The 288,358-nt window shown below is 41.1% G+C and overlaps 3 protein-coding genes across 7 annotated transcripts; 1 reads left to right on the plus strand and 2 right to left on the minus strand.

Annotated features, from left to right (window-relative positions):
• Nucleotides 1-44,219: 44,219 nt before the first annotated feature.
• On the minus strand, nucleotides 44,220-75,937 carry QRSL1 (glutaminyl-tRNA amidotransferase subunit QRSL1). The gene is made up of 11 exons (XM_082633939.1): nucleotides 75,818-75,937; nucleotides 66,237-66,396; nucleotides 65,576-65,674; nucleotides 64,216-64,312; nucleotides 61,956-62,132; nucleotides 54,814-54,989; nucleotides 54,615-54,727; nucleotides 53,534-53,726; nucleotides 52,859-52,976; nucleotides 48,928-49,133; nucleotides 44,220-46,285 (listed from the first exon to the last, which is right to left on the minus strand). The coding sequence occupies exons 1-11, from the start codon at nucleotides 75,839-75,841 to the stop codon at nucleotides 46,068-46,070; spliced, it is 1,581 nt and encodes a 526-aa protein (XP_082490065.1). The 5' UTR covers nucleotides 75,842-75,937; the 3' UTR covers nucleotides 44,220-46,067.
• Nucleotides 75,938-76,045: 108 nt separating this feature from the next.
• Nucleotides 76,046-125,270, plus strand: RTN4IP1 (reticulon 4 interacting protein 1). Of its 5 annotated transcripts, XM_082633946.1 has the most exons (10): nucleotides 76,046-76,729; nucleotides 80,806-80,957; nucleotides 81,979-82,047; nucleotides 82,954-83,078; nucleotides 97,135-97,183; nucleotides 107,630-107,766; nucleotides 110,995-111,178; nucleotides 115,768-115,860; nucleotides 124,158-124,302; nucleotides 125,124-125,270. In XM_082633946.1, exons 1-9 carry the CDS (start codon nucleotides 76,456-76,458, stop codon nucleotides 124,263-124,265), a joined length of 1,191 nt encoding a protein of 396 aa, XP_082490072.1. In that variant the 5' UTR covers nucleotides 76,046-76,455; the 3' UTR covers nucleotides 124,266-124,302; nucleotides 125,124-125,270. The 5 variants fall into 5 exon arrangements, with proteins under 5 accessions (XP_082490072.1, XP_082490071.1, XP_082490073.1 ...); XM_082633945.1 differs by having other exon boundaries at nucleotides 124,158-125,270; XM_082633949.1 differs by lacking the exon at nucleotides 76,046-76,729 and adding an exon at nucleotides 76,774-76,800 and having other exon boundaries at nucleotides 124,158-125,270.
• Nucleotides 125,271-125,671: 401 nt separating this feature from the next.
• Nucleotides 125,672-185,639, minus strand: CRYBG1 (crystallin beta-gamma domain containing 1). Its single transcript, XM_082633934.1, has 20 exons — nucleotides 184,087-185,639; nucleotides 176,797-179,077; nucleotides 173,445-173,492; nucleotides 173,240-173,358; nucleotides 171,439-171,607; nucleotides 168,139-168,278; nucleotides 154,634-154,760; nucleotides 151,791-151,826; nucleotides 150,615-150,763; nucleotides 149,782-149,908; nucleotides 149,545-149,690; nucleotides 141,700-141,826; nucleotides 141,468-141,500; nucleotides 140,422-140,534; nucleotides 138,742-138,871; nucleotides 135,317-135,456; nucleotides 133,590-133,713; nucleotides 133,000-133,158; nucleotides 131,180-131,342; nucleotides 125,672-127,576 (listed from the first exon to the last, which is right to left on the minus strand). The coding sequence occupies exons 1-20, from the start codon at nucleotides 184,761-184,763 to the stop codon at nucleotides 127,488-127,490; spliced, it is 5,097 nt and encodes a 1,698-aa protein (XP_082490060.1). The 5' UTR covers nucleotides 184,764-185,639; the 3' UTR covers nucleotides 125,672-127,487.
• Nucleotides 185,640-288,358: the final 102,719 nt, after the last annotated feature.

A 288,358-nucleotide genomic window follows, 5' to 3' on the forward strand; every position in this document is an offset into this window, starting at 1 on the left:
TCATTATTAACCACTATTTTTTTTACCTTCTTGTTTTCATGCATTGACTCAACCTAGTTTATGTCTAAATTTCTGGTGAAGTGCCACATTATTTCACACCAGCTTTCTGGTTCATTTTATTTTAGGTGCTAGGGAAGACACTGAAAAGTAGAGACCAAAGGAATCTTGGCAATCACTCAATTCAATCCCCTCACTCCAAAGGTGAAGAAACCAGTGTCAAAAAAACTGACACAGCTTATCCAAGGTTGCACAGCTGGTTTGTGGCAAAGATGGATTTAGAACCTAAATCTCATGACTACTGGGCCAGGGCTCCTTCCCTCAAATGATACCGCTCCCAATTTCCCTGTCCATTCCATATTTTAAAATTCTGACTCTTCTCCTTTGAGTGAATTTAGACCTTTAAAAAATTTTTGTGTCAAGATGGAATTTTCCTCATCCGTACCTCTTGCCTTTTCTCTTTTCATACCTTTTGGGATCTTTGGGAGAAATTAAAAGAAGATTTTAAAAAAATTTGCTACACCTAAAAAAAGTCAGGGGAGGGAGATAGCCAACTTAAGCAAGACTTTCTTGTCTTGTAAATGCTGCAGTTTGAAGAATCTGAAAGACACAAAGGTATTTATTTATTTATTTAAATTGAAGTACACTTGATTTACAATGTTGTGTTAATTTCTGCTATAGAGCAAAGTGATTCAGCAGTACATATATATACATCTTTTTTTAATGTTCTTTTCCATTATGGTTTATCATAAGTTATTGAATGTATTTCTCTGTGCTATATTCAACTATATTGAATATAGTTCTCTGTGCTAGGACCTTGTTGTTTATCCATTCTATATATAAAAGCTTACAGCTGCTCACCCCGATCTCCCACTCCATCCCTCCTCCAACCCCCTCTCCCTTGGCAACCACCAGTCTGTTCTCTATGTCCGTGATTCTGTCTCTGTTGAAAGAAACAAAGGTTTTTAAGATCAGCTAAGGCTCCCGGGTTGGAAACCAGGACACTTAGGTAGAATCTTGAGAACAGGCAGAGAATAATAACAGACCAAGGGGATGCTAGACGTGTGGTTATGGAAGAGAAGCTAGAAAGAGAGAAGGGAATTGGCTTCCCATCCATGGAGGACCCTGTGTGGATTGATAAGAGAGATTTGGCAGCATCCTTTAGACTCCATGTGATTGGGTGATTGGCTAATGGTCTTTTTGGTAGTAGGCTCTATGTGTACAGTTATGAATCCAATTTAAGAGTTACCTTGAAAGTTTAGGCATATTGGTAAGTTTGGGTTTTAATACTACTACTCTGCTATTTGGAACCCTGTACCACTGCAGCTAATCTGGGCTTTCCTAAGATCGCTCTTATTATCGCTATGTCAAGCTGTCCCATAGGGCACTTGCTTAAGGAGGGTGCACAAGACTATACAGGATGCGTAACTAGAGTGATGCTTGGGGCACTTCTTTTTTTTTTTTTTTTTTTTTTTTCTCAATCCACCCTTAACTGCTGACTTCTAGACCATTTCACCTTATATGAGCATAATGTAGTATAAAGGTTGTAGCCTTCGGCATTGGACAGATCCAAATTCTAATCTCTACTTATTAATTCCTAGTTGAGGACAAAGTTTCTTTAACTACCCAAATCTCAATTTTTGCATTTCTAAAATGACAGTATAGATATATACTCTGTAGGGTTGTTGTGAGAATTAAATAATATGGGTAACTGTATGGTCAGGCCACTCAAGATGGCTGTTCTCTTGCTCTTTACACATCCCCTGCTGGACCAGTCCCTGCTTCACCTATACCCTACTCACAGGACTATCCAATCCTCTTAATCATAGGGCTTAATCAGTAACTACCTATGCGCTTGCCCCCTGCCCCAGCTACTGGTTTTCCTGGTACATGATAAGCCAACCCGACAACAGTTTCCCGTATAAATGGTAGCCTCCTTCTCCCCTGAGTGGCGAAGGTTCCTGACTGCAGCCATACATGGTAGAGTATTGCTCCAGGACTTTGCTTCAGACTTATAAGATTCCCTATCCAATAAATGGTTGATGTCTCTATCTCTGGGCTCTTTCTTGGGTCTTGCAGCTGGGCAATTACATGACTTGCAGGCCTGCAGGGTGCAACCAAACAGTAACACACTGAGACAGTGCTTGGCACACAATTGTTGATAAATGGTGACTTTTATTTTTCTGGCACTACTGAGGAGAGGAGGGAGGGAGATGAATGTCCGGGGTGGGGGGGGGGAAGGGGCAGGAATGTCTTTATCTTTTGAAAGGGGGAAGGTTGGGAGATGGTAGGGATGCCTGGTAGGAATAATGAGTTGGCAAGGAGAAGGATGGATGGAGAGAGGAAAAGCAGGATAGGAAAAAAGAACGATAGGGTGGAGAAAACAGCCAAGAGCCCCAGAAGGAAGGGCAAAAAATGTCCATGAGCAGGTACAGAAGGTGTTTTCATAGCCCCTTTCTACTGAAAGTGTCCTTGGACTGGCAGCATTGACCTCACCCAGGAATTTGTTAGAAATGCAGAGTTTCAGGCCCCTCCCCAGACCTTCTGAGTCAGAATTCACATTTTGATAAGATCTCAGGTGATTCCTATGTCCACTAATCTGTTGATGTTGTTTTCCTCTGCTGGGGGTTAAACAGATTCAAATCAACAGGAAGGCCCCTGGGGCTTTGTGTGATCTCTGAACTTACCAGGAAATTGTCCCAATTAAACGGGTGGGGTCCAAGATCCAGGATGTGTCACTCCCCTTGGCACTCTGATCTGGACAGAGGTGCCCCAAGCCAGAGTCAGGCTGGAGGCTCTGAGGGATTCTTAGAATTACTTATCTGGATCCAAAGTAACAGGCGTGGAGGAACTAAGGCGCGGTTAACATTCTTTCTCTATGGAGGAAACAGGAAGAGAGTTAGGACTGTCCTTTAGACATGTCTGGTCGCCCAGGGAGGCACCCTGCCTGACGTGCATGCTGCCACATGTCCCTTCAGCTCCTGCTGCCCTTTCTTGCCCCTGAACAATGGAAGCATTTTTGTCTGTGCCCTGCATGGAGGGTCTTCATCACAGGTGCATGGGAAAGAACACTAGACTCATGCCCTCGGGCAACCACTTCCCTGTTCCCTGTTCCCTGACATATAATAAAACCTTAATATTGTGATGTGAGATGCCCAGGGTTTCCCAGTGCAGTGGGGACTGGAACTGTGGACTTCTGGAGACTGTTCTACTGGATTGCACCCCTAAGTCAGCAGCCAGGCTGGTGGTGAAAATGAGAGAAGTTGCTGGATATAAAAACAAAGAAAGTGTTGGGTCTGGGGTCAACAGGAGAGCACTTGACGCATCAAAACAGTGGTGGCCTCCACTCAGACCTGCCAGCTGTCAGGGCCAGAGTGGCCAGATGATCTTTTTTTTTTAAAAAACCTTGTTTTTTAAAGTAATTTACGGCTGTGTTGGGTCTTCATTGCTGTGCACAGGCTTTCTCTAGTTGCGGCGAGCAGGGGCTGCTCTTTGTTGTGGTGCGCGGGCTTCTCATTGCGGTGGCTTCTCTTGTTGCAGAGCACGGGCTCTAGGCGTGCAGGCCTCAGTAGTTGTGGCACGTGGGCTCAGTTGTTGTGGCACGTGGGCTCAGCAGCCGCAGCTCGCGGGCTCTAGGGTGCAGGCTCAGTAGCTGTGGTGCACATGCCCAGTTGCTCTGCAGCACATGGGATCCTCCCGGACCAGGGCTCGAACCTGTGTCCCCTTCATTGGCAGGTGGATTCCCAACCACTGCACCACCAGGGAAGTCCCCCAGATGATCTTTATTCCAAGAAAAGCTAGAAGTCCAGACTTTCATGTTAAATTTTCTGATTTTAAAGGCTGACAGTGAATTCATTTTTAAAACGCTGTTGCTCATACAAAACACATTTGAGGGCTGGATGCAGGCACAAGCTGCCAGTGTGTGACGTCCTTCCTAAGTCTCGTAAGAGAGGAGAATTGAAATTTTAACCAGACTAGAAATAGGCAAACGAGACAAAGTCTCTTGCATTGCTGTTTGCCCCAGTGTGGTAGGCCCTGGCGATGCCTACCTGATGAGGATGAAGATGCTGATTTACCTTTCCAGATGGACACAGTTTGAATGAAATATGGCTGTCACACCCTTTTCATTGCAACTAAACCAAAAATACAAAACATTCAATAAGTCACATATAATGGGATGAGGAGAGCCTATCATAATTAGTTGATTAATCATTGTCAGCCTCTTGTCGTGTGCTGATACATGAGTAACATATGTTCGGAGTATTGATTGCATCCAAGCTAGAATTCCTTTGAGGCTGTCACCTGAAGGACACTGTGACCACAGAGGTCCACCTCAAGTTACTACCTTTTGCAAAGTGATAATGGGGTGCACAGCCAGGTGTGATTTAAGCACATCTTCCTACAGGCAGTGTTTCACGGGAATCTTTATTGAAACAGAAACCTAATTCCATTTAGGTTAATAATGTGCCCACTCAATCTTCCTTTTCAGAACTAGCCTGATCTTTAAACTTTCTGAGGGGAGACTGGCAGTGATTCCTCATTTCTGGATAAACAACAAGGTGGGGACAGAGATTGCTTCTGCCATCTGTGGGATTCTCATCACTTGGGACTCATAAACCACCATGTCCTAAGACGTGAAGAGCTCACACAGAAAAATACCATGCCATCTAAAAGAGGCCAGCAGCCAGAGAGAAAAAGCAAAATACATTCCCAGCAAGATGAAGCTGTGAGAGACGTGTCTGAGTCGGGGAGGGACAGGGATATGAGCTTCCATGACAAAGTAGCAACTGCTGGTGGGTGGAAAGAGAGGGAGAAAAAAATAAAATTCCAAAAGTCTAAGGGAGGAAAATGGAAAGTACAATGATTCTAAACCTCTCATCTTATTGGAGCGAGGGGGAATCAGAAGAGAGCTGAAGCATCTCTGTGGGGAAATGATGCAAATTGGTGAGGAAAATAATATCTTGTTCTCAGAAAAATATATATATAAATTTTAAAAAATCTATATAAGAAGGAGTTAGGCTCCCAGGTCACCTCTCTTGCCTCACCCAGGATGAGTGGCCCTCCAATGCCTCCTGGCCAAAGACTCTCCAAGAGGCTGAACCAGAGGGATTCTGGACTAAAGGCCACCAGGCACACCGAGGCAAGGAAACCACACTGAACATGGGGACTAGGTGGAAGATGAGTTACAGAAAGGTGGGGTCCTGGGCCCTGGTCTTCTTCTGTGCTGCACCTCTCAGACACTAGTAGCCGTGCTTATCCCTCTCAGAAGGGAACTGGAGGTTTCCCCTTGGAGGACCTGACCAGCTCCGGGGAGAAGACCTAAAGATATTGATAGTTAGAAACCCTCAATGAAACAGTGCTGCAGGGAAGCCCACCAGTCAACAGATTCCACCCACACACTGAACTCCTAAACTGCCATCTAGTACAGCATTCTTTTTTTAAAAAAATTGAAGTATAATTGATTTACAACATTTCAGGTGTACAGCAAAGTGATTCAGTTATACACACACACACACACACATATATACATATTATATATTCTTTTCCATTATAGGTTACTGATATTCAAGATATTGAATACAGTCCTTGTGCTATACTGTAAGTACTTGCTGTTTATTTATTTTATATACAGTAGAGTATATCTGTTAATCCCCAATTTTTAATTTATCCCTCCTCCGCTTTCCCCTTTGGTAACCATAAGTTTGTTTTTTATGTCTGTAGTACATCACTCTTAACTATGAGCAAATAATCAAGGATCAGCAGATATGTGAGAAAAATCTAACATGAAAGGCAGAGACCAGAAAGAAAGATAAAAAAATTTGGAAAAAAGGAAAAAGCATAGGCAACAGAAGAAAACTTAAAAAGTCTTCAGTATCTCCTGGAGAGAAAAGATATTGTATTCAAGAAACAAAAGAAGCAATTAAAAAGTAACATTTAGAGAACAATTAATATATATATATATATATTTATTTATTGAAGTCAAGTTGATTTACAATGTTGTGCTAATTTCTGCTGTACTGCAAAGTGGTTCAGTTATACATATATATACATTCTTTTTTTAAATATTCTTTTCCATCATAGGATACGGAATATACCTCTCTGAGCTATACAGTAGGACCTTGTTGTTTATCCATTCCATATATAATAGTTTACATCTACTAACCCCAACCTCCCACTCCATCCTTCCCCCAAACCCCTCCTGCTTGGCAACAAGAAGTCTGTTCTAATATATATATATATATATATATATATATTTAATATATATATAAATATATATATATATGTATATATTTTAGAGATATATTTTTAATTGGAGATTAAAAATAGGATAGCAGAAAGGAAAAATTCAAGAGAAGAATTAGATGAAGTATTGTCAATTTTAGCAAACAGAAATACAGGACTCTCAGTTTAATCTGAATTTCAGAAAACAACAAATTTTTTTAGTATAAATATGTCCCAGGCAATACTTCATTTGTCTGAAATTAATATTTACCTAAGTATCCTATATTTTATCTAGTAACCCTAGTTGTAAGACAAATTTGATGAAATCTCCAAGAAAATATAACCAGAGAGAGAGAGAGGCATAATAAAATTCAAAGATCATTTGAGGAAGTCCAATATTTGAATGATAAGGAGTTCTAGAAAAATAGAACAGAGAAAACAGACAGAAAAAATTATCAAGGAAGTTTCCCAGAACTGATTAAGAGAGTCTACCAGAGCCAAGCACAAGGATAAAAAAATCTCTGACAAAACACATCATTATGGGACTTCCCTATTGGCACAGTGGTTAAGAATCCACCTGCCAATGCAGGGGACACAGTTTCGAGCCCTGGTCCGGGAGGATCCCACATGCCGCGGATCAACTAAGCCCATGCGCCACAACTACTGAGCCTGCACTCTAGAGCCCACAAGCTACAACTATGGAGCCCATGTGCCTAGAGCTCATGCTGCACAACAAAGAGAAGCCACCGCAATGAGAAGCCCATGCACTGCAATGAAGAGTAGCCCCCGCTTGCCGCAACTAGAGAAAGCCCGCTCTCAGCAACGAAGACCCAATGCAGCCAAAAATAAATAAATAAATAAATAAATAAAAATTTAAAAAATCATTATGAAGTTGCATAGCACTAAGGACAAAACAGTGAAAGATCAAGCCACATACAGAGGATTAGGAATGAGAATGGCAAAGATTTTCTACAGAAAACAAGGGAGCAATGCCTTCTGAATTCTCAGAGAAAATTTATTTCTGGTCTAGAATTCTATACCCCAGCTAAACAGACCATCAGATCTGAAGGCAGAATAAAAAATTTTTTCTGGAGTCTTTCAAAAAACTTAACTTATATGTACCCTTTCTCAGAAAGCTGTTGGAGGATGTGCTCCATCACAATGTGAGAGTTAACCAAGAAAGAAGATAAGGACTGCAGGAGAGAGAGTCAGGCAATCCCTAAAATGATAAAAGATGGAGATTTTAGGAAGATAACTGAATAGATATATATATATTCTTTTTCAGATTCTTTTCCATTATAGATTATTACAAGATATTGAATATAGTTCCCTGTGCTATGGAGTAGGTCCTTGTTGTGTATCTATTTTATATATAATAGTCTGTACCTGCTAATCCCAAACTCCTAATTTATCCCTCCCCCTCCCCTTTTTCCCTTTGGTAACCATAAATTTTTTCTATGTCTGTGAGTCTATTTTTGTTTTGTAAATAAGTTCATTTGTATCATTTTTTTTAGATTCCACATATAAGTGATATCATATTATATTTGTCTTTCTCTGTCTGACTTACTTCACTTATATGATAATCTCTAGGTCTGTCCATGTTGCTGCAAATGGCATTATGTCATTCTTTTTTATGGCTGAATACTATTCCATTGTAAATATATACACCACATCTTTGTTATATATTCATCTGTTGATGGACATTTTGGTCCTAAAAGTATTTTAAAATAAAATTTAGCAGACATTCCTAATAAGGTAAATTAGAAACAGAAGAAAAATGATAAAATTTATAAAAACGATAAAACATACTAAAGACTACAAAAAATAAGAACAAATATTATCCTAAATGGCAAAAGGAGAATGGTAGGAGATTTGGTCTTGAGAGGTAGCAACTCCTACATCATAAAGAACTTTTTTGTGCCTGTGAAATTAAGAATGTTAAGCTGTTTCTTTCCTAGAGTCCCCAAAATGTGAAGGACCACCTGTATTAGAAGCACTTGTTTTAGGGTCCCAGGAGTCTACATTTCAAACAAGAGACCCAGGTAAGTCTGTTTTGGATTACCTTTTTTTTTAATACTTCTTTTTTTTTTTGCTTTAAAAAAAAGTTTTATTGAGATATTTTACATAGCATAGAATTTACCCATTTAAATGTACAATACAATGAATTTTAGTATATTTACAAAGTTATACAATCATCTACCAGAATCTAATTTTAGAACAACTCCATTACTCTAAAAAGAAGTTTGTGCCCATCTAGTCACTCCCTATTCCCACCTCTAGCCCTAGGCAGCTACTAATTTTCTTTCTTTCTTTCTCTCTATATTTTCCTTTTAGGATATTTCACATAAGTAGAATCATACAATAGGTGTTATTTTGTGTCTGGCTTCTTTCACTGAGCACACTTTTGAGGTTTGGGATTAACTTTGAGAACTGCTACTTAGGACAACAGAAGTTACCAGAGGGTTCAAACTGAGGAGCAACAAAATCGGATTTTCAAAGACCTCCTCCTTCCTCTTCTCCCCCCAGCACACCCATCCCCACATGGAGGACCAGTAGGGTTGTTACTCTAACTACACCATTTCCTATGGAAAAGTTGGGTCATGTTGCCATTTAATGCCAGAAAAGTTACTGGAAGTGGCCTTGGTTCCTGGAACATCAGGTTTCATCTCATTCACAGTAAACAGCAAGATAACATCTTCCTGGGACAGAGAGAGAAATAAATGCTGAGTCGTGTCTGAAAATCTGAGCTGGTCTATCTTGGTTTTGAAAGTTTTTTTTTTTTTTCAAATTCCATAATAACAAAACTTAAAATAGCTCTCAGAGGTGGTCAGTGTCATTTTTGCAAGTGCTGGAGGAAGTAATCAGGGCAGAGGGAGTCCTCCAAGTGGGTTTCATAGCCCAGCGGCAGCTGTTTTCATGCAGAATTCGGTGACATAGGAAAAGCAGATGTGCCATCTCTAGAGATCTGGGGAGCAACCATCCTAGAAGCCACAGGGCATCTCAGGAAACTTAAATAGCAACAATGAAAACAAACCTTTCTGATCAGCCCGTTAGACCAAGGGGACTTAGTGAAGCCTTTTCCAGCCCTGGGAGACTTTTTGAACAGAAACTCTAGGCAGTGGTTCTGAAACTTAGCCTATGTCAGAATGACCTGGAGGGCTTGATAAACACTGCTCGCTGAGCACCATCCCAGAGTTTCTGATTCAGTAGATCTGGGTGCAGCTTGAGATTTTGCATTTGTAACAAGTTCCCACGTGTTACCGAAACTTCAGGAATGACTGCCCCGTAGTAGGCAAAAGCAATGTGCTCAGCAACATTTTTTTTGCTGGGCAATGGCTTTATGCCCCTACTGAAAGGGAAAACTAGGGATGCCAATGGGAGGCATGTTGGGGTCACACTCAGAGGTCTGCAAGGTTGTAATAAAACACTCCTCTCGAGGCCAAGGAACAGACTTGGACCTACTTGGACCTACGTACCTTTTTACAACAATCAAACCACAAATATCTGATCAGTGACTAGCATAACTATAGCTCCCATTTATTGAGTACTATCTGTATGCCAGGCACTCCATAGACATTTAAGCTTCACAGCAGCCCTGTGGCTCGCTGCACACTGACCCTACCAGGCATATCCCACCCCAGGGCCTTGGCACCAGTGGGTCCCTTCGTCTGAAATGTGCTTCCCTCACACAGCTCTCTCCTACTGTCCTTTCGGGTCTTTGTACAAACACCGTCTTGTCAGAGAGGGCTTCCCTGGTCACCCCTGCTAGAATCTCACCCCCCCCCAACCCCTGTCCCCAAACTCCCATTCCCCACCTTCACAGCCTTATTTTCTCTCCTGAGCACTTATCACTAGTGTTCTATATATTTGGCTTGTTTTGTTTATTTTCTGCTTCCCTCATTAGTACGTAGGCACCAGGGCAGGGATTGTGTCATTGTTGTTTCTCTAGGGCCTAGAACTGTCTGGTACATAGCTCACAGTCCATACTTACTGGTAAAATGAACAAATGAAACCTTCAGAGCGCTAAGCCTTACTTTGCAGGGACATGCAGAATTTGGTAACATGATGATTAGAGCCTGTCAACTAAAAAGCCTTCACATCTGGCATTATTTCATTGGTGCTGTTTAAATGAGAGGGAGGAAAATAAGTAGAAATTAGAACAAAGAGAGGATGGGAACTGGGGGTTCGGGGTGGGAGCAGGCTGGGCTGAGTAGAAGCCCGGGCAGTGGCACAACTCACCTTGGCCCTGAGGGGAGTTGCCCCTCAAGTCTCCTGCCGAGGGTGGCTCTCAGTGGGTGGGTATGTCCCCGGGGCTCCTACTGGGGGCAGAAAACAGCTGCTGCAGTCGGCAAGCATGGAACACCCTGGCCAGCCTAGTTGCTGGAAAGCAGGACTGGTTTCTGAAATGACAAAGAAGGGTTAGTTGAAAAGAGTAGCTTTCACATATCCCAGCCAGCTGACACTGGAGGGGACCGGAGCTAGGTTTTCACCCAGAAGTGGCAGCTGGCACAGCAGCATGATGGCAGGAAAGACGCAGGGTCAGAGAGAGGCCGGCCGTGAGCCAGCAACCGTACCCATGAGGCAAAAGGAAGAATCAAGACCTATGATTTAACTGTGCAAACAGACTCTGATTGGAAACACTCTCTGATGGCGTCCGTGCCACTTGGAAAATATGAGACATTTCCTTTCTTGGCACCTGTTTCTAAAGGACAGGCTGCAGTGTTGACTACTTTGTAACAATATATATATTCAGTTCCTTAATGAACTCCAGGCCAGTGTGCCTTTTCTCCTGCTGTGAACATGAAAAAAAAAAGAAAGTGGCTGAACAGTTGAGTTCCTGGTGCTGTGCACACCAGCAGGTGCTCAGGTCACGCTGCACAGCACAGCACCCCAGGGAAAAAAGAGGAAAAAAATATATAAAATAATGTGAAAACCAAGAAAAACAGACTTCACCCACAGTGATCAACTGACCAACAACTAGATTCAATTCGATTTAATTCCACAAACAGTCACGGTAGAAATCAACTCAGGGTGGAAAGTCCTTTTCTAAATAAAATCCAAAGTGTGAGAGTGCTGATCGGGTCCCCAGTGTTAAAGGTCCTTGAATTGTCGAGGAGGTAATTTGGCAAATCTTACTTCCTGACTCCATGAAGAGAACACAGACGACCTACTGTGGACTGCAGGGTAGAGACTTCATGGGTCCCAGCGCCATAAAGGGCAATGCTGCAATGTGGTAAGCTGAGGGAGGAGCTACGAGGCTAAGGGCTTGGTCTGGGGGAGCGGAACTGTTGATAGAGGTTGTTTACTAAAGGGCGCCTAGGTCACACATGCAGGGAACACATCAGGTGAAACAGGTAAATGGGTCTCTTTACTGTATTCTTCCATAGGCTAAGGTGCCCTGGGAATCTATGAGAAGACCACAGTATAGAGTGTTTCTCAGATATTTGACCCTAGAAAACTTTTTTCAAAAAACCTACATTAGGAAAAAAAACTGCTCTAAGCCTAGGTATCCCTCTGCACCTGGGCTTGGGAAGAAGGCTGTGGGCTAAGTGTGCAGTTTATGAGCAGATTCTACTAGATTGGTAGGGAAGGACTTGTTACCACTGCCTTAGTGAGTTCTTGAAAGGGCTATTAAACTTCCTCAAGCCTCTACACCTGACCGTGATAAACAGTGACCTGGAGAGGATGCCTCCCTGCAGATGGGAGAACTCAAGCTAGGCCTTTCCTGGATACGCTCTCACCAGGCAAAGCTTCAAACCATGCCATGGGAGTCGAATCTTTTTCTTTTTTTTAAAGTGCTGTTTGCAACTTACCAAATTGATTTTATCAATCTCTAAAGGGTTGCAATTTGAAAACTACCAAAGTCAATCTAAACTTAAGCATGTTAAGAGTCTTAGACCTCTTCCTCCAAAGAATTCCATGCTAATTACCTCCTGGGGTAGAATGGGCTGGAGAGGACTTAGGGCTGGGTTTTTCCTTCAGGAAAAGTAGTACCAAATACCTTGTTCGTGCAATACAAGATCTTGACTAGGCCCTGCTTTTGGAAGAGAACAGGGAAAACTGTGGTTAAAATTGTTATTAAAATGAGGCTTTCAAATTTTAAGTATGATTCTGTCATTTAAGCTATAAACAATTCACAGCTGTTCTGAGATTTGTTCTAATTGAGATCACAGCTGAGAACCCAGATAAAGGGATGATGCGGATTCGGACTACGGCGTCGGCAGTCTCCCGGGCAGTCTTACCTGCAGACGCTCTTTCCTCGCTTTACCTCATAATTCGTGTCTGAATGCCACTTCCTGGACCCCAAGCCAGGCTCAGTCTGAGGGAGAGAGGACCTAACCAACCTGACCTAACTCCGGACCCCAAAAGGCCTCCTGGTGCCTCGAGAAAGGTAAGAAAGATTAGTGATTTTAAAAGATTCCGTTCATACCTTTCTAGCATATCAGAAAGGCCTGGGCCCCCAGGGTGCGGTTCCCCAGGTCAGACAGCGCCTTCTCCCAACACTTTGGTGCACAAAAGGCGCGTCCAACTAAAGTTTTTTTAACTACCAATTGAATGTGATATTTTGCAAAGCACTGTGGTTTTTCAAGCTTTAACTTTGAGGGGTCTAGAAAATATTTGTGTTCTCATTTTTCCTTTTCCACTCTCTTCTGTTCTCGATTCGTTTGATTTCCTTCTGAGCATTTTGGCTGCAGCGTTCCCCATGATGGTCCCTTGCAGTAATATCTGGACTATAAAATACAATCTTCTTGTTTGGAAAATTAAAAAGAAAAACAGAAGTGTAGGTACTGGGGCCTGAGGAGCAGCGGGAGAGAAATGGGGTGGTGTCGGGGGCTAAGGAGAAGCAGTAGCCCAGTTAGAATGGCAAAATCCACTGTAATTTCAAGACTGAAAAAAAGTGGATTTTACCGTGCTAAATCAGTTTAACTGTTCAAATGATTATTGTTCCCCTGGTGTTTATAAAAACATGTGAAATGAATGGAGACAGATTCACACAGGCTTGAAGAGTTTTCGGAAACCATGAGTATACCCACAAGGTCTGCTGTAGTTTTGCCCGGTGTTGTGAATCTCATCAATTCTATTGTCTGCAGAAATGAGACAGTAAAGCCTGGTGGTTAAGGGGCGGGGGAGGTGTCTCTGCACTGACTCACTGTGTGACCTTGGGCAAGTCACTTGACCTTGCCAAGCCTCAGTTTCCTCCTTTCTAAGTGGGCATTACTCACAATTGTACCTACCATTTAGGGTTGTTGTCAGGATTTAATGAAGTAATGTATGGGAAGCACTTACTACAAAGGCTGTCATATGGTGAATGCTGAATAAATTTTGTTATGAAATGCTACAAGAATAGAGCTACTGCAAGTAAACCAAGATTTAGTTTTTGGCAGAGTTTCATTGAAAGCCATGTGAGAGAAGGCCGGCAAGGGGAAAAGTCCTTGTAGGCCTTTTGCTTCGTGTAAGCACAGCAGATTTCAACCAGGAGCCATTTACCCTTCAAGAGACATTTTCTGTCTGAGATACTTTTGGTTTGTCGTACTGGTGGGGGTGGGGAGAGCTACTGGCATCTGGTGGGTAGACTGGGGATGCTGCTCAACATCTTACCTTGCACAGGACAGCCCCCATGACAAAGAATTATCTGGTCCCAAATGCCAATCATGTGAGGTTAAAAAAAAAATTGACCTAGAACTGTCCCGTTAACATCTCAGGTCTAGGGGTTATACTTTCCTTTATGACTCCGCCCAAAAGAAAGTTGTAAATGAAAGACTCAGGAGACGAAAATTCTCAATTCCCTAAGGGCCAAACCCCACTGGCAAAGAAGAGATGTGGCAAAATTAGGAAATGCAGATTTTAGTATCACCAGAGATAGAACCCTGGTATTTATCCACAGCTGTTCCAGGCTTTCAATGTTGAGGTGAATTGGTGGAATCACAGAGGCCTATGGAGGTAGGTTAGACCAACGAAAGCATGGGCTCACTTTGAAGAATTTAGTGGGAAGAGAAATTTGTGATGTTAACTTGGGGCCTGAGATTAAAGCACAGATAGGCTCAATCTAAGGGGAGTATCTTGGTTGATAATTCCTCAGGCCTACTTAAAAATAAATATAAATCAGGGTAGATCCTTGCAGGAAGACTTGTTTTGATTCAAACAAATTTATGGCTGGCCCTTCATGTCTGGGGGTTCTGCATTTGAGAATTCAACCAGTTGGGGACTGAAAATATTCGGTAAAAATATGTTGAATAGAAGTGGTGAGAGTGGGCATCCCTGTTTTTTTTCCTGAATTTAAGCAGGAATGCATTCAGCTTTTCACTGGTGAGTATTATGTTTGATGTGGGTTGTCGTAAATGGCTTTTATTATGTTGAGATATGTTCCCTCTATACCCACTTTGGTGACAGTTTTTATTATGACTGGATGTTGAATTTTATCAAATGCTTTTTCTGTGTCTATTAAGATGGTTGTGTTTTTTGTCTTTTCTTTTGTTAACATGGTGTATCACGTTGATTGATTTGCGTATGTTGAACCATCCTTGTGACCCTGGAATGAATCTAACTTGATCATAGTGTATGATCCGTTTTATGTATTGTTGGATTCAGTTTGCTAATATTTTGTTGAGGATTTTGCATGTATATTCATCAGAGATATTGGCCTGTAATTTTCTTTTTTTGTAGTGTCTTTGGTTTTGGTACCAGGGTGATGGTGGCCTCATAGAATGAACTTGGGAGTGTTCCCTCCTCTTCAATCTTTTGGAATAGTTTGAGAAGGATTGGTACAAGGTCTTCTCTGTATGTTTAGTAGAATTCCCCAGTGAAGGCTTGTGGTCCTGGACTTTTATTTGCAGGGAGGTGGTTTTTTGTTTTGTTTTTTTTGCGGTACTCGGGCCTCTCACTGCTGTGGCCTCTCCCGTTGTGGAGCACAGGCTCTGGACATGCAGGCTCAGCGGCCATGGCTCACGGGCCCAGCTGCTCCACGGCATGTGGGATCTTCCCGGACCGGGGCACGAACCTACGTCCCCTGCATTGGCAGGCAGACTCTCAACCACTGCACCACCAGGGAAGCCCTATCTGTTTCTTCTTGACTCAATTTTGGCAGGCTGTATATTTCTAGAAACTTGTCCATTTCTTCTACATTGTTCAATTTGCCTCTCATACAACTCATAATCAAAAAAAGCAAACGGGACTTCCCTAGTGGTGCAGTGGTTAAGAATCTGCCTGCCAATGCAGAGGACATGGGTTTGATCCTTGGTCTGAAAGGATCCTACATGCCGGGGAGCAACTAAGTCCATGCACCACAACTGCAGAGCCTGTGCTCTAGAGCCCACGAGCAACAACTACTGAGCCCATGTGCCACAATTACTGAAGCCCGCGTGCCTAGAGCCTGTGCTCTACAACAAGAGAAGCCACTGCAATGAGAAGCACGTGCACCACAACGAGGTGTAGCCCCCACTTGCCACAATTAGAGAAACCTGTGCACAGCAAGACCCAGTGCAGCCAAAAAAATAAAAAAGCAAACAACCCAATGAAAAAGTGGGCAGAAGACTTAAATAGACATTTCTCCAAAGAAGACATACAGATGCCCAACGTGAAAAGATGCTTGACATTGCTCATTTTTGGAGAAATGCAAATCAGAACCACAATGAGGTATCACCTCATACTGGTCAGAATGGCTATAATCAAAAAGTCTACAAATAATAAATGTTGGAGAGGGTGTGGAGAAAAGGGAACCCTGGTACACTGTTGGTGGGAATGTAAATTGGTGCACTATGGAAAACAGTCTGGAGGTTCTTTAAAAAACTAAAAATAGAGCCACCATATGATCCTGGGCATATATCTGGAAAAGATAAATTCTAATTTGAAAAGGTACATGCACCCCAGTGTTCATAGCAGCACTATTTACAGTAGCCAAGACATGAGAAAACCCAAGTGCCCATCAAGAGATGATCAGTTTAAGAAGATGTGGTCCACGTATACAATGGAATATTACTCAGCCATAAAAAAGAATGAAATATTGCTGCAGCATGGGTGGACCTATAGATTATCACTCTAAGTGAACTAAGTCAGACAAAGACAAATACCCTATAATATCACTTATGTGGACTCTAAAAAATAATGCAAATGAATCTAATTATATACAAAATGGAAACAAACTCACAGACAGAAAACAAACTTATGGTCACTAAAGGGGAAAGGGAGGTGGGGGAGGGATAAATTAGGAGTAAGGGATTAACCAATATAAACTACTATACATAAAATAGATTAGCAACAAGGGTTTACTGTATAGCACTGGGAAATATATTTAATATCTTATAATAACCTATAATGGAAAATAATCTGGAAAAGAATTATATATATAACTGAACCACTTTGCTGTACACCTGATACTAAGACAATATTGTAAATCAGCTAAACTTCAATTGAAAAAATATTCGAGGAAAAAATTCCAGAACGTTCCAAAAAGTAAAACTTGAATTTGTTGTGCTCCAGCAACTATTAACATAACATTTACATTGTATTTACATAACATTTACATTGTATTTACATAACATTTACATTGTATTAGGTATTGTAAGTAACCTAAAGATAAATTAAAGTATATGAGAAGATGTACATAGGTTATATGCAAATACTACAACATTTTATATAAGGGACTTGAGCATCAACAGGATTTTGGTATCTGCAGGGGTCCATGGATACCAAGGAACAACTGCATTAAGTTGTTTGTGATTCTCTCAGATTTGCACAAATCAGATCCAAAGACTTTCTAGACTGCTGTTGACAATAGCCCCAAAGAGGGAGCTGCATTTTTATGTCTAGACAAGCTCCTACCCTCTTCAACTTGAGATCAAAACATAAGACCAAGCAGAGAAAAGGCTGAGAAATGATCTGATGCTGTGTGTTGTCACTGACTGTCAGGGTGTGAGCCTTATCCCTAGTCATCTCACGAGAGCAGGTTAATGCACAGTGGACTGTTCTGTCTTTGGGAGATGCAAACCTGTGTACATCAGAGTCCATCCTTGCTCTTGCCTAGCAGAGAGATGACCAAGCAGCAACATTCTAGGGTGCAGGTTGACAGGCCTAGCAGCCCTTCAGGCCATAGCCTCTTTGGCCTTTGCCTGAGTTGCATAAAGGCCAATCTCAGGACTAGCAGAAAGGAGGGTCAAGGATGGCATGCCTGACAGGGAAAGGCGGGTCAAACAAAACCTACCAAATTGGTACATGACCTTCCCATGTTAAACTTGGAATGTCAGTGCACCACTTCAACTACCGCTATAGCTTATTCCTTTTTCCGAAATCCTCCTGAAATGTTTCTTGCATTTAAACTTATGTTGGAGCTTAACCAAACTTCCCAATGGCAACTTAAGGTTGAGAACATTTCAAAAGGATGCAAAAATTGAATAAGCTTCTTGGTTTGGGAGGGGGTGATGGCAACATCAGGGGCACACTGACCTTGCTACTTTATGAGCAGAAGGCAGGTGTGAGCTTTCAAAATAATGTTCCAGAATATCCACAGGAAGTGAATAAAGATTACCCTGTTGTACCATTTGAATGCTATGCCACTGTGAACAGTGCCCAAAAGTTTGATTATATGGTCACCTTTGTTACAAGAATGGGACTTTGAGTGATTTTCATAACATTGATAGAAGTGGGTTCAATAAAATATTTCAAAGCTAGGATGTCCTCAGAGCACTGAAATTTTGGGTCATAGAAGGAAACATCTGTAAGCAGATGACTTTATGATGAGCATTATATTTTGAAGAGCTCCCTAACTGACCATGATATGATAACGACCTCTATGGAACACTAAGCTCTGGAAAGGCTCTAATGGAACCTGGAGGTCTGTTTGGTCAGGCAAAGGTTTCCTTGATGCTTACAAGGGTGAAAAAGGCACCATGGAATAATGCATGGTGGTAAAAAGAGCACTGGACCAAGAACCCAAAGATGGGCCAGCTTCTTACGTACTGTCCTTGCGATCTCACATAGTCTCCAGCCATAGAGTTCAGCCCCATCAGTAAAATGAAGATGGATGCTGGCATCTGCTGCATACTCTACTGGGCTGCAAACATTTGAGAAAGCTTCATGAACCGTTGACTAAACAACGGGTGTCTTATGTTCTTGTCAAAAGGTAATGAGAGAATCAAATTGTATCCTATTAAGGAAATAAGTTTATAACCAAATTATTTCCTAAGAACTTCATGTTTCCTGGCATGGTCTTTCATTTCTCTCCTAATATAAAATTTGTCAGGAAACCTATGTTTCACTGAGGAGAAAATTGCATAGCCAGTACATATATTTAAAAATGTCTTATTTTACGGTCATCTAGATGTGGTCTTCTGGAGAGGGTCTTAGCCAGAGAGCTTTTTATTACAGGAGACAGAAACACATCCAAGTCAGTTCAAAAAAGAGAGAGCTTGTTACAAAAACAAAAGCAGGCCAACAGCAGACCACCTCACATGCATTCCGGTCGAAGTAGAACTATTCCTCATGCAGCTGGGTTTGGGAAACCTCCAAAATCAAAGTGGTGCTTTTCTCTTTCTAGATGGCTTCATGGCTCGTTTTTCTCTTCTATAGATCACAAACCCACATACTACAAATGTGTGGCCCAGCCAATACCCTCAAGTCTATACGACCTGTTGTTTGAAGGGTACGAATAGACTCTGAGGGTTTGTTTAGACGTAAGGTAGTTCTATCACCTATGCTGATTCAAAGGTTCAAACCAGGCGGTAGCAGCACCACCTCCCACCCACCCCCAGGTGTCCCCGGAGCCTGTCATCTTTTGGGAATTTCAGTAATTTCCAACTCCAGGTCAAATGCACTGAACTCATCTTTTAAACTGGCATGCATGCAGGTGGAGCTCAGCATTGACGAGGGCTGGGGGTGGGGCCTCTAAGTTCATTTCCTTGGTCACTCTTTTTATCACTCACCGTTAGCATTTTTTTTTTTTTTTTTTTCTTTTTGCTGTACGCGGGCCTCTCACTGTTGTGGCCTCTCCCGTTGCGGAGCACAGGCTCCGGACGCGCAGGCTCAGTGGCCATGGCTCATGGGCCCAGCCGCTCCGTGGCATGTGGGATCTTCCCAGACCAGGGCACGAACCCGTGTCCCCTGCATCGGCAGGCAGACCCTCAACCACTGCGCCACCAGGGAAGCCCACACCGTTAGCATTTTTTCCTCTCAATTTTTCCCTCGATTTCTCTGTTTGCTGAAGCAGTAAAACCCGTAATTTTCTGTGGGCTGCTTATTTTCCATGTGGGTAGATCTGGAAATTTTCCCAAAGAACCAGCTTTTGGTTTGGTTGATCCTGGGTGTTGTTTGGGGATCTGCTTTCTGACCCCATGGCTGGGGTGGGGTGCGATTGACAGAGAGGGAGAGTCTCAGGTTGGTTGAGGGAGACTGTGACGGTTCTCAGTCTGGTCGCTTAGCTGCGGCTTGCAGTTCACACACCGGTGCTTCTCTCCTGCTCCAGAAGTGGCAAGGTCCGGCCTTCCTTCTAAACCCCCGCCTCTTGCCTAGAGGGCTGGTGGAGCCCCGCAAGGCGTTCCAACCATACAGAAGGTGTCAGCATTTGTGCTGGGGGGTGGGAGGTGCCCTGAGGTTACAGCTGGGAGAAGGTCAAGGCCTCTTCCATTCACCGAGGCCGCCTCTTCCTTAGCCCCGACCACCCTCCCCCATCTGCCATGTCTCTGCCTCTTCACGCTGATTCTGCCACTTAGCTCTCTGCAAGTGAGACCCTCTCCCCCACTTTCTTCATTCTGAGCTCCAAACGACGCTGTGGTGCCTTCAGAATGGGAGTTTTTTTTTTGTTTGTTTGTTTTTTTAATGCACACAACTTCATTTTAGAGGAGCACCAGTCTCAGGGTTCATTAATTAAGACATTACACTTGGGACTTCACTGGTGGTCCAGTGGGTAAGACTCCGAGCTCCCAATGTAGGGAGCCCAGGTTTGATCCCTGGTTGGGGAACTAGATCCCACATGCATGCCGCAACCAAAAGATCCTGCATGCCGCAGCGAAGATCCCATGTGCTGCAACTAAGACCCGGCACAGCCAAAATGAATCATAAATAACTATTAAAAAAGAAAAGAGGGCTTCCCTGGTGGCGCAGTGGTTGAGAATCTGCCTGCTAATGCAGGGGACACGGGTTCAAGCCCTGGTCTGGGAAGATCCCACATGCCGCGGAGCAACTAGGCCCGTGAGCCACAACTACTGAGCCTCCGCGTCTGGAGCCTGTGCTCCGCAACAAGAGAGGCCGCGATAGTCAGAGGCCCGCGCACCGTGATGAAGAGTGGCCCCCGCTTGCCACAACTGGAGAAAGCCCTCACACAGAAATGAAGACCCAACACAGCAAAAATAAATAAATAAATTACTAAACTCCTACCCTCCCCCCGCAAAAAAAAGAAAAGAAAAAAAGCATCATAAAAAAAAAAAGACATCACACTTAACTAGAACGTTAACTCCTTCTTGGCTGTGTATGCCCTCAGTGCCTGGCTCAGGATTGGAGCGCAAGCCGTAGTGGCTGAATGGCTCACGGCTAGCACCCTGCAGGGAATCGCATCCCTGCTTGAGATTTGGTACTTTGTTTCCTAAGTTTGTCCCTTCAGTCTCTTCTCCCATCACAGACTGTATCAGGAGAAAACAAGAGATGAGTTTCTTAGAAACAGCTTCTGTCAACAGGCAGTCTCCCTCCCGCCCCCTCCTCTGTCCAAAGTGGTGAGGCTGTAAAGAGCTTTCATCAGAAAACTGGCACTTGGAAAATAGAAAACCAATTAGGGAACTGCCAAATGTCGCAGGAAAGTGTTATCACAGAGCCAGGAGGGAGAACACACACATCAGACAAGAACCTGTAAGATGTAACCTTTCGGAAGACAGCGCTGATTTTAAATAGTCAGGTTCTAAGTTTAATCATTCACTAGCTACAGAACTCCTTTAGATATATCTTCTTGTGCTTTATAAGACTGCTGGAATTTATCAAGGGGAAAGTCTACATAGTTCCTCAGGAAAACATTTTATGTGATACTCTTTTACCTTGTATATTAACCTGCTCAGGCCGCCATAACAAAATATCATGACTGGGTGGCACAAACAACAGAAATGCATTTTCTTACAGTTCTGGAGGCCAGAAATCTGAGGTCAAGGTTTCTGCAGGGTTGGATCCTTCTGTGGTGTCTCTCTTTGGCTTGCAGATGGTTGCCCTCTTGCTGTGTCTTCACATGGTGGATCCTCTGTGCTTGTGCCCCAGTATCTCTTTTTATAAGGACATGACTGATGTTGGATTAGGGCCCACCCATATGACCTCATTTAACCTTAATTAAATGGTCCTATCTCCAAATACAGTCACATTCTAAGGTACTAGGGGTTAAGACTTCAACCTATACATTTTTTTAAAAAAATATTTATTTATTTATTTATTTATTTGGTTGCACCGGGTCTTAGTTGCGGCACGCATGTGGGATCTAGTTTCCCGGCCAGGGATCGAACTCATGCCCCCTGCATTGGGAGCGTGGAGTCTTAACCACTGTGCCACCAGGGAAATCCCCATTTTTTTTTTTAACATATGAATTTTGAGGGGGACACAATTCAGTCTGTAACACCTTGTTTGGAATTCCCTGGTGGTCCGGTGGTTAGGACTTGGCACTTTCACTGCTGGGGCCCAGGTTCAATCCCTGGTCGGGGAACTAAGATCCTATAAGCCGCATGGTACAGCCAAAACAAACAAAAAACACCTTGTCTGCTTGTGGAGGTGAAGGGTAGCAGAATGTGCCACCCCCAAATATAACACTTTGTCATAAGGATGATTATGAGATAAAGGCACTTGAAAAACAGCACATGCAAGAAAGGTGTGCTGACCTCACCTTTCTTCCTAAAAGCAGGAGATAAAACTCCCACATGAACGATGCCCTCCCCATACCAGGAGGAAAGAAACGTTCTTATCAGCAGAGATGGGAAGTTGAGGCTGAGAGAAATCTGTACAAACAGACCTTGTTAGGATAACCTTCATCTTCCTTTAGCCTCCACAGACATTTTAGTTGCTTTTCCACAGTGACTACTTTTTGTTCAGCCTAGTATATAATAAGCACTCAGGCCTAACTGCATTTTGGGTCTTCATTTTCCTGGGAAGGCTCCTATGTGCATGTAAAAATATTAAATAGAATTTGCGTGCTTTCCTCCTGTTAATCTGTCTTCTATCAACTTAATCCTCAGGCCCAGCCGGAGGCTGTAAGAGGGTAAAGAAAAAGTTTTGCCTCTCTACAGAGGCTTGCTGAATACTTTGTTTGTTTGTTTGTTTGTTTGTTTTTGGCTGCATTGGGTCTTCATTGCTGGGCACGGGCTTTCTCAGGGTCTACTCTTTGTTGCAGTGTGTGGGCTTCGCATGGCGGTGGCTTCTCTTGTTACCAAGTGTGGGCTCTAGGCACACGGGCTCAGTAGTTGTGACTCGCAGGCTCTAGAGCACAGGCTCAGTAGTTGTGGCGCACAGGCTTAGTTGCTCCGCGGCATGTGGGATCTTCCCAGACTAGGGCTCGAACCCGTGTCCCCTGTATTGGCAGGCGGATTCTTAACCACTGTGCCACCAGGGAAGTCCCAGCTGAATACTTTGTGTTGGATGAAAAACAACACCCTTCCCCCACCCCGCCCCACCCCCTTTCTGGCGATTCCTAGGATTACTGAAACAGAAATGGGTTGTAAACAGGGGAGGGGATGGTACAGGGGACATCCAAGAGGGGATGTGTGAATATGGACACCATTCCAGGGCCCCTGGCCTTATCTCTGCTTTGCCTTCATCTCCCTTGAGATCATGGATTCTTCCCTTGCTCTGTTGGTCAGAGCAAAAGAAATGAGACTTCAGAGTCATTTGATGGGAGTGGAGGAGGTGCAGGAAAACAGTTACTGGATTATTAATAATATTTTCAGAAGTTCTGGAGGTTTACCTCTGTGGAAACCCTGTGGGACGTTGCGTAACAGTATTTTCACTGAGTGTAGGGCAAGGAATTGGCTTATAGATACGGTTTCTCTGCAAGTCTCAGGAGGGGTAGCGTTTCTAGCCTTTTGTCTTGAAGTGCTTTGTGTGGCATTAGAAACTGAAGCCACGCACGAAGGAGAGTCTAGAGCAAGCTGTCACGCGATGCTGCCAATGTGCTGGGTCACACTTGCTGCCTTGACCCTGCTGCCTAGGAGTTCCCTCCCAGGCTGACCTCCAGCAGAAAGGTCGCCCTTACTGACATGCAGAAACCGCCTGACAGGCTTCATTCCTCAATGCCACGGAGTAGGATTCAATGAGCTATCTATGTCTCAGGTGGGAGGGCCTGGAAGGGTTGACTTTGGCATAGATCTGGGAGATTGATTTTCGGTATTACTGTGGTTATGAGAGCTCTATATTTTGCTTCCAGTTCATAGCTAAGCTTTCTCATTTCTCAAAAGGAAGAAATTCCCTGATAGTTTAAAAACCGATCGAATCTTAGACAACCAATATACTTTCTTTGAAATGCAGTTGTTTATTTTTTTCTTATAAGAATGGAAAAGGGCATCAGAGGAAAATATGTATGTTCTTGCCTTTATCTTTATGTCAAGAACTGCTAAAATAATTTAGCTTCAGAATCATTTTATCTATAAAAAAAACTGATGACTGAGTCTTACATTTTCTTTCTAGGCCACACAAATACCTTTCTCTTCAAATTATAGTAAATGGAATTACACAGTTGAAGCAATTATTTAGTAATGAATATAAAAATTTAATCAAGATTTACTTATTGAGGTATTTCTCTTGTGTTTTTGAGAACCATGGAGGTTTTTCATGGAAAAAGACACATCCAGAAACGTTGGAGGAGTATGTGTATGATTTTCAACCAAAGACTTAACTCTTATAAAAGGCAGTTTTGATTAATATACATATATTAATATATATGTATATTAATATATATACATATAGATACACATAAACTTGACTGAAAATAAGAAAAAACTTAAAGTTAGGAAAAATATTTTTAAAGAATAAATTTATAAACTCCTTAAAGCTTCTTTTTTTTTTTTTTTTTTTTTTTTTTGCGGTACGTGGGCCTCTCACTGTTGTGGCCTCTCCCGTTGTGGAGCACAGGCTCCGGACGCGCAGGCTCAGCAGCCATGGCTCGTGGGCCCAGCCGCTCCGCGGCATATGGGATCTTCCCGGACCGGGGCACGAACCCGTGTCCCCTGCATCAGCAGGCGGACTCTCAACCACTGTGCCACCAGGGAAGCCCAAAGCTTTATTTTAACCTATATTTCATGTTTGTTTCCACAAAACCTTCCAAGTTTACCTTGCAGAGGTATGCAAAATTCATTCTTGTTACCCCAGTGTTTCTTTTACTTAATTTGACTTTTTTCCTTCATAGGAATGAACTGATTTTCCAAAGCCCATTGGAAAAGTAACAATGATAAAATGATGTGTTTTTTAAAGCTGTTTTCTAGTCCACAGCAGTTTCTAATCATACTCTACAAGAACAATTTTGATTCCATATAAATAAATAAAGGAGTTTATTAATGTGTCAAGGACTTCATGCAAGTGTTACACCTTTAAATGAGAGTCCAGAATAAAAGACCAAAACATACCAGTGTGCCACAAAGTTCCCACTGACACATGGTGCTTTTAGGGGTCATCCCTGTGTAGAGTCTCCATTCTGTATTCCTAGACTTAGTTCCTCAAAAACTTCTTTGTTGCCGGCTTCCTGGGCTCCTGTCTTAAGATTCAGAGTAAATGCAGCAAGTCCTATGTAATCTAGTTTCAGTTTAAGCAAACTCCACTGACCAGAACAATTGATGGGAAATGTCGGTAATTCTTGGAAAAGCATGCTAAGTTTAAATGATGATGCATGGAGCGGCAAGGTGTATGCAATGTCCTTCATAAAAATTCTGGTCAGCCCCTGTGAAGATTAAGAAGTATTTTATACATTTCAAGTGATAATGTAGAGTTTTTGCTCTCTGTAGCTTTTATTTATTCATTTTTTATTTAAAAAAAAATGACAGCTTGGGACTTCCCTGGTGGCGCAGTGGCTAAGAATCTGCCTGCCAATGCAGGGGACATGGGTTCGAGCCCTGGTCCAGGAAGATCCCACATGCTACAGAGTAACTAAGCCTGTGAGCCACAACTACTGAGCCTGTGCTCTAGAGCCTGCGAGCCACAACTACTGAGCCTGTGCTCTAGAGCCTACAAGCCACAACTACTGAAGCCCGTGCACCTAGAGCCTGTGCTCCACAACAAAGAGAAGCCACCACAATGAGAAGCCCACACACCACAATGAAGAAGTAGCCCCTGCTCGCCGCAAATAGAGAAAGCCCACATGCAGCAACGAAGACCCAACACAGCCAAACATAAATAAATTTATTTTTTTTAAAAAAGACAGCTTACCTTCAGAACAACTGTATGGAATGTTCCATAAGACCCAAAGTCCATTTCTTACTGATTCCACATGCATCCCGTTTCACCCTTTGGTTCACACATTCTTCCTAACACTAACCATTCATCTAAGCCAGCATTTGAGACAGGAATTGAAATATTTTCAACAAATCCAAATTCAAATTCCACCATATGAGTTTAGGTCACATGTGCCAGTTAAACAATTATGTTTACTAGGACTAACTTTTAAATGTTAGTAAAGGATTTTTAAAAGGCATAAAGGTACAAAACCTTTGAGAGTGGAAGAAAAAATGAGGTGGTATCCAAAAACTAGAAGCTAGAAGAAATGTTTGCACCGAATGATTTAGGTAAGAATTTCTCAACAGGGTACTGTTGACATTTTGGGCCAGCTAATTGTTTATTGTAAAAAGCTGTTCTGGGCCTTGTAGGATGTTTGACAGCATCCCTAGCTTCAACCCAGTAGATGCTGGTAGCATCTCCTCCCCAACTGTGACAACCAAAAATATCTCCAGTATTGTCTAATGTCTCCTGAGTGCAAAGCTGTCCCTGGTTGATAACCATTGATTTAGGGAATCAGAAAAAAAACAAAAGTATCTCTAAGGGAGAGTCTAGAAGCAGGTTTGTTCTCGCCAGAGAATTCCCCAAAGGCTAGGAGCAAGAGGCACCAGGCAGAAAATCCTATCCTCTGGCTGCCAGCAATTCATTCTTTGGAGAGGCTGATTCTGAGAAGGTGAAGTAAAGGTTTCATACTGAATGTGGGTATTATGTAAGAATCTAATCAAGCCAGTGGGATTCTAGCCTCTTGCTCGACTCAGCTCTAAGAACATAGACATCCACAAATGCATTATCCAGGCACGTGACTGGAGGATTATTATGAGAAACTGACCAAGCCTGGCCAGGTCACCCTACAGTAGACTCTATCAGTCAATAACCTCTCCCTCCTCTCCTTCCCCATAGCTTCTAAACATAGGTTTTCAGTGCCCCATTCTCATGAAACAGACAGCCGAGGGAGGCCAGGTATTTTTTTTTTTTTTTTTTTTGAGGCCAGGTATTTTAAGAAAACCTCCAGTATGAAAGAGAAGAAACAAGAAGAAAGAAGGGACTTGGAGAAAACAGAAATATTATAGGGAGCAGTTGAAGATTTCAAAAACATTATAAGTGAAGCTTCTTTTCCCAGATCTTGGTTTCTAAATGCCATTCTCCGTGGGGCTGGGTGCACAGAAACATGTTCTTCTGCCAGAAAATAAAGAAATGCTCAAAGAATGATGAGATCATGAAAAACCAAACAGGAGCTATCTTGAATGGGTGTCCCCTTGCCAAAATGGGGACAATTTGAGCATGAAAATAAGAGTATTAAAATAGGAATCCATGAGTCCAGATTGAGATAGACAAATGAGGGAGAAAGGAAAGCCCTTCCTTTCATAGAATATTAGCTAATAATTGTAGAAGGAATATGGAAATAGATAAGCACCATTTGGCAACCCACTCAGTGGTAGCTGATACAGACAAGGTCATCAATCAAGGCTAAGGCTGGTGGGTGGAGGTTTGGTGAGGAACAGATATTGGCATACGCTCGGAATATCTTTGCACAAAGTACCAATCAAATACAAAGGAGGGGGCTTCCCTGGTGGCGCAGTGGTTGAGAGTCCGCCTGCCGATGCAGGGGACACGGGTTCGTGCCCCAGTCCGGGAAGATCCCACATGCCGCGGAGCAGCTAGGCCCGTGAGCCATGGCCGCTGAGCCTGCGCATCCGGAGCCTGTGCTCCGCAACAGGAGAGGCCACAACAGTGAGAGGCCCGCGTACTACAAAAAAAAAAAAAAAAAGTGGGGGGGGAAGTGGTGACTTCACAGTGGAGAAAACTGGCAGATAGTAAATGATGCGAAAACAAGATTAATGTCACCAGTAGTGGGATGGGTCCACATAGTTCACCTGATGTGAGGTACCAAGAAAGAGCACAGCATCATTTTTGTAGTATTCTTTCCAAGAGTCTATGGCTCAAGTCCGGTCATGGGGAAGCATTGGACACACCCAGGACGACATTCAACCTATAAAATGAAAGGCTTGTGCTCTTTTTTTTTAATATATAAATTTGTTTATATTTTCGGCTGCACTGGGTCTTCGTTGCTGCTAGCGCAGGCTTTCTCGTTGTGGCGAGCGGGGGCTACTCTTCGTTGCGGTGTGTGGGCTTCTCATCGTGGTGTCTTCTCATTGCGGAGCACAGGCTGTAGGCATGCAGTCTTCAGTAGTTGTGGCATGAGGGCTCAGTAGTTGTGACTCGTGGGCTCTAGAGCGCAGGCTCAGTAGTTGTGGTGCACAGGCTTAGTTGCTCGCAGCATGTGGGATCTTCCTGGTCCAGGGCTCGAACCCTTGTCCCCTGCATTGGCAGGCAGATTCTTAGCCACTGCGCCACCAGGGAAGCCCCTTAAGACTGTTGATGACTTGAGAGACAAGGAAAGACTGTGGAACTGTTTTAGACTGACACATAAATATGATTCCATATGAGAGTCTAGACCTTAAAAGAAAAAGAGGGGTTGTTTGGACAGTTGGTGGAATTTAAATGGGGTCTAGGAAATATACCACATCTGATACAGCCTCTGTAATCAGGGCTAGTTCTTATTTACATTTAAATAGTCCACTGTTACCCTTCAAATTCTGGTTTTGTTTTTTTGTTTTTTGCAGAGGACAGATTGGTCAATTTAAATGGAGATACTATGGGGTCCACACACCCCTGCATTCTTTAAGTTTTTAAGAGTGGCACTAATTTCTGCCAGATCCTCTGTGATGCAATATTGTTTTTTGTTTATTGTTTATTTTTTATTGTTTTTTATTTACAATCTTGGCTGTGTGTGTGTGTGTGTGTGTAAGTGTAAGAAGTTGGCAGTTTCAGCGCTCTCCACTTGGCCGTCTTCACTGTGGTAGCTCTTATCCCACAGGCCAAGGAGGCAGAATGGTGCTATGTCAGTTACTGGGAATGTCTATCCAGTATACAGTCAGAGTATACAGTCAGAGACCAGGAAAGTATTACAGATAGGTCTGCAGACCCAACAGATGCACAGTAAGCCACACCTGGGCTAGAGCTCCATTCATTTCCAGTCCACTCATATATTCCCACTAGGGCCAACTACATACTTTGCAGGGCCTAGCACAAGCTGAACATGCAGGGCCCCTAGTTCGAAAGCTATTAAGAATTTCAAAAGGGCAATATCGGAGCATTAAACCAAGAACTAAACCACACTTAGAACCTCACAGGTCACACACACATCCATGACACTGGCCCCCACTCTAACAGGGTTCCATACTGCTGTTTCAGGGCTCTGGGCATTAATGTCAACCTGGACCCTGTGTCCAACTGTCCTTATAGTGTTTGGGTCTTCCACTTCCCCCAGTGTAGGGTTACCCAAGTAAATGGCCATGGATCCCATTGGGGAAGGACTAGGAAATCATTACTATGAACACTTGTTGTGCCTTCCTGGGCACCTGGCCTCTTTTAATTGATGGGTTCTGGGCCCCAAAGCTGGCTCGGTTCTGTAAAATGGGCAAGGCATCCTGACTTTTCATTGGGATGACTGCCTTCATCCTCCATCCTTGATTTCTTTTGTTTGTACAGGTTAAGTAGTACCTTCTTTGGCTACTCATGTGTTTGCTTCTGGGAACACTACGCTTATTTACCATCTCCATAACTCTATGTAGGTCAGGCCACTTGGCTGCCACTTCGACCCTACCGCTCATTACAATAATTGCATCCACCTGGCTTCTGACGGCTAAGTACCACCACTGGCCTCTATAAGGACGGGGTTGGGGAAAAGGTGGGAGCTGTCCTATCCCTCTCAGTGCTGTCAGTGAGCTGAGTTCTGTAAAGACAGCACTTCATCCCTGGTCTGTGGAGGAGAGCTACCACTGAAGTCTTAGAGCCATTGGCAACCCTCTCGCCAGCACATCGCATACTGCCTTGGTAAATCGTGTATACTCTGGTGCCGCCCCCAAGCACAGTCATCTAGGCCTTATAGAGTACATCCACTCTAACACGCCCACTTCTCTGAGCCTTTTCCCCTCCTTCCACCATCTGACAGGGCAATGCTGGCATTTAAACCTCACTTAATGTGGATCATTGCCTTTTCCTTACTTCCTGGGGTCATCCTGACAGCATGCTTGCACCATCTCCTGGGGTTCCTGCCAGGGTGTTGAATCCAAAATAATGTTTGCCTGCTTTGATCCAACACCCTCTGAATCTTGTCCCATGGATTCTCTCCTGGCCCCACCAGGATCTGTTTGCTGAGTCCTGCACTCCTCAGCTGAGCTGTGTTGTGACTTAGATCTAGTGATTGGCCTGGTGGCCAGGCTGGGAGGTTGGGGCAGATCTGAGGGGGTCGTGCAGTTTCATAGGGGTGTGGCCTTCAAATTGTCTTCTAGAAGAGGGGAGGACTAGCCCATAATAGGGGTGGGGGATAGACCAGTTCTGCAGGTGCCTCAATCCAGAGGTCTCCATCCTATCCTCAGGCTCCTATTGTTTTTTTAACCAGGGCCCTGACCTTGGCAGAGCAAGCCTGCCTTGTCTGAGAGATTAACTTTTTTGGAGCGCTGCTACCCTTATGATTAAGTCCTGAGCCTGTTCCTCAGCTTTCTCTACATCTTCGCTGCAGGAGAAAAAAGATTTTTTACATGCTACCAAGGAGGCCTTCTGGCTTTCACATTTTCACACTTTATAAAGTCAATTAATCACTCTTAGTCTGTTATCTTTTTCCAAAGCATGAATTGAGTTTAGCGATAGCCACTTTCACTGTCCTTTTATCAATATTATCATTTTCCCCCTGTTGCTCAAATGCCTGATACAATGCATCAGCTAGTGCTTTTGCTACCACCAGTGAATGTTTAACAATTACACTGTTGCCCTGTGCTGTCTGCTTCCCCTTGCACCAACACTGGGTCTCTGCCAAACAGACGGCAGATCAGGCTTCAAAATCCCATCTTAGCAACTGCTTTCTCGGACCATTTCTGGTACCCACTGACACAGGTTGCGTTCCTTGAAAGGAGCCTCGAAGACAGAGATTGGCAGGCAGGAGGTTTATTAGGGAGAACTCTTGAGATCAATACCTGTGGGAAGGAAGAAAAGCAAGGAAGCAGGATTGGGCAGATGAAAAATTTGGCCTTGATAAAGGCCTTAGCTGAACCCATAGGGAGCTCTAAAGCTGGGCTGGCCCTTGAGAATTGTCCCAAGTTGCAGTAAGGGCCTTTTACCTCCATGCTGAGCAGTCATTGAATGACAGCCACTCACCATGTCTGGGGAGGGGTCTTGACATTGGTGAGCCGACTCTCAGAAGCTAATTCCAAGGCTGCCGGTGGAGAGGCGTCTGCCAGCAGTGCCTCCAGCAGCTGGGGGATATATTCTGTACCAAGGAGGGAGCTGGGTGGCTCATCACAGCATCCACTGCAGCTTGCTTGTAATAATGTAAATGCTAAATTTTTATCTAACCAAAAATTATGCGGTAATTGAGAGAAGAAACATGTGTGTTTTGTGTGTGTGTACGAGGTGGACGACTGTAAATTTAAAAACCTCCCTTTACGTGATAGGAAGCCAGTAGATTAGATCTCAAATTTTGTTTAAAAAATTAAAACCAAAAAATCTGTTATGACAGAGACTCCACAAATGGTGTCATTTATTCAGGTATTCCTCTTTTCCCCTTATTAAAAACACTGCTTTGTCTACCCACCAGGATAATGTTATTTCTAAAAAATTGTTCCAGTAATTTTTTAATGATAAAGGCATCTTGTATCTAGTTTTTAAATTTTCATTTTGCTGGGGCTTCCCTGGTGGCGCAGTGGTTGAGAGTCTGCCTGCCGATGCAGGGGACACGGGTTCGTGCCCCGGTCCGGGAAGATCCCACATGCCGTGGAGCGGCTGGGCACGTGAGCCATGGCCGCTGAGCCTGTGCATCCGGAGCCTGTGCTCCGTAAAGGGAGAGGCCCCAACAGTGAGAGGCCTGCGTACCGCAAAAAAAATAAAAATAAAAGATTTTCCTTTTGCCGGACAGAAAGCTAAACCACAATTCAGTGCTGGACACTTGGCAACCTTAGTGCAGGTGAAGACAAAAAGAATTAAACAAATCTGATATATTTAGAAGGGATTTGTTGCCTCTTTGTTAACAAGGAATGATAATGGGCCACTTATGTGACCTACTTATATTATCTGAACATAATACAAATATTCTTTCCCATTAACTAAAGAGTATTAAATTGAATGTATATACCATGATTATTTAATCATTAAAGGGCCTTCAGGTTGTTTCCAATCCTTTGCTACTATAAGCAAACCTGTAATAGGGATTTCTTTTATGTTTACATCTTTACTACATTTGGAATTTATTTTGGAATAAGAAGTGAAGTAGGGATACAGTTTTTTTTTCTAGAAGTCTAGTCCTAACATGATTTATTGAATAATTCCTCTTTACCACTGATTTGAAATGCTTCCTTTATCACATGCAAAATTTTTATAGGTGTTAGAGTAAGTTTCTAGAATTCCTATTCTGTTTTATTTATTATAGAGCAGTCTATTCAAACACTTTAATTATTATAGCCTTGTAATGTGTTTTAATATCTTATAGGACTGTTCCCCTTATTACTATTCTTTTTCAGAATTTTCCTGGCCTTTATTGCTTGTTTATTTTTTCATAGGGCCTACGGAAAATAATTGAAAATTGGCTCTTTCCCTCCAAATTTCAAGTGACTATTGAGGACTTGGGATATGACTAATGTTACTAATCAACCGAATTTAAAATTTTCTTTGTTATTAAAATTTAAATAGTTACGTGTGGCTAGTGGCTGCTGTATTGGACAAAGCAGTTCTAACAGATTCTTATTTGTATATAGAAAGGTTATTTCTGAACATTAATTTTGTGTTCAGCCACTTTATTCAATTCTTACATTATTTAGAATAATTTTTCCTTTGATTCTCTTGAATTTTCTAAGTATGCAATTAGTATAATCTAAAAGTGATCATTTTATCTCTTTCCTTCCAATTAATATAACTTCTGTTTATTTTATTATTTTAACATCTTTATTGGAGTATAATTGCTTTACAATGGTGTGTTAGTTTCTGCTATGTAACAAAGTGAATCAGTTATACTTATATATACATTCCCATATCTCCTCCCTCATGTGTCTCCCTCCCACCCTCCCTATCCCACCGCTCTAGGTGGTCACAAAGCACCGAGCTGATCTCCCTGTGCTATGTGGCTGCTTCCCACTAGCTAGCTATTTTACATCTGGTAGTGTATATATGTCCATGCCACTCTCTCACTTCGTCCCAGCTTACCCTTCCCCCTCTCCGTGTCCTCAAGTCCATTCTCTATGTATGCGTCTTTATTCCTGTCCTGCCCCTAGGTTCTTCATAACCTTTTTTTTTAGATTCCATATATCTGTGTTAGCATATGGTGTTTGTTTTTCTCTTTCTGACTTAACTTCACTGTGTGTGACAGACTCTAGGTCCATCCACCTCACTACAAATGACTCAATTTCGTTTCTTTTTATGGCTGAGTAACATTCCATTGTATATATGTGCCACATCTTCTTTATCCATTCATCTGTCGATGGACATTTAGGTCACTTCCATGTCCTGGCTATTGTAAATAGAGCTGCAATGAACATTGTGGTTCATGTCTCGTTTTGAATTTTGGTTTTCTCAGGGTGTGTGCCCAGTAGTGGGATTGCTAGGTCATATGGTAGTTTTATTTTTAGTTTTTTAAGGAACCTCCATACTGTTTTCCATAGTGGTTGTATCAATTTACATTCCCACCAGCAGTGCAGAAGGGTTCCCTTTTCACCACACCCTTTCCAGCATTTATTCTTTCTAGATTTTTTGATGATGGCCATTCTGACTGGTGTGAGGTGATACCTCATTGTAGTTTTGATTTGCATTTCTCTGGTAATTAGTGATGTTGAGCATCTTTTCATGTGCCTCTTGGCCATCTGTATGTCTTCCTTGGTGAAATGTCTATTTAGGTCTTCTGCCCATTTTTTAACTGGATTGTTTTTTTTTTTTGATATTGAGCTCCATGAGCTGTTTGTATATTTTGGAGATTAATCCTTTGTCTGTTGTTTCATTTGCAAATATTTTCTCCCATTCTGAGGGTTGTCTTTTTGTCTTATGGTTTCCTTTGCTTTGCAAAAGGTTTTAAGTTTGATTAGGTCCCATTTGTTTATTTTTGTTTTTATTTCTGTTACTCTAGAAGGTGGGTCAAAAAACATCTTGCTGTGGTTTATGTCAAAGAGTGTTTTTCCTATGTTTTCCTCTAAGAGTTTTACAGTGTCTGGTCTTACATTTAAGTCTTTAAGCCATTTGGAGTTTATTTTTGTGTATGGTGTTAGGGAGTGTTCTAATTTCATTCTTTTACATATAGCTGTCCAGTTTAACCAGCAGTACTTATTGAAGAGACTGTCTTTTCTCCATTGTATGTTCTTGCCTCTTTTGTTGTAAATTAGATGCCCATATGTGTGTGGGTTTATCTCTAGGCATTCTATCCTGTACCATTGATCTATATTTCTGTTTTTGTGCCGGTACCATACTGTCTTGATTACTGTAGCTTTGTGGTATGGTTTGAAGTCAGGGAGCCTGATTCCTCCAACTCCGTTTTTCTTTCTCAAGATTGCTTTGGCTATTTGGGGTCTTTTGTGTTTACATATGAATTGTAAAATTTTTTCTTCTAATTCTGTGAAGAATGCCATTGGTAGTTTGATAGGGATGGCACTGACTCTGTAGATTGCTTTGGGTAGTATAGTCATTTTCACAATGTTGATTCTTCCAATCCAAGAACATGGTATATCTCTCCATCTGTTTGTATCATCTTTAATTCCTTTCATCAGTGTCTTATAGTTTTCTGCATACAGGTCTTTTGTCTCCTTAGGTAGATTTATTCCTAGCTATTTTATTCTTTTTGTTACAATTTTAAATGGGAGTGTTTCCTTAATTTCACTTTCAGATGTTTCATCATTAGTGTATAGGAATGCCAGAGATTTCTGCACATTAATTTTGTATCCTGCAACCTTACCAAATTCATTGATTAGCTCTGGTAGTTTTCTGGTAGAGTCTTTAGGATTTTCTATGTATAGTATCATGTCATCTGCAAACAGTGAGTTTTACTTCTTCTTTTCACATTTGTATTCCTTTAAAACTATGTTGAGTGGCGAGAGTGGACATCCTTGTCTTGTTCCTGATCTTACTGGAAATGCTTTCAGTTTTCCACCATTGAGTATGATGTTTGCTGTGGGTTTGTCATATATGGCCTTTATTATGTTGAGGTAAGTTCCCTCTGTGCCCATTTTCTGGAGAGTTTTTATCATAAATAGGTGTTGAATTTTGTCAAAAGTTTTTTCTTCATCTATTGAGATGATCATATGGCTTTTATTCCTTAACTTGTTAATGTGGTGTATCACATTGATCGATTTGCATATATTGAAGAATTCTTGCATCCCTGGGATAAATCCCACTTGATCATGGTGTATGAGCCTTTTAATGTGCTGTTGGATTCTGTTTGCTAGTATTTTGTTCAGGATTTTTGCATCTATGTTCATCAGTGATATTGGTCTATAATTTTTTTTGTGATATCTTTTTCTGGTTTTGGTATCAGGGTGATGGTGGCTTTGTAGAATGAATTTGGGAGTGTTTCTCCATCTGCAATTTTTTGGAAAAGTTTGAGAAGGATGAGTGTTAGCTCTTCTCTAAGTGTTTGATAGAATTCGCCTGTGAAGCCATCTGGTCCTGGACTTTTGTTTGTTGGAAGATTTTTAATCATGGTTTCAATTTCATTACTTGTGATAGGTCTGTTTATATTTTCTAATTCTTCCTGGTTCAGTCTTGGAAAACTGTACCTTTACAAGAATTTGTCCATTTCTTTGTGGTTGTCCATTTTTTTGGCATATAGCTGTTTGTAGTAGTCTCTTATAATCTTTTGTATTTCTGCATTGTCAGTTGTGATTTCTCCTTTTTCATTTCTAATTTTATTGATTTGTGTCCTCTCCTTTTTTTTCTTGATGAATCTGGCTAATGGTTTATCAATTTTGTTTATCTTCTCAAAGAACCAGCTTTTAGTTTTATTGATCTTTGCTATTGGTTGCTTCATTTCTATTTCATTTATTTCTGCTCTGATCTTTATGATTTCTTTCCTTCTACTAACTTTGGGTTTTCTTTGTTCATATTTCTCTAGTTGTTTTAAGTGTAGGGTTAGATTGTTTGAGATTTTTCTTGTTTCTTGAGGTGAGATTGTATTGCTATAAAATTCCCTCTTAGAACTGCTTTTGCTGTATACCATAGGTTTTGGGTCGTCGTGTTTTCATTGTCATTTGTTTCTATGTATTTTTAAATTTCTTCTTTGATTTCTTCAGTCATCTCCTGGTTATTTAGTAGCACACTGTTTAGTCTTCATGTATTTGTGTTTTTTAGTTTTTTCCTGTAATTGATTTCCAGTCTCATAGCATTGTGGTCAGAAAAGATGCTTGATATGATTTCAATTTTCTTAAATTTTCCGAGGTTGATTTGTGATTCAAGATGTGATCTATCCTGGAGAATGTTCTATGTGCACTTGAGAAGAAAGTGTATTCTGCCACTTTTGGATGGAATGTTCTATAAATACCAGTTAGATCTATCTGGTCTCTTGTGTCATTTAAAGCTGTGTTTCCTTATTTATTTTCTGTTTGGATGATCTGTCCATTGGTGTAAGTGGGGTGTTAAAGTCCCCTACTATTATTGTGTTACTGTCGATTTCTCCTTTCATGGTTGTTAGCAGTTGCCTTATGTATTGAGGTGCTCCTATGTTGGGTGCATATACATTTATAAGTGTTACATCTCCTTCTTGGATTGATCCTTTGATCATTATGTAGTGTCCCTCCTATCTCTTGTAACAGTCTTTATTTTAGTCTATCCAGCTTTCTTTTGGTTTCCATTTGCATGGAATATCTTTTTCCATCCCTTCACTTTCAGTCTGTATGTGTCCCTAGGTCTGAAGTGGGTCTCTTGTAGACAGCATATATATCGGTCTTGTTTTTGTATCCATTCAGCCAGTCTGTGTCTTTTGGCTGGGGCATTTAATCCATTTACATTCAAGATTATTATTGATATGTATGTTCCTATTACCATTTTCTTAATTGTTTTGGGTTTGTTTTTGTGGGTCTTTTTCTTCTCTTGTGTTTCCTGCTTAGAGAAGTTTCTTTAGCATTTGTTTTAAAGTTGGTTTGTTGGTGCTGAATTCTCTTAGCTTTTGCTTGTCTGAAAAGCTTTTGACTTCTCCATCAAATCTGAATGAGATCCTTGCTGGGTAGAGTAGTCTTGGTTGTAGGCTTTTCTCTTTCATCACTTTAAGTATATTCTGCCACTCCCTTCTGGCCTGCAGCATGTCTGCTGAAAAATCAGCTGATCACTTTATGGGGATTCCTTATGTATGTTATTTTTTGTTTTTCCCTTGCTGCTTTTAATATTTTTTCTTTGAATTTAATTTTTGTTAGTTTGATTAATATGTGTCTTGGTGTGTTTTTCCTAGGGTTTATCCTGTATGGGACTCTGTGCTTCCTGGACTTGGGTGACTATTTCCTTTCCTATGTTAGGGAAGTTTTCGACTGTATAATCTCTTCAAATATTTTCTCAGTCCCTTTCTTTTTCTCTTCTTCTTCTGGGACCCCTGTAATTCGAATGTTGGTGCATTTAGTGTTGTCCCAGAGGTCTCTGAGATTGTCTTCAATTCTTTTTGTTTTCTCTTCTTTATTCTGCTCCTCAGCAGTTATTTCCACCATTTCATCTTCCAGCTCACTTATTCGTTCTTCTGCCTCAGTTTTTCTGCTATTGATTCCTTCTAGTGTATTTTTCATTTCAGTTATTGTGCTGTTCATCTCTGTTTGTTTGTTCTTTAGTTCTTCTAGATCTTTGTTAGACATTTCTTTTGTTTTCTCAATCTGTACCTCCATTGTATTTCCAAGATTCTGGATCATGATTACTATCATTATTCTGAATTCTTTTTCAGGTAGATTGCCTATTTCCTCTTCATTTATTTGGTCTTGTAGGTTTTTACCTTGCTCCTTCATCTGTGACATTTTTTTGCCATCTCATTTTTTTTTTTAATGGGTGGGATTGTGTTCCTTTCTTACTGGTTGTTTGGCCTGAGGCTTCCAACACTGGAGTTTGTAGGCTCTTGGGTAGAGCTGTGTCTTGATGCTGAGATAAGGAACTCTGTGAGACCTCACTCCAGTGAATATTCCCTGGGGTCTGAGGTTCTCTGTTGGTCCAGTGGTTCGGACTCGGAGCTCCAACCACAGGAGCTTCTGCTCAACCCTGGGTTCGTGAACCAAGATCCCGCAATCTGCCTGGGGCGGGAAAAAAAAAAAAACAATAATGAAGTAAAAAATAAAATTAGACTAGGAAACTAACAGATATGTTAGGAAGAATTTTAAATTAAAATATAGATGAATGAAGGTACATCAGTACCACAATAGCAAAAAAGAGGAGGAGGGAAAAGAAAAAAAAGAGGGGGAGGTCTTGGCTGTGGAGGGTGGGGCCTAAGCAAGGTTGGAGTTTGGGCAGTGGGTGGGGCCTATGCTCAGGACCCATAGGGCTGGAAAAGGCCCTGGGGGATGTGGGGGGTGGGGCTTAGGCTCAAGGAACAGAAGGGGCCCAGGCATGCCCCACACCCCTGGTCTCAGAGGGCGGAGGACCTCACCTGGGAGCCCAGCAGGCTTCCTGGGCTCGAGTGGGCGGGGAAAATGCCCTCCTCTCCTCTCCTCCTCCTCCAGTCTGGGAGGGCCTCTCCTGCCTGCCTCTCCTGGTCTCCCTGGCCTCCCTCCTATGCCCCCAAGGACCTACGTGGCCTGGAGGGGGCTCTGAGGGCAGGGGATCAGCCTGGGAGCTCAGCAGGCTCCCCGGCCCGAGTGGCCCTGGCGATTGCCCTCTGCTCCTCTCTCACTCTTCCCAGAGAGTCCCTCCCGCCTGCCTCTCCTGATCTCCCCAGGCTCAGAGGTGCCAATCCTGTCTGGCCTCCACTTCTCCTCCCCCCTCAGTCCCAGTTTGTCCTACCAGTTCACTTTGGGGTTCCTCCCATCTCCTTGGGTGTCAGAGTCCCCCACCAGCAGCTGTTATGCCCCCCTAGTTGTGGGGAGACGCTAACTCTGCATCTTCCCACCTGCTGTCTTGACTCCGCCTCATTACAGGTACATTTGATATGTGACACCAAAAGCAAAAATAGGTACATTAATTAGCCTTCGATAAAATAAAAAACTTTACTGCTTTTAAGGAAACTATCAAGAACATGAAAAGACAATTCACAGAATGGGAGAAAATATTTGCAAATCACATATCTGATAAGGGACTTGTGTCCAAAATATATCTTTTAAAAAACCTCTTAAACTCAATGATGACAAGACAACCCAATTTTAAAATAAGCAGAGGATTTAAATACACATTTCTTCCCCCCACCAAAATATGTGTGTGTGTGTGTGTGTGTGTGTATATAATTGTCCAGTCAGCACATGAAAAGATACTCAATATCATTAGTTATTAGAAAAATGCAAATCAAAACCAATATCACTTCACTCTCACCGGGATTGCTAAAATAAAAAAGACAGACAATAACAAGGGTTAGCAAGAATATGGAGAAATTGGAACCCTCATATATTGCTGGTGGGAATGTAAAACGGTGCAGCCACTTTGGAAAAGTTTGGCCGTTCCTCGAAAAGTTAAACACAGTTGAGGATACAGGGAGGGGGAAGGGTTAGCTGGGACAAAGTGAGAGAGTGGCATGGACATATATACACTACCAAAGGTAAAATAGTTAGCTAGTGGGAAGCAGCCGCATAGCACAGGGAGATCAGCTTAGTGCTTTGTGACCACCTAGAAGGGTGGGACAGGGAGGATGGGATGGAGACGCAAGACGGAGGAGATATGGGGATATATGTATGTGTATAGCTGATTCACTTTGTGATACAGCAGAAACTAACACACCATTGTAAAGCAATTATACTCCAATAAAGATGTTAGAAAAAGAGAAGTTAAACACAGTTACCATATAACTCAGCAATTCCACACCTAGGTATATATACAAGCAAAATAAAAACACATGTACATGAATGTGTACATTTGTATATGAACGTTCATAGCAGCATTATTCATTCCAAAATGGAAACAGTCCAAATGTCCATCAACTGATGAATAAATTAACATGCGATATATCTACAAATTGGAAAATTATTCAACCATAAAAACAATGAGATATTGATACATGCTTCAACATGGATGAATCTTGAAAACATATTAAATGAAAGAAGCTAGACACAAAAGGTCACACGCTGTATGATTCCATTTATATGTCATGTCCTGGAGAGGCAAATCCAGAGACAGGAAGTAAATTCGTGGTTGCCAGGGGCTGGGAGTAGAGTGGAACGGGGAGTGACTGCTAATGGCTGTGGGGTTTCTTTGTGGGATAATAGAAACGTTCTGGAATCTCGTGGTAGTGGTTCACAACTATGTGAAGTATGACACCATTTTTATTAATAAAAACAGATATGTATATACATATACAGACATCTAGATGGTGAGATAGTAAGTGATTTTTATTTTTTTGTGCATGTGCTTTTCTGTTGTCTCCCACCAGGGGACAAGCATTCTTTGTAACTAGAGAAAACAAACCTCTTAAAATCAAATCAAATTCAAAAGCTGAGATCTTGCATTTCCTGAATAACATTTTAGGTGACCCAGTGCAGATTACATTCATATGAAATTCTAGAATAAGCAAAACTAAATTGTGTTGGGGGAAAAAAACAGAAGAATGGTTGCCTCTGGAGGGGTGGGAGCAGGAATTAACTAGGAAGAGGCATAAGGAAATGTTCTGGGGTGACAGAAATTACAGTAATGGTCTATATGTTGACAGGGGTTTATGTTACACAGGAGCACGCATTTGTCAAAACTCAGGGAACGTACACTTAAGACTTGTGCATTTCATTGTATGTAAGTTTTACTTAAAACCCATAAACAAATATTGAACTCAAGTTAATGATAGGTATGCTGAAGTATTTAGGGTAAACTGTACTTTGAGATATGTATTTTTAAAATAAGGTGGATTAATGGATGAATAGGGATAATAGAGGATAGATATGTGATAAAATAAATACAGTAAAATGTCAATGGTAGAATATAGCTGGTGGGTATGTGAGTGTTCAGCGCTTTGTATTTGAAAATTTTCATAATTAAACATGGGGGGAGGAGGGATAGACTTCACTGTCTGTCCTGACTCCCCAAGCTCCATCTGTCTAACTTGCCTCTTTTCCCACTACCTGTTAGGTACTTCTCCTTGATTGTGGAATTCATCTTCAGTCCCTACAGATCATTCCTGCTTTCCTTGTTTTTATTAAGGTTAATATTATTTTTCTAGTTTAGAGCACTTCTCAGTATAAAAATCATGTTTCTTTCGCTCCTTTCTCCCATACCCTCGAATCCAATTGAGCTCTAAATTCTCCTGATTTTCACTTTATAATCTCTCTCTCTCTCTCTCATTAACACTACCTTAATTCTGCACCAATTACCTGCATTCTAGTGGCCATTTCCATGGAGGACTAAAGTGGGATAGCTAAGAAAATAATTCATATGTAAATTGTTCCATGTCTTTTTACATGCTTGTGATAGAATTGTTCAAATAGTATACTGTATTAGAATTTATCTGGTTATTATAAGCCTTAAAACTCTGAATTCCGGCCTTGCATCCTTTTAGTTTGTATGTCAGTGATTTGTATGTTAGTGATTTAGATGCATACACTCTTGTCACAGAAAACAGAAAGAATTCTATACTATGATTGGCCTCTGAAGACAACTGGTCCTGCTATATGAACTATGCTAAAGTTGTCAGTTTTCACCTTGACAGATACCTGATGCCAATACTATCATATTATTCTGCAGGTCCATTTTACAACTAATTTCTCTTGGAAGATTCACCAAGGAGTGAAATTGTTTAACCAACAGATGCTCTAGGGGTACTTCATTAACTTTTCCCCCTTTATGGCTAGACTAGCTGGCTGTAGGGAACATCAACCCTAAATTTTTCCCATGTTAAAATAATTGTAGCTAAGATGTAGTATTTTGGGGACCCAAGAATCTATGTATCTATGTGTTGGAATGGAACAAAGTTTTATGAAGAAGAACTTGGCTCTGTTGAAAGCATTTTCCCCACAGGATATGGGATTGCCACATTTTGGGAGGCTTCATTCTTACCATGTCAGTCCTGCTTTCACTTGGTTGGCAGAGCACAGGGGCCTTTTAAAAGACCTCCAGGCAGATGAATGGATAAAGATGTGGCGCATATATACAATGGAATATTACTCAGCCATAAAAAGAAACGAAATTGAGTTATTTGTAGTGAGGTGGATGGACCTAGAGTCTGTCACACAGAGTGAAGTCAGAAAGAGAAAAACAAATACCGTATGCTAATATATATATATAGAATCTAAAAAAAAAAAAAAAAGAAAAGGTTCTGAAGAACCTAGGGGTGGGATAGGAATAAAGACCCAGAGAATGGACTTGAGGACACGGAGAGGGGGAAGGGTAAGCTGGGACGAAGTGAGAGAGTGGCATGGACTTAAATATACACTACCAAATGTAAAATAGATAGCTAGTGGGAAGCAGCCGCATAGCACAGGGAGATCAGCTCGGTGCTTTGTGACCACCTAGAGGGGTGGGATAGGGAGGGTGGGAGGGAGACGCAAAAGGGAGGGTATATGGGGATATATGTATATGCAGAGCTGATTCACTTTATTATAAAGCAGAAACGAATACACCATTTAAAGCAATTATACTCCAATAAAGATGTTAAAAAAACAAAAAAAGACCTCCAGGTCTTTGAACGCTATGTTAGCCAATTCTTTATTATAGGCTCACGGAAATTGCTTTAAAAACGCGCAGTCCATCAGTTCTTCTGGATATTTTAAACTTTATCTGCAGAGGAAGCCAGATCATCAGAGAGCTATATAGCTGGTCTCTAGCATAAGTTTTCAGTAAATTGCAATTTGGCCATATTAGTTTAATGTGTATCTATAGCGTCCATGGGAAAATGAGAATTTCATGATTGTATGCATATATTTATAGCTCCAAACTTTTGAATACTTATTCTGTGTTGTTATGCTGGGTGCTTTAAGTGCATCATTTAAATTTAATCCTCCCAATCCTCCCTTGGAGTAAGTATTACCTCCGTTTTACAGGTCAGGATACTGAAGCTCAGACAGGTTACACAGCTCGTAAATGGCAGTAATAGGATTCAAACCCAGGTATATCTGATTTTTAAATCTGGTGGCCTTACCCACTAGGAAAGCAATTGGGAAATTTCCCACCATACAGCCTTAGCATTGTATAAATACCTTGACAAGCATTGTTAACTTTTAATCTATTCCTGGTTTTAACCTTTTCCCCTATTTTTATCAATTCAGTGATTTCCTCAACTGCTTACTTTCACACCATTGTAATAATATATTTTTATAAAGTGCCTAAAATCCTTTTGGATTTATATTGCACTGAGGTACAAAGAAAAAGAAATGAAAGCCCCTCTGAAATCCCGTAATTACTTTTATTTAATGTTGGCTGGGGTTTTCTCATGTTATTTGCTTTCATTAAATTTTCAGGTTTTTGTTCTAGTGTACACACTGCTTAAGTTATGAAAAGTGAGGAAAGCCTTCTACTTTAAACTGTCCTCTGGTGCTTCTAAACGCAATGAGTAAATTTTACCCTAGGCTCACACAGGCAACACATATTTAGCCTCAGCATAATCAGATATTTGAGAAAAGGGAGGGAGAGTAAAAGTAGTTAATAAATGAAAGTTCATAATAGAAACCATTGTGAAAATCCCATTAGTTTGCTCCCTTACTTAAACTGGAACAGGGTATGACACAGTTTATAGAATCCCCGAGGTGTACTTTTTGGTGCCCGGTAACCAGATCTCTTTTCACTCTTCTCCAGATCCTGTTCTAAAATCCTAAAGATATTTCTTGTCCACTGTAGAAGGTGCAGGTGATTTCCTCATAGGAATCACCATTCTTCGTCATTTTTAGAAGCTCCTCTTCTGTACCACGCTGTCTTTTCTAGATGGCCCACAGTCCTGTGTTCCCAACAACCTGGTGTCAAATAGCCATTCAAATAGAACATTCTGCCTCCCTGGTTTCAAGCGATTTTCTTGGTAACGCTAAGTGTTGGTCAACACGGATCTGGCTTGGATTTGGCTCTGTGTGGTGTCAGGGTGCGAAGTTTTGTGAACGCATCACATTTTTTCACTCTAGCAATGCTTTGTTTCGCTGTCTTATCAAGGCACTCATCTTACACTTGCAGCCACCTTCGCCTTTCTGACGTGCTCTGCTGTGGCAGCCCTGTTGCTAACAATTTCAGGGTTTAATTAACTGAGACACAGAAACCATTTTCCCCTTAAATTCCCAGACAGTGATTTGGCAAAATGAGATCTACTAGATTTAGGATAAAGATGGAAAAGAAAGAACAGATTAGGTATCATTTCACGCTAGTTGGGTGTTATTACGTGAGAACAGTAAATGTTTCACTTCATTATTTCCAGTTCAAATCGTTAGTGCAACTCAAGCAGAGATACAGGAATAAGAGAAATTACATAAATATTCTTTGAAAATTTTTTATTTTGAATTATACATACATAAACAAAAGACTGGGGCAAAGATTCATCTGCTTGCCATTTGCATCATACTGGCTCCCCCAACTAAGAGTTTTCTCGTGTTACAAAGTAAAGCAATTCTCTGTCATGAATTTCTTCCTTTTTCAGGGACTCACGTCAAAATATTTAAGAATCCTAGTGGGCCTATGGGCCTGGCACAGAGAACTTTTTTTTTTTTTTTTTTTTTGCTGTACGCGGGCCTCTCACTGCTGTGGCCTCTCCCGTTGCGGAGCACAGGCTCCGGACACACAGGCTCCGCGGCCATGGCTCGCGGGCCCAGCCGCTCCGCGGCATGTGGGATCTTCCGGGATCGGGGCACGAACCCGTGTCCCCTGCATCGGCAGGCGGACCCTCAACCACTGCGCCACCAGGGAAGCCCACAGAGAACTTTTATGTAAAGTTTATCAGATAGAGTATTTGGGAGTGGGAGGATCCCAGGGGGAGAGAAAATTATTAATGAAAAGTACCAGGCAGGTTAAACTCCCACCACTCAACATCCTAGTGGTTCCGGGAAGGTTCTGCCTATGTTTTTCCTTCATATTTAGAAAGGACTTTTTTCTTACTAAACAAAGTGAATCTGTTAAATAATAATTCAGCTCCCCACTTATACTTATCAACAATAAACAAGTGTCAAATTAGAACACATGATAAACAGATGACAGTGGTGTTCTGGCAAAGACAAATCCAACGATGAAACTTTATAGCGGGTAAACGTATGATTTTCATCAGATTTTTTTTTCAGATTCTGAATACATATTCCCGTTAATGTTTCTTTGTGCTCAAGGAGCCCAAAGAGAGAGCACTTGTAAAGAAAGTCAAGAGGGTAAGAAAACCATAAGGAATAGAGAATCTGGGGTAAGGGAGGAGGTCCATGGGCTTCTTCTCTTTGGCATCCTCACCAAATTATATACAAGTTTTTCATATGGGATCTTACTTGTGTATCTTGAAACTTTCTCACTAAAACCATGCTCCACTAGCTACCAAGTTTCGAGTCCAGTCTGGTCTGTTAGGTCACAACAAATGTCTCTATGGCATCACTGAGCTTGTTTGTGATCAAACTAGAATGAACTCAGCGTAACATGGAGTTAATCTGGTTACTTGGCATGGGGCTCTGGAATGGCAGAAGTAACATTTTAACTGTTAGCAGGAAAGGAAAAAAGTTCTCAGTCACTGCAGCTCTATTCTTAGAGAAGTGTCTGCACCTGGGGCTCTCCCCAGAGAGGCACACCCCCGTCTTGCAGGACTCTGGGCCCCAGCAGGTTGCACTTCCTCCTGTGCTCAGAGCTCCTCTTCTACCTGCTCTGCTCAGACTTAGAAGTGGATATTCCCATTTTATTGTTTTTGTGCATTTTTAACATCTGCTGAGGCGGCCTCCACTGTATGTTGAGTTGCCTGTCAGCTGGGCTGTCCAGGTTATCTCTGGAGGTACCACTTACTGTTTTTGTTAGTGCTTTGGCTACAAAGATGTACAAGTTTTGAGAGGTTTACTAGTACTTACATTGCTTACAGTACAGTACTGTAAGCAATGTTCTTTTTAATGAACATTTTTACAGAATGCATCATTTTTCAGGAACATGTATCTTGTATTATAATAGAAATCCTGTACTTTGTTTATACTTAGTGGATGCCTAATAAATGCTGACAGATTATTCATAAGTAATTAACTATATCACAAGAATTTTAAAAAGCGATTCCAAGGAATGACTGTGTTGACAGTGAACCAAATTACAAGATCACATGACTTTTCTAGAATATAAAATCTTTAAAAGTCATTGTAATTTGCATGATATCACTACTACTTTAGAGAAACAGAAGCTAACTTTTCATTTTCAAAGACTGATGAACAATCATCCATTAGCTCCTGAAGCTGAATAACAGGAAACTGTACTTGTTTTTCAAACCATTTGGCAATTGTAAGAAGCTGCTGGTCACAAAATGCACGTCCAATAAACTGTAGTCCGATTGGCAACCCTTGGCTTGAGAGGGCCATAGGGACACTCACTGCTGGCAACCCTGAGGAAAAGAAAGAGACCCATTAGATGTTGATTAATTCTCCACCCTAAGATGCAGAGACCTCTTCCACTTTCCAATGCCAGTAGGTACAAGACAAGGTTAATAAAAAAGAATCACAAAAATTATATGTATGCTTCTGTATCTTCCTTTGTTCACTTAATATATCTTAGAATTCACTGTCTATCTGTTCACAGAGACCGTCTTCATTCCTTTTTTATAGTTGCATAGTATTCCATCATGTGCTTCTACCATAATTTATTCAACCATTCTTCTGTGGTTGGAGATTTTGGTTGTTTTCGGTATTTAGCTATTTCATGCCAAGTCCCAGTGAATTACCTTGTGTATTTTTCTGGTATTCATGAACGTTTCTCAGCTGAAGAGGAACTGTTTCATCAAAAGATAAATGCATATGTAATTAGATAATTTGCCAACTTTCCCTCCAAAAAAGTTGTACCTTTTCAACTCCTATCAGCAAAATGAGTGTTTTCCTACAGCCTCACCTATAGAGTGTGTTGTTGAGTTTTTGAATTTTTGCCAATTTGTTAGATGAAAAATAGTAATTCAGGGTAGTTTTAATTTTCGTTTTGGGGAAGAGAAAGTAGGAGAGCCTGGGACATCTTGTTATGCCATAAAATAAGAAAGTTTTCAAAAATTAATGGGGGCTGGTCTAAAGGATACACAACTGTTGGTTAAATTTGAGCATCAAAAATAATGACAGTTAATTACTTATAATACACTGAATTTTTTTTAAAAAGGAAAGCTTTTTAAAAAATTTTTTCTTTTTTTAAATTTATGTATTTTTTGTCTGCGTTGGGTCTTCGTTGCTGCTTGCAGGCTTTCTCTAGTTGCGGCGAGCGGGGACTACTCTGTTGTGGTACACAGGCTTCTCATTGTGGTGGCTTCTCTTGTTGCAGAGCATGGGCTCTAGCCACGTGGACTTCAGTAGTTGTGGCACATGGGCTCAGTAGTTGTGGCACATGGGCTCAGTAGTTGTGGCACACGGGCTCAGCAGTTGTGGCTTGTGGGCTCTAGAGCGCAGGCTCAGTTGTTGTGATGCACGGGCTTAGTTGCTCCGTGGCATGTGGGATCTTCCCAGACCAGAGCTCGAACCCATGTCCCCTGCACTGGCAGGCGGATTCTTAACCACTGCGCCACCAGGGAAGTCCCAGGAAAGCTGTTCTTTAGAAAAGGCTGCTAGCTAACATAACATATGTAGAAGGAATGGTAGAATTAGAAAAGTCAGCATTTTGTAATTCTCTAAGTAATACTTAATTCAGGCAAGGATCATCAATAGATGCTAAAAGTGGGTTCAAGTTTATTGGGAAACACTGTCTCAAAGTATCACATCACCAATTGCTTACAACTGACAAAAGGAAAAATGTGCCTTTATAAGGAAAATATCTGGTAGTTACTTCCTTAACCAAGGGATTAACTTAGCTTCCAAAAGTGGGACAAACTGATATTTAGCTGTTTCTTGACATGAAGCATATGTAGTATTTGTACCAAAAATGTTTAACTCAACCCAATCATGAGGAAGCAATCTGACAAATTCAGATTACAGATGGGATATCCTACAGGTCAAGCGGACTAGACTCCTCAAAAGAGTCAATGTCACTTAAAACAAAAATTTTTAAAGGTGGGGGATTTCTTATCAGTAACTATGCAGGCCAGAAGAAAGTAGCAGGGCATTTTTTAAGTGCTAAAGAAAAGAACTGTCAAATCAGAATCATATATCCAGCAAAAATAACCTTTAAAAATGAAGGGAAAATCAAGACATTCTCAGAAGAAAGCTAAGAGAACTGGTTGCCAGCAGACCTACCCTAAAAGAATGGCTAACTGTTCTCCAAACAGAAAGGATATGGTAAAACAAAGGATCTGATACATCAGGGAGAAATGAACACAGTAAATAAAAGTATAGATAAATACAACAGACTTTTCCCTCTGCCCTTGAGTTTCCTACATTATGTTTGATGATTAAAACAAAAATTTTAACAGTCTGATGTGGTTCAGACTGTTATAGAACATAGAGAACTGGGGAACTGTCCTAGACTTTAAGAGATATCATAAACGAATATAATATATCGGGGAAAACACCCTATAAAAGGCATTTTTGGTACAACTGAGGGAAGTTAAATATGAACTGTATTTGGAATATTATCATATTTGTGTTAGTTTTCTTAGGTGTGATGATGGAATTGTGGTTATGTAGGAGAATGTCTTTATTCTTAGACGATTCATGCTAAAGTATTTAGGGGTGAAGTAACATGATGTTGAAACTTGCAAATTATTCAAATAAAAGCTAAGAGTGTGTGTGTGTGTGTGTGTGTGTATGAAAGAGAGAGAGAGAAAGGAGAAAGCAAGTGAGGCAAAATGTTAACAAGCATGAATCCAAGCAAAGGACATATGGGTATTCATTATACGACTTCTTCAACTTTTCTGTAGGTTTGAAAATTAATGTGTGTGTGTGTGTGGTAAGTGCAAGCCTGTAAATATACGCATGCACACACAAACACACATTCCTAAGCATTCCAGAAGGACAAGCTATTGCGTTTAGGGAACAATCTAGTTAGAACCTAAGTCGAAGACCAGGGTGTCTACCTAAACATTTGAAGAAAAGCAGAACGTTCTTGAGGGATCCTCACCTGCCATATTTACCGCCTGTGTAAAGAGATCATCCTGGGCACTTCGTGTTCTGTTGTCTTCTCTGATGAACTCTGTGTGTCGCACTGCCTCGCTCAAGGTGGTAGGAGTTAGCAAGACATCCACTCCAGAGTTAAAAACATTCACAAAGTCACGAGCAATGAGTCGTCTCACCTTCTGTGCTTTGACAAAATAATTCTCATAGTTTCTGTGGAAAAAAGTAGATGACACTTGAAGGGCTTTTTGTTAGTTCTTTGAATCAATTCTCATGCATAAGGTTTGTTAAAAAAACAGATGACACTTTAAGGGCTTTTTGTTATTTCTTTGAATCAATTCTCATGCATAAGGCTTGTTAAAGAATCACTGGATTCTTGGCCTGTTGGAGCAGGCACCAGTAAGATTCCTAACAACACATAAAAATGAATTTTGTTCAACCGCACTGTTACTCTAAAAGTTTGTATATCTGGAATTAATTAAAAATCACCAGTAGATGCAATTCTGCACATATAATCACAGAATATGAACACTTCCAGGGACATCATTAAACCAGAACATTCATTTTCAGGTGAGGAAAATCAAGTGCATAGCAACTAAATGACTTTCTAAAGGCTGCAAAGACTGACAGGGGTAGAGGAAGGACCAGAACTTAGGTCTCTGGAGGCTCATTCCAATCCTTTCTATTATTATAATGTCCTATTTCATCTATAGTTATAATTATTATAAGGACTGAAGTTTTGGAAAATTCTAACATGCCATCAGAATTAGACGCTAGAAAGCAGGCTCTGGAAACAGTAACTGGGGAAGGCATGCAGTGTTTCCAATTTTGTACTTTACAGACAGGTATAGCCCAGGAATGGAAATGTGAAATTCATGAAAAGATGCTTCAGGCCTGCCTGCTGAATGGGAGAAGATATTTGCAAATGCTATATCTGATAAGGGGTTAATATCCAAAACATGCAAAGAACTCATACAATTCAACATCAAAAAAATAAACAACCAATTAAAAAATGGGCAGAGGCCCAGAACAGACATTTTTCCAAAGAAGACATACAGATGTGCCAACAGGCACATGAAAAGATGCTCAACCTAATCATCAGAGAAATGCAATTCAAAACTACAATGAAATATCACCTCACACCTTTCAGAATGGCTATGATCAAAGACAACAAATAACAAATACTGGCAAGGATGTAGAAAAAAGGGAACCTTCGTGCACTGTTGGTGGGAACGTAAAGTGGCGTAGCCACTATGGAAAACGGTATGGAGGTTCCTCAAAAAATTAAAAACAGAACTACCACACAATGCAGTGATTCCACTGCTGGGTTTTTATCCAAAGAAAACAGAAACACTAATTTGAAAAGATATATGCACCCTTATGTTCACTGCAGCATTATTTACAATAATCAAGATTTGGAAACCACCTAAGTGTCCATCAGTAGATGAATGGATAAAGATGTAGTATCAATACATATAAAAAATGGAAAATTAGCCATAAAAAAAGAATGAAATCTTGCCATCTGTGACAACATGGATAGACCTAGAGGGTATTATGCTAAGTGAAATAAATCAGAGAAAGATACTGTATGATTTCACTTATCTGTGGAATCCAAAAAACAAATGAACAAACATAACTAACAGAAACAGAGTCATAGATAAACAAACAGCTGGTTGCCAGAGAAGAGGCGGGTGAGGGGCAAGGAGAGAAATAGGTGAAGGAGATTACGAGTTATAAACTTTCAGATATGAAATGTACAGTTTGGGGACTACAGTCAGTAATTATGTAATATCTTTGTATGGTGACAGATGACAACTAGATGTATCATGGTGATCATTTTGAAATGCAGAGAAATATCAAATCACTATGTTGTGCACCAGGAACTAACATAGTGTTGTAGGTCAATTGTACTTCAAAAACAAACTCACAGAAAAAGAGATCAGATTTGTTGTTACCAGAGGCAGGGTGTGGAGGGAGGGGGAACTGGATGAAGGTGGTCAAAAGGTACAAACCTCCAGTTATAAAATAAATAAGTACTAGGGATGTAATGCACAACGTGATAAATATAATTAACACTGTTGTATGTCATACACGAACGATAATAAGAGAGTAAATCCTAAGAGTTCTCATCATAAGAAAAAATTTTTTTCTTCCTATTTCTTTAATGGTGTGTCTATATGAGATGATAGATGTTCACTAAACGAATTGTGGTAATAAAAAATAATAATAAAGGATATGGTTACTCCCCACCCGCCCCCAAAAGAAAAAATGCTTACTTTACTGAAAAGATTAAGGAATTAGCCAGACATAGGCGTGACTATAAGTCAATGATGCAAAGAAAGGGAAAAAGAAAATACTCCTTAGATCCTCCTGAAGCTGTTAATGAAGGTGGCAAAAGTATTAACCATTCTAACACAGTTTCCTCACCTGAAAAATGGATATAACAACTCCAATCTTTCTGAGGACCAAATACAATGAGATAAAAATGTGAAATCTTTTTTATCCTGAAAGAATGCTATAGAAATATCAGATGTTATTATCATTTGACCACAGGATCTATAGGGAGATGAATGCAGGCATCACGTATAATTTACCCAACAGCTGATGGCTTAAATAATGTACTAACAATATCTTTTTATAAAAGAACAAATACTTCTATTAAACTTCTTCCTACTTTAAATATGGTTCAAAAGCCCAACTTCTGCTTCCATCAATGATGGGAATATTAGGGATGGATTTACTCTGCCATTTTAAACAACTGAAAACTAGACAAAGTGAAACAACCATTTTCAGACATTAGACATTAGAAGGGAAGCAAATAAACAAAGCCCTTTGATTTCCCCATTAATCAAATAATAATTTTAGTTTTTGTTTTTTCCAGCTTTATTGTAATAATTGACTATAAAATTTCTGTGTGTGTGTATATATATATACATACATACAATGGAATATTATTCATTATTACATATATATATATATATATACACACACACACCATATTTTCTTTGTCCGTTCATCTGTTGACGGACACTTAGGTTGTTTCCCATGTCTTGCTACTGTGAATAATGCTTTGAGGCAGTGATTTCTTTCCTTCAGATATATATCCAGAAGTGGGATTTCTGGATCACATGGTAATTCTATTTTTAATTTTGGGGGGAATCTCCATACTGTTTTTCATAGTAGCTGTTCAAATAGTATCTTTGGAAAAAGTAATCCTAACTATTGGCCCTGAGGAGATGCACAGATGAATAAAATGCTTGCTATGTATGTATGTATGTATGTATCTATCTATCTATCTATGGGACATAGAGCAAAACCCCAGGAAGCTATCTATCTATCTATCTATGGGACATAGAGCAAAACCCCAGGAAGCTATCTATCTATCTATCTATGGGACATAGAGCAAAACCCCAGGAAGCTATTCGGTACAACCACTCTTGCTTTTTCACACTTCTCACGTCCTCTTAGACAGACCTGGTAGTATGGAAGATGAATCCTAATCACAAGATGGTGAACAAACTTATACCAAAGTCATAGTAATTTAAAATTCTTTTTTGGAGCGAACAGATACATGATGCAAGGGAAAACTAAGTTGATTCACTAAGTTTTTTAAGAGACACCAGTGTAACTTCCTGCTTAAGGCTCTCAGAGCAGTAAGACAATGTGGCAATAACAAGGGACATTTAATGAGGCTAAAATCCTTCAGGGCTTCCTACTTGTACTAATCATTTAGCTAGAGCATCAATGATTTGGTTTGTTTTTGAATAACCAGGAGCCAAACAGTACCATAAATGGGCCTTTAATTATGATTTCTAATTTAAATCATAAGGATTTTGCTTCCTTAGCAAATATCTCAACTTATAAGACTTGATAGACATGTTACTACTTTACTATGGAGTTTTCAAGAATGGGGAAAATTCCTAAGCTGATTATCTTACTCTTTTAATAAGAAAAAGTTTCCTGAGAGGATTCTTCCTCTCACCACATCATTGAAGCCTTCTCGTCTGGTTGCAGCATACATGGCTTCAGTAGACACATCAATGTCACATCTGTGACCTGATAACAAAAAACAAAAACAAACAAATAAACAAAAACCCACAAAACATTAATTGAAAAGGAAGTAAAGTTTTGGCTGAAAAGCAGGTCTAGATTCACATTTGTGACCAATACTAAAATTTCATGAGATTGACCTTAATGGTTTCTCTTTTTTATCTGCCTTTGGACTGACTGACTTGTCAGGAATCAAGGAGAGAGAAAACGATAATGAAGAGGGAAACTTCAGTTGTTCACTCCCTCATTCATTCATTCATTTTATTCAGATGTTTACTGAGCTCCTACCCTGTGCCAGGTACCACACTGTATGGACTGATAATACAAAGCTAAAATACTCTACCTTCAAGATACGCACAGTCCAGAGGGTGAGCTGAAGATACAGAGATACTATGATGAATAGTGTGAATATAATGCTAAAATGACAAAGGGAAAAGGATTCACTGATTTACTTCTCTAAATCTTGACATTATCCCTGGCAATAATATATTTTGCTACTAGTAAACGAACCTTTCAAATGTTTGAGACAACTTCCTTAAAAATCCAAAACACAGGCAACTTACCATATTCTAGCCCATCAAATCTTGCCATATTCGACGCCACTTCCGATGTACACAATACGTGGTAGCAGACAATTGAGTAACTGGTGTGGGGCAGGGACACTTCAATTACTTTGGCCCCCTCAGACTCAAAGAGATTAGCAGCTTTGGACCAAAGAGATTGTACTTCAGTCGACAATTCTGGTGTAAGATATTCCTTATTGGAAAAAGTCAAAATACAGAAATTAGAATATTTGTATAGATGGTGTTATAAAAATTTGTACTCCAGAAACTTTGGCAATACATTGGAACATCTGATTAAATTGCTAGCAGGTAGCTAGAAAGACTGAACTAATTTAAGAGTGCTTATGGCATGACAAGCACAGTACCGGATACTGTGAGCTCGATATAATAATATTAAAGATTGGAGATCTGGTTGGAGAACTTATATTTATTAAATGTTCATTATATATCAGGCACTCTGCTAGATATTTTCCAAAGGTTCTCTCATTCAGTGCTTTTAACAGTCTTACGATGCAGGTATTATCATCCTTCTTTTTATTAACGAAAAATATTGAGACTAGAGAAGTTAACTAACTTTCCTAATGATACACAGCAGGTACGCAGAGGATCCAGGATTCTCAACTAGGTCTGTTTCTCTCTAAATCCTTAAAAGTAGGCACACCTGTTACCTTCATTGAAGATTTTAAAGATTTAAAGATTTTACAGTATTTCTCTACAGCAGTGGTCTCAACTGGGGGCAGTTTCCTCTCCTCTTCCTCTCAACCAGGGGATATCTGGTAAAATCTGCAGACAGTTTTGCTGGTGGGGCAGTGGTGGTGGTGGGGATGCTACCTCTAGGGTTAGAGGCCAGCGATGCTGCTCAACATCTTACAATGCACAGCACAGGCTCCCAGAACAAAAAATTATTGCTAAGCTCAATGTTAAAATTTTAAAAGGTTAGTAATTTAACATATCTATTTTCATGTGCTCAGGTCACATAGCTAATAAAAGTGGCACAGCAGGGCTTCAAACCCAACCAGTCTGTTGCCCAAGTCTGTGCTCTGTATTTGACTTGACAGTACTTTTGTAAAGAGAGACTTACCTTCGGAATTCCTATACATAGTTTGCTCACATCTGTCAAACTGGGAAGCGTAAATGGTTTAACAGGATCTTGAATTGTGGTAGAATCTTTGGGATCATGCCCAGCTAGTATACCTGTAAGCAGGAATATTTATGAGTGACAGACACAGTACTGAAGTGAAATAACCATGTTTTGAAACTATATGGAATCGTTTAAATACCCAACACAGTGGCTGCATCATCCACACATCTGGTTAAGATTCCTGGCACATCCATTGAATTCACCAGGGGAATGAGGCCATGACGAGAAACTAAGCCGTAGCTAGGTTTCAAACCAACAACCCCACAGCGGGCAGCTGGATTTCTGGTTGATCCTCCTGTATCTGATCCTAAAGCCCTGAAATTTAAATGAAATTCTCTTTAGCAGGATAATATATCTCTAATTATATTTGAAATCTATCTTTTTAAATGTATATTTTTAAAATGTATTTCCTCCTGATTTTACAAAAAATAAAACGTGCTCATCTCAGAGAATTCTTAAAATACAGAAAAGCGTAAAGATGTAACAAAATATTCCACCACCCTGAGGCAAACACTGTTAACATTTTGGCATAGTAACTTCAAGTCTTTTTTTTTTTTTTAACATCTTTATTGGAGTATAATTGCTTTACAATGGTGTGTTAGTTTCTGCTTTATAACAAAGTAAATCAGTTGTACATATACATATGTTCCCTATCTCTTCCCTCTTGCGTCTCCCTCCCACCCTCCCTATCCCACCCCTCTAGGTGGTCACAAACCACCGAGCTGATCTCCATGTGAGCTGATCTCCCTGTGCTATGCGGCTGCTTCCCACTAGCTATCTATTTTACATTTGGTAGTGTATATATGTCCATGCCACTCTCTCACTTCATCCCAGCTTACCCCTTCCCCTCCCCGTGTCCTCAAGTCCATTCTCTACATCTGCATCTTTATTCCTGTCCTGACCCTAGGTTCTTCAGAACCATTTTTTTTTTTTTTAGATTCCATATATATGTGTTAGCATACGGTATTTGTTTTTCTCTTTCTGACTTACTTCACTCTGTATGACAGACTCTAAGTCCATCTGCCTCACTACAAATAACTCAATTTCATTTCTTTTTATGGCTGAGTAATATTCCATTGTATATATGTGCCACATCTTCTTTATCCATTCATCTGTTGATGGACACTTAGGTTGTGTCCATGTCCTGGCTATTGTAAACAGAGCTGCAATGAACATTTTGGTATATGACTCTTTGAATTCTGGTTTTCTCAGGGTATATGCCCAGTAGTGGGATTGCTGGGTTGTATGGTAGTAGTTTCTAGTTTTTAAGGAACCTCCATACCATATGTGCGTGGGTTTATCTCTGGGCTCTCTATCCTGTTCCATTGATCTATATTTCTGTTTTTGTGCCAGTACCATACTGTCTTGATTACTGTAGCTTTGTAGTATAGTCTGAAGTCAGGGAGCCTGATTCCTCCAGCTCCATTTTTCGTTCTCCAGATTGCTTTGGCTATTCGGGGTCTTTTGTGTTTCCATACAAATTGTGAAATTTTTTGTTCTAGTTCTGTGAAAAATGCCAGTGGTAGTTTGATAGGGATTGCATTGAATCTGTAGATTGCTTTGGGTAGTAGAGTCATTTTCACAATGTTGATTCTTCCAATCCAAGAACATGGTATATGTCTCCATCTATTTGTATCATTTTTAATTTCTTTCATCACTGTCTTATAATTTTCTGCATACAGGTCTTTTGTCTCCCTAGGTAGGTTTATTCCTAGATATTTTATTCTTTTTGTTGCAATGGTAAATGGGAGTGTTTTCTTGATTTCACTTTCAGATTTTTCATCATTAGTGTACAGGAATGCCAGAGATTTCTGTGCATTAATTCTGTATCCTGCTACTTTACCAAATTCATTGATTAGCTCTAGTAGTTTTCTGGTAGCATCTTTAGGATTCTCTATGTATAGTATCATGTCATCTGCAAACAGTGACAGCTTTACTTCTTCTTTTCCAATTTGGATTCCTTTTATTTCCTTTTCTTCTCTGATTGCTGTGGCTAAAACTTCCAAAACTATGTTGAATAAGAGTGGTGAGAGTGGGCAACCTTGTCTTGTTCCTGATCTTAGTGGAAATGATTTCAGTTTTTCACCATTGAAGATGATGTTGGCTGTGGGTTTGTCATATATGGCCTTTATGATGTTGAGGAAAGTTCCCTCTATGCCTACTTTCTGCAGGGTTTTTATCATAAATGGGTGTTGAATTTTGTCGAAAGCTTTCTCTGCATCTATTGAGATGATCATATGGTTTTTCTCCTTCAATTTGTTAATATGGTGTATCACATTGATTGATTTGAGTATATTGAAGAATCCTTACATTCTTGGAGTAAACCCCACTTGATCATGGTGTATGATCCTTTTAATGTGCTGTTGGATTCTGTTTGCTAGTATTTTGTTGAGGAGTTTTGCATCTATGTTCATCAGTGATATTGGCCTGTAGTTTTCTTTCTTTGTGACATCTTTGTCTGGTTTTGGTATCAGGGTGATGGTGGCCTCGTAGAATGAGTTTGGGAGTATTCCTCCCTCTGCTATATTTTGGAAGAGTTTGAGAAGGATAGGTGTTAGCTCTTCTCTAAATGTTTGATAGAATTCGCCTGTGAAACCATCTGGTCCTGGGCTTTTGTTTGTTGGAAGATTTTTTATCACAGTTTCAATTTCAGTGCTTGTGATTGGTCTGTTCATATTTTGTATTTCTTCCTGGTTCAGTCTCGGCAGGTTGTGCATTTCTAAGAATATGTCCATTTCTTCCAGGTTGTGCATTTTATTGGCCTAGAGTTGCTTGTGGTAATCTCATGATCCTTTGTATTTCTGCAGTGTCAGTTGTTACTTCTCCTTTCTCATTTCTAATTCTATTGATTTGAGTCTTCTCCCTTTTTTTCTTGATGAGTGTGGCTAATGGCTTATCAATTTTGTTTATCTTCTCAAAGAACCAGCTTTTAGTTTTATTGATCTTTGCTATCATTTCCTTCATTTCTTTTTCATTTATTTCTGATCTGATCTTCCAAGTCTTTTTTTTTAATGAATTTTTCTTTCACGGTTCAGGTCATTCTGTAATCATAAGTTTCCATCTCTTTTTTGCTTATCATGAACCTTTTACTATGTCATTAAAATTACTGAAAATTTTAAATATATATAATACTCTATCATACCAATTGGAAATTCCCAACTGATTCCCATTTTTAAAGTCCATTCTCCTATCAATATACATACAGATCTTTCTTTTAAGTTCTTTATTTTTTTAATTGAAGTATAGTTGAGTTACAATGTTGTGTTAATTTCTGCTGTACAGCAAAGTGCCTCAATTATACACATATATACATTCTTTTTTATATTCTTTTCCATTATGGTTTATTCCAGTATATTGGATATAGTTCCCTGTGCTATACAGTAGGACCTTGTTGTTTATCCATTCTATATGTAATAGTTTGCATCTACTAACCCCAAACTCCCAATTGATCCCTTCCCCTCCCCTCCCCACCTCCCCCTTGGCAACCACAAGTCTGCTCTGTGAGTCTTTCTGTTTCGTAGTTAGGTTCATTTGTGCCATATTTTAGATTCCACATATAAGTGATATCATATGGCATTTGTCTTTCTCTTTCTGACTACTTCACTTAGTATGATAATCTCTAGTTGTATCCCTGTTGCTACAAATGGCATTACTTCATTCTTTTTTATGGCTGAGTAGTGTTCCATTGTATACATGAATCACATTTTCTTTATCCATTCATCTGTTGATGGACATTTAGGTTGTTTCCATGTCTTGGCTATTGTGTATAGTGTTGCAGTGAACACAGGGGTGCATGTAACTTTTTGAATTATAGTTTTGTCTAGATATATGCCCAAGAGTGGGATTGCCGGATCATTTGGTAATTCTATTTTTAGTTTTCTGAGAAACTTCCATACTGTTTTCCACAGTAGCTGCACCAACTTACATTCCTACCAACAGTGTAGGAGGGTTCCCTTTTCTCCACACCCTCTCCAGCATTTGTTATTTGTAGACTTTTTAATGATGGCTATTCTGACCAGTGTGAGGTGGTGTGGTACCTCATTGTAGTTTTGATTTGCGTTTCTCTAATAATTAGTGATGTTGAGTATCTTTTCATGTGCCTATTGGCCATCTGCATGTCTTCTTTAGAGAAATGTCTGTTTAGGTCTCCTGCCAGTTTTTTGATTGGGTTGTTTGTTTTTTTGATATAGAGCTGTATGAGCTGTTTGTATATTTTGGATATTAAGCCCCTGTTGGTTGCATTGTTTGCAAATATTTTCTCCTATTCCATAGGTTGTCTTTTTGTTTTATGGTTTCCTTTTCTGTGCAAAAGCTTGTAAGTTTGATTAGGTCCCATTTGTTTTTTGTTTTTTTTAATTTCTATTGCCTTGGGAGACTGACCTAAGAAAACATTGGTACAATTTATACACATACAAATCATACACCTCCTTTTAATGGCAATTTTATAATATGCATTTACAAACTAAACACACCTCTCCCAGAAATTCAGATACAGCCATTCTACTACCCTATTTAGAATCATTGCTAGAAATGTATTTTAAGTTATTTAAACATTTATGTTGTTGCCAACTAGAATAACTGCATAAGAGAGTACTTGTCGGGAATTCCCTGGTGGTCCAGTAGTTAGGACTTTGTGCTTTCACTGCTGAGGGCCTGGGTTTGATCCTTGGTTGGGGATCCCACAAGCCATGCAGTGGAGCAATCAATCAATTAATAAAGTACTTTGTAATAAACACCTTTAAACATAAATCTTTGTCCATATATCTGATTAAATTTTAGGCTAGCTTCCAAGAAGTAGAGTTAATGGGACAAAAGGTCTACCTGTCATTATAAGTTCTTAATATATTTTGTCAAATTACTTGTCAGAAAGGTTATGCCAATTTATATTCCCAATTGTAGTGAATCAGATTTTTTTGTGTTTCATTATCATCACTGAATACTAGCAGCTCTTAAAATTTGGTTAATTTAATAACCAAAAGCTTTGCTAATGTGCATTTTTGAATAATTTTTCACATCTATTTGTATTTGCATTACCCAACTCTGAAGTGTCTGTTCATGTATTTGCTTAGTTATCTATGTAGTCTATGTTTTTCTTATTAAAAAAAAAACTTGAGGACATTATGCTAAGTGAAATAAGTGAGTCACAGAAGCACAAATACTGCACAATTTCACTTATATGAGGTACCTAGAGTGGTCAAATTCACAGTGACAGAAAGTAAGAGTGGTGGCCAGGGGCTGGAGAGGTGGGGGGAGGGCAAATGGGAGGCTATTGTTTAAGTGGTATAGAGTTTAAGTTTTGCAAATGAAACGAGTTCTGGAGACTGGCTGTGTGATAATGTGGATGTACTTAACACTACAGAATTGTACACTTAAAAATAGTTAAGATGAGAAATTTTGTTATGTATATTTTACCACAATTAAAAATTTAAAAAGTTTAACTATTTCAGGAAAAAAGTTTTTTCTGATTAGAAAAGTGTAATGTCTACTGTAAAAATTAAAATATTTTATAACTATATGATCTATAAAGTGAAATTTCTCTTATAATCAGTGCCCCCATAATAATCCTGTTATCACTTTATATATATATTTATCCAGACACTTCCATGCAACTAACATATATACATATGTAATTATTATTTTTAACAGAAATAAGGCATACTATACATAGTGTTCTGCAACTTGTTATGTATAATTATTACTTTTAACAGAGATAAGGTCATACTATGCATACTCTTCTGCAACTTGTTTTCCACTTAACAGTGTATTTTGGATTTCTTACCATGTCACCACATAGTGCTCTAAATCATTCTTTTTAGTGATTGCATAGTATCAATACTCCTAGAATCTTCCTGTTTTAAAAACTATTATAAAAGAAACAAATCAATAGGGGGGAAAACAAATCAGAACACCTGATGGTTTGGGACCCATTCAACCTGGAGTTACTTTGGGTCTGTGCCTCTCTTGAGTACACCAGAGTGAAGCTTTGGACTGAACAAGGCTCCTACGTGTCACATGGCCCTTGTGCTCTACAGAAAATGCAAATTAGATTGTCTTTCTTACCAAGTCCACTTGAGCCACAAAATCAGACTGCTGCTTTCACAATTTCTAAAAGGACACATTTCCTTATTAGAATTCCCTGATGTCTGGGTAAAAGTAAAACCTACATTTCCATAGGAATTATGTGTCAAAATGCCATCTTCTCAAAGCACATTCAGAAAGATGAACACTAAGTGGGGTGAGGAGGATAGAAAATAGCCCCTAATCTTGCAACCCTTGCTTGTTAGAACTCTCATTAATATTAATGTGGTGCTATAAAATTCCACAGAGATAAAATGAAATGCTTTTACTTGTTAACAAGATTTCAGGGAAACTTAAAAACCTGTAGAATCTAAATCTCCATAGCTCTAAAAAATATAAATAATTTATTGATTGCAATGCCTCAGAAAGAGCTTAGTTTCAGTGGATAATTAAGGAGAGATAAAATACACATAGTACTGCTAAAGAAAACATTCTATTTGGTTAAATTGAGACTAATAAAATAAATATAATAATAGCAATATTTATTTACTCTTCTTTAGATGGTTAAGAAACGCTTTACAAATGGAACTTAAGACAAAGCATGATTGATGGATTCTTTCCAAATACAAACTATGACAGTTGAACAAATCACCTCCTTACAAATTTGAAAAAACTTTATGTATTTATATACATTTTTAGTTGTAGGTTTAGAAAAACACTATTTAATATATTCTATTGATACATATTAGGAACATTTTCTTCCTCCCTCCCTCCCTCCCTCCCTCCTTTCTTTCCTTCCTTTTTTTTTTTCTTAAGTCAGATTTAGCTGAAGGATAAACCATAGCTAACAATTTAGTTCAGCAGCACTCGACTAAAGCCAAGGTATGTTAGTCTCTAAATATCTGTACAATCAGTGAGCAGATACCCAAATAAATTATTTAAAAATGAAATTCATTGAAGTCTATTTAAGCTAACTGGTTTATTCTGTAAAATCATGTTTTTAAAGGGACCATATACTGTAGAGGAAGAGTTTAAATGCTGTCTTAAATTGAAGTTAATGTATAGAATACACCACATAAGTGTACCATAAAGTTGAGTGTATTTAAGATATAATTTTGATACACCATTGAGCACAAATAGCTCAGTAAAGGGAAATAAAAATACCAAGGTATGAATGACTCTATTGTTGAATTTTGTGTATGGTTTATGACTATTTGTATTAGGTTGGGTTTTTAAAGTACAGATAGAAGAAAAACATCTTACGCAAAGCACGTAAATGCTGACACAGCCGCCGCGCTCCCTCCTGAGCTTCCTCCAGTTATGAGCCAATTTGAATCCTCATTCTCACCATGAGACTTCTGCTTCCTCTTTTCTCTATATTGTTTTGAATAACTCCAGGGGTTTTTAACTGGTCCAAATATGCCATCTGTGCTTCCAGATCTGAGATGAAGAAGTGAAGCAAGATATCTTAATACAATTCATTTTATGTAAAATTTTTATCTCCTGATTGTATTATTTGCTTCTGACACTGTATAATCCACTATAACTTGAATTAGAAAAGGTAGGAAGCCTGCTTAGATGTACTTCTTTCATTAGACAGTTGAGGAGGTGAAGGATGGGAAGTAAGAGCATTTGTGGTGGAAAGTAGGAAAAAACTAGTCTCCTAAGAAAATTTCTATCCCAATTGACCATCTAATTCAGCTTAGGTTGATTTCCTTCGTAAATTAAGGTCTTCCAGTTGAAGAGTGTCACAAAACATCCAAACAGTTAACAAGTAGTCTTTTGAAGGAATTCCTCTGTTAATCAGAAGTTTTAAGCAGCAAATTCCCTGGTGGTCCAGTGGTTAGGACTCCGCACTTCCACTGCAAGGGGCAAGGGTTCCAGCCCTGGTTGGGGAACTAGGATCCCACATGCCACATGGGGAAGCCAAAAAAAATTTTTTTTAATAAAAATAAAATTAAAAAGTCAATTACATTTCTATATAAGAACAATGTTAAACAATTAGAAATTGAAAAGAGAACACCATTTTCTATAACATTAAAAAAACATGAAATACTTGGAGATCAAATGTGCGAGATTTATATACAGAAAATCATAAAAATATTGCTGAGAAAAATTAAACTCTAAATAAATGGAAAGATATACAGAATTCATACGTCAGAAGGCACATATTAAGATGTCAATTTTCTACAACTTGATCTATAAATTCAATACCACCACAATCAAAATCCTATTAAGCTTCTCTGTAGAAATTAGTAAGCCAATTCTAAACCTTATATGGAAACGCAAAGGATATAGCATACGTAAAATAATTTTGAAGAGGAACAACAAAGTTGAAGAACTCTTATTACCTAGTTTCAAGGCTTACTATAAAGCTACAGTAATCAAGACAGCGTGATACTGGATACACAGATCAAAATAGAATCCAGAAATAAACCTATACATGTGTTCAACTGATTTTTTTAAATTAATTTATTTTTGGCTGCATTGGGTCTTTGTTGCTGCACGCGAGCTTTCTCTAGTTGCAGCGAGCGGGGGCTACTCTTCGTTGTGGTGCACGGGCTTCTCATTCCGGTGGCTTCTCTTGTTGGGGAGCACAGGCTCTAGGCACACGGGCTTCAGTAGTTGTGGCTCACGGGCTCAGTAGTTGTGGCTTGCATGCTCTAGAGTGCAGGCTCAGTAGTTGTGGTGCACAGGCTTAGTTGCTCTGGGGCACGTGGGATCTTCCCGGACCAGGGCTCAAACCTGGGACCGCTGCATTGGCAGGCGGATTCTTAACCACTGCGCCACCAGGGAAGCCCCTGTTCAATTGATTTTTGACAAAAGAATCAAAGTAATTTAATTTGAATTCTTATGCAAATAGTCCCAGATCTATAGGACAGACATATGTAAAAAAAATGAACTCTGGCTTTCTTCATATCATGTACAAAAAAATTAACTCAACTGGATCACTAGTTTAAATGTAAGGACTGAAACTATAAAACTTCTAGGAGAAAACATAGGAAAAAAACCTTTATGACCTTGGGAAAGGTACCGATTTCTTTGAAAAAACAAAAACATGAGTCATTAAAGAAAATGATGAACTGGACTTCATCAAAATTAGAAACTTTCACTCTTTGAAAGGCATGTTTAGAGAATGCAAAGACAAGCCAGAGATTCAGAGAACATTTTCAAATCACCTGATAATGGACCTGAATCCAGAATATATGGAAAGAACTATTATAACTCAGTAAGAAGACAACCCAACTTTTAAAAAAGGGCAAAAGATTTGAATAGATACTTCACTGAAGATATATGGGTAGCAAAATAAACACATGGTGTTTAACATCGTTAGTCATCAGGGAAATGCAAATTAAAACTAAAATGAGATATGACCTATTAGCAGAATATAATCTCATGGAGGGTCTGAGAAACTGGCATTAGAGTCCTCAAGAAATCACCTCACTACTTTTAGGTACCTACACTTAATGAAATTAAAGACACAGATGAAAGAAATACAAGAGAAAATTTCAATTTTACTTACCCCATAGCAAACTCATCTAAGTTTGTTTTTCCCATTAGTAGAGCTCCCTGATCCAACAACTTCTGAACTACTGTAGCATTATAAGGTGGTATATAACCTGAAAAAAATTCAGTTATTTTCTTCTTTTTTAAAAAAATTGAGGTATAATTGATTTACAATGTTATATTACAGGTGTACAACATAGTAATTCAAAAATTTTATAGATTACACTCCATTTAAAGTTATTATAAAATGTTGAAATTTTATTATAAAATTCTCTGTGCTATGTAATATATTCTTGTAGCTTATTTATTTTATACATAGTAGTTTGTACCTCTTAATCCCCTCCCCTACCTTGCCCCTGTCCTCTTAAAAATTCAGTAATTTTTAATCATAGGAAAGAAAACAGTGAACATGTAAATCATATACAAGAAACAAAATTTTAAACTGCAATTAAGCAATTCATATTGACATATGTAAATTATTCCTAATTTAAGTAGTAGGTTGTACTTTCTTCTGAAAGTTAATTTTTTCTACTGCTAATTGCTATATGTTTTCCAAAGAAAGTCTATATATTCTCTGTCTTTACATCCTAAAACTATTAACTTTAACAGTTAGTACTACAAAGTATTAAATGAGATGTACCCAATTCATTTGAAACTAATCACAAATCATTATTTTGCTCATTCTACTAGACTTTCTCTTCTCAGATGTGCAATACCATGGTAATTTTTATCTATTTCCAGCAGGAATAGATCTTCATTGTCAATTAAAATTTCCTCTATCTAGTGTATATTCCCAGACAATTAACAAGTCTACCTATCAGAGGAACTTGGGGCATACACCTCATAGAATGTTAGTTTTAGTGCATAGTACCCTAAATATGCTTTTTCCATTTCTTTTTCCTCCTTGGATCCAAATATCTTGATAAATATGATTCCTTTTTGACCTACTAAACTTTAAAAAATAAAACTAAGCTTCACTATACTAAGTATAGTGATAGATGGAGCAGTCAGGAGATAAGAATAACCAGACAGTAGATGCTAATAAATCCTCATACCATCTGCAAAAGAGGGGGAATGACAGCCACTTTATACTTATTTCTGTTACCAACAAGTGGGTGTTAGAGGTCACTTAGCATGTTTGTGATAAGTTATCAAGTCTTCCTAAGTAGAATTCATCCATAAAGCAGGCCTACCCATGAAGAATAATTTTGCATTCTGAAAGAGCAAATAGTAAAAAGGTAATATTCTACCCTAAGTTATTTCCTTTGCAGATATAATCAGTCTGAGAATATCTTTGTGCTTTAGTATCTTATCTTTAATTTAAACTGAAAAATACCTATTTTTATAAAACAATGCTCCGGTCAGTTAAACTTTACCTTTCAGCATGTTTGATGCACATGTTGTCTCAATGCCGGCCGTGCTAAAGTTGTCTTTTACCGCAACAGGAATTCCATCTAAATCCCCGAGTGAATGACCTGCATTAAAAAGCCAAAAAAAAAGAAGAAGTACTGGGTTGGCCAAAAAGTTTGTTTGGGTTTTTTCATAGCATCTTATGGAAAAAGCCAAATGAACTTTTTGGCCAACCCAATATCTAGTTCAAAATACAGACATTAATACTAGTTATTAAAATAACTACTCGTTTTTGCTAAAAATACATCTTCAAAAATAAAATTTGTGTTAGAAATTATTACAGTTGGACATTATACCTGTTAGCCTCATTTTTATTATACCTCACGACCAGTTCATTTTTTTTTTAATGTATGTATGTATATATTTATTTATTTATTTATATTTAAAATTTTTTTGGCCATGCCGGCTGGCTTGCAGGATCTTAGCTCCCCCACCAGGGACTGAACCTGGGCCCCCAGCAGTGGAAGCTCGGAGTACTAACCACTGGATCGCCAGGGAATTCCCCAGTTCTTTAAATAAGGGAATTTTTTTATGTTTAAAGCTCCACTTGCCAAATGGAGACTGCTACATCCAATTAAACTCTTTCTCTTGGGATGTCACAATTAAGTATAATTCAAAGTAATTTACCTTTCTTATATCTTTTCTCTGATTCTTCAGCTTGCTTTAAGGCCACCTCTTCTGATACAGTAATGTAAGCATTTAGAAACTTGGTCTTCTTGATAAGGGAGAGACATCTTTGACAGAGCTCAGTTGGAGTAACTTGGCCTTGTTTCAGTGCCGCAGAAACCTAGAGTATACACAATTCGAAAACCCTTTGCCAAGTCTACAAAAGTTTCAAATGTTACACTGAGGTGTGCAGATAAAAATTTGAAGTGAGGCTTGGATTCAAAACCAAGAGAACCTATCAAGTCTACACTTACTTAGTGTGGTGAATAAGGGTAACACATCGGTCAGCTGAAAGATGGGTTGGAGGACACCACAGTCATAGCCTAGCTGAGGAACTCTACATCAGGCTTGAACAAACAAGATAACTGGTTTAGGTAAGCTGCCCTGTCTAGGAGAAGTAGAGGCCCAGTGTGGGTGAATCATGGGTTAGGGTAGATACTGTACAGAGAGAAGCTTAGCTGCAACACAGGCCATCCACAGTGCAAAAAAACAGAATGAACTAGACAAGGCATTACAGGACTTTATGGCCCCAAATAAGTGATCTTTATTAAACAGACCTTTTTATCTATTGGAGAATTCAAGCAAGAGCCACTACAAATTGAGAGAAATGCTTGTAAAATATGGGTTCAAAAGCCAACTAAAAACAAGCTTTTCTAAAACCCTGTCTTTGATGCATTAGGAAGGCTAGTAAAGAACGCGTTAAAATAAACTGCACTTCAAGTGACCAGAACCTGTATATTGACAGTAAGTAAAGCCTAAGGTGAAGTGATGACTTGTAATACTTCCTGTAGGAAGTAATAATAAATACTTACTAATTGAATAAAAGGAATGAATAACAAGAAGTCAAAGATGATACCAAGTCTTTAGAGACCATCTGAAAAGAGTTGGATAAGATGGTAGCTCAGACAAGGGGGATGGGGGGAAAAGTAACATTTTCTGAGTATTTACCAAGAGCCAGGCACTGTTGCTTTAGATTCATTATTACTTTATTTAGCCCTTAAAACAACCACTTAGGGCTTCCCTGGTGGCACAGTGGTTAAGAATCCATCTGCCAATGCAGGGGACACGGGTTCAAGCCCTGGTCCAGGAAGATCCCACATGCCACAGAGCAACTAAGCCCGTGCGCCACAACTACTGAGCCTGCACTCTAGCGCCAGCGAGCCACAACTACTGAGCACGTGAGCCACAACTACTGAAGCCCGTGCACCTAGAGCCCGTGCTCTGCAACAACAGAAGCCACCACAAGAAGCCCGCGCACTGCAACGAACAGTAGCCCCCGCTTGCTGCAACTAAAGAGTGTGCACAGCAACGAAGACTCAATGCAGCCAATAAATAAATAAATAAATTTATTTAAAAACCCAAAAAACCCCCAACCACTTAAGTTAGGTATTATTAACCTCACAGATAAAGAAACTGAAGCTAAGAGACGTTAAGTGATTTGTCCAAAGTCACAGAAATAGTAAAGGGTAACTTAACAGGTAGTAATAGTAAAAGTTAACAGGTAACTAACTGCTCCTTCACCATTTCTCTCTGCACCAGTGGAAGCTTAGCTGTCCGGTATGCTGACTGTATTTCCACGTGTCGTATATACATCAAGCAATAGGAATTTGCATTTAGGGGAAAATCTGCAAATGATCTGCTCTAGGCTGTTGAATAAATCATCAAAGTGGTGGTATTCTTAGGCCTGAGGGTTTTAAGCCAGAAAAGCAGCGCAAATAGGCTATTGAGAGGACGCCTAACGCTGATGCACAAGAGGAAAGGGCTGCCTTGGGGATGCTGGGGGAGGGGTTCAGGATGGGGAGGGGCAGCTGGGCTCAACTTAAAGGAGGTAACCTAGCAACAAGAAGAGAGATTTCTGTTGAATGGTTTGTATGAGATGTAAACTCTTCAGAAGAGAGAAACGAGAAAAAGAAACGACAGCAGTGTATGGTAATACTGTAAACATGGAGTGGGCTTATGTAAATAGGCTGAGTGCAAGCGTCAGAATTAGCAAAAACGGAAAGCTGGAGACACAGAGAGGTATACAGACAGGCCTACCCCTGAGCAAAATTATAAAAATGAGGAAAATTATGCTGCCATTTTCTCTTCTTCTTTGCCTCCCTTCAAGTCCCCTAATGCCCATTATCCCCAAGTTGCCTTCTGACTTGCCAAGTGATATAAGAGGTAAGGAACTGCAGCTATGGTTACAAGGGCAAGAAATGAGACTGTCTGGTAGCATTCTTTTTATTTATTTATTGAAGTATAGTTGATTTATAATGTTGTGTTGGTTTCAGGTGCACAGCACAGTGTTTCAGTGATACATACAAATATATCTCTTTTTTCCAGATTCTTTTCCCTTATAGGTTATGATGTAGTATTGAGTATAGTTCCCTGTGCTATAAAGTATATAGTTACCTATTTTATATAGAGTAGTGTGTATATGTTAATCTCAAGCTCCTAATTTATCCATCTCCCCCACGCCCTTCCCCTTTGGTAACCATAAATTTGTTTTCTTTGTCTGTGGGTCTATTTCTGTTTTGTATATAAGTTCATTTGTATAATTTTTTTTTAGTTTCTACATATAAGCAATATCATATATTTGTCTTTCTCTGTCTGACTTACTTCACTTAGTATGATAATATCTAGGTCCATCCATGTTGCTGCAAGTGACATTATTTCATTTTTTATGGCTGAGTAATATTCCACTGTACGTATGTACCACATCTTCTTTATCTATTCCTCTGTTGATGGACACTTAGGTTGCTTCCATGTCTTGGCTATTGTAAATAGTGCTGCAATGAACATTGGGGGTGTGTGTATTTTTTCAAATTATGTTTTTCTCCAGACATATGCCCAGGAGTGGGACTGCAGATTATATGGTAGCTCTATTTTTAGTTTTTTAAGGACGCGCCATACTGTTCTGGGAGTACTCATTTTATTATTTATTTATTTATTAAAAATTTATTTATTTATTTTCTTTTTTTTTTTTTTTTTGCTGTGTTGGGTCTTAGCTGCAGCACGCTGGGTCTTTGTTGAGGCGTGAAGGATCTTTCGTGGCAGCGCGGGCTCTTCGTTGTGGTGCGCGTGTTTCTCTCTAGTTGTGGTGCACGGGCTTCTCTCTAGTTGTGACACGCACGGGGTCCAGAGCACGTGGGCTCTGTAGTTTGTGGCATGCAGACTCTCTTGTTGGGGCACGCGAGCTCAGTAGTTGTGGCGCATGGGCTTAGTTGCCCCGTGGCATGTGGGATCTTAGTTCCCCGACCAGGGATGGAACCTGCATCCCCTGCATTGGAAGGCGGATTCTTTACCATGGACCTCCAGGGAAGTCCTTGGGAGTACTCATTTTAAATGGTAATCTTTGTTAGGATCATTTTTAGGAAATTTAGATTTGAGAAACTGAATAAGGGTATTGGAGAAGAGAAATGAAAACAAAGATGCTAATTAGCTAGAATGGATTAGATGTAAGGATTATGATATATAAATAGTACAGCTCTCCTGGAGCAAAACTAAAGGTATCATATCTGAATATAAGATGAAATCAACTAGAAAAGTTTTCTCTTCCCTCTTTTCTCAAAACCCCCAGCTCATCTGAAGCACAGGCCTTGAAGGAGATTATATTACTCTCCCTGGTGTGTTAATCTACAGTCTCCCTGATACTCCTTTTCATTCACTGAAGTTTTTAGCAACTGGTTTGCTGTAATCTTCTTTTCTATGGCTCCTGTTGCTCTTTTTGTTGACTTCAAACTTCAAGTCAGGTACACGGACACCTGGCCTCTCAGTTCCTGACCTCACTTCACACAAACTCTTCCTTCACCTCACCCCAGTTACCAGCTCACATGGTCATTAGCCCAGACTATATTATTACCAACATCTGTATATCTCCCAAACCTCAGTTCTAATTATCCCACATCTCTTGTCCCCTGAGTTCATTTACTCTACTACCCACATGGTCAGCAAGAAAATGGGGAACTGGGACTTCCCTGGTGGTGCAGTGGTTAGAATCCGCCTGCCAATGCAGGGGACATGGGTTTGATCCCTGATCCAGGAAGATCCCACATGCCATGGAGCAACTAAGCCTGTGAGCCACAACTACTGAGCCCGCACTCTAGAGCCTGTGAGCCACAACTACTGAGCCTGCGCTCTAGAACCTGCAAGCCACAACTACTGAGCCCACGCTCTAGAGCCTGCAAGCCACAACTACTGAGCCCATGTGCCACAACTACTGAGTCCATGTGCCACAACTACTGAAGCCCGTGTGCCTAGAGCCCGTGCTCTGCAACAAGAGAAGCCACTACAATGAGAAGCCCTCGTGCTGCAACAAAGAGTAGCCCCTGCTCACTGCAACTAGGGAAAAGCCCATGTACGGCAACGAAGACCCAACACAGCCAAAAATAAATAAATATTAAAAAAAAAAGAAAGAATACGGGGACCTCAGTCCTACAACCACAAAGAAATGGATTCTGCCAACTAGTGAGGTGGAAAGAGGATCCCAAGGCATGCAAAGAGACTGTGGCTCTGGCTGACGCCTTAATTTCAGCCTTGTGAGACTCTGAGTGGAGAACCCAGCTACGCCATTCCTGGATTCCTGACCCACAAAACTGTGAGATGATAAGATTTTGTGTGTGTTTTAAGAATGTGTTATTTTAAGCTGAAAAGTTTATGCTAATTTGTTACACAGCAGTAGAAAAGTAATATACCTTCTTAGAAAAATTAAGAAATCTCCCTCAGGAACCATTCTTAGAAAACAGGGGAAGAGAAAACTGTAAATACATATAATCTAGTAATTTTGTCACTGTTACAAAATTAGTGTTAATAATGGCACTTGGTTCTAGGCATTATCCTAGATGTTTTATATTTCATTTAATCTTCATATCCACCCTAAGAGGCTGATATTATTTCCATTTTACAGATAAATTACTGAAGTTCCTGCTTAAAATCACATAGCTAGAAAGTAGCAGAGCTGGAATTCAACCAAGGCCTGATCTTGTTTCCAAAGCCCATGCTCTGGGCCACTATACTCTACTACTTCTCTATGCAGGTTGTTACAGCATTTACTCCTCTGTAGCAAATAGAGAACATTTTGTTAACTTTACAGATAACATCAAAGCTTCACTTAGGAAAAGAACTGTCTTTCAAAAGAAAAACTGTCTTGATAAATGCTGAAGGTATAGAAGAGACCTTGAAGGCTGAGTGTCTGGTTGACTGGTACGCTCTTTAACACACTCATTTAACATTCATGCTTTTTGTCTCCATTGTTCCAAGAAATAGCACATCAAGATCACCAGTAACCTCCACATCCCTAAATGCAGCAGTCATGGCCCAGTCCAGCAGCACTCAGCATTCAACACAAGACATCACTCCTCCGTGAAGCACTTCTTTTTCACTTGTACTTCAGGACACCAAGCCCTCCTGGTTTTCCTCTTGCCTTACTGGCCACTCCTTCCAGTCTCTTTTGCTGGCTCTGCTTCCTACTACTGACCCCTAAAAGCTGGAAAGTTTTAGGCCTTGTTCTATATTTACATTCAGATCTCATCTGACCATATAACTTCAATTATGTCCTCTACTCTGGACTAGTTATATCCTCGTACCTAGCTTCTTTCTTTCTTTTTTTTCTTTTTTTTTTTTTTTTTGCGGTACGCGGGCCTCTCACTGTTGTGGCCTCTCCCGTTGCGGAGCACAGGCTCCCGACGCACAGGCTCAGCGGCCATGGCTCACGGGCTCAGCCACTCCGCGGCATGTGCGATCCTCCCGGACCAGAGCTCGAACCCGTGTCCCCTGCACCGGCAGGCGGACTCTCAACCACTGTGCCACCAGGGAAGGCCCCTAGCTTCTTTCTTGATCTCCACATTCCTATATCTACCTGCTTAACTGACATCTTCACTTGGATATCTTTAGAAGCATCTCAAAATTAACATGTCTTGATAACTTTCTCCTCACAACATGCTCCCTGTAGAGTCTTTCCCATCTTGATAAATGTTACCATTTCTCCAATTGCCTAGGCCCCAAACCTAAGCATCCTCCTTGATTCATCTCTTTTCCCTCAAATCCTATATCCAATCCATCAGAAAGCCATACCTTAAAAAACTAACACCCGGGTTTCCCTGGTGGTGCAGTGGTTAAGAATCCGCCTGCCAATGCAGATGACATGGGTTCGAGCCCTGGTCCAAAAAGATCCCACATGCCGTGGAGCAACTAAGCCCGTGAGACACAACTACTGAGCTCACGTGGCACAACTACTGAAGTCTGCGTGCCTAGAGCCTGTGCTCCGCAACAAGAGAAGCCACCGCAACGAGAAGCCCGTGCACCGCAACGAAGAGTAGCCCCTGTTCGCTGCAACTAGAGAAAACCTGCGCGCAGCAACAAAGACCCAGCACAGCCAAAAATAAATAACTAAATAAAAATTTAAAATCCCAAAACAACAACAAGAAACTAACACCCACTTTGCATTACCTCTCCTCCCATCACCCTATCCATGCTGCCATCAGCTCTTGACAAGGCAACGACCTTCTAACTGGTCTTCCTGCTTCCCTACTTGCTTTCCTATAGACCATAATCCTGAATAACCTGAAGGAGCTTTTTAATTTTTTTTTTTTTTTTTGCGGTACACGGGCCTCTCACTGCTGTGGTCTCTCCCATTGCGGAGCACAGGCTCCGGATGCGCACACTCAGCGGCCATGGCTCACGGGCCCAGCCACTCCGCGGCATGTGGGATCTTCCCGGACCGGGGCACGAACCCGTGTCCCCTGCATTGGCAGGCGGACTCCCAACCACTGCGCCACCAGGGAAGCCCCAGGAGCTTTTTAATTTTTAAGTCAGATCATGTCCAAAGACTCACAACTTCCCAGAGGATTTGCATTACATTTAGAATACAATCCACACTCCTTAGCATGGCCGGAAAGGTAATCGGCTCCTGCTTCTCTATAACCTCATCTCCCACTACTCTTCTCGCTCAGTTCTCTTGGGTCTGCTGGCCTTCCTGCTATTCCTTGACCACATCAAGTTTGCTCTTGCTTCAGAGACACTGCACTTCTATTCTTTCCTCTGCCTGGAACACCCTTCTCCCAGATCTTCCCAGGGCTCACCCTTCTCATCCTTCAGGTCTCTACTAAATATCACCCACTCAGTCAGCTAAACCTTCCCTGACCACTCTATCTGAAACATCCATCTCCCCAACTAATTCGCACGCTGTAGCCTGCTTAACCTTTCTTCATAGCACCTACACTACCTGAAATTCTATTATTTACTTAAACAAAAAAACTTATTTAATGCCTGCTTCCCCACAAAAATGTAGGCTTCATGAGGGCAGGAACTTCTGTCTTCAATGCTAATCCCTAGTGTCTGGAAGACAGAGGTGCTTAATAAATGTTAATTGAATGAATGAATAACTGAGTTGTTTAAAATTTGGGGTCTATTTTCTCATAGAACAGTAATTAAATGTTCTTAGGCTAGACCCCCAAGAAGCCTACTGGATATATAATTAACTTTCTTTAATATAACAATAACCATTTAATATAACTTTAGGGTTAATAATATTAGCCTGGCATCTGGTTCCTAGAAACACTGGGATCATGCCATAAGAAAGGAAGGTGAAAGTAAGACTCTTTCCCCTTACTGAGTGTACCTGGGTAAAATTTACAAGTAGCAGTTTTACCTCCTATTTGGCATTTTACCTCCTTTTAGTGCTTCCTCCTAGGGCTCCTCTACTGCCCTAAGCCTCCATTTAGGCCCCCCAAATTGTCTCAAAATGCCATAGTTTCCAGCCCCTCCCTCAATCCCCTCCCCCACAAAATTTTCCCTTTCCTTAACTGATTATCTCAGCCAGGGTGTGATGGAGAGAAATCTGATTGAACTATTACAATTCACAACAATGGATAAATAAATCATTCAACCTTCCCAGGCATCTTTACATATTTAAAATAGAATGTGTACTAAATTAATTAATCTCTAATTGGTAGAATTTGGGGCATTGGTACAATGATATGGAAAAAACAGACTGGACAGAAGATATATTATGGGCTGGGAAAATAAGCAAATAATGTTTTCCACACAATAGGCATTAATAAATATTTGTTAAAAGAGTAATTAAACGAAAGTAATCATGCCAAGGCAATTTCCTGACTACCCTTGCGTCAGCTTCCCTTTTCCCCCTTGAGGTAAAAGTTGTTTCTGACAGTGGTTCACTGGACATTAGGAAGGGGCGGCACAAAAAAGGTAGTGCTGGGGGAAAGGGCAGAAAAAAAAAATACCAGATTTTTTTAGGTTATATTTCATTTTAAAACAAGTTTGGAGTTAAAAATTTTTTAATTTTTAAAAACAAATTGGATTCTTCGCTGACAGTATAGGCAAGATACAATTTAGGATAGTAAAACAAAAATGTATTTAGGGGAATAACGATTTATTATTTAAAACCTGTGGATTTAAAGTTCTCATAATTTACAGCTTTCTAAAAGGCTGCCAGCTGAAAAAAGAAAAAAAAGACTTCCCAGGTGAAGATACAAATGGAAGATGGAAGACGGGGTAGGTCCTCAATTGCTACTTATCAGCAGAATCACCTGGAACCCAGATTAAACCATACACTCTGGGCCTTACCATACTAACCTTCCTGAGTGGGACACAGCTGTAGTTTTAAGGCGGGCCGAGGTGATTCTGATAGCAGTGGGCCTGCAGACAGCTCTGCAGGTTGCGAGATCAGAAAGCAAGGAGATCTGAACTAAAGCCCTAACAGCAGGGATAAAGTGAGAGAACAGATCCCAGACATAATTTCAAAAGAGAACTAACACGGTTTAGTGACTTACGGGATATGACCTATGAAGAAGAATCTAAGGGCAACTGGGATATCAGTTGCGCCGCTAAAAACAGAATATTAAGAATTCCGTAATTAGGTTTTTGTTTGTTTTTTATGATGGAGATTGAGACGCAAGAGGTGATTCTGTTATAAGGATGAAGTCAGCTTTGGTTAGATTGATCAAACTCTTGTGGGAGTTTTGGAAGAGATGTCCATTAGACATTCACAAATATAGCCTAGAGTTCAAAAACGATGTCCAATTAATGGAGACACGGGTAAGAGAATCATTGGTATCTTGGTGGTAGCTGAAGCTTGAAGAATGAATATATCCAGGGGGGAAAAAGCTAAGAATCACTAGTTTGGCTTTTGCAAGGGACAGATTTGCGGGCTTCTCAGTGAGGACTGCATCAGATGTGTGTAGCGGACAAGAGAGGCTGACATGGACCAGCCAAATCCCCCTTATCTGGCGGAGCCCACTTTGAGACCGGCCAGGGCCCCACGCAGACAGAGCGAACGAATAATCGAGAGAAGCCACTGTTCCCTTCCACCCCACAACGCGGCGGTGCAGAAGCCTCCCCCGCTGAGATCCTAGCTCCTGAATGGATATGAGGAGCACAGCCTAAGGAACCGGAGGTCCGAATCGCCCACCAAGTTCCAGGGAAGGAGGCGGCGAGGCTGACCAAGATGCGCGCCGGCCGGGGGACGCCACGTCCACGTGAACAAGGACTCCGCGAATCTTCCCGACCTCCCTGGGCCCTCAGCAGACAATTCCACTCACTTCTCGGAGGGTCCGGCCCAACATGGTCCTCGTGTCCCACCCGCCACCACAGGGGCCTGGTGACAAGGAGGAAAAAGAAAGGTCAGCTGCCGCTGCCGATATTACATGGGCGCAGCCATTTGCCAGCGAACCTGTCAGCACCGAGTACTCAGATTGGTCGAATTGCAGCCCGAGGAAAATGATCTTTGCACGTGATTGGCTGGCGCCGCTAAGGAAGTTCTGCGGGGAAGTCGAGCTGGTGGCAAGGAGACTCCGGGGGTCGCGGCGGGAGCCTGGAAGTGTGTGAATTTCTCTGACATCTGGATCGCGAGCGGAGTTGGCTTGTCCCGCAGCGGGCTCCCGGGACAGGGCAGGATTCTAGCGGTTTTGTTTTTGTTTTTAAGGGGAGGGGGTGTAAGGGAGGAGGAGAATGGACAGAATACTGACTGGAACGTTAATTGGAGCATTTCAGATGTGAAGAGTAGAGTAGTTACCTACTCTTCTTTCTTCAGTTGCTTCATCAGTCTGACTTCATTTTTGAATTCTCAACTTTGAAACCGGCCAGAGTGTTTGGCAGAATTTGATCGAATTCAGGTGTGAGGGTTTGATCCAGTGTAAGTGCCTTTTAATTAGGGCACGCAATTCAACCACTGTTTACGATGGGATTTCTGAAGACCTGTGTACTTAGAAGAAATGCATGCACTGCGGTTTGCTTCTGGAGAAGACAAGTTGTACAAAAGCCTTCAGTTAGAAAGATTAGTACTACCTCTCCAAGGAGCACTGTCATGCCCGCTTGGGTGATAGATAAATATGGGAGTAATGAAGTGCTTCGATTTACTCAGAACATGATGATACCAATGATACACTATCCAAATGAAGTCATTATCAAAGTTCACGCTGCGAGTATAAATCCTATAGATGTTAATATGAGAAGTAAGTTTCAAAAGACATTCCTCAATTACCTTTTTTTTTTCTTCAGTCTCATCAGGGATTAGTTTTAAAAGGTCAGTTGTTATTGACTACACTTTTTTGGTTAACACAAAGGAATTGTTTAGGGTTTTGACAGTACCTCAGTAGATATTATTTCCAAAATGTTTGAAATTGCAATGTCCACGGTATGCTTTAATCTTTCACAAAATATAAGTTTGAATTGCTTCCAATACTACCTAAAAATGTAAATTGGGACTTGAGAAGTGTATCCACAGCTAACTTTGTGGTACACTCTCCTGGGAACTTTGTGATATTCTGAGGTCCATCACAGGTTTTAGAGGTATGCTTATGTTTTCGTATCAGTTCAGAGTTTGCATTTCCATAGTAATTTTTATTTCCCTCCCACTAATCACAGCTTTGTTTAATGGTCCAGTGGACAAAGCAGCAGAACAGGATGCCAGGATATGGACACAGTACTTTCCTCATTTTTGCTGTTGCATTCTGCAAAGTTAAAATACACTTTTCTGTTATATTCCTTGTGTAATTATTATAGTGCTGAAAAGATTGATTACCATTTGTGAATTACTTTAACTTTGGAAAATAATGACAAAAAATGAGCAATTGAAATGTGGCTAGTCTGGGATGTACAGTTAGTGTAAAATATACACTAGATTTCAAAGGCTTAGTAAGAAAAAAATGAATGTAAAATATCTTATTAATAATTTTATGTTCATTACATATTAACCTGATAATATTTTGGATATATTAAGTAAAATGTTATTAACATTAATTTCACTTCTTTCTTTTTATAGTGGCTACTAGAAAATTTTAAGTTAGATATGTGGCTTGCATTATATCTCTATTGGACAGTGCTGATCTAGACATGTGAGGAATAACTGTTACGTATTTCTTTGTGGGGAGGGAGTTTGGGGAAAGACTTGGACTCAAAATGTAGCTGGAGAGCTCTATTAAGAAGGAATTGAAATGACTTTATGATGATTGCCTCATGAAATACACATTTGTATTCTTTTTGTTCGCTTTAAAGTAATAATTGCTGTTACTAGTTGGGCATATTGTTTCAGTTTATTCCATTTACATTGTGCATGAAGATAATTTAGTTTTTATCAGAATTATCTTTAAGTGGTAGATTTATACCCAGTGACCATTATGTTTTTTTCATTTCCTTGATTATAAGCTCTTTGAAGGTAGATCCCATGCCCTGTTAACTGTAGCCTGTTTCTGTGCTTCACATGTGTAGTTGTCATCCAGTTATTATTTTTAATATCATTTTATATTTTCATTCTAATTTAAGGTTACAAACTAAAATAAGTGGTTTTCGTCTTCATTTAGTTCTGTTAACTTTTCATTTCTTTGAATGCACGTGCACAATTTGTATTGTGTACATTTTAACTTCAGTAGAATGGCTGGATCTGGACTTTCTTGGCTGCTATTTAATGTAATATTATAACACATTTTACTTTCATATAGTATTCTTGAGACATCTTAGTTTTTTATGACTTGACTGGGTAATATTATTTGCAAGTTATCCTCTTTATTTCCTGCTCATGAATTCTTTTTGGAGAATGTGTGATTATCGTTGCGGAAGATACCTGAAATATGGGGAAATAAAATAATGAGTATAAGATCGTAAAGTGTAGGGAGCAGTTGTTTCCCTTGACAAGAAAACAAGGACGTGTCTATTTTGAAAGATGAAAGCCAGCTGTTTTTCTGGAGATGTCCACTATTGTTGGACATAAAATCATAAATCATATAAATGGCTAATGAATAATCCTAAAATAGAAAAAAAATACAGCCAACAGCATCATACCAACAAAGTTTGGTTTCTTTAGATGGAATTAAAGCTTTTGAAACGGAGGGCAGATTTAGGATTCCCAAACCACTCCAACTCTGAACCAAACTGGTCACCTCTAAGAATGGGACAGAGCTCCTAAGGGTTCCCATTCGTTGTGTCACCAAGCAGGTTCTCAGTTCCTAACTACCAGCTGTTTCTGGATGTGGGGCTAGTTTAGCTGGTACCAATGAGCCAGAGTTACTCAGGTGATATCGAGGTGACCAAGAAAACAAGCTTGCCCTGCAGGCTGTGTAGCTTAGAGAGGACTGAAGATTTTTTTTTTTTTTTTTTGCAGCTCTGAAACAGCAGCTAAAATTTGACATAGCTAAATGCCCGCTTCTGTTGATCACACCACATAGGAGTTTCAGTGAATAATTGTTTAATTGTGTTTGAGAGTGGAAAAGGAATGTAAGACAGGAAGGTAAAATGTGACTTTTGTGAGTAATTCACGTGAAGTTTTTCTCTCCCCTGATAGAATGCACTCGTAAGCAGCCAGCTGGCAAGTGTGGAATATTGGCATGGTGGCCATCAGCTTAGATTTTCTGGGACTTTCCCAACTTTCAAACACTTTCTTCCATGTGTCTTGATTTTTATTAAAAACAACTTCTGCAAGCTACCCTCCTGTCAGCCTCTCTCCCTGTATCCTCTACCTCCTGCTGCATGGATTAACTGTCATTGCTGTCATCTAAGCCTAGCTCTCCACCTGGGTTCTAGACCCCATGCCCTCTCACCCACAATGCAGGAGCATTGTTTCAGCAGTTCTCTCCTGCATCTTCAGTCTTTTCCTTTCCACTGGATCATTCCCGTTGGCATACAAGCTTGCTGTTAATTTCTCCATTCTTAAAGAGGAAGAAAAAAAAACAAACTTAAAAATCCTTCCTCTATCACACTAGTCCCCCTCCAGCCACTGCCCCATTTCTCTGCTCTCCTCTGTAAGCAAAACTATTTGAAAGAGTTGAATGTTCTCCTGGTCTCCAATTCCTCACTCCCATTCTCTCTGTCACCCCATTGCCACAGCAACCGCTCCTGTGAAGGTCACGAAAGACTGCTGTGTCGTTGGATCCAGTATTTTGTTTTGTTTGTTTGTTTGGGGGGTTTTGTTTTTTAAAAGCCTATTGGCAGCTTTTGACCTTATTTGAAAAACGATCTTCCCCACCAGCAGCATTTGACTTCTTTAAATGACCCTCTTCTCTTGGCTTTCTGAACACCTTTTCACTGGCCAAGCCTTCTCAGGATCCTTTGCTGGTTTCTCCTCATCCTTAGGATTTAATGAGAATGAGTGGGAGAAAAGGGGAGACTTACTGAGTGGTTTAGTGATTCTGGAGCAGAAATTGTGGTACATGACACTAGAAAGGTAAGCAGGGTGCTTATCTTGGAGAGCCTTACATAGCAGAAATGTTCTTCGAAGGATGTCGAGCAGAAGAGATGACAAGAGTACTTTTGTGTCTTAGAAAAGCCATTTTATATGTTGAAGCTGTGTAATAAACTACTTTGGATTATTATAGATATTATAGCCAATTTATTTGAACCAAAAAAATACTGATCAAAGGAATGTTTTCAGCTCTGTTTAGCTGATATTTATGTAAACGTTCTTAAAAATAAAATGATGTATAATAAACCAGTCAACCTGATTTAACATATCAGAACTGGTGCAGCCAAGTGGTTCTTTTCCATTTGGGCACCTTGCACTTAACCCAGAGATGTTCTAGAAACATTTTTTGTGAGGCAGGGACAATTACTCATAGACCAGTGTCAGTGTCAAATACTATATCCACGCCTTATTTGTTTATTAACCAGACAACTTTAACATTATCTTCTTCAGCAGACTTGGCTTCAGATGACTTTGTTGTTTAAAAAGTCCATGAATGAATAAATTAACAAAGAAACCATCTTCAAAGAACAAAGTAAAACCTATAAAAGGAAACACTGAAAGTTCTGAAGACAGTTTCAGAATTGGAATTTCAAAAACAGTGATTGTGAATCAACTATACTCCAGTATAAAATAAAAATTAAAAACAGTGATTATGACTTTCCAAATAATTTTCTTTGGAAGGAACAACATTCATTGTTTTTATGCTTTCTTGTGTGATGGTAAAAAAAATTTATAAGGTTGATTACTTTATAATCTGCATCTTGAAGATCTAGAATTGTACCTGGCCTGTAACCCTGCAGTAGTTTTGAAATCATCCCATTCTTTTGGAAGAAACAAATAAATTGTATTTTATAGGTGGCTATGGAGCTACAGCTTTAAATATGAAACGTGATCCTTTACATATGAAAATCAAAGGAGAAGAGTTTCCCCTGACTCTGGGCCGGGATGTGTCTGGTGTGGTGATGGAGTGTGGACTTGATGTGAGGTACTTCAAGCCTGGCGATGAGGTGAGTTATCACATTCCACTATTCCTTCTCAAAATGTGCAGATTTAATTCTGCTGCTTTTGGAAATATATTCCATATCATTGACCTTTTTTCTTCTTTTCAACAAATATAGTGAGCTTTGGCTGGAGCCCTCATTTTCTTGGTTCAGTTCTTCTTTCTGTTGTTTCTAGTTCTGTCACAATAGCTTGCTGTGCTTGAACTTTTCTCAATCTAGTGCTTAAGAACTGCAAGACTTTAAGATATATATGATTGGGACTCTTTAAGTCTTTAAATGACAATTTCTACCTTATGGGTTAGATGGTTTTAAAATAGCTAAAGGTTGATATATCACCTGTCCCTTGTCACTTTGAAATTTTTTTTTTTTTTTTTTTTTTTTGCGGTACGCCGGCCTCTCACTGTTGTGGCCTCTCCCATTGCGGAGCACAGGCTCTGGACGCGCAGGCCCAGCGGCCATGGCTCACGGGCCCAGCCGCTCCGCGGCATGTGGGATCTTCCCAGACCGGGGCACGAACCTGTGTCCCCTGCATCGGCAGGCGGACTCTCAACCACTGCACCACCAGGGAAGCCCGTCACTTTGAACTTTTATACCAAGAAATTAAAGTCAGCTTATAATAATAGCTAGCACTGTTCTAGTTGTTTTTCATAAAATAACTCACTTAATCCCTATGAAGTAAGTACAGTTAGGCCCAGTTTACAGGTGAGGAAATCAAGCTATAAAGAGGTCCCACAGCTAATAAGTGGTAGAGCCAGGATTCGGGCCCCAGAGACTGTGTTCTTACTGGTACTCTAAGTAGCCAGTAAATACAGCAGCATTTACTGGTATCTACCTCCAAAGTGGTTTGACTTGGTAAATCTAGAATCATACTAAACAATACATTGATATCATGTGAAAATAACTCTATTATTTGCTGGATTGCTGGCTTGTGGTTTTTTCCACAGGGTGGCGTACGTATTGGGGAACACTCTCATGTTTAGCTTTGGCTTAAAAAGATCTGTTTCTAACGAAGTTGTTTGTGTTTCAGGTCTGGGCTGCAGTTCCTCCCTGGAAGCAAGGCACTCTCTCGGAGTTTGTTGTAGTCAGTGGGAATGAGGTAACTCACCAGTTCTGTGCTGAAATGCCACTGGAAAGTAGAAACAAAGACTGACAAATATCTCTGAAATAATTGGAGGTTTTTTTTTTTTTTTTGAGAGCAGGTTCAAGTTTTATGGGTAGATTTGAAAGAACCGAGATAGAGAATAGGAATTTTTAAAAGATCTAAAAAAGTATTGGATGTCATTTAAATAACACTGCCTGCCAAAGCGTTTATCTTTGTCTTGTGGAACAGGGATTTGGAGCAAGATCTAGAAACCCTGCTGTGTTTCTTGGTTTTATCCAGTATAAATAGTTGAAACCAAATATACCAAGTGGAGCATACCGATTCATCATAAACAAGCATGGAAGTATCAAGCTGTTTCAGATAACTTTCAAAACAGGAGTCTAATCAAATCCAGTCAGGAGGCCTAATAATTCGAAAGAAGGGGGTTAATATTAAGGAAATTGCCTACAGAAGGGAGGGCAGGAAGGGAAAAAAGATTAGAAAAAAGATAAGATTAGAAAAAGTCTGGAAAGATTACCTTCCAGTAAATGGGGGTAAAGGAAACAGCTGATCACAGAAACAAATGAGAATGTATTTATGAGGGTTCAAGGTTTATTTGGGTTTATTTCTGGGTATAGTTAGGACTAATGGTATTGTTGAATGTGGTCTTTTTATGAAGCATCAAGCAGCGGTATCTGATAATGTAACCTATAAAACCTTACTGAACTTCTGCGAGGCAGGTTGAGTCATTTGGAGAAATTCCTTAGGGCTAATCTTGGAGTAGGGTTTGCAATAACCACTGAACCTGGCCGAATGTTATACCTCTGAACATAGTTGGATTCCTGTGAAGGTAGATATACTTAATTGTGTTCATAGGTTTGCAAGTCATTGCTTATTTTTGACTGTTCTCTTCAAATCTAGGTCTCTCACAAGCCCAAATCACTGACTCATGCTCAAGCTGCCTCTCTGCCATATGTGGCCCTCACAGCCTGGTCTGCCATAAACAAGATTGGTGGCCTGAATGATAAGAATTGCCCAGGAAAACGGTGAGTATCAGTGGTGGCATCTAAAGCTCCCTTCTTTCCTTTGGTGACGTCTTTGCAGTACATTTGTCAGAAGCATTAAAATTAGGCTCACTTACGTGAGCAGAGTTGTGCTAACAGTCAAAACAATTTCCAAAGAACTCTTGTGCCAGTTTGTACTTTTTTAATCTCATTCTGTTGATTCTTAGCTCAATCAATTGAGAATTTTAAAAATACGTAGATGGATGTTAGGAGTCTGAACCTTCTAAAATGATGCAAAATTTTTGTACGTCCATCTCTGGGAAGAAGATCCATAGCTTTCATCAGATTCCTAAAAAGGTTAAGACTGACTTCTTACAGATTTTAAAGAATGATGCAGTTGCTCTCACACTTGAAGGTTTCTATGAAAAACAGATATAAAGGGTGTGAATATTGTTGAGTTCTCTTAGGCTCTGCGCTCTCTCAGGCTCCTTTAGGCAGTTCTGGTGCTTCCAGGACTTGGAGGTGTGCTTGCTGAGTCTGCAAAAACACAGTGAGTGTTAGATGTTCTTGAGTCCATATTCAGATTCTGCTGCTTTCTAGCTGGGTGGCCCACTTGGACACTTCTCTTTTGTGAGTTTTGTTTTAGGGGTGAAATGACATAACACATATAAAATCAGTGGTACAGGTGGTGGCACACAGAAGGCACTCAGTACATGGTGGCTACTGTTCTTAGCAATGCAACTACTGGATTCTTTGTGTTTCCGAAAGTTGGCATCATAGGGAAAACGGGCGATTTTATTATTTGGTGAGAAAACTAGGTCCTCAGAACCATTCCGTGATTGGGAGAGAGCTGTAGGTCAAATTTTGTTTTCTGGTTGCTAAAGATTGTGCCGGAAAAATAACAAGTCTGTATCAATCTATACTCCTGTTGTTATGAAACATTACACTTTACCTTTAATGTGTTGGATTATAGACCTTGAATTTAGTGAACGCTTCATAGCTGTATTTCTGAAAGCAGTATAAAGGCTATTCATCTAATGGGGTGTTACCCTTCATCATAGAATTCAAGGTAAATATTCTAAAGGTCAACGCTGTTTATTTTTTAAGCTTTTGGGCCTTATCATTCTTGAAGTTGCCATTTTGGTCCCACACTTTGTTTACATTAAATCAGTTTGATCATGTAGATTTTTCTAATGGCTTGCCTTAGTTAATAACCTTGCAAAAACCGTGTTCAGGATTTTTAGATGTTTATTATTATTGTAGGCTCTGCAGTGACATTGATGCTTTGTTTTGTTTTTCCTTAAAAACATTCAGCTTTCTGTGCCCCCATGACCACTCCAGATAGAGAGCTCTCATTCCTTTTGCTGGGTCGGGCCCTCCAGGCATACATTTTTTAGTATTCTGTAGAAAATGAGTTAGAAACTGATCTATCTCTTGTCTTCCCAGTTTATCGTTGGCTTTGTAGGTACTATGTTATCTTCTGTTTAAGCAGTAATGGCTTGGAGCTGGGGAAGTAGAGACCTGGATTCTTCTCTCTACACTGCTACTATCTAATCAGCTGACCACATGCATGCTTTTTATGGTCTCTTTGCTGTTTCCACCAAGGTACTGAGTGTAGGACAATGTAGGTTGTTAGGTGAGCTTTGAGAAGTGGAAAGTTTTATACTTATAAAAGTGATCTATATGTTATATTGAGTTGGGTCAGTTCATTGATTTAGCCACATGTTAACCACACTGGAATGAAATCCACTGTAAACAGCCTCACTGGCTCACATCATGGACTTGTGTCACATTCCCACACGTGTGGTGACTCAGAGGATGCCTTTGGTCCGAGTGGCAGTGAGAGCTTGGCCCTTGGTGCTCTAGGAAATTTGTTTACCGAAATTATTACACATGGGTAGTAATAATGGCCTTCCTCTCCAACTCCTTATTTTTATTTTTATTTTTAGAAATTTTAATTAATTAATTAATTTTGGGGGGCTGCGTTGGGTCTTCGTTGCTGTGCGCAGGCTTTCTCTAGTTGCGGCAAGCGGGGGCTACTCTTCGTTGCGGTGCACAGGCTTCTCGTTGCGGTGGCTTCTCTTGTAGAGCACAGGCTGTAGGCGCGCGGGCTCAGTAGTTGTGGTGGGCTCCGTAGTTGTGGCTCGCGGGCTCTAGAGCGCAGGCTCAGTAGTTGTGGCGCACGGGCTTAGTTGCTCCGTGGCATGTGGGATCTTCCCGGACCAGGGCTCGAACCCGTGTCCCCTGCATTGGCAGGCGGATTCCTAACCACTGCACCACCAGGGAAGTCCCTCCAACTCCTTATTTGTGAGAATCACATGAGAGATGGGAGCACCTTAAAATACTGTAAAAATAATTTTACATGAAGAAATTACTATTATAGGGGGATTTTACTAACTTAAATGCAGAGGTTCTGGTGTCCAAAGTGACTTTTTTCAGTTTGACTATCCTTTGTGATTGGTGGAGCATATTTTGGCTTCTCTAAGCAATAATTATTCTTTTACTGTTAGCTCTCGGCATTAAGGGAGTCTTTAGTCTGCACAAAGCAGATCAGTGTTTGTCATCAAGGACCAACAGTGTTTTTCTAGCCAGTTAATTAAAAAAACCTAAAACTAACAATGACAAAAACACCCACCTTGAAAGATTTTACAGGACTTCTTTGTAACAAACAGCTTTTTGAAATTAAGAGCTTTCTAAGGCCTCAGTGGTGTTTTGCTTTTCCTTCTTTGTTCTATAATTATATTTCTGTAACAACTGAGCATCAGTTAACCAAGGGGATAATTTAATATTGACGTCATGTGTCTTTTTTGCCCACGCTCTGGTATCACTAGAAAAGTCAAATGAAATGATTTCCCTGTTATCAGTCCATCCATAGTTTCTTCATGATTTATTCCGTAGGAACACATAGATAACTTAGGGTTCTCAAGATGAATAGAACTTTTTAAAAAAGTGGTTACACCGGATATTTTTGGAAAAGGGTTCTATTTGATGGTTATATTTATGGGTAGTGTCATGCTCTGCCTGAAATTCATCTCTTGCTGGGAAGTTGTACTTCACTGTTTGACAGAGGTATTAGAAAGTGTTAGAAATTGAACCATTCCTCCCCCACAAAATAAATTTCACTTTTAAATTGTGTATACTTGAAACTCAATGAAGTGGGTTTAGGAATGCTTTTCCCTTTTTCTTTTTTGAGATTAGGCTTTAGGACAATAACACTTTGTCATATCATTGTAAATTAGGTGTCTGATTAATTCTGTTTATAGAATTAGACAGGCTCAAACATAAAACATTGTATCGCCCCACCCCCGCCCCCACCCCACCCCCACCCATATGCTTATACCGGTAATTACAACAGCTTCCTTCTTTCAGCTGCCTTGCCTGCCTGTCCTTCCCCCACCCGACCCACCTGTTCCCCCGCCCTCTGCACTCCCACCACCCCTGGGGACTTTGGGTTTTCATTTGCACTTTGACTAGGTTGTACGGGGAGAGGGGAAAGGGGAAGGAGAAAGAAACCCGTGTGGTCTACTTGCTTGGAGAAATCCTGGGGTTGGGAGGAAGGGTGCTGGCTCTGGCCTGGCCGGTGCGCTGCGGATGAATCGCCTCCACCCCAGGCCTGTTTTCCAGGGAGCTCCGGGAGGGCTCCGTTAAAGGAATTAGTAGCAAACTCTTTCCTGGCCCTTTGTGTTTTACAGATAGTTGCCCCTGTCACCTAGAAAACTATCTTGTGACGTTTAGGAGTCGTTCACTCTTCAGCACACTGTAACCTCACTTCCGGCCTTGCCGATCAGCTGCAGGTGTTCTCACCCGGGTCATAGCCGACCGAGTTGCCAACCCAACGATACTTTTCAGTTCTTACAATTTGACCTCTGAAGTCTCTGGCGCTGTTGCCCACTTTTGTTATGCTCTCACTTTTTCCATGGTTTCAGGGACACTAAACTCCTTTAGTTTTCTTCTTGCCTTTTGAACCAGTTCTTAGCATTTTTAAAGGCTCCCTTTCCTCCCCCAGCCCTTGCACTGTACCTGTTTTCCCGTTGTCTCCCTCCATCTTTCCTGTCTCCCAGGGTTATCCCATCTGCTCCCAGTTTCTTTGTATATTTTGGTAACTTGAGATCCTGTTTCTGACCCCATTCTCTCTACTCAGTTCCATCCAGTTAGGTGTCCCCTTTGCAGCCGAAACTCAACTTGTGCAAAACAAGACTTACCGATGACCACCCTGACGCTTTCTCTATATTCCTGCTGTCAGTTAACTGTCATTTCCCATAAGCCAAAGTATGGTATTGTTCCCAAACCCTGCTCCCTCCCCTTCTGTGCAAATCGTTATTGTCCATGTCATGTAAAATTTAGGATTGTTGTCAGATTTGGAAAAATGTCTTCCAAGTTTCTTTACGAGTTGCAAGATTCCAGGGCATCTCATGTTTCCTTGTGCAGTGAATAAGCCCAAAAATACTTTTGCATTTTAGTTGACAACCTTCATTAACTAGCTTGTTGTGGATATCTTCCCTATAGTGGTGTCAAATGACAAAAATAATACAATTTAATAACCAGTTTAATATCCTTTATTCAACGGAAAACCGTCCACAAGCGGCAGAGCTCTCTTCCCAAGGGATTTTGGGCAAGACTGTGTTTTATGCAGCGTTAGAAGTGGCAACACAGAAACAAGGCGTGATTGGCTAGGAGGTCTGATTTCCCTATAAGGCTAGCAGGTGCTGGTTTCTAGGGTGAGGTGAGCTAAAGCTGAGTTGGAGGATGGTGATTAGTGCTAGGTTTCCTTGGCAGTGAGGCAGGCTGGGACATGGGCTGGGCCACTGGGGCAGCCTCCATTTTGTGGGTCCTGAATCACAAATTAACTTTATCAGTGATGCGTTGTACGTTTTTACATGTCTTTTAATTGGAAGAATTTTCTACAGACCAGCTTCTGGTTCTGTACATTTCAGACTTCGCTTCTCTTTCACTGCTCATATAATCCAGTGCTAGGTACCATGATATTCAGTCTTATCGTAATAAAATGTTATGATACCTTGTGGTGTTGACTTAGTTGGGAAATAGGAATATTCCTGGAAGGCATTCTTAAACCAGAACAGCCTGTAGTAACTTAACTGTACTCAGAAATTACTATGAACCACAGCAGTATTTCCCACTAAGCCCAAAGCAGATGTATTTCCAAATCAAATCTAGTGTCACCTGACAAGAGAGGAAGTATCATGGAGAGGAAAGTAGTGGAAAGAGGTGGCAGTTTTACTGATTGTGGTTAGTAGGGAGGAAAGATAATTTTCCGTCTACCCTTCTGAGTTCTCTGCCTACCCTTCTGAGTTCTCTGCCGAGACCTCTGTAATAGAAGACAGGGAAACAAGAGAAAAACAAACAGAAGTTTCTTAACATGTGCACCTCACGTATACACGAGAGATACCCAGGAAAAATGAGTTAACTCAAAGAGTTAGCTTAGAATTCAGGCCAAAATGCCATCTTTAGTTCAAGACAAAAGACAGAGGAGTGTAGGGAAGGCCAGTTGTGGAAAATTTACCAGGAAAAGCAAGAATAAAGTTAGTTACGCAAATTTAAATTGGTGCCTTCTCCATTGATAAGGGTCTACAGTTATCTCCAGGGATTAACCTTTGCCCTTCTTGGTAAAGAGTAAAGCAGGCACCTTTGTAAACCTCTGTCCTGCTTTTAGGCAAATAGGGGGAGTACAGAGATTTCTTACATCCACTTCTCAGTTGCCTTCAGCTCTGAATAATTCTTATGCCTAAGTGGTATATTTTGGCGTGCCATATTCTTCTACCCTTCATTAGCATACCTTACTTTTGCAAGTGTTACAAAAGCATATGTCTGTTACCCTAAAACTCGGTTCGCCTCTTGGTGGGTGTCAAACCAAAAGACACAGCCACGCCAATGATAAGGAGAAGGAAGGATTATCACTTGCAGCAAGTAAGGAGAACGCTGGGGCTCCTTCCCAAAGCAGTCTCTCCTCCAAACAGCAAAACTGGGTAAATTTTAAGCTAAGAGAACATGAATATTCATGAAGGGGCTTGGCCTTTAGTTGATTGAAGTCACAAGGGTCAGAAAAGGGCAACATCATCACCCCTTAGGTTCCAGTTCCTCTGGTGGTTGAGTGCTTCAGGCTAATCTTTATCACTGACAGAACTGGGAGTCATTACAACTGACATAATGTCTTTGCTATTGTGACTTTCTTGCCTGATAAGAGTTACTTCTGCATTCTTTTGTTCCCTTAAGATCGTTAATTACTGAGACCTGTTCAAGGGCAAGCATTGTGTCCAGGCTTATATTACAAAATGGTTTAGGCCAAAAAATGGCTTCTCTTCTGTCAAGAAAGCCCGGCCTGGTTCTCTTTCTCTGGGGATCCCCTACCCTATCTGCTTACATGTCCATTCAGATACATTGCTGGGGCTCTTCTCCAGGCCTTGTGTAAGTGGGAAGGACTGAAGCTTAAGCTTCACTGGCTCTGTAGGGGAGGAAAAATGTCTTTCCTCTGCTCTTTTAAGTCTTGGCTGGGGCCCCCCATAACAAAAGGCAGATAAATTAACAAGAGAAAAGCATACACATTTATTTGTTTGTAAGTTTTATGCAACATGGGAGCCTTTATAAGGAAATGAAGACCCAAAGAAGTGGTTAAACCTGAGCATTTTTTTTTAATTGAAGTACAGTAGGCATGTAGTATTATGTTAGTTTCAAGTGTACGACACATGATCCGACAATCAAATGTATTACAAAACGGTCACCACAAGTCCAGTAACCATCTTTCACCATACAAAATTATTACAGTATTATCGACTGTATTCTTTATGCTGTATATTACATCCCCATGACTTACTTTAAAAAAAATTTTTTTTTATTAGTTTCTGCTTTATAACAAAGTGAATCAGTCATACATACACATCTGTTCCCACATCCCTTCCCTCATGCATCTCCCTCCCTCCCACCCTCCCCATCCCACCCCTCCAGGCGGTCACAAAGCACCAAGCTGATCTCCCTGTGCTCTGCGGCTGCTTCCCACTATCTATCTACCTTACGTTTGGTAGTGTATATATGTCCATGCCTCTCTCTCGCTTTGTCACAGCTTATCCTTCCCCCTCCCCATATGACTTACTTATTTTATCACTGTAAGTTTTTATCTCTTAATCCCCTTCACCTATTTTGCCCAAGTCTCCTTCCCTTCTGGCAACCACCTATTTGCTCTCTGTAAGTCTGTTTCCTTTTTTTTTTTTCTTTAAATTTTTTGGCTGCACGGCATGTGGGATCCTACTTCTCCAACCAGGGATCGAACCCGTGCCTCCTGCACTAGAAGCACAGAGTCTTAACCACTGGACCGCCAGGGAAGTCCCTGTTTCCATTTTTAAACCCGAACATTTTTATGCCAGCTTTGATGAAGAGTGGAGAGTCGTGAAAAAAAACGTGATAGGACAAACACATGCGCCAAGTGTAGCACACTGAGAAAACTTAGCAAGGCCTGTTAGTTCTGAGTCCTCACTGTGTCCCATCTTGGAGATAAGGTGCTCTTTTCCTCCAGGTATAGGGCGTACACCTCTCACACGAGGGTCTTATGACCAGCTTCATGGGAGAAGATCAGAGAGTCCTTCCCTCACATGCTGTTTCTCGAATTCCTTCAGCTTAAAATATTCAGTCTGCTAAGGTGCCGTATGTTCAGGTGGCACTTCCTGAATCCTGTTACTTCCATGGTAAACCTCCTCTGACCATGCTACTTCTCTCATCCATTCTCATGTTGCCATCATAAATGAGCCTTCCCTCTGTCTTCCTTCCTCTGCTTTGCACCAGATGGAAGGAACCAGTGTCTTGGAATGGTTCCCACTGCCTTTCCCATTTGGGGAGATGTGTTCCCAGTACCCCGGGTTGAAATTCTGAGTACATGTTCCCCAGAACCATCGTTATACTGTGTATAAGGTTCTTGGTCCATTATGGGTTAACTAAACCTTTTTAAAGGGCTACCCTGGGCATCTTGCCAAGATGTATAAATAGCTTTGTTTTCATGGGAAAATGTGTTTAAAGTTCTGAACAACTAATTTACACATGAACTCTTCTGTAAATTGGGGAATGTCTGCATGAATTACGGAGGAGTGGAAGAAGGGCACCCACAAATGCAGGCTGTCTTAGTCATGTTTGGTTGATTTATTTTGTAATTCTATTCCCCTTATTCAGATTAAGTTTCTCACTTAAGGGAATAAATTTAGCATATTATGATATGCTTTGCTATCTTTCACCCATTTTTCCTCCAGATTTAAAAGTAGTGTGTGAAACTAAAAGATGAGTTGATACATTTTCAGCATCATCCTTATCTTTTAAAGACCATTTATTTCTACTGATGGAAGATTTAGCGTATTTAAATCAGCTTTGTTTCGGAGCCATTAGGACTTAATGAAGGGCACTGTACTCTTGTGACTTTTTTTTTCCCCTTACAAATATGTGGTCCTGGGGGAATCGTGAAGGTCATATACTTCTACGTTAGAAAGGTGGAGAAACTAAATATAAGCTTAAATTAGATTGAAAATGCCAATTGTCATTCACTAACACCTAGAGTACACCTCTGTGATTATCATTTCATAGCTGATGAATCTGAGGCCTAGAGATTCAGTTAATGAGAGAGTTGGGACTAGATCCCAGGTCTCTAGATATCTGGCTCTGGCATTCAGAGATTTCTGGGGCTTAGCCAGAATGTAGAAATTTGAAAGGCAATTCCCTACTTTTGGATCGCCTGCTGTTTTGTAGTATGTTTCATATATATATATATTTTTTAAATTTATTTTTTATTGAAATATAGTTGAATTACAATGTGTTAATTACTGCTGTACAACAAAATGACTCAGTTATACATATATATATACATTCTTTTTCATACTCTTTTCCATTATGGTTTATCACAGGATATTGAATATAGTTCCCTGTAGAATATTGTTTTGAACTCAGCAGAAATTCCTAAGTTTGCCTTGAACGAATTTATTTTATAGCTGTTCTTTAAAAAACTTTGGGGTCTAGAATTGCTGAAGTAATTTATTACCTTTAGGAGGTTGCCATCTTCCCATTCTCTTTTGCATTCCTGTTTCATCTGTTCTTTTTATTTGTTTATTTTTGCTTTCTTCTTTTCACCATTTTGTTGTCATATAAGGTGATGAGATAAGAGATGGAAGGAAAGCCGTTTTCAGAAATCTGATTTATTCTGTTTTCTTTGTCTCTTGGCCTGATTTTGCTGGCCATCCTGTAGCCTTAGACTACAGCTTCTCCTTTTGTGGATTCCAGTAAAGAAAGTAAATAGAGGCTGTGTTTTCTTGCTGGAAAGTTTTTTTTTTTCCTCCAAAATTTCTTCTTAGGCTGTACTCCCCTGGCTAAGTCAGAATTTTTTTTTTTTAATTTTATTTTATTTTATTTATTTTATTTTTTATTTTTTTGCTTTATAACAAATTTAATCAGTTATACATATACATATGTTCCCATATCCCCCTCCCTTTTTTTTTTTTTTAAAGATTTATTTATTTATTTTATATTTATTTTTGGCTGCGTTGGGTCTTTGTTGCTGCACGCAGGCTTTCTCTAGTTGTGGCGAGAGGAGGTTACTCTTCGTTGCACTGCGCGTGCTTCTCATTACAGTGGCTTCTCTTGCGGAGCACGGGCTCTAGGCACGCGGGCTTCAGTAGTTATAGTTCATGGGCTCAGCAGTTGTGGCTCGTGGGCTCTAGAGCACAGGCTCAGCAGTTGTGGCGCACGGGCTTAGTTGCTCCACGGCATGTGGGACCTTCACAGACCAGGGCTCGAACCCATGTCCCCTGCATTGGCAGGTGGATTCTTTTTTTTTTTTTTTTTTTTTTTTGCTTTATAACAAATTTAATCAGTTATACATATACATATGTTCCCATATCCCCTCCCTTTTGCGTCTCCCTCCCACCCTCCCTATCCCATCCCTCCAGGCGGTCACAAAGCACCGAGCTGATCTCCCTGTGCTATGCGGCTGCTTCCCACTATCTATCTACCTTACGTTTGGTAGTGTATATATGTCCATGCCGCTCTTTCACTTTGTCACAGCTTACCCTTCCCCCTCTCCATATCCTCAAGTCCATTCTCTAGTAGGTCTGTGTCTTTATTCCTGTCTTACCCCTAGGTTCTTCATGACATTTTTTTTCTTAAATTCCATATATATGTGTCAGCATACAGTATTTGTCTTTCTCTTTCTGACTTACTTCACTCTGTATGACAGACTCTAGGCCCATCCACCTCATTACAAATAGCTCAATTTCATTTCTTTTTATGGCTGAGTAATATTCCATTGTATATATGTGCCACATCTTCTTTACCCATTCATCCGATGATGGACACTTAGGTTGTTTCCATCTCCGGGCTATTGTAAATAGGGCTGCTATGAACATTTTGGTACATGTCTCTTTTTGAATTATGGTTTTCTGTTTCATATATTTTTATGTGTAAGGCAATTAGGGTGTTGATGCCTTGTCTCGAAAGATTGTGATACTGAAAAATGTGATTGTAGAGGACTTAGGTGCCCAGATGCTAAATACAAAGTGACTCAGTCGTGGAAAGGAAACTAGTTGGTCCGCAGCACGTGGGATCTTCCCGGACCAGGGCTTGAACCCACGTCCCCTGCATTGGCAGGTGGATTCTTAACCACTGCACCACCAGGAAAGCCCTCTCTCATGTTTTTACATCAGCCACAGTGCAGTTCCCACTGACTGCCGAAGAAGATATGCATGTGGACTTAGGAAGTAAGAGAAGAATGTGACTAAAATTCTTGGCAATTTTGAATTATAGTGCTTTTTTGTAAAGAGAGTATTTCCTGGGCCCTTACTCTTTATAAACCGATAAGCAATACATGGAAGATACAGCAGTACACCTTTCTTCACTCTACAAATAGGCTACTACTTCGGTGAAGTTTGAATATATTTCACGACCATTATAGCAAGCTGGGTAGAAAGTATTCCCACTATGTAGCACTGAAGGGAAGGGCCACAGGGGGTAAGCAACAGCAGTATTTTCCCTTTGTATTGCAAGTGCTTTGAAGAGTACAAGAATAGTTCCTTCAGCCATAGCGCTTCAAACCATGGAGGACCAGCTGACTTATTGCTGGCTTGAAAAATATATTTGCCTGCTGTCCGTTTTGGGGACTTTCTTTGTTTAAAGAAAAGTACAGGCCGTGGTTGAACCTGAACAAAACATGGAGTTTGCGTGACCGGAGAATGAATGGTGTGCCCCCAGGGCTGCTTCACAAACTGACCTGCTGTCTGTAGTACTTCTTTTGGCTTGCTCCTTGCCTGTTTTGCTCGCGGGCGCCGTCCAGTGGCACCATCAGGAACTGAAGCTGCTAATGCAGAACCACTCCCTCTTCCACCAAGCGCTGCCAAGAAACACATTTTTGCTTTTTCATATGGAGGAGTGAGACTGCTTTGAATCAAGAGTTATGGGGAAGCTATGAACTGACAGTAATGAGCTGGAGATGTGTCTGGCCATTGGATCCTTAAGCAGCCATTGTATTTGGTATCCTCTTAATTCTCAGGGTGAGAATTAGAAATTCATTTCAAGCTTTTCTTTATTGGAAGAAATTTTAATGCAGTCTTTCAAATAGCCAGGTGATTCCCTCATTTGGGGTAGTAGCAATTGTTGTTAATTGTGGGATATAATGCTGATTTCGATTATTTTTATTTATTTAATTATTATTTTTTTTGCTGCGTTGGGTCTTTGTTGCTGCGCGCGGGCTTTCTCTAGTTGCGGCGAGCGGGGGCTACTCTTTGTTGTGATGTGCGGGCTTCTCATTGCGGTGGTTTCTCTTTGTTGCGGAGCACGGGCTCTAGGCACATGGGCTTCAGTAGTTGCAGCGCTCGGGCTCTGTAGTTGTGGCTTGCGGGCTCTAGAGCACAGGCTCAGTAGTTGTGGCTCATGGGCTTAGTTGCTCTGTGGCATGGGGGATCTTCCCGGACCAGGGATCGAACCCGTGTCCCCTGCATTGGTAGGGGGATTCTCAACCGCTGCGCCACCAGGGAAGTCGCTAGATGATTTTTAAAGTCAAGCAACATTGATCTGGCATCTGCTACACCCAGGGTAGTATGGCTGGTGCTGGGCGTAGTATGAGGTCTCTGTCCTCAGAGTCTTGCAGAATGGCCTGGGCAGCAAGCATGTGAATGAAAGTTAACAATGTGTCCAATGCCAAATGCGGGCATGGATATCAGGCTCAGGGCTATCTCTAGGGTATTGCACAGGCAAACTGGGATTTGAGCCTTTGAGGGAAGGGGAGACCTCAGCAGGCAGTGAAAGGCATTTGAGAGCCTGAGGCATGGGCCAGCGTGCATGGGACTTGGGGTTCCAAGTGAGGGGACTAGGGAGGCTCAGGTGGAGAGTTCTGTTCCAGAAATAGAGGAAGTCGGAGTTGCAAAAAAGATTAGATAGTGAAGAACTTAAATGAGAGTTTGACTAGTTACATTTCTATAAGAATTTGCCAAAATAAGAGGGTAAAAAATCCCATGGATGAACTAATTTTGGGATGTATCTGTGAAGCAGTCTTAGTGCTTCTCCCCTCCCCCACCGTGCCCCCATTTAGGAAGCATTAAAGCTATTAAATGTGTGAATTGAAGGATTTTAGAGGAGTTGATCTTTAAAGTTTCTTTTATTCTTCACAATTTATGATTCCATGAAATTAAAAGTAACTCTTCTAAAAGGAACATCATTTTCAAAAAGACTTGTCTTAATTACATTTGATGGTAATTTGGTGGTAATTTCAAAGGGAATAGCTGGCTTACAAATATTACTAATAACTTCTAAGATCTAAAGGGTGACAACCAGCCTTCTGTGATTTGGGTAAGAGAGAAAAAATAAATAAAATGAAACTAGGGTTAAGATTGTAGACAGAATGTATGTTCCAGGTGTACCTGATTGAGATAGGTGACAAAATTCCCTGCACTTTCCAGCAGCCAAGTCAAAGAGGGACCCACAACCTGCAGTTATACAATTTGCAATGACAGATAAATAGAAGCATAGCTACTCCCACCAACTTGGTCTTCAGAAAAATGTTTTTTTCCTGTAGGCACTCATAAAGAGAATTCTCAGGAAGAATTCTCTCAACAGTATCTCCTTAGCTAATGTAGTGTCAGATATCAAACGGACACTTTTTATAATGTCTCTCAGCCTAGACTGGTAACAGAACACCAAAGTGCAGTTCAGTACAAACAATTTTCTGAGGACCTGAATCTATGCAGTCTGGGGAAGGCAGTTCACTGGAGCTCTAGCTTAATTCAGAATAAAATGTGAGAATATGTAAAGCAGTGATTCTTGACTAGTGATTTTCTTTTGAATCATGCCTTCTTTGGGAAATTGATGATAAGTCTGGATCCTTCTTCTTCCTGATGCACATATGCATGATCTCACCAAATTTTGCATGTTATTTCAGTCAGTTCACAATTTCACAGGGTTCACACCCTCACAGCTCTCACCAGCGCTCATCCACAAACTCCAGGCTGCACATCCTTGGTCTAGAGTGGCAGAAAGACTACATACAGTAAGGAAACATGGTAAAAACCTGGAGCACAAGCATGTTTGTGCTGATAGAACAGATTCATCTGCTTAACAAGAAACCAAATTGAAGATAAGATTGGTTTCCATTTATGAAAGCTGGTGAGCGTGATGGGACGTGTCTGAACAAAAGACGTTTATTCCACTTTGGCAAGAATGTGGTCAGGAATGTGATTTTTCTTAGAGAGCAACTGAATATACTGTAACACACTAAAAAGGATCCCAAAGCTCCCTCTTATAGAGAAAGCTATGGTAATTTAAGCCTAGAAAAATTGTAAGACAGATGTTACCAAGAAGCATCTGAGCTACTTTAAAAAATACAGATCATTGGTATTTTTGGTATATTGTATTCTTGGCAAAGAGTTCATAGTCTGTCTAACTTTAAGCACTTATAGGTTCTTGGTGAACCTAACAATTCCTTGTGTAGTAGAACCTTGGGAAGCTGAATGACTTTGTTTGCTTTGGGGATTATCTTTGAGCCAGTTACATGTTGAAAACGTCTTGTTTGTTTATCCAGTTACGTTGGCTTAATATTTTCATTAGTTATAGTTTTTTTGCATTGCAGTGTTTTAATCTTGGGTGCTTCAGGCGGAGTTGGTACTTTTGCTATACAGGTAAGACAATTTCTTTATCTTGTGAATAGGAAGATTATTATTTTCATGAATTTATAAATTTATATATTGTGAACTATTTTTCCTTGAAAGGTGAGAGAAATTACATTCATTGTGATTTCAGCTTGCTCTTCTAAGAAGGAAACTTTCTAATGTAGAAGGAAGTATTAACCTTTCCAGTGGTTTAATATATGAGTGAGTTTGTGGCTGTCCTATATAACAAATATAGGAAAGCTTTTAAGGAGGAAGACCATGGGCAGTGAAAGTGGATGGAAGTTTGCAATTCTGTAGAAATTGATAAGCTGGTTCTAAACTATATAGAGAAATGCAATAGCCAAAATGCTGTATAAAAACGACAGTACTCCCCCAACGTGCTCTACAGATTCAGTGCAGTCTTATCAAAATGGCAGCTGCCTTTTTTTTTTGCATAAATGGGCAAGCTGAACCTAAAATGTATACGGAATTGCAAGGGACCCCAAATTGCCAAACAATCTTGAAAAAGAACAAAATTGGAGGACTCACACTTCTCTAATTTAAAACTTACTTATAAAACTACAGTAATCAAAGCAGTGGTACTGGCATAAAGATATATATATATAGATCAATGGAACAGAATAGAGCATCCAGAAATAAACCTATGGTCAGTTGATTTACTTTTTAAAGGTTTATTTTATTTTTGGCCACACCATGCGGCATGTAGGATCTTAGTTCCCCAACGAGGGATCCAACCCGTGCCCCCCTGCAGTGGAAGCACAGATTCTTAACCACTGGACCACCAGGGAAGTCCCAGTGGCCAATTGATTTTTGACCTGGGTGGCAAGACCATTAAACAGGGGAAAGAATAGTCTTTTCAGTGAATGGTACTGGAGCAACTAGATGCACATGCAAAAGGATGAAGTTGGACCTCTACCTCACGTCATATGTGAAAACTAATTCAAACTGGGTTAAAGACCTAAATGTAAGAGCTAAAACCATAAAACTCTTAGAAGGAAACATAGGAGTAAATCTTCGTGCATTGGATTTGGCAATAGATTCTTAGAGATGACACCAAAAGCACAAGCAAAAGAGGAAAAAAATTAGATGAATTGGACTTCATTAAATTCAAAACTTTTGTGCATCAAAAGATACTATCAAGAAAGTAAAAAGACAACACACAGAATGGGAGCAGATATTTACAAATCACTTATCTAATAAAGGTATGGTATCCAGAATATGTAAAGAACTCTCACAACTCAACAACAAAAAGACAATCCAGTTTAAAAATCAACAAAGGACTTGAATAGACATTTCTTCAAAGAAGATATAAAAATGGGCAGTAAGTCGATGGAAAGATGTTCAACATCATTAGTCATTAGGGAAATGCAAATCAAAGCTGCGATTGAATGATTGGCTTAAGGAGATGTGTGTGTGTGTGTGTGTGTGTGTGTGTGTGTGTGTGTGTGTGAGAGAGAGAGAGTATGTATACAGAAAGCAATATTACTCAGCCATAAAATATAAAATATTGCCATCTGTAGCAGCATGGATGGACCTAGAGAATATTATGCTTAGTGAAATAAGTCAGAGAAAGATAAATACTATATGATATCACTTATATGTGGAATCTAAAAAAAAGTAATACAAATGAATCTATATACAAAACAGAAACAGACTCACAGACATAGAAAACAAACATATGGTTACCAAAGGGGAGAGGGGGAAGGGACAAATTAGGAGTATGGGATCAATAGATACAAACTACTATCCATAAAATAGATAAGCAACAAGAATTTACTGTGTAGCACAGGGAATTATACCCAATATCTTCCAATAACTTATAATGGAATATAATATGAAAAAAACCCTGAATACCTGAAATTAACACAATATTGAAAATCAACTACACTTCAATTAAAAAAAAAAACACAATGAGATATCACTTCACACCTACTAGGATGGCTATTAAAAAAATGGAAAGGGGCTTCCCTGGTGGCGCAGTGGTTGAGAGTCTGCCTGCCGATGCAGGGGACACGGGTTCGTGCCCCGGTCTGGGAGGATCCCACATGCCGTGGAGCGGCTGGGCCCGTGAGCCATGGCCGCTGAGCCTGCGCGTCCAGAGCCTGCGCTCCGCAACGGGAGAGGCCACAACAGTGAGAGGCCCACATACCACAAAAAAAAAAAAAAAAAAAAGGAAAATAACAGTGTTGGCAAGGATGTAGAGAAATTGAAACCCTCATATATTGCTAGTGGGAATGTAAAATGGTGCAGCTACAGTGGGAAATAATTTGCAGTTTCTTAAAATTCTTAATTCTATGTTGAACATAGAATTGCCCTATGACCCAGCAATTCCATTTCTAGGTATATACCCGAGAGAAATGAAAACCTATGTTCAAACAAAAACTTATATACAAATGTTCATAGCAGCATCAATATTCATAATGGACAAAGAAATGGCAGCAACCCTAATGTCTATCAACTGATGAATAGAAAAACAAAATGTGGTATATATACACAATGGAATGTTATTTAGCCATCAAAAGGAGTGAAATTCTGATACATAATACAACATGGATAAACCTTCAAAACATTATGCTAAGTGAAAGAATTCAGACACAAAAGGTCGCATTTCTGTATGATTCCATTTATGTCATGTCCAGAAGAGGCAAATCCATAGAGACAGAAAGCAGATTAGTGGTTGCCAGGGGCTGGGGGGAAGAGGGAATGGGGAATGATTGCTTGATGGGTGTGGGTTTATGTTTGGGGTAAGGAAAATGTTCTGGAATTAGATAGTGATGATGGTTGCACAACATTGTACTAAAAGCCACTGAATTATACACTTTAAAATTGTTAAAATTATGAATTGTGTGTAAATTTTACCTCAAACAAAACAAAGCAAAGCGCCCCAGGCCTCTAGGAACGGGATGGCACCTAGTGGCTGCTCCCATTGTGGTCACATGTTTAACTGGCTGGCTGCTGGGAGAGCAGGCTTGATTAAGCCTCCCTCAGGGTGAGGAGAGAGGCCCTTTCCCCAGTAGGGGCCAGTGAGCGCACTCAGAGGCTCTGCCACATGGCTTTACAGGAGGGAGAATTTGGGTGCTATCCTTCTCCCCAGACCCCACCTCAGACCTTTTGAGGACCAGGATAGTGCTGGAGTTTCTCATCCACCTGCTCACTGAATTGGGAGAGAGGGGAAAGGACTCCCAGGAGATTCACACCTTGACTTCTTTCTAATTCACCATTAGATACTGCTATGGTCTGAATGTTTATGTCCCTCCAAAATTCATATGTTGAAGTCCTGATGCCCAAAGCGATGGTATTGGGGCCTTTGGGAAGTGATTAGGTCATGAGGGCAGAGCATTCGTGAATGAGATTAATGCCCTTATGAAAGAGGCCCAGCAGAGCTTCTTAGCCCTTCTACCATGTGGGGACACAGAGAAGGCACTGGCTATGAACCAGGAAGAGGGCTCTGAACACATCAAGGTGTTGACACCTTGATCTCGGACTTCCAGCCTCCAGAACTGTGAGAAATATATTTCTGTTGTTTATAAAGTACCCAGTCCGTGGTATGTTGTTATAGCAGCCCAAATGGACTAAGACAGATACCCAGGGCCTGATCCACAGATTGTCAGTAAATGTGGGTTAATGAATAAGTAAATGGAAGAAAGGAAAAGAGGGAGGAAGGGAGGGAGAAAAAGAGAAATATCATACCCTGCTGATTAGAGTGTAATTGGTACAACCAGTTTGGAAAATAATTTGGCACCATCTAGTAACTCTGAATATAAATTGCTCTATGACAACCTAACAATTTTACGAATGTACTCTGTAGATAGGCATATGGTCATCCCTCAGTATACCAACCTCAGAACCAACCTCAGATTGGTTCCAGGATCCCCTTGGATACCAAAATCCATGGGTGCTCAAGTCCCTTATATAAAATGGCATAGTATCTGTATATAACCTACACACATCCTCCCGTATAATTTAAATATTCTTTAGATTACTTGTAATACCTAAACACAATGTAAATGCTTTGTAAATAGTTGCAAGTATACTGTTAATTCAGGTTTTGCTTTTCGGAACTTTCAAATTTTTTTCCCAAATATTTTCAATCCCTGGTTGGTTGGTTGAATTCAACAATGTGGAATTCTTGGATACAGAAGGTCAACTGTACATGCATGTTCACCAAAAGATATGTACCAGAATTACATGTATTACCCCCAACTGGAAACAACTCAAATGGCCATCAACAGCAAAATAGGGAAGTAAATTGCAGAATATTCTTACACTGGAACATTACACAGCCATGGAAACAAACTATAGTTGTGTGCAATGAAGTAGATGAATCTTACAAGTAGGAAAGAAGTCAGAAACAAGAGTACACCTTATATGGTTCCATTTAATGACACTCAGGAACTGGTGAAACTATACAATACTGTTTAAGGCTGCTTATCTACATAGTAAATCTCTTTACAAAAAGGCGAGGGGAGGCTCATGTAAAAGTCCTGATAGCTGTTATTACTTCTAAGGGAGTGAGGGGGGTTTTGACTGGGAGGGGGAAGTGAGGAGATGTTCTAGTTCTTAATCTTGAGTGATGCTTAAAATAGTATTTGCTTTATAATAATTTGTTAAGCTGTACATTTATATTCCATGTACTTTTCTCTGTGTGTTATGTTTCACAATGAACATATTTTAATAAGATTAAACAGTTGAGTAATAGATAAATATCAAGGTAGAATAACATATCTACAGAAAATGAAAACACATTGGAAAACATCAAAATGAAACCTGCAATTTCAAAAACAAGCTAAAAAAATGATTAAAAATACGATAGAGGGCTTCCCTGGTGGCGCAGTGGTTAAGAAGTTTCGAGCCCTGGTCCAGGAAGATCCCATATGCCATGGAGCAACTAAGCCCATGCGCCACAACTACTGAGCCTGCGCTCTAGAGCCCGTGCGCCACAGCTACCGAAGCCTGCGCGCCTAGAGCCTGTGCTCCACAAGAGAAGCCACCGCAATGAGAGGCCTGTGCATGGCAATGAAGAGTAGCCCACGCTCGTTGCAACTAGAGAAAGCCTGCGCAGCAAGAAAGACCCAATGCAGCCAAAAATAAATAAGTTAAATAAATTAATTAAAAATAAACAAATTAATATATCTAAAAAATACAATAGGGAGCATGAAAGAATGAAATAAATCATAATTGGAAAACTCAGAAAAAAAGTAAAAAAAAAATTATTTAGCAATGGAGACTAAACTAGAAGGAACTCAATAACAAACACATAATGCTGGCCTGATAGAAACAGAATGTGTAAACAGGAAAAATTGTAAATTACGAAAGAAAGGAAGAGATAAAAACAGATTCAGAGAAAGTGTCAAATATTGAAGACAGGAACGAAGATTGCTATATGGATAATAGGAGTTTCTGATGAAGAAAACCGAAACAAGGGGATAGAACAAATACTAAAATCAGTAATTCAAGAAACTTCCCTGCTTTCCTGAAGTTAAATGATTTGAAACTACATATTAAATAACCAAAGCACTTATCTAAGAACATGGACCCAGAATGAGCAATATCCAGGGGAGCTCTAGTAAAATTACTGGCACTTAAAGAAAAAGGAGAAACAAACAAAAAAAAACCTTGGGACATTTTCATTTTCTTTTTTTTTTTTGGCTGTGTTGGGTCTTCATTGCTGCATGCGGGCTCTCTCTAGTTGCGGCGAGCTGGGGCTACTCTTCGTTGCGGTGCACGGGCTTCTCATTGTGGTGGCTTCTCTTGTTGCAGAGCACGGGCTCTAGGGTGCATGGGCTTCAGTAGTTGTGGTGTGTGGGCTCAGTAGTTGTGGCTCGCGGGCTTAGTTGCTCCACGGCATGTGGGATCTTCCCAGACCAGGGCTCGAACCCATGTCCCCTGCATTGGCAGGCAGATTCTTAACTGCTGTGCCACCAGGTTTTTTGCTTGTTGTTTGTTTTACAAGGGGGAGGAAAGTAGGTTTACTGAGTACATACTAGATGCTAGATACAATATCCTGGTGCATTTAATTATTTTAATGTCTAATCTTCTGACAAAACTATAAGGTGGGCATTACTATTCTTATTTCACAAATGAGGAAACCAAGGCTGACAGAGGATATAATGAAAGGGACTTGGAAAGAAAGATAATTAAAGTCAAACTTGGTCCTTATGGTCTAGAATTGAGTCAAGTGGTTAAGTAGAGGAAGTTTCTCCATAGTACTGCCTTCACATTTCCCTTTTGGGACCGATTCTTTTTTTTTTTTAACATCTTTATTGGAGTATAATTGCTTTACAGTGGTGTGTTAGTTTCTGCTTTATACACTAGGGTTTTTTCTTTTTAAGAAAAAAAAGCAGTGTTTTTTTTTTTAAAAAAAGAGCATGTGACATGTAAGTAAAATTCAATTATCAGCAGACTTTTTGACAACAGTGCTTTTTTTTTTTTTCTGCTGTACGTGGGCCTCTCACTCTTGTGGCCTCTCCCGTTGCAGAGCACAGGCTCCGGACGCACAGGCTCAGCGGCCATGGCTCACGCGCCCAGCTGCTCCGCGGCACGTGGGATCTTCCCAGACCGGGGCACGAACCCGTGTCCCCTGCATCGGCAGGCGGACTCTCAACCACTGCGCCACCAGGGAAGCCCTGACAACAGTGCTTTAATGCTAGTGAAGGGAGCAGGGATGGAGTAACATATTTAAGACACTTGAGAAGGAATATGCTAAGAATTTTATATATAGCAAAACCGGGCTCCATACACTAAAGGGCACATACGAACTGTTAATAACATGCAAGAACTTGGGGAATATGTTCTTCTGATCCCTTTCTGAGAAATCTACTAGAAAATGAGCTTCTGAAAACTAAAATGGCTAGAGAGACATCGAACCAAGGACTGGTGGTAACTGTTAAATATAAAGTTATCTGTAGAACTAAAACTAAATGAGGGCTTAGAAAAAGAGAGTGTAGTATGTAACAGCCATATGCTCTGACAAGGTAAACAGTACAGCTGTTTTTAAAAAGCGGAGGAACAGAGAGCATATATTAAAATTATTTTAATCCTTTCATTAATCATATTGGTAGTGATATTAGTACTATTTTTCAGAGACTGTTATGTTGTAATATACAATGGAACAGTTGGGTATTTATGGCATATTTTAATTGTCATCCCCTTTGTCTTTGACAACCAGGATTTTAGGAGTGGAGGAAAGGAGATACAGATGTAACAGAGAAGAGGTTAAGTAAAAGCTTGACAGTCTGGAATTTGAATTGGAAGTATCAATATGAACTCGAGATATTTTGTATATGTATGTATGTAAAGCTGTCTCTTGAAATATCATTGCTTACACACAGAAAAAAATGCAGCTCCTTGGAGAAAAGGCAGATTCCAGATCTAGGGCGCAAAGTGTACGAGAATGAGCCTAGAATATATTAATAGCAAGGAAGTTAGTAAAGGCTAGTTGAGCCATGTCAAAAAGACTCAGTAGGGCTTCCCTGGTGGCGCAGTGGTTGAGAGTCTGCCTGCCGATGCAGGGGACACGGGTTCGTGCCCCGGTCCGGGAGGATCCCACATGCAGCGGAGCGGCTGGGCCCGTGAGCCATGGCCGCTGAGCCTGCGCGTCCGGAGCCTGTGCTCTGCAACGGGAGAGGCCATAACAGTGAGAGGACCGCGTACCGCAAAAAAAAAAAAAAAAAGACTCAGTAGCCAACTTGAAGAAACTCCCAAAGATTGTTAAAGAAGACAATTTGAGCTTCGGTAATCATAATGATAATTACAGTGGATTGAAATCCTTCAACTATGTTTAAATCCATGAGTTCATGATGATATTTTTAAAAAAGTGGTCACTTTTGGAAGCTGATAGGAACCCAATTTATTATTTTATAAACTGAAAAAAGGAAAAAATTATTTGCCTTTTCTATACGAACTGTACACCTGAGTAAACTAATATATGAGGAGAGGTGCTTCTTTATAAAAGTATTCCAACTACTAAGTGAAAAAAGGAGAGAGAGAATATCACCATTTTGCAACCACCAGTAGACAGCCACTGAGATAATAAAAAGGGCAACAACCAGATATGCTATGCATCCTATAATTTTGCCAGACATTATTCATAGTCTTGCTAAATGGATTGAAACAGAAGATACAGAGGACAGAGTAACAGGTAGAACTGTCCCAGGTGTGCAATCAGAAATTCCAGAGTTTCCAGTGGGGAAAACTCTGCAGGTCACATGGCCTAGATTCTTTCACAGATAAATTTTAAGAAAGTGAAGGGGATAGGGACTTCCCTGGTGGTCCAGTGGCTAAGACTCCGCACTCCCAATGCAGGGGGCCCGGTTTGATCCCTGGTCAGGGAACTAGATGCCACATGTTGCAACGAGGATCCTGAGTGCTGCAATTAAGACCCAGCACAGTCAAATAAATTGATAGATAGGTAGGTAGGTAAGACTAAACTATGGTATCTAGGGAATGCATATATGGGTGATAAAACCTTTTTTTTTTTAATGCAAGGAGGCGATTACTATAAATATCAGGGTAACGATGACTTTTGGGAGAGAGGGTCTGGTGTGGGGACCGGGCACAGGGAAGAGCTTTTGGAGTGGCAGCCAGCTTGCTGTCTCTGTCTGAGTGGTGTCTGCCTTACAGACGTCTCTTATACTTGTGTTTTAGTTTACATAAAATAGTAAAACAACTAAAGCTGTTTAAAAACCTTTTAGTAGTGTGCAAAGATATTAGATAGTTCTAAGTGGGAGAGGAAAATCTAGAAATCTGGAAAAAAATTCATTGAACTGTTTCAAGATATGACAGATTCTTCCTGAGGATTTAATACTGTTTAGGGAAAACACAAATTAAATGTAGGTGCTTAGAACACAATTTCCTTTTTCCTTGACAGTTTCTTTTTTTATACAGATACTGGATAGTCATCTTGGATTGTATTCTTCACATATTTGAATTTAGTTTGGGACTTGCTGTCGAAAGCAACCTGTCATTATACTCAAGTGTCTGTGTTTGTGGCCCATAAACATAAACTATCATATATCATGTCAGTCCTAAATGTTTTAATTCCCCTCAGATTTCCAGGGCATATTCCTTGGTCAGTATTACTTTTTAAAAGTGAGAAATTAGATAAGATTGTGAGTAGTTTTTAAATCCTTTATTGTTTTTTGTTCTTAACAGATCTCCAGCATCTGTGTGTACCACAGAATGGGGATTCAGTAGTGAACAGAACAGACACAGATCTCGTATATTCTAGTGAACCTCTGCAACTTATATTAAGGAAGTTCAGGAAACTGATATTGAGGACAGGAGGGAGAAAACAGCTGATCTGTCATGACCTATAACTGCCCGTTTGAAAATTTCTCAGTGAACTTCAAGTAACTGTTCTCAAATTTTGCTGATGATGGCTCCCTTTTAATTCTATGAAATTGTCATTATGGAAAGGAACTGTAGTCATTTTGGAGCATGATGCTTTCTGGATACTTAATCCTGAATCCTTCTTTTTTTTTTTAAGTCTAGTTATTTTAAAATGTATTATTTTTAAAATATAAGGTATCTGCATTTTAAATCCTCCAAACCATTTATTTAGGTCTTTTACTCCAAAGGAGAGGACCTGATGCATGTTTTGAAAGTAAAATGGCCATGTTTTCTTCCTCTCTCTTTTTTTTTTTTTTTTTGCTGTGGTGGGTCTCAGTTGCAGAGCACGGGCTTCTCTCTAGTTGTGGCGTGTGGGCCTCTCTCTAGTTGTGGCTTGTGGGTTTTCTCTCTCTAGTTGTGGCGCATGCATTCCGCAGTTTGTAGTTCACGGGCTCTCTTGTTGAGGTGCGCGAACTCAGCAGTTGTGTGCGGGCCTAGTTGCCCCGCGGCACATGGATTGCTAGTTCTCTGACCAGGGATCAAACCCGTGTCCCCTGCATTGCAAGATGGATTCTTTACCACTGGACCACCAGGGAAGTCCCTTCTTCTCCTCTTTTTGAGAGCACCTTTCATTTATTACCCAGTACCTGATTACCCAGTTGTCTGACTCAAGATTATACTAACACTTACTGGAGATGCAAATGAAGAGATGTTGCATTTTTATGTTCTGGACGCATTTTAAATATTCATCTTCTGAGGACGTGATTTTTTTTTTCCCATTTACCTTTGTCATCATTGAAAATGCTGAGCTTAAGGCCATCAACTCCTGTCTTTTCTGATGCTGGTGAGGCACTGAGCCCTTCTATAATTGGATTGGTTATAACTTCATGACAGCAAGGCGACTAACTGACTTGTCCGGGGAAAATGAGATCTATTTCTTGGATTTTTCTTAGTGAACAGAAGTTTAATCATTTTACTAGTCTCTGGCAGATAGCTTCCTGCAGCTCTTGTTAAGATAGAGCACTTAGAATTGTCTAGAGATTAACCTGATACATGGTGCCAACTATTTTTTATTTAATTCAGTTTTTCTACTCCTCTCCCCCCCTTTTTTCCTTTTTTGGGCAGGTAATGAAAGCGTGGGATGCTCATGTGACAGCGGTTTGCTCTCAGGATGCCAGTGAACTTGTAAGGAAGCTCGGTGCAGATGATGTAATTGATTACAAATCTGGAAATATGGAAGAGCAGTTGAAACATTTAAAGCCGTATGTATTCAGACAGTGTTCATATTGGGAAGGTGGGAACAAAGGCAGCTGATAATGCAAGCCTGAGGTGGTTGGGTGGCCTTACAGTCATGTTGGAATCCTAGACAAGAATCTAAGAAAACACTCCATGTCTCCAGAGGTTATTTAGGTTGGTTTCTGTTTTAACTCCAGATGTTAATACAGCATGATCGTGTAATGTAATTTGTACTGAGAAAGAAATTTTGCTTACCTAGCCTTTTGCTAATTTTTAAGTCAACGTCCTTTTATTGCTCGCGTGTAACAGGTCTGAAGGCAAAATTGGAAGTGTATCCCCTCCAGGGGCATTTGACACCACAAGAAGAACATAGAGCAGTACGTGAAATACATGATTAGTGTTTTGGCTTCATAATGAGGGTTTCAGAGAAGCAAAGGCAGTATAGATATCAGTAATGGGAGTCCGTGGATGCTCTCGGTGCGTCTGAATGCCAGGCTGTGGTTTGACAGAGTGTACCAAGTGAGAGTGGATTCAGGAATTCTCTCAGGCCCTGTCCATCCTGACTGTGGCTCGGGCAGGGACGGGGGTGCTTAGGAATCTGGTCTTCACCCAGCCCAGGCAAAGCTGCAGTGGAGAGTGTGCCTGAGGAGTATTTGGAAAGCTGTTTGACTGCTTCTATTTCAGAGATTTTTCCTTTTTTAAATTAGTTTTCAGAAGCTAATTATTCTTGCCCACTTTAAGTAGAAGTATATTTTCATGGGTTAAAAAAAAAGGAGACAAAGGGAGCCCCTATCTGACACAGCCCAGCCTCTCAGCCAGCACCCCAACTCCCAACAGTAGATGTTTGGCTGTACAGCCAGGAGCAGCCGGCCACTCATCATCCTGGAGCTCTTTATGGAATGTCCCTTCCCGCTCGGCAGTGTTCTAAGCACAGGCTAAGACGCAGTGGCGAACCAGACACATTGCCCCCTTTCGTGGGCTTGTATTCTAGTGGTTAGTGCTCTCAAGAACACTGATGCAGTGAAAGGGGGAAAGAAAGGCTGTTTTAGAGGGAGGAGGCTGTTGGCGATGGTGTGGTTGAAGAATGCCTCTAAGTGAGGCATTTGGGCAGAGGCTTCGGGGAGCAAGCCAGGAGGATAGGACTTTTTTGTGTTGGGGGCAGGGGTCTTGTTCCCTGCTGTGTCCCCCGCCACCCCGGGATGGTGTAGTGACCTACAATCAATATTTCTTTAATGACTTGTCGAGGGAATCTAGGAGAGGAGCAGGTGGAGATAACACCAAATGTAAAGCCCCCGTGGCAGGAACACGCTCTACGGCACATTTGAGGACTAACACTGTCCCTTGAGGAGATCCCTGCCTGTGTGGCAGGACCGAGGCTTCCAGATACTGGTAGTTTCGGCCAATCACCTCTCTTCTGCTGCTTCTAGGAATAGCAGCAGAGACAGGCCGAGGCCCACCCTTTCCCCCCATCCACCTTGAGTGTTTTGCATGTCTGGAATCTTTTGCCAGAGAATAGAGACCCTGACGGGTGAAGGCGAGAGTGCACCCAGGCTAGCCTCCCACCCTGCACCTCACTCTCCTCCTCCGAGTCTCCGCCCAGTGGCCTTGCCCCTTCTGCTTGCTCTTGTCTAGTCAGGGGACCTCACCAGCTCGCAAATGCAGGCCGTTATTTTTTTAATGATCGCTTTAGTTAAAATTGATCTTTGTAACTTCTGCCTGGAGGTTGGCCTCTTAATCCACCTAGAATAAATTTGTTCCTCCTTCCAAATAGCAGCCTTTTAGATTTGAATCCTAGGATTTTCCAGCAGGAAAGGGCTTTGAAATCCTTCAGTCCTACTCTATGGCGTTACAGTCGAGAAAATAAGGGGCAGAGGATAGGAGTTTTTTTCATGCTCAAGGTCACGCCACTTGATCATTAGTGGGAGAGCTGGGTCTACAGCCTGGTCTCTCGACTTCTTTTTGCAGGCAGTGCCTGTTCTATAATACCAGGCTGCCCTTAAGTTTTATCTAAATTAAGTGTCATCGTGTTTGTTTATCCAAAATTTGGGAATGAAATAGGAACTTAAAAGTAGAAACTTAAGCAGAAACTTAAACTCATAAAAAAGAATTTTTCTGTTCTTTTCTAATGAGAATAGTCATCTAGTAAGGTCATTCTCCTGCACTCCATATCTTTTAATTTTTATTAGCCCTTCTTTAGTTCAGTCCCATGAAAGACTCAAGAGCCCCAACGTTGGCCAAAGCTGGTGTTAGAAGCTTTGATGTTTGACTTCATCCAGATGAATTTAGGAGGGAAAAAGGACTTACCAAAAAGGAATTCCTCTGTCAATTTGCTTAATATATAAGCATGCATTCTCTAAATAGATCTTTGTTTTCCAAAATATTTTAAAGCTTCATTGGGTTTTACCCCCTTTAAGTAGAAGGTAGCGATTATAGCCATTTTAGATTAGATTTAAGGCGCTATCTGTCAGTTCCTGTGCATTCCATTAGGACTGGATTTTTTTGGCATGTTAGAGCAGAACTGAAGACTGAGAGCAGGCTGTTGATTTCTCTTCTGCTTTGTGCTGATGCGCATGAAACCAAAAGAAGAAAATTCCATAAGGTGAAGAGGATGCTTCTACAAGCAGTTCTGATTGTGGAGGGAATACAAGCAAATGACGTGTGTGGGTCAAAACCTAATACACGTTTCTCTCAAGTATTCATGTGAACGAAAGGGTACTTTGACCTACATTGGATGGGTAGCTTTGTAGTTTTCTATAAAGCTTGAGTCAGGGTTTCTCAGCCTTGGCAACCTTAGTTTCTCAACTACTGACATTTTGGGCTGGATAATTTTTTGTTGTGAGGGGCTGTTCTGTGCGTTGTAGGATGCTTATCATCATCCCTGGCCTCTAGATGCCAGTACCCCCTTCCCACCGCTTCCCCCAATTGTCGCAACTAAAAACGTCTCTAGACATTGCCTTATATGTCTCCTGGGGGGCAAAATCACCCTTGGTTGAAAACCACTTGTTTAAGTCATCCTTAAAGTATTTGAAAATAATATGATTTAAAAAAATGACATTTGACTTCCAGTGGAGAAATCCCGGAGATCCAGTAAGTGGGTGTGTGCCCTTTTCTCCTTTGTCCGGGCATCCACCCCCTGCTGTCTACGAGCTGTCATGGAAACAAACCCTGTAGCTGACTGGCGCTGGGAGGGAAGGCGGCTTGGAGCCCTGGATAAAGGCTGACCAGGATGTTTTGATTTGATTCTTTCTCTCCAGGTTTGATTTTATCCTTGACAATGTTGGTGGATCCACTGAAACATGGGCTCTAAACTTGCTCAAGAAGTGGTCAGGAGCCACGTATGTGACCTTGGTGACTCCTTTCCTCCTGAACATGGACCGGTTGGGCATAGCGGACGGCATGTTGCAGACAGGCGTCACCGTGGGCTCTAAGACATTGAAGGTAGGGGGAGGGTCTTGGTTGGTGAGAGCAAGCAGGCGCCTGGGGCTTCTGGAATTTGGTTGCCTCCTGCCAGTTTCTTTTCTCATGGAGCCAGCACAGCACAGTGGCTGCAAGCAGGGCTCCGGAGTCACGTACTGACGGGGTACAAATGCTGGCCTCCACTTGGTAGCTGTGTAGCCCCGTGCAAGTTACTTAGCGCCACTAAGCCTCAACATGTTCACCTGAGAAATGAGGCTAATGGTGTATCTCCCTTGCTGTATGTTGTAAGGATTAAATGAGATAATCCACCCATGTGAAGAACTTGGCACAATGCCTGGTACCCGAGACGCTCTTATTAAATATTAGTCTTTATTTATTTATTTAAAATATTTATTTATTTATTTTTGGCTGCGTTGGGTCTTCGTTGCTGCTCATGGGCTTTCTCTAGTTGTGGTGAGCGGGGGCTACTCTTCGTTGCAGCGTGTGGGCTTCTCATTGCGGTGGCTTCTCTTGTTGTGGAGCACGGGCTCTAGGTGCATGGGCTTCAGTAGTTGTGGCACGCGGGCTCACTAGTTGTGGCTCGCGTGCTCTAGAGCACAGGCTCAGTAGTTGTGGCGCATGGGCTTAGTTGCTCGCGGCATGTGGGATCTTCCTGGACCAGGGCTCCAACCCATGTCCCCTGCATTGGCAGGCGGATTCTTAACCACTGCACCACCAGGGAAGTCCCGTTAAATGTTAGCCTTTATTATTAGCTATTATTACCGCTCCTGATTCCATCTGGTACACCTTCCGCTTTTTTCTTGTCTGCACCTGATGGCTCTCTGTTTCACTGTCTTAATATATACAGTCTCTTGTATATGAAGGCAGAAGCTTCATTAAGACAGCATAGAGCTGGCTGTTTCCATGGTAGTAACACTGGGATATGCCAGTGACTCCCAGACTGGGGCTTTCGGACCTTTAGAGGTCCATGGGAATTTTTTTTTTTTTTTTTTTAAAGCAGAGGATAGGATTCTTTTTTTAAAAAAAAAAAAAATAGATTTATTTATTTATTTTCGGCTGTGTTGGGTCTTCGTTTCTTTGCAAGGACTTTCTCTAGCCGTGGCAAGTGGGGGCCACTCTTCACTGCGGTGCGCGGGCCTCTCACCGTTGAAGCCTCTCTTGCTGTGGAGCACAGGCTCCAGACGCGCAGGCTCAGCAGTTGTGGCCCATGGGCCCAGTTGCTCTGGCGGCATGTGGGATCCTCCCAGACCAGGGCTTGAACCCATGTCCCCTGCATTGGCAGGCAGATCGTCAACCACTGCGCCACCAGGGAAGCCCCATGGGAATTTTTTTGAATTTCAAAGGCCTAAAGGAAGGGGCTTCCCTGGTGGCGCAGTGGTTAAGAATCCGCCTGCCAGTGCAGGGGACACAGGTTCGAGCCCTGGTCCAGGAAGATCCCACATGCCGTGAAGCAACTAAGCCTGTGTGCCACAACTACTGAGCCTGTGCACTAGAGCCCGTGCTCCGCAACAAGAGAAGCCACCGCAATGAGAAGCCTGTGCACTGCAACGAAGAGTAGCCCCCCGCTCACCACAACTAGAGAAAGCCCACGTGCAACAACAAAGACCCAACTCACCAATAAATAAATAAATAAATAAATAAATAAATAAACTGAAGGAAATTGTATTCTTCCGTCAGTGAGCCTACAAAGACTAATGGAACCATCATGCTTCTTCTGGAATTGTATCAACTTGACTTGACAGTACATGTCCCATGTGAATCAGAAACTCTAACTATTGATGTCATTCTGGGGGTTTCAAAGATTTGATTAGTCAGCCTGATTTTGTTAACAGGGCCGTAAGGAGCTGTGTCACCCAACTGAACACATCCCGTGCATGGTGAGCCTTGAAGACTAGTGCAGATCAGCCCGTACAGGACTGATTCAGAGTCTGCTCTCTACCCGACATGGCAGTGGTGACAGAGGCTTATAATTTCATGTTATGCACTGTTGATAATTACAGCTTATGGGTTTAAAATCTGAATTAGTGTTGAAATGGAATAAGTGACAAGAAAATATACATTCTGTTTTTTTTTAATTAGACAAAATACTTCAGGCTCAGGAAAAAGGCAGTAGAAGGTTCCTCAAGGGCGAAAAGGTTGTGAGTCATGTCGACCTAGCCAGCACTGCCATGTATTTGCAAGGTGACTGGCTTGATAATTATCTTTAGCTTCTTCTTGATTCTCGAAATTAATTTGGAACCTTTTGCGGGGTGAAGTTTAGGACTTTGGTCTCTTGAAGGCTGTGTACTAAGTCCTTAGAGGTGGTGAAGAAGAGCTGTGATGGAGGAGACTGCTGCTCAGTCCTTAGGAGCTGGGTCTGGGTGATAGTAGTGAACACACCGGGCGCTGTGGTCCGGGTTCTTTATTTTTTTTTATTTTTTTTTCTTTTTGCGGTATGCGGGCCTCTCACTGTTGTGGCCTCCCCCGTTGCGGAGCACAGGCTCCGGATGCGCAGGCCCAGCGGCCATGGCTCACGGGCCCAGCCGCTCCGCGGCATATGGGATCCTCCCAGACCGGGGCACGAACCCGTGTCCCCTGCATCGGCAGGCGGACTCTCAACCACTGCGCCACCAGGGAGGCCCTGGTCCGGGTTCTTTAGTTTCACTTGGTTCAGACGGCAGCCAGAAGCAGTGTCCACGGGGCACTTTGTGGTGGAGGAAGGAATCTTAGCTGTCCTTTGTCTCTTCCTTCTCTTTTCATGAAACTCGGGCTTCCCAACTGCTTTAGGATATAAGTTTAAGTTTTCCATAAAATTTCACAGTTTGAATTGCAGTGAGACCTCTTACACGTTAAGCTTCAGAGCTATCCTCTGAGAGTAAGACAGGCATAGCTCTCTTCGTTTCCCTTTCCCCCGTCTTGAAAGATGATAGTGGTAATCTCACGTGAAAACCTTTTAAGTAGTTTCTGATGTCTTTCTGAGAATGTGCACAGTTAAAGCCTCATTGTAATGCCTGCCTGCTTTGGTTTACTCTCTCCTGTGATGGCCTGGAAAACCTACACAGACCTCTTAGAGCAGAATATAAAAATTCTGCCATTGCAGACCAAATGTTTCACTTTACAGGGCAACCTGCTGTAACGGAATTATAGATATGGCAGTTAGGACCACCACCGTTCCTCTTTAGAACTCTAAACAATGATCAGAAGGTTTTAATTATAGTCTATAAAACCAGTCCTATGGAGAAGTACATGAACAGGTCTTCTGTGATTGTAATTAACTGGACCTGCTCTAAGCTTGGGACAGTCCCAGTGCCTCTGGTGTCTAGCCACCTAAGCCTTCAAATGTGTTTTTGTTTGTTTGTTTGTTTTTAAGTTAGTTGTCTAGACCAATGCTTCCTGACCTCTTTCATGCTCTGACACGCAGAGAAAATGACAGTATTTGAATAGCATATCGAGACCACGCTGGGCCAAGAGCAAACTACCTGGAGGCTTGCGTTAGCCCAGGCTCTGCCCTGCTACTCCGAGGGCTTGTCATACCTATTCTAGGGTGAGCTTGGCTCTATTTACATCTGTGTCCTGAGATAATGATCAATGGTGACCCCTTTAACTCTTACAGTTGTTCCGGGTTAGACAATAAGGGTCACTCAGCCAAACCAGTAAGCTGTTCCTGGTGCACTCATTGCGAAGCTCTGCCTAGACTACAGCTTGGGTTTGTCGTCTCTCCACAATCTTAAACTCTATTTGCATTGCCCCAGTCTTTCCTCAGTAAGCTTTATTTTCAGCACTAGGTAAATATTTATCAAATATTTTCGATGAGTCAGGCACCTTACATACATTCTCATTTAGTCTCTCCAGCCCCCCTGTCAGCTAGGTGGTGGTACCTCCATTCTACAGGCCGGGAAACAGGCTGAAAGTGGTAGCTTGACCTAAATAACACAACTGTCAAGGCCTGAGGTAGAGTAGCAGGGGAGTTCCACTGCACCTCCCGGCTTCATGCCATGATGGTAGCTGATCATCATGCTGAGATTGTGCGGTGAGCTCAGTGGAGAAAGTCTGAGCTCGCCCAGCAGTTGGGGCAGGTGCAGGGAGGGAGGCGGCGGGGAGGTACTGGCTGGTCCCCCTCCTGCCCCTGGGTCGCTCCCGTCTGATGAAGTTTAGTTGGGCAGGTGGTTGAGGTATCACTGAGAACCTCAGCTCACTTGCTGTTTTTTGGGGGGTTTTTTTGGGTTTTTTTTGTGTGTTACGTGGGCCTCTCACTGTTGTGGCCTCTCCCGTTGTGGAGCACAGGCTCCGGACGCGCAGGCTTAGCGGCCATGGCTCACGGGCCTAGCCGCTCCGCGGCATGTGGGATCTTCCCGGACCGGGGCACGAACCCGTGTCCCCTGGATCGGCAGGCGGACTCTCAACTACTGTGCCACCAGGGAAGCCCCATTCACTTATTTATGAAACATATATGGAGCATCCACTGTCTGTCAGTCACTGTGCTGAGGTGCTGGGTGTACAGCTCATTGTGGCAGCATGAAATGGGAAAGCAGTTTGTCTGTCTTAGTCATCCAGGCAATACTTTTCCCAAAATTTGCATTTAGTCACATTTCATCCTTTCCTATATTTGACACGTTTTGTTTTCTTTTTAGCATTTCTGGCAAGGAGTCCATTATCGCTGGGCTTTTTTCATGGCCAGTGGTCCATATCTAGATGACATTGCAGAACTGGTGGATGCGGGAAAGGTAAGTGTATTGCCAGGGCGTCCCTTGTCATCTTGGTGACCTGCCCAGCAAGCCTAGTCAATGGGAACTCTGCAGAGGTAGGCTCGGCCACTGTCCACGCTGCCTTACACGCCGAGTTTAAGTGCTGTGTTTTGGGTTCTGTCTCCTTGGGAATCACAGCCGTAGACTGCTGCATTGGAGACAGCGTGTACACCATCTAGTGCAGCCCCTTTGGTCTGTAGATGAGAGGCAGCCCCAGAGAGCGTATATGATTTTCCCAAAGACACTTGGTTAGATGGTAGCAGAGCTGGGATCTACAGCTGGGCTGCTGCTATTTTGATAATGGTCCTGAAGAGAAGGCACCGTGAAGGCATTTGTTGCACAAAGGTGGGGATACACTTGTGAGTTTACAATTGAATTGCTTCTTGAGCTTCTTTAGTCTGAGGGTGAGGCTGCTTTGGAGGCAAGCAGATTTCCAGATGAGCAAGGAGATCAAACACTGTGGAATCTAAACAGAACTGGACTAGAAGTTAGGTCCCTGGGTCTCCTGTTCCCAGGCCAGTGTAATAAAATCGGCAAATCAATGGTATGTCTGAGAGGGTCAGTGGGCAGGATGTGATTCAGGATTGATGGTGATTTTGGTAGAGACGGCTGGTGTTTCTGTCTATTCGAGTCTGTCCTGCGGCGGACTTGGTGGGGAGGGACTACTGCTTGGAGCCTGGTCAGCCCTTTTTGGGTGTCGAAAGGGCTCTTAGGGCTGATGGCAGTTGAAAGACTCCTTAGCTACCACCTGCCTATTTAACTTCTTACGTGGTTTTAATGGCTCAGACATGCCACCTCTGGAAGAATAACCCAGAAGGCAAACTCATATTCTGGTACTGATATTCGTGATTTTATTGAGAAATTATATGGAATTATAAATGAAGGGAGGGCTTCCCTGGTGGCGCAGTGGTTAAGAATCCGCCTGCCAATGCAGGGGACATGGGTTCGAGCCCTGGTCCGGGAAGATCCCACATGCCGTGGAGCAACTAAGTCCGTGCGCCACAACTACTGAGCCCGCGCTCTAGAGCCCGCGAGCCACAACTACTGAGCCCACGTGCCTAGAGCCTGTGCTCCGCAACAACAGAAATCACCACAATGAGAAGCCCGCGCACCACAACAAAGAGTAGCCCCTGCTCATTGCAACTAGAGAAAGCCTGCGGGCAACAACAAAAACCCAACTCAGCCAAAAGTAAAAAAAGTAGCTAAATTAAATAAATAATAAACAAATGATTGGCGAGGCTTATGTACCCTAGAGGGTTGCATGAAGTCATAGATAAAATGATTCTTATTTTATAGATGAGAAAACTGGCTCAAAGGGATAAAGGGACATGCTCAAATTTGTAGACGTGGGACCAGAACTCATACCTCTGCCCCCAGTCCTGTGCTTTTCCCTCCTCACCATTAAGCTGCATTCTTCGTGCTTGAAGCTGATCTAGGACTTTAGCTTAAATTGACTTGTCCTTATCATTTTGCACTGGGCAGGGAAAGGGTCTGGAGCAAGTCTAGCATCACACCACGTGATCCTTGCTAAGCCATATGGAAAGAGCCCCTTGAAATGGGTTTTCTTGTGTTGGCACCTGCCCCTTGCTGGCCCATCTCATCTTTCCATTTTGGTTTGGGAAAAAAATGTTTTTAGGAACTACTGGCTGCTTTTTGTGCATTTAGTTTTTTTTATTCTATTTCAGCCAAGGAACTTATGATAGAAAATGGCCCACTACTATTTCCCAAATATTTTGGTTCCAAGTTTGCTTGCCTCTTCTCAGACTTCTAAGTCTTGATGTGTACTGGGTAGACAGGAGCTCAGCCTTGTTGTGACTGCAAGCTGTCTGCCTTGTTGTGGCTGCAATGTGCCTCTCTGCAGGGATCTCCCCATATCCCACAGGGATGCTTATTTTATTTCTAGGAAGAAGGAAATGAGCCATCATCATATAATATGGCCCATAGTTCTGCATAGTGCTGAATGGGGATGGAGCCTCATCATTAGAGAGGTCCCTGTCCTCCAGAAGTCACCACACTTGTCCTGACATTGGCTCCAGACTGTCCACATGCTTATCATTGCTCTTTTGTGTTCAAAATATTGTGACGCTCTCTCTACCTAGAAATTACTATTTATGCAACAAAGAGAGGTGTTTGTGTACGTGTCCCTATTGAATTTGGTGGATAACTGGTGGAATGGCTGAAAGAGGACATGGTAGAAATAATGATGCCCTTCAAGTGACCTCCTCCAAGGGTGAGTGAGGAGATGTTCCTTTGGCCTTCGATTCTCTTCTCACCAGGGTGGGCTCAGGAGTCATTTCTGACAGTGAAGGGCTCTGGGACTCTGGCGGTTGATATGTGACACTGGATCCACGAAGAGGTCAGCTGTGCTGTGCATCCTGCTTCTTTGTGGGTGTGAGAGGTTGTTGCCTGTCTACACTGGAAAGTTGGAAAGGATAACAGAACAGATCTGCTTACCCACTGTGTGGTTAGTAAAGACTAAAGTTGGACGAGGACACTGAAATCCTTCCAACCTTTGGCTGAGTGCTTAATGAATCTAATTAGCAGGTATCCGATAGAGGGGCTGGAGTTGTTTTTTGACAGTGTGAGGCCATGAACCAGAAGAGGCTACTCTTAAAATACTTTAAGCTTTGGAATGAATAATACATTTGTAATATTCAAAATCCAAAAGGTAGGAAAAGTTATTTCATAGACTCTTCCTTTGACTCCTGTCCCTCAGTCATGGAGATTCTCCTTGTCAGGGCCCCAACATTACCAGTATTTTGGGCATTCCAAAGATGTTTTGTGATTCAGTAGGGTGAAACAAAAAAATGATTTATAATTAGCACAGTGAGGTTAATGGGCTGCTACTGAAGCTGTGCCTTATGTCTGAAGTTTATTGGCATTTTCTCCTAAGCACAATAAACATTTCCTGTTTTTATACTATTTAGCAAACTGTTTTTGGTGGGGTGCCTACCACAATGCATGGGGCACACATATACAATGGAATATTACTCAGCCATAAAAAGAAATGAAATTGAGTTATTTGTAGTGAGGTGGATGGACCTAGAGTCTGTCATACAGAGTGAAATAAGAAAAACAAATACCATATGCTAATGCATATATGTGGAATCTAAAAAAAAAAAAAAAAAGGTACTGATGAACCTAGTTGCAGGGCAGGAAGAGGTAGACATAGAGAATGAACTTGAGGACATGGGGTGGGAGGGTGAAGCTGGGGTGAAGTGAGAGTAGCAGTGACATATATACACTACAGAATGTAAAATAGTTGGCTGGTGGGAAGCAGCAGCATAGCCCAGGGAGATCAGCTCGGTGCTTCACGCTGACCTAGAGGGGTGGGTGGGAGGGTGGGAGGGTTGGGATAGGGAGGGTGGGAGGGAGGCTCAAGAGGGAGGGGATATGGGGACATGTGTATGCATATGGCTGATTCGCTTTGTTGTGCAACAGAAACTAACACAGTATTGTGAAGCAATTATACTCCAATAAAGTTCTATTAAAAAAAACACTTAAAAAAAAAAAGACATGAAAGAAACTTGAAATACTGGTTGTTGCACCTGAGGAGGGGAACTAGCTGGCTGAGGATCAAGTATGGGAGGGAGATGTTCCTTCATACCCTTTCATGTTTTTGAGTATGTGTACGCACATGTGTGTTCGTGTACTTATTAAGGCCATTGGAGTCCACAGGTCCATTCAAGATCCTAGGTGACCAGCCAAGCTTCTTGGTTGAGCGATGATGTGAGTATCTCGGTTTATTTATTTTAGCCAGCATTAGAATAGTTCCTGTGGAACTTATTTGAATTTAATTCAAAACAGTTACTGAGGGCTAGTGGGCACTTTGCTTCACCCAGTAGTGTGGAGAGATGCGTTGGTCACGCTCAATTACATCCTGAGCAGTGCTGTCCACTAGAACTTTCTGCAGTGATAGAAATGTTCTCTGTCTGCATTGTCTAGTGTGGTAGCCACTAGCCGTATGTGTCTGTTGAACACTTGAAATGTGGCTAGTGCAACTGAGGGACTAAATTTTTCATTTTATTTACTTTTGGTTAATTTAAGTAGCCCCATGTGGCTCGAGGTTAACCATTTTGGACAGTGCAGCTTTAGAGACAGTGTAATAAGTTCTGAGGCAAATGATTTCCCAGACCCGCCTTGGGATGGCCAGGCCCTAGTTTTGCAATGAACTGTATTCCACAACTTTGAACTCCTTATTTGCAGCTGGATTTTTTCTCCCATAGAAAGAAAGTAACGGCTAGGGACTGAATCCCTGGGACTACTATGAGAGTGTTATCTTGCCAGATGTGGTAGGTACCTCAGAGCCTTGATGCTACTGAAGTTTTCAGACGCCACTGAAATTGTTTCTACGGGGAAACATAGGCCGAGTTTCTCCCCTCACCTTCTGGCTAGAAGGAGTGCCTATTTTAGGGGGGCCTAGGGACAAGTCCTGGGATGCACATTTACTGCCTTGGAGAGTACCCTCTCCCTGCCCAATCTCACCTCCTATCTTCCAGCCTTGAGTTTTCCATCTGGGGCCAGGAAGTTCAGAAATAGCAAGTCGGAGCAAAGCCCACCTTTTCCTTCTTTGTATCTGCTTAGTTTAAGCCCCCTTCTTCCCCTTTATCCCGACCCAGGAAATACTCATCCTGTGGCAGAGCTCAGGGCCACGCCTATCCGAGAGGCCGTGCTGGCGCTGTGTCCTGCCGCCCTGCGCTGGGGCCCGTCCACAGGCGTGAGGACAGGGATCGCCAGGAGCCTTTAGGTCTCCCTGGGTCTCTGTCATCAGCCTCTGTCTCCTTGCACACCCCACCCTCTGAGATCAGTATCTGTGCCCCGTGGAGGCTGCGGCCGAGGGTCTGGGGAAGAGGTGACAGACTTGGGCTTCCCTCCCCCAAAACACCCCCATGCCATGCAGTGATGACATCGGGTGTCTGGGACCCTAAGTCTGCTCCTCTGCTACGAGCTCTGACCTTGCACTTAGCACGTAAACACCTGCGCTTAAGTTTCCTAATCTATCCAACAGGCTGGCTCAGAGGCTCCCCCGCTTCAAGCTCTGCTGTTCTGTGATTTGCGCAGGGAAGTGGGGATTGAGGGAGAGCCTCTCTGCAGGCCACTGTGCCTGCCTGGGTGCCATCCTCTCTCCACCAGCTCTCCAAAGCTCCTGTGCTGAGAGGGTTTCTGCCTGAGAGGCAGGGAGGCTTGCCCAGTGGCTGATGAGCAACAGTGTTCTGAGGCCACACCAGGGAGGTTGAGGTTCCCATGGTCCCTATTCTCATGGAAGGGATGTCAGGCAGCAGGTGCCAAACCCCGGGGCCTGGTTTTGTGCAGCCTTTGTTTAGGAAGGGAAAGGACAATCAGAGCGCCTGAATTTGGGCCTGAGACTGGGATGAATGCTGCAGCCGTGGACTCCCAGTCAGCTGTGTGCCCCGCGCGTCCGCGTCGCCCTCGAGTGTGGTATCAAGCCTGCCGCTTTATACCAGGGCTCCCTGAGCCGGCCAGACTACAGCAGTGTCATCACATAAATGTCCCCACCTCACCGTGAGTAACCTTTCTTTCCCCTCTCTGGATTTTTGCTCTGATCCCTTTGTCCATAGCAAACAAGCATTTTAGGTCTGATGTGAGGCTGTGTGTAGACACTGCCTCATTATCCTGTTAATCTGTTTGCTGTCATATATTCAGCCAACAGTGGCATTTGCCTGCCTGTTAATTGAAAGCCTCTTTTTCATTGTCACTTACGGGAAGAACTGAATGCCCGTTATGCTACAGTCAGCCCTGTGGGATTATCCGCCACAATAGGCCTGACCAGCCAGATTAAAGTGTGCCGTCGCTGTGGGCTGCCTGGGTCATCAGTTCAGGGTCTGTCTCTCCGGTCAGGTTCTAAAGTGGACGGAGCTAGGTGGGCGGGCCACTCTTCCTGGAGTGGAGCAGGTGGATTCCCGTTCCTTTGTGACCTCTCGTAACGCCGCTGCTGGTGTCCGGTGCTCAGTGACAACGAATGGGTGTTATTGCCTCCTTTCTTTTCTTGATGTCTCTCTCTGGTGCCTGCTTTGTGTGCCTGCTCTGCGTCAGTGCCTGGCACTTAGAAGGCAGACAGTCTTTGTGGAGTGGGTGAATGCGCATGGTACAAGTCAGGAACCCTAAGCATAAGGCAAAAGGCTGCAGTGATTGCCTCCCTGATGTGCAGAAAACTCACCTCCACCCCTAGAGATTCTTAGTTGTTCTAACAGGAGACCAAGGACTTGGCATTTTAAGCATGCATTCAGGTGATTCCTTTTCAAGTAATCAGCATCCAAAAAGCAGTGTCCCAGCAGCCTGAAGGAGAGGGACGGGTTCGGGAGGTTTTGGGTGGCACATGCAGGGAACAACTTGGATGCATTCCACTCTTTTACCAGACAAGGCAAGCAGATTTCCTCTAACAAGCCAGCTCAGATCTGTTCTGTTCACAGTGGCCACCATGCTGGGGGAGGCTGAGGTCACCCTCAGCTTGCTGGAGAGTGCCACGATTATTCATCAGCGATGTCCTCCACAGATGCAGATGGGAGTGGTGGCCTATGGACCATGCAGCTGCTATCTTGGTGGCCTGGACTGGATCCTCAGGTGGCGCAGTCTGTTAGCATGAGGCAGGCCAGCCAAGATGCAGGCTGTGATGAATCATTATAATCCTTGGCTACCTTTCCCTCCCCTTAAGATTTTAGGAGTAGATGTAGAAAGCAGCCGCTGATATACGAAAGGCTTATTAGTGCGTAGTGGAGAGAGCACAGACTCTGGCACCAGCTTGAATCCTGCTTTACCACTTAGCAGTTATGGGACGTTGGGCAACTTATTTAACTCTGTGCCTTAATTTATTCATCTGTAAAATGGGAATAATAATAGTACCTACCTCATAAGGTGGTTGTAGGGATTAAATGAGGTAAAATATACAGTGCACTTAGAAGAGTGCCTGGTACATAGTGAGGACAGTATGTGCTAGCTGTGACTTTTATGAGCTTATCGTGGTTTGTGGGTACAAAAGAATTTTCAACTCTTCAACTCTGGAGAAGGGAACTTTTGGAGTCCGAGACGCTCTCTGGTGGCAGGGCTGTGAAATTCACACAGGAGCAAGGTCTATCGGGTGCATCTGAACACAAGAGCACGTACTTCTTCCTCTTGTAAAAGGGAAAAGTTTACGAGACGCAGGCTTATGCCTTCTGACAACTTATACCTGCCTGTGGAGCAGTGGCAGGTAGTTCACTGAAAGAGCCAGTGGATAGTTACTGATTTTTGCTTGAAGTTTTGAAAAGGATGAGTTCAGTTGGATTCGTGCATAGGGAGAGGGCGCTGACTGGTCCTCGTTTCAAAGGCGGTTGCTGGCAGTACTAACGATACAGTAAAAAGGACCAGCAGCACTCGAGCCTTTGTGTGCTGGCTGAGCTGGCGTTCCTGTAAATTCCAACTGGCTGCTGTGTGGCTTAGCAAAGCCCCTAGGGCAGCTGCAGCCAGGGAAGGGCCACAGAGCCCACGCAAGACTCTCGCTGCCGTTATCTTACTGGTTTTCACCTAAGTGACACTTATTAAGCTCCTGCTGTGTGCCTAGCATCGTGCTGGGTGTTGGGGGGCGGATATAAAAGAGGTGACGAGCCCACAGGTGCGCTAAGCTTTGACTGAGTAGACGGGCCAGGCAGTCAACAAATTGAAACAATTCGTCCCTCTTCTGTGCACTGCCTGTGAGGGGCCACGGGGACACACGCAGCGAGAACCTTGGGACGCCTTCTTTGGCGTTTACCACGCAGGACAGCGTGGCTGAGATGGGCACTGGGCTGTAGCAGGCGGTCTGTGAGGAGGGCCACACAGGCCCTGCGGCGGTTCAAGGAGAGGACGCGCCGCAGGCTCGGGTTGGGGCCGGGCGCCCGGCAGACGTCGCAGAGGGGCACACGCCCCACGCTCAGACAGTGGCAGCTAGCCCATTTTGGTAACGCGGGGTCCACGGAGGGTGGAGCTGGAACGGTAGTGGCCTTGGGATGCTGGCTTCGGCGCCGTGGAAGGGCCCTGAGTAGGGGAGCGAGGCGCCCAGCGTGGAGCCGGAGGAGGGTTACTGGTCGGCCTGGGCTCCCTTACACCGGAGACGCGAAGAGGCAGAAGCCGGGGGGCAGCCGTCGTGCCGGCCCGCCTTGAGTTCCTGACCCGGGGGCACCCTGCAGACCGGACAGAGGCCCGTCCGGGCTGGGCACGCGACGCAACCAACTACTGACGTCAGCCGACTTGACCCACGTGGCTCTTCTCACCTGCTCGTCAACCTTTCTTGTGTTTTACAGATTCAGCCAGTTATTGAGAAAACCTTTCCGTTTTCTAAAGTTCCAGAAGCCTTCCTGAAGGTAGAAAGAGGACACGCACGAGGAAAGACCGTCGTCAGCGTCGTTTAAATAAACACTCAGTTTGGTGCCTGTGGGCTCTTATTTGGTGAGTGCCTGTAGGCCCCGACTCTTTTCCAACCGTCCCTTTCCAGCTTAGACTAGAAGTTCCATGAAGTAAATTTAGCACACACACGTTTCTGCCAGTCATTTCCTGTCTTCTGAGCTGAGCAGAGACTGGTTTTATAGCCACAGTCCCACCCTCTGTCATCACCTTGCTCTGCCCAGAGCGTCCTCGTGTCACCTGCCCCGACGCGGCCGCGCACTCCTGTCCGCCGAGCTCCTCCGTGCCAAGCGCAGGAGATACACACGTAAGCAGGGACACGATATGAACATCTCTGCACTTGGACTTGTCTATAAAGTTGCTGAAAATTGCCTGTTGCTTTTTCAAGCTGTTCTTTCACAGCAGATTTGCAAATTGTGGTGGCACCTTCCAGTCTAGTAGCTCGAACTCTGTTTTATCATCTTAGTGATTGTGAGAGATTAGAACTTGCAGCAGGTGGAGGGATGGCGGTGTGAATAGCTTACTTAACGCTAATTCCTCCTTAGGGTCATAGTGAGCACTTTTCCCACTGGCCAAGGTTTCCTTTGATTTTCATTCCGTCTGCTCCAGTGTGCGGTCATAACAGCCCTCAGAGTTCTGAATCTCTTAGGGTCATATGTAAAAATCTCGCCAGCGATTTGGTTGTTTACACTTTTAGAAAATGAAAGGTGATGTAAAGTTTGTAACTTTTTAAAACCCTTTTTTGCATAAGGCTAGTCCTCTTTCGGCAACTGAAACGTGCTTCTCTGGGGACTTTTCCATGGAAATTACCACCATTCCATTGGGGACCAGAGTTCTCCAGTTTGACCTGAAATGCTTGCGTTTAGGTATCTCGCCAATAAACCCGTTGCGGCTTTTCAGTCTCTAGTCTGTGCCCTCTGATCATTGACGGTAAGTGTCCAGTTCCCGCCACGATCCCCTCATTACTGCAGCTCAGCTGCTGTCGTTTGGCTTCTGATGTAGACCTGTGTGAGTAGCCTTCTTCTTGTTTCTTCCTGCTAGACACTCGTTTGTAGTGTTGCATGACGGTTTTTCTCTAGAATTGCTGTTCCCACCAGTACAAATTTACCTCAAGAGCAAGATGTTTTTCCAGGTGTGAATGAGCCCCTTTGGACTTCTCTCAATTCAACCTCAGCTCTTTCTCTGAGGCCTCCCAGTGGTAGTGAGGGGCGTCTCTCGAGGGACGGCCTCACTTACCCTCATGTGCCCCTTCACCACTGAGTCTGGAAAGAGGGTAGTCAAAAAGCTCCCCCTGCTGTTATTCTAGCGGCTCAGAAACCCACCTTGTCCAGATCAGACCTTTGTTTCTTATCTGCCTGCGGACCCTCTCTGAAGTGTTACGAGGGCTAGAATGGACTCTCTCAGATTTCATCAATACAGTTAACCAGAAACAAGTTTATTCAAGAGATAAATTCAACACAGACTAGACAGTCTTACCCCCACCTTACTGTAGTGAGACACACAAAGGCCTAAGGCCAGAGCTGTGCACCTAAGAACAAAGCGCATGGCAGCTGCTGGTGGACGTGTGCGAACATCTTAAAACTGAAGGTAAACCACTCTGATGGCCGCCACTGCCCACCACAGGCTCCAGCGGATCAACATTTTACAACTGGAAACATACTGAGTAGCTGAAAAGGAAACAAGATTTGTTCTTCTAAGCACCAGTATTCAGTGACGAGGACAACGACATGAGGACAAAGAGAGGAAGCGTGTATTCAAGGAATGTTTAGCAGTTTTGTTCAAACTAGAATCGCTGTTTGTTTGAACAGCACTGACCGACTGGGCCAGGGAATGTACAATCAGCAGCTAAATATTTTCAGTTTCCACTGAAATACTTGCTGCGTCTTAGGGTTCTCAGTTCTGAGATTTGGCCAACTAGGATTGCTTCAGTCTCCTTTCTTTCACTTTCTGGAGAGAATTGCTGGTCATCCTCTTGAGCCCTCCACACCTCTCGTTTCTACTCCCAGAAGTACATGACCTGAGGCTGTGCCCCAGCAGTCATAGCAGGTGCAGGGCCATGGAGCCTCACAGGGAAGGCAGCCCTGTGCAGGCCTCGTGCCAGTGCAGCTGGACAGGAGGGCAGGAAATTGGGCTAAAAGACCTGAGTTTAGCAAAGGCCTGCGTAATGCTGCTTCAGAACTACCTGTAGATGAGTGAGGATGGGCTCATAAATTAGGTCATGGTAATGCTGTTTCAGGAGCATCTGCAAGAAAAGCACTAAACAGCACTCACATGTGACATTCTAGAGTGGGTTAAAATAATCCAGATTCTGCTAATAAATGTTAGCAGACATGGACATGCTATCTTTGTAAATTTACTAATTTTTTTAAAATGTATTTTTGGCTGCGTTGGGTCTTTGCTGCTGTGCATAGGCTTTCTCTAGTTGCGGCGAGCAGGGGCTGCTCTTCGTTGCGTGGGCTTCTCATTGCGGTGGCTTCTCTTGTTGCAGAGCACGGGCTCTAGGCACGCGGGCTCAGTAGTTGTGGCTCACGGACCCAGCCACTCTGCATCATGTGGGATCTTCCTGGACCAGGGCTCGAACCCGTGTCCCCTGCATTGGCAGGCAGATTCTTAACCACTGTGCCCCCAGGGAATTCCCCTAATTTTTAATATTAACAGAAACATTTTGTTTATACTTAGTTGCTTAAGGTAGGTCTGACTAGATAAGGCTTTCCCCACTTTGCTATATGGTCTAATTAATAAGTCCAGAAATCAGAAGATCAAGGACCAAAATTACAGGCCTAATAAATTATTTCTTCTCAGATGCTGAACAATCTCCTACCTTACAAACTTGAGCTTCTGTCCTTCCCTTTAAAGTGTACAGGACTTGTAGGTCTGCAAGGTCGGTAAGTTTGTTCTTGTTCTCTATCTTTGGATATAATTTAAAATGTACATAGTCTCGCTGCTAATGAGGCAACCTGTTTAAGCAGCTACTGAAAAAAAATGAAAGGGATGAAACAAGAGGAGGATAAATGACTGGTTTAAAACGATTACAGTCTTGAGAAGATGAGTGGTTGTCCTGGTCACGGCGGTGTGATTCAAGAGAGAATTTAGAGCTGTTGAAGGAGCAGGTCCACTTTCTTCTTGGCGCTTCTGTCTGCAGCCCTTGTTTTTTCTTTTTTGTTTGTTTGTTTAAATAAGGTAGCTGAAAGACCTCCAGAAATATTCCTCCTGCATTCTTTAATTCAGGTCTATAGGACCATGGCTTCCCACACTTGGGTTAACTTCTCTTTGCTGACACTGTTGAGGATAAGGTGATTTTGATCATACTGTGTACCCCCTGAAAGACAGAAGAGGAAAATGATAGAAGGAAAACATGCCCACATGAAGGGGCTGTAGCAGACACAGTTTATCACAACACCAATGTAACAAGAGTAAGCAAAGTGTAAAACTGTGTGCCTCGAGGAGACAAAGCAGGGAGGAAAGCCCAGAAACGCACTGAGGGCTGAGAGGTTCCAGCCTCTGGGGGGTGATGTGTTAAAGCCCCATCATATGGCACCAGCGGGGGCGGGAGAATCTAGAAATGGGAAAAGGAGTAAAGAGATTGTGACAGATATTCAGTGGTGATATTCAGCAAAAACAGCAGGCAGGCCTGAGTAGAATGGTCAGCGGAACAAATTTTGCATGAACAACGAAAAATAGTTGTATTAGGTCAAAGGGGAGGTCTGAGTGACACCCAGAAGTATAGGCAGGGCAGCACTCCCACTTCTGGAACCCACAGGCTGTGGTGTATAAAAATTCATAGCATTTAACATGCTGAGTTCCATTAGACTGTAAAACTAGTATGGTCTCCCTTTCACCAGAATATTTTTTTCCAAGGGTGCCTACTAGATATTTCAGATTCTTTAGCCTCATGGCCTCTTCTTTCAATGGAGAAATATCATTAACAAAAGAAAGGGTCATGTGATTTTTTTTTTCCCAGTGTGGAGTAAACAGATACCTTATCCTTTTCAGCATAAGCCTCTGTATCAAGGTCATAGCACCAAGGACTCCATCAAGATTAAAATCTGTTCATCTCGCTGCAGGGTAAGTGCGACTGGTATTGAAATCACACCGCAGCCTCAGGCCAAGAGGAATTAAACGTTCTTATTCTCTTTTAAAGCATTTACAAAACATCCAAAAGGTCTGAAAACTTACACAATAGATTTTGATAGGGAAGAGATCATCTCTTATGCATGCCCCTCTTCTAAGAAATTGGTTTATCATCATGGTAACTAAGAACCTCTGCACAGCTAGGTATAGGATAGAATACAAAGGCAAGGTGCCCTGGGCATTTTATGCTTAAGTTTGGGAAAAAAAGTCACCACCACCACAAACCCCACCATCTCCACTGAGACACAACACACTCCACTCCACTGAGATTTCAGCAAATATTAAGATCACAATGTCTTTTTTCATTCTTCAAGATTATAGTATCTTAAACATACTTTCTGTGTATATTACATCATAATTCTAATTAGAGTCATGACAACTAGAAAGTTCTTGAGAAATCATCTGATGCATTCTTTGCCTTTGGGGAGGATTAAAATCCTCACAGACTTTTTTAAAGTGAGTGTGAATCAGCTTACACTGTTGTTATGATGTCTTTGGTCTGGAATAATACATGGATGTCTACCAAAACACCAGGAGATAGGTTAAAAGAAATAAATCTTACGGTAATATTAGTAGGTAACAAATGGTCAACAGTTGTAGCCAGTGAAAGTCACGGTCTCCTATTGAGAGATATATTTTTATCCCCCTTGCACAGTATGTGGGATGTGTGGCCCTACTCTCTCTTGTCCACAAGATGGCATCATTCTCCCACATTCTGAGACACTGAAACCAGTTTAACAAGTGATTATTGTAGCTACCATACTCGATATACTGAGAGTTCACAAACATACAGAACAGTATCCTTATTTCATAGACACTGGACTAATTTATATTGCATTTTAGGAAGTGATCTTGGAGCTTTAAAGCGAAGCCCTAAGGAGGAGGCTCCTGGAGTCCCACAGTCCTTTTCAGAGTCGAAGACTAGAAAGCCAGGAATCCTTACTCCTGGTCAACTGCCAGGGTAGCAAGCGGGGAAAAATCCCATACCCTTGGAGCTTCCAGAATGTAAGCGCTCTGAAGCCAAGGTACTGTCCTTTTTTTTTCTTTCACTTTGATACCCCCCGTGTGTGACACAGAGCCTGTGACATAGTGGGTATCCAATAAATACATGCTGAAAGAATAAAAGGAGTGCTCTAAGAGACGAGCTCATAAAGATTACAATGACCTTAACCCTGGACATAGGAAGCTGATCACATCTGTAAGAAACATGAGTCCGTATTTTCCCCAAAATCCATGTTTCCAATTCAGTCTAGTCACATTTCTTTGGCTTCTCTGGAGGTTTTGAAACTCTTATCTTGAATAGACTGAGGAGCTCCAGTTTAACAAGTTGTTCAAAATAAGAATAAAGATAGTGACTCTTAACAGTTTGAACCTCAGGTTGATCATCTATAAAATGGGTATCTTACTTGTGTACATATTGACAGATCTGTCGTGCCAGCCTACAATGCATTTGTCTCCTGCTTGTGCTTTATACAGTGTATGACTTTGGGCCCCATCCAGCCTGGAGTTAGATATTGCTGAGTGGTGCTCCCTAAATGTAGTGCCCTGCCTTTGCCTCATTAAACTTAGTTTGCTTCTGAGCACCTTTCTGTTCCTCAGATTCTTTGTGAATTCTAATCCCATTGTTAGGTGGCTTGGCCATTCTCCCCACCTGCAGATCAGAAGTGCCAGCCACTTTTCTCCAGGGGCAGTCACCAAAGCCCCTGATGGAAATGTTCAGGCTTATTCTCCATCTTTCCACAAAAGTTATTTTAAAACCAGGTTGCAGCTGTTTCTTTACCACTCTATCTTAATTTTTAATGACAGCTTTGGCCTAGAACCCTGACTCAGGTAAAATTGAGCCAACTTTCTAGCCATGATCTAAAGTGGTGTGTGGTATGGTATGGTTCCACTAAATTGACAAACATAACCACGCTGGTTTCCTGATAGGGGATAGAAAGTCTCCATTAATAATTTAAAGCAAAATTACCCCATATGACATGAATAAAACACACTATCATCATTTGCTTGTCTATAGCAACAAAGGTTCACTGAATTCCCATGTCTACTTGAGGTCAGTTTTTTTTGCTTTATGTTGTTTTAAAATTATCATCAGTAGTTCTTGTAGACAGGCAGCATGGGCATTACCTGGGAACTTGTTAGACATACAGATTCTTGGGCCCTACCCCAGACCTACTGAATCAGAACCTCTGAGGGTGGAACCCAGCGATCTGTGTTTTTTAACAAGCCCTCCAGGGGATTCTCATGCAGATAAAGTTTGGAAACCACTGGCCTAAATTTTCTTGTTCTTCCCCAAGCACCATCAATCGGTTTGCTCTGGATTAACTTCACTGAACAAATGTTAAGTTGAAATCTTTTTGGCTATGTTGTTTGTTTTAATTCCTTTTAAGTCTTAGATCTTTACAATGAAAGTTTACATGCCTGTACATGAGAATCATCAACTATACGGACTGAGGTCATAGCCTTTTAACTTGTGAATTTTTACTAACATTGTTATAATAAATGGTTTAAAGTTGGCCCATGTCCGGATTCCACCTCAGCACTTAATGGGTGTGAGATTGTGGCCAAACTGATTAACTCCTCTGAGCCTCAGTTTGGAGGCTGTAAAGTGGGGGGAAGAGGGATAACACAGGCCTCTTGGGGCTGCTGTGAAGATCACGTGAGATAACGTATGTACAGTGTATAGCATTGAGGCTGGCACATAGTAAGGGATCACTTACTATTAATAATAGTACATGCATCATTTTCAAAAGTAAAGAGCTTTTTAGTTAACTAAAGAAACGATCCTTACCTTTGATATCTAACACTAAATTTGGCTTCAGCTTGCTATAGATCCTGCCGTCAGACTTCATGCTCCAGAACTGACTGTCAATGTTCTGTTCCAGCGCCAGGCCCAGTTTAGAGCCAGAGGTGACTAGGCTCCCCACGATGGTCAGGCAGCAGTCTTCTGCTGTCTGCTCAGTGGAAAAGACAAGGTATCTTAGACACGGGTGGGTATACATTCAGCTACCATTGTAAGCAATTTCCTGTGTGAGCTGATTTTTAGTTATGTTAGTTCCTAGCTTCATTTATACCCCACATGAGGAATTTCAGCTTTTAGCCATGGTAACTGGGATCAAACAAATATTTATGCCCTTCATTTCAGATGACATAAGTGATAGAAATTCTCAATTCTTGTCCAGTGTTAAGAGATTTATACCCTTTGTGAGGCCCTCTGTCTTATAAGTAAGGGAAGCCTTAGAACACTAAAAATGCCCATCATATTTCCCCCCAGAAATCACCATGATCTGAGGCTGGGTCTGTAGCTAATCTCCCCGACTGAGTATCCACTCCACTCAGCCTGACCCTTCCGGAATATGACTGCATCTCTAATTTTGAAGGCTGCTGTAGCACTGAAGTTGCTAAAAGGGCATTTTATAATTTTAAAACTTGGAATTCCATTTACTAATTTGTCTTGTCTTCCCTTCATGAGAAATATCTAAAATTTTCTAAAAAGGCATGCTATCCAAGTGTAAAAAGAGAAAACACAAATGTAGTAGAGTGTGTTCTAATGCAAAGATCTTATGGGTCCTTCTATGAAGTGAATCTACCCTTAATATAATATAATATAAATAAGGTATGGTAGTCACGTTCATATGGCATTCACACATATTACTATAGAAATGCTTAGGAAAAGTGTACTGTTCTACAATATATTGAGATAAAAGGACTGTGATAATCTAGGACACTTTCCTTTTTCTCACTGACCTACCAAATTCAAAGCTGTTAAAATAATATCACTGTAATGTTCATTAGAAATAATTGCTGAAAGATGCCATTTTCTTGAATTAAGATAATTCAAAGGCAGAAGTTTGCTTTTTCTATGCCTCTATATTAGTTACTTCTGTTTCTCATGCTATTTCTTCTATGCATGTGTAAATAGTACTTCTGTTTACTGAAATGATGATTCTCCCTCAAGCACAACAGACCCAATTAACAAGTTATACTTCCTTTCAGCAGGCCGTAATGCCTTCTGCTGACTCACGGGGCACCAGGATTAAAAAAATCAGGAGCAAACAGTCAAGCCCATAAAATCAAGGAGTTAAAAAGAATATGTACAATAGAAGTGTGAGCATCTCTCATAAAATCTTACAGCACTCAGCTTTTAAATGTGCATTGTGGCGGGAGTGATAGGAGGGAGATGGGCAATTTTCCATTTTACAACGTGTGACAATTAGGAAATGGATTGTGTTGTACACAGGGTGGTATCTCTTCAACCTAGTCTGTGGGGTCCTCCAAAATGGAAACAAACCAAGAGTGATCTGTGTTGATAATGATGGGGCTTATAAGTTTATTTCTATAACAAGTAGGTTAAGGAAAAAGGGGAGGGTAACACAGACACTTGCTTTTTCTATTACTGTATAAAAATCAAGTATAGATATAAAGATTCTATCTTGGATCAGTGCTAGATTTACCTCCCATTTAGGTTCCTAGATAGGTTCTATCAGAACTAAGAAATAGTTTCATAAAAAACCTGCTAACTTATTTCTGAAAATGCTCCAGGAATCATGAAGTAGCATCTACTTCAAGAAAGATGCTATTATAGGCCCTTGTCTAATCCAAAAAGCTCACCCTGCATTTGATGCATCCTTCTTGATAAATCCAAATCTGGTCATCAGCACCGACATCCTCCATGACCTGTATTCTGAGAAGCTTCAGATCCTCTAAGTTTCCATTGGTTGACATGAATAACCCTGTTGCTTTGTTTCGAAGTCTGAAATAAATTCGTTTCTAGAAGACAAAACCCCAGCAATAGTCATATACAAGCTGTACTTTAGAAGCACTGAACAAGCATCAGTAGCAAGGGCAGAATCCCAAATGAGGCTGGAAAAGGGAAAACTGCTATATCTGAGAGTTTCAGAGGCTTTAGGATTTTCTCAATGAGGAGAGCTTGACAGAATTTCAAAGTACCTGGGGCTGGGAGCCTGCCTATGGACAACCCAGGGCTTGGGGCATACCAGGTTTTGATGTCAGGTGTAATAACATTTCTGAAAGCAGTCACAACCTTTTGGCACCAGAAACAGCCAAAATTCAGAAATTCTCGGGGGTGGGATGGGGGAGAGGCCAATTTCACACTTAAAATTAAAACTAATAAGTTAATTACATTTACAAAAAAGATTTCAGAGAAGAGTCTATTCAAAGCATGTAGAAGAAGAAAATACCTGAACAAAAGGTCGTAGAGAACCTATTTGGTGACAGCCACTGAATTCATACCAATTAGGTACTTCTGCTGGTGACAATAGGAACTGTCGACCCCTGTAATTGCCATATTCATAAGTAACCCATCTGGAAAACAAAAGGAGATAACCACAGTAAGTAGCAATATCCATTTCACAGTGGGCACTAATTATATTTTCAGAACACTTTGATTTTTAGATTGAGCTTTTTATTTATTTATTTTTAATTTATTTTTGGCTGCGTTGGGTCTTCATTGCTGTACTTGGGCTTTCTCTAGTTGCGGTGAGCGGGGACTACTCTTCATTGCGGTGCACGGGCTTCTCATTGTGGTGGCTTCTCTTGTTGCAGCATGCGGGCTCAGTAGTTGTGGCACACAGGCTTAGTTGCTCCGTGGCACATGGGATCTTCCTGGACCAGGGATCGAATCCGTTTCCCCTGCATTGGCAGGCGGATTCTTAACCACTGCGCCACCAGGGAGTACCTAGACCGAGCTTTTTATACTTTAAATGTATGTTGGAGGATAAAAAAAGGAAACTACCTTATTATCAAAAACAGCTACAGCACCCATGTCTTGACAAATAGCAAATTCATGGTACATGAGTATTTATACCCAAAAGTTCCACTCTTGAAGAGAAATAGGTAAGTTTTTTCTTCAATAAGGCAACGAACTAGAGACAGTCTTTTAGCAGGACAGCCCAGTACTTCCTGTGAACTTTACATAAAACATCTTCAGTTGTCATAATGGACCTTTATTTAAATGGTTAATACTTGTAAAGTTCTTACACCGGGTAAGTACTATATAAGGAATAGATAAAAATAAATAATAAAGTTTTGTTTAAAATGAGAGTAATCTTCCTCAATCCAGAAAACTACTAAAGAGACTCAGGTCTCTTCCACACAGAGATGCTGGTACCCACACCTGAAGTCTGGGTTCCAGCGCAGACCAGCATGCAAGCAACAGAGCAGTCTTTCTCTCTGGTTGATGTATTACATCAAGGAAGAAGGTTCTCTGTTTTTAACCCTGGAACTCTATAATGTTATCATCGTAGTCATTTTATCATAAAAGCAAAATATTAGTTTAAACCTGTTGGAAAAAAAAGTCATGCATAAAATTCTATCACCCTAATAATCCGAATGTTTTTTAAATAGCTATAGTCCTCTCCAACATTTGATGCCTTCAAACTATACCTATTGTTTTTGTGAGTGAAAGAAAAATACTTTTGTAAAAACACATTACATTTATAGTCCTTATTCATTTTTACATCTTAATTTCAAAATTATTCAAAGTTAAGAAAAATCTTCCCATGTTGACATTAAATCATTTTGCCTACAACATCTGCTAGTCACTCCTAGCTGAAGAAAAATCCTAACCCTTACTCCAAAATCAAAGGACTAGGTCTTTCAAAAGGATAAGCAAAACCAGTTCTCTTTCCTACTTGCTAAGGAAGTGCTCAATTTATTGCAAAGCGTTCACCTAGGAACTTTGAGAGTCCTTATCTTAAGTAAACTAAAAATCTGGATGAAGAGATGATGTCCCACACATGGCTTTTCCCGATAGGAAAAGTATACTGTGAGGGAACGTACATATTAACCCTTATAGAAAAAAAGGGGTTATACATCAATTTGGTTAAGGTAACATAGAAGAGAAATATGATCAAACTTACTTTTTAAAATCTATTTTACTGAATAAACAAGTAGGTAACTCACTTACATGCCACCAATCACCTGAACAGAGCGTATGTGCGTGTTGAACCCTAGGGATTGGAGATTAACTATTTCTGTACTAAATTCAATCTTTTTTCCTTTGAAGTCTTCTCTTTCAAAAAGAATAACTGTTGGTTCAGAAAATTCCTGTTTAGGAACAAAAATAATGTTCTGTTACTCATCCTTGACGGTAATTCGAACTTAACGTGAAAATCATCTTGTTACAAGGATAAAGCAGAAAGTCTGGCCGGATTTGGCCAGGTCATAAACTCCCTTTTCCAGAAAGTCTGGGTGGTTATATACTCCAAAGCTAAAGCGAGGAAGGATGGAGCGCAGAAAGTTTTTCCCTTACATAGAAAGGCAAGTAAATGTATTATAAAATGGGGAAAATATCCCAGGCATAAAGGAACAGGTATATATGCCTGGAATATCAATTCTAATGGAATTTATTTTCAACTTTTCTGTTTTCTATTGAGATAAGAAGGGGCTGGAAAGTCAAGGACATAAATGGGGAGGGTCGGGGGCTGTGGTGATCTTTGGGGGTCTAGTGGTAATCTGCCTAATAAAGGAACCTTCCCCTTGTATGCATTTTCAATTTTCAGATGTCTTTTTGTTGTTTTTAACTGTCAATAAGACAATGATTCTGTGTATTCCCAAACTTTCCTGTAGGAATAATTGTTAGGAGAGAAAAAATAGGATGGAAGCCCCAAGTTCAAGTCCACTGATTTTCAGAAAAATGAAAAGTTGGCAGCTTATGCTTGTTTTTCAAATTACAGACCCTTATGACCCTAGACTAAGCTCTAATGATAATAATCCTAAAATCATAAATGATACATGAAAAATTCCCTAACTTGCTTAAAGTTTTGTGGCAACGGTGTGACACCTTACTGCTTCATGTATGTGGATGTGCTCTGATGTGTAGAAAGATCTTGACCAGTAAACAGAGCAGATCAGTGTGTAGAGGTGTTCTATATGGTCTAGAAATTAGGATATATAAACCATACAAGAAGGAAATGACAGAAACTGTAGTAGTATTACTACTTTGCACTTTCACTGCACTTTTCTCTGAGATGGCATGCCAGAATGTTCCAAGCACTCTAATCTAGCGACAACAACCAAACGATTTTGAAGTACTAAGTCACAATTAAAATATACATTCTTAATATGCGTAAAATATTCATTTCATCATAATCAAAACTTAAAAGAACATCATCTGTAAATATCAAAAGTGATGTGAGCATATATGCTAAGTTCTGCTTGAAGGAAGGCATTTGAAAGCTTTAAATCTAAAGTGGGTTTGTTTTTTTAAAAATACTTGAAGGCTGCTTTTAGAATTCCAAGCAGGTTAAATATCAAATTTTTAGATATTATTTGTAAGTTAATGAATCTTACATCATTTTATGTTTCACTGCTACTATTTTCACATCGCAAGGAAGGTCAACATTTTCGTTATTTTGTTATATATTTCGTTATTCGAACGGGCAGGAGGGGATGAGAAAAAGCCAACTCACCTATGTTCCTTTTTAAAGCTAAAATCACCAACTACATATGTTTAAAGCTTTTTATGAGATATCAGCTACCAAAAACTAACAAATACTTCCCAAACTGTCAGATACACCCAGACTTTAACATCTGAACATTATCTTGCAGTATTGTTCTACTGAATATTGCTTTGTCTGCATTAAAATTAAAGATTTCTGGTCAAAAAGGAGCACTATAATCTGGATTGGCACATACATGAGAAACTGAGAAAAGTCATTTCATTGCAAATCTCTAAAACAACAGAGGAATAGATTTAAAAACTATAAGGAATTTCTGCAAATCAGTAACAACAACGACGGGAAACTAAAGAGCTGGGCAAAGGATATAAACAGGCAATTCACTGAACAGAAAACCCAAATGACTAGTAAGTATATGAGATCTCACCAACAGTGAAATGCAAACTAACACAACTTCTACCCCATTCTTTCAAACTGACAAAAGTTAGAATGTCAGAGCCTACCCCATTCTTTCAAACTGACAAAAGTCAGAATGTCAGAGAATACTCTATAATGGCCATGATGCTGAAAACTGGAATCCACATGCACTGCCAGCAACCGTGTAAAGTGGTGGAATTCGGCAGTACTTACTGAAGGTTGGATATTCATGCGTGTGAGATCCAGTAAATCCACTCTTTTTTTGTTTGTTTTTGGCTGCATTGGGTCTTCGTTGCTGCCCACAGGCTTTCTCTAGTTGCGGCGAGCGGGGGCCACTCTTCATTGTGGTGTGCGGGTTTCTCACCGCGGTGTCTTCTCTTGTTGCAGAGCACAGGCTCTAGGCGCGCGGGCTTCAGCAGTTGCAGCTCGTGGGCTGTAGAGCGCATGCTTAGTAGTTGTGGCGCATGGGCTTAGTTGCTCTGCAGCATGTGGGATCGTCCCAGACCAGGGCTCGAACCCATGTCCCCTGCACTGGCAGGCAGATTCTTAACCACTGTGCCACCAGGGAAGTCCCAATCCACTTTTTAATATATATCCCCAAAAGATCCCAGGGTAATCCATTATGCTGTATGTACATCTAGTTAATGATTACATATTGTACATATTACATCATGTGCACCCATTAGAATCAATAACTAGATGTACATACAGCATAATGGATGGCTCTCAAAAAATTTAATGTAAGGAGAGATTTTATAACATGATGAGAACTATAGCATAATACCATATATAAATTAAAAGGTTTTATACATATTTAAAAAAACATATATTTTATAGGAATATCCAAGCTGTACTCCAAACACATTAGAATGCGTACCTCTAAAGGTAGAGGTATAGAAATAGGGCTCAGGGGGACTTCCCTGGTGGTCCAGTGGTAAAGAATCTGCCTTACAATGCAGGGGACACGGGTTCAATCCCTGGTTGGGGAACTAAGATCCCACATGCTGCGGCGCGGGGCAGCTAAGCCAGCACCCTGCAACTACTGAGCTCGGGCACCTCAATGAGAGAGCCCGAGTGCCGCAAACTACAGAGCCCACGTGCCATGGAGCCTGCACGCCACAACAAAAGATCCCACATGCCTCAACAAAGATCCTGCAACTAAGACCCGATGCAGCCATTAATCAATTAATTAATTAATAATAAATAAATAAATCTTAAAAAAAGAAATAGGGCTCAAGTGTGAAATGGAAAAAAACAACACGGAAGGGCCTTGAACTAGCCCATGATTGTGCACTGTGCACCATGACTGACCCAACACTGCCCCCTGGAGTCTGAGAAAACAGCAAACAGTTTATATTTTAAAGATCTGGAAAGAGACCAGGGTAGAAAGTTGTCCACAAAACTATTTTTTCTGCCTCCAACTTTGTCCTGAGTAAGCCTACCTGCTGGTTCCCTTGCTCTATCAGCTGTGTGACCATACATCTCTGTAATGCTATATTCACCCTGAGATACTTACGACATCTATAAAACGAACAGACTTGAAAGTTGCTTCAGGCAGGCATCCCATTGCAGACAGCGAAGGATAGTGGCCTTCCTCCAACACGTACTGATTACCCGAGAAATTTTCTCCGTCATATGCAACCCAGCTATAGAGGAGAAACCACACACACATGTGTACAATGTACTTTGAGTCTTCCTAGTCAAGAGGTCTGATTTTCAGAGGTAGCTGCCATACGATAAACACAATGCTTATGGCTACCAGTGTTCTCTCTGCAAAAATGTCTGGATCTATTTACTGCATTTCATCTTGTGGCAAGTTAATATTCATCATAAGTCATCTGGGAAACACAACTTTTTTCTCCATGAGATGATGAATGCTTTCACCTCCCCACCTACCAGCATTCCTTGCACCTCTCATGGTGCCACCATTCTCCCAGCCAAGGTGGTTCTGTCAAGCCCGTGGGTCTTCGAGTCTTTTCTGAATAGTCCTTCAACCTTCACAGCTAGTCAGTCACCTGGGTCTACTGCTTCCTCCCCAGGTTTCTCCCTCACCCCTTTATCCTCATTTCCAACACCTCTGCCCTGGGCCAGGAAGGAGTCAAGATACCACAGTGACTTAGACAAGTCACTTAGTCTCTCTAGCACTCAGCATTATTGACAAAATGGTGACTTATCATGCTTCTCTAGAGGAGTTGGGGGTCTTTTTGTTTTTTGTTTAACCCAACACATACTTATTGAGGAATAATTGTGTGTCAGGTATTTTTCCATTGCTGGGGATATAACAAGACAAAGCCCCTGGTATCTTGAAGTTTATACCCTAGTGAGCTGAGACGGACAATAAATAACAAAAAAGTACATGTCTGGTAGGAATAAATGAAGCAGCATATGGGACAAAGAGAAACTAGGACAGAGGTGCAGGTATGTGCTAATAAACAGTGAAGCTTTATATAAATCTGTGCATTTGAATGCAAAGCCGGTGCTGTTTCCACTTTGCATTACCAAATGGCCTGATGGCTGTTTAGACCATGAAGAACTATACGATTAAAGGCATTACTGCTACTACTGCTAATTATTATTCAACTTAATTCGTCACCTTTTGCACAGATTGCTCCAAGGGGTTCCTGATCTGTTTCCCTGACTTTGAGCTCCTTGCCTTGCCCATCTTGTGTTTTCCTTTGGCATCCATCTAAATTCATATGCTCAGGAGAGTCATCACCTGAGCCCACCCTCCCTGTCCAAACTCACTTCCCCTCCCCCCAGTACAAAGACCTCCCAGCTAGAGAGGGTGGTGCGCCCCTCATCAGCATCTCCACTCCAACCATGCACTTGTCTGTCATGCAGAATGCCTACCCTACTCCTACCCACCTGTAAAAAAAAAAAAATCTATCTTGGGAGGTGCCTTAGAGATCATCTAAAGTCCCTTTACAGATGACAAGAGAGGCCTAGAGAGGCCTAGAGAGCAGAGAACCCATTGCACAACGAGGTGGTGATCTTCAACTTCTCCCACCCACACTGATGTCCATGTCCTCTGACGCCCAGCACTCAGTGCTCTGAAGTCCACTTCAGTACTCACATGGTCTTGTACTATGTGGTGGTCTCATAAGGTACCAAGTTCCTACAAGTGTATTTACTTGCTGATATGTGAATCCTGTTTTCCCCCGCTGGTTGGGCTCTGCCAGTCCACTGTTTTGCTTACCTGCCTCCTAAAACTCTGCAAGACTTGGCAGAAAATGACTCATCAATTTGACTTGTTGTTTCTTGAAAACACTGACTGCGACCTTGAAACTGTGGTTCCGAAAACAAGTGAATCTTTGAAAAAGTAAACGGAAATACATAAAATTCTTCTCCTAAACACATTAACTCATTCAGCCTCCGAAATGATAACCAAACATGACCTGCTAACTTTTGCTACCGTAAACTGGTATGAATTTTATAAATCCTTTAATTTTTTACTTCTACATTAATGATCAATTAGAAATACTTTGGCTGCACCATTCGTGATTGTTTAGTTTCATTCAGAGACATCAAAGGATAGTCCAACAACAGAGGCAGCTTTCTACAGAACACCCTCTTGTAACAAGCTGCCAGGCATTTTAAAGCTTTACTGTGGCCAAAAGTAATTGTTCACAGTTCTAACAGCTACAAGGAACTATATTTTGGAAACATGTAGTGCAGTTTTCCTCCCTCTCAATGGAAGCTACCTGCTGACTTATTAGACTCTTCTGTATGCCAATAAAGGAGGCTACAGTGGTGTTTGTGCCTCTGTAATTATGGCTCTCTGAACACTTCCATTAAAAAGTCTTTAACAAATTTAACACTTCAGTTGATACAGAGTCAGCATTCAAAAGGCTTAAGTGAGACACCATATAAAAGACACTATATAAAAAGCCTAAGGCAGACACAGCAAATACGAAAATTCATTTTACTGTTTTCCACAATAACTATACGCTGTTGTTTGAAATACTAATCCTAGTGTATTAATGTAAAACTCTGATCCACTGTAATGATATAAAAATTGAACTTTACATAAGAACATTTTATAAGAATTATTTAGATATGGGCCAGTGCTATCAATTAAGCCTTACTGTAAACTTAAATTAATTTTAAAATATAGTTATGCTTTCAAGCACAAAAACGGGTAAAACTAACAATATGTTCCCAGATGTATGATGTTTTACACATAAATTCAGCTTTTTAACGGAAGGTTTCTAATTATGAAAGATAGAATGTTTGTTAAGTTACCTGATTTTGTCTCCCTGGGCTGGTGAAAGAATCCTAAGAATTTTTAAAGGGAAGAGAAAAGGAAATGAGTAGGGCAGACATCTTGAAAATTTTTTCTGTGGATCATTAACAATTACCATTAAAAATAATCTCAGGATAGTTTTTATAGTTAAGTATTACATGAACCAGAAGCACACATTAAGGGAACCCAAAATTCAGTTCAATATTCTCAGAGAAAAATGTAACTCCTTACCAAACATATGGGTTGAACAGAAGAGATCTTAGAATTTTTGCCTCCCCAGTCCTCAAAGCTGGTATAAAAGCCTTTATCCAGTATATACTGTTCTCCTGTGAAGTCAGGATTTTCATAGGCTACCCATCTAAAGAAACAAAAAACAGACTTGTTATAGTTCATAGTTTACATTTACAATAAAACTATCACACCCATTTGGATAAATATACATTGTACAGCAACTTTCATTTGTTTTACTAATAAGTAATCTGAATAATTTTTCTGGTTCTCCACTAATCTTTTAGGAGCAGGTAGATCTGTCTGTAGGACAAATCAAAGTGGCAAGTGAAAGATTATCTTTACATGAACCTTTTGGTGTTCTCACTTATCAAATCTTATTCCCTGAGAAAACTCCAATAAGCCCATTTCTCTATATTTCTTTCTATTCTAAGGAAACAATTTGGACTTTCAAGAAGTAGCTGTAAAAGTTCTTTTAATAAGCAAGTAAGAATTCTTTTTGTTATCAACATTAAAGTATTTTTCCAGAAAGATACTACAGGAAGCTATGTCTCTATTACACAACAAACCACACTGGAAAAAAAAAGCTGACATAAAAAAAATGCTTAAAAAAAAAAGATCGTAAAACAGCTAAATAATGAAAATTTTGTTTCAGTCAGGATTTCCAACATGACACAACTATGTAATAAGCAAAATTGGACAAACTCTTGAGAATACTAAGAATGAATCTCTTTTGGAATGTTTTCATATTTGTTATCTTTTAAATGATCCACACTCAGAGAGGAAAATCAACAAAACCAGCTTACTGATGCTATTTCTCATACAAAGATAAAGTCTTTGAAGGGAAAAGAGTTTTTCAATTCTGTTATATTCAGGAGATACTCAAGTGTTTCCTCCTCAGTTAGTTCACTGCCCTATATTGATCCTCTCACAGCTTAAAGGAATTAATACCTTTATGCCCATATATATGCTCAGAACTTTCCAAAATGCATTCACATCTATTATCACATTTAATCTTTTAGGGATGTAACACAGAATAACACACCTGACTCCGTCTTAGATCTAGTCCTTTCGCTCTAACCTTTGTGCTGTGTTGCCTGTGCTTAGTCATGCGGGCTCTGCACCTTTGTAAAGGAATGCTGCCTAGTGCCTGAAATATACGTGATGGTCCATTCTCAAGGCTCTGACCTTTAAAGCTTTAGTGTAAAACTTTTCCATTCACATAGAGATAAATCAAGTTGCAGAACAGAAAATAACAACTGTCTTGTGGAGGTTTCTAGGAACGCTGTGACCACACCTTCGTGGACAGCTGCAAGAACAAAGGATTCCAGCACCAAGAAGTTGGCAACAACCTACCACAGTCCCTCGCCTTTTAGTATAAAAGAAGCCTGAATTCTAAGTTGGGGAGGATGGTTCTTTGGGCCACGAGCCCACCATCTTCTCCGTCTGCTGGCTTTCTAAATAAAGTCACTATTCCTTGCCCTAACACTTGTCTCTCGATTTACTAGCCTGTTGCGCGATGAGCAGTACGAGCTTGGACTCGGTAACAGGGAGGCACTGGTTTTCACATTTTACTGAAAGGAAAACCTAAAGACACAGAAAAAGTAATTCATTTATTCATTCAACAAACTAACTGGCCATTTACCATGTGCTGGGAACTAGACTGGCACTAGGAATGCAAGATGAAAAAAAGACAAAATCCTTGCCCTCGAAAGTTCAGAGATGGGTAAGAAGCATCACATGGTATTATTTGTTGGTGTTTGTTCTGAATGGGAAGTGACCTGTCAGTTAGTGGCCAGGGATGAACGAACCCTTGATCAAGTCTCCTGAGGCTCACCAGGTCTCTTCACCTCGTGACCCGAACTGCCACCTACCCTTGTAGTTTTTTCATTTACCATTCCATTAAGCCATACCTGAAACAGCCTACATGCTTCACAATTAGAACAGATTACAATTTTACTATCTGAAGGCCTTGACTTAAAACTTAAGTGCAGTTATTACTTAGAAATGAGCAGCCATCAAGAAGAACACTGTAAAAATCTCAAGTGATAATTAATTAGCTGTGACAGCTAACGTCTGTGGATTCATTTCTGGCCAGCTGAATGGAGAAACTGCTATAAGCACCAATCACAGTCTATTTCAGGAAATGCCGCTTTCCCACTCCAGAACCTCATAAGCAACTTTAAAATCCTATTCTTCAACATTGTGAAGTGAGGAATTAGGAGGCCTGGTTCTAGGTGTGGTCATATTAACTTTCAGATAACTTTAAAGAGGTCATTTAACCTTTGTGAAAGTCCGTATTTTCATTTTTAAGTAAGGGCATTGACCAAGATCCCAGTGTTGACAGGGCGGGAGGTTGTACAGCTCACAGGTGTGTGGCCTCTGTTCACACAGCCTTTGGCTTATCACGAGTCATGAAGAGAAATGACAACAAAGCGGGAGCCCAGAACAGTGCTATGTGGGGAGGAATTTCTGCTGAGCAAGTAAATCTACTTTACAAAAGCCAAGACCTAAAAAAAAAAAATTAAAGAGGATAAGACATATCACAAAAAAGTATTCCTGGCAAGGCTCTGGGTCTATAGCAAGTTAGAGGGAAACAGGGGGTAAAGTCCTTTTTGCTTGATTGTTTGACTTTAAGGTTTGGAGGGAAAACAGCCAGTGAGGAGGGAAAGACTGAATACACAGGAGAGAAGGTGACAACTGAGCAAACCTTGGATGACACTTTAGCCAGTGCTTTTTAAAAAAAAAAAAAACAACTGTGAGTACTGTACTTCCCTATAAAACTAAAATAAATTACCTGTAAGAAAACACCCAACACCCAAGTATGCCTATCTAACCCACTAAAGTTGAAAAAGGAAAACCATTTATTAAAATGTCACTTGAATTGACAACAGTGGTGTTTTCCTACCAAGATGCAGTCCCAAATCCAAAATTCATTTCTGAGATTCTCTGGTATATCTATGATCTAGAGTCTACTTATAACTTATACCTGAAACTCTTAAGAAAAAAACTCCTTCCTGTCCTTGTTTAAGCATATTCTGTACATGTGAATCAACACGTCTCTGTCTATAAGATTGCCAAGTATAAGTACAAACAGGTCTTAGCCTGCTGGGGTCACAGCTCAGAATTTAACGGCAGCAGGGCAAACCTGCCCTTCTGTGGAGGGAAAAGGAAAAAACTCAAAACCAACACTTTCTAAAAAAAATCTGGACTCTAGAAATATTTCATTTTGCTCTGAGTTTTAAAAAAATTAGCCCAGTTTCCACTATTTGAACAAGAGGACAGCACAGAACTAGAAAATGATTAGGAGGGATGTGTAAAGGCATCTCTCTTGATGTTTCAACAAGAAACAAAATGCGGCTCCTAAAACCTCATTTGCTGCATTTGTGAGGATGCTTCCTGAAAGTTGTTCTCGGTTTCAGAGCTAATAATGAGTTTACCACCCAGGGAATTTATTACGCACGTGACAGTGGCACATCTCAACCTTCCTATCCTGCGGGGCTGAACTCCAATGCTACCTCCTCCAAAGTCTTCCCTGTGTCCAAACTGGAAATTAATCTCTCTCTGCCGTGGAGCCCCAAAGCACTTAACCTTTGCATATTTTGTAGCAATAATTAGGTTTCATATAAATACTGTAACTTCTTTGAGGATATAATACAATGCTTTACACATAATAGACCTCAATAAATACTTATCAAACGATCGACTGAATGAAATATGAGGAAGAAGCTGGCCCTGGTAAGTACAGAAGCGCTTCTACAACCACAGAATTTAAAGGGAAGTTGTGTGTGTGTGTGTGTGTGTGTGTGTGTGCGCACATGCATGCCTCCTTTCAACTTCCTCCCAACAAAACTCAACTGCTACAACCAAAAAAAAAAAAAAGTCTAAACCAGGAAATGTAACTAGAAATAACTAAAAATAGAAACATATAAAAGCAACATTTTATAAAGGAAAGGGATTTTAAGTAAATAAGGGCTGGTTAAAAAAGAGAGACTGGCTCCAGGCGTCATAATTCTACAGGTGCTAACAGCATAATCTACGTAAATGCCCTAAGGGAATTCCACCCAGCATCCTTTTGCTTCCTCTGCTAGGGTACATGACTGGGCTCTGACTAATGAAACCAACACACCTGGCGAGTATGAAAATGTGCAGCTGTTTCCCCACATTGCGTTGGTCATTGTATTTTCCCTCTAAATAGTTCATTTTAAAGGCAATCAAAAATACTATAGAGCCACAGCAATATTTCAGATAATTTCTGAATGCCGTATCATACCTTTTGTCTATGGCAGATTCTAATATGTTAGGGTTCCAGAACAGGACCCAGGAGAAGGCATTTCCTGCTAAGAATGGAAGCCCCAGAAGTCACAGAAGTCATTCTGTCAAGATGGGGCAACCAACACAAGAATTTAGTGAACATGACTAACACTAAAAGCATATTACATTGTAGACACATCTCAAATATCCAGGGCTGTTGTGGGAAGCCCCTTGAAATCCAGTAGAGTTGAGGTTAGAATGACTCATAGTCTATGTTACTCATAGCATAAGAGCCAACACCAAACATTTTTAACAGAATCAGTGTCAAATGATTTCATATGACCATTTAAGAATACTCTCACTTATAACAAATTATAACTGACATCAGCCTGGACCATAAAAGTAATTGCATAACTCACTTAAACAGACATCTGCTTTTGCCAATCCAGTATCTGTACCCACTCTTTCTGATGTGCCTGGGGAACTCCTCAGCCCTATTATACACTAGTACGCCCCATGGGACTGACCCTATATCTCAGCTGCAGGGCTGGGCATGTAACACAACAGGCACAGCCATCTCCTTGGCTACAGTAATTGGTTCAGACAGGTGCACATGACTTAAGCATACAGAATCAAAGTCAAACCTGGAACTTCTGTGGCAAAGAGAAGCTTTCCACTAGAAGCAGTGAGATCTGAGAACAAAAGCAAGATGCTCCTGCCACAGGTCCCAGATAGAAAGCGGAATAGGGAAGAACAAATCTGACTCCATACTGGATCCTTTTCTTTACTTTAACCTTATTGCTTTTGCTACAAGTTAATCCCTAAAGGGGTGTTGCCATAGCTTAAAGTAAACAAAATAGCCCACCTCTGGGAACCCTGCCTCCCATGCCCAAGTGTTAAGCTAAAATACTTTTGTTTGAGTTCACAGGAAACATCCCCACCAGGTCCACCTGGCTGCAGGAAAGAAAAATTAGCACATCCCCTGGGGAGGCTGGTCAGAACCAAGAAGTATTTGCAACAACATAGCACCTTTTTTACTTTACCTCCTCACCTCCCCCTGTTTGTTCTATAAAAAGAAACTAGCATCCAAACCCCAGCAAGATGGCTCTTTTGGACACTAGTCTGCCATCTTCTCAGTCTCCTGGCTTTTCAAATAAAGTTGCTATTCCTTGTCCCAAAACCTCATCTCTCGATTTATTGGCCTTTGTGCGGCGAGCAGTAGGAGCTTCACCTTGGCAACAAAAGTACCTGCCTGAAGTACAGCCAGCATAGCAAAAGTGCAGTCAAGAGACAGAGAGAGACCAAGTCCTAATGACAGTGTCTGAATCCCTGCGTTAGCCGTGACGCAAGCAAAATCTCTCCCAGGACTTTTCAGTTATGCACGTCAATATATTGCATTTTTATCATTTATGCCAGTTTAGACTGACCTGCAGTCACTTGCATCCCAAAGAGTCTTGACTAATCATCTTTCAATAAAAACTTACTTTAGCATTAGTAAAACATTCAACTGCTAATTCCAGGTACACTGAAACAATTATTTTTATATTAAAGTAACATAGAGCCCAGAAATGGACCCACCTACATGGTCAATTAATCTACGACAGAGGAGGCAAGAATATACAAAGGGGAAGACAGATTCTTCAATAAATCATTTTGCGAAAACTCAACAGCTACATGCAAAAGAATCAAATTGGACTACTTTCTCACACCACATAAAAAAATAAACCCAAAATGCATTAAAGACTTACACAGAAGACCTGAAACCATAAAACTCCTAGAAGAAAACACAGGCAGTAGGCTCTCTGACAGCAGTCTTAGCAATATTTTTTTGGATGTGTCTCCTCAGGCAAGGGAAATAAGAACAAAAATAAACAAAAGGGACCACATCAAACTACAAAGCTATTGCACAACAAAGAAAACTATCAACCAAAAGAAAAGGCTGCCTACTGAATGGGAAAAGATATTTGCAAACAATGTATCTGGCAAGGGGTTAATATCCCACATATACAAAGGACTCATACAACCCAACATCAAAAAAGCAAGCAACCCAATTACAAAATGGGCAGAGGACCTAAAGAGACATTTTTCCAAAAAAGACCTACGTATGGCCAAGAGGCAGATGAAAAGATGCTCAGTATAACTAATCATCAGGAAAATGCAAATCAAAACCACAATGAGATATTGCCTCACACCTGTCAGAATGGCTATTATCAAAAAGGCAACAAACAACAATTGTTGGTGAGGATGTAGAGAAAAGGTAATCCTTGTGAACTGGGTGGGAATGTAAATTGGTGCAGACACTGTGGAAAACAGTATGGAGGTTCCTTAAAACGTTAAAAATAGAACTACTATACAATCCAGCAATTTCACTTCTGGGTATTTTTCCAAAAAAAAAAACCCACCAAAAAACAAAAATACTAATTCAAAAGGATATGTGCCCCTCTATGTTCACTGCAGCATTATTCACAATAGCCAAGATATGGAAGCAACCTATTTATCTACATGGATAGACAGATATGGTGTGTGTCTCTCTCTCTATATATATATAAAAATTATATTAGTCATGAAAAAGAATGAAATTTTGCCATTTGTGACAACATGGGTGGACCTAGACAGTATTATGCTAAGTGAAATAAGTCAAACACCATATGATTTCATTTATATGTGGAATCTAAAAAACAAAACAAATGAACAAACGTAACAAGACAGGAAACAATCACAGATGCAGAGAACAGGTGGTTGCCAGAGTGGAGGGGTGTGGGAGGCTTAGTAAAATAGGTGAGGGAAATTAAGAGGCACAAACTTCCAGTTACAAAATAAATGAGTCACGGGAGTGAAATGTACAGCATGAGGAATATTATCAATAATTATGTTATATCTTTGTATGGTGACAGAAGGTAACTAGACTTACCATGGTGATCATTTTGACATGCCTAGAAATATTGAATCACTATGCTGTACACCACAAACTAACATGCTGTTGAAAGTCCCATTATACTTAAAAAACAAACAAACTCATAGAAAAAGAGATCAAATTTGTGGTTACCAGAGGTGGGGAGTCGGGGGGGAGGGGGAGTTAGATGAAGATGGTCAAAAAGTACAAACTTCCAGTTATAAGATAAATACTGGGGATATAATCTAGAATATGATTAATATAATTAACTTTGCTGTACATTATACATGAAAGTGAGGAAATATAATGGAGCAGGTGTAGGACCATAGGAAAATCAAATGGGACTTTGTCCCAACCTCAGGTTTCTAATGTTAGATCACTATTATTATTTGTTTCCCATCATAAGAAATTCATGAGTTCTTTCCATGAAGAATGGCAAGGGAAGTGGATCTGCAGATTTCTATCATGAAACTCAAAAGCCTGCTCCAATGTTATATTACACATAAAAAAATACTATATGAGAAAGATTTTTAAAAGCAGCTATTAAAATATAGGGGCAGTAAGTATTAAATGGCTGACTTAATGTTTAGTATTTGAGATATGTACTTATTGAGTGCTACTCTGGGTCAGAGACTCCATTACTTTAACACAAACCAAAGTGAAACCCATATTTAAAAGCCCAATTGGGTTATTGCACTTACACTCCACTCAGTACATTAACAGACTGTGTCTTCACTCCGTATCCAGTCTCCTTTAAATTAGCAACAATTCCTAATACATCAATACTGGAACCTTTGGATCCAAAGTTTTTTTCATTGTACATTATCATGTGAGCATTTGAAAAATCCTATTGAGAAAAAAAAATTCAAAATTCAAAGGCGAGCCGTTTATTATCCCAAAACGCCCAAGCATTAGCCATTAGCTTTTCTTTAACTTACACCTAATATAGGTCGTAAAGACTGAAGTTCTCCACTGTAGCCTCCCCAGTCATTCCAGTCCTTATATTCTCCTTCTTCAAGCAAATACTGATGACCAGTAAAGCCAGGCTTCTCATAAGCAACCCAACTACAACAAAAAGAACATGAAGGAGTAGAAATTTTCAGTAGTGTCAAAGTATCAGTTTCAATGACAAATATAAATAGCTATAAAGCTAGACATGGACTCATGCATTATGACTATTGGAATGCTTCCCTAGCATTTAAGAGAGTAACGGAATGGCCCCAAGAAATCAACCTAAGAAGCATACACCAACGTTCCGAAAAGGAGTATGGTGGGGTCAGTGTGCATGCGTACATGTGTGTCTGAACATGTATGTTTAAGAACTGACTCAAAAGAACTTCAGCCAATAAAACTGAATGAACTTTCTTCCAATAGTAATTAAAATATTGTATATTTTGGGCTATTTACAAGCCATTTTCAGTGTACAATTCTAAAGGAAATATGTTAAGATCTATAAAGTGCAAAATATGATCCTAAAAAATAGAAAGCAAACTAACAGTTCAATAGTTTGGAGCATAATATTAATAAACAAGATTGTAGATTTGATCAATCTGGATGGGCCAATTTATCAGCCTTGCTCAGCTGACTGACCCCAAACCAGCCCATCAAACTGCTGTGTCAGATCCAGGTCACAGCTAGCTGAAGAAAACATGTTTGAAATTCACTCTACCATACAATCTGGAATGCTAACTTTGGGAGAGAGAGAACATGTTTTTTTACTTTATTAAAGGGAATAAAAAGAAATCCTTACAGGTCACTCCTGTCTACTTACATGCCTCTCAGAACTTTCATAGATCCCACTGATGTAAGGGGCAAATGTTCATCTCCAGTTGTTTCACCTCCTTCCATGATACAATTACACACCTCTTTTTCTAGTTCCATACATTTTCCTTCAAAGAAAGGCTTTTCATAAATAACTACCTATAATATAAATGAGATATGCTAGTAATTTGTTGAAAGTTAAATATCTCAATAGCCAAACATTAAATTAGTCACTTAGTATCACTAAGTAGTGGAACACAAATTAAAATTTTCTAAACCTATTTTTTAAATTAACTAAATAACAGTATCTTGTAATTTTTAAATAAATTTATTCATTTATTTTTGGCTGCATTAGGTCTTCGTTGGCTGTGCGCAGGCTTTCTTTAGTTGCAGCAAGTGGGGGCTACTCTTTGTTGTGGTGCGCAGGCTTCTCACTGCAGTGGCTTCTCTTGTTGTGGAGCATGGGCTCTAGGTGCATGGGCTTCAGTAGTTGTGGCATGCGGGCTCAGTAGTTGTGGCACACGGGCTTAGTTGCTCCGTGGCACGTGGGATCTTCCCGGACCAGGGCTCGAACCTGTGTCCCCTGCCTTGGCAGGCGGATTCTTAACCACTGCGCCACCAGGGAAGCCCCATGAAATGTAATTTTAAAAATCAGAATTTTTTTTCTGCTGTGGTGTAGCCTGAAGTCAAGGTTCAAAAGACAGTTTATGCATAATTGGTTTTTGTTCAATGTCTAGAACTGATATTTAGAATTTTGCTCAGGCTAAACTAAAGGAACCAAAGAATTCTAAGTTGCTTTAAAAATGAAACAAACTATAGATCAAACTATGTGTCACAGATGTGTGAAGTAGAACTAACAGAAAGAGCATTTGGGAGTAGGGAGAACTTGTCTTGAAAAGTGAGGTTTTTCCTTGCTAACTGGCAAGTAGCAACAGGTCCTGCAGTTAGTAAATACAACCACAAACTACAAACTTAATACAACAGCGAACGCTTTGAGCCACGGCTAGGCAACTGTTAGTGACAACTGGTGCCGTCAGCATCATCTTCCAGCCTGAAGGATGCCGTGTAAGTTGCACAGCTTCCTTGGGCTGCAGTTATGTTTTATGGAAGCTGATATGTAAAATCACACAAGTATTACCTTCGTGGAGATGAAACGGGAATAAAATTTTTTAAATATATAGATTACCTTTGGATCTATAGGGAATTCAACTTTACGGCCACCCTGAAAAGAAAAATAACATAATAAGAAAAGTGGTTTGTCACTGTTACATTACCATTTCCTATTACCCACAGCAGTCTGCGGTAAGCCTTGGAACTGCAGAGCAACCACATTGCTGTTTGTTTAATCAATGTTGAGACAGTTCTAAAATTACCAAAAATGCAGGGAAGATATGAGGAAGACTGTCTAAAGCAGAGTCTCACAGAGGCGGTCTATAAGCTGAATCTGTACAGTAGCTGTGCTTTTTAACCAAATGAGTGTTAGGGGTTTTTTTTGTTTGTTTTAACTCAGTAAACTTCTAAAAAAAATGCATATTTCTCACTTACCTTAAAAAGCAGTCCTAAAATCTGATATCTCTGGACCCAAATTCTCACAGGCAGCAACCTTCACTTTCTGCGCTTATTAATTGGGCTCACCCTCCAGCCAGGATACAGGCTGGGGTTTGCCTGTCTCCGCCTGTCTCCACCTCTTCCGCAGTTCAACTCCCTGCCAGCCTACTCACGCCTATTTGCTGCCTGGCCCCGGAGGCATTTGATTTTGCAACTGCTGGCTTACAAAACTGTTGAAGTTCCCTCAAGTTCACAATATGATCTGAAGGACTTTTGAAATAACCAGGCAAACTGTTAGATAAATTTAAAACATCCCGAAGGATGGGTCTATGGGGGTTGCTATATTTTTGTAATAAAAATGTTTTTTTAATCCAAAAATCTCACTAAAAATAAACCATAGAAGAGGTATCTCATACAAATATTAAATAGGGTAAAAGTTAAAATCAGCAATGGGAAAGTAAGAAGGATATTTTTCACCTCTGTTTAAAAGCCTTAAAAAAAAGTACAGCCAAAGATGCTCAAATACAGCAAATGAACTGTAATTATAAAGGAATGTGGCTGATTTTATCAACAAACCAGGGCTCATACAGCCAAGTAAGTACGCTTTTCAAAAGTAATCCTTCTTGAATGCTGTGAACTTCACAGTTCTGCTGCTTATCATTAAAAACTGCCTTCAACCCACTACTGGGCATGTACCCTGAGAAAACCATAACTCAGAAAGATACATGTAGTATGGGGTGGTGGTGGTGGTGGGATGAACTGGGAGATTGGGATTGACATATATACACTAATTTGTATAAAATAGATAACTAATAAGAACCTGCTGTACAAAAAAAATAAAATTTACTTATGTAAAAAAAAAAAAAGATACATGTACCACAAATGTTCACTGCAGCACTATTTACAATAGCCAGGACATTTAAACAACCTAAATGTCCGTTGACAAACAAATGGATAAAAAAGATGTGGCACATATGTACAATGGAATATTACTCAGCCATAAAAAGGAACGAAACTGAGTTATTTGTAGTGAGGTGGATGGACCTACAGAGTGAAGTAAGTCAGAAAGAGAAAAACAAATACCGTATGCTAACGCATATATATGGAATCTAGAAAAATGGTACTGATGAACCTAGTGGTAGGGCAGGAATAAAGATGCAGACATTGAGAATGGACTTGAGGACACAGTGGGGAAGGGTAAGCTGGGACCAACTTAGAGAGTAGCACTGCCATACATATACACTACCAAATGTAAAATGGATGGCTGGTGGGAAGCTGCTGCATAGCACGGGGAGATCAGCTCGGTGCTTTGTGACCACCTAGAGGGGAGGGATGGGGAGGGTGGGAGGGAGATGCAAGGGGGAGGGGATATGGGGATATGTGTGTGCATACAGCTGATTCATTTTGTTGTATGGCAGAAACTAACAACATTGTGAAGCAATTATACTCCAATAAAGATGTATTAAAAAAACCTGCCTTCAAAACCTGAGGCGATTCTTTCATACATTCATAAAACTAACAAAACTTTGTTCTTTGAAAATGGATTTAACTTTAGAAAAAAGCCCAACATTATTTGCATGAAGACCAGCAGACATCTAGGTAATTAAACTACAAGCTTTGGCAGGAGGGGTAAAATTAAGATAAAAAAATTATCTTCCTGCCTTTCTAATTTGTCTCAAAGTGCCTCAGAAGACAATCACAAAGTGGAATTTCAAGAACACGTTTGTAACAGGAGCCTCACTCATGTGGTAGGTTTTTAGTGAGCACCTACTACAATGCAGCTCAACATGGGTTGAGCTGCAGCCTGGATCCTCCCAAGGCTTAGAGTCTTGCAGATGAAACAGACAAAGAACAAGGCAAAATACAGGGGAAGGAAGCACAGGCCCTTTCTAAGGCAAAAGCTTTGGAGAAAAACACTCATTCCGACATCCAGCTCCAGGGGCCCCCAAAGCAGCCACCCGCCTGGCCTCCTGTCACTACAACTGGCTGGTCTGCAGCAAGCCCCATCCTGGCCCAGCTCCGCTCTGGATCATGCAGCGTACTCTGACATCTCCATCTAAATTAATCCTGCGTGGTTTACAAGACCCTCTTGAATTATCGTGAAGCTCTCCTAATTATCCCCCTTCTCTTTTCTAACACCTACAAGTTGGACTTTATCTGTCCGTCCTCCTGTTCTTCCCCAAAGGTTTAATTCTTCACTTTCTCATTTCTGCTCTGGGCTGAGCTTTGCACACACATCAGTGGCTCTGCAAGGCCGAGAACACCTTGAAGGCCAAGGCCATAGGCGTATCCACATTTTTTCATCTGTAGCATCTAGCAAGTTAACCTTTCTATTATTTCTATCTAGCAATAGGTCCCATCTTCTACATATTTGTTTTTAAAAAGTCTGCTTTATTGCTTTAAAGTCACATCACATGAACTATCAAAGTTAAGCAGAGAATGACTGATTCTAAGAACACATTGTTGGATTTCCACCTTTACCATTTTCAGAGGCCGCATGGATCCAATGTACGCCTCCTCTGTATCCCAGAAGGATAAGTCAGGGTATTCACCAGGTTCCAGGATAAAAGGGACACCCTGAAATCCAGGCTCTTCGTAAATCAGCCATCTAAATAAGTACCAAGGAAGGAAGAAATAGAGACAATTCATCATTTCTGTCAGTGGGACACAGCACCCCACTAATGAGAGAGGAACAGAACAGGACAGGATGTGGATCTGGATGATGTACAGTTACACTTAGGTAATACAGCAACATTAAACTCAAGGAGGAATAAGCCATTATATGCACCTCTTCTTGAGCTTTTACTAGTCTCCTTGGCTTGGCTGTCTTTGTCCACTTATTTTACTTCCTACTATGAACTGCCTCACAGTGTAAATGTCTCTATTACTTCCAAGTAATAAAAGTAGTTATCTTTTGCACTATATGTGTTTAGAGAGGCTCTACCCAGGAGATCTCAAATGTTTTAAAAGGTTACATCCCCTTTGTAACCAAAGAATAGGATGTTCCACCTAATCATTTTTCACAGTCAAAAATTAATAACGTCTAGCAAAAGAGCTTACAAGGAATGCCACTCAGAATTCTACGTAATCCTCACAACAATGCTATTGGGAAAAAATACTACTGTCCCCATTTTATAGATGAGGTTAAGTGAATTGCCCAGGGTCACACAGCTACAAGTACCAAATGCAGGGCTGATCCTAGCTAACTCCAAAGCCAAGCTCCCAATCATTCTTTGACAGCAATGCTTCTCTTTCCAGAGAGTGCACTGAACGTAATTTCACAATGACTCAGGATCATCGCTGTGAGTATGACTCAATGCACAGTGATGTCTGTGGGGCTTTTGAAAGTCTAAGGCTGCTTGTTCCCAGGCCCAAAGCTTGTTGAGTTCTTGGACTGTGATTTTTATGGCTTTTCAATACCACACCCTTCTATCAGACTTGTCAGCTGTCACTTCTGCTGTGGTCAGGAAATCAGAAGACTCACCCTCCTCTTCGTAAACAAATAAGGAATTCTTGGTGATCACTTACACTCGACAATTCTTTATTAGTCTTGCTAAAGCATCCTAGTTGGGGTAACGTGACCAAGTTTCCCAGAATACCGAACCAGGAAGAGGATGGCTGTAAAGGCAATCTTTTACCAGCAAAATGGTTCTGATTCTCCCCTCTTTGTTTCTCTTGTTCACAATGTTGGCCCAAGGGCATATTTTTGGTGATGGTTTTTGTTAAAGGTTCCCCTGGATAAATCAGTTAACTTCGTTTGACTAATTATACAGAGTTTTATAATCAAAATCCCACTGAAGAATTGTCAACACACACACACGAATGCTGAGAGGCTGTGTGTGGTGTATGGGTGCGGCATCAAAGCTAATGCACAGGGTTAGAAGTCAGGATAATTGTTACAAGGACAACCAGGAGAAGGCAGGAACAAGGGGGAGCTTCTAAGACACTGGTTGTGCACTATTTCTTGATCTGAATGATGGTTACACTTTGAAAATTCACTCAGTTTTACACATGTATGATTTGTTGTGTACCTTTTAATACAAACGTTATATATACTTCAATAACAAGTTAAGGGAAAAAAGAGACATCTTTTAAATATCACTTGCAATATCCCTAAACCACAAGAAAGCAGAGGCTAAGAGTGGGGTCCTCTAAACCTCCTTTTGTTTACAGCATGACAGTTAAGGATGCATTACACCTTTTTTGGAGCTCAAAGCTCTCACAGGCACACTGCACACTGCACACTGATGCCCTAGCTAAATAATGGCAGCTTGTCATACATTGTGGTATTTGGCTAACTAGCGAAGGGCCTTGAAGTCTGACTCTTCACAACAGGATGAATTTTTCATAAACACAATGGACAGCTCATAAACCAGTGATTCTGAGATTCTGACATGATGCTTACTGAAGTACCCTTTCATTAAGTCTTTCCTTCTACAGTTTGAGTTCCGAGGGTATGTATTCATCTGACACTAAATATCTCACTTTCCTTGAAGCACATGGTTTAGTCACAATAACATTCATAGAAGGAAGGTAATTTGGAGTAAAGGGTAATTTATCAAAAAACTGAACATATAAACTGGCACACTTGAAAAGACTGCTGTTCTGAGGGTCCCTCCTCAGTGAGCGAGTGCTAAGGGCCTCCTGGGTAACTCAGACAGACATTTATGAATGTTCGGTGGACTTTGGAATTTGAAAACTCATATACAAAGTGTGATCCTTTTCCCCTAAATTCTATTCCAACAAGATACATTATTCACGAGGCGCTCCAGAGAGGAGGAAACTACCTTCAGGCAGTGTCATTTCAGTTTCTAAAGGTATTCTTTTATTTTCCCATGTACTGAGGTAATGAACTTTTGCCTATATTATGAATAAACAGTATGACTACAAAGAACTTTTAAAAAAAATAACAGAAGTATACATACAAATGAATATTGTTGAACTAATAACAATGGCCATCCATTCATTAAAAACATTTGCATAGTTACTCTTTCAGAAATACCCTTTGAGTCAGACAAGAAAAATTGGTCTTACTTGTTCACTGTTCTTAAACAAACAAAGAAACAGTATTTCCGGCTGGATTCTCAGTCTTATTCTCCAGACAAGGCTGCACATGAATGTTGGCTACGTACAGAAACCAGCGGGGTACTCAAAAGATTAAGTCTGAACGTGCCAACTTTGAGGTTATTCAGAGGTGGGTGAGCTCTGAATCTCAAGCAGGGAAATGTGCCTTTACAATGGGGAGATGTGGGAAGCACCAATTTAACCAAGCAATCAAACTTGGGATCATTAATGAGAAGCAGGCTGGCATGTACCACAAGTTGTGATACAGCATGAATATACACCACTACCTATAGGAAGTAGCAACCTTGTCAAAACTCTTCAATCTGCATCTGATCATACCTGCAGACCCAACCACCTCTATACAGAAAATTCAGGTGACAGAAGAACGAGTTAAATGATATCATGAGGAAACACTCAGAAAATCCAGAATGTAGCACATTCTCTAAGCAGCTGATCTAAATTCTTCAAAAAGTCAGTGGCTGGGACTTCCCTGGTGGCTCAGTGGTTAGGAATCCTCCTGCCAGTGCAGGGGACACGGGTTTGATCCCTGGTCCTGGAAGATCCCACATGCAGCAGAGCAACTAGGCCCGTGCGCCACAACTACTGAGCCTGCACTCTAGAGCCCACAAGTCATAACTACTGAGCCAACAAGCCACAATTACTGAAGCCCACACGCCACAACTACTGAGCCTGCACGCCTAGAGCCCATGCTCCGCAACAAGAGAAACCACCGCAACGAGAAGCTCGCGCACCGCAAGGAAGAGTAGCCCCCACTCACGGCAACCAGAGAAAGCCTGCACGCAGCAACAAAGACCCAACGCATGAGATTGGTTCAAGATGGCCGAGTAGAAGGACGTGCTCGCACTCCCTCTTGCAAAAACACCAGAATCACAACTAACTGCTGAACAATCATCGACAGGAAGACACTGGAACTCACCAAAAAAGATATTCCACATCCAAAGACAAAGGAGAAGCCACAATGAGACGGTAGGAGGGGCACAATCACAATAAAATCAAATCCCATAACTGCTGGGTGGGTGACTCACAAACTGGCTGGGGAACACTTATACCACAGAAGTCCACCCACTGGAGTGAAGGTTCTGAGCCCCATGTCAGGCTTCCAAATCAGGGGGTCCGTAAAAGGGAGGAGGAATTCCTAGAAAATCAGACTTCGGAGGCTAGCAGGATTTGATTGCAGGACTTCGGCAGGACTGGGGGAAACAGAGACTCCACTCTTGGAGGGCACACACAAAGTAGTATGTGCATCGGGACCCAGGGGAAGGAGCAGTGACCCCATAGGAGACTAAACCAGACCTACCTGGTAGTGTTGGAGGGTCTCCTGCAGAGGCGGGGGGCACCTGTGGCTCACCAAGGGACAAAGACACCAGCAGCAGAAGTTCTGGGAAGTACTCCTTGGCATGAGCCCTTCCAGTGTCCACCATTAGCCCCATCAAAGAGCCCGGGTAGGCTCCAGTGTTGGGTCACCTCAGGGCAAACAACCAACAGGGAGGGAACCAAGCCCCACCCACCAGCAAATAAGCAGATTAAAGTTTTACTGAGCTCTGACCACCAGAGCAACAGCCAGCTCTACCCACCACCAGTCCCTCCCATCAGGAAGCTTGCACAAGCCTCTTAGATAGCCTCATCCACCAGAGGGCAGACAGCAGAAGCAAGAACTACAATCCTGCAGCCTGTGGAACAAAAACCACATTCACAGAAAGAGAGACAAGATGAAAAGGCAGAGGGCTATATACCAGATGAAGGAACTAGATAAAACCCCAGGAAAACAACTAAATGAAGTGGAGATAGGCAACCTTCCAGAAAAAGAATTCAGAATAATGATAGTGAAGATGATGCAGGACCTCGGAAAAAGAAGGGAGGCAAAGATCGAGAAGATGCAAAAAATGTTTAACAAAGATCTAGAAGAATGAACAAACAGAGATGAATAATACAATAACTGAAATGAAAAATACACTAGAAGGAATCAATAGCAGAATAACTGAGGCAGAAGAACGGATAAGTGACCTGGAACACAGAATGGTGGAATTCTGATGCTGAACAGAATAAAGATAAAAGAATGAAAAGAAATGAAGACAGACTAAGAGACCTCTGGGACAACATTAAACGCAACAACATTCACATTATAGGGGTCCCAGAAGGAGAAGAGAGAGAGAAAGGACCAGAGAAAACATTTGCAGAGATTATAGTCGAAAACTTCCCTAACATGGGAAAGAAAATAGCCACCCAAGTCCAGGAAGCACAGCAAGTCCCATATAGGATAAACCCAAGGAGAAACACACCAAGACACATAGTAATCAAATTGGCAAAAATTAAAGACCAAGAAAAATTATTGAAAGTAGCAAGGGAAAAACAACAAATAACATACAAGGGAACTCCCATAAGGTTAACAGCTGATTTCTCAGCAGAAACTCTACAAGACAGAAGGGAGTGGCATTATATACTTAAAGTGATAAAAGGGAATAAACTACAACCAAGATTACTCTACTCAGCAAGGATCTCATTCAGATTCGATGGAGAAATCAAAAGCTTCACAGACAAGCAAAAGCTAACAGAATTCAGCACCACCAAACCAGCTCTACAAATGCTAAAGGAACTTTTCTAAGTGGGAAACACAAGAGAAGAAAAGGACCTACAAAAACAAACCCAAAACAGTTCAGAAAATGGTCATAGGAACATACATATTGATAATTACCTTAAACGTGAATGGAATAAATGTTCCAACCAAAAGACACAGGCTTGCTGAATGGATACAAAAACAAGACCCATACATATGCTGTCTACAAGAGACCCACTTCAGACCTAGGGACACATACAGACTGAAAGTGAGGCGAAAGAAAAAGATATTCCATGCAAATGGAATTCAAAAGAAAGCTGGAGTAGCAATTCTCATATCAGACAAAGTAGACTTTAAAATAAAGAATGTTACAAGAGACAAGGAAGGACACTAAATAATGATCAAGGGATCAATCCAAGAAGAAGATATAACAATTATAAATATATATGCACCCAACATAGGAGCACCTCAATACATAAGGCAACTGCTAACAGCTGTAAAAGAGGAAACTGACAGTAACACAATAATACTGGGGGACTTTAATACCTCACTTACACCAATGGACAGATCATCCAAAATGAAAATAAATAAGGAAACAGAAGCTTTAAATGACACAATAAACCAGATAGATTTAATTGATATTTATAGGACATTCCATCCAAAAACGGCAGATTACACTTACTTCTCCAGTGTGCAAGGAACATTCTTCAGGATAGATCACATCTTGGGTCACAAATCAAGCCTCAGTAAATTTAAGAAAATTGAAATCCTATCAAGCATCTTTTCTGACCACAATGCTATGAGATTAGAAATCAATTACAGGGAAAAAAATGTAAAGAACACAGACACATGGAGGCTAAACAATACGTTACTAAATAACCAAGAGATCACTGAAGAAATTAAAGAGGAAATAAAAAATACCTAGAGAAAAATGACAATGAAAACATGACAATCCAAAACCTATGGGATGCAGCAAAAGCAGTTCTAAGAGGGAAGTTTATAGCTATACAAGCCTACCTCCAGAAACAAGAAAAATCTCAAGTAAACAATCTAACCTTACACCTAAAGGAACTAGAGAAAGAAGAACAAACAAAACCCAAAGTTAGCAGAAGGAAAGAAATCATAAAGATCAGAGCAGAAATAAATGAAATAGAAACAAAGAAAACAATAGCAAGGATCAATAAAAATAAAAGCTGGTTCTTTGAGAAGAGAAACAAAATTGATAAACCATTAGCCAGACTCATCAAGAAAAAGAGGGAGAGGACTCAAATCAATAAAACTAGAAATGAAAAAGGGGAAGTTACAACAGACACTGCAGAAATACAAAGCATCCTAAGAGACTACTACAAGCAACTCTATGCCAATAAAATGGATGACCTGGAAGAAATGGACAAATTCTTAGAGAGGTATACCCTTCCAAGACTGAACCACGAAGAAATAGAAAATATGAACAAACCAATCACAAGTAATGAAATTGAAACTGTGATTAAAAATCTTCCAACAAACAAAAGTCCAGGACCAGATGGCTTCACAGGTGAATTCTATCAAACATTTAGAGAAGAGCTAACACCCATCCTTCTCAAACTCTTCCAAAAAATTGCAGAGGAAGGAACACTCCCAAACTCATTCTATGAGGCCACCATCACCCTGATACCAAAACCGGACAGAGATACTACAAAAAAAAGAAAATTACAGACCAATATCACTGATGAATATACATGCAAAAATCCTCAACAAAATACTAGCAAACAGAATCCAACAACACATTAAAAGGATCATACACCATGATCAAGTGGGATTTATCCCAGGGATGCAGGGATTCTTCAATATACACAAATCAATCAATGTGATACACCAGATTAACAAATTGAAGAATAAAAACCATATGATCATCTCAATAGATGCAGAAGAAGCTTTTGACAAAATTCAACGCCCATTTATGATAAAAACTCTTCAGAAAGTGGTCAGAGAGGGAACCTACCTCAACATAATAAAGGCCATATATGACAAACCCACAGCAAACATCATTCTCAATGGTGAAAAACTGAAAGCATTTCCTCTAAGATCAGGAACAAGACAAGGATGTCCACTCTCACCACTATTATTCAACATAGTTTTGGAAGTCCTAGCCACAGCAATCAGAGAAGAAAAAGAAATAAAAGGAATACAAATTGGAAAAGAAATAGTAAAACGTCACTGTTTGCAGATGACATGATACTATACATAGAGAATCCTAAAGATGCCACCAGAAAACTACTAGAGCTAATCAATGAATTTGGTAAAGTTGCAGGATACAAAATTAATGCACAGAAACCTCTTGCATTCCTATACACTAATGATGGAAAATCTGAACAAGAAATTAAGCAAACACTCCCATTTACCATTGCAACAAAAAGAATAAAATAGCTAGGAATAAACCTACCTAGGGAGACAAAAGACCTGTATGCAGAAAACTATAAGACACTGATGAAAGAAATTAAAGATGATACCAACAGATTGAGAGATATACTATGTTCTTGGATTGGAAGAATCAATACTGTGAAGATGACTATACTACCCAAAGCAATCTACAGATTTGATGCAATCTGTATCAAAATACCAATGGCAGTTTTTACAGAACGAGAACAAAAAATCTTACAATTTGTATGGAGACAAAAAAGACCCCTAATAGCCAAAGCAGTCTTCAGGGAAAAAAAAGGAGCTGGAGGAATCAGACTCCCTGACTTCAAACTATACTACAAGGCTACAGTAATCAAGACAATATGGTACTGGCACAGAAACAGAAATATAGATCAATGGAACAAGATAGAAAGCCCAGAGATAAACCCATGCACCTATGGTCAACTAATCTATGACAAAGGAGGCAAGGATATACATGGAGAAAGGACAGTCTCTTCAATAAGTGGTGCTGGGAAAACTGGACAGCTACATGTAAAAGAATAAAATTAGAACACTCCCTAACACCATACACAAAAATAAATTCAAAATGGATTAGAGACCTAAATGTAAGACTGGACACTATAAAACTCTTAGAGGGGGCTTCCCTGGTGGCGCAGTGGTTGAGAGTCCGCCTGCCGATGCAGGGGACACGGGTTCGTGCCCCGGTCTGGGAGGATCCCACATGCCGCGGAGTGGCTGTGCCCGTGAGCCATGGCCGCTGAGCCTGCGCGTCCGGAGCCTGTGCTCCGCAACGGGAGAGGCCAAAACGGTGAGAGGCCCGCGTCACAAAAACTCTTAGAGGAAAACATAGGAAGAACACTCTTTGACATAAATCACAGCAAGATCTTTTTTGATCCACTTCCTAGAGTAATGGAAATAAAAACAAAAATAAACAAATGGGACCTAATGAAACTTCAAAGCTTTTGTACAGCAATGGAAACCATAAACAAGACCAAAAGACAACCCTCACAATGGGAGAAAATATTTGCAAACGAATCAACGGACAAAGGATTAATATCCAAAATATATAAACAGCTCATGCAGTTCAATATTAAAAAAACAAACAACCCAATCCAAAAATGGGCAGAAGACTAAATAGACATCTCTCCAAAGAGGACATACAGATGGCCAAGAAGCACATGAAAAGCTGCTTAACATCACTAATCATTAGAGAAATACAAATCAAAACTACAATGAAGTATCACTTCACACCAGTTAGAATGGGCATCATCAGAAGATCTACAAACAACAAATGCTGGAGAGGGTGTGGAGAAAAGGGAACCCTCTTGCACTGTTGGTGGGAATGTAAATTGATACAGCCACTGTGCAGAACAGTATGGAGGTTCCTTGAAAAACTAAAAATAGAATTACCATATGACCCAGCAACCCCACTACTGGGCATATACCCAGAGAAAACCATAATTCAAAAAGACACATGCACCTCAATGTTCACTGCAGCACTATTTACAATAGCCAGGACATGGCAGCAACCTAAATGCCCATCAACAGACGAATGGATAAAGAAGATGTGGTACATATATACAAAGGAGTATTACTCAGCCATAAGAAGGAACGAAATTGGGTCACTTGTAGGTATGTGGATGGATGAGACTGTCACACAGAGTAAAGTAAGTCAGAAAGAGAAAAACAAATATCGTATATTAACACATACAGGTGGAACCTAGAAAAATGGTACAGATGAACCAGTTTGCAGGGCAGAAATAGAGACACAGATGTAGAGAACAAACGTATGGACACCAAGGCAGGGAAGTGGTGGTGGGTGGTGGTGGGATGAATTGGGAGATTGGGATTGACACATATACACTGATGTGTGTAGAATGGATGACTAATAAGAACCTGCTGTATAAATAAATAAATAAATTAATTAATTTTAAAAAATCATCACAGTGGGGACTGCTAGTTTCCACTTAAGATGGAGAAAGCTGCGAAGAGTGTTATCCTAACGAGAAGAAAAAGCTGGATCAAGTAGAAGATTACAAAATTTCTTGAACCCATCAGAGAGCTGAAATCAAAGAAAAGGTCATGCCTACAAGTAGGGATATGTATGAGCACAGGCCCACCTGGGTCAAGCAGAGAGGAAGATGGGGCTCCTATCCAAGTGGGCCTTCTTTCAATAGATGACAAGTCAACTGAAGGTACAACATTGAGCCACACTTAAAATCTTAACCTAAAAGCTACTTCCAGAGGATTAATATTTGGAGTTTGACTGAATTCATTAGTCATAATTTTTACATGTGGTTATGTAACATATAAAACTTTTAAACAATTCTAAAGAAAAGATCAATTCTTTATAGCTTGCTTTCAAGGTAAGACATTTCTAGAGGCTAAGACTCCTGTGAATAGAGCCCTATTTAAAAAAAAAAAAAAGACCCGATGCAGCCAAAAAATAAATTTAAAACAAACAAACAAAAAGAGTAAGTACAGATATACTCATCAATATGGGTAATCTTAGAAACAACGTAAAGAAAAAGGAACAAGCCACACGGAAGTTTGATAACTTTTTTATAAAGTTCAAAAGCAAGCACAACTAAAACAGTGCAGGGACAGATACTATAGGATGAAACTATAAAATAAGGGAATGAGAAAACCACAAAATTTCAGAGAGGGGTCACACACGTAGAGGAGTCAGGGGGATGGGAGCAGGCAGGCTATGCCAGGACCTGCGGCAGCACTGGTAACGGTGAGGTCCTCAGTTGGGTTATGGGCACGTGGGGGGCATGACTACTAGGCTTCGTCATATACATATATTCTTATATATCAAATACTTCATAACAGCACTGATCAAAGAATATGTGGCTATTAAAAAAAATGTCCCTTGACTTCAGAACACCTGCATTCCAGTACCTGTTCTGCTGACAACTAATCTAACAACTAATCCAACTTGAGAAAGTGACCAAAATCTGTCTTCCTTGGTTAAATGATGGTGTTGGAACAGATGCTCATAATGCTCCCTTTGAAGTTCTAAAATTCCTTAGCTTTGTTTATTAGAAATATACTCAAAAAAAAAAAAGCACCCTCACCTCTACAAGGATGGGTACTAGGATTAGCCAGCTGCTTTAAACAAAGGTTTAAAAACAAATCACAAGCAACAGAATCGGAAAGGAAAAGTGAGTTAGAAATGTCTCACTTTCCCAAATAAGGAACTGACAATACTCTTTAATTTGTGTATGTGTAGCAAAACCTAATCCAGAATGAAAAGGCCCTGACATAAATCTCCTAATGGAATCTAAACAAGTGCCGCGCCCCCTGCACCACCCCAGCAAAGTCTTCTCTTACACCAGTTCAGGAGACTCTGCTGCACCAACAGAAGAACGTGAGCTCGGGTACCTGTTACCAGCTGATTCCCCAACCCACTGAGATTCTCCTTGGAGATCTGCAGAAGTACTACTGACCTGGTCCCAAGAGGACCAAGTTCAATGACCCCAAACTTTGAGCTGACATCCAAGGCAGCTTTCTATTATCCTAATGGAAATGAAGAACCAGAAAAAAAAAAAAAAAAAGTCTACTGCCATGCAAGCCCATCAAAACATGTAAAACATTACTGGTTTGTAACTACCACCTATAAAACTAGGTTAAACTTACGGTCAAGGTAAGAAACTTTATTTAAGTGTAGCTCATTATGCTTCCACATAGCCCAAGCCCGAGTCATGAAACCTGCCAGACATGGAGATTAAAATATTATGGCAGACGCCTATTTCATTCTTCTAAGGAAAGTGATATTTCTCAACATTAAATGCTTTGAGAAAAAAGATGTAGAGATCTCTTTGATGTGAAAAAAATAAAAGGCAGCAAGAGATGAAGACACATTTTTTGTTTAGATTCCTCCTTTTCTTACCAATCACTAAACACAAAAGTGCCCGAAGCTCACATGCCCTTTCTGCTCTTTATACTCACTCTCTCTGAGATCTTGTCTAGCATCGGGTTTAGATACATTCTCTCTCCGTGCTGATAACTCCTGATTTTATCTCCAGCCTCACCCCAACCCCAAATTCCTGTGTCATGCATCCAGTCACCTTCCTGACCTCTTACGTGAATGTGCAGTCGGCATCTCCAACTTAACCTCACAAACTGAACTCCTGGATTTCATTCTGCCTCCTAGTTTTCTCCATTCCGGTAAATGCTGGGGTCCCTAACCCTGGACATTTCTCAGCCCCTCACACCCCATATAAAATCTGTCAGCACATGTTGGTTCTGTCTTCAAAATGTATCCAGAATCTGACCATTTTTCACCACTACTATCATGCCAAGTCACCAAAACCTCTTGCCTGTGTAACTGCAGTGATCTCCTAACTGGTTTCTTTGCTTCCATTCTTACCTCTTTACAATCTACTTTTACACAGCAGCTAGAGTGATCCTCCTAAAACACAAGTTAGATCAAAATCCTCCAGTGAGTTCTCACGTCACTTGGAGCCATCTAAAATCCCTCCCAAGTCCTTCAAGGTCTGACATGACACGAGGCCTCTCTCCCATCACTGGTCCCCCTAGCTCACTCTACTGCAGCCAGAACTCCCACCTGTTGCCCAAACATCCCCTGGAGGGCTTTGCAAATGCTGGGCTTCCTGCCTAGCACACTCCCCTGCTCCGCCTGCCTCAGATGTCCCTCAGCTGACTCCCTCATTTCCTCAGGTCTCTGCTTACAGGTCACCAGGGAGCTTCACGACCACTCTCTAAAAGTAGCACTTCCACTGTCCCTCTCCATAATTTATGTTTCTTGTAGTATTTACCTTCGGACTCATTACATATGTATTATCTTATGCATATTCCATTAATAAAATCTCTTGAGCAGTCTCTGAATATATAAATATTTATAAATTACATATATAACCACTGGAATATATTATGAATTCATTAGAAAACACACACGAAGATAAAATTTGAAGAGAAGATTTTAAATAATATATAAAGAAGCTTTAGTGTTTTTTCCTGCATCTCAGTGGATGTCTGTCACATGCCCTGGGCTGTGCGCTCCACTGCAGAAGCCACAAGCTTCAGTTCTGCAGCCTGCACTTTCTAGCCTAATTTCTCCTCTGAGATATTCCCATTTCCTTCAAAATACCATTGCAATTTCCTGTGATTTTTGAAACCAACATTCTAGGGGCTTTGGAAAGCATTGTGTGAAAATGTTAAAGGAAGTAGCATGCATGTTGGCCTCCATCCCACCTGAAACATCAGGGGCACACATGCTTTAATTACCTCCTTTGAATTACCCTGAAGGTATAATCTGCAACTCAGCTTTGAATGAATCAGGTTCCTTTGCAAAAAGGAAATTCCCACATTAAAAATGCGGTTTTCAGATTTCCCTGGTGGTGCAGTGGTTAAGAATCCGCCTGCCAATGCAGGGGACACGGGTTTGATCCCTGGTCCAGGAAGATCCCACATGCCACGGAGCAACTGAGCCTGTGCATCACAACCACTGAGCCTGCGCTCTAGAGCCCATGAGACACAACTACTGAGCCCGAGTGCCACAACTACTGAAGCCCGCGCGCCTAGAGCCCGTGCTCCGTAACAAGAGAAGCCACCACAGTGAGAAGCCTGCACACCACAACAAAGAGTAGCCCCTACTCGCAGCAACTAGAGAAAACCCATGTGCAGCAACGAAGACCCAATGCAGCCAAAAATAAATAAATTTTTTTAAAAATGCAGTTTTCTCCCTGCACTTCCTCCAAGAAATCATCATTGTTTGTAAGAGAGCTGAATCATAAGAACATAGGTAACAGAGTAACCAAAAATATCAGATTTTTATGTGCCTTATCAAAAAAATAATAAAACCTTGTAGTCAATAATAATTACTTAACAGGACAACAAATCAGAGACAGAGTATCTTAAGTCCTCTTTTTACACTCAAAAAAGGGCTTCATCAAAATTATATTGGAAATAAAATACTCACGTGCCCCAATGTACTTTAATGGAACAAGTCTTCTGCATCATACCAAACCCCTGCATTTCTTCAGTATCATCAAAGTAGGAATTTAGAAGTCCTAACCCTTCTGGTTCAGTAAATAAGTCAATCTGACTAACTCTGTAATCCTAAAAAAAAAAAAAAAAAAGAAAATGAATACACGTATACATGTATAATAGTACACCATGTATTAAACTCTACAGTAAGCTCATTATTCTTCTTTTCAAATAATTATAAGAAGCTTTAAATATACACACAGATCGCACAGATCACCTGCCACTTTATCCCTTTCCTGTTTTCACCCATGACCTAATAATATATGATCCTTCGGGGCAGACACATTGGTTTAGTCATATATCTCAGTGTTACATTCAAGCAAAGAGCACCAGAAATGTATTTCAGAGTTTTGGAGCATAGTTATTTCTCTCATCCTCACAGAAAAAAAAAAAAAAAAAAAAAAACTGCTTCGCTTTCCTTGGTAACGTGAGTTTTAGTTCCTTTGCTCTCCTGTGACCGTCCATGTCCAGGGATACTGGTTTATAGAGTGGTTGCACTTGGAATCTTCCTCAGCTCTTTTGTGCCCATAAGCCCCCTGCAGTAACTCTCCTTGACTATGATGTCGGCTTGGTCTAAGTCATAAAGGCAAAGGCACACGTTTATGGTGACTTAAATCTCTACACTTTAGTCACTATTCCATGCACTGCATGTCCATCAAACACTCTACAAAAGGCCTCTCTTGGCTGAGTGCCTGAGCCCTGATCGAATGTTTTTTGAACCTCTTCTGTGTTACACAGCAAGGTGAACTGAGGTACAGAAAAAATGGTTAACACTTGGGTCAGTTTAGGGGCAGCTCTTTCAAACATTAACAAAAGGAACAAATCTAGTGAACTGAAAAGGTGACTCCCTTGAATAAACGTTGTGATGTATGTTTATGTGTCAAGAAACCATAAACACAATCTGTAAAAAGTTACAGTTCATCACACATTAGGAGCCATAAAAGTATTCCTTCTCTTTAACATGATACCATTCAGAAAAACTTACCCCAAGGAAATAAATCAGAAAATGTATACATTATTAAATGCACAAAAATGTTCATGCAGTATTATTTAAGGTAAGTTTTTCCCTAAGTCCCACAGTAAGAAGAAAGGTAAAATAAATGATAGCGCATCGTATCAATGGAATATGATGCTCAGTTAAACCCCAAACCATGTAATAACATGAAAAGCATTAATTCACCTTAGGTCTGCTATTATCAGGGGAAACAGAAGGCCTCTTTACCAATGTGCTTCATTTTCCTTAGCCCACCTTCCTGGATCCCTAAATCCCCACCCCACCAGATCCTAATATCTCCCCAAGTTGCAAATCATTGAGAGATGTTACAAACGGGAGTGTAACCTTCAGGAAAGTGGTATGGAGAGAGAAAAAAAGGATTGAGAATCACAGTTTTAAAGGAAAACAACACTGTACCTGTATTATGATTGCAACTATAGAAAAAGCAGATTATAATATGGCCAAGAAAGAGTAGAGAATTCAGAAAAATGAAGGGAGGACACTTCATGAGAGATGGGATTTTGGATGATAGTTTAAAATATTGTTTTATTACCAATACTATTTGAGTAATAAATAAAAAATGCAGGTAAATTATCCCACTATGACATTTTAAAATGGTGTTTCTCGTGTCTTACATAAGGTTCATCACATTATGTACTTAAAACTAGTAAGAGACAAATCGTTTAGAATACCAATATTACCATCTAAGTCACTCAGAAATGTTGACCCAGGAAACAGGTGACTTTTTCCTCCGCCAAAAGCTGTTAGTCATTCTTATTCATTCTCATTTTGGAACATGGCTTTTTTCCCTATTGTACCCCAACACCCATGTCTAGTACACAAATGGAGTTTTTTCACTTGGAAGATACCTTTTACATTTTTAAAGGTAAAGAATCATCAGATCCCAAGAACCATGAAGAACTGATACAAGTTCCTCAACAACGAATAAGGGACCAAGAAATTTTTACCCAATCCATAAAGTGGCCTTAAATACCTATTTTTCTAAAAACCCACATGAAATGCCAGAGTTGATCAACTGAATTATCTTTGGATTATTTATTTTTCCAAAACAGAACTCCTGTAAGCCACTCAAGGTAATAAGAACTCGCACAGCAACCAAAAAACTAAGTAAAAGAAAAATCTGGCCCGTGCTCCTCAACAAGAGAAGCCACCTCAATGAGAGGCCTGCACACCACAACGAAGAGTAGCCCCCCGCTCGCCTCAACTAAAAAAAGAAAGCCCGGGGCTTCCCTGGTGGCGCAGTGGTTGAGAGTCCGCCTGCTGATGCGGGGGACACGGGTTCGTGCCCCGATCCCGGAGGATCCCACATGCTGCGGGGCGGCTGGGCCCGCGAGCCGTGGCCGCGGAGCCTGTGTGTCCAGAGCCTGTGCTCCGCGGCGGGAGGGGCCGCAGCAGTGAGAAGCCCGCGTACAGAAAAAAAAAAAAAAAAAAAAAAAAAAAAAAGAAAGCCCGCACACAGCAACGAAGACTGAACGCAGCCAAAAATAAATAAATAATAAATACATTTTTTTAAAAAAAAGAAAAGAAAAGAAAAATCTGTTCAGGACTTCCCTGGTGGCACAGTGGTTAAGAATCCACCTGCCAATGCAGGGAACCCGGGAAGATCCCACATGCCGCGGAACAACTAAGCCCGTGCACCACAACTATTGAGCCTGTGCTCTAGAGCCCACAAGCCACAACTACTGTACCCACGTGCCACAACTACTGAAGCCTGCGCACCTAGAGCCCGTGCTCCGCAACATGAGAAGCCACCGCGATGAGAAGCCCGTGCACCGCAATGAAGAGTAGCTCCCGCTCTCTGCAACTAGAGAAAGCCTGCACGCAGCAATGAAGACCCAACGTAGCCAAAAATAAATAAATAAATTCATTTTTTAAAAAAGAAAAATCTGTTCATACGGAACTCATCAAAACTAAGTTATTAAGTAAATAATAAATTGCAGATGGGAATGGGGGGCCGGAATGAGAAATTTACCTTCAGGATTTATTGTGAAAAAGATGACTAACCAATTAGAATGTTTCTTAGTTCTAATTCATTTAACATGTACAAATGTTTAAAATGCAGAAAATACATCCATAAAACACCACATATTTGTCCCACTTTTATCATAAAATGAAACTCTCTCTCAAAAGAACTATACCCAGCATTCAATAGGTATCTGCTGAAAGAATGGATGAAATCCAGTTTGCCTTTATTAAAACCTTACTGATTTTACCTACCTGGACCACAAGTCTGATTGAACCAATCACCACAGGCTTAGCCGACTCCGCCTCGTCATCGTTTCTTTCCAAACTATCTTCTATACCCCAGGGACCAGACAGTTCCAATTCTCCCTCTTCTAAGGGGATGGAGTGTCCTTCAAAATTTGGTTTCTCATACAAAATCCAGCTAAGAATAAAACATAGCAAAACTATTAGCCAGTCTTGGTGAGAGAGATTTTGAATATGCAAATATTCTGGCCAATAGCCATATATATATATACCATATATTAGTGGCCAATTCTCTAGCAATTAAAACAGCATAAACTCTCCCTAAAACTAAAACTTCAGTGGGCATAATTAAGTTCTGATAACTGAAGAATTTTATCAGGATTTTAGAGAACTTTTGACTAGCAGTATGAACATTATAGAGCTACTAAAGTTTCACAGAATTGCCAGTTGGTGGAGACTTAGTAATATGTCAGATAAATGGACATATTTTTTTCTTTTTATGTATGTAAAAAACACTTCTCTTGAGGGATTTTACCTTATATATTAAAACCATATCAATGGATATATTGATACAAAGGACTACTACATGCATGTTAATGGAAAGCATTTTTTCCAGTTTTATTGAGATCTAATTGACATATAACATTGTATTAGTTTAAGCTGTACAACATGATGATCTGATCTATGTATATATTACGAAATGATCACCATAATAAGTTTAGTTAACATCCACCACCTCACAGTTACAATTTTTTTTCTAGTGATGAGAACTTTTAAGATCTACTCTCTTAGCAACTTTCAGATATACTATGTAATACTTTAACTTTAGTGACCCAGAAAGCATTTTTAAAGTATTCTTCCCAACAACATCCAAACACTAAAGAAAAACCTCATGACAATATATGACAGTGCTGGTCTTAAGAGACAAGTCAACAGAAGTTGAAGAATCACTATTCATTAAAAACAAAATTATAACGTTCAGTTTTCAAATTTAAGAACAAAAGCTAATTGTATTTTTCTAATGAATATGTTGAATATACAGAAAAATATATTAAAATATCTAAAACCTAAGAGGAAAGATGCTGCATTTTAATCAAATGTAGACGTAAAGAAAAGCTTAATAATTTTGTAAACCATAAATGTCCTACACTCTTTATTTTAAACAAGTTTATAAATAGGTACTAAAGATAAGTATTTATGCCAGGTAAGTGATTTTTTTTAAAACCGCTTTACTTTATTCAATTTCCTGTGTATTTCCTCGAAGCAATTAAGCTGGTAATATAATTCTTTCACGGTTTCTTTACTTAATAAAAACTATCTGCTGTCAAAAAGTTAGAAAATAAAATTTAGATTAGTCCTTCACTGAACTGTCATTAAAAAAGTTAGCAAAGATGTTTTTTCTTATAGAATTTAAAAAATTCTATCAACATGACTATGACCTATCAACATGAGTAGTGCAATTCTTATCAACCTCATTGAAAATTCAAAAACCAAAAGTATATTATGGACTCTGGTGCTCATTAGTCCAAACCAACATTATGTGGGAAAAAGAAACTTATACTGCTGCACTTTTCTGATTTTTCTAACAACATGCATCATTCAGAAATAACATTATAAACCATATTTCAGAAATAACATTATAAACCAGATTTCTTAGACATGTATTTCTTTTAGTATTCACTATGACTAGTATTGTCTGCCCTTTACATTGCTAAGGGCATAATTTAAAATAAGTACTAATGACCAGAAGGGTAATTAAAAATGTGAAACACACACCCTCCAAGTCAGAAACACAAAGTGTCACTCTTACCATCCTCTCACAACTTTCATGAGTATCACGGGAGAGAGGCTCCAAGAGCTGCAATCCTCAATGTCACTGAACACTTCAATGCACTCCTCTGAGACGTCGGGTTCACCGTATATCACCACCTAAAGAAAGTGAGAGTGGTAGCACGTTTTACTGCACTTTAACAGATCAAAATGAAGTCTAGACTAGGAATAGAAAATAATCTTACCTTTCCAGGTCGGGGATTGATTTTATTCTGGACACTTCCTTTAAGTGCCTGTAATGAGATGAACAAAAACACAACAAATAATTAAACTTTAGGTAAAGTCCTCTTTTCTCCTCTCATGATCCTTTAAGATCGTATTTGCCTCATATTTGTCAATTTGGAAACATGTCTACCTTGATCTATGCCAAAGTTGTCTTAAAACTCTCTTTGACGGGACTTCGCTGATGGCTCAGTGGTTAAGAATCTGCCTGCCAGTGCAGAGGACACAGGTTCGAGCCCTGGTCCAGGAAGATCCCACATGCCGCAGAGCAACTAAGCCCGTGTGCCACAACTACTGAGCCTGCGCTCTAGAGCCCACGAGCCACAACTACTGAGCCCGAGTGCCACAACTACTGAAGCCTGCGCACCTAGAACCCGTACTCTGCAACAAGAGAAGCCACTGCAATGAGAAGCCCGGGAACCCCAACGAAGAACAGCCTGCGCAAAGCAACAAAGACCCAAAGCAGCCAAAAATAAAAATAAATAAATAAATAAAAAATTAAAAAAAAAAACAAAACTAACTCTCTTTGACTCTATTAAAATAAGGGCTTTTCCCCCCCTCTAACCATAATTGACATTTCAATTTCTGCTCATTTAAATGCCTAGGATACTTCCACCTATCTGGAAAGTTCAGGGCACAAGAGTCAGACCCATGTTTTACATCAGTTCACAGAACAAGAACTCAGCTAAGATCTTGATTACAATTCAAACAATCTCAGTAAAATTTCAAATAAACAGAGAAATTCTAATGGATTAATCACATATCTAGAATGAGCTGAATCCATTTTATGTGTTCATATACATATCTTATCTGAATCTATAATTACTGTTTTTTCATCACATAACTAGTCTAAATAAAGTGTTTATGGTATATTTCACAATGTACATTGCACATGGTTACTTTAATCCCATATAAAAATATATTTTTATGTGGCTCCAAAACTAATCATTTTCAAGACCATCTGACCAGTAAAACCAGAAATGCCTAAGATAATAAAAATAGTAATTACACATGTAAAAATATTATAAAACATGGACTACTTTCACTGCTGAACAGGATGCCTATTCTAAGGACTGCCTTTGATCTGACCACTCTTGCATCACACCAGGGTGGAATATGCCTGAAAGACCATAGGAAGGGCCTCAGTAGAGCATTATTACAGATTAAAATGCCATATGCTTATTTATATATGCACATTTCAAGAAGACAAGCTAAAGAAAAAGTCTGATATTTAAATAAAATTCAGGTAAGACATTAAAGGGAGAATAGTTATATAGTCAACAAAGCCCAAGGCGTAAAGAAAAACAACAACAAAAAATTTTTTTAATCATAAAAAGGGCTAGAGAAAGTATAAAGTACTTTGTTTCTCCTTTTTACTTCATTTGATTGGGTTTTTCAAGGGACTCCATAGGGAAACTGTATATTCTGTTGTCAGACTCGTTGTCAAATAAGAGAGGTAATCTAAGAATGATTAAAAAGAGAGAATAATGCTGTAATGAATGAGAAGTGGACCAGTGTCAATTTTGTGCTTCAGAGAAATACTCAAAAATCTTAGGATTTCTAAGTGCTATAGGCTGATTCAGTTTTATCTGTTTACAGCAGTGGTTCTCAAAGTGAAATCCAGGGGTCCCTGGAGGGTCCCCAATAATCCCACAGGGAGTCCATTAGGTCAAAACCATTTTCATAATAAGAAGAGGTTATTTGTTTTTTTCACTTTCTTTCTCTCACAGGTGTAGTGTGGAATTTTCCAGAGGGTCCATGACATGTGATGACATCATTGCTCTGATGGCTACAGGAATGTACATTTGTATGTTCTAATTTTTCTCAGTATTAATTTCTAATATAATAGATGCCAATAGGCATAACCCATATCAACAAAAACTCTTTGGGGTCCTCAATAATTTTTACTTTATATCTACATCTCTCTCTCTCTCTCTCTCTGTGTGTGTGTGTGTGTGTGTGTGTGTATGTGTGTGTGTGTGTGTGCGTGTGTATGGCATCCTAAGAGTAAAAAATTTGAAAACCTTTGAGCAGAGGGATCTGAGCCTCTGCTGGAAATCCAACTATACATTTTGAAAGCGCTTCCAGAATTGTATTCCATGATAGGCTTGTAGCAAAAGCTAATACAACAAATTCAAACATGGGGCAGTGCCCTGTACAAATGAGGAAGGGGGCAAGATATTTTCTGCCTGGATAAACTGTGTTGGATGTTGATCTACACTTGCCAGGTAGTCCGGTAACAGGACTACCCACAGGGTGGCAACAGGAATACAGAGGCCCAGTCCTGTTTCTGGGCTTAGCAGAGCTGAGCTCTAAACCTTATCTGCCTCCCTCTTTCAACTTGAGTATCAAGCTTGGTAATGGAAAGCCACAAATTCACATTAAAAACTGAGTAAAGAAAACAACTTCTAGCAGTCAGATAAAAGAAGATGGAGAGGGGCTTCCCTGGTGGCGCAGTGGTTGAGAGTCTGCCTGCTGACGCAGGGGACGCGGGTTCGTGCCCCAGTCCGGGAAGATCCCACATGCCACGGAGTGGCTGGGCCCCTGAGCCATGGCCGCTGGGCCTGCGCGTCTGGAGCACAGCTCCACAACGGGAGAGGCCACAACAGTAAGAGGCCCGTGTACCGCCAAAAAAAAAAAAAAAAAGAAGATGCAGAAATCTTAACTGTTTCTCAAAATGGTATTTTGCCATCCTTTCTACTCTGTTACAGGAAAGTGCCAATGTAGACCAAATTCTTTACTCCCCAACAGCTTTGCAGGAAAATAATATTTCCCTAATGAAAACTAGTTCCAGATAAAGAGAAAACACTTTATCAACCATGTGGGATAAACATTTATTGCTACTAAGGGGAAGAAAGAGTGAATCTCAAAGTACAAGAGAAACGGTTAGGAACAAGATTCCTCGGTGGAGGCTTTTCCAGATAAAGGAAGCTGCTTCATAAATGTTCAAAATTCTAGGTATAGTACTGAGCATTTTTACACGGAACTAGGGAAGAAAAAACACCTTGTCCATCTCTGAGCTCTCAAGGTACCTTATCTACACCTTTCACAATACAACACATAAATTCACAAGTGCCCTAAAATATTTGTAGCTTATTTTCCTTGCTGGGCTACAAATGCCTTGAGAACAGAATCCGAATCTCTTGGACTCTAAAATCCCTTGTACATAGTAGGTTTTCAAATATGTGATGAATGAATAAAAAACTATCAGACACAAACATAACCATTTTTAAACAAATAACATGAATTGTTCATCATCCCCTTCTCCTCTGACTTAAAAAAACCCCACATAAATAATACTATGTTGCTACTTACTGTTGTATCTGATAATGACATTCCAGAAAAAGAAATGCTTGGGTCAAACCGGGTGGATTTGAAAAGACAGGGGAAGTCTGTGTCACTGCTTCCACAGCTCAGCAAGTTCGATTTAAGAACACTTTCAATATGTTTAGCCTCTTCCATATCACCACTGTTCTTCAGTTTTGAAAATTCAGAAAATGTAGTTTTTGGCATGGGTAGGTTGCTTCGTGAATCCAGATCTTTTCCGGTTTCCTCTTTTTGCAGGTACTTTTCCACGGAGCTCGGACTTTCCAATTCCGAATGAGACGTATCTGACGAGTTGAAATTGAAGACCTTTATGTTGCTGGGCGGCAGACTTGGCTGTTCTTTCTCTGAACCACAGGGTGGGGCACCCTCAGCCAGGGGCTGTAACACGGAAGGCCGAGAAAGAGAACTGTTGTGAGCGGTGTCGAAAGATGTGGTCATGGTATTGACTGATGTTACAGAGGGAGAAAAGATTTTGTCTTGTGGTAAAGAAGATAACATGCTTGAGAAAAGTGCACTTTTTTCTAGCCTCGATCTCTTGACTCCACCGTTTGTGACGTCCCTGCTCTCCTTGTCATTTACTTCTGGAGCCGCCAGAGGCTCGCCTTTCCCATTAGTGTGAGTTTGCAAGGACTTGAAAAGGACACTCTGTTCTGTGGATGAACGTTTTGGTCTCAGTTTGGATTTGGTGTCAAGATTCTGCATCAAATGTAAAGCCGGTGACATTTCTGGCTGGCCTTCCTTTTTCTTACCCAAACCAAAGGTAAACACGTTGGGATCAAACACCTTTTCTAAATTGTCCTCATGAATAGGAGGCATGACGAAGTGAGGGGCAGGGGAGTTTGGCATCCTGGGCTTCTTTTTCTTCTGGGGCACACAAACTGCGCTGTCCATCTTTTTTATAATCTCAGTGAATTTTTCCATATCAGAAGAAGAATCTAATACACTATCATCACTACCAGCAGAAATGTTCAAAAGGCTGGCAGAACTGTCCTGGCCATTTTGATTGGGTCTTTGAGGGGTTTCTAAATGATTTCTGTTGCCAGGGTAGTTGGTGGTGCTGGATTCAGTCTTCAGGGGTTTTCCGCTGCCCTGAATAGGCAGAGTTTTTTCTGATTCGGGCGGCATGACTTGTGCGCCAGATTTTGCTACATGTTCCTCTGTGCGATGAATGTGTTTGGGTGATGTGCTCTTATTGCCCTGTACTTCCTCTTTCTGGGGAGTACGACTTGCAACGGAAACCACTTCAAGTTCATTATTGTGACAGCTTGGCAACTGTGCTTCTCTAACTTCAGAGCTATCTGAGATGATCCGAGAGCGGACATCCTTGGTGTTCTCCACAGGGAGCACGAAGGACCTGACCTGGACAAGGACCTTGGATGGACACTCATTTCCCATAGCTGCCAGGCTGTGCTCTGGGGACAAAGGAGGGCTTCTTTCTCCCCCTCCTCCTCCTGCAAGTCTGGAGGAGGACAACTTCTCATTATTCTGATGAGACACAGGCAGAGTACATCCATTACGGTTTTCTGACACTCCTAGATCAGTGCACGGAAAACTGCTTACAGGAGCTTCAGCACACATGTCTTTGGGATCATCCACAGGAATGGGGGCAGCCAGTGAAAGAGAAGGCCCATGAGATGACCCAGCTGGGTGCTGTGAGTCAGAAAATCCATCCTGTGGCTTTGGTATGGCTGTTGGAGGTGAATCTTTGGCCTCAAGAATGGCAGGACTGTCTTGTGCTGTATCAGTCATATTTTCACGTTCAAGTCTTTTGCTGTCAGCAGCCTTTGAGTCGTCCTCCCCTAAGAGCTCGTGGTCCTTAACAGGAGTCAGAGCAGTAACCACTGGTTCAGAAGGGCAGCCAGCATCTGTTTGCCCATCTACCTTATCACCTAGGTTAAGCTGAGAACCAGGAGCCTCCGCCTCAGGAACAGTAACTTTGGCTTCTGCAGAGGTTTTCTTCCCCAGCACACCATTCTGGTGATTATTTGGCATCACCTTCTTTTCAGGCTGCTCCATTTCCTTGGCTTTTTTGGCTAAATTCAGCTGTGCCCTCTCGACAAATGTTTTATTAGAGGCAGGAGTGTTCCTCACACCTCGAATGTCAGTGTGTCTTGGGCTATTGTTTGCCCGCTTGTTTTCAAATAAGGAGATTTTGGTGGCAGTGTTTCCTTTGTGAACTGGCTGGCTAAATGGATTATGCCCATTTCCCAAACTGCCAAGATTCTTAGGGGTTTTAAGATTTAGTTCCACATGTTTGGGCTTGGCAGGGCTGCAAGAATAAAGCAGCATGATAAAGTTATTAACCTGGGTTTTTAAGTGAACATACCAATTTATTACAAAACTGTGAAAAGCCAATATCTTTCTAATAGGTAACATTTTTAATGAAACTATTTTTAAACAATTCTAAACATACTATCAATTACCTTTAATGGATGTTTCGCTTCCATATGAGGGATGAAAAATTATATAGCTAAGAAAGGCAAGAGGTGAGAGGGTAACAAGTTTTCTAATAAGTTTATCATGTACCTAGTAGATGAGTACAGTGCTTAGCACTAGAGTTGGGACTGAAGAACATTAGAACCAATTTAAATACTTCATGCACTCCCATACTTTAAATATGTGAATGATTTCCCCAAAAATCAATTGTGTATTTTTTTATAACTTTTTTTACATTATCTCAAAAGCGAGATTATAAAAAATATTTATCTATTATTTACCTCTTTGGATAGTTTATTCCCTTCATCCTTCCCCCATAAAATTTTTCTCTGACTATACAAGTGTGTTCACTATAGAACATTTAGAAAATATAAAGACAGAAAACCACTCATAATCCTACCACTCAAACACTATCCCTGTCAACATTCTAGTACACTTCCTATCTTTTCTGTATGCATAGGGAAATATTTTCAATAGAATTGAGATTGGTCTGTTCATAGAGTTTGGTATCTTGCCTTAAAAAAAAGAGATTTAACCTTATATTTAACATTTTTAACATTTTTCAAGTTAGTAAAAAATTTGAAAAGTCTTCATAATGTCTGCATAAAAATCCATCATATAGATGTACCACAATTTACTTATCAATTATTCAGTTGTTGGTTTTGCCACCATTCTGGGGGCAAAGAGAGTCTCCCTTCTTTCTCACCTTTCTTGGGTGTAATTGCCTGCTAATGGAAATTTTAAGTCTTTGTGTACACAGTTTTCTTTCTGAGGAAAAAAATGTCCTCTGGCTCTGGTCCCAGCTCTTATACCAATTATCTGTGTGAACTTGGTCAAGCTACCTTAACTCTCTAAACTCTACCTTCTCTACCTGTAAAAAGAAACAAAAAACTAGTTAGTTTAGAACATGTGTGTGTACTGGTTCACACACATACATGTTATCATTGAAGATATCCTGTGGTTCTCTTCAAGGGCTGCAACAGGGGACAGTAGAAACTGGGGGATGGAACTGTTGGTCAACCACCCTCCTTTCAACCAGAATCACTCCTACTTATGTTTTATGTATCACTTTTATATAAGCTTTCCAAGAAGAACAGACTCCAAAGCTAAAAACAAAAATGTCTAAATCATTAGTCTAGTGGTTTATAAAGTGTAAGAGATAACACCCACTAACATTCACTGATCGTCAAGCACTTTCTATGGCTTGCCTCATGTACAATTTTACACATTCTCTTTTAAGATGAGGAAGTTGGGGTCTAGAGAAGGTAAGTACTTTGCCTGAAGTCACACAGCTAGTAAGTGACAGAAGCCAGGTGTTCTGGTTTCAGATGCCATGCTCCCAACAACTCTACTATTCTGCTTCCCCAGATAGGATCAGACTAGATTTGCCTCAATGACCGCCTCTGGTTCTTTCCAGCTTTATGATCCAAGGCGTCAATAAATTATCAAGAGAGCTATAAGATAATCATACTTTAGAGGCCACCTTGATAATGAGAACACAAAGTAGGGAAGCATTAACATCTCACACTCTCTCCTGCATGGACTCACTGGCCTTCAAGAAGGCTGGGCCTGAGGAGCCTTCTGAAGGAACAGGCAGTAGGACCTTGGACGAAGACACTTTATTCTTCTGGAGAAAATGATTAGACTGAGAAGACTTGAGATGTCCTTCCCAAATACAGCATTAAGAATTAGATGTTCATTTTTAAATTTTTTATTTAAATACTGTATTTGATATATTCTCATGAATTTCTCCTCAGCATTGCTTTCCCCAATATCTCCTTAAGATATCTAAGCTCCCTCACAGTGGGCCCTTATCTGAAATTTAAAAGCAAACTTAACTTACAAGCACTTCCTTAAAGATTAAATTCTAAAACCAGTGAGATGATTAGAAATAAGAGAACTTACAAATGCTATCAGTTAATGAGGGATGTTCACATAGCAGGGAGTATACATTTAAAAAATTCTCACTAATCAGCTCAAGGAACAGTCAAACATCAAAGTAGATCTTATGATGTAAATGGAAAATGTTCCAGGTTAGCCAATAAGCTACCTTAAGGACAGGACACATATCTGCATGTTAAAGATTTACACCAAGATCAAAATACCTTTTACAACCAAACTTTCTGTGCTATTAACTTCTGCTACAGAGAGTCACTACAATTAACCTGGTTCAAACTGATTAAAAGGAAGACTCCTATAATTCACATTGTAATGCCTTCATTAAGATGTGAGAAGGGAAAATATCCTGGAGCCTAAGGAGTCATGGCTATAATATGAGAAGAAAATTCTCCGTATTCTAAACATACCATTTTAAGAATCTCAACATTCAATACTCGGTAGAACTGAAGATATAATTTCTCTAACAGCATCAAAAAACATGCCGCTTCACAGTGATTATTTTTCGGGGAATATAAAATGGTTTTAACTATAAAATTTTAGATTCAAGTTGTTTTTAGAAATAATCCGCATAACATCTCCAGTTGAAAACAATCAGGAAAAACTAAAGGGTCTGAAAAAAATCCATCAAACATAAATGGGTCAAAGGATGAGAAAGAATTATTAATTCTCCATTCCAATAGTTTGCCAATTCACCAAGTGCAAGGCCATGCGCAAAACAGAATTAAACTGAGCCTCTGGCAAAGGAAAATTTTAGATAGGAAATAATCACTCCTTAGAAAAAGACATTTGGTTTAGTTCTGTCACAGGAAACAGCACATGAAGAAGAGTTTCACTGCAAGATTGCTTGGTTTGTTTACCCTATCCCTTAACGGTGTAGATTGCTTGGTTTGTTTACCCTATCCCTTAATGGTGTAACATTTCTGGTTTTTCCACTGGTGTATCCTGACTGGAAGACAGGGGAAGCACCCTTAATCAGGTACACAGCATAGTTTCTCTAAGGCTCACACTTAGGAGGTCTGAATGTTCAGTCACACCGGCCTTCTACAAATAATGGGCATCATTCACTCAGGTTATTTCTCCGATGCTGCTGTTGAAGAATAAATTGCTGACTCTATCAAAGTTCTCCAGGTTGGCAGCTGGTGAGGTAGCTCAAGTTATTCATTAAGCAGGATTTCCTCCCCAGTGTTTACCAAGCGGACTGCCTACTCTTAAGCTTACTTATCCAAGAATTCAAATAGAATGAATCCATTCAGTTTAAGAATGATAACGCTGTGGACTTCCCTGGTGGAGCAGTGGTTGAGAATCCACCTGCCAATGCAGGGGACAGGGGTTCGAGACCTGGTCCGGGAGGATCCCATATGCCGTGGAGCAACTGGGCCCGTGCGCCACAACTGCTGAGCCCACGTGCACAGCTACTGAAGCCCGCATGCCTGGAGCCCGTGCTCTGCAACAGGTGAGACCACTGCAGTGGGAGGCACCCGCTTGCCACAACTGGAGAGAGCCCACGCACGCAACAAAGACCCAATGCAGCCAGAAATAAAATAAATTTATATATATATAAAAAGAATGAGGGGCTTCCCTAGTGGCGCAGTGGTTGGGAGTCCGCCTGCCGATACAGGGGACGCGGGTTCGTGCCCCGGTCCGGGAAGGTCCCACATGCCGCAGAGTGGCTGGGCCCGTGAGCCATGGCCGCTGAGGCTGCGTGTCCGGAGCCTGTGCTCCGCAACGGGAGAGGCCACAACACTGAGAGGCTCGCGTACCGCCAAAAAAAAAAGGAAAAAAAAAAAAGAATAATAACACTGAAAATCTCAGCTCTTTTAAGAAATGTGTGAATGTAGGAAAAAGATACTCACTTTTCACATGTGCTGAGAGACGGAGAAGGATGAGTGTGGGAAGGGGGAGGGTCTTAAGAGTTTTCTAGGGTGCCCTCCCTGTCCTGTCTACCTATACAGATCACACTCACCATCAAGGCACAATCCCATTTCCTCCAAAACACCAACAGTGATTTCTTCCTCCTGTGCACATCCCCAGCCTTGGGGATGGTAACATCCATTTGGCAGTTTAATCAGATTATCACCTCTTATAGTTATTTGATTTGTCAGCATCTTGGGTGCCAGAATGTGCCATAAACTTTTCAAAGGCAACATATACTGAATCACAGTTGTGGCTTTTTCCCCATAGTTCCTAGCACACTACCATGCACAGAAGGTACTCAATAAATATTTGAGAAATCAATAAACTTAACAGCAAGTGGTCACAGTCTGCTGTTGAGCTTGATCCTTCTAACGTGTTCTTTCATTTATCAAATAGTCTTCCAGTAAAAACACTGATCTTTCTTCATTTCAATAATTGAAAATTACTTTTCGATCTGGTGGCAAAAATATCACAAAACTACCTAACATTATAAAGGGGAACCAAGATACTCGTATTAGAGATTTTTTTGTAAAGCTTTAGGCCAATAATGCACCAAGTTCCATAAAAGGTTCTGTGAATTCTCTTAAACTCAGACACGTCAAAGCTACTGGGTATACTGTACATACTAGTGTTTGCTCCCTGTTTTCAAATTCATTTGTGTTTTAAGAATGACCCACCCAGGAATGCTGGTGCATATTCTGAATAAAAAATAGAATTAGTTCGTCAAGCCATACAGTCTTCTATTATTTATGTAAACACTGAACCTCCAGAGATATCTCACTTTCACATTCACTGAACTTAAAAGGCTTATATTAACAGGAATTAACATCCAACTAAGGTCCCGAATGGGTCATCTTCTTAAACCTTAACTGTGCTAAGTAGCCCTTCACTATCTTAATTTCACCACCGAGGAGAAAACCCAATGCACACAGTTCTTCCACAAATGCAAAGAACCTGCGCCCCTCAGAGCGGCTGCCCAGCCCGTGTGCGGCCACCGCGGCTCGCCGGCCCAACCCCGCAGTTACTTACATGGTCACTGTAGTGGTCACTGTACACCTGCCCACACCGAAATGGTTCCTGGGCTTCAAGCCGTCGGCGTCAGAACCTCCGACCGATCTGCCCAGCTCTTTGCTTCGACTTCCCTCTCCCCGGCCGTCGAAGAGGTTGGGGAGTGGCCCCCTCTTGGGCTCGGGCTTGATCTCGGGCAGCAGCGAGCTGCTCTTGACCATAAGCTTGCGGTGGATGATCCGGGCTGCCTCCTCCCTGCTCTCCTTGGCGGCCGGGCCGGGGTTGAACGCCCTCCTGGGAAGGGAGTCGTTGGCCGGAGCCCGCGGGCCGCCGGCGGGTGAGGTGGGCACGGCCTCCGGAACGCGGCTTCGACCCCTCCTCTTGGTGGGGGACGAGGCGGGCGGCGGCTGTTTGCTCTGCTCCGACTCCCCTAGCGGCTGCCCTTTGGGGTCGGGGCTGGGCTTGGACTCTAGGCCGGAAACAGAGGCAACGCCCCCGTCGGGGGCCGCCCGCGGAGATTTCACTTTCTTTTCAGCAGAGCCGTTCTCGGCGGCCGCGTTTGGCGCCACCTCGTTGTCTAAGACCGCGTCATTCCGGGGCGCGCAGTCAGGCAGCGGCGGGTCAGCACCGGGGGAGTCGGTGGATTTCTGCGACCTCCTCCGCCTCCCCGACCTTCGGGCGCTCGACCTCTTCTCCATATCTTCGCAATCACCGCAATCTTCAGCCCCGGGACTGATCACGACCGCCTCTTCCACCCGCGCCACCTCAGTCTTACTCAAGTAGATGTCCAGAGTCAACACTTTGGCGGGGTGCACGCGCTCGCGGGGCCGACAGTCTCGCCCCGGGGGGTCGGCTTTGCTGTTTGCCGGCGCCGAACCCGCCTGGTTCTCTGCGCCCTCAGCGGGACGGTGGCCCGCAGGAGCCGATGCGTCCTCGGGGGGCTGGCTCGGCGCGTCTTGGTGCTCCGGAGAGCCTCCTTGGGCACACACGCGGGCGGCACAGTCGGCCGGCTGCTCCCCGGCGGGCGAGCCCGGCACGCCCCTCGCTTCCCGAGCTGGCTCCTGCTCGCGGCCAGCGCCGGGCGAAGCGTTCTCCTGCCCGGAGGAATTCTCTAGTGAGGAATGCAGCTGCTTGGCAGCGGTGGTGGCATCTGGGAAAGTCTCTCCCTCTGCCTCCAGAGGTTCTAATTGGGGTGAATCACTTTCATGGCCCTGCTGCACAGCCGCCTCCGCTGCACGGCTGCCCGAGCCAGGTGACCGCTCGGCGTCCGGGGGGGCCGCCTGGACGCAGCCTTCGGGTCGCTGGCCCTCCGGCTCCTGGCACTTTTCCCGGGGGGAGCCCTCCTCGCACGTGTCTGTCTGCTTTCGTTGGCTGCCCTGAAGTTGACTCTTCTCAGTCTCTGTTTCGGGGAGTTTGGAAGAGATTACTTCTTTGGGAGAGATTGATTTGGCATTTGAGCTGGTGGGACTCTCTAACCCGTTTCTGGTGTTCCTTCTCCTTCCTGCCGTGAACAGAGTGCCGAGTTTTCCCAAAACTGGTTTCCTTTTGTTCTCTTCTGGTGGTTGTGCGCTGGACTGAAAAATAAAAGGGGATGGGAAAGAGAGAACCTGAGAATCCGTTTTTTTCCTTTAATAGTTAAGTATATTTTGGAACTACAAGCCAAAATGATAATAGGCCAGAGTTTCTAACTGAAAACGAGATTTGTGTTTGGGAATTCATTCCAACAAAATAAACTCTTATTTTATCTTTTGAATTTTTCTCAAACACCATCTATGCTTGGCACTACTGAAGAGTAACATTAACTATAGAAAGAAAATTATGAAAGAAAATTCGGAAGGTCCAAATAATCACTCAAGCAAAATAAACAACTCCCAGGTCTTTCTACGTTTTGCTTTTTACCTCCTTCCTCCGTAAAGATGCAACTGCAAAACAGCCATGCGTGACTACAGGACAGCAGTAAACATACTAAAGGCAGAATTTTTCCTGAAATGCCGCCTTTTCTTTTTGTAGGCGGAAAGGAGTACGAGGAAAACCAGTCTTCTCCAGAACTGAAGGAAACCACTGGGGTTCAACGTAACTGCAAACGAAAAACCTTGAGAAAAAGAGAATTCGAGCCCCTGGGCGTGCCCTTGGCCAAGCCCGAGGTTCTCGGCGCGCCAGGCAGCGCTCGTCCAATGGGAGAAGCACGTGGGCTTCAAACGCCCGCTGGTCCTCACGGAACACAGCTGACCCCTGCCGAGCTCACCCGAGAGGGTCTTCTCTGCGGGGAGTTCCGGGGAATGTCAATAGGGCGAGCACGTGCGGGAGGGAGGGCGAAGGGGCTGGGCGACCGCCCTTCGCAGGTCCCCACCCCCCGACCCCACCCCGATCTGGCCGGGGCTGACGGAAGGGCGCGGGGCTCTCCCATGCCGACCTCGGCCGGGGGTCGGTCTCTCACCACCCCGCTGGGCTCCGGGTGCGCACCGGGGGTGGGGGACCCCAGGGGCCGACCCACCCATGGGAGGGGCCCTGGCCGCCGGCGACGAGCAGCCCGGGTGCCGGTAAGGGGAAAAGCCTGCGTCTGTTACAAAGCCTGGGGCAAAACGGCCGGCACCTGGCGCCCGCGCGGGAAGCCAGGAGGGCGCTCAAAACAAATCAATTAAAGCAAATCGGCCAATGGGCGCCGCGGCGCGCCGGGAGCCAGTACGCGAGGTGCCCGGGTGGGCAGGAAGAGGAGGAGGCTCGCCTGCGGGAGGGAGGGAGCGCGAGCAGCGAGTCCAGCCAAGCTCCTAGCGGAGGGAAGCCTATTCCCAGTAACAAGCCCACGGCAACCCAGACCACACGTGTGGCTACAATAACTTAAGAATTACCTCTTCCACCTAAAACCCAAGAGCTAGCTTGGTCCCCACCTTTCTCGGAAGGTGAAAACTCAGGGCAGTTTTTACAATATTGACTGCTTACAGAGGGGTTCCTGAATCACACTTTAAAGCGGCTCCATTTCATTTGAATTATATGCAGCCAGTGGACGTGGGAGATGGTGGGAAATAGGAAAGACTGTAAGATAAAGCATGGAAGTAGCAGGGTCCACAAGTATTTACTGAGACAGTCCTGGCACTGTAACATCATGTCATTCTGCAACAGCCACGTGAGGTGCTTGTCACTCCACAGCAGAAATAAGGAAAGCAAAGCTCAGAGCACAGAGACTTCAGGTGTGTTAGGGGTGGGGGCAATAAAGTCAGGATCCAAACCTAGGTCCTCAGCTTCCAGCCCGAGCACCCCCAACTCCCCACAGAGGACATGGCAGTGCAGTGGGCACCCCCAGGGCTGACTGCCCAGAGGATTAGACCGCAGGCCACACTTCCCCCAGAATCGGCTCCTGAGGAAATGCTCCTGAATCAGATTTACTGACAAACTCCAGAGGTGATTCTTTGAGCTTGAGAAGCCCCTGGTGGGAGCTTTGGAACTAGACAGCTGCTGCATGAGGAGAGGGACAATCGAACGTTGCAGCCACTGGGAGCTTTTGTGACTGAGTTGATACGCTTCTAAAATCTAATCAGATTTTGAGAATTATTCAGTGGTTATATAAATAACATAAGAAGAATTCACTGTGTAATTTAAGAAAAAATACATTAAAATATTCCAGTCTCCTAAGGAATATATTTGGACTCTTTCACTATGAGTCAAAGGTATTACATGGTTTTTAAATGTAATAATTCCTTATGCACTAGACTTACTAAGTGATTTACATAGATTCTCATCAGAGACAGCCCTGAAGATAGGTAGTGTTTTTATGCTCATTCGCCAAGGTGCCTTATCCCTGCTCAAGGTCCCACAGCCAGTAGTCTTTCTAACTCTGGAAATGGAGCTCTTTGTCTCTGCTGCCTCGACAGGCCTTCAAACATACCCTAAAGTAGCCAGGAATAGGTTTGAGTCTCATTGGCTCAATTCTAGACCATGTCCAAAGAAAACTAGTGTACATGTTATCCCATCCTGCCAATGATATTGCAATCCATTTTTCCCATGTGGTTGAAAGGCGTCTGATCAGCTGTCTTCTCTGCTGAGTACAGGGTTTTGTTTTGTTTTGTTTTTCATTTTTGGCTATAGCTGCTTTTTACAGAACCGGTTGTTCTTTGTAACTTGACCTCATCAACTACTTGACTCCTCCCCCCAGAGGGGCAGCCAGTTTGTCACCTGCCAAGCTGCTCTGTCTGTTGAACTTGCTAGAATTCCAGACTTTTGTTTAGATGCGAATGCTCACAGCAGCTTCATTCATAATAATCAAAAACTGGAAACAAATGTCCCATCAGCTGGTGAATGGATCCAATAGTGGTACACCCATACAACAGAATGCTACTCAGCAATAAAAAGGACCGAACTTCTCAAACATGTAATGACATGGATGAATCTCACAAGCATTATGCTAACTGGAAGAAGCCAGACTCAAAAGGTATTGCATGGTTCCATTTATATGACATTCTAGGCAATGCAAATCCAATCTATAATAGTAGAAAGTAAATCAAAGGTTGCCTGAGGGCAGGGTGGGCAAGGAGGTGTGACTGGAAACAGGCACAAAGGAACTTTGGGGGATAAAGGCAGTGTTCCACATCTTGACTGTGGTGATGGTTACACATGTGTACATATCTTTCAAAACTCATCAAACTGTACACTTAAAATGGGGACAATTTTTATATGTAAATTATCTTAATAAAGTTGATTTTAAAATAAAGCTTTTTCCCTGGGAAGTAAAGAGCAGAAACACAATCCATCTAGCTCAGGTGCCCATTTCATAGTTCTTAGTCAGTGGGGGCCTCAAGTTGTTTCAAAGGCTACTTTCTCATTTACAGGGGAATGCAGTCTTCCCCCGAGGGGTCAGGGCCCTGCATCTCCAGCATCAGATCTCTGTGTAGGATCTCTGAGAGTTCAGAGTGCACCTTTCCTCCTGAGTAAAGTTCATAGTCACATCTTTGAGGAACACCCCTTCTTAAAACAGGACACGTTTCTTTTCAGCCAGGGGTTATTTCATTACAGTGTTCATGGAGGAAGGATGAATATAGTAGATGGAAAACAAAAATGAGATGGCCTGGGAGTTGTCTAGAGAGTAGGCACCTCCTTAAGTAGGAGCCTTTGCACCTAGAGTCCTAAACCTAGAATGGGAGGCCAAATACCCAGCACCTTCCCCCTCGACCTTGATGATCATCTGTTAGGAAGGGGAGTGTTCTGCACAGAGGCCATGGGGGCCCATCAGTCTTCTTCCTGCTCCCCCAGGCTACTCCTCAGGCTCTCCTCCTGGTGTGGTCAGGGTCCTGAGAGTTCTCAGGCTGGGTGTTCTCGGACTATAGCACAGCCATGCAAACCCGGGACCTCCTTTGTAGTTAGCTTTTTACCCTGTCCTTTCTGCCCACCTCGCTGTGCAGAAACCTGCACCTGGAATCCTCCTGTCACCCATGCCCTACTGAGATAAGCATAATCCACAATAGGACAATGTTAGAAATGGTCCATGGGTTGTGTGCTGGGATTCGTTTTAGTGTTCTTGTTGGCATACATTACATGTGGCTCATTAGGGGCCGTGTGCGAGTATCTATAACAAGACCACAGTCCACAGTCCAGCATTATTTGAAAATGTAACTAACAAACTGTTTAAAAATAAATCTTTCATATATTTCCCATCTTTTCCTTGCACAGTGGAATATAAGCCCCTTAAGAGCAAGAAAATTGACCTATCTGTATTCCCAACACCTAGCACAGGGACTTACAGTAGAGGTGGACATAAATTATTTGATGCTACTAAAAAATTAGTAACATCCCCACTCCCTTCCAAAGGGAGTCATCAGCACTCTTGCAGACAACTATAAACATGGTTAGTTCTAAACAAAACAAAAACAGAATGGAAATCTTTTCTGCACAAGACTTAGTGTGGTTGCAAGCATCATACTCAATGGTGAAAAACTGAAAGCATTTCCACTAAGATCAGGAACAAGACAAGGATGTCCACTATCGCCACTCTTATTCAACATAGTTTTGGAGTCCTAGCCGCAGCAATCAGAGAAGAAAAAGAAACAAAAGGAACACAAATTGAAAAAGAAGAAGTAAAACGGTCATTGTTTGCTGATGAAATGATACTATACATAGAAAATCCTAAAGATGCCACCAGAAAACTACTAGAACTAATCAATGAATTTGGTAAGGTTGCAGGATACAAAATTAATGCACAGAAATCTGGTGTTCCTATATACCAACAACAAAAAATCAGAAAGAGAAATTAAGGAAACACTCCCATTTACCATTGCAACAAAAAGAATAAAATACCTAGGAATAAACCTGCTTACGGAGGCGAAAGACATGTACTCAGAAAACTATAAAACACTGATGAAAGAAATCAAAGATGACATAAACAGATGGAGAAATATACCATGTTCTTGGATTGGAAGAATCAGTATTGTGAAAATGACTATACTACCCAAAGCAATCTACAGATTCAATGCAATCCCTATCAAACTACCAATGGCATTCTTCACAGAATTAGAACAAAAAATTTTACAATTCGTATGGAAACACAAAAGACCCCAAATAGCCAAAGCAATCTTGAGAAAGAAAAACAGAGCTGGAGGAATCAGGCTCCCCGACTTCAAACTATACCACAAAGCTACAGTAATCAAGACAGTATGGTACTGGCACAAAAACAGAAATATAGATCAACAGTACAGGATAGAAAGCCCAGAGATAAACCCACACACATATGGGCACCTAATTTATGACAAAGGAGGCAAGAACATACAATGGAGAAAAGATAGCCTCTTCAATATGTGGTGCTGGGAAAACTGGACAGCTACATGTAAAAGAATGAAATTGGAACTCTCCCTAACACCATACACAAAAATAAACTCCCAAAAAAATAAATAATAAATAAATAAATAAATAAACTCCAAGTGGATTAAAAACTTAAATGTAAGACCAGACACTATTATACTCTTAGAGGAAAACATAGGAAAAACACACTTTGACATAAACCACATCAAGATCTTTCTTGACCCACCTCCTAGAGTAACAAAACAAAAATAAACAAATGGGACTTAAACTTAAAAGCTTTTGCACAGCAAAGGAAACCATAAACAAGACAAAAAGACAACCCTCAGAATGGGAGAAAATATTTGCAAATGAAACAACAGACAAAGGATTAATCTCCAAAATATACAAACAGCTCAGGGAGCTCAATATCAAGAAAACAAACAATCCAGTTAAAATATGGGCAGAAGACCTAAATAGACATTTCACCAAGGAAGACATACAGATGGCCAAGAGGCGCATGAAAAGATGCCCAACATCACTAATTATTAGAGAAATGCAAATCAAAACTACAATGAGGTATCACCTCATGCTGGTCAGAATAGCCACTATCAAAAATCTGGAAACAATAAATGCTGGAAAGGGTGTGGTGAAAAGGGAACCCTCCTGCACTGCTGGTAGGAATGTAAATTGATAAAACCACTATGGAAATCAGTATGGAGGTTCCTTAAGAAACTAAAAATAGAACTACCATATGACCCAGCAATCCCACTACTGGGCATATACCCTGAGAAAACCATAATTCAAAAAGAGTCATGTACCACAATGTTCATTGCAGCTCTATTTACAATAACCAGGACATGGAAACAACCTAAATGTCCATCGACAGATGAATGGATAAAGAAGATGTGGCACATATATACAATGGAATATTACTCAGCCATAAAAAGAAACGAAATTGAGTTATTTGTAGTGAGGTGGGTGGACCTAGAGTCTGTCATACAGTGTGAAGTAAGTCAGAAAGAGAGCAACAAATATCGTATGCTAACACACATATATATGGAATCTAAAAAAAAAAATTGGTACTGATGAACCTAGTTGCAGGGCAGGAATAAAGAGGTAGACATAGAGAATGGACTTGATGACATGGGGTGGGAGGGTGAAGCTGGGGCGAAGTGAGAGTAGCATGCACATATATACACTACTGAATGTAAAATAGTTGGCTGGTGGGAAACAGCAACATAGCACAGGGAGATGGGCTCGGTGCCTTGCCATGACCTAGAGGGGTGGGAGGGAGGCTCAAGAGGGAGCAGATAAGGGGACATGTGTATGCATATGGCTGATTCACTTTGTTGTGCAACAGAAACTAACACAGTATTGTGAAGCAATTATACTCCAATAAAGATCTATTAAAAAAAAACAGACTTAGTGTGGTCAAGAATCTGCAGCTCTGTTCTGCCCACGTGAGGACTCTGCACGGCGACGCAGCTGCTGGCACACAAACGTGGATGTCTTCAGGTTCACTGCTGCCTCCCAGCCTGAGTCTGACTTGAGAAAGCAGATCAAGATCTTTTACGTGGTGGCTTCCCTGGTGGTGCAGCGGTTGAGAGTCCGCCTGCCGATGCAGGGGACACGGGTTCGTGCCCCGGTCCTGGAAAATACCACATGCCACGGAGCAGGTAGGCCCGTGAGCCATGGCCACTGAGCCTGCGCGTCTGGAGCCTGCGCCCCGCAGTGGGAGGGGCCACAGCAGTGAGAGGCCCGCGTACCGCAAAAAATAATAATAAATAAATAAATTAATTAAAAAACATCTTTTACATATATTCGCATGTGCCTCCTGCTAAAATGTGGTCAGTGATGTACAAAAGTAACTCTTTTTTGTTGTTGTTGTTGTTGTGGTACGCGGGCCTCTCACTGCTCTCCCGTTGCAGAGCACAGGCTCCGGACGCGCAGGCTCAGCGGCCATGGCTCACGGGTCCAGCCGCTCTGCGGCATGTGGGATCTTCCCGGACCGGGGCACGAACCCGTGTCCCCTGCATCGGCAGGCGGACTCTCAACCACTGCGCCACCAGGGAAGCCCGTAACTCTTTTTTTTTAAACACTTGTGATTCCCTGTGAGCTCACTATGGACTGAGATTTTGAAGAGGCATTTAAAATGATCTGCTGTCCTCTTCATCACTCTATCTTTTTGGTATTGCTTGGGCTAATATATATGGCCCACTCTAGATAATACAACACACATGCACACAAAATGCAAAAGAAGAAATGTTCACATAAATACACCTTGACCTATTAAACACTGAAACTTTTCATTTTAACTTTTTAAATATTTTTTTTCATCTGTTATCAAGTTTCCTCCCTCAGAGTATACTAAATGTAATTTAGCTATGGCTTAATGATTCTGGAGACAGAACTATTTACATTTGTGCTATAATAATGATTTCTTCCATGGCTGTTACAATGAGTATAGACTAAGGTTTGCACTAAATGACCCACAGACTATAATACTGTTTAATCATAAGCAGGCCTCTTACAAAGAGGCACAGGAAATGACTGCATTCAACCAGTTTTGATCTATGTACAATTTCATATGGTGCAACCAATAGTACGTTGCATCAGACCTTCAGAGCCCCTCTCCACTCTCACTGCTCCCCCGTCACTCAGGGTGGGATGCTTGCCCCTGTGCTGTTTTCAATATCTGTCAGCATCCCACCGCCCACCCCATCTCTGCTGCTCACCATTGTTTTCTCTTTTTTTTTTAATCTCTGTCCTTTCCATTTCATGTGACACATACTTCTCTACTTACAACCTCAATGTTTGTTTTTTTTCTAATGTTGTCACTTCAAACCAAATGGCAATCATATCCTGTTGATAGAATTATAGGTATACTATTATGTAAAAGAATAGGAACAGACTTTTTTTTTAACTGTCATGTTTAACAGCATCCTGAAAAAGAGGCGTTATTGAATATGAAAGCCATAATTCAGGAAATAGTTGTATGTTCATTATTCCAAAAGTATTCCCCACCCTTTCAGAGGGTTTGAAGCAGTAAAGAGTTTCTTTTAAAAAGTAGACTCCCAGTTCCAGCTAAGGACTGTCTTTAGGTCATTTACTGTTTGACAGAAGCAGAGTGAAAGCTGGTTGTTTAAAGCCACTAACACTTGATCAATTAGAAAGGAAGGTAAGGGGCTTCCCTGGTGGCACAGTGGTTGGGGGTCCGCCTGCCGATGCAGGGGACACGGGTTCGTGCCGCGGAGTGGCTGGGCCTGTGCGTCCGGAGCCTGTGCTCCGCAACGGGAGGGGCCACAACAGTGAGAGGCCCGCATACCACAAAAAAAAAAAAAAAGAAAGGAAGGTAAGATCATAGAATGTTTGAATTGTAGGGTCGTTTACTCATTCACTCCGCTAATAATTACTGAGAGTCTGCTTTGTGTCAGATTTTCTTCTTACCTTAAAGAAGCAAACTGTGGCCCAAAGCATCAGATAATTTTCCTAAGACACAAGTCGGGCTTTCTAAAAGTTAGCTCAGTAAATTTTCCCATTTGAATTTATAGTATATCATTAGGAAAATAAGACTTCGTTTACTAGAATATGACTTTCATACCACTTTTATGTACGTACTGACCATATAGAGTATGTTACACCTGTGTGGCATGCTTCCTCCTGAGCCTTGCAACATAATAATGGCCGATATTGAGCTCTCACTTACGATGGAGCGCTGGCTGTAGAATCAGGTAACTCTGTAAACAGTGGGCACTTCTGTTTGCTCACCCTTTGTCAACCTTCTCTGTGCCCCAGGCCCTTGACCATGAGGAATATAGAAACAGACTCCCTTACCCTTTGGCTCTGATAGGTTCAACCAGTAAAAGACACTGACAGGAAACCAAAGGGAGGGACTAGAGTGAGGTCAAGGCAATTCCTTCCCACCCCTCTCTCTCCTTGTTAGGCTCTGGGCTGGGTGTGGTCCAGCAGGACCATGGCATCGGTCAGGCAGCCACCCCTGCAGCTACACTTCTGTCGCCAGGTCCCAGTAATTGCTTCTTCTCTCACTCCTCCAGGCCTGGGATGGAAAGGGTCTCAGTGGTGATGGCCTGGCAGTGCTTCACTATCCTTTATTTGGGGTGGAACCAGGTTTTTTTTGCTTTTTTGTTTTTTTATTTTTGGCTGCCTTGGGTCTTCGTTGCTGCGTGTGGGCTTTCTCGAGTTGTAGCGAGCGGGGTCTACTCTTCATTGCGGTGCGTGGGCTTCCAATTGTGGTGGCTTCTCTTGTTGTGGAGCATGGGCTCTAGACGTGCAGGTTTCAGTAGTTGTGGCACGGAGGCTCAGTAGTTGTGGCTTGCGGGCTCTAGAGCACAGGCTCCGTAGTTGTGGCACACAGGCTTAGTTGCCCCACAGGCATGTGGGATCTTCTCGGACCAGGGCTCGAACCCATGTCCCCTGCATTGGCAGGCGGATTCTTAACCACTGCACTACCTGGGAAGCCCCTGGAACCAGGTTTTGTGGGGCATGAAGCATATATAATTTTGAGAGCTTTCTTTAAGAAGACGACGACATAATATTAGATTACAGATTTAGGGACAGAGCCTTGGAAGAGGCCTTGTGAAGGAAGAAATCGTGAAGCTTAAGCTTCTTTTGCCTCTTGTGGTTTCCTTAAAACTTTGCCCATGCTTTGTACATAGCCCCTCTTACTTAACTCAGTCATCCAAGTTGACTGTGCCCTTTCCCATGCTGGGATCCTGACTAATATTTACTATGTGCTCTATCATGAGTAACAGATAACTCACAATGTTTCTCTCTGTGTAAACTGAACAGTTTCCCCCAACATTTTTTTTTTCTCTATCACACTGAATTAATTTGCTTTACAGTAGAGATGTAAATATAATCCTAATTTGGTGAATATTTTTTTCCCAACTATAATGTGTAAATTACAGGAGATATGGGAATTTGACATGGATAGCAAATATTTCTTACTACCTCCTGGATTGTGGGCATATTTCGATAAGTATATAATCAAATCACTAGCTAGCTAACTCCTAGTTGGAGTAAAGAAGCTTAGCCAAACTGGAAAATGAAAATGTGCTCACTGTCAAATTAGTTCCTTTTTTATTGACTCAGAACCAAAAAAGCATGTCCTTTATATATTTTAAAAAAGAATGACAGGGCTTCCCTGGTGGCACAGTGGCTGAGAATCTGCCTGCCAATGCAGGGAACACGGGTTCGAGCCCTGGTCTGGGAAGATCCCACATGCCGCGGAGCAGCTGGGCCCGTGAGCCACAACTACTGAGCCTGCGCGTCTGGAGCCTGTGCTCCGCAACAAGAGAGGCCGAGGTGAGAGGCCCGCGCACCGCGATGAAGAGTGGCCCCCGCTCACCGCAACTAGGGAAAGCCCTCGCACAGAAACGAAGACCCAACACAGCCAAAAATAAATAAATAAATAAATAAATAAATTTATTTAAAAAAAAAAAGAATGACTTGTACAATAACTCAGGCCAAAGATCAAGAATAAGTACTTTAAAACACTAGAAAACCATCAGTGCATTGCCGAATCCAAGCGCTCAAGTCACAAGGATTAACTTCCAGTTAGGTCATCCATATGTAGATGATGTGATGAGAGGGATAGGGATATTGGGGAGATGAGGGTGAAGCAGCCCAAGAGAGACTGACACAGCATGCCTGTCTCCACCAGGGACGGCTGGCAACCAAGTCCACTAAGGGGACCAGGATGAGAGAAGGAACTCGGAGGTAGAAGCTCTGTAAAGAATGAAGAAGCCTCTCCAACACAGCACTGTCAACTCCAGGCTCCCTCTGAGACTTCTAGTGACCTTGAGACCTCATAACTTGAGGTTAGTGTAACCATATTTAAAAGTATGGCAGAAAAGAGTGGTTTTTTTCCTAGAAAATAAATTTATTTATCTTTCCAATTAATATATACTTCCCAGAAATATCTCCGTTTTCTGCAATTTCTAGTGAGAATTATTGACTTCCTGGCAATTCATTTCAAACTAAGAAGGAAAATGCATGCTTTCATGGAGAGAACTCAGGAATACTACTAAATAGGGATCAAATAATTTGTCTTCTCAAAAATCCCTCTTCTGGGCTTCCCTGGTGGCGCAGTGGTTGAGAATCTGCCTGCCAATGCAGGGGACACGGGTTTGAGCCTTGGTCTGGGAAGATCCTACATGCCGCGGAGCAACTAGGCCCGTGAGCCACAATTACTCAGCCTGCGTGTCTGGAGCCTGTGCTCCACAACAAGAGAAGCCGCGATAGTGAGAGGCCCACGCACCGTGATGAAGAGTGGCCCCCACTTGCTGCAACTAGAGAAAGCCCTCACACAGAAACGAAGACCCAACACAGCCATAAATAAATTTAAAAAAAATTCCTCTTCTGTCATCGAGGGTATTGAGAAATTCACGTGAAATGATACATGTGAACATGCTTTGAAAAGCACAAAGTGCCTAAGATGGTGATGGCTGGCATAATTCATAGTCTGATATTCTGCTGATGTTTCATAACCCAAGTTGAAGCTGACTAAATAACAGGATTAATTTATGATTCTTGGTGAGATGGAGATGAACATAGAATATGATAGACATGCAGAACTTGGCATATCATTGCTCATGAGCACTCATCTTCAATGTGTCATGACTAGAATAAAGAAAAACTGAAGTCTACCCTTCCTTGTAAACATTATCTTTTCCAGATCATAATGTATAGAAGATATGCAACTAGGTAGAATGAACACCTCTGGATCATCCTATGTGAAAAAAGCACCTCACTTTCTATAACCTTATGCTCCTTTATTTTTCTTCATAGCACTTATTATTACCTGAACTGAAAGTACTTAATATTTATTTGTATACTTTGTTGTCTGTCGTTCCTCATAGAATGTAAGCTTCATGAGAATAACAATGTAGTTTTGTTCACCACTATGTCCCTATTCCTTCCTCAATGTGTGGTACCAATAGGCACTGAATAAATATTTATCAAAAGAACACATCAACCATATTTTCCAGAAATCTCTCAGTCTCCCACAGACAAGAGCCAGACAACACTGTGTAATGGTACAGCCAGTAGTTTGGGGGCAATGAATTATGACTGAGGCCCTCAGTGAACATTCTCAGACAGGAACAAAGGCCTGTCTCTAGCCTTGGCCCCCTTCTCAAATGATTCCCTTAAAATCCAGTTTCTGAAATGCTCATCCTCTGGATTGTTTGAGGATCAAATGAGATGTCTGTGAAACACCTAGCACAGTCTCTGGGGAAGAGATAGGGAATGGGAAAGGAAACCTTAAAATATATATATATACATATTCATATTTGAAAGTCAGACTATATAAACAAGTACAATGAAGAAAATATAAATTATCCTTTATCTTTTCTATCTCCAAATACCACTATTACTATTTTTTCTTTCTGGCTTTTTATCAGGGCATTGTATAATAGCATTTTGTACCTGCTTGCTTGCTTGCTTATTTATTTATTTATTTACTTACTTACTTACTTACTTACTTATTTATTTTTTGCGGTATGCAGGCCTCTCACTGTTGTGGCCTCTCCCGTTGCGGAGCACAGGCTCCGGACATGCAGGCTCAGCGGCCATGGCTCACGGGCCCAGCCGCTCCGCGGCATGTGGGATCTTCCCGGACCGGGGCACGAACCCGCGTCCCCTGCATTGGCAGGCAGACTCTCAACCACTGCGCCACCAGGGAAGCCCTGTACCTGCTTTTTGGTATATTATTCTTTCACTGAATTCATGCCAATAAATATATTTCTATAACAATATTTTAATGGTTGCATTAAATTCTACCATGTCAGTGTACCACAATGCCTACAGTTTATGTTATTTTCAATGCATTGCAGACTGCAGAAACTATATTTGTACCTTATCTCTACACACATCCTTAATTATTACCACAGGATATGTTCCTAATTAGTAGTGAAGGGAATGAAAAGGAAAACCACAATGAGATATCTTTACAAATCCATCATATTGGAAAATAATTAAAAAGAGCAATGATTTCAAATATAAGAGAGGCTGTGGAGCAATAGGAACGCTCACACACTGGTGATGGGAGTGTAAATTGGAACCACTGCTTTGGAAAACACTTTGGCATTACTGAATAGAACAGAAGATATGCATACCCTATGAGCATAGCAGTATATTCCCCAGAGTAGCAGTCCTCAAAATTTTGGTTTCAGAATTCCTTGACACCCTTAAAAAGTTAAGGCCCCCAAGAGCCTTTGTTTGTATGGGTTATATCGATCTACATTTCTCAGCTTAGAAATGAAAACTGAGCTGTTTTTAAAGTTCAACAATACTCAGGACACATTCTATTAGTCATCAGAGCAAGACATCATCGCATATGGCGTTGCCTCTGGATCTTCACTGTACCCTTCCTTGTGATAGGATGAAAGTGAAAGGCAAATAACATCTTAGCATTTTTATGAAAATAGTTTTGACATTACGGACTCCCTTGGAAGATCTGGGGAACCCCCAAGTGTCCCCAGACCTCACTTTGAGAACTGCTGCCCTCGAGAGGTTCATGCACATTGTTCAAGGACATGAGCACAAGGATGTTCCCAGCAGCGTTGCTTGTACAAGCCCCTAACAAGAAACCAACCCAGATCCCATCCACAGCAAGATGAGTAAGTTCATTGTGGTTCATTCATAAAACAGAATACTCTACAGCAACAGAAATGAATGAACTTCGGTAGCAAAATCTGTGGATGAATTTTATAAACATAAAGTTGATTGAAAGAATCCGGACCTGAATGAGAACTTAGGATATAATTCCATTTATATGAAATTCAAGAACAGGTAAGTTAATTTGCACTGTCTTGGGATACATTCATAGGTGGTAAAATTATAAAGAAAAGAAGAGATATAATGATTATAACAGTTAAGAGAGTAGTTACCTCTTGTGGTACAGATCCTCTCTTTATTTAAAAATTTGATATTTTGTTCACATGGATTTTTTGCATTAACTTTTTTTTTTTTTGCGTAACGCGGGCCTCTCACTGTTGTGGCCTCTCCCGCTGCGGAGCACAGGCTCCAGACGTGCAGGCTCAGCAGCCATGGCTCATGGGCCCAGCCGCTCCGAAGCACGTGGGATCCTCCCGGACCAGGGCACGAACTCGCGTCCCCCACATCGGCAGGCGGACCCTCAACCACTGCGCCATCAGGGAAGCCCCTTAACTTTTGTTTTTAAAAATATTGCAATTGGGCTTCCCTGGTGGCACAGTGGTTGGGAGTCCGCCTACCGATGCAGGGGACACGGGTTCGTGCCCCGATCCCGGAAGATCCCACATGCCGCGGAGCGGCTGGGCCCGCGAGCCATGGCCGCGGAGCCTGTGTGTCCGGAGCCTGTGCTCCGCAACGGGAGAGGCCACAGCAGTGAGAGGCCCGCGTACAGCAAAAAAAAAAATATATTGCAATAAAAGACTGAATTGAAATATTATTTACCTTGATTACGGAGTTTTTTTGGCACCCCCTTAAACTTTGCTCCTGAGGCAAGAGCCCCACTCCCCTCACCCTACTACTAGCCCTGATGGTGAAGGAGAGGAGGGGGTGACCTAGAGGTAAGTCAGAAAGAGAAAGACAAATACCGTATGCTAACACATATATATGGAATTTAAGAAAAAAAAATGTCATGAAGAACCTAGGGGTAAAACAGGAATAAAGACACAGACCTACTAGAGAATGGACTTGAGGATATGGAGAGGGGGAAGGGTAAGCTGTGACAAAGCGAGAGAGTGGCATGGACATATATACACTACCAAACGTAAGGCAGATAGCTAGTGGGAAGCAGCCGCATAGCACAGGGAGATCAATCAGCTCGGTGCTTTGTGACCACCTGGAGGGGTGGGATAGGGAGGGTGGGAGGGAGGGAGACACAAGAGGGAAGAGATATGGGAACATATGTATATGTATAACTGATTCACTTTGTTATAAAGCAAAAACTAACACACCATTGTAAAGCAATTATACTCCAATAAAGATTAAAAAAAAAAAAAGTGATTTGCCCAAGGTCATGCATAGCTGGTGGCACCAGAAGATGCGTTGTGATGTTTGTGCTATTTCTCTCCTTCTCTTTCCTGCTCTGTTCCTTTGGGTTACATTGGTTACACACACACACACACACACACACACACACACACACACACACACACACACACACACACACACACACACACACACACACACACACACACACACACACACACACACACTTAAATATGAACAGAGATGAGGGAGGTCACCCCAGACACAGAAAAAGCCGAGAAGTAAAGTGTGCTGCTAAGGAAGGTGGGGAGGAGGGGCCCTGTGAGGACAGGAAATGGCTGGGAGGGGCAGCTCCAGGGGAGTCCGGAGAACAGCACTGAACCAACAAACTGGAGTGGGTGGGGGGAATTCACACTTTAGCTGGCTGGGGCCTATACAATTATGGGTTTTCATCCAGCTTCAATGAATATTTTTTCCACTTTCTGGGTCTCTGACCCTTCCTCTCGCTCCCTTTTTTACCCTCCCAAGGAATTCAGCCTTATTCTTCACGGGCTCCACTAGACTCTGTCATGGGGGATTGGGACTGTGTGTGTGCGCGTGCGTGTGTGTGTGCGTGCTGGGAGTGGGAAGACTGTGAGAAGGTTGCTGCTCGTTCAATTTTAAAAAGAGAAGCATTTCATCACCTCTCACCACTCTGTTCCTGGCGGGCGGCAGGAGCCTTGGATGCCACTCTCTGCCTCAGCTTGCTGGTCTGGAGTGTGTTTTGCAAACACTGCTCCTGTACAGGCTTGAGGCGGACAAGCCTGTGCACCCAGGTTGAGCACTGCCCTAGTCCTGATTATGCCTGGAGACACAGGCAGCAGCTTCCTGCCCGTCTCAACATTTGAATTCAAATGAGAATGTTGGCTCACTAGCCACCATTCTCTTAGCACCCACCGTGCCTTCTTAGCACTCCACGTACCTTTATCTCATATCACAGAGAAACTCAAGTGAAAAGCAACCTTCAAAATTACCAGCCTGGCCACTATACCTCCCCGCACTGTCCTCCCCACCCCACCCCAAGCTTACTTACCAAGGTGCATAGGCTACAGTTACATTAATCTGCTTAGTGCATTTTTTAGGTATTTACAATTAGGCCTTAATAAGATGGTTGACCAAAACATCAGAAATTTTACTTATTAAATTTAAAATGTTTTCTGAAGGTTTATAGTCATAATGCTCTTAAACCTAGATGTTTATTATTTTTTTTTAATTTGGAAAGTTCACTTTAAAAAAGGCATTTCTTGTAAAACACAAGGTATTAATTCTGTTAAGATTTCTAGGGGATGATTAGGAGTTCATATCCTAAGTGTAAAGACTATTTGTCCATGTAGTTATTAAGCCACTGTGTCTAAAATATCAAAGGATAGGGGAAAGTGATAAGAATTAAGAGAAAATGATGGCAACAATGCCCAACACTTATTTGGTGCTTTATATTTATGCCTCTTTGAGCAAAGTAGTGAAGCAAAGTTTAATAGACTCTTACATAAACTCCTTTTTCTGAAAAGTTTACAAGTTTGCTTTTTTCTCATAACTTCCTTTAAGCCATGGCACTTCTAAAACAATAGGGTTGTAAGAAGCCAGAGTCGCTCCTATAAGTTTCTGTGTCCTAATAAAATCTCACTTGGAGAAAGTACGGGCAACACATAATAACGTGTTACGGGGACAGGCCTGCGTGAGCAGCAACCGCCGACACCCAGTGGAGAACGTATTTGAAAGATAACCTACATTTTAAAAGAAAGTGTAATAGAGATCTACCTTTCCCTACCATGATGAAAAATAAAAATCAATCCTTAGCACTCGACACAACGTTTCCCAACTAGTTTCTTCCAAGGGGCTAGATGTCAGTTTGCCTTTGATATTTGGAAAAGGGGTGGGGAAAATATTTTTTTCAACTCAGGGGAGAAAAAGGATTAACTAAGTTCTTTGCAGCACACTCAACAACGGGTCTATAAAATTGCCGTCGTTAGAATGGCTGATGGAACTAACTCAAATATAGTCAGCAAGGGCAGCTTGTCAATGATTACCTGCAATAATTTAAAGAACCTCGAGAAGGGCAGACACAGTAGATCACATACTAGTGTTTTCATTTCTATTTCAAAGTCTCCAAGGCTACTTAGCCCCACTCTACTCCTCAGCCTCCTACTATATTCCTTCTACTCACAATTGCTCACGATTTTTAAGCCCAGAGAATTTACCAGCTCTGGACAATAAACACACTGTGAAGTTAACTGATGTCATTAATAATAATACTACATAAATTCAAAACAAAGTCTCGGTCAGTGGGCTTCCCTGTTGGCGCAATGGTTAAGAATCCGCCTGCCTAATGCAGGGGACACGGGTTCGAGCCCTGGTGCAGGAAGATCCCACTGCCAGCGGAGCAAGTAAGCCCGTGCGCCACAGCTACTGAGCCTGCGCTCTAGAGCCCGTGAATCACAGCTACTGAGCCGAACTGCCACAACTACTGAAGCCCGCACACCTAGAGCCTGTGCTCCGCAACAAGAGAAGCCACCGCAATGAGAAGCCCGCGCACCGCAACGAAGAGTAGCTCCCGCTCACCACAACTAGAGAAAGCCCGCGCGCAGCAACAAAGACCCAACACAGCCCCAAATTAAAATTAATTAATTAATTAATTTAAAATAAAAAGTCTCGTTCAGTGAAGAGATAACAAAACTTCACTTAGCTTCTTACCATGATGTGGCTTCTTTTTTCCTTTCTATAGACACACCAAGAGAATATGAGAAGTACAGTGTAGCTATGCAGGCATTACCAAGATCAGTCTTCCTACTTCTCAGAATAGCCTTGTCTGTCCTCCTCCTTCCAGATGACTGTGTTTAACTCTCACCAGCTCACCTTCCTGGCAGTGCTGCTCTCTCCCAGAGCCCGAGCTGAATGACAGATACTGACTGTTTATGTGAAGAGTACATTTAACAAAGGCGTGTTTGATTCAAAAGTTGAAAGGGTTAAAGAGGTACGCCCTTTTTTGGGTGTGACACGGACCCAAAATTGCTGAAAAGACAACAGAGGAAGTAGTAGGCAGTTTGGGGAAAGTTGCCCTGAATACATTAAATTGGAAAACCTGATAGGAAGTAAGTGGAGCGAGAAGGACCTCTTAGCTTTGATTTTCTTTCTCTGGTGAAGGAGGTCAGCTTTCTTTAATGCCGAGTTTTTGTTATGTCTCGTTTTAATTCCAGCTTCTATTTACTTAGGCTTTCTTAAAAAGAGATACATTGTATCCCATAAGCCACATACCATGTAACATTACCAAAAATGAAAGCATGCAGCATAACAGAAAATGTAAAAATTATGTCCACCTCATTAAAACCCAAATAATTGATACCTATTTTCATCAATAAGTAGAATTCAATAATTAGTGATTACCATGACATTTGTTCCAAAAGTTTCTAGTTCATATGGCTGATCAGAAGTTTTCAGTATTTGGTAACAAGTTTATTCTTCAGAGAAATAGTCACACTACTATTAGACCAATATTCTTAAGTCTTCGTTATTAGGTGACATCAATCATAAAAAAGTGCTCTCCTAATTTTTTCATCATGAGCATCAGTACTAGAAACATTTATTGAGCATCTACTGGCTCATTTCAATGTGGAAGTTTGTATTGATGATGGTGAGTAAGTATGTGAGGTACTATTATTCTTTTGTATATTTTAATTTTTCTTTTAAATTATGGTAAAAAGCACACAACAAAATTTACATCTTAACTATTTTCAAGTGTACAGGTTAGTAGTGCTCACTATATTCACACTGCTGTGCACAGATCTCTAGAACTTTTTCATCTTGAACAACTGAAGCTTTATACCTATTGAACAACAACTCCCCATTCTGCCAACGCTGCAGCCCCTGGAAACCACTATTCTCCTTTCTGTCTCTATGATCTTAGGTACCGCATAAAGTGGAAACGTACAGTACTTGTCTTTTTGTGACTACCTTATTTCATTTGGCATAATGTCCTCACAATTTGTCTATGTTGTAGCATAAGACAGGATTTCCTCCTCTTTTAAGGTTGAATAGTATTCCACTGTATGTATGGATCACATTTTCTTTATCCATTCATCTGTTAATGGACATTTGGGTTACTTCCACCTCTTGGCTTTTGTGAATAATGCTGCAATGAACATGGGTGTGCACGTATCTCTTCAAGATCCTGCATTCAATTCTTTAGGATATATACCCAGAAGTGGATCATATGGTAATTTATTTTTAATTTTTTTAGTAACCATCATACTGTTTTCCCTAGCAGCTGTACCATTTTACTTTCCCACCAACAGGGCACAACTGTTCCAATTTCTCCACATCATCACCAACACTTGTTATTTTTTGGGTTTTTGGTAGTGGTCTTCCTAATGATGAAGTGGTGATTATTTGTTTTTTGTTTTGTTTTGTTTTTGAGTGAGAGTGCTATTTTAAAGAAAAGCTATAAGAAGTAGATGGCTATACTTATTTAAAATATATATTATAAATTTCTCTAGGCTTGGCAAACTCAGCTGTAATTTCCTCTGTAATCATCTATGTAAAAAGATAAATTTTGAATAGATTGAGAGATAAACTCTCCAAAAACTAAAAAAAAAAAAAATTATCTTAAATAACTACTTAAAAATATTAAAAGGTTTATTTATAAAAAGACTCTATGGTCATTTGCCAACCGTAACTGTATTTATAGAGTGTCACACTCATGATTACATGAGGGCTCTTATAGTTCACTTATTCATTCAACAAGCAGTTATTGGTTGCCAACTCTGTCAGTTTCTGCAGATTCAGGAATTAAAAGATACAGTCTCTGCCATCAAGGAACTCACAGTTTGGGGTAAAAGGGAAGGAAAGAGGACAGATGTGTGCAAAGACAGAGCAAAGCAATGTTATTGTTTAGAGGTGTGTATAGGATGCAGTGGGCATCTGATGATAGCTACCATTAATGGATGGCCTGTGTAGAAAAAGTAGTGCTTTATAGAAGGGGTGGCATTTGAATTGATACTTAAAATGCATGTATCCTAGTTATGGTACTGTGGTTGGTAACAGATAAAACCCTTATAATCTAATATTAATTCTGCAGTTTAATATAAATCATTTATATTAAAAATATTTACCTGGTGATATGGAGATATATATATATATATATATATATATATATATATATATATATATAATATGAAAATAAGAATTCTTCTACTGACTCAACCTGGACAGAAAAGCCATGAAACAATTACTATCTTCTATAAGTACCTACCATATACTCACTCAGTGAGAGGTAGAGAACATAAGGCTTATTTTGACTTCTAGAAGCTTATAGAGTTGTCTATAAAACAACCACCAGTGTGCAGACAGGCATATAATTAAGTGCTAAAATGTGTAGAAGAGACATTTGTAATGGTTCAAGAGCTCAAAGAGGAAGAGAGGAGTGACAATGTGCCGGAAGATTGCAGGAAGGACCTAGGACTGCCTGGAAGGATAGACTTAATGAGGCAAGGATGGAGGAACAGCATTCCAGGTGAAGGGAACAGCCAGAATAAAGCAATGAAGTGACAACAGGCATAGGGGTTCGCTTGAGTGACGGTGCATAATGAAGGTCAGTGGGATAAGTAAGTAGGAGGCTGAATAAGTAAGAATAATTTAGTCTGGTAAGGGCCTTGAAAGGCCAGTCAAGAAGCCTAGGTGTGATGTCATGAGAAATACGAGCTCTTTGCAGGTTTCTGAGCAGGGAAGTGACATGATTCAAAGCAGTGTTGGAGGAAGACAAGCATGGCAGGCTGCGGTGGGCCCAACTGGATGGGGACTTGGAGTCAGCAGTTGAGACATGAAGGGCTGAGGAGCCTGAAGTGACCACCGACTGTGGAAACAGAGGGAAGAAAAGAAAGGACTGCAGGAAAGCAGACACTGAGAGAGAGAGAGAGATGACTCCAAAGAACTCCGTGATGCCTCGGAGAACCCTGGGAGCTCCATCGGAGCTCAGGAGTCTGGCGTGAGTCATGGTGAACTCAGGGCACAGTAAACATTTCCACCTGGAAATGTCCACAAACCATCTGGAACAGAACTGGAACCCATTTCCATTTTCAAAGCTACATATCTACACTGTACCTGAAGCCTCAAGCAGTCACATACCAGATCACAATTTGGTAGGAAAGATATAAGTGACAGTTTGTAACTGGCATCACTGGCTCTATGAAGGGCCAGACGTGCTCTTACTCCCTGTAAAAGAGATGAAAGACACCTGTGTCTGTCCTCAGCTGCCATCGGCACTTTACAGATCTCGGTCAGGACTCAGTCTCTCCAAATGTGCCTCATCCACACATGGCCCCTGCTGAGCCACCTTTGTAGTGAGAAGTGCATTAATAAACGTAAGTAATAACCACTCTGACATGACATCATTTTGTTTAAATAAAGTGTTTGAAAAAAGGTCATGCTTTGTGATTATCATAATGAATGAAGTAAAAACAGCAAGCATGTAGTTTTGTTTTGAGACCAGTGAAAATCCTCTTGTGAGAGGAGACTTCATTAAATTAACATCACACAGAGATGAGAGGAAGAGCTGCCAGTTTCATTTACCTTCCAGCCTCACTGGAGGTGCTATACTGTTTCATTACTGTACATTTTTTTTAAGTGCAACTTGAAAAATAGTCAGACGCTCAGAGCCAGCAACAGGACTCCTCACAGGGGGTGGGGAAAGGCCTGAGAATCTGGCAGGACTCCCTCCTGCCCCCTCAGCTAAGTTCCCAGTTCCCCAGGGGTCATTCCAGCTTCAGGGCCTTTCCTCACCCACTCATTCTCCCTCTACCTGTGGGAATCTGTATTCTGGAGCAGGAAGGCAGGAGTAGGAAAATACAAAAAATTCCTGCCCCGACTCTATGGCTGGGTCTCTGAAGAGCACAGAGCAGGGGCTAAATGCAAAAGAGAGCAAAATTGCCAGCGCCTGACTTTCCTCCCGCATTCATTGGCCCTGCCTTCTGGATCACATTGGAAAATATTCACATCAACATATTTCAGCTACTAGTCACAGAATAGGCATATGAATAAATGCAGAGCATGTGTTCACAGGGCCCAACGAATCTTTCCAAAAATTCAATACGTAAACTTTACAATTTTGCAAAAGAAATTCATCTTTAGGGGTTTCCCTGGTGGTGCAGTGGTTAAGAATCCGCCTGCCAATGCAGGGGACACGGGTTCCAGCCCTGGTCCGGGAAGATCCCACAGGCTGTGGAGCAACTAAGCCCGTGCACCACAACTACTGAGCCTGCGCTGTAGAGGTCGTGAGCCACAACTACTGAGCCTGCGTGCCACAACTACTGAAGCCCGTGCACCTAGAGCCTGTGCTGCACAATGAGAGAAGCCACCACAATGAGAAGCCGACGCACCGCAACGAAGAGTAGCCCCCGTTCGCCACAACTAGAGAAAGCCTGGGCACAGCAACAAAGACCCAACACAGCCAAAAATAATAAATAAATAATAAAATAAATAAATTTATTTTAAAAAAAAGAAATTCATCTTTAAATTGCCACCCTCTGTTTTTTTTTAATCTACTCAATCTATTGCTTTAGGTTCTAGTTCCTCTTTCATAATTCTCCTGGTGAGATGTCCCCCTCATTAACTGAATTGTAGAGTTTTCTTTCTGTGCTTATTCCGTTAGGAACCATTACACCAGTCACAAATCTGACTTAAAGATGGTTATGCCATCGCTGTTGATTCCCCAAAGCTCACAGTCTTCTAGGGGAAAGTGTCTCCATTCACACCAGCACGAACTAGGGATTCTCCCAGCTGTATTAAGAAACCGGCAGCATTACACCACCCTATCTCTGTGGATATATTTGTTTTTTGTTTTTTGTTTTTAACATCTTTAATGGAGTATAATTGCTTTACAATGGTGTGTTAGTTTCTGCTTTATAACAAAGTGAATCAGTTATACATATACATATATCCCCATATCTCTCCCCTCTTGCGTTTCCCTCCCTCCCACCCTCCCTATCCCACCCCTCCAGGCCGTCACAAAGCACCAAGCTGATTTCCCCGTGCTATGCGGCTGCTTCCCACTAGCTATCTATTTTACGTTTGGTAGTGTATATATGTCCATGCCACTCTCTCACTTTGTCCCAGCTTACCCTTCCCCCTCCCCACACCCTCAAGTCCATTCTCTAGTAGGTCTGTGTCTTTATTCCCGTCTTGCCCCTAGGTTCTTCATGACCTTTTTTTTTCTCTTAGATTCCATATATATGTGTTAGCATACGGTATTTGTTTTTTTCTTTCTGACTTACTTCACCCTGTATGGCAGACTCTAGGTCCATCCACCTCACTACAAATAACTCAATTTTGTTTCTTTTTTGTGGATATATTTGAATAAAAAGCTGGGTGGGATTCTGAGAGGGAAACAACACTGTAATGTGAGCTCATTAGTCTAAGGACTCCCCTGTGGTTGAATTTTCATGCCCTGCTAGAGGCGTTAGTCTCTCCATTCCAGACAAAATCTTCCCATAGTTCTTTACCTGTTCCTCAATCTATGCACTTTTTAGACATTTAGTCTGTTTCCTCACTATTAATTAACAAACTCAACTCTGTCACTTACACAGGATAATTTTGTGTTCTTGTGTACAGACTGAATAAAATGAACTGAAATCAACTCTAAACAACATAAACTACAACCAAACTAAAATGATTCAAAATAATTATTGTTTTCCTTTTCAATCTCTCAAAATAGTAATTAATTTGAAATTTTTCCTATTATTTTGAAGTAATTTGGGATCTGTGACACAATCAAATAAAAAACACTCTATTAAGACTGTTGCTCACACCGCGATGAAGAGTGGCCCCCACTTGCACAACTACAGAAAGCCCTCGCACAGAAACGAAGACCCAACACAGCCAAAAGATAAGTTAATTAATTAATTAATTAATTTTAAAAAATGTATAGGTGTAATTACATGTTGTCATAGAGCTGCTTCAAGATAATATGGAATGGGGTGAAACAGGTGCGGGTATAGATAAAACATGACAGCCATCCGTTGGTAAATATTAAAGCTGGATGAGTTCATGGGTATACAGGGAACACTTACAGTATTTTGTATACTTCTGTATATGTTTAAAATTTGTGATAATTGTTTAAAAACAAGACGACACTGTAGAAAAGTTTGGCAGTTTCTCACAGGTTAAACGTAGAGCTACCATATGACCCAACAACTCTGCTACTACCTACCCTGCACAGCTAAAAGAACTGAAAGCAGGGATTGGAACAAATATTTGAACACCAATGATCATAGCAGCATGATTCACGATAGCTACAAGGTGGAAACAACCCAAGTGTCAATCAACCGATGAATAACAAAATACGGTATATACACACAGTGGGATTTATTAAGCCAAAAAAGGAATGGCATTTTGTTACATGCTATAACATGGATGAACCTTGAAAACACTAGGTTTAGTGAAATAAGCCAGACATAGAAGGATAAATATTGTAGATTCCACTTACACGAGGTACCTAGAATAGGCAAATTCATAGAGACAGAAAATAGAATAGAGGTTACTAAGGGCTGGTGGGAGGGAAAATGGGGTTGTTACTGTTGGATGGTTACAGAGTTTTTGTTGAGGATGATGAAAAAGGTTTGGTTATAGACAGTGGTGATAGTTACACAACACTGTGATTGTATTTAATGCCACTGAACTGCATATTTATAAATGGTTAAAATAAATATGATTTATGTATATTTTACCACAATAAAAAAAAGAGGAGTAACTGAGTTGAAATTAAAAAAAAAAAAAAAAAAAGACTGTTGCTCAAAAAGTATTTGTGGTAGGAAGAATTCTAAGATGGTTCCCCAAATTCCCACCCTTGGTACACGTACCCTGTGTAATCCCCTCCCTTGGAGTGTGGGCAGGTCCTATCAACATGATGGATGTCACTTCTGTGATTAGGTACATTATGAGGCAAAGGTGAAGGGATTTTGCAGATGTAATTAAGTTCCCTAATGAGATGACTTTGAGTTACTCAAAAGGGAGATTATACTACGTAGACCTGACCCAGTCAGGTGAGCCCTTTAAAAGAGAGCCCAGAGGTCAGAAAATGAAGCATCAAAGACTCTCCCCTGGGGCTTCCCTGGTGGCGCAGTGGTTGAGAGTCCACCTGCCGATGCAGGAGACACGGGTTCGTGCCCCGGTCCGGGAAGATCCCACATGCCGCGGAGCGGCTGGGCCCGTGAGCCATGGCTGCTGAGCCCGCGCGTCCGGAGCCTGTGCTCCGCAACGGGAGAGGCCACAACAGTGAGAGGCCCACGTACCACAAAAAAAAAAAAAAAAAAGGAATTTGGGGGATTGAAGACTGGCCTCTAAAAATAGAATAAAGGTTGAGACTTAGAAAAAAGGTCAGTGAGTCATTCCCAATGTGGAGAATGGCTGAGGAAATTTTATCAACAGTATTGATCAATACATGATTTTCAATTGCTGGCCATACTGTGCCACACCCTCAGTAAGAGTTTTCTGTATGCGACTGTGAAGGTAGTGGTGCTTCTGAGGAATCAAGAAGGGGACTGAGGTCCACGTACAGGCTGACGTGTGGCCAAAGGAAACATGGGAGGAGAGGTGAGAGAGGGAGTGGACACTCTGAGAAAGGTCAGAGCCAGAGGTGGGGGAGGGCAGGGAGGCCTCTGGCTTTGCCTACCTAGCATGTGGAAGGGGGCTGCCCTCTTTTTATTTGAGCATTGAAGGACAGGTGTCCTCCTATGGCTGGAAGTCTTGGGGGACACCAAATAGCAGATATTTGTATTATATTTTTATAAATTTCAACCATAAGGGTTAACTATGTCCCAAACATGTTGCTAAGTGCTTTATATACATAATCTCATTGATTCTGAAGAGGTACTTGTTACTGTCCCCATTTTCAAATGAGGAAGCAAGTTCAGAGAAGGTAAGTAACTTGCCCAAGGGCAGAGAACGAATCAACAGTGTCCAGATTCAAACCCAGTGCTGCTGGGCTCCGAATCCCATGTTCTTACCCTCCGCTCTCTACACCAGCTTTCACCACACTGCTCTACCGGGAACCACTCTGTTTCTCTGGTTCCCCCTTGTCTTCCCTCACAGCCCTCTTGCTTGTCTCCCTCTTATCAATTTCCTTTCTAATCCCCCCTCCACCTCAAATGTAATTTCTGCTGTCTCTTGGGAGCATCCAGCCATCTTCTGGGGGCGTCTCTCTTGGTATGTTCCCGCACCATAGATACCATGTCACGTTCACTGGATAGATAGACACTCAGCCTCCTGGGATGGGTTAGGGAATGTGGCTGAGGCCACACAGGAAGAGGCAAGGCTAGTTGCTGATAAAGATAATTCGTATATTGGGACCCATAAAATGGAGACTGCCCCGGTAGCCTAGGCCACGTCACAAATCCAAGTCATCCTGCTCTTATAGGAAACACCTATCAAGGAAACCCAACACATACCAATCACAATTCTCCAACTCAGCTTTAGCTCACCTCACCCTAGAAACTAGCACCTGCTAGCCTTATATGGAAATCACCACCGCCTAGCCAATCACATCCTGTTTCCTTGTTGCCACTTCCAACGCTGCATAAATCTCGCTCTTGCCCAAAATCCCTCAGGAAGAGAGCTCCACCGCTTGTGAGGCTCTGCACTTCCCCAATCCAGTCCTTTCCCTTGAATAAAGGACATCAAACTTGTTACTAAATTGTATTATTTTTGTCATTTGACAGTACTATCTAGGGACCCTTTTTCCCTGGTCACGCTGAATGGTGATCCTTTTAAAACCACAAGTCAGATCATGTCACTCGCCTGCTTCAAATCCTCCAATGGCTTCCATGATGTTCAGAAAGAAATTCAAAGCTCTGACAATGGCCATCAAGTCCCTGTGTGATCCAACCCCTGCCTACCTCATTCGCCCCCCTCCAGCCCCTGTGCTCTTGTTACCATTCCTTTTTTTTTTTTTTTTTTTTGCGGTACGCAGGCCTCTCTCACTGTTGTGGCCTCTCCCATTGCGGAGCACAGGCTCCGGACGTGCAGGCCCAGCGACCATGGCTCACGGGCCCAGCCGCTCCGCGGCATGTGGGATCCTCCCGGACCGGGGCACGAACCCGTGTCCCCTGCATAGGCAGGCAGACTCTCAACCACTGCGCCACCAGGGAAGCCCCGTTGTTACCACTCCTTAACAGAGCCAAGGGCCTTTGTGTGTGCTGTTCTTTCTTCTGGAATGAACTTCTCCCAGAGAGCTGCATGGGCATTCTTCACTTAACTCAAGTCCCTTCAGGGAGGCCTTCTGTGACTGCTGATGCTATCCAAAATGGCACTCCCTGCCATCATTTCTGCTCCCTCTGCCTGTGCTGTTTCCCCCAGCACCTACCACTAGCTAATGATACAATGTATCTCTTTGTCTTCTGTCAGAATGCAGGTTCCTGGAGAGCAGGGACTTCCCCTATTTCACTCACCCCAAACCCCCAGTTGCCTAAAAGAGTTGGCTCATAAGAGGCATCTCACATATGCAATAGGTACTTGAAAGACATCTGCTAAATGAATAAAGGCACTCACAGATAGTGAAAGGCTTGATTCAGGTCTGGTCTGCACGTACATGCCTGACTGGGAGAGAAGGTGTATCAGCCAGGTGTAAGTAAGTACAGGAAGAGTGGGAGAATTTGATGAGAGTCTGACAACAGGGCAAAGGTGTGGGCAGGGCGTGAAGAAGCTTATGTCCTGCTCTGAGGCTGCTAACCGGTCTGAAGGGCAAGGAGGGAGCAGATACCAGGACAGGCAGAGCAGAGGGCTGTGCTGAGTAGGACACTGAGAGGAGCCTGCAGCCACCCCGAAGGGAGGGGATCAGGGTGGGTAGATGCCCCATCTCCCCTCCCTCCCTCTGATCTCCTGGTGTGACTCCCTTTGACTGAGCTCATCAGGAAGCCAGAGGCCAAAGCCAGACCTGGAGGAGGGTGGAGAGGAACCCAGAGGGCCCAATGGAGGGCCTCCAGCTGAGAAGGCAAAGGAATCTCTGGGGCAAGAGTAAGCCTCGCCTTTCCCTCTTGCTGTTTCTGAAGCAGATGCAGCTGAGATTAGGGAAAGGGCGAGCTGGAGGCCTCATCATCATAAAGACTAGCATGGAGTACTGCAGACATATGAGTCATGATCTAATTCTACTGGCTGATAAGAAGAATCACCAGCTGGTAAGGGTTTGTAATTATTCTCTTCCTAAATTTACTTTGTCAGAGTGACAGAATTCTTCTAAGCTGAACTTTCATCTCCATTGTAGCAGCCAAGTTTCCTTGAATACTCAGATCCTCTTGATAAATGCTAGGCTGCATTGAGCAATCCTAGCTTGGTCACAGGGTCAGCCAGGCCCTCCTGTGGCCCACCCCATCTTTGCCGGCCATACTGGACCTAATAAGAATCACTGGACCTCAGACCTTATGAGCTTTATACTTCCCTTAAGTCCTGGCAATCATTTCTGCAATTATGTCTTCCCTGACATCATGCCACTGAGAAAATAAACTATAATTCTAGCAAAAAACTGGATGCTGACCCCTATCTCACCCCATATATAAAAAATAACTCAAAACTGATCAAAGACCTAAATGTAAGCTAAAACTATAAAACTCTTAAGAGAAAACATAGGTATAAATCTTTGTGACTTTAAATTTGGCAATGGTTTCTTATAATATGTAAAGCACCAAAAATATATACAGATAAAATGGACTTCATCAAAAATAAAAACTTTTGTGCTTCTAAGAATACTAGCAAGAAAGTGAAAAGATAGCCCACAGAATGGGAGGAAATATCTGCAAATCACATATCTTGTAAATCAAACATCAAACCACATGTGGGGGTTTAGTATCAGAACTCTGACAATTCAACAACAAAAATACAAATAACCCAATTTTTTCTTTTTTTTTTTTTTTGCGGTACGCGGGCCTCTCCCGTTGTGGAGCACAGGCTCCGGACGTGCAGGCTCAGCGGCCATGGCTCACGGGCCCAGCCGCTCCGGGGCATGTGGGATCTTCCCGGACCGGGGCACGAACCTGCGTCCCCTGCATCGGCAGGCGGACTCGCAACCACTGCACCACCAGGGAAGCCCAAATAACCCAATTTTAAAAGGACTTGAATAGACATTTCTCCAGAGAAGATATACAAATGGACAGTAAGCACATGAAAAGATGCTCAACATCATTAGTCATTAGGCAAACACAAATCAAAAGCATAATAAGGGGCTTCCCTGGTGGCGCAGTGGTTGAGAGTCCGCCTGCCGATGCAGGGGACACAGGTCCATGCCCCGGTCCGGGAAGATCCCACATGCTGCGGAGCGGCTGGGCCCGTGAGCCATGGCCGCTGAGCCTGCGCGTCCAGAGCCTGTGCTCCGCAACGGGAGAGACCACAACAGTGAGAGGCCTGCGTACCGCAAAAAATAAATAAATAAATAAATAAATAAATAAAAAGCATAATAAGATACCACTTCACACCCACTAGGCTAGATACAATCAAAACAATGACAAATTCTGGTGAGGATATGGATAAATTAGAACTCTTATATATCGTAAAGTTGCAGCCAATTTGGAAAACAGTTTGGTAGTACCAGTTTTGGTACATAAAAGTACCATATGACCCAGCAACTTCACTGTTAGGTATATACTAACAGAATTGAAAATATATGTTCACAAAAAAAACTTGAACATGAATGTTCACAGTAATATTATTCATAATAGCGAAAAAGTGGAAACAACCCAAAAGTTCATTGACTGATGAATGAATAAACAAAATCTGGCATATCCATGCAAGAGAATATTACGTTGCAATACATACTACATACTGGAAGAATCTTGAGACCATGATGCTAAGTGAAAAAAGCCAGACATAAAAGACCACATATTGTATAATTCCACTTTTATCATATATCCAGAGTGGGCAAATCCACAGAGACAGAAAATGGATTAACGGTTGCCAAGGATGGGGCGGGGCGGGGGGGTGGGTGGGGGAGGAGAGGGAGTGGGGAGGGACTATGGATGGGCTTCTTTTTGGAGTGCTGAAGATGTTCTGGGATTAGGTAGTAGTGATGGCTGTACAACCTTGGAAATAAAAACCACTGAACCACTGTATACTTTAAAAGGACAAATTTTATGGTACATGGATCATTTCTCAATTTTAAAAAATGGATGATAAACAATAATGAAGTGAGACTATTTCCAGTGTCCTTATTGCCCCAGTGCAAGGAAACTAATGAAAGTAAAATAAAATCTCAAGTTGCAAGAAAAAAGTTATGGGGCCCTGGAACAATGCTAAGGCCCAATCTATGAAAGTGCTATGGAAGGCCTTCTCACTGTGTTCTAGTGGCAGCTGCAGAGAGGGAAATGGAAAGAAGGGAGGATGGTAATTAAGGTCCGGGAGTGCCTCCTATGAGCCGGGGACTTCGGCAAAGCCTGAGGTCCCTAACAAGGGGCGGGAGCACAGCAGTCAGCCCAGGGCTCACATTCATGAAGGGCCTCAGATACAAACTTGTATTTGTAAATGACATAAAAGACTCAAGTACATGGAGACAGTAACAGGAATTTTTGTCCCTTATAAAATGACATCTCATGAAATATAAACTAACATTTTTTTTCTTTTTTTTTTTTTTTTTTGCGGTTCGCGGGCCTCTCCGGTTGCGGAGCACAGGCTCTAGATGCGCAGGCTCAGTGGCCATGGATCACGGACCCAGCCGCTCTGCGGCATGTGGGATCTTACCGGACCGGGGCACGAACCCGTGTCCCCCGCATCAGTAGGCGGACTCTCAACCACTGCGCCACCAGGGAAGCCCTAAACTAACATTTTTTAGCATATCCTTATCTTGCAAATACATAATTATATTTGTGTATGCTAAGAATATTAATTTTTAAAAAGTAAAAATTTAGAACAAATCAGTATTTTCATAACCCTCTTTTTGACATTTTGACATTTGACTTTTGGTTGTTGTTGTTGTTCTAATGTATTAGTAGTTTCTAAAATGGGAGTGAGCTCGGCCTCTCTTAATTTCTGAGGAGCCCTGATCATATTTAAGCCCCACAGCCACCCCAAGAGGTAAAGAGTATGGTCCCATTTCATAAGTGAGAAAACCGAGGTTCAGTAAGACTAGATTAATTGACCTGTCTTGCAAAGTCATGTGACTGGGGTTTGAATCCAGGTCTGTTTGATACCAGAACCCATGGTGCCACTTTCACATGTTAAAGACGATGAAGAGTGAAAATGTAGGTTTTTCTCCACTTCAATGCACCAGAGCACCCCCTCTGCCAAGGTCTCCGGGACCACATGGTGCCCTTGAGTACAGTCTTGCTCACAGCCAGGCTGCTGGAGGAACTACTCACATCCTGCTAGAACCCTTCCCCAAAGCTCTGCTGCTCCTGAAAATGTTTCAGGACTACTTGGAAGAAGGACACACAACTGAGAAACTTAACTCAAGGCCTGCATTTGACCAGAAAGAGAGAAATATCTTTGCAGGACCTTCCCTACTTCCTTAAAGAGAGGATCACACATTAAATAGAGCAGAAATGCCATCTCCAGTTGCTTGCTAAGCGAGAGTAGGGCTTACTATCGCCATGCTGGACAGATCCTAAAGGATTCGGAGCACCTGACGTAAAGAGACTCTTCTTCAGCTAGCATGGTGGGAGGAGAATAGAGGAGGAGTGGGAAGGGCCCAGTCCCACCGGATGCATGCCACGTGAATGCAAAAGGCCAAATGCATTATCCTCATTTTCCAGAGGAAGAAACTCGAGGTAAGAGTAACTTTTCCAAAGTCACATGGCAAGTAGAGCTGGATGGAATTCATCCCAGGCGTGCCTGGCTCCAGAGAGGATGCCCCTCCCTCTACAATAGCATGTGAGGCGGCATAATGCAGTGGTCAGGAGCACACATGTAGCTTTGTCACACAGGTTCAAATCCCAGCTCTGACACTTACTACTGAGTGACCTTGGGCAAGTCAAGAGACCTCTATTCCTCAGGGTTCTCATCTGGAGAAATAGGAGAAATAATTGTATCTACCTCATAGAGTTGTTATAAGGATTAAATGGAGCTTCTGGGTTGTGAACGTGTGGAGGTGCTGGGAGAGGGGTGTGCTTGGAGAGGGCATGGAAGCTCTGTGGTCCCTTCTCCATACCTTGCCCTATGCATCTCTTCCATCTGGCTGTTCCTGAGTTGCATCCTTTTATAATAAACTGGTAATCTAATTGATCTTAAATTGGAAAAAAAAATTAAAAATAAATGAATTGTCATTGGAATCAGTGTATGAGAAAATAAAGGACTCCACTTTTGATGACTGAAAGAACATTCAAGGACCCAGGACTCAGGAAGATCCTGACCTCTTTCAAGGACAAAATCCAAAAATCCTTACGACTAAGAAACTTGACTGTGCTGATTTTTTTTTTTTTAATAAGTAAGTTATCATCAACTGGGATTCCCACTACATACTCTTATCCAGTGGAAAGAGAATTCCAGACCTGCAGAGGCCTCAATGAGAGTAGTTTGACGGCAGAGAACCTTGACAAAAAGTTAAGTACAGGTCTTTATACTTTCCGACACTTCCATTTGCAAATGAAAATAACAACATTGGCCACATGTATTTTATACCTCTCAATTAATATGTGAATACTGCTATAAAAACAAAAACAAGAACACTGAACAATGCCAGGATTAGAACAGTGCCTGGCATACAATAAATGCTGTGCTATGGAAGAATCTGCTGTTATTGTTTTATACAATTTCTTCATGTCAACACAGTACGATGAGCAGGGGTTGTAAAAATACCTATCCTCTATATACATAGGTAACAGGATGCTGAAATGGAATGCTTTGTGCTCAGTTTCAGGTATACCTCAAATCTGAGAACAAACCCGTAGTGCCAGGTACCTGCATATTCCAAAGTGGCGTGCATCGACCGCCTATACCAGGACTTGCAGAGGTGATGTCTCAGAGCCAGTATAAGAAATTTTGAAGTCAAAGAAGCTGTGAAAGAGATTGCATTTGGAGAAGGCTGCTGCAGGGTGGAATTTTTCTTCCCTCTCTCACTTCCCCCATGGAAGAGAGAACACAGGTGCTTCCCCTCCCTCAAACCTAGTGAGAGAAATTCAGGGGGACAAATGGAGAGCTTCATGTGTCTCTCTTGGAGGTTGGGAGACACAGAAGACAAGTGTCTGCCTCACATTTGAGAGATCTAAAGTTAAGGGGCTGAGATTATTGGAGAGAAAGAAGGAGGCACTGGTATTTGGGCTGATGATGAGGGAAGTTTTCCATGGAACAGATGTGGACCCTGCAGTAGGGAGCCAGCCTGGAGCAGTCTTGACGGAGACTCTGCCAGGGTCAGTGTGGGGTGGACTCAATGCCTGAGGGCTAAGGGACAAGTTCTGGCCATCCTGGGAATTACAATGAGCTATATGTCCAACAAGAGCCCTAGAGAAAACCACAAAAGCCCCTGGAGAGAAAGAAGCAGCTATAAATATCCACTTAAGCCAGACAACACCTTCAAGATAAGACAGTGCCCCTTTTCCACCCAAATCCCCACTCCGTCTGGGCCTAACCCACAGAGAATGAGTGTGAGCTGGGACTGAAGAGCAAAGGGGTAAAATCGGGGAGCGAGGGGAACAGAGCAGAAGCCGGCTACCCCCTCCCTCCCTGCAGGGGGCCCCACCCAAAACCCACCTCAGCTGGGCAAAGGGAGAATGACCACTTGGATGACATTTAGAATTTTAACTACTACATTGGGCCAGACATTTAAATCACCGAAATTAAAGATTTTTACTTTCTAAGAGGGAGTGATAAATCCAGGGGATGGAAAGGAAATAGTCCATAGAACTTTTTTGAAAAGACAGTGATGACAAGGGATAATCTTGATTGTTTCTGCTTTCACATACTGAGTCCCACCCAATCAAAGTAATGTCACTCAGATGAGTAGCCCTCCTCACAATTCAGAAAGCAGGGCTGAGTTGCGGGTCCAGGTGGAAGGGGTGACCTGGACATGAGAAATGCACAAATGATAAAATACGTACCTTTTAGATTATAAGGGTGTGTGTGTGGAATATGAGATTCAAATAGAACAAGGTGAAATCTGTATAACATGTTGTAGCTACTGCTATAAGGAGAGTGAACGTGCAATCACAGAATACATGTAAAACACCAGGAAGGATACAGATGTTGCACTGGTGGAAATGATTTTCGATTAAAGTATATGCTCTTGGTGTCAAAGCCCATGAGAAAGCCCATGAGAAACTGGGTTCATTCATTCATTCCTTCACACATTCATTGAGCATCAACTATTACCCCAGCAAGGTTTCTCTTGTCCTGTGTTTATGTCTAATCAGAGGTACACACTGATTAGAAAAGGCCTGGGAAAGGCATAGTCTCCTCAGCCTCAAAGGGTTCAAAAGTAAAGCTGGGGTCGGTATTCAAAGAATGCCTGCAAAATACACTTGACATGGGCATCCTTTCCATTGATTTGTGCTCTGTCAAATGTCAACGGGTCCTTAGCAGATGGGAGAGAGGCACAACCCAATCCTTCAGGCGTTGTCCCACGTGGCCATACTTTCAGCACAAGATTTTACAATTCAGCCTGTGCATCAGTTTCTAGATTGTAGCTGTCATCAGCCTCAGCCCAAACCACAGTTTAACTGGCTTTGTCTGGTTACAAGCATAATTGGAATTAAAGGTTGAGATGGAGAGATAAGATAGAGCTAATCTTCTTAACATAAAAGAAAACACACTCATTTTCTTTTTCATTTTCCTGCACCCTCATTACAAAGCAGCTCTTCCAAGGCTTGCAGATCTAGCCTCGGAGGGCAGCGTATGAAGGGCTCCCCTGGCATCTTCTAAACCTAGGGGGCAGTCGTGGAAACCATCGCCGTCCCTCCACACTTTGTCTCACACTGTGGACGGCCACATCCCAGCTCAGGAGGCACAATTCTGGCACTTGAGCTGCTGTCAGGCTCCCCGCCAGGGAGCACGGTGTGCCCTCCTCCTTTGTGGAGGGACAGGAACTCCTACTGAGCCTCCCCTGCCCTAAGGAAAGGAACTGGTGCCTTGGCACACCTCTCCCAAACGGCCCAGTGCCCTGCTCTGGCTCCACCAAACGGAGAATGAAAAGACCTTTTCATGGCTTGAGATCCTTCAGACAGGAAGAAAGCCTTCACACCCTCTTCTGATGAGCCCCATAAACATGGTTCCCTCTCAGCTAAGGAACAGAGAGAGACTTCAGGAAAACCTCAGCAGAAAGTTGCTCTCTAATAGGGCAAGGGTCTGAAGGAAGGGTGGGGCTACAAGAAGACCCATCGTCCCCTTCCCTCTCTCTTTATTTCTTTTCTGGCTATTTGGTCAGAGCTCGGATCACCAGGGATGACTGAAAGTGAGATGTTTTGCTAGGAGTTTTCTAAAACCCAAATAAATGAAGCTTAATTTGAGGTAATCTGAGGTAATCCATTAGCTATGAGTTGAAAACCAACCTCAGTTTGTTATCTAAGATGAAGTAGCCTGGATGGGGCTGGTCTTAGAAACCCTGACTCACTGCTTCAGCTGAACTTGAAATTTTTTTCTTTTTCGGTATGCGGGCCTCTCACTGTTGTGGCCTCTCCCGCTGCGGAGCACAGCCTCCGGACGTGCAGGCTCAGCGGCCGTGGCTCACGGGCCCAGCCGCTCCGCGGCATGTGGGATCTTCCCAGATCGGGGCACGAACACGTGTCCCCTGCATCGGCAGGCGGACTCTCAACCACTGCGCCACCAGGGAAGCCCCTGAACTTGAAATTTTAGTTCCTCGACCTATAGCAGATTTTTCCCCCAGAAAACACCTTTTAAAGAATATTCACTATCTACTGGAAGCACAATGCTAACATAAGATCCACTTCCTTCATTCTGCCTCTAAACCTCCTCTTCCTGAATGTTCACTGCAGAACATTCCTTCTTGAAAGCATACAGAAAAAAATACATTCATCTTTAGCAAACCGCAAATAGGATGAAACAATGGTGAGAACAGTCATTTTTTGTGGCTTTGGAGTTACAATCCGACCAATACAAAAAATCATTGCAAGAGTGGCTGAACTGATCTTGAAGGAGATAGGCTGGTCCACATAATTACGCCTCCAGCTCTCCATGCCAGGGTGCCTTCCTAGATAAACAGCTTTATTCTTGCCTTGTCTAATAATAATAAAATCTTACCAAATCCTTGTGGTGGGTGGTGTTCCAGTGCTTTACTCATAATAAACTCACTTAATCCCCACAGCAACCCAATGAGGCAGATGAGTTAACAGAAGCACAGAAAGGTTTAGTAACTATCCCAAGGTCATACAGCTAACAAGTGGCAGAACTTAGATTTGAACCTGAGTTGATGTGACTCCAGAATGTATGCTTTTAACCAACTTACCACACTGTCTACAGGGAACTGGCCACACTTCCTGTCCCTCGTGGGCAGTCCCTAAAAATTTCACAGAAGGAATATCATCCATTAAGTTACATCTACACGCCAAACCATTTTTTTTTTTTTTTTTTTTTTTTTTCTGTACGCGGGCCTCTCACCGTTGTGGCCTCTCCCGCCGCGGAGCACAGGCTCCGGACGCACAGGCTCAGCGGCCATGGCTCACGGGCCCAGCCGCTCCGCGGCACATGGGATCCTCCCAGACCGGGGCATGAACCCGTATCCCCTGCATCGGCAGGCGGACTCCCAACCACTGCGCCACCAGGGAGGCCCCAAACCATTTTTAACGGTGATTCATGAGGAAGGGGAAATACCATTTCACATACTGAATGACCTAATAACCTTGATATACATCCAGCATTAAAAAAACAAAAACAAAACAAACAAAAACTCTACCTCAAGTTTCCCTCAAATTAACTGTAGATAAATCCATACTTGCATTATTCTCAGCCGCCAGGAAACCTAACCAGAGAGTCTGACTCAAAGTATATTAGAAATCCATTTTATGAAATGCTCTTTTGGTGTTAGATCTAACTCCATAATTATAGAATGTTAGAGGTGAAAAGGGCCTTGGAGTTTTTAGAATTTAATCTCCTTAAGGGAGGCTGTCCCAGAAGGATAAAGGAGTTGCCCCAGGTCTTAAGAGCCATTCGGTGGAAGGACCATCACCAGAACAACCTCACAGACCCCTAGGTTCCAATGTCTTTTTCCTCTTTACCACATTGCTTGCCTCACCCAATGTGACATTTTTATATAAAGGAGTGACATGTTCTCATTACCTGGGGCTAAAGACACTTTCCTATGCTCTGTACAGACAAGGTTAACATAATTATATTCCACCAGCTGAATTTTGTAAACATACTTGAACTGCTTCAAATATGAGTTAGGTGGTGCTTACCTTTCTTCATTTAGAGAAGCAGGCAGGTAAATACGAAAACTAGGACATGGAATATGAGTGTGCTAAGTGGAAAATGTATATTACTTTTATTTTCTATTATTCCATTTTATTTCATCACCAGTCATTTGTTCCTGGTGGAAATTGTTGCTGATATTTCTGAAAACCATCAGGAAATGTTTTAAATTCTGTGAAAGAGAAAATGTCTCTTTTTCAAAATGTCTGATCCCTGGCCTGTTCTCTGGTCCAGGAGCTCAGGACCTCCTGCCAGATGATCTGCCTGCCTCTCATCTCTCTCTGCCAGTGCATCGTTCCTTCCAAGTGACAGATTTCTTACTGTCATCTGTATCTCAAAAACCTTCAGCAACTATCCACTGTCTACAGGGTAAAGCCCAAACTTTCAGAACCCTAAACAGACAGTACTATATATCTTTCAAGTCCATTCGCCTTTGTGTATGATACAAACCGTCTTCTCCTGCCAAACCAGTACGTCTCCAGTTCCCCCAAACACACGTAGTGCTTACCTGTCTCACGGCACCTTAGCCCATGTGGCTTTTCCCTCCCAGGATATCACCTCATCTGTCTGTGCCAATCCCATTCTTCTTTTTTTTTTTTAACATCTTTGTTGGAGTATAATTGCTTTACAACGGTGTGTTAGTTTCTGCTTTATAACAAAGTAAATCAGCTCTACATATACATATATCCCCATATCTCCTCCCTCTTGCGTCTCCCTCCCACCCTCCCTATCCCACCCCTCTAGGTGGTCACAAAGCACCCAGCTGATCTCCCTGTGCTACGTGGCTGCTTCCCCCAGCTATCTGTTTTACATTTGGTAGTCTATATATGTCTATGCCACTCTCTCACTTCATCCCATCTTCCCCTCCCTGCTCCCCGTGTCCTCTAATCCATTCTCTAAGTCTGCGTCTTTATTCCTGTCCTGCCCCTAGGTTCTTCAGAACCTTTTTTTTTTTTTTAGATTCCGTACATATGTGTTAGCATACGGTATTTTTCTTTTTCTGACTTACTTCACTCTGTATGACAGAGTCTAGGTCCATCCACCTCACTACCAATAATTCAATTTCGTTTCTTTTTATGGCTGAGTAATATTCCATTGTATATATGTGCCACATCTTCTTTATCCATTCATCTGTCGATGGGCACTAGGTTGCTTCCATGTCCTGGCTATTGTAAATAGATGTGCCAATCCCATTCTGATTCACACTGCAAGGCCCAGCCTGGAGGCCTCCCTGACAACCCAAACTTCCTGAATTCCTTTTCTGAAAGCATTTATTACTAGTAACACTGATTTCATATTTGCAGTCTTTAAACTTTAATTTTTCCATGTGCATTTCTCTTGCCTTCCCATCCAGTTTATCCTTTAGAGCAGGATACCTTTTTTAAGACTAAAAATATTTCCTCTGCATTAAACACATAAAGAACTAAGTATCAATAGCTGGTTATTTAATTGCTTTTCCATTTTCTTCCTCCTCCCCCAATATTCTCCTTGAAGAGCTGGCACTGAAAACATTTGGGATGATTTTATACACTTATTCTAAAAACTGAAAAGCTTATAGGATATATCTTTAAGTAAGAGCCTTTGACCTATAATTCATGATTAAATTCAAAGATCACCTGTTAGAGTACTTATTAATAGGTTAAGAGAATTAAGAAAATAGGAACAGATGAGCTTAATCTGTTTTTGTTTTGTTTTTAAAATCTATCCAAATTGGCCCCAACATTCGTGGCTAAAGAGGAATAAGAATATAAATTGAGGCTCACTATATGTTTAACTATTTCAAAGTTATAAACAAAGCTAACAAACTATTAAAGTGTGTTCTAATTTCCTGCCTTTAAAAATACACCTTCAGAGCTTCCCTGGTGGCGCAGTGGTTGAGGGTCCGCCTGCCGATGCAGGGGACACGGGTTCGTGCCCCGGTCCGGGAAGATCCCACATGCTGCGGAGCGGCTGGGCCCGTGAGCCATGGCCACTGAGCCTGCCTGTCCGGAGCCTGTGCTCCGCAACGGGAGAGGCCACAACAGTGAGAGGCCCGAGTACCGCAAAAAAAAAAAAAAAATACACCTTCAAAATGACCTCAAGCCCAGCTTTGCCTCCTTCTCTTCCCTCCCCTGTCTCCATTCTGCACTACAAGTGGCCTCCCACGTTCACAAGTGGATATGACAGCTTGCTCCTCCATCCTCTGGACACACTCCCTGCCACCTCTCAGGCCTGGGGCTACACACCGTGGAAGCAGGGCCTGCCCTCAGGGAGGAAGGCAAAGAAGAGTTCTTTTTAACGTGGGGCCATTCTTGCCCAGGTCTAGGGGAGATATTGAATCTGTTCTTCTTTACTTCTTCACATAAATTCATTCAGAATTTATAGCTGCATTCAAAATACCAAATAAAAGTAAAACCTTTATGACTTTAAAAAATCAGTTAAATTAAGTTTCATCTTCTCAAATGTAAAAGCACTTTAAAAAGAGAAATATATAGTACAATTATAAATATTTGCAAGTTACTACACACTATAACTATTGCTAGGAACATATCAGTGTGTGAACATCAAGATGGTTAATATTAAAAACACAATGGCAAAGGTGTCAAGGTCACAACTGACAATATCTGAACATGTAACTTAAAAAATGACCACAGATATATAACTTAATGAACAGCAAGACACAGCTTCTTTTGCATTGTTATTTTTTTCAGTCCTTCTCCAGATTAGCTTCTGAGTCATGGAGTAGTTTGGCAAATGTAATCATAGTCGCCATCTTTTCTAAGCAAGCAGTGCTCTTCTTATAAAGATATAATCATAAGTCAACTCTCCATGAATTAGATTCCTTACTGAATATGTAAATACATGTTTGTCTCAGTTTATGTAAGACAAGTCTATCTTTCATGGTTAGTTAAGACCAAAACATGTTCTGAAATTACATGTCCAGAAAATTATCTTATGTACCACAGAAGAAAAAGAAAAAAATCAAGAAAGAGTACTCAATCTTATTCTGATAATTTTTAGTTAGTATTCATAGTAAATAAAGAATCCAAAAAAGAGATGGCAAAACAGAGATTGTTTAGGTCAGCAGTTATTATTACTGGAGAATAGAATATTATTAACATTCTCTTCACTGTATGTATCTCTCTCTCTCTCTCTCTCTTCTTTTTCCTATTTTCCCCTCTTCTTTCTTTATTCACTTCTGCTGCATCCATTACCTGGTTCTCTCTTCTCTTTTGTTTGTGCCTTAAATCTTCCAGTGATAGTCACCCTTGCTAGAAATGTAATCCTCTTCCTGCTATTTCCCTCTTCTGGAACTGACTTTCTTAGTATTATGAATATACACTTTTAAAGATTAAAACTTTACCAGTGTCATATAAGCCTAATAAACAGATGTTTTTCATCTTTTATATTCCCTTAATATAATTTTTGCAGAGATGAAGTCACAGCACAGACAATTATGACACTAGCTGAATAGTTAGTTGTCATGTCTCCTTAGACTCCTCTTGGCCATGAGTGACTCCCATTGGTTTTGATGACCTTGACAGTTTTTTTTTGTTGTTGTTGTTTTGTTTTGCGGTACGAGGGCCTCTCACTGTTGTGGCCTCTCCCGTTGCGGAGCACAGGCTCCAGACGCACAGGCTCAGTGGCCATGGCTCACGGGCCTAGCCGCTCCACAGCATGTGGGATCTTCCCAAACCGGGGCACGAACCCGTGTTCCCTGCATTGGCAGGCGGACTCTCAACCACTGCGCCACCAGGAAAGCCCCTCTCAGTAGTTGTGGCGCACGGGCTTAGTTGCTCTGCGGCACGTGTGATCTTCCCGAACCAGGGCTCGAACCCATGTTCCCTGCATTGGCAGGCGGATTCTTAACCGCTGCGCCACCAGAGAAGTCCCACCTTGACAGTTTTGAGGAGTACGGGTCTGACCTTTTGTAGAATGAGCCTCTACTGGAATTTGGTGTTTCTCTCATGATTAGACTGGGGTTTTGGGTTCTGGTGAAGACGAGTATAGAAGTCAATGTGATTTTCACAATATTATATCAAGGGTACATACTATCAACATGATTTGTGGCTACTGATGTTGACTTTGGTAATGTTTGGCAAGTTTCTCCACTGTGAAGTTACTCTTTGATCCCCCTTCTATAGCATACTCTTTGGAAGGAAGTCACCATGTGGAGCTAACACTTACGGAGTGGGACTATTATGTTCCCCCTTCCTTAAAGGTGCAATATTTACATAAATTATTTGAAATTCTGCATTGGAGCTTTGTCTCTTCTCCTCTATTTATTTATTTATTTACTCACTTATTTCTATCAGTATGGACTCAACAATACTTATTTTATACTTTGCGTTATAATACAGTGCTGCTCTCTTTATTTTATTGCTCAAATTGTTCCAGTTTTGACTATTGGGAACTATTTCAGTTAGCTTCTAGGACCTTTTGACATATCTCTATTATTGCATATTCGTGTGTGTGTGTGTGTGTGTGTGTGTGTGTGTCTGTGTGTTTGGCACATTTTTACTTTCTGGCACTATAAGACATTCCAGGCTCATCTTGTATATTTTGTGCTCCAGTCCTAAAATCAGCCATTTTTTCAAGAAGCCCTGGTTTATTTTACTGGAGAATGGTATCAGAAACCAAGATCTGGGTTCTAGGTGTGCTCGTTGCTACTGCGGTGTCATTGCTTCTAGACCCGCTCAGCTGACAGGGCAAGGAAATATGTGTCTGTATACTAACTGGTGTATATACAAATATATCTAAATGTTTCCATATGTAACCACCTGTATCTATATTAAGCTAAATATGAGTTCATACTAATGTTGAAAGCAGTTTTTAATCCAGCTGTAAGGTGGGAAAGTAGGGGAGGTGTAGAGAAAACAAGACTGCCCAGAAGTTGGTAATTGTTGAATGATGTGATGGTCCATTATGCTATTCTCTCTACTTTTGTGTAGAGAGAATAATACACACAAAAAAAATTTTTATGCATAATAAAAAAAATTTTTTTTAAATAAGAACAGTTAGAGAAGGTAGTCTTGGCCTCACTCCAGGCCCATTTACTCTTCCTTTATACAAGATTCTAAAGAGCATTGTTAGCTAATTTCCAAACATGTAACTAATCCAAACACTTTAAACATTTTAAAGGATTTTTTTAAAGTACACAGTGACAAAGGTAGGAAATGACAGGTAATAAGAAGGAAACTTCTAGAAAAAAAAGAATACAGAAATAATTTGCTGCAATAGCAGACAGAACAATACACTTAAATAGGCTCTCAGAACATTACCGTATTTCCATAAAAAAGCTGTTATCCATAATAATCATGCTTTGTCAAGAAAAAGCTAAATAATTTTAGCATATTCTGTTTTAAAAAAGAAAAAATAAGTAAACATATCTTCAGATAGTTTTTATTCAAAACAGTAAAACTTTAAAAGTTTCCAACCTACAAGGATAGACACTAAGTCATCTATAAAACTCAGCTGTTTAGAACAACTCACTTCCCAAAGTTCCAGACAGCCAAGTACCACAATTCAGGCATAGACACCCAGTTCTCCAAAATATCTAAGTAATTTATATTTCCACAGAAACACATTTAGTGTTCATGGCAGTCTCAAATTTACCTTAAAAAGAAAAAAAATAATTCAACAAAATCAGTTCACACTCTAATAACTCTTTGAAGGAAAAATACTACTTGACTTTTTTCAAATTCCACTTCTGATTAAAGATATAAAGCAGATATCATCTTATGTTTGCAAAGTTTTTCATAGAATACTGTGATCTTCTTCTCTCCCTGCAAAGGAGAAGCTAAAGCCATACTGATATGCCTAGTGTCAAAGAGTAAGTATCTTTTGCTTAAAAATACCCTGAATCAGTGAGCAATTTATTGGCCAGCCCATTCTGTTGAAAGAAATGTTTCGACAGTTACTATTAAACTTCTCTCTTAAATCAGACCAAAGATAAGAGACAGAGGGTGGGGCTTCCCTGGTGGCTCAGTGGTTGAGAGTCCGCCTGCCGATGCAGGGCACCCGGTTCGTGCCCCGGTCCGGGAAGATCCCACATGCCGTGGGATGTGGGCCGTGAGCCATGGCCGCTGAGCCTGCGCGTCTGGAGCCTGTGCTCCACAACGGGAGAGGCCCGTGTACCCCCCCAAAAAAAAAAAAAAAAAAAAAGAGATAGAGGGTGAAAGATTCTCTGTTTTTGTCTATTCTGTTAGCTACTATCTATTTTTACTTATTCTATCCTTTTTGTCTATAGCATACAAATAAAGAGGACTCTTTCTCTTTTGAGTGCCTGGCATAAAGAGAGCTTAATAAGGCTAAAACATGCTTGGGAAGGGGAGAGGCTTGGAAAACCGAAACAGCTCAGAGGCTCCTGCTCACCCCTAACCCACATCCCACTTGTCACCTGGCTGGTAGTGCCGTCGCCTCCTTGGGAGAGCAACTTGCATTCAAGAGACTGTGCCAAGCACTCCCTTAAGAGGACTCTTCTTGGGGTATGATGTTCCAGAAATTAATCCCCAGGTACTTTTTACCTATCTGGTACAGAAAGGCTTCTGAGCTCATTTGAATAATTTATAGAGACGATTAAAATAGAGATGATCCTGTGGAAATATGAATAGTGAAACCAGGTCAGCATTACCTCTCAGCAGACCAGGCAGGTACCTCTGAAATGCCTGCAGAGAAGACCCGCTCATTGATATACACATGTTCCCTCTGTTTTCATAGATCATTGTTCTGCCATTCCTGGTGCCGGGATATGGCCTTAAGTCAAGATTTGTCTGCTTTCTGCTTCTAGGATTTATCAGCAACATTCTGGAAGGGGAGGCCACATTGCATGTTCAGCCCTGCTCCATGGAGACCAACATAACTTTCAGACCTAAGAGACATCCTCAAAAAGCTTAGTTCAAGTAACTTCTCTCTAAAGACTAGAAATCACATGATGTATGTCCCTTCCACTTCCCCATGCCATGCCCCTCCTCTCCGGTCCCTCTCCTCCAGCCCCAACAGTGCCAAGCAGAGAGCAGCCTCCCTTCAGGTAGAAGACCACAAGGGTGGGGCCAAAACACTGCAAGAACAACAGGTATTTGGGTCATTTCCATTTGATTGTGTTTGACAACGTGATACATTGACTCTACAGTGCAGGAAACTCAAGTTCAGGAATTCCAGGATTCTTTACTGAGCCCAGCAGCACACTGCTTGGAGTCTAGGCACCAACACCCTTGCTTTTTCTTGTTTGCAAAGGAGAGCTAATGATACCAACTCAGGGGCTCATGTATGAGCTAATTAATGATTGCACAGGGCTAAATATAAAGAGGTTTCATGGTACAGGCAGGTAATATGTCCCTTTAGGAGTAACACATGGGAATTACACTGTGTGAGAGCCCAGCAAAGCTGTGTCAATCACTGAGGAAGGTGGTCTTAGTAGACCCACCCCATTTCTTTATGATTATATACATGTTTTTTGGTTTCCTATTTTATTTATTTATTTGCTTTATTATTATTATTATTTTTGGCTGTGTCAGGTCTTAGTTGAGGCACGCAGGATCTTTTTCGTTGCAGTGCTTGGGCTCTTTCATTGCGGCGCTCAGGCTTCTCTCTAGTTGTGCTGCGCGGGCTCCAGGGCACGTGGGCTCTGTAGTTTGTAGCACACGGTCTCTCTAGTTGAGGCGCGTGAGCTCAGAAGTTGTGGCATATGGGCTTAGGTGCTCTGCGGCATGTGGGATCTTAGTTCCCCAACCAGGGATCAAATCTGTGTCACCTGCATTGGAAGGCAGATTCTTTACCACTGGACCAGCAGGCAAGTCCCTGGTTTCCTATTTTAGATTCATCCTTTTCATGGTGCAGAATTATTGTATTTATATTTCTTAACTCCTTACCTATGGCTGGCTTTCAGTCACTTCAGAGCATTGTGTTTACCAGGCTTCCGCTGGACAGACTGGACGGGAGTGACTACACTAACAACCTGGGGACAAAGGGAAGCTCCGTGTCCAGGACTTGGCCTGGCAGCCTGAGTGCTATACCCGCCCCCGCCCCCCCCCCACCCCGCCACCAGCAGCACATGTCACAGCTTACTATCTCTGTATGTGTAGGCTCCTGGGCCTTGGGGCAGAGTCGTCAAAGCTGTTTGTTACAAAACTGGTTCCTGACCAAAAATACTGACTTTCTTTTACGTAAGATAGCTGCAAGGTCCTTTTAATGCCATTAATTGGGTTAGAGGATGGGAAGGTTGTGGCACAAGGGAACAAAACAGGTTTCAGACTCGACTGCCTAGGAAACACTGCAGCGATGGTTAACCCCAACAGTTACAAAACTGTAGAAAAGAGAAGCACTGTTCTTACAGTATCAAATTGAAATTAATAAATCAAACCAAACTAAGAAAATTGAACAAAGTGCTGAATACCTACTAAGTAGTCATTAAAAAATAAAATAGTTAAGGAAATTAAGTTGAAAGTAGAAGGTACAGAGAAACATTTATTCATTCATTCAACGAACATTTATTGAGAACCTAGTGTGTGCCAGACATTGTGTTAGGAAGGGGGGTATAGCAGTGAACAAGAGACAAAAATCTCTGCTTCACAGAGTTTATATTGTAGGGGAGAAAGACAGAAAATAACAAGCAAACAAATAAGCAAGAAAATATATAGCAATCCGTATTGTGCAGATAATTCATGCAGGTTGAGGTGATGGTGACTGACCTTTCTGCACAGGTGACACTTAAGCTGTGAAGGATGAGAAGGAATCAGTCCTGTGAGGACTGGGGGAGTGTGCTCCAGGCCAGGCAAACAGGTAGGGTCCAGTTCTCAAGACAAAAAAAAGGGTTCAGCACATCAAGTAACTGCTCCAGTGTGTCTGGGGCAGAGCTTGGGGGAGTTTGAGCTGGGCAAGGGAAGGGGCCAGTTCACAAAAGGCCTGTAAACACATATAAAGACCTGAGTTTTCTCAAGAGAAAATATCTGCAAAAAAAGCAACTGACTAGGAATTGATCTTCAAAATATACAAATAATTCATGCAGCTCTATAAAAAAAAACAAACAACCCAATCAAAAAATGGGCAGAAGATCTAAAGAGACATTTCTCCAAAGAAGACATACAGATGGCCAAAAAGCACATGAAAAAATGCTCAACATCACTAATTATCAGAGAAACACAAATCAAAACTACAATGAGTTATCACCTCACAACAGTCAGAATGGCCATCATCAAAAAGCCCACAAACAATAAATGCTGGAGAGGGTATGGAGAAAAGGGAACCGTCCTACACTGTTGGTGGGAATGTAAATTGGTACAGCCACTAGGAAGGTTCCTCAAAAAACTAAAAACAGGGGCTTCCCTGGTGGCGCAGTGGTTGGGAGTCCGCCTGCCGATGCAGGGGACATGGGTTCGTGCCCCCATCCGGGAAGATCCCACATGCCGCGGAGCGGCTGGGCCCGTGAGCCATGGCCGCTGAGCCTGCGGGTCCGGAGCCTGTGCTCCGCAACGGGAGAGGCCACAACAGTGAGAGGCCTGCGTACCACCAAAAAAAAAAAAACAAAAAACTAAAAACAGAACTACCATATGATGCAGCAATCCCACTCCTGGGTATATATCCAGAGAAAACCATAATCCAAAAAGATACATGCACCCCAATGTTCATTGCAGCAGTATTTACAATAGCCAGGACATGGAAACAACCTGAATGTCCATTAACCGAGGAATGGATGAAGAAGATGTGGTCCATGTATACAATGGAATATTACTCAGCCATAAAAAAGAATGAAATAACACCATTTGCAGCAACATGGATGGACCTAGAGATTGTCATACTAGGTGAAGTAAGTCAGACAGGCAAAGACAGATATCATATGATATCACTCATATGTGGAATCTAATTTTTAAAAATGATACAAATGAACTTATTTACAAAACAGAAACAGACTTGCAGATATCAAAAACAAACTTACGGTTACCAAAGGGGAAACATGGGGTAGGGGGAGGGATAAATCAGGAGCTTCGAATGAACATACACACACTACCATATATAAGATAGATAACTGACAAGGACCCACATAGCACAGGGAACTCTACTCAATATTCAAGACAAATACCGTATGCTAACACATATATATGGAATTAAAAAAAATGTCATGAAGAACCTAGGGGTAAAACGGGAATAAAGACACAGACCTACTTGAGAATGGACTTGAGGATATGGGGAGGGGGAAGGGTAAGCTGTGACAAAGCGAAAGAGAGGCATGGACATATATACACTACCAAACGTAAGGTAGATAGATAGTGGGAAGCAGCCGCAGAGCACAGGGAGATCAGCTCGGTGCTTTGTGACCGCCTGGAGGGGTGGGATGGGGAGGGTGGGAGGGAGGGAGATGCATGAGGGAAGGGATGTGGGAACAGATGTATATGTATGACTGATTCACTTTGTTATAAAGCAGAAACTAATAAAATAAATAAATAAATAAATAAATAAAAATAAAAAAAGAAATGCCGATACAATTAAAATAAGTTTGGAAGCACGTAGAAATAAATAAATAAATAAATAAATAAAGGGAAATGTTTCTTCTGATATAAAAAAAAATATTCTGTGATAACCTATATGACAAAAGAATCTAAAAAAGACTGAATATATGTATATGTATAACTGAACAACTATACTCCAATAAAATTTTTAAAAAAAACAGAGTTTTCTCTTCTATGTGTGATAGGAAGCCCTTGGAGAGTTACAAGCAGAGAAACAGTAGGATTTGATTTATGCCTTGAAAAGATGACTCTGCTGCCCTGTGCAGAAATAATGGTGGGGGTAAGAAGGGGGGCAGAGAGACCAGCGAGGAGACGACTGCAGTGTGGCACTTACGTCCCTAGTCCTGGGATAACTACTTGCTCATTGTTGGGAAAGCAAATGACAAATGATCATTTTGTGTGCATCACTTCACATGTCACATCTACATGTCTGCTGGGACATAGAGCTATCCCACTTTTGTGGACTGGGAAATTTTAGATCGCATTAAAAACAAGAGAGCCATGGCCAAATGGTACTCTGTGTACATCTGAATTGTAGATTTATGGTGTTTTACTCATCCTGGCCCTTTTGACGCCCTCGGTTTACTGTTGACTTCCTACCATACTTTTGTCAGTGGTTACACCAAAACCACACTCAATCAACAATTCTCCCCCAGACCTATTTTTTGGGGTAGTGACTTTCTTTCTCTACAAAGAAAAGTGAAACTCTTCAGCAGGAATTCCTTCTTGTGTCAGCTTCACATTCTGATAGCTTCCTCTTAGTTTGAGAAGATGTCTCTCTTCTCCAAAACTACAGACCACCTGAGCTCAAGGTCTGTCTTGTAACCAATATGCACCTCCCAAATGATGCCCTCATTCTGAAGCATTTTTACTATAGTCCCTTCTCCTTTTTCCTCTTTTCAGCTTCTGTAACTGCCTTGTCCTATCTTAACAAGCAGCCCTTCCCTCTGTGCTGCTACTCCTTTGACAGTCTTTCCCAAATCTTCCCCGCCCAGTCTTTGCTCTCCTTTAACCTGTAAATAAACCTCAGGCTCTCTCTCCAGCTTCCAGTGCCCATTTTCCTCTACTCCCATAACCTTTAAGAACTGTATGAATTCAGCTATATCCTTCTTTTTGCCAAATCCATTATCCCCTTCAACTTACTTATTTCTTGAATTCCCTCTTTCATTGTTACTTTCTACTTGTGTGAACTATAATGTTTTTCTTTTTAAGTTTAATCATTCATTCTCTTGTCATTTATTCAACCTTACAGACAACTCCCAGTTATGGATGATTCTATCTTACCCCATCACTGGCATTCTTTCTCCAAACTTACAATCCCTGATGCAAATCCCATTGGGGTCAGAAGTATTTTAAAAGTAAGACTCTTCAGATTTTGGAAAGGTAATATGTGTATGTACCATAACACATTAATATTTCTGTAGCAAAAACGTATGACAATTCACTGTAAATGGGATAATTAAAGATAATAAATTGCCTCATAAGCGTTCAGGTCAGATTTTGCTGCCAAATGAGTTTCAATGTCAATTTACAAAAAAACCAAAAGCAAACAAACAAAAAACTGAAAGAAAGAGAGAGAGAAAGAAAAAAGTAAAACAACTGAAAATTTTCCACTTCTCTGATGATAGCACAAATCTATTTCTCCATACTGCTCTCTCTTTTATTCTAAAACTTTCTACCTGGTTTTCAAGTTCCTACTTCAAAGTCAACATTTTCTAAAAAGAACAAATCAATTTTCCTTGCAAGCAGTCTTCCTTTCTAAAGGACTTCATTTGTCACCAGGAACACCATTTTTTCTAGCCTCCCAAATTAAAAATCTTAAAATCTTTCATTCTATCCACTTTTGCTCCAACATGTAATGCATCATAGGATCTCTTGACTTCACCCATTCAACAGCCTCTACCTTAATACAAGCCCATACTGTTTTGTTTTGGTTTGGGTTTTTTTGGCTGCATTGCGTCTTCATTGCTGTGCACGGACTTTCTCTAGTTGCGGTGAGTGGGGGCTACTCTTTGTTGTGGTGCACGGGCTTCTCATTGCAGTGGCTTCTCTTGTTGCAGAGCACAGGCTCTAGGCGCTTGGGCTTCAGTAGTTGTAGCATGCGGGCTTAGTAGTTGTGGCTCGCGGGCTTTAGAGCACAGGCTCAGTAGTGGTGGTGCACGGGCTTAGTTGCTTTGTGGCATGTGAGAGCTTCCTGGACCAGGGCTCGAACCCGTGTCCCCTGCATTGGCAGGCAGATTCTTAACCAGTGTGCCACCAGGGAAGCCCCAAACCCATACTGTTTTAATAGCCTCTTGGGCAGTTTCTGAGATCCCAGTCCCCATCTCTGTTCACAGCTTTTTATATCCCTCAATGCTGCCCTTCCATCACACCAATATCAATGCCACTACCTCTGAAATATTGCATTCATTATGAATCCTTCTTTCCTCAAGACCTTATAATAATTTCTCTGTATTTAAAGACTGGACCCCACCCCACACTTATTCCTGAAAAAAATTCTACTTCCTAAGTTTCCTTTCTGTACCATTCTCTCTAACCAAATACATTCTATCAATACTGTGCTTAATTTATCGTCTCATGTGTTTAACTATTGCCTCAATTCTGATGCCTTTCCTAATTGTAAGACAGAACAACACAGTATCAAAGGTAACTGGTACACTGGGTCTTATTTTTTGTCTTAAGTAAAATTAGTTTGTCATTTCTTTTAGGCTTGTTTTAGGGTAAGTTGTTGGTAATTTGTGAGACTGAATTAGTCAGTGTACTTCCAACAATTCCCTTTTCATTCCCTTCCAGTGAAAGGAGAAACTCCCATGCTTGTACCTCATTAACAAGCATGAAATGAATAAATAAATAAATAGCACATGTACCAAACATAAGGAACAAAGGATAAGCCACCCGCAGAATGTTAGCACTAAAACTGCAGACGCACTAGGGACCTTTAATGAGCTTTGAATGAACGCTGAGCACATGGGTATTTGAACCTCTTTCCTTATTTTGTGTACTTTGACCTTCTCCTGCTTCTTTCCTTTTCTCCTATAACCTACCTACTAATTCCATCATTACTATCTATGCTGTGAAAATGTGTTGCTCTATTTAGTACTTTAGATGACCATCAATGAATATTTACTCACAAACTTTAAAATATTTGCTCTCTCAAATATCATTTTTAAACAAGATGAGGGTCGAGAAGACAACTCACTGCAAAATCAGCAAGCACCATAGGAAGGTCAGAATATCAGTTTACTCAACCATCCCTCTCCCAATAACTCCAACCTGAATCCCATTCTACTCAGTGACTTTATAAATGACCAGAAGGAAGTAATCAAGAATATCTTCATCAGGTTTATAGATGAAACGAGATATTCAAGGTTGCTAATGCTCAGATAGATAGGAATGAATTTCAAAACAATTAAATTTAAGAATGATTTTACAAACTAAAGAACATTCAGATTTTACAAAACTAAAGAACATTCAGATTTAAAGAGTAACTACAAGATGTAATAGACAAGCTGGCTAAGCACAAAATAGAACAGAAAAGACTTGTATGATGGGGGGTGGTGTTGGTATAAGTAACAAGTCAGTGAGAGCAATGTGATTATTAAGTTTCTCTTAAAAGACAATCTCAGGGATTTCCCTAGTGGTCCAGTGGTAAAGAACACACCTTGCAATGCAAGGGACGGGGGTTCAATCCCTGGTTGGGGAACTGAGATTCCACATGCCGCGGGGCAACTAAGCCCGCGCACCACAACTACTGAGCTCGCGCGCCTCAACTAGAGCCCGTGTGCTGCAAACTACAGAGCCCACGCGCCCTGGAGCCGCGCGCCACAACTAGAGAGAAAACCTACACACCACAGCTAGAAAGAAGCCTGCGCTCCGCAATGAAGAGCCCGCGCACCCCCAACGAAAGATCCCTCATGCCTCAACGAAGATCCCGCATGCTGCAACTAAGACCCGACGCTGCCAAAAATAAATAAAATGAAATTTTAAAATAATAAATCCGTAAAAAAAAAGACAATATGATAAGATGAATTAATAAAAATGTTACATAAAATTACAGACACTAGAAGTGGAAGAACATTATATGTAATCTAGTCCAGTTGTTTTCATGATTTTATCAGCAGTAAAGCATTTTATTCAAAAGAAGTTGTACAGGGATTCAGCCATATATAGAAAACAGATATAAGCGAGCATCTCTGAGTGAAGACAAGGCGTGAAGCTTGCAAGCCTGAGTTCCTCTCCCATCCAGCTTTCCATCCATCCCTTTCTTCCTGTTGCAGCCTCCAAGGCATCTCAGAGGATCCCTAGGGTTCTACAGAGCACTGTCTCATCCAAATCTCATCTCCTAATTTACAAATATAAAAGTTGAAATCAGAGCTCTGGTCTTTGGGCTACATTCTGTGCTTTATAATTCACTTTTCCAGTTATTGCAATTACATGTATCGAGTGTCTTCTATATGGCAGGCACAGTATCAGCTGTGAATAAGATGTGAATGCGAATACCCTGCCCTAGAGAAGTCTAGTGGAGAAGAGATATAATTTCTGAATAATCATATGGAGAAATCACTTGGGATATTATAAAATTCCATGAGAACATGAGAGATATCAGACAATACCACCTGAGAATTCAGGGAAACTTCACAAATGAGATGATATTTAATTGGGGTTTTAAAGATGAATAGATGTTGATAAGGCATAATTTTTTGCGTTCACAGGTACTTACTAGATTACTTTAGCCAGTTTGGATTATCACAGTTTTAAAATAGAAAATCAAAGAGTTTTTTTTTTTAAGGGTATTTATCATTGTTACAATGTATACTGTCATTTTGGAAAATATCTGAAAAAATTCAATATTTTGAATTAACATATATATTATGATGGAACTTCACTTAATTGCTAAGCTCATAGAAGTTAATTCTTAGAAGTATTTTGGGCAAATAGTTATTTTGGGCAAAGCTTATGAGAGAACTCAAGGGCAAAGTCTCTTTAGTTATTTTGGGCAAAGCTTATGAGAGAACTCAAGGGCAAAGTCTTCTGCACTGGTTTGAATGACATTATCACCAGTAGGCAGATGCTTTAAATTAGGAATTATAGCATCAGTGCCAAATCAGTCCCTACTTGCCTCATCTTCTAAGTTGGTTGATGTTCATTTTAAGATACTAATAAAACAAAATCAAATAAGAAAAAAGTTGCACATTATTTGGGGTTCTTCTTTGGATCATTTTGGTGAATAGCATGTTCAAGTTTCTAAGATCTACATTCAAAGTCAGCAGGGAATTAGGGGAGATGGTCCACTGTTCATTGAGATGAACCAGGTTGCCTTGGAGAGATTCACTTAGGTTGCAATTGTCATAATCACAGAGATCTCTCATAATCACATGTTACCCAAAGGCTCTAAGCATTTAAGTTAGTGTTATCTAGTTGTCTTCCAGTCACAAATTTTCATTTTTTCCCATGTTTTTCTGGACATTTTTTCCATATTGCTGGTTGAAAGTCATTAAAAATACCCCCTGGTAGCTGATAATGAACCACTAATTATCAGAGGACACAAATCTATAATACTAAATTTTTGACCTCTCTATAGATGGTGTCTGACTACAGCTTCCAAAAGAGAAAGTCATTAGGTAAAACGGCAGAGAGAAATCAAAGCTCTGCTAAGAAGAAAAGACAGTAAAATCAATAATCATGGGAATAAACATAGAATAATTAAAATACTAAGTCCCTTGTATTCAAGTCTGAAGACTTGAATACAAGAAACAGCTAAGAGGGGTCCATCTGACCAATGTGGTCTGCAAAGTACTAACTTCAAATGTTTAATACCACCTTCAATTGTCACTTCAGCATTTAGATGTTCTTCAAAAGTGTATGTGTGTGTGTGTGTGTGTATGCATGTAACACACAAACATAAATATATATGTATATATATATATACACACATACAAACACATATATATATATTTAAATCTATTACCCATTTCATTAAGTTATCGGTTACATTCTATTCAGTACCCTGAGGAAAATGTAGGTCTGAAGTACATAGAGCTTGCTTTTTCTAAAGCACATTACAAAACTAGTCTGACATACACATTCTACACATTCCATTCCAGTAGCTTCAAAGCTATCATGTGCAAAACAAAGCAGATGTATAATATTACAGGTGGAGAAGAGGGGGATGAATAAGCATCAAAGGCAAGCTCAGGCTGGTGGTGCTGGCCACCCCAAATGTTACAAAGTAGCACAGACGATCTACTAAAACAAAACACTGGCTTTAACAAACAGGGACCGGGGATACTGAGTGACCACTGGTGTTGAGACCTTGAGTCACCTCTCAATCTTAAGACAACATCTCCTGGGACTTCCCTGGTGGCACACTGGTTAAGAATCCACCTGCCAATGCAGGGGACACGGGTTCGAGCCCTGGTCCGGGAAGATCCCACATGCCACAGAGCAACTAAGCCCGAGCACCACAACTACTGAACCTGCGCTCTAGAGCCAGTGAGCCACAACTACTGAGCCCACGTGCCACAACTACTGAAGCCCGTGCGCCTAGAGCCTGTGCTCTGCAATAAGAGAAGCCACCGCAATGAGAAGCCTGCGCACCACAACGAAGAGTAGCCCCTGCTCGCAGCAACTAGAGAAAGCCCGTGCGCAGCAACGAACACCCAACACAGCCAAAAATAAATAAATAAATTTATGTATATAAAAAAGGCAACAGCTCCTGTCAAATTAGGTACACAAAAAGCAATTCTGAGCTGTTGATTCAGAATCTTAAACGAATCATTCCACTGTTCAAAGCACCTTTATGTGATTTAATATCTGATTCAATTAAGAACTTGGTAAACTGCAAATAAGCTCAGCTCAAAGGAAAGTAGCTTTTGAAAGAATGTAGGGTAGCATGGTTCTCTCCCAGCATTCGAAGTTCTCAAAAGCCTAAAGTAGAGAAGACTAAGTCTCAGAGAACAGTACCCAGCAGGAGCTACCTTCACCGGCATTGACTTTCCCAGTTAAGCTCTAACCAACTGCAAAAAACAAAACTGTTTAACACTCAGAAAAAAAAGTAAGGGAGTATGTTAATAAATAGTGCCCAGGATACTTTCAAATATATAAGACTACCATGGCATTAGCCCTGTGAAACAGTAACACATACTGATTCACAATCATGTACCTCGTACTCAATTGTTATTAAAGAGACATTGGACAAATCAATATTCAGAAAGATTCCCTCGGCAGGACTCACCTCTAGATCCCGGTTACAGTACCCGTTTCTGGAATTTTCATATCTATTCCGGGAGTCGGGGCACCTATTCCGAGAGTCTGCCCTCCCGCTGCGACCGTCGGCACACCCGCTGCACCTGCCACAGCCAGAACCACAGCAGGTTCGACCCCCCATTGAGGCTCTGGATTAGGCCAGTCCTCAGATTTTCCTCAGCAGAAGTAAGTACTGCAGAGGAAGTGCAGTGTCCAGAGCTACATAAGCAACCAGATCTCATTCCAATTGGCCCAAATGTCATCGAGTGTAGCCAGAGGGCTTTCTTCTTGACTAAAGAAGGGATCCCCAATGAGGGATTCCTGACCTAAACAGATATTCTATGATTAGAATATTCAAAAGAAGACACCCCTCCCCCAAACTGTCTTCTCTCTATTCAAAATGACAATGTGATCCTCTCTCGATGTCTTCAGGAAAACAAATGAGCTTCACTGGCCAGCGACTCCTCTTTATTTTGGGAATGATGTCACAAGAACTTTAATTTTCTCCTGTACTACATTAGTTGGTAGGAATTCAGTTTGAAAGTTAAGGATGTCAGAGAACCATAACAATAATTACTACTTATAGAGAGCTTTGTATATGCCCTGGGCTTTCCAATCACTAATGCTCCTTGCAACAAGACAGGCATGCTGGTCAGGAGGATCACCAACCAGGGATTCCTGACGGAAATGGATCTGTCTTGACTAGTGCTAGACACAGAATCCTGAAGGACTTTAACTTAAATATTTTCAGCCCTTGATACTTTGAGTCTAAGACTGTTGTAAATATTTTTTATAATAAGTGAAAGAAATTCATTTGAACAAAGGGACTGAAAGACATACAGGAGCAAGACTGCAGTGAAAGAGAGGGAAAAACATTTCAGTGACTCTTCTGAGACTGTCATTTAGTTCCATTGCATGAGTGACCAAAAAATATTATTTCAGAAGTCCCATTCCCACTCCCATCTCCTCTGATACCCACTCTCTAGTAAGAGCAGAGAAGCATTTCGGGTTTTCACTACCTAACAGTTCCAGCCACACAAAACTCCCGCCCCTACAAGCACACAACAAACTTAAACCTTAATTGGATAACCGAACACTAAGTTATTTTAAATAACTTAAAATAACTTTTTAAAAGAAAAAGAATACAAAAAGGTTAAAATGTCCCCTGTAAAAACACAATGTTTAAGCAGTTTGAATACCAATGATTACCACTTTGTCACAATATCTTAAGCAAGATAAACCCAACACATAAAAGAGCAAAAAACATGAAAAGATAATTCACTGAAGAAATACAAATGGCCAGTAAACATAAAAAAAGAGCCCAATCTCATTCTTAATTGAAGAACTATAACTGTAAACAATGAGATACCAACAGAATGACAAAACGAAAAAAAATCAATTACATACAACATTTATGAAGTGGTAGGAAAATAGGCACATTCATTCACTTTGGTTGGGAACTTAGGTTGATAAAACCTTTTTATGGGCAATTTGACAGTATCTATAACATCTAAAAATAAGTGTGCTTTTGATTCAATAATTCCATTTCTAGAGAATTTATCCCATAGAAATATGGACAAGAAAACACTCAGAGAGGGCAATGTTTATAAAAGAAAAAAAAAGTGGAAATAACTTAAATGTTCATAAATAAAGATTGGTTAACTATAGAATAGTACAGCCATCGTAATATACATATGGAATACTATCACGTAGTAGTTCAAAAGAGGCGTATTTATAGATACTGACTTGGAAAGATGATCACAAAGGTTGCTTAGTAAAAAGAAACAAATTAGAGAATTGTATGCATTGTATGATATCTTTTGGTTGGAAAAGCACAAATACACTAACTCTGTTTACATAAATGCATAACAAAAAACTCTGAAAGTATACACACCAAACTAGCTACCTTCAAGTGTAATGGGAGAATTTAAGTCTTCATTTTGTATGTTTCACACTCTTGGAAATTTTTTGCAACAAACAAACATAATATTTAGAAGTAAAATAATAAATATATTACCACATTTAAAAAACAAACAGACCTCAAAACCCTACCACAGACAAAGCTTTCCAGTTTGGGTTATGGGGAAATGGACTAGCTAGTATATACTTATATATATATTTATACATATGTGAATAAACAGCACCCACAGTCACTACCTCAAAGGAAGACAACACATGTACTTGGGGTGTAAAAAAACAAAACAAAACAACAAATCACTCATTGATCTCCTGCTACTTCCTTGTGACCATGGTACCTTCAAATGTACAATATCACAGATAGTTATATCCATAGGCTTGATTTTCCCAAAGCCAGCTATGCATAGGCAATCAATCTTTTTCTTATAAGGCCAGACATTTAGCTTTAATGAGAAAAAGAACTGGTATACCATATCCTGCTTTTGTAATGCCATTCTTGGGATATTAAAGCAACATTCTCCAGCCCATAGGATGCCCAACATGTGAAACTTCCTATGTAGGAAAAACACCTCTTGCTGCATCCAGTAATACCAGGCTTTTTCAGAGGAAAAGTGCTCCCTAGGCCACTATGCTCTACCTTGATCTTCGCGACCCCACAGCCCAAGTGCTAGAGAAGGAGGGTGGAGTCACGCTCCGGAAACAGCCACATTCTCTTTCTGCTGCCCACACATGGCTTACTTATGTGTATATGCATTTGGTGAGCTTTCCTTCTCTACCTTCTAGAGAGTAAATAAAAATTCAACTCATATGGAGCTGAAATGCTGCACATTTGCAATAGCATTGTTTTCTACTACTTTTTACTGCAAATAGACAGCATTTCATTCATGCAAAATTTATAATGTTCCAGCCATACAAATGCAGTCTGATCCTTAGGGCCTCCTAGTCTGGTAAGGAAGGAGACTTGTAAATCAATATGGTAAGTGCTGAGTTCATGATACATCCAAGGTAAATAAACAAGTTTTTGAGGGCAGGGATCACAAAAAAAGAGCTGTTTCAGCAGGATCTTAAAGGATGAGTAGAATTTTGCAGGTAGACAAGTGGAAAGACTTTCTAGGCATGGGAAAGAATATAGGCAAAGGCAGTAGAATGCTGCAGTAAGAAATTTGGGAACAGTAACGTCCTCGGGCAGTGCAGTCAGGACTGGTAGAGTTTACAGCAAATCAGAGAATCATAAAAAAATCACACGTGCACTAAAGTCAATGTGACTTTAATCACAATATAACTTAAATCATATCTATTCATTCCTCCATCTTCAAAAAAATTTTGAATAGGCAATACTTTCAAATAGTTCAAAATGCAAAATATGAAAAGGTGCACAGTAAAGTCTCCCACCTGCATCCCCTATCTACTCTTTTCCCCCACCTCTATCACAAGTAATTATTACTAGCTTTTCATGTATTCTTCCATAATTTTTTTTTTTTTTTTGAGGTACGCAGGCCTGTCACTGTTGTGGCCTCTCCCGTTGCAGAGCACAGGCTCCGGACGCGCAGGCTCAGTGGCCATGGCTCACGGGCCCAGCCGCTCCGTGGCATGTGGAATCTTCCGGGACCGGGGCACGAACCCGTGTCCCCTGCATCGGCAGGCAGACTCCCAACCACTGCGCCACCAGGGAAGCCCCTTCCATAATTTCTTAATGAATCTACAAAGATATATCTATATCTATCTATCTATCTATTCTAATCCCCCTTTTACACAAAATGTAACATGCTATATATATTGCTCTCTATGTTGAATTATTTTTCCTAACAGTATACTTAGCCTTTTAGATCAGTACTTATAGAGCACAGAGAGACTCCTGCCATGCAGCCAGTAGGGAAAGGGATGAGAGATCGAAACTGGGCACTAGGCCTACCTGTGTGGCTAGGACAGGTCCCAGGGTGGGGTGGGTAAAATGATGTCAAGATCTGAAGGACGATGAAAGCAGAGATTTGGGACAAGGTAGGTCTAAGGGGCCAGCAGTCCCTAGTCACGCACCAGATGACACATGCAAGTGTAAGACAAAGTGCCAATAGGAGTGTGGAATGCAGAGTTGGAACAGATGGATTATACCCTTAAGTCCTTCAAGGAAGTCACTATTGGGAAGGACTAACCTTAGTAATTAAATGCCTCCGTCTCAGGATTAGGGCTTGGGGGTGGGAACTTGGATTTCAAAGGATTTGGATTTACCACTTGCAGGATAATTTCAGAAGAGTCCTTGGTGAGATCAGCAACATGGGTGATCTGAGACAAAATGTAGGAGCCCAGCAACCAATGTTCATGTACTGTGTCCTAGGCCAACCCAACAGAAGAGAAGACCCAACACTGGGCTGCATGGGATGGGGCAGGGCGGGTGGACAAGTCTGAGCCCTCTTAAGTACTTCATATTTTGAACTTAGTCCAACCGAAGAAATGAGGTAAGCCTGGGGATTGGGCATCCAGAGGAAAATCAGTGGGCCCATGTGGAGCAGCTAGAGAGAGAGAAAGCAGAAGTGATAGGGTTGGGAAGAGAAATGGGATGTCACCTCTCAGAGTGTTCAACCACCTGAGAAACATGGAAATGAACGTGTTAGGAAACGTTTTGTCCTCTCTGCTACCTCGACAACTGCTTGTTGAATTGATTTTTTATCCTTATTGACTGAACTAGAACAACCAGGCTGCAAGCTGGACAACACTCCACCTTGACAATTACAAGATTAATTGGGCGATGAAAAAGCCGTCAAAAGCAACTGTGGTAGAACCATCTCTGAGATACTTGAGACTAAAGCAGATACCTGTCTTGGATGATTTGGGAGCATCCCAATCTCAAGAGTGGGATGAGAAGGCTTCCCTGGTGGCACAGTGGTTGAGAGTCCGCCTGCCGATGCAGGGGACACGGATTCGTGCCCCGGTCCGGGAGGATCCCACATGCCACGGAGCGGCTGGGCCCGTGAGCCATGGCCGCTGAGCCTGCGCGTCGGGAGCCTGCGCTCCGGAACGGGAGAGGCCACAACAGTGAGAGGCCCGTGTATAGAAAAAAAAAAAAAGAGTGGGATGAGAGCTTCTCAGATATCTCCTGAATGATGAGGCAGAGAAGCATTAACAAGAATCAAAATCTGTACACATGACTTCTGAAGGAGCAGCACTGATTTGGCAAAATTCTTTCTCCTCTATAGATTATAGCAACTTTGGTTTGGGGGTGTGGGGCTTATTTTTTCTTTTAAAAATACACATACACACACTTATACACATGCACATGCAAACACACTTACAGGCAATGGGAAATAGAGGCTTTATCCAAGTCAAGAATGAAAAAATCCAAACGGTTAAAGCAAAATAATTCTTTTCTTTTGCTTGAATTAATCAAACAATTGCTGTGCCCACTTATTCCTTTTTACTTGTTTGAACTTGCCTCCAGAAGGATTGAAAATGTGACAGTTTTACTTATCACTACTGTCAGATACAATTTTCTAGATCAAAATAAGTGATTAGAATTGAAGGGAAATTAAAAGATTTTCATACTAGAAATCACTGAAATTCTCATTAAGGTATTTACTCTCTTTGAAGATGCTAATTTTAATTAACAGTACTTTGCTCAGTATTCTTATTCTATTTTTTTTAAAGAAATGCTTTAATTAATAAAGGGTGTTTCTTCATGTTCTGGAAATATCTCTATGTAGTGGAATTAAGACATTTTCACTTAAAAAATGAATTAAGTAGTAAATATAATAAGCATATAATACAGTAAAACGCATATTAATCTACAATGTAAATCCTTTCTTATGTGCAAAGAAAGAATTATTCAATATAATTATCACATATGATATATGTTTTCACTCAATGATACCACTTCCTTATGCTTTTCTCTCATATTAAAAGTCTGTTACACAACTGACACTGCAGAAATACAAAAGATCATGAGAGATTACTACAAGCAACTCGATGCCAATAAAATGGACAAGCTGGAAGAAATGGAAAAATTCTTAGAAAAGCACAACCTGCCAAGACTGAATCAGGAAGAAACAGAAAATATGAACAGACCAATCACAAGCACTGAAATTGAAAGTGTGATTAAAAAACTTCCAACAAACAAAAGCCCAGGACCAGATGGCTTCACAGGCGAATCCTATCAAACATTTAGAGAAGAGCTAACACCTATCCCTCTCAAACTCTTCCAAAATATAGCAGAGGGAGGAACACTCCAAAGCTCATTCTACGAGGTCACCATCACCCTGATGCCAAACCAGACAAAGATGTCACAAAGAAAGAAAACTACAGGCCAATATCACTGATGAACATAGATGCAAAACTCCTCAACAAAATACTAGCAAACAGAATCCAACAGCACATTAAAAGGATCATACACCATGATCAAGTGGGGTTTATTCCAGGAATGCAAGGATTCTTCAATATATGCAAATCAATCAATGTGATACACCATATTAACAAATTGAAGGAGAAAAACCATATGATCATCTCAATAGATGCAGAGAAAGCTTTCGACAATATTCAACACCCATTTATGATAAAAACCCTGCAAAAAGTAGGCATAGAGGGAACTTTCCTCAACATAATAAAGGCCATATATGACAAACCCACAGCCAATATCGTCCTCAATGGTGAAAAACTGAAACCATTTCCACTAAGATCAGGAACAAGACAAGGCTGCCCACTCTTACCACTCTTATTCAACATAGTTTTGGAAGTTTTAGCCACAGCAATCAGAGAAGAAAAGGAAATAAAAGGAATCCAAATCGGAAAAGAAGAAGTAAAGCTGTCACTGTTTGCAGATGACATGATACTATACATAGAGAATCCTAAAGATGCTACCAAAAAACTACTAGAGCTAATCAATGAATTTGGTAAAGTAGCAGGATACAAAATTAATGCACAGAAATCTCTGGCATTCCTGTACACTAATGATGAAAAATCTGAAAGTGAAATCAAGAAAACACTCCCATTTACCATTGCAACAAAAAGAATAAAATATCTAGAATAAACCTACCTAAGGAGACAAATGACCTGTATGCAGAAAATTATAAGACACTGATGAAAGAAATTAAAGATGATACAAATAGATGGAGAGATATACCATGCTCCTGGATTGGAAGAATCAATATTGTGAAAATGACTCTACTACCCAAAGCAATCTACAGATTCAATGCAATCCCTATCAAACTACCACTGGCATTTTTCACAGAACTAGAACAAAAAATTTCAAAATTTGTTTGGAAAAACAAAAGACCCCGAATAGCCAAAGCAATCTTAAGAACGAAAAACGGAGCTGGAGGAATCAGGCTCCCTGACTTCAGACTTTACTACAAAGCTACAGTAACCAAGACAGTGTGGTACTGGCACAAAAACAGAAAGATAGATCAATGGAACAGGATAGAAAGCCCAGAGATAAACCCACGCACATATGGTCACCTTATCTTTGATAAAGGAGGCAGGAATGTACAGTGGAGAAAGGACAGCCTCTTCAATAAGTGGTGCCGGGAAAACTGGACAGGGACACGTAAAAGTATGAGATTTGATCATTCCCTAGCACCATACACAAAAATAAGCTCAAAATGGATTAAAGACCTAAATGTAAGGCCAGAAACTATCAAACTCTTAGAGGAAAACATAGGCAGAACACTCTATGACATAAATCACAGCAAGATCCTTTTTGACCCACCTCCTAGAGAAATGGAAATAAAAACAAAAATAAACAAATGGGACCTAATGAAACTTAAAAGCTTTTGCACAGCAAAGGAAACCATAAACAAGACCAAAAGACAACCCTCAGAATGGGAGAAAATATTTGTAAATGAAGCAACTGACAAAGGATTAATCTCCAAAATTTATAAGCAGCTCATGCAGTTCAATAGCAAAAAAACAAACAACCCAATCCAAAAATGGGCAGGAGACTTAAATAGACATTTCTCCACAGAAGATATACAGACTGCCAACAAACACATGAAAGGATGCTCAACATCTTTACTCATTAGAGAAATGCAAATCAAAACTACAATGAGAGATCATCTCACACCAGTCAGAATGGCCATCATCAAGAAATCTAGAAACAATAAATGCTGGAGAGGGTGTGGAGAAAAGGGAACACTCTTGCACTGCTGGTGGGAATGTGAATTGGTACAGCCACTATGGAGAACAGTATGGAGTTTCCTTAAAAAACTACAAATAGAACTACCATATGACCCAGCAATCCCACTACTGGGCATATACCCTGAGAAAACCATAATTCAAAAAGAGTCATGTACCAAAATGTTCATTGCAGCTCTATTCACAATAGCCCGGAAATGGAAACAACCTAAGTGTCCATCATCAGATGAATGGATAAAGAAGATGTGGCACATATATACAATGGAATATTACTCAGTCATAAAAAGAAACGAAATTGAGCTATTTGTAATGAGGTGGATAGACCTAGAGTCTGTCATACAGAGTGAAGTAAGTCAGAAAGAGAAAGACAAATACTGTATGCTAACACATATATATGGAATTTAAGAAAAAAAAATGTCATGAAGAACCTAGGGGTAAAACAGGAATAAAGACACAGACCTACTAGAGAATGGACTTGAGGATATGGGGAGGGGGAAGGGTAAGCTGTGACAAAGCAAGAGAGAGGCATGGACATATATACACTACCAAACGTAAGGTAGATAGATAGTGGGAAGCAGCCGCATAGCACAGGGAGATCAGCTCGGTGCTTTGTGAAGGCCTGGAGGGGTGGGATAGGGAGGGTGGGAGGGAGGGAGACACAAGAGGGAAGAGATATGGGAACAGATGTATATGTATGACTGATTCACTTTGTTATAAAGCAGAAACTAATAAAAAAAATCAGTAAAAATCCTCCTGCTTGGCTAAAAGCAAAAAAAAAAAAAAAGAAAAACACTGCTACATTCATCCAGAATGTCTTCCTGGTGGCAATACATATGGTGAGTAAGACACTAATTTTGGATCCAGACAGACGCTCTTTTGGTTCTCTGAGTGACATTTTCCTAAACAAACTGCTGAACCTTCAGAAATGAAACCTGTGATGTCTCGCACAAGTTATACAGAATAGACATCAAAGAGATTCCAATACTCGTGTCAGATGGGTTCTGATGTGCCTGGCTGATGGAAGGATGTGTATTTGTGAGATCAACTAAAGGAGAGTTGGGAAATATTTAAGCTCTTTTATTTTTATCCCTACTCATGGTAAATAAATAAACCTTTCTAAAAAACAAATGTCATACATCTGAGAAGGATTCTGGTGGCAACTGCTAAAATAAGATTTTTAAAATTAGAATAAAATATATGTATTCAAAAAAAAGTCTGTTACAAATATAAATATTTGTAACAAATATAAGTATTTACATAAATATATCTTCTACTCTAAAGGTGACTAAAGGTTTTATGCAGCCGTTTAAAGAAAAAATTGTTTGGTATAAATAAATAAAATCCCTGATGATGTTTCTCATCTAAGATTTAAATTCTAGTAATATTCTCCTTTGATTTGTAGTTGCGCTTTTTTTCCTAGTTGACGTATACATGCATTTGAGAGGCAATACCAGCTTTATAATTATAAATCCCTATTTCCATTTATACAAGCTGGAAGAACAATGTCTCCTCTTAATTGAAGGATTCAGTACAGTATTGTCAGCTCTAAAGAATGTCTAAGGAATGTTAACAGCATGTTAAATAAGTAAACACAGTGACACAGAGTGTATGGAACAAATATAGAGAATGAATAAATCTTGGTTGTTTGGGGGAAGGCACATGGCTTCACTTCAATGAAAATAAAAAATTTAAACATTCATCTGAGTAAATAGATGTAACTTAGAGGGCTAGATCAAGTCAGGTATCTTAAGAAGAACTGATGGCCTTCTGCCTGGGAAAGACGCCAAGGGTGGCCCTGATACAACTGCCTAGTAAATCTGCTGAATCTTGCAGGAAATGACCAGGCTTGCTGCAGAGAGTGGATTAAGAGAAGAGTCCTTTGGAAGGTATGGGAGGCGCCCTGGCATGTTGGCACTCACAGTAGGTATGAACTACCCAGAATCTACGTGGAGTTAGCTTCTGTTTCCCAGTAGTACTGGCCAGGCTGGTGGTGTGGGGCTGTCCTGCACTTCTGAGAATGGTCTGGTTACTCCTCTCAGCCATGATCTCAAGAGACATAAAGTTGAGAACACATCAGTAGGCAAGAGAACGTCTGTTCCATGTCTCTTCCTTTCTCCCAGCCCTAGTAGAATATGCAGATGAGAAAGATCCAGAGAGCTAGAGCCCAGAGCAAGCAGGAGGAAGAAAGAGGGATGATAGAGGCGGGGAGCGGGAGAGGGAGAAACAGGCAGATCCAGAAGTGGACCCGGGAGCCAGTTCTTCCTGCTGTGGACATTTGACCACCTCTGAGCAGGAGGGTGTGGTACAGGTAGAGAGTACAGACGGTGCCTGGTTGACCCCATTTCAGGCAACACGTGGAGACAGTGTAGCCAGAAGGACATTTTGCCTCTGCTTGCTCCTTTCATCCAGTTCCTACCCTGCTTCTATCTGCCCTGGCTGCCTTCCTACACTGGGTTCCCAGTTCATCCATTTCTGGTCCCAAGCCTCTGCCTTCCCCAGGTGTACCGACTGGCCTCTTTCTCCCTGCCAGCCTTCATGGGACTGAGCTCTCTGGCTTGGCCTTGGGGCCTCTCCCATGAGCTGCCTGGTGCTCAGGGCTCCTTGACTGCAGCCTGGGACAGCAAGCAAGGGTTGAAAGAGCATGTCTAGAAGGGATAAGGGTACTATGAAGAAGACATGGCTATTGCTAAACTGCAGACAAAGGGAGGGGGCACTGCAGACCCTTCACTGCCATCCTTCTCAGGGAATTTACTTTTTGCCCCAACTTTGAATGCTGCCACCAATTGTTTCCTGGACTTCAGTAAACATCATAGGATAGTTAATGGCATGATACTTGCAGAATTATTTTTATTTTAAGTTATTAAAGGAAAAATGTAGAAAACAACTCGAAACTCAGGGCCAGTGACTGGATTTATCAGGTTTTGTTTCCAGTTATAAACTATTTTTTATAGAGAAAGAAGAACAAAATGCAAAACCAATTTGCAAGTAAGTACAAATTATAGGAAGCCAGGTTATTTAATTTTTTAGTTTAAATTTGATTTTTTAATTTCAACATTTTATAAAATTTAATTTTATATTTCTGGTACTCTGATTGATATTATGCTACTTTGAGTTAGAAAGCATTTTCTGTTGAATTTCCCTACCTACTTTTGTCATTTTCTAATAAAGTATAAAATATGAGTTTATAATCACATCATGTCCTTTTTTCTTACTGCTTTCCACCAGTAAGGATATTTTTTCATTTTAATTTTTAATTGTGGTAGAATACACATAACATACAATTTACCATCTTACCCATTTTAAGTATATAGCTCAGTAGTCCTAAATACATTCACATTGTTGTGCATCCAATCTCCAAAATTTTTCATCTTGCACTAAGTAATTTTTTCACTTTTAATATATAGCATTACTAAAGCAAATTCCTTTGGGAGGGGGATTTCTTTCATGACAAAATATCTTTCATTACTAACCCTCAGTGATCTTATAAGAAGTTGTAACAAGAAATGGCAGCTAAACCAGCTCTCACACTGTGACTCAAGACTTTATTCTACTTTGTTGCCTGCAGGCAAGGACAGGAGCCATGTCTTTTCATGGGTGAAAGGATGCAGTTAACATGCATACACGTTACCTCCCACTTTGGGGAAAACTTTTCTTTTAAGGCAATATAGTTAAGTCAGAACTTTCTGTGCAAACATCCAGATATTAAGATGTAACTACCGATAGAATGGTAACAACTCTAAATGCCTTACAGTAGGAAGTAGTAAAAATGCCTTTTATGGGATTGAATCACTATTTCCAAATATTGATGTCATTTTATTTTGTATACCTTTGAGTTAAAGGTATACAAAGGGAAAAAGGCAGGCAAAAGGCACCCAGGACAACGAGGTAGAACATTTGAAGGCAGCAAAGAGCAAAGATTCAAACTTATCCCTTGATCCTTATTTATTACCTTGGTGCGTTGATACATAATGACCTTTTTACCATCTATGTTCTTTTCAAGTATGTGTTTTTCAATCAGACGGGTTATTTTTCACTTTTTAATTCATTAAAGTGTTTAGTCCTGGGAGCCAAATACTGGAAATGAAGCATTACCTTTTTAAACATTCCAGACTCTGTAGGTAAAGGACCAGGCACCTCACAGGCGGTGTGAAAGAACCGGGACTCCCTGCAGTGCAATGTAAATTCTTGGCACTCTCCAGCCACATGGCCTCCATCCACTACCTCCAAAGCTCTGTAAAGAGTGGAAACAACTTATCAAGGATGCTGGAAAATCAAGAAGCCCAAAGGCACACTTCCCTGTGTATATTTCCAATCAACTGAAATAATGAATCATTCTTCAAAGCCTACACAGGATTGCAGATAACTTGGTACTCTCATAACACATTTATAAACAGAATTCTTTAAAACCCTGTGCAGAAAACAAATTTAGATAGGTAAATAGGTAAATTGCTAGATGGTTAGATTTTGACATGAAAGCAATACAATTTCATTTTATATTTGTTTGGTTGCTCTGCTGTCATTGTTCTTAAGAAAAAAAAAAAGACATTTGTATGTTTCCTGAACATTGGAAATAAAGTGGAAACTGACTCCCAGTTAGGGGAGGAATCTAGGCTATGCCAGGCAAAGGAAACTGTTCCCAGTATTATAATATTTATTAGATTTAAAAGGAATGCAAACCAACGAAGGCAGAGAGTTTTAGCAGACACTGGTGGTTGCCTAGCCCAAAACCATTTATCTAAACCCCCATCCTAACTGCCACACCCTTAACTCACATTTTCTTTGCTAATAACCCTGATTTTGTTCAAATATCCATGTGCTTCAGAAGAAGCTGCTTCCTGCCCTGATAATCAATCACGATTGGTCTAATCCTGGTGTCCCATTCCCCTCGCCAGTAACTGACTCAGACATATGCCCATACATATCTGTCTTGCTGATATCACCACACTGATTTAGGTCTACCTGACCCTTAAAGTGTACTTTGCCCTACTTATCTGATGCAACTCTGGCCACTGATATGAGACATCTGCTGAAGGAATAAGGAGAAGGTCTTTCTCCTGAAGGTTTACAGAAAGCAGTAGTTCTTCCCTGAAAGCCAGTGTCATGACTGCATGTGATGAATGTGACAGCCATCCTGGGACCAGAAGTGGCATTAGCCTATGGAGAATAGATGGAGGAGAAAGCAGGGCAGAAATATGAGAGCAACTTGAGTCTTCAAATACATTGCTGAGAAGCTGAATTAACCAACCCTAGACCTGCCCTAGCTCTAGAGTTCTTGTTATGTTGCATAATAAATGTCCTATTCTTTAAGCCACTTTGAGTCACGTGTTCTCTATTATCTGTAGTTGAGCAGCATTATAACTGATACAAGGGTTGATATATTTTTCTTTTTTAAAAAATTTATTATTTATTTTTTTTTGGCTGTGTTGGGTCTTTGTTGCTGTGTGTGGGCTTTCTCTAGTTGTGGCGAGCGAGGGCTACTCTTCATTGCAGTGCATGGGTTTCCCATTGCAGTGGCTTCTCTTGTGGTGCACAGGCTCTAGGCATGCAGGCTTCAGTAGTTGTTGCACACGGGCTCTAGAGCACAGGCTCCGTAGTTATGGCACACGGGCTTAGCTGCTCCATGGCATGTGGGATCTTCCCAGACCAGGAATCGAACCCAAGTCCCTTGCATTGGCAGGCGGATTCGTAACCACTGAGCCACCAGGGAAGTCCAGGTTGATATATTTCTTAAGCATATAATTAAGGCTGAGAAATTAAGGCTGTATGGGAGTAATTTGAAGAAATTCATCTTGTACCTCTTTGTTTTAGAAAACATTATTTTTCGTGTTATAGAAAATGTGAAGATATATTAGTAGCAACAATTTCTTTTTGTGTTCTCCATGGGAACTGAAATAAAAAAATAATTTCTTTAGCCCAGTCACAATTTCTCTCTGCCTAAGTAACCACTCTGAACTGTTTGCTTCCTGCAACATTTACATCATATATAAGGACTTAGAAAAAAAAAAAAAAACAAACATTTCTACCCTCTGAAAGAAAGCACTGAAGTTCACCTTTGAGGAAAATCTCTCCTTAGGAATTACAGATGGCATGTATAAAGGGATAGAAAAACACACCTAGCTCTGGAGAATCACATAACAACTGAAAAGTATCTTAGAGTTGAGAAGGTGTTAAAGACTTAACCATGCTTGTATGTCTGCATCAAGACTTATTTTTACTAATTGGTCCACTGACCCTAAACCACAGTCCTTGTCCTTCTTCTGCTCACAAATAAGCCAAGCAGTGGCTTGCAAGTGAGCAGCAAGCAAGTGAAGACCACTAAGACTATAATGGGGAAAAACAAATCTGACTCCATATTGGATCTATTTCTTTTACTTTAACTTTCGTATTCTATTGCTTTTGTTACAAGTTCATCACTAAAGAGACATTGCCTATAGTTTAAAGTATACATAATGGCCCATATCTGGGAACCCTGCCTCCCAAGTCTGAGATGTAAGCTAAAATACCTTTGTTTAAGTTCACAGGAAACATCCTCACCAGGCCCACCTGTAAATGGCTGTAGGAAAGAAGAAATTAACACACCCCCTCCAGAGTCTGGCTGGAATCAGGAAATATTTGCAACAGCTTTATCACCTTTTTAACTTTACCTCCTCTCCTCCCACTCTTTGTTCTATAAAAGAAACTAGCATCCAAACCCAGGCAAGATGGTTCTTTGGGACCTTAGTCCACCATCTTCTCCATCTGCTGGTTTTCCAAATAAAATCGTATTCCTTGCATCAACATCTCATTTCTCGATTTATTGGCATATTGTGAGGTGAGCAGTACGAGCTTGGACTCAGTAACAGGACAGAAAATGGATTCCAACCACTGCAGTTTTATAAATTGTAAAAGTAACAAGAAATGTACAGAAAGTCTGCCACTTTTAATATTTTTCCTTTTTGAAGAAAAAAACATATGCTATTGAATGGACCTAGTGATGCAGTGATAAACCTGAACTACATGTACTTCCTAAGCTTTATATTGTTGGAGGTGGGCAGAGTTCCAAAACAGAGTTCTCCCTTCCTGCTAGATACTTATGTTTTGTGTGATGAAAAGCTAGCAATGGTGCTCTTTTTTCTAAATTTTTCTTGTGATCCAATCCCTGCCTACAGTATAGGATTCTTTTGCCTGCAAGTAACAGAAATTCTAACTCACAGAAGCCTAATCAAACACGAAGTTTATTACTGCATATAAACGAGAAGGGTGGACTGAGTTGGTTTAATCAGTTTATTCAGTTGCTGCTGAATTGAGTGGCTGCTACAGTTTTGGTCATTACATATAGATATGATGGATACGATAATTCCAGGGGATAAAAAGACTATCTTTTCCTGTGTCTCTCTCTCAGAAGTAAGGAAGTCTTGGGAGTTTGGGACTGACATGTACACATTGCTATATTTAAAAAGGATAACCAACAAGGACCTACTGTATAGCACAGGGGACTCTGCTCAATGTTATGTGGCAGCCTGGATGGAAGGGGAGTCTGGGGGAGAATGGATACCTGTATATGTATGGCTGAGTCACTTTGCTGTGCACCTGAAACTATCACAACATTGTTCATCGGCTATACTCCAATATAAAAAATATATATGTGTGTCTGTGTGTGTGTATATATATATATATAAAGAAGTAAGGAAGTCTTCCCTAGAAACCACCTAGCAGACTTCTCTACGTGTCTCATGCCTACACCAAAACAAACACTGGACCTACCCCCTTGAGGCTGGGGCCTGAAGGACATCACCATGCAGAGAGTGGGCACCAGAACAAGCTGGTGTTCTATTAGGAAGAGAGGAGTGGGGGGGGGGAGTGGACATGGATGTTGGTGTGTGTCACCTCACCTCCCTGTCTTACAACACGTTCCCCACACTTACTACACTGTTGGTAGACGTGGAGTCGATACATACTCATGGTTGAATTTGAGTTACCAAAGCAGAAACGTTCATGACTCTGGCTTCATTGCATGTTGAACCCAGGCAGTGTACTTGCCCTCCTGATTTGGGGATAAACTAACAAGACTTAGCCTGCTATCCAAAGGTCAATTCTATATGCTTCGGGTCATGATCTCAGAAGGCAGATTTAGCTTCTCAGTGGTCAGAGGAAGGGGATGACCCTCACAGGTAGTCCAGGCAAGATCCTTGCTTCACCTGTAATTCCCAAGCCAGGAATTGCGGAGTTTGTGCTACAGCCAGTGACCTCTGACCTCCCTTGGAGGGGAGGGGGATGAGGGGCTGGCTGAATTCCTTTTCTTCCAGATCCAGATCCAAGCAGTCCTGCTGAGCACCTGGTTACAGGTGTCATTATTTCAAAGTTGGCTCCAGGACTCGGTTGGGAGGTGAAGAAAGGCCACGGGATGTGTGGGCTGAGAGGGCTTCACAAGCCAAGCTCAGCTTTAGGAGCTTCTGCCCCCAGACGCTGAGGCCTCCCTGTGAGCATTTTCTAGTTCCTCTAATGTCAGACACAGAACTGCTACTCGTGGCAAACGTATTACACAAGTGTGTCTCCTGAAACACAACCTTTGCAAAACATGACACAGATATAATACACCTAGAATCACGCTGGAGGGACCCCCAGGCCCTACATTAACTTTGAAATAATATCTAGCTTTCATTCTTTCAGCAAGCATTTTTAGATTTCCTGCCATGTGTCATATATCCAAGGACACAAAGGTGAAGAAACCCACTCCAAGCCCTCAGGATATCAAGGTCTAGTAGACATAGGAGCTCATCATGCGGACAAAATATTTTTATTGTGAATAATAGTCACAGATGGAGCTAGACATAGATAAGTCCCCCTAGCTTAAAAGAAAATCTTAGTGTTTGCAACAGGAAAGACCAATTGGAAAGTTCATTTTTCTTTTCCAAAGGGTACATTTCAGTTTACCTCCTGATGAGTAGGCTGTTGGTAGTCTTCAGAAAGACTAAGCATAGCCCCCTGGTGAGAAATTTAAGATTTATAAAAGGAAGTAGACTTTCTGAATAGTCACTACTGGTCTCTTATTAAGCACAACACTTCTGGGGTTAAAAAATAAGACAGAATAAAATCAGATCCTCAAACACTGCCATACCGGTCTGGAGTTTTAGTAGAGGATAATTTACTAATTTGCTAATATATAATCTGTACTTTCCTTTTTTTAGTACAGGTATTATGCTGCCAGAAGTGAAAGAGTTTCAGTGTTAAGTACTGTATTTTACTCAGACTCATAAACAACTGGAATATTGGCCCACTCATTCCATTATTTCCTGTTTCCTTTTTATTTGGCTTGCTTTTAAAAACCAGATTGCCCTTGTCCTTGGAGATTAAGTAGGTAGAAAATTAATAACGGCAAGATTGTTTACCCTTTCCTAAATTAAAAGAGCCACATGGCTATTTCCAGACAAATCCAAGCTTTGTGAGGCTTGAAGCTTATATAATTTTGGAGCCCTCTTTAAGAAAAAGAAAACAAAAATATCTTACTTTTTCAAATTTTATAGCACTAGGGCCCCTCCTAAGGCATTGGAGTTGCCCATGAAACTTCAGCTTTGTTTGCTTCCTATAAATCCACTTCAGGTTTTCCTGATCTGGTCTGCTCCATCAAGCTGTTCCTCGAGCATTTTAATATGCGTAGCCCAATATAAAGCAAGTTATGAGTTTCTCTAATAATTCTTGCTTCAGAGATAATGTACGTGTAAAATAAAATGAGACAGAAAACTAAAGGTTTGGGATTAACTCTAGGGTATAAATTGATGCTCTACTGCCATCTAGTGGCTACTCAAAGAATTCATAGTACGTTCTACTAAACCTTGGAGTTGTGACTTGAAAGTTACCAAAAGGCGTCTCCAAGAGAGCTGGAAACACCAGATATTAGAACTACTCTTCTGAATTAAGGCAGTGGTTGTAAGGCTACATAAGTTTGCTGGCCACAAAGAAAGGGAGGAAACTTTTAATTTACTAACAAACAGCACTAAATAGTATGTGTAGTATTTCCTTGCTGCAACTGCTAAATGGTAGGCAGCGACCATATACTACTGAGCAACTTCTATCCTGCTAATATTAGACCCTGTATCAGATTATGGACACACCATCAGATAATTCTAGACCTGGAAAGGTCCCTAGTGATTACCTGGTGCAGTCCCTCATTGCACATTTAAAGAGACACTGGCTCTGAGAAACCACAAGGTTGACAGAGCCCTGGGCCTGCTGGTTACCCATGTGCATGAAACTGGATGTTAGGCTTTTCTGCCAAGGCTCACAAAGAGGCATCTAATGACAGTGTGACAATAGAGCCAAGTAAATCTGTCCTATCTCCAGGAAAAAAAACCAAAACCAAAAAACAAACGAAAAAAACCCTAATATATTTCCCTTGGAAAACCAAGGATTTTGGATTTACAGAACGAGTTTTTCTTTCAGAAGCAATGATGTATTCAAATTTGTATTTTTCTCAGCTGAATTAGAGAGGAAATATAGCAATGGTATACACACTGATTTCAGAGTCATACCAGCCTAGCCATTAGCCATGTGATCTTGGGCTAGTTACTTAACTTCTCTCAGCCTCAGTTTCCTCATCTGCAAAATGGGGATTAGAATCAGACTGTCATGAGACTTAAATTAGGTAATGCTCATGAAACACTTAGCCTAGTATTGCCACATAGTAGGTGCTCAATAAGTATCAGCTATGTTTTTTTTTTTTTTTTTTTTTGCGGTGCGCGGGCCTCTCACTGCTGTGGCCTCTCCCGCCGCGGAGCGCAGGCTCCAGATGTGCAGGTCCAGCGGCCATGGCTCACGGGCCCAGTCACTCCAAGGCATGTGGGATCCTCCCGGACCGGGGCACGAACCCACGTCCCCTGCATCGGCAGGCGGACTCCCAACCACTGCGCCACCAGGAAGCCCTCAGCTATGTTAATTATGCCTATGAACATCAGTTGACATCTGCTGAATAATACAATAACTTACTAGGCATCATGTGGATTATATATATATATATATATTTTGCGGTACATGGGCCTCTCACTGTTGTGGCTTCTCCCATTGTGGAGCACAGGCTCCGGACGCACAGGCTCAGCGGCCATGGCTCACGGGCCCAGCCGCTCTGCGGCATGTGGGATCTTCCCAGACCGGGGCACGAACCCGTGTCTCCTGCATCAGCAGGCGGACTCCCAACCACTGCGCCACCAGGGAAGCCCATGTGGATTGTATTTTGAGCTAGCATATTTATCAGGCTCAACTACGAAATGATATAGAAATGAGAATATCTGAGTTGGAAGATATCTCAGAGATAATCTAGTGACCCAATCATCTCATTTTTCAGTTGAGCTCATTGAGGACCAGAGACATTCATTGTTCGTGGCCACAGGGCTAATTATTGGCAGAGTTGAGGGTAGAGAACCCATCTGACTCCTCGTTTAGAGACTGATTTCAATTCTCTGTAGATGAGTTTTATGATCACAAAGTCCCTAGTTGGATGGAGAGATGAATAAATTCTCTATGCTCATTCAAGTTTTGAAAATCCAAAACCACCTCACAGTTTTAGCCATATAAAGAATACTTAGATCATTAATATGGGCCTCCCTGGTGGCGCAGTGGTTGAGAGTCCGCCTGCCGATGCAGGGGATACGGGTTCGTGCCCCGGTCTGGGAGGATCCCATATGCCGCGGAGCGGCTGGGCCTGTGAGCCATGGCCGCTGGGCCTGTGCGTCCGGAGCCTGTGCTCCGCAACGGGAGAGGCCACAACAGTGAGAGGCCCGCATATCGCAAAAAGAAAAAAAAAAAAAAAAAAAAAAAAAAAAAGAATACTTAGATCATTAATACCAGTATTTGGTGTTAGCAAACGGTGATAGCTTTTAATGCAGAAAGGCTGCCATCTAGTGGTTGCACTAGAGCATCAATCTTTTCATCCTTTTTAGTAGTGTTTTTGTAAACAGTAACACACCCTGGTTTGGTTGGCCTCTATTGCTCCCAACTGCCTCCATCTTTCTGGGTCCCTTGGGGTTTTTTTTAGAGCAAGAAAGATATTTATTGTTATGCACTGCCAAGGAAACTGGCAGATGCCACTAACAAATGATAAAACATTCTTCTATTGCTCATTATTTCCGTAAAAATAAACTATTTTTCAGTTATCATTTCTGAAATAGAATATAAACCCAACTATAAATGACCAAAAAATGCGGTGGCCATCAAACCCCAGTGCAGTGCATGTCACTAAACTTGATGCTTTAAATGGCAGCTCAAAAGCTGGGAACCATCTCCCAATGTGCTGGGTGGGACAGAATTCCCCCCATGTCTGTCCAAGTTCCCCTCATATCTGACCACTGGGAATGCAGATCATCTTCTCTCCTACAAAGGCTGGGTTTTGCCCTAGTTGTTCCATGTAGTGAAATCTAGGCTTTGGGTGCTACAGAGTGTGTGAAATTTAACTAATCTATCTCAGGACCAATATAATACATAAATTTTGGTCACTTGGGATCACTTCCCATGATTAACAAACTATGAAGCCCCCCCAGAACCAGGCTGGGCTCAGCAAAGGTTTGGCTTTATTAGTGTTGGTCCCAGAGGAAAGAAGGATCTCAATCTGAGCAAGAGCAAAGAGGACCAGGGACCAAACCACCCGGGGAAATCATTGCCCAAAACCCCAAGAGAACTGAGGACCCGTGGTCTGTATCTCAAGGAATGGCTTAGGTTTATCAGGAGTCTTGTGTTTCATGCATGACTGCATATACCCTCACTTAGAGCTGCTAAAGATTCTGGCATTTTTTTTCAGCTTTTCTTTACAATATTCCAGTTGGACAAGTTTAGTTTTTAGTTGTCAAAATATAAAAAGTTTTCTTGGGGCTTCCCTGGTGGCTCAGTGGTTGAGGATCTGCCTGCTAATGCAGGGGACACGGGTTCGAGCCCTGGTCTGGGAAGATCCCACATGCCGCGGAGCAACTAGGCCCGTGAGCCACAACTACTGAGCCTGCGCATCTGGAGCCTGTGCTCTGCAACAACAGACGCCACGACAGCGAGAGACCCACGCACCGCGATGAAGAGTGGCCCCCGCTTGCCACAACTAGAGAAAGCCCTCGCACAGAAACGAAGACCCAACACAGCCAAAAGTAAATAAATTAATTAAAAGGCTCAACATTAAAAAAAAAAAGTTTTCTTGATTGCTGGTATTTTCCTTTTAAGGTTACTCAAATTTCTATAACCTAATAGCAGAGAAAATGTAGCTCTTCTTTTGATGACACATATAACCCCCAAAGAAAGACTAATGACTTTACTAAGCTCATAAATAACAAATAAATAATGCAAGAGAGAGTATTTAATTTATTTTTTTAACATCTTTATTGGAGTATAATTGCTTTACAATGGTGTGTTAGTTTCTGCTTTATAACAAACTGAATCAGTTATACATATACATATGTCCCCATATCTCTTCCCTCTTGCATCTCCCTCCTTCCCTCCCTCCCTATCCCACCCCTCTAGGTGGTCACAAAGCACGGAGCTTCCCACTAGCTAGTTATTTTACGTTTGGTAGTGTATATATGTCCATGTCACTCAAGAAAGAGTATTTTAAATTGCTGTCTTTTGCAACACAAAACAAAGCTAATGGTGATTATATAACCATGGAGCAGGAATGAGCAGGAAACTTGGCAGAATATAGTTATATGTACAAGGGGAGAAAACCAACCCCGAATCACCAGAGGCAACTCTGGGGAGTTATCCCTGAGCTCTCCTGTTCCCAACACCCCACCTCCGATCACTGGGCAGGGGATCTTTGTCATCATACCTGAGCTTGCTTTGAGAGCCACTAAAAATGCAGCCACATAGACCTCTTTGTTGAACATATTGCAGGGAACCTGAGAAGGGTGTAAGCTACCATCTTATTTAATATTCTCTCTGTAGGGACTGAAAGGAGAAATTTCTCTCTTTCTTAAGTGCCAAATAAACCTTTTCTTTTCCTCACCAGTTGTCTTTCAGACAATGTGGACTGTGTACCTGACCATGAAAAAATGTTAATAATTATACAGAATCATATACATTCTGTAAAGTAATTGTCTCTCTGGCCTTATCACACTACTATTCCTTTAGTTTTCTTATCTTCACTTATTTACATTGTTAATTCAAGATAAACTGTAAATCTTCAGAGGAGGAAGTGATGGGGTGGAAGTTATAAATACATGGAACATGCTTCCACCTTGCCAGTATGATGTCCATCTACCCTTGTCCATTCCAACTACCATTATCCTACTTCCGAACTTCACTAGCTCTTCAGTTTACAGAGTTTTCCAGCTATTCTCTGCTACCTGGTCTCTCCTGCATCCTCTAACCCATTCTAAAGTTATGAATAGATTGATCTTCCTGGTGTATACTGGTGTTTGAAAACCATTAGATGGTTTAGCACTGTGTACAGGAGGGTCTTAACTCCATAGTTTAGTATTCAAGCTCTTCTACCTTCTGGACCCAATTTACCTTTTCAAACATAGCTTTCCTACACATCCTATGTCACAGGCAATTTTACTGTAATTTAGCTTTATCATAATCATGGATGGTTCTTTCTTTCATCCCAGAGAGGAAGTTCCTTTGTGTAAATAATTCCCTCTGTTTCTGACACGGCATCTGTCACATCACAGACATTCAGTAAGGACTTCTTGGGTGAGAGAATACAAAGCCCCTTTTGCAAAGATGGTTTGACTCATAACTAGTAGCTTATAACTACTCATAAGTAGCAGCTTGCAGAGCCTGCTGCTGTTTACGACTGTTTCAAATAATGTCAACATAAAGCTTTAGTTCAAAAGCACCTCTTCCTAACCACAACAGCTGCATGCTAGGTTGGTGTGTCATTATTTTCCACAAGTCTATGGCGATGTCACATACTTTGAAGACTTTACAGCACCTTTACTATGCACCATCTGCTTCCTTTGTTTACCTTGGCCCCACCTACCTCACTAGTCCAAAACGACTCTGGGGCCATGACAATTAGCAGTTTATGAAACTCTGGGGTCCCTAAATAACCTGGCACTGAACTCTTCTGCCTTAGTTAGTCCTTCCAGGCACTCAAAGAATTATCTTCCTCAGTCCAGAGCTTTGATAATACTTGCATTGCTGTAAACATTATTACTTTGTAGCATTTCTAAGCAATAAAGTTTCAAGAGAAACTGTGTAATTTGTTCCTCATACCAATAATGTTTAGTAATTATGGCATTTCCTGAACTTACAAATACTTATTTTTCCTACAAATCAGGTACTCTCAAAATTCTCACAGCTATAATTCAGAGATTTAAAGGCTCTGATCAATATGTTTTTACTATATGATGGTCCATAATTCTCATAAACATAAAAGTGAGAATTGAGTCTTTAAATGTTACTTGTAAGACATTAAAACATTCCCCCACACAATCTGGTGCTTATAGTAAATGTCCTTTGATGATAATGTGAAACTAAAAAAGCTATTTTAAAATATGAGGATGAGTCTCTTTATCTCTTTTTTTTTACTTTTTAAGATAATTCTTATGGAGGTTAGCTTTTACATTAATTTTCGTAACTGTCAATTTCATGATGTTTGACTTACTGGATTTCCAAATACCTGTCAGTTGTTTGATGATTAATGTAACATGCACAGTAATTAGTACATAATTGCCTGAATTACATCTTTGGCTTCCCCTATCCACCTGCACCAGGTGGGTAAATGCCACAAGGGCCTCCTAGATACATCCTTTGGTAGTGGCTAGAACTGTTATCATTTACTTAATGAATGAGTTCAATTAATGTCTTTAACTGGTGATAATGTTACAAAGGAAAACTCTAATTAAAAATCATCTCTAGCAAGAAGTAATAATGTAAAACATCTTGCCGACATATCAGGAATCCAGATTGTTGACTGAAGGTGGTGGGAAGCTGGATCTGAGAACAGACTGATATTTATCATCTCGGCTCTCATGAACTGAAATCTCTCAGGCGTATGAGGCTACAAGAGATTATCACTGCGTCCCTAGTCTCCATCTAGCTTAATAAAGTTTTCCTTACAGAGATGCTAGCAACAATCTCCAAATTCCCCACCCTGAGGGGTTCTCCAACACCATTCTAACCCCCCTCTCCTCTCTCCAAACTCAGCCTTTCAGTCATGGTCAGAGAAATCTGTTTGCATTTCCCTTATGTACACCTTGCTTCATTATTTATATGTCTTTGCTTGGGCTGCCTATTAATGCTTTTCCCTTTTCTCTTTGCAATCTTTGGCTGTCAGATTCTATTAAAACTAATTACAAAAGTCATTTACCCTGGAATATCACTGATTGTAATGAATCTTGTGTTTCCTTACCCCTTAGGTATCTGGTTTATACTAAAGGAAATCCTAATTTACCAAAGGGGTGTGTTCCAAACATTTTTTTTTAAATAACTGATTTATTATTCTGTAAATACAAAGTTATAAGTGGTGGTTTGATTCCCAAATAAGTCCTAAAAGTCAATTTCATGTAGCTGAAATAATACGCCATAGCAAAAAAGAAAAAAAGAAAGGAAAAATGAAAGCCAACATGAAAGACAGAACTGTTTCAGTATTGGTAAAAAGAAAACAAAACAAAAAAACAAGAAAGCAATAAAACAAAACAAAACAAAAAAACAAGAAAGCAATAAAACAGTCTGAGAAATAGTCTTTCTTTTTCCCAAGGGCAGATTATTCTCTTTCTGAGATAAGGATTACTGAGAAAAAGGTTCAGTTGAAAAGAGATAATGGTTAGAGATTTTTTTCAGAGATTATAAAGTGACTTTACAGAGCTTTTGTTATTACCAGATCTAGACTGTTATTATTTCACATCAGAACTCATGGTTTTCCCTTTCCTTCACACAAATGTATCACTAGCTTTACTCCTGGGCTTTACAGCCATTGACCCTGTGATCATGATTCATAGTGGAATGAAAGAAGACACAAAGAAGGAAAGAAAAAGAGGAAGAGGACAATCCTGCAGCCTGTGGGACAAAAAACACATTCACAGAAAGATAGACAAGATGAAAAGGCAGAGGGCTATGTACCAGATGAAGGAACAACATAAAACCCAAGAAAAATAATTTAATGAAGTGGAGATAGGCAACCTTCCAGAAAAAGAATTCAGAATAATGATAGTGAAGATGATTCAAGACCTTGGAAAAAGAATGGAACCTCAGAAAAAGAATGGAGGCAAAGATCCAGGAGATGCAAGAAAGACCTAGAAGAATTAAATAACAAACAAACAGAAATGAACACTACAATAACTGAAATGAAAAATACACTAGAAGGAATCAATGGCAGAATAACTGAGGCAGAAGAATGGATAAGTGACCTGGAAGACAGAATGGTGGAATTCACTGCTGCAGAACAGAATAAAGAAAAAAGAATGAAAAGAAATGAAGAAAGCCTAAGACACCTCTGGGACAACATTAAACTCAACAACATTCACATTATAGGGGTCCCAGAAGGAGAAGAGAGAGAGAAAGGACCAGAGTAAATATTTGAAGAGCTTATAGTCGAAAACTTCCCTAACATGGGAAAGGAAATAGCCACCCATGTCCAGGAAGCGCAGCAACTCACATACAGGATAAACCCAAGGAGAAACGTGCTGAGACACATAGTAATCAAATCGGCAAAAATTAAAGACAAAGAAAAATTATTGAAAGCAGCAAGGGAAAAATGACAAATAACATACAAGGGAACTCCCATAAGGTTAACAGCTGATTTCTCAGCAGAAACTCTACAAGCCAGAAGGGAGTGCCATGATATACCTAAAGTGATGAAAGGGAAGAACCTACAACCAAGATTACTCTACCCAGCAAGGATCTCATTCAGATTTGATGGAGAAATCAAAAGCTTTACAGACAAGCAAAAGCTAAGAGAATTCAGCACCACCAAACCAGCTCTACAACAAATGCTAAAGGAACTTCTCTAAGTGGGAAACACAAGGGAAGAAAAGGACCTACAAAAACAAACCCAAAACAGCTCAGAAAATGGTCATAGGAACATACATATCGATAATTACCTTAAATGTGAATGGATTAAATGCTCCAACCAAAAGACACAGGCTTGCTGAATGGATACAAAAACAAGCATCCATATATATGCTGTCTACAAAAGACCCACTTCAGACCTAGGGACATATAGAGACTGAAAGTGAGGGGATGGAAAAAGATATTCCATGCAAATGGAAATGAAAAGAAAGCTGGGGGGGCTTCCCTGGTGGTGCAGTGGTTAAGAATCCACCTGCCAATGCAGGGGACATGGGTTCGAGCCCTGGTCTGGGAAGATTCCCACATGCCGCGGGGCAACTATGCCTGTGTGCCACAACTACTGAGCCTGCGCTCTAGAGCCTGTGAGCCACAATTATTGAAGCCCACGCCTAGAGCCCGTGCTCCACGACAAGAGAAGCCACTGCGATGAGAAGCCAGCGCTCCACAACGAAGAGTAGCCCCCGCTGGCCACAACTAGAGAAAGCCCGTGTGCAGCAACGGAGACCCAATGCAACCATAAATAAATAAATAATAAATTTATTAAAAAAAGAAAGAAAGCTGGAGTAGCAGTACTCATCTCAGATAAAACAGACTTTAAAATAAAGAATGATCCAAGAGACAACAAAGGACACTACATAATGATCAAGGGATCAATCCAAGAAGAAGATATAACAATTATAAATATATATGCACCCAACATAGGAGCACCTCAATACATAAGGCAACTGCTAACAGCTGTAAAAGAGGAAATTGACAGTAACACAATAATACTGGGGGACTTTAACACCTCACTTACACCAATGGACAGATCATCCAAAATGAAAATAAATAAGGAAACAGAGCTTTAAATGACACAATAGACCAGACAGATTTAATTCATTATTTATAGGACATTCCATCCCAAAACAGCAGATTACACTTTCTTTTCGAGTGTGCATGGAACATTCTCCAGGATAGATCACATCTTGGGTCACAAATCAAGCCTCAGTAAATTTAAGAAAATTGAAATCCTATCAAGCATCTTTTCTGACCACAATGCTATGAGATTAGAAATGAGTTACGAGAAAAAACGTAAAAAACACAAACACCTGGAGGCTAAACAATGTGTTACTAAATAACCAAGAGATCACTGAAGAAATCAAAGAGGAAATCAAAAAATTCCTAGAGACAAATGACAATGAAAACACGACAGTCCAAGACCTATGAGATGTAGCAAAAGCAGTTCTAAGAGGGAAGTTTATAGCTATACAAGCCTACCTCAAGAAACAAGAAAAATCTCAAATAAACAATCTAACTTTACACCTAAGGGAACTTGAGAAAGAAGAACAACCAAAAGCCAAAGTTAGCAGAAGGAAAGAAATCATAACAATCAGACAGAAATAAATGAAATAGAAACAAAGAAAACAATTGCAAAGATCAATAAAACTAAAAGCTGGTTCTTTGAGAAGATAAACAAAATTGATAAACCATTAGCAAGACTCACCAAGAAAAAGAAGGAGAGGACTCAAATCAATAAGATCAGAAATGAAAAAGGAGAAGTTACAACAGACAAGGCAGAAATACAAAGCATCCTAAGAGACTACTACAAGCAACTCTATGCCAATAAAATGGACAACCTGGAAGAAATGGACAAATTCTTAGAAAGGTATAACCTTCCAAGACTGAACCAGGAAGAAATAGAAAATATGAACAGACCAATCACAAGTAACGAAATTGAAACTGTGATTAAAAATCTTCCAACAAACAAAAGTGCAGGACCAGATGGCTTCACAGGTGAACTCTATCAAACATTTAGAGAAGAGCTAACACCCATCCTTTTCAAACTCTTCCAAAAAACTGTGGAGGAAGGGACACTGCCAAACTCATTCTATGAGGCCACCATCACCCTGATACCAAAACCAGACAAAGATACTACAAAAAAAGAAAATTACAGACCAATATCACTGATGAATATACATGCAAAAATCCTCAACAAAATACTAGCAAACAGAATCCAACAACACATTAAAAGGATCATACACCATGACCAAGGGGGATTTATCCCAGGGATGAAAGGATCCTTCAATATACCCAAATCAATCAATGTGATGCACCATATTAACAAACTGAAGAATAAAAACCATATGATCATCTCAATAGATGCAGAAAAAGCTTTTGACAAAATTCAACACCCATTTATGATAAAAACTCTCCAGAAAGTGGGCATAGAGGGAACCTACCTCAACATAATAAAGGCCATATATGACAAACCCACAGCAAACATCATTCTCAATGGTGAAAAACTGAAAGCATTTCCTCTAAGATCAGGAACGAGACAAGGATGTCCACTCTCACCACTATTATTCAACATAGTTTTGGAAGTCCTAGCCACGGCAATCAGAGAAGAAAAAGAAATAAAAGGAATACAAATTGGAAAAGAAGAAGTAAAACTGTCACTGTTTGCAGATGACATGATACTATACATAGAGAATCCTAAAGATGCCACCAGAAAACTACTAGAGCTAATCAATGAATTTGGTAAAGTTGCAGGATACAAAATTAATGCACAGAAATCTCTTGCATTCCTATACACTAATGATGAAAAATCTGAACGAGAAATTAAGGAAACACTCCCATTTACCATTGCAACAAAAAGAATAAAATAGCTAGGAATAAACCTTCCTAGGGAGACAAAAGACCTGTCTGTATGCAGAAAACTGTAAGACACTGATGAAAGAAATTAAAGATGATACCAACAGATGGAGAGATATACCATGTTCTTGGACTGGAAGAATCAATATTGTGAAAATGACTATACTACCAAAAACAATCTACAGATTCAATGCAATCCCTATCAAATGACCAATGGTATTTTTTATGGAACTAGAACAAAAAATCTTACAATTTGTATGGAGACACAAAAGACCCCAAATAGCCAAAGCAATCTTGAGGGAAAAAAACGGAGCTGGAGGAATCAGACTCCCCGACTTCAGACTATACTACAAAGCTACAGTAATCAAGACAATATGGTACTGGCACAAAAACAGAAACATAGATCAATGGAATAGATAGAAAGCCCAGAGGTAAACCCACGCACCTTTGGTCAACTAATCTATGACAAAGGAGGCAAGGATATACAATGGAGAAAAGACAGTCTCTTCAACAAGTGGTGTGGGAAAAACTGGACAGCTTCATGTAAAAGAATGAAATTAGAACACTCCCTAACCCTGTACACAAAAATAAACTCAAAAGGGATTAGAGACCTAAATGTAAGACCGGACACTGTAAAACTCTTAGAGGAAAACATAGGAAGAACACTTTTTGACATAAATCACAGCAAGATCTTTTTTGATCCACCTCCTACAGTAATGGAAATAAAAACAAAAATAAACAAATGGGACCTAATGAAACTTCAAAGCTTTTGCACAGCCAAGGAAACCGTAAACAAGACGAAAAGACAATTGTCAGAATGGGAGAAAATATTTGCAAACGAATCAACAAAGGATTAATCTCCAAAATATATAAACAGCTCATGTAGCTCAATATTAAAAAAACAAACAACCCAATCCAAAAATGGGCAGAAGACCTAAATAGACATTTCTCCAAAGAAGACATACAGATGGCCCAGAAGCACATGAAAAGCTGCTCAACATCACTAATTATTAGAGAAATGCAAATCAAAACTACAGTGAGGTATCACCTCACACCAGTTAGAATGGGCTTCATCAGAAAATCTACAAACAACAAATGATGGAGAGGGTATGGAGAAAAGGGAACCCTCTTGCACTGTTGGTGGGAATGTAAACTGATACAGCCACTATGGAGGACAGTATGGAGGTCCCTTAAAAAACTAAAAATAGAATTACCATATGATCCAGCAATCCCACTACTGGGCATACTACCCAGAGAAAACCACAATTCAAAAAGACACATGCACTCCAATGTTTATTGCAGCACTATTTACAATAGCCAGTCATGGAAGCAACCTAAATGCTCATCGACAGATGAATGGGTAAAGAAGATATGGTAAATATATACAATGGAATATTACTCAGCCATAAAAAGGAACAAAACTGGGTCATTTGTTGAGATGTGGATGGATCTAGAAACTGTCATACAGAGTGAAGTAAGTCAGAAAGAGGAAAACAAATATCGTATATTAACGCATATATGTGGAACCTAGAAAAATGGTACAGATGAACCTGTTTGCAGGGCAGAAATTGAGACATAGATGTAGAGAACAAACGTATGGACACCAAGGGGGGAAAGCCACGGGGTGGTGGTGGTGATGGTGTGATGAATTGGGCGATTGGGATTGACAGGTATACAATGATGTGTATAAAATTGATGACTAATAAGAACCTGCTGTATAAAAAAATAAATAAAATTCAAAAATTAAAAAAAAAAGAGGAAGAGGAAGGGAGGAGAGGATGGGGAGGGAATTTCCTTGGCGAAAACTAGAAAGAAACAGGAAGAGAGGAAAGTATTCAAAACAAGGTGAGGCTATACTTAGGAGGAAAGAAAATCCTCACATGTGGAAATAATGGAGCTGGGGATGGACAGCTGAGGGCAGAAGAAAAGAGGCAGCATGGCTTGTGCACAGTTCTCAGAGGGAAAACCCACCAGCCCCCCATCCCCTAGGCTGAGCGTTGAGGTACAAGGCTCAGGACAGGATGTTGTGCACAACAGTTTTTTATACACAAAGGACTAAAGGACGTGCAAAATTCAGGAGAGTGACAGTAACTGGTTTTGAACTTTTAGGTTGAATATTTTTAAGTATCATTTGTGTAGGTCAAAACCAGTCAAATATTGCGATTTCATATGGTTCAACCTAGTATTACTTATGAGGTGTTCAATTAGGTTTTCTGTGAACATGTATCATTTTTCAATTCAACTATGGGTTTTCGGGAGTTAAGAATCATATCTTCTTCTATCCCTATAACCTGAACTCAATAGGTATAAAATAAATGCTTTTTTTTTTTTTAAGACAGGGACGATTTAAAACAAGTTTTTTCTTGTGGCACTGACTGAGAACCCAGTTTCCAGCACTGAGAGGGAGTTGAGTCACTAAACCACAAAGCATTCTTCCCTAGAAAATATTTATTTTGTCTAATAGGATTTTAAATTAGGCAGTGTTATCTCATCAGTATAATGAGGACTTGTGAGTCAAGCTCTGTGTACAGAGGAGAGCTTTACTTCTGTACTCAAGATGAAGGAAGGGACTTTCTCACTGTTTGGCTATGAAATCAGCCACAAGCTAACAGAAAGGAAGAGCTATCTTCACTTTCTTCGCTTAAAAATATCTTCATACTGTTTCTGTAATAAAAATGTTTAAATATGGCTAATACCTCAAAAAGGAAATAAACTTGTTTTGCATAAACCAGGTAATGGTGGGACTTAAAATGCTTCTAAAAAATGAGCAGTTTATAAAATCAAATAGTAGATATGCAAATTTTATTAAAAATTTTCATTTGGCATATTATTTTAAATGGATGAAAAGGGCTACTGATATTTCCCCAGCCTTAGCAATTGCTTTTTACTAAAAAGAATCAGAATAATATGATTAGCAAAATTAATTTCCAATCTGTCATTCTTTTTTCCCTTTAAATGAACAGAATCTTAGGGTTCCCCCATTTAGGAAAGAGTTGAAGTATTTTTCTCCTGTTATTGAATTTAGTAGTTACAACTCATGTCACTAGACATCAAATATGAAAAAATCCAATGATTTCAGTTACTATTAATTTATGTAATATATTTTTTTGAAAACAGAAAAGATTTGACATGAATCTTTTGAATCATTCCAAAGGATTACTCATTTTATTCTTTTACTTCCCCATCAAACAGTTTATATATGTTACTAACAGAAAAGGAAGATATTGGTCAACCTAATTAAACACTTGGACTCCCCACTTAAAATGCAAGGAAGTTACTGAGAAAGCAAAACAGATGCAGGTTTACCATTTATCTGGTTATAGGACCAGCCATGGACAAAGGGGTGGAATCTGACATTGGCCCCTTTCCCCTCCCCCTCAGTTCTCCCTGCATTTTCTCCCTTTGCCTCCTCACTACAGATCCCAGGATCTTCCTCTGGTTCCATGTCAGCTGTTAATCAGAAAGGTGATCTAATAAAACTAAATAATGTGAAAGAACTATTCACTCACTGTGTGTACTGGGATGAATAGTATCCCCCCAAATTCATGTTCACCTGGAACCTCAGAACATGACCTTATCTGACACAGGGTCTTTTCAGGTGTAATTAATTAAATTAAGATGAAGTCATACTGGATTTGGTTGGACCCTAATCCAATGACTGGTGAACTTATAAGGAGAGGGAAATCTGGACACACAAACACAGACCCAGACCCAGAGGGAAGAAAACCATGTGATGCTGGAGACAGAGACTGGAGTGATGCTAGCCGAGGACACCAAGGATTTCTTGAAATGACCAGAAGCTGGGAAGAGGCAAGGAAGGAGCTTCCCTGGAGGCTTTAAGGGAGGATGACCCTGCCGACACCTTGTTTTCAGACTTCTAGCCTCCAGAACTGTGACAGAATAAATTTCTGTTGTTCTAAACCACCAAGTTTGTGGTAATTTGTCATGGCTGCCAGAAGAAACTAAAACACTGTGCTACTCTGCTGAGGTGAATGTGCGTTTTTAAGAAGATTTCTGGAAGAGGGCGATCTTTAACGCAAAGAGATGAAATAACAGGTGTTTCCGGCATGAAAAATAACTTAGAGAAGACATTTTTAGGGACGTGGGCCTTCTGAGCTCCTTTTAAATAAAGCTTGGCATGTAGCAGCCTCCTCCATGGAGATGTACGTCTGGACTAGTTTGAGTGGAGCATTTTACTAAGCCTTAGGGAGGGAAGAAAGAGAAATGAAAAGGACGAACGCACTTCGCCATCCAGGGCACTCAAAAGACACCAAAAGTCCTGAAATAAAATCAAGAACCACAGGAGTACTAAGAGAGAATCTCTAACAAACAGCGCTGTATATCTCTATACTACTCGCTCCTTTATATCCTAGCAAAGTTACAACATATAGCAACCTTAATGCTAGGTGGCTGAAAGAATTAAATATAAAAACATGAAATCACAAAGAAGATTAGAAGGTCACTATATGGCATGTTAGAAGATAATACAGGATGGGAAACAATTTCCTAAGATTAAAAGCAATAGAAAAAATAAAAAGAAAAATATTGGTAATTTTACTGTGCAAAAAGTTTAAATTTTTATACATTTTAAAAAAAGTGAAAGGCAATAACAAGCCAAGAAAATATTTTCAACACAAACATCCAACAACTGGTTAAGATATCATACAAATATATAAGAAAAATATTAACAAACCCTGTAAAATGGGTAAAGGAAATAAATAATTTTCAAAGGAAGAAAGAAATGTTTAATGACGATACTTCCCCAAATTCACTAGTAATTAAAATATGCAAATTAAAGTAACAATAGATACAATTTTAAAATTAACAATGTTCAATGCTTTTACATACTACTGGGGGCAGGTATATCAATTGCCACAGCCATTTAGTAAGCAATTTATTAGTATTTATCCAGAGACTTTAAGATGTTAATATACCTGTACCCTGGGATTATACTTCTAGGAAAGGTTTATAAGGAAATAAAGAAGTATTCAAAGTTTTTTTTACCAAGATGTTATGGCAGTGTTATCTATAATAAAATTTGTAAACAACTCAACCAACTTGGGTAATGATTAAGTAAGTTATGGAACATCCATATTATAGAATACCATTAATCCTTTAAGGCATGGGGTAAGGCTTGTGATATCATGGTAAGTTGAAAAGTGGAATAAAAAATTGTATATATCAACTATGTTAAATATCCAAGAACATATGGAAAGGACATACGCTAAAATCTTAACAGTGGTCATCTCTGGCAAGCTGGATTATGAGTAATTTATGCTCTTATCAGTATTTTCCACATTGTCATACAGTCTCTTCCAGTAAGAAAAATATTTAATTTAAAAAGTTTTAAAACTCCTAATAGCCTCCTCAGGGAAGGTTAAATAATGATTTTGAGTGGCCGTAGCAGAAGGTAAAACCTAAATGATGAGACAGACCTTTTTATATCATCTAATAAAATATTAATGCACAGATTTTTACCTGCCAGTCTCAATTTCTTTCTGCCAATTTCTTAGGCTAATATCAATAATTCCCAACCTAGATTTTGGAATACCCCAAGTTATTGTCAATTATCTCATGAGAGTCACAAATTTTCTCTTGGGTAGTTTCCAAGACACCATTTGTATTTAAAATTTGCAAGGAAAAAGAATACTTTCAGGGAACCTCACTCTGTTTGAGGCAATCAAGATTTGTTTTGAGTTTGTCAAAACAGATCTTGATCGAAAGGTAGGTTTGCAGTGGTGGCAGCTAGATTGAGGTGAGGGACAGGAGAGCACAGAAACTGACAAGAGGATGATTTTGGTTCCTACTGTGCATAATTCCAAAATCATTTATTCTACTTCAAAGGGGACATGGTGCAAATAACCAATGAGTATCCTGATTTCACTTATTGTTTCATTTTCCAGGGCTCTGTATCTTTTTATTCCTCCTGTAGTTCTTTTTAAAGTATTTATATACATTTAATAGAATCAATCAGTAAATCCATAAAATGAAACTGGTGGAGATCTGCTTTCACACTGATCCTGGATAAAATCTTCTGATTTTTTTTTTTTTTTTGCGCTATGAGGGCCTCTCACTGTTGTGGCCTCTCCCATTGCGGAGCACAGGCTCCGGACGCACAGGCTCAGCGGCCATGGCTCACGGGCCCAGCCGCTCCGTGGCATGTGGGATCTTCCCGGACTGGGGCACGAACCCGCGTTCCCTGCATCAGCAGGCGGACTCTCAACCAGTGCGCCACCAGGGAAGCCCCAAATCATCTGATTTATTATTCTGCAGTTTTCTTTTACATCACGGGTTGGCAAACTATGGTCTGGAGGCCACATCTGGCCCACTGCCTATTTTTGTAAATAAAGTTTTATTGGAACAACCACACAGGAGTTGTAACCCAGAAGTATCTATGGCTGCTTTAGTGCTACAATGGCAGAGACTAGATGGTCGATGGTGTCTAAAATATTCACTCGTTAGCCCTTTATTTGCTGATCCCTCTTTTATTTATTTATTATTTATTTTTTTATTTTTTTTTTTAGCCCAGTGAAATCTTTTTAGGACTTCTGATCTCCAGCACTTAAGATATATATTTTTTTACAGTCATTCCATCTTTTTTTTTTTTTCTTAACAAATTTAATCAGTCATACATATACATCTGTTCCCATATCCCTTCCCTCTTGTGTCTCCCTCCCTCCCACCCTCCCTATCCCACCCCTCCAGGCCTTCACAAAGCACCGAGCTGATCTCCCTGTGCTATGCGGCTGCTTCCCACTATCTATCTACCTTACGTTTGGTGGTGTATATATGTCCATGCCACTCTTTCACTTTGTCACAGCTTACCCTTCCCCCTCCCCATATCCTCAAGTCCATTCTCTAGTAGGTCTGTGTCTTTATTCCTGTCTTACCCCTATGTTCTTCATGACATTTTTTTTTCTTAAATTCCATATATATGTGTTAGCATACAGTATTTGTCTTTCTCTTTCTGACTTACTTCACTCTGTATGACAGACTCTAGGTCTATCCACCTCATTACAAATAGCTCAATTTCATTTCTTTTTATGGCTGAGTAATATTCTATTGTATATATGTGCCACATCTTCTTTATCCATTCATCCGATGATGGACACTTAGGTTGTTTGCTGATCCCTCTTTTAGATCATAAACTCCTACGGGCTTGCTTGGCAGAGGGTCTTCTTTTTGCACCTTTATAACCTTCATTGAAGAGGAATAAGTACTCCTAAAACTCTAATAAATATTATTAGGTAGTTACCATACAACATAGGCCCAAGTTTACCCAAGTTTGGATAAATTCAAAGAAGGAAGGGATATGGGAACAGATGTATATGTATAACTGATTCACTTTGTTATAAAGCAGAAACTAGAAAAAAAAAAAAAAAGGACAGGAAAAATTCACCCACAATCCTAGAGGTAGGTCCAAATCTGCATAATTCTTTGATTTACTTAGTTTTCTTGCCTCCTGTTGCAGCTGTCCTCCAAGATGTCCCCCATGATCTGCTCCACCTGGTACTTATGCCTTTGGGTAGTTCACACTCACACATGTGATGGTATCTCACTTCTAAGACTCATAACATTGTAGCTTTTCTCTCCCTCTGTCTCTGTCTATCTCTCTGTCTCTCATCACCTACTGCTGTCATGCCATGGAGAGGCCCACATGACAAGGAACTGGGACCTCCAACCAATCGCCAGTGAGGAACTGAGGCCTCCTCCCAACAGCCATATGAGTAACAGCCCCCGTCAATCTTCCATACGACTGCAGCCCTGGCCGAGAGCTTGACTGCTACCGAAGAGAGAACCTGCACTGCAACCACACAGCTAAGCTGCTCCCAAATTCCTGATTTGCTCAGACTGTCAGATGATAAATGTTTGTCTTTTTAAGCCCCTTAATTTGGGGGTAATTTGTTTACACAGCAACAGGTAACGAATACACTTTCCTCTGCCTCCACTTACATAACCCAGTTTCTAGCTTTGGAAAGCTTTCTGCACAGGACTGTGTCAGACATAAGACACGGTCCGTGAAACGGATCATGAATTGGACCTAGCTCAGGTCACAATATAAATGTCACGGGCTTCAAACCAATCGGAAACTTTCCTCTGTACTATAAAAACTCCAGGTTTACGTCAGCCATTAAAGCAGCTCTTAATTATTCCTCTCTACTGCTACAAAGATACTAAAGACTGAAATGACTGAGGTAACACGGGGGCCCTGGAAACAACACCATGTTCACACCGGGAGGACTAAAACCCCCCAGAACATAGCAAACAAACCCCCAAAGTGTCGTGGGAACCTGAGCTCAAACTTCTCAGATCAGTTTAGGCTTCCAAACAGCTTTCAGCCAGCCTTGTTTGTACTTCTACCAGAAGAGGTGAACGATACCAAAAATACTCACATTTCTGTAGCGCTTTGTCATTAGAAAAGTAATGACTTTATGTAATATTCTATCTTTAATCCTCACAGCAACCCTGACTTGTAGGTTTAAAGTGTTATCTTACTTTAATATTGTACAGCACAGGGATGTATAGCCATTATTTTGTAATAACTTTAGAGTATAATCTATAAAAATATTGCATCACTATGTTGTACACCTGAAACTAATATATTGTAAATCAACTATACTTCAATAAAAAAGTCATCTTACTTTAAGATGAGATGAGAGAGAACATTAAGAGAGATTAATATTTAAGACAGAGAATATTAGTATCAGAATAGAAGATAGCATCTGATTATTTCTGTGAAGTGTTAGGATGTTTTGCAGAGAATGTGTAAAGCCCAGAAGTTTAATGGAGGGGCCTCAGAGGCCAAATCAGGGGTCAAGTGGGGACAGGCTGAGGTCGCCCTGGTGGCACCCCATTACCAGGATTCTACCAGAGAACCCCATTTTTTTTCTCAGGTTCACTACCCAGGGCACACTCTCCAGAGTAACTTCTATGTTTGGATTAGAGAATCACACCCTTGACCCTCAACTGTTCAAGCCCTCCAAGAACCTTTGTTACCCTGATAACATACTTAACTCCTGGAGGGCAGGTACTCATCTTTGTACCCCCCAGCAGCTTGTAGTACAGTGAATTCACATGGAAGGTTCTCAATAAATGTGTGAGAAAGGAAAGGAGAGTGGAAAAGAGGAAGGAAGTAAAGAAGGGATGTGACGAATAATATAATTTTCTTCTTCAACCTATAAAACCCACTGTATTACAAAGTATTTTAAACAAAGCTGTATAATTTCTCTCGATGGACTTCCTTCTATTTAAAATTTCTGAAGTGGACAAAAATCAGGCAGAAGACATTAATGGAAGCACAAAGGAGGGGAGAAAAGCTCCTCTTTGAATTAACAGTGACTCATCTTCTAAGAAATCTAGGTTATGAGGCACAATTAAGAGACTGTTTATTGGAAGATTTCACTCTCAAAGAGCTTCAAGAGACAAGAGGCATGCAGAAGACAGCAATGATTTTTGTCAGGCTGAAATTAATATTCTGCTCCCTTAAGAACATAATCGTTATTTATAGCAGTGTTGCCAAGGGCCCTGCCCACAAGCACCTGTAAACATATTGATGACTCAGCGAACAATGTAAAGAAACCCCTCCATGTAAACACAACCCTGTGGGTGGCACATTCATCATGTCATTTGTACCCACTGATAACATCTGGTTCTGAGAGTCCAGGGTGGACCCACATCAGCTCTTGGCCCTGACAGACTCCCAGGGAGCCAGCCAAGCCTCAGTACAGTGGGTGCTACAGGCTATAGCAACATTCCAAGGACACCTGGGCACCTTCACAGGACAAGCTCTGACAAAATATTTAAAGTGCTCAAAACAAAAAATACAACAAACCACAAAGCAATGTGGCTATTTCTGCATGTATCTTCCCCCCACCCTGGTGTAATCGTCCTACCTACAGGTAGAAAGATTAAGTCAATAAAATAGAACCCAATGTCGCTTTTTCAGTTTGGTGTGTCTGTTTAACCAAAATAGGCAGTTTGTTTGCCCATCTGGGTCTATAATCCCCTTGTCTTAAATTCCACTTCAGACATGATTCCCAAGATGGTTTGGAATCTGAATGTTGAAGTTTCGAAAAGACTGAGTGAAGAAAGTATCTGGACTGAATGAAATATTAAAGTGTCCACCTAAGAATGTATTTATATATCCCTTAGGAAGGTTATAGCCTATTTAGAGAGGTTTATTACAAAGTAGGGGTTAGGAGCCTAAATGGTAGAGGGATGGATGGACACATGTTTAGGAGGCTGTGGTCTCCAGAGACGGCCCCAGCAGTCTGCCCTCTCTCGGTCCTGCTTGCTGGTCCTCACGCTGAATGGTGGAGTTATTTTCCCCTTTTGAGCTGCCTTGTAAGAGGTGCAGCTACCCTGGGGGAGAGGCCACATGGAGGGAGGATATGAGGGAGAACCTTGGGACTCGACCAAAAAGCAAGAACTGAGGCCCTGGACGTACAGTCCCAGTAGGACAGTCCCCACCAGCTCCCAGCTGTTTAGCTGAGTTGTCAGGCATGTGACTGAGGGAGCAATCTGAGAAGTTCCAGCCTCAGCAGACATCACGTAGAGCAGAGACAAGCTGATCCCATGTGCTTTGCTCAAATTCCAATCATCAGAAGCAATAAAGTGATTGTTATTTTAGGTCACCAACTTTGGGGATAGATGTTATGCAGCAGTAGATAACTGAAACAGGCTAATGTCAAATAGCTTTCTGCTAAAATCCTTTTTTTTTTAAAAATGCCACACTTGGTTATTTCTTACAGAAATCATCCACAGAAAACCCAGTTGTACTAAGAATTTATTAGGTAGAACCTGGAATCTGAATAGACATACTCTAGAAAGGATAGAAAGATTCAGGGAGTCCCGGTTTTTATTAAAAAAAAATATATATATATATGTTTTGTAATTTTTATCTTATTTTAAATGAATAAAGCAGTAGGGAAGGACAAATAGAGAATCAACTCAACAGTACTAAGCACCTAAGATAATTGTAGTGTAATAGTAATAACTACCTTTTATGGGGTGATTGCTATATCCCAAGCACTGTGCTAAGTGCTTTACAGTTATTATCTCATTTAATCCTTACAACAAAATTGTGAGATAGCTGTTATTATCTGCATTTTATATAGATGAAGAAACCGAGGCTCAAAGAGATTAAGCAATTGGCCTAAAATCACCCAGCTAGGAAGTTGTGGAGCTGGGATTTGAACTTGGCCAGCCCAACATGAAAGCCTTTTAACTATTTAATGTACAATACAGCCTGCAGCTGTAACAGTAAAATAGTTTCATTATTTGGGTACTTTTATGTTCAGAGAAGAATGTGTCCCACAGTAATAATAGTGAAAATAAAGCCATATTTTGGTCTTAAGTAAGTATTTTGCATGCAATTTGGCATCCTTTTGCATTACTGCAGTATTCTGTGAGATTCATGCTATATAATTCTTGGAAGCTATAGGAAAATTTCTCATATACAGTATGGACATCTGTCCTTTTGCTAGTTTGTTTTATACTTCCTAGAAGATTATTTGTTATACAAAAGGTAGAACTGAGGTATCACCATCTGATTCTGAGGATTTATCCTGACCAGTCCTCCTGTGAACCATAGCATTTGATTTGCTCTCTACTTTGGCTGGCCCTGCCCATCTCACCTATTTTTCCTTTCTTTCAAAAACACACTCTCCCTCACACAAGTACATGCTATCCTTTCATTATTGAGAGGGCTCATACTGAATAACCCTGATTAGCAAGGCTGCAGATAGCAATATGGTCCACACAGAGCCAGAAAATGGAAGGAAATGAAAGGAACATAATTTTGTCAAAGGGTAAAATTTCCAGGTTATCAACTCTGCCAGCCCTACAAAATAGTTTTCTATTTCAAAGAGTTTAAACACATTGTAAAAATCCCCAAAAAAGTGTTGCTCTAAAACCAAGTGAATGGCTAATTTTGGTTGCTTCTAGAACCTTAATCAGCAACTTGCTTTCACAAAAGATCAAGGGAAAGGACACTCTTGTTTATCTGATAAAAAGTTGGAGGAGAAGCTACCATACCTCAGAACACCTGATCTGTTACTTCCACAAAGAGCCTTCACAGTCTCTCAGCTTTACCAAATCGCACTAGAATTTAGGATGATGCTTTGATATGTGCAAAGGACAATGAACTAAAGGATTGATATGCTTGTTTTAGGACAAACGTTTGTGTGTACTTGCATCCTTAGAGTAAAAGGAGAATCTGATTTGGTATCAGAGGACCTCACCTAAAATACCATCTCTGCCACATCCAACTGTATCACTTTGGGCAAGACACTTAATCTGTCTGATTTTCAGACTCTTCATCTGTAAAATAAGGATGATGATACGACATGCCACAGAGTTGTTGTAAGATTTAAATGAGATGGTACTTGTGAAAGCACTTTGTCAATTGCAAAGCTCATGACAAATTTTAATTATTATAAGGTCTCCTACCTTATAGGAACATTTTACTATATATTACATGAGTGTACTACTCTTAACTTTCCAAAAAATATACTATAATACTATTATACATCATATTGATTGTTTAAATCAGACACATCAAAAACCAGAAGAGTGGACATATTTAATTTATATATATATACATACATATATATATACACACACACACACACACACACACACACATATGTAAAATAAGCCCACGGCTGGGGGAAGAGCATTACTATGCAGAGGGAACAGCAAACATAAAGACTTGAGCTTGATGTGGTCCAAGGAAGTCAAAAAGGCTAGTGTGTATGGAAGGGCTGAATAAGGCAGACAGTGGTAGGAGGTGATGCAGTTAGGGACTAGGTCATGGGCCATGTTGCTTGGAATTTTATTCTTATTGCAATGGGGAGAATTGGAACATGGGAATAATACCATATGACAGGTTTTTCAAGAATCCCCCTGGCTGATATGTAGGGAACAGACTGTAGGGAGAGTAAGAGTGAAAAGAGAAAAACCAGACCAGAAGCCACTGGAATAATCCAAGCTAGATATGGTACAAGTATGCACCAGGATGAAAGTAGCAGAGTATGTGCTAAGAAGTGGTCAGGTTCTAGACATATTTTAAAGCTATGGCCAACAGAATTTACTGATAAGATGAAGTTGGGGTATGAGAAAAAGAAAGGTTTTCGAGATGATTACAGGATTTTTGGGGGGCCTGAACTACTGGGTTATTAGGTTTGCTAGATGGGGAGTGCTGGGGAAGAGGTGGGTTTTGGACCTGTTATGCTAGAATGGCACGTTAGACATTTACGTAGTGATATCAGAGGGCTACGGGATATATGAGTCTGGGATGTGGGAGAGAGGCTGACACTGGAGATACAAATATGAGAGTCATCAGTGTATGCACGATTAAATGTGTGGGACTAGACAGCTCACCTAGAAAGTAAATGCAGAGAAAGGAAAGGGCTCCAAGGGTTGAGCCCTGAGGCCTTCCAACATTTAGAAGAGAAAGAGTAACCTCCAAGACTGGGAAGAGGAGGAATAAACAGCCAAGGAGGCAAAAAGAGATTCTATGGAGACAAGAGAAAAATGAAGACATATTAGCGTCACACCAACACAATGAAAGAAGGAAGCCTGGAGGTGTGCAAAACGATGCTGATAATTTGAATTAAATAAGGTCTACAAACTGACTGTTGAATTTTGCAGGCTGGTAGCCCTTAAACCTGATGTTTCCTTCCACATGGAAGGAATTCCTTTAGAGTGACTCTTGGCCCCTGTCCACACCTATCCTCACTCTGCCTCTGTAGAGACAGTGACTTCTCCAGGCGGTAAATCTCGGCAGAATTAACTGGGCATGCTTGGTTCACCTCTCCTCCTCTTGGGAGCTGGTTGCTTGCAGGGAGCAGGTATTCTCTGCTTCTCCGGGGGCAGGATCTCTGCCCAGGTTGGGGAGTCTGAGATATAATCTGTACAGAACCCAGGCAAGAAAATGAGTGCTATTAATTAGGTAGCCCGTGGAGACCTCCAGAGCCTCACTGTGTCAGAGGACACTGGTTGGAGTAAGCTTCAAAGGAAAAAATGTGAAGAGAAAAAATATGGAGACAGCAAGTATAAACAACGCATATGTGAGGTTTTCTGCTAAAGGGCATCAGAGAAATGAAGAGGGGGACATGGGGCCAAGGCAGCTGTATGTGTTTTAAGATAGACGGTATTATAGTGCTAGTTTGCTGATAGGAATGACCCAACAGAGAGTGGGAGGAATAATGAAGCGGGAGAGAGCTTACTCGTGGAGCAAAGATCCCTGAGTAGGTGAAAAGGGATGGGATCAAGCGCACAGGTGGAAGGCTTGGCTTTACGTAGGAGCATGGACATCCATGGTCGTAGGAGAAAAGTCAGGGTATAAGTCCAAATGAAGGTAAATTAGTGGTGGCTGAATTTTCTCCAAATGAGAAGCAACGTCATCCGCTGAGATGGGGGTGTGGGGTTGAAGATCTGGGGAAGGTGATGATGTGGGAGAATGAAGGATTTAAGGAAATACCATAGGCTTGCGGGTCAGCACCTAGGACCCATCCGGCCTATGCGGTCATGATTGTAAAGTGAAACCAGTCAGCACAGTTGTGAATTTTTCTCCAGTCACTTTCAGTTAGAAAATGTATTTGGTTAGGCAACTGTATTTTGTCAGTATTGGGGTTTTCCCAGGTGAATGTAATGGGACGGAGGCAAGGAAGCTGAGGTTGTGTGCAAAGGAGGGATGGTAATGGATCAAAAGTCTACACTGGAGGGAGTTAGGTGGAATGACAGAAGGTATAAAAGGTGAAGGTCAAGGCATGGGATAAACTGAGGTTTCTGGAGATAGTGAAAATGCTGGTAATGACAAGGCCTGGGGCATAACAGTGGGCATGGCGGAGGTGAGGACAGCAAACTGAGAATCCAGGCTGGGTCATCTCCATGGATATTGAAATTGCCAAGAGCCAGGCCAGGAATAGTGCCAGCCAGAGAGAAGGGGATCCCAGTGCTACATCTTCACTGAATGAGAGGGGGGTGAGCAGGAGGACTGGCAAGGATGGCATATGCCTCTGTGGGGCTGAAAAGGCGTCAGAACAATGGTCTAGAAAGAGCAACAGGAGGAAGGAAAACCCCTCCCCCACTATGGGAGAGGGACGCGGGAAAGGTACTGTCCTGGGAGGGGTAGCAAGTATTTGCTCTGAAGCGTACCCGGAGGGAGGCTGGGGGGATTTTCCTGATGATGCACCCCAGATTGCAGAGGACACAGTGGAAGGACTTGGGGAGAAGTTCACAGAGTCTGGAGAGAAAAGCCCAATGACAAAGAGTGACTAGAGTGAACAGACTTCTGGTAATGACTGAGGCCGACAGCACGCAGGCCCTGGCAGGTTGGTCCTGACGGCCTCTGAATAATCGGTTGTCACTAGAGCCTCCTTTTGGGGCCGGTTCTCAGGGCCACGTGCAGCTGGGCTGGAGGAAGAGAAGGTGGTGCTCAGGGGGCTCTTTGGGCCTCCACGTGCTCTTCACACATGTGGTGAATGAGTGAATCAATAGAAACAATTCTGGCTTTTCACTGCAGTAAGAGTCCTGTGAGTCCTGTGTCATCATTAGATTGTTATTAAAATGTACATTGTTAGTAACTTTTGTAGTTTTATTTGGAAGCTGAGGAAAAGCCAGTTGGCTGATTAATTACCCTTCATAGAGAGCACCAAATAGGAGGAAAAAACCCCACCTGTTATTGTGCTTTGTACTATGTGTTCCTAGAAAAGTTGTTTGGACGCGGAATTTTATAAACCAAATATTATCTATAGCTTGTGAGGTAAAAGAAGTTATTTTGCTAAGTGGAGAATCCTTTGCAGTACAAATGGTTCTGGCTTGCTTATTTACGTAATTTTGCTTTTTGTATATTAGGTTACCTTAAATCATAACATATTAAGGAGAGCGGTGAAGGAGGAAGAGGAAGGAGGAGGAGAAAGGGAGAAAAGCAAGTTAAAGCAAATTAAATCTTCCAGTATTTTAAAACAGTACCCGAATAGTTCAACTGGAATGTGCTTCAATACACCTCTTGTATTAACGTAAATAGGCCCGAATGTTATGCTTGTGTCTCTATTTATAACACAAATAGAAATGTTTCTGCTGCAGAGTTTTACATGAAAACTGCTCGACAGATCAAGTTTTTTTTCCTACTGAATTTAATTCAAAAAAGATAAAGAAGAAGCTGAATGACTGAACTGTGGCTGGGAGGTACCTTAGCAAAATGTACTTGCTATGAAAAAGTCTTGCTCATAAAAACAATTAACTCCAGCATTACTTTGATGAGTCAAGCTTCCTTCAGTCTGCAGGTGATATCAGTTCCTCAATTAATTCAACCCAGACTGTGATTCTCTGACATCAATTCATTATTTTCCAAAGATCAAGAGTTCATTAAAAAGTAAATGCGTTCTTTCCACACACCAAGAACCACATCAGGGCAGCAAGTGACCAAATGGTGTCCTGGTAGCTTCCAAGAGTCTGTTGAATTTATCAACAGGACAATTCACTTTAGGGTATGCTAATCACCATCCACCTTTGAAGGACTTTAAAAAGTACCTGCTACGTAAAATACATAGCTAGTGGGAAGCAGACATATAGCACAGGGAGATCAGCTCGGTGCTTTGTGACCACCTAGAGGGGTGGGATAGGGAGGGTGGGAGGGAGGGAGACGCAAGAGGGAAGAGATATGGGAACATATGTATATGTATAACGGATTCACTTTGTTGTAAAGCAGAAACTAACACACCATTGTAAAGCAATTATACCCCAATAAAGTTGTATAATTAATTAATTAATTAATTAATTAATTTTTAAAAAGTACCTGCTCTTCTCCTACTTTACCACAGCAACATCACTGTTCTAAAATGAAGCTCCTGAAAAAGGTGATAATGTGAGTCACACTGGTTTTAGGCACCTAATCTCCACGATTGTTGATAGCATTACCACATCCTTATCCAGCTGTTGATTCTGTCCATTTACTTGAAAAGAACTCCTTGAGGGAAGGGACCATCTTTCATCATCCCCAGTAGTCTATATAAAAAACATTACGGAATAAGTAGCAAATGAGAACATTTATGTATTGTCCCAAGTTAGACTGCAGAAGAAGGACTGAAATGTGTGCTTTTTATTCCTGAAAAAACAAAACAAAAATCTATCTACTAGATTCTTGACAATGCTACCACCTGAAGAGTTTTATTTGCCAATACTTCTCAAATAATACTTAACATGCTCTTTTAACAAGGAATTGATTCCTCTAAGGAATTCCAAGTTTCCATAGTATTTAAAAAAAAAAAAGAGAGAGAGAGTGGGATGGAGGAGAAATGAAATGGGTCAGGGTAGCAAGACAAAAGGAGTATGATTACTTGGAAAAAAGAAAACTATTTTTAAAGGGGCACTACAATTTTGAATTTATAAAAATACAGTTTGAGGGCCTCCCTGGTGGCGCAGTGGTTGGGAGTCCGCCTGCCGATGCAGGGGATACGGGTTCGTGCCCCGGTCTGGGGGGATCCCATATGCCGTGGAGCGGCTGGGCCCGTGAGCCATGGCCGCTGGGCCTGCGCGTCCGGAGCCTGTGCTCCGCAACGGGGGAGGCCACAGCAGTGAGAGGCCCGCATACCGCAAAAAGAAGAAAAAAAAAAAAAAAAAAAAAAAAAATACAGTTTGAAACACTAATAAGAATAATGTTGACAGGATAGCTAACTAAGGCCCAAACCATGAAAACATTAATACAAAATCTACCAAATTGCTTCTTAAAAATATTAAATATGAGATATCAATTTTCTCAAGTCATAAAAACAGTGATACCATACCTGGATACAGAAGAAATGGGTATTATACTGAAATAAGAAAAGTCTTAAATAGTTTTATTTGAATTTGGATTTAGGTATTATAATGTATTTCATAGTCTCGAAGTAGACATAATCTACTCATACAATCAGGGATGATATTAAAAATATTTAAGAACCAGATAGATGCCAACTAATTAAAACAGACAGCCAATCAATCCAAATGGAAGTTGACTTGGATATTTTACTGGTGGGCATCTGCCATATATCAGTTCTGGACACAATGGAATAATTTTCACCCATTAACCTTTTTTTTTTTTGAGAAATAACTAATCACATGGAAAATTACAATATATGTATGTAGTTTAATTGTCCAGAAGTTTATCGTTTTTTAATTGTCCATTTGTTAACTTAAGGCATTCATTTGGCTGATTTTTTTTTAAATTAATTTATTTATTTTTGGCTGCGTTGGTCTTTGTTGCTGTGCGTGGGCTTTCTCTAGTTGCGGGGAGGGGGGGCTACTCTTCACTGCAGTGCGCGGGCTTCTCATTGCGGTGGCTTCTCTCATTGCAGAGCACGGGCTCTAGGCAAATGGGCTCAGTAGTTGTGGCTCATGGGCTCTAGAGCACAGGCTCAGTAGTTGTGGCGCACGGGCTTAGTTGCTCCGCGGCACGTGGGATCTTCCCGGACCAGGGCTCGAACCCATGTTCCCTGCATTGGCAGGCGGATCCTTAACCACTGTGCTACCAGGGAAGCCCTTGTTATTTGATCAGTCTAATAATGTTTATGAAATCGCTTAATAAATAGTGATGTATGAATGTAAGATATTATTCTAATTTGAATACCGTACATACTCTAACAAATGAGGTGATAGCAGAAAGAAAGCAGACTGTTCAGTACCAGAGAAACAAAGAATAACTCCTATCCTAAAGTGACCCTTCCTGCCCCAAATCAAAAACATCAGACATCATGGGGAAATATAAGGGGTTATCCCAGATTCTGGTGAATGCATTCTCAAGGAATCATAATATATTTCAAGGGATAAACGAA

This window comes from Mesoplodon mirus, assembly GCF_964341445.2.
Source record: "Mesoplodon mirus genome assembly, chromosome: 10".
NCBI classification, from domain to species: Eukaryota; Metazoa; Chordata; class Mammalia; order Artiodactyla; family Ziphiidae; genus Mesoplodon; species Mesoplodon mirus.

Coding starts and splice junctions, on each gene's coding strand:
- QRSL1 (XM_082633939.1), bottom strand. CDS start 75,841: ATGTTGGGCCGGACCCTCCGAGAA. Junction 65,675..66,236: donor AGAGAAAAGATATAAGAAAG/GTAAATTACTTT, acceptor TTTTTAATGCAG/GTCATTCACTCGGGGATTTA. Junction 53,727..54,614: donor TATGTATAGGAATTCCGAAG/GTAAGTCTCTCT, acceptor TTTTCCAATAAG/GAATATCTTACACCAGAATT.
- RTN4IP1 (XM_082633945.1), top strand. CDS start 76,456: ATGGGATTTCTGAAGACCTGTGTACTTAGAAGAAATGCATGCACTGCG. Junction 97,184..107,629: donor TTGGTACTTTTGCTATACAG/GTAAGACAATTT, acceptor TTTTTTGGGCAG/GTAATGAAAGCGTGGGATGC. Junction 115,861..124,157: donor AACTGGTGGATGCGGGAAAG/GTAAGTGTATTG, acceptor TGTGTTTTACAG/ATTCAGCCAGTTATTGAGAA.
- CRYBG1 (XM_082633934.1), bottom strand. CDS start 184,763: ATGGAGAAGAGGTCGAGCGCCCGAAGGTCGGGGAGGCGGAGGAGGTCG. Junction 141,827..149,544: donor GTTAATGTACTGAGTGGAGT/GTAAGTGCAATA, acceptor TTGTTTCTTTAG/ATGGGTAGCCTATGAAAATC. Junction 127,577..131,179: donor TTTAGTGTTAGATATCAAAG/GTAAGGATCGTT, acceptor TCTGTCTTTCAG/GGGGTACACAGTATGATCAA.